General features: G+C 40.8%; 1 protein-coding gene and 1 long non-coding RNA gene across 17 annotated transcripts; one reads left to right on the forward strand and one right to left on the reverse strand.

Annotated features, from left to right (window-relative positions):
* Positions 1 to 5,919: 5,919 nt before the first annotated feature.
* DOCK10 (dedicator of cytokinesis 10) lies at positions 5,920 to 167,366 on the reverse strand. Of its 15 annotated transcripts, none has more exons than XM_074591138.1 (57): positions 167,232 to 167,366; positions 107,262 to 107,381; positions 99,246 to 99,335; positions 90,663 to 90,745; positions 85,550 to 85,622; positions 85,099 to 85,230; positions 84,692 to 84,826; positions 79,596 to 79,779; positions 77,848 to 77,933; positions 76,274 to 76,357; positions 75,021 to 75,176; positions 73,285 to 73,506; positions 72,421 to 72,543; positions 71,723 to 71,805; positions 64,660 to 64,782; positions 63,236 to 63,315; positions 59,672 to 59,859; positions 59,007 to 59,072; positions 58,043 to 58,135; positions 56,032 to 56,155; positions 55,761 to 55,882; positions 54,988 to 55,074; positions 54,353 to 54,445; positions 53,812 to 53,930; positions 50,892 to 50,961; positions 47,126 to 47,239; positions 45,812 to 45,883; positions 45,028 to 45,174; positions 42,861 to 42,944; positions 39,940 to 40,036; positions 38,617 to 38,661; positions 37,962 to 38,137; positions 37,717 to 37,833; positions 36,576 to 36,687; positions 35,734 to 35,855; positions 35,537 to 35,651; positions 35,293 to 35,359; positions 34,479 to 34,526; positions 33,715 to 33,816; positions 31,359 to 31,483; positions 30,565 to 30,677; positions 29,693 to 29,830; positions 27,911 to 28,093; positions 27,223 to 27,333; positions 25,592 to 25,807; positions 24,840 to 24,897; positions 24,411 to 24,509; positions 22,545 to 22,651; positions 21,790 to 21,912; positions 20,765 to 20,878; positions 14,772 to 14,918; positions 14,051 to 14,261; positions 11,594 to 11,784; positions 10,846 to 10,946; positions 10,376 to 10,514; positions 8,383 to 8,458; positions 5,920 to 6,766 (listed from the first exon to the last, which is right to left on the reverse strand). In XM_074591138.1, the coding sequence occupies exons 1-57, from the start codon at positions 167,349 to 167,351 to the stop codon at positions 6,726 to 6,728; spliced, it is 6,567 nt and encodes a 2,188-aa protein (XP_074447239.1). In that variant the 5' UTR covers positions 167,352 to 167,366; the 3' UTR covers positions 5,920 to 6,725. The 15 variants fall into 15 exon arrangements, with proteins under 15 accessions (XP_074447239.1, XP_074447247.1, XP_074447241.1 ...); XM_074591146.1 differs by lacking the exon at positions 167,232 to 167,366 and adding an exon at positions 141,063 to 141,367; XM_074591140.1 differs by lacking the exon at positions 24,411 to 24,509.
* A 45,515-nt stretch (positions 167,367 to 212,881) lies between these two features.
* Positions 212,882 to 231,850, forward strand: LOC141744948 (uncharacterized). Of its 2 annotated transcripts, none has more exons than XR_012587630.1 (4): positions 212,882 to 213,043; positions 223,654 to 223,794; positions 228,187 to 228,305; positions 230,632 to 231,850. It is a non-coding gene; the product is annotated as an uncharacterized LOC141744948 (long non-coding RNA). The 2 variants fall into 2 exon arrangements; XR_012587629.1 differs by having other exon boundaries at positions 212,886 to 213,043; positions 223,631 to 223,794.
* The last annotated feature ends 43,638 nt before the right edge of the window (positions 231,851 to 275,488 follow it).

The raw sequence follows: 275,488 nt of genomic DNA on the forward strand, positions 1-275,488 counted from the left end.
ATGATTGGAGCTAGCTGAAACAGCATATGGGGAGCACAGCTTAAAAAGCACACAGAAAATGCATCTTCTATAAAGCTGGCGGGTAACTAATCGGAAGAAAGGGAAACGTGCATTTCCATGCTACTGCTCAGGGGGAGATGTTCGTACTGGAGACTTCGAGATACTTGCTTTAGTGAGTAATTAAGAACCGCCTGAAGAATCTGAACAACCTGGACAGATAAGTCAGTAATTACAATTGCAGTTTTGCATTACTGAGGTTTTCCCAGAAATACCTTAATGTCAACTTACTCATAGAATAGTTTGGGTCAGAAGGGACCTTTTGACCTGATAATTTGGACACTGTGACCACCTTCCCCTAACACTGCTGGTTTCACCGTGCTTTTTATTTTTTCCATCTCCAAACGCTCCAACACATGCCTGGGAGGTAGGAAAGTTACTTGCTATTTTCCATAGCTAATATTTCACCAAGGAACCATGCCGGACTTCCCCTGAAAAGAATAATAATGTTCTCATTTCCTCCCCGAGCTGCCCTGCAAGCCCACGGCTGCCCAGAGCTGCTGTCTGAAGACGACAAACCAAGAAAGCATTGGGGGTCCCAGTGCGGGTGCTCGAGCTGGGGTCCACGTGCTCTGGCACCCATCACAAGCCCCCTCTGCCGCGGCAGCTGCCTGGATCACCACCCCATCCACGCGCCTGCGGCAGCCCCTGCTCCAGTGATAGTTTTGAGCGTCCATTTTCCTTCTGGTGTACATTCTGCTGCACGGACTGGGAAGGGGAGGGCTGGGTTTGGCAGCACTCCTCGCTGGGGTGAGCATCACCCTCGGGGACGGGTGCCAGGGGGTGCATGGCCAGAGGGACCAGCATCATTCGGAGCCAACTCCAGCACATCCCTGATTTGAGTCATTTCGAAAAGAAAGCATTCATTTGGCCTTTCCCGAAGTTTTCCCTGCTCTTCCCAACTAAAATTACTTACTCCATTCAGTTTGAGTTAGCAAATAATTCCAGTTGTGTTTTCCAGTAAGAAGGATTATACGTTTGAAGCACAGGAGAGATTTGCTCCAGCCCCAGAGGAGGCAGCGCGAGCAGAGCTGTGTGAATTGCCACTAATGAGGCAGGAGTTAACGACCCTGTGGCCTTGCGACCTGAATGCCCCAGCCTTGGCAGGTGCCGAGCTTGCAAACGGGACTGCTCCCACACGGCTGGTCTCTGGGAAGCACCGACCCACCGTCCTTAATTTTGGGCATTTTTACATCCGCATTCAAGCATCAATTTCTCGCGCGAGCCGCATCCTGTCCTGTGCGGGCAGACCTGCTGTTCTGCAGACCTGCGGAGAGCTCACCCGGGGACAGGGCTGTCCTGCAGAGGAGCTGCCCCACAACCATCCCACAGCCTGAAACACCGGCAAGGGCCTTTTCTCCCCGCTGGTGCCCAGCGTGTGCTCACCGGAGCAGGAGCTGTGCCCTTTCTCGCCAGGGTGGACGTACTTGGGGCCACCACAAAAGCAAAACAACCCCAAACAAAAGAACAGAAAGAGAATAAGAGCCAAGTACATCAGATTTCTGATTATTTTTGCGATAAGCTAAATATTACAAGAAAAATCTTTCATATGCATACCAAACTTGTTAAAAATTGGTAAATGCATTCAAATCCATAGCAGATGCTTTTCAGATATCCTTGACAGATCACCCGTCTTGAAGATTCATCCTCCCATATGGGTTACAGCTGAAAGACTGAGTAGTCAGTTACCAGTTTTAAAAACGTTCACAACCGAAGTGAACACGCAGCCTGATGCTTCTCAGCACACGTGGGACAACATTTGTCACACTGAGATCCAAAAATCGATGTTCAAAGCTAGGCATGAATGTAATTTCACTTTTTCCCGGATCCAGGCCCATGGCTGGGCAGCACAAGGGTATCTGGAGTATGAATGGTACAGATCATCCTCTGGTTTCTCATTTGGATGTTATCCAAAAAAAAAAACAAACCAAACAAACCAGAAAAAACCCATCCCTGTTCAGATCAACGTTACATTGCCAACGTAACATCTCTCCAGTGAATGTTAAGATATAATTACCCTGTAAGGAATGATTCCTATTAAACATTTAATACATCTCCCTCTAATTGAAATTTAAGCCTTTGGTTGTGGTTGGGTGTCACTAAAGATGTGATTAAACATAAAATATGTATAACACTTAACTCCTTTTGGGGTGTTGGGATAGCTTCCACTAAGTAACAAACGTAAATTGTTTCTTTTGCACTCTAAAAAGTTTTTAAAGCAGCTCGATTGGAGGCTGGCGCAGGAAGATCTCCTTCCCCAGATGAAAGGGAACCTTTCACCAGCTTCGCCTGCAGCAGCGGCGGGACAAGAGCCTCCTTGAGCTCAGCTTCGCCCTCTGCATTGCTGCCCCCTGCACCCACTGCCTCCCAGGGCTTCACGCTGCCCCAAACCTCAGCTCTGGAGTCCTCAGCACAAGGAGGGCTTGAACCCGTTGGAACGGGTCCAGTGGAGGGCCACGAAGATGATCAGAGGCTGGAGCACCTCTGCTATGAGGACAGGCTGAGAGAGTTGGGGTTGTTCAGCCTGGAGAAGAGAAGGCTCTGGGGAGACTTTACAGCTCCTTCCAGTACCTAAAGGGGGCCTACAGGAAAGATGGGGAGCGACTCTTTATCAGGGAGTGGAGCGATAGGATGAGGGGTAAGTTTTAAACTGAAAGAGGGGAGATTTAGATTGGATATTAGGAAGAAATTCTTTTCTGTGAGGGTGGTGAGGCACTGGAACAGGCTGCCCAGAGAAGCTGTGGCTGCCCCATCCCTGGAGGTGTTCCAGGCCAGGCTGGATGGGGCTTTGAGCTGCCTGGTCTAGTGGGAGGTGTCCCTGCCCAGGGCAGGGGGGTGGAACTAGATCATCTTTAAGTTCCCTTCCAACCTGAACCATTCTATCATTCTATGAAACCCCTACCTCTGCTACCTGCCCCTCCTCCAGCCACCTTGCAATATTCCTCTCCTCTGCCGTAACTTCTCATCCTGCGCTTAAAAGACTTCCTATGCAGAACTGGTTGCCATGAAGTTATAACAGAGAAAAACGTAGATTTTCCGCTTACAGAAGTACTAATGTGAGAGAGTTGAACATGCCGAGCATCAGTAAGGATACCAACAATACTCCAAAATCAAACACTTGCACATATGCTTTTTTTTTTGCCTGTTATTAATAACCTTGCTCATAGCCTAAAAATCAGTCCTTGTCAAAGTTTCACCTGTAAACACCTACGTAATTCCACATGCTGTCACGAACAGAGACAAAGACTTGAAGAAGTACTGGCAGCTGTTTTCCCTGTCCGTCTTTACTTCTTTCCTTCAAGCAGCACAATTAACAACATTTCGACTGCAGCATTTCCCACCGCCACCTTCGCCTGGTCCCCTGGGACATCGGTGCTGAGGCCACCGAGGCCCTGCCCATCCTGCAGTGAAAATAAAGCCTACGAATGCCACCAGTGGGAAAGCGCATCTGCTTTTGTACTTGTCTCCCTCCCCAAACTGCTCTTTCCCTGTGTTTCACCTGCCTTCAGCTGATTGTTTGTGCATAAAAGAAAGAGAAGGGATGGAAGTTTGTTGCTTGGTTATTTTAAAATTGTCCTAATATTTGGAATAAAGCAAATCTAGGGAATCACTTTTGAAAGTGACTGAAAAACAAACCCAGCCATAAGAATACACTGTGAAATAATTTACTGGAGAAAAGCTCAGCTCCGAGAGCAGCCGAGCACGTTCCTGTGGTTGCCTCAGACAAAAGGAGTCTCAGAGTGGAGTTTTTGGCAGAAGAAAATTGGTGTAGACCTCACGTAATCCTAAGAGTTTGAAAAGCAGCGATTGTATGAAAAGAGCCCTTTCTTACAGCGCCTGCTCCGTGGCACACAACGCCCATCAGACACGAGCCTTTGTGACACCCTTCAGTTCTGTGGGGGTTTCACAGCCCACGGATGGGGGTGGATGCGGGGTTCAGCGCCAACACGTCTGACTTTGTCAGTTTTGCTCACGGAATTTTACGGCGGTGAAAGGCCAAACCCCATCTTTATAACAATCCTACAGCCTCACATGCCTTCTGCATTTCTCTCACTCTCTCCCCTCAAATGCTGGGACAATCCACGGTTTAATGCTCTGTTTTCTCTCACTGGTGCAGCCCTGGTTCAAAGCTAATGTTTGCTAATTGCTTTCACGCCGCTATGCTGAAAGTGCTTGAACTCAGCAGGGGAGGATGAGCCATCTGGAGTAAGGACCCAGCTACGCTCAAGCCTGAGCTTCTCTAACACCAGCAACAAGGCAACAGCCAGAACACAGGCTGGATTTTCAAACCCCCAGAGGAGGCTGCAGAGCCGGCGGCTTGAAACAAACCAAACCCCACAACCCTTAGACTTACACATGAAACTCATTTTGTGTGCAAGCTATTGAGAAAACAATCCAGGGATCTCCTTACCTCTGCTTTACAGACCACAGCTTGGCTTCAGACCAGCCCGGTGTCTGCTTGCAACGTTCCCTCGGTGCAAACCACGCTTTTGCAATCTAGTTATTCCCAAAGATGCCCAACAGATTGAGTTACTCCATTCTTGTGAACCTTAATTAGAAACAGGCTGTCTCCAAATCACCTTGATGGCTTCTGAAGTACCCATCCATAAACACAAATCACAGTAAACGCAAAATGAGTCTGCTGAGACCAACAAACCAAGGGACAAGAGGGCTCGATGCTCAGACTCACCTCCTCTGTTCTGCAGCTTCCTGCTGTCACCACCGATGACTGGTTCCTCCCACATATACAAATGAGCAGGTAACTTCACCTACCACTACATATACAGTACAAAGAAGGCTAAAATTTGGCCCACAAATCATTCCTTCCAGCAGGCTATTGGTTTTGAACAGTGCAGTGTCCGAGAAGCAGAGCTGGGCTTCTCAAGGGGAGGATGAGGAAGGCACCTGGCTCCCCGTCCAGCCCCATGGCCGATGCTGGTGCGCAGGCGCGAGCGCGGGCTGTTAGCAAGTCGCAGGCGAGGGCTTGCACTGCCGCAGGAGTGGGGGCCGTCCCAACTGCTCCCCTCCTTCCCCCACCAGGAAACAGCACCCTGTGAGTTTCAACCCTTAGCAAAGATTTCATCTGAAAAATCCCAGCTCCGCTGACAGCAAGACGCAGCAGCAAGCCCTGGCAGCACGGCCAGCACCGGCAAGCAGGCAGAGACCCCGTAATGGCACTTTTTCCTTGCGCATACAGATGGGGTGAATTTAGAAGCCACCCTTGGCTCTTCCTTGCAGGGTCAGGCTACAACTTGAGCTGAGATTCACCAGCTGCAATCTGAGGGTGTCACAGCAAGAGATACAGGGAAAGGAGACAGTAGGAGGCAAAGCACTGGAAAAACCCTCCTGGAATCCCCACGCAGCAAGACACAGCACTGGCCTCTGACCTGAATGAACACTCGTGAACCTGCGGAGGCCTCAGGGCAATCACCAGGGTTTCTCCACTCTGTGGAGTGGAGAAATGAGCCACACCTTAATGGAATTGTGGGGACTGCATGCACAGAAGAGAGGGATCCTAACATACACAAGGGCACATGGAGCAGGGACCCCTGAACACAGGGATTTGCTACGGGCAAAGGAATGAACGTGAAGGAGCGTGGAAGTGCTGAGGTTAAAGGGAACTCGTAAGAGCTGACAGAACTACTCTCCACCTCACCCCAACATGACGCAGAAACCAAAACAAACATCTCACTAGAGGCACATAGTTTCCCAATAGGCCCCCAGTAAAATCTGGGACTACGAACTTCAAAGGAAGAGTCAAGCTTCATTGGCCTCAAGCAGGAGCACTACACCGAGCCCCTGTTTCCCAGGGTGTCCTCAGTCTGGAGCCACGGAGAGGATCCGAAGCCATGTTCTGCAGATGATCATAAACATCCCTATGAGCAACTGCAACACAGCGGCCAGCCAGGACGCGGGGGACATCCTGATCACCACTCTGCAAAGTGCTGGCAGGGGAATGAACCAATGCACAGACCTTCAAAGAGAAAATTTTATGGACGCTTTTATACACATACACAAATATTTTAATATAACGGTAACTGAAATGTTATCCATATTCTTAGTACTGTCATAATTAACTAAAAAGATATTTTTTAAATTTTGTAAAAATGACATATTTTACACATCTTCTATTTACAATTGCAATATACTTAAATGTTATAAAACATCCACTCTGACCTTTAAAATATATGTATACTAGGACTTAGTATTAGATATATTATAATTTATAGCAAACTTAGGGTTTGCTGTGTACCTATCTGTTCAATGGGAATCTCATAATCAGCCTGGCTTAATAAAGGCTGCTCAAAACCAAAAATCGACAACAACAAAAAAAAACCGATAGGGAATGTGCAAATATTGGGGCAGGCAAAAAAATAATAAAAAAATCAAGCTTGCAGTTTTAAAAAATAACACTGAGAAGACTTCCAATAAATTAAAATCATAACCCACAAATCCTTTTCCTGACATTGTCCGTGATCAAATTAATTTTCAGTACTATTAATCTAAAAGGAAAAAAACCCCAACCAAACAACAAACGACCCTCCAGCCACCCCAGGTCTTCCCAAAGCCGTGTGTTCCCACGCCGCGGTCAAGCATCGGGATTTGCCGGGGTGGTTGCTGCTGGCACAGACGAGCTGGCTCTGTTGATGACTCGCGAATAGGTGCGCTCAATTCCTTGCTGTTTTGCCGAATCCTCCTTGTATGCAATCTTTTCATAAAAAAAGGAAAGAAAAAATAACATGCAACAGTGAGAAAGATCTGAATAGCGTGATGTCTGAAGCGTCTGTTGTCTAACCAAGGATTCCCCACTTTTTGTTTATTACACAATGATGCTAAGGGTCTGACACAGGAAAGGAACCTTGGCCTGGGGACCCAGAAGTGACCGGAGGCTGCAGCCAGAGGGAGGACGTCCTCCGAGCTGGGGGGATGAATGGGGCTGGGATGGTCACCAGCTTCTGCCACACGGTGCTTCACGGGGTTCCCCGAACAATGTTTCTCTAACAACTTCCATGCAAACATTGAGAAGTCACCTACACTTTATAAACTCAGCAGACACCTGCACAAGCACCTACTGACTGGGGTACAGAGCGGCCCCAGCTCTGCCCACGTAGTTAATTCAGGGCACGCAGCACCCCACCGAGCTTCACACGCACAGCAGCTGAAAAAATACATCCATTAGCAGGGTTTGGACCCGCTGCCAGGCTGGGGCCGTGGGCAGAGCCGCGCTCTGGGAAGGAGCAGTGGCAAAAGCTTGCTCTGCCCTGTCCTACATATAAGCTTTTGCAAGAAGGAAGATTTTTTTCTGAAGTTCTTTTTAGCCTTGGTAATAGCTGGTTTTCCTACTTACTTCCATAAATACAGACTGAAAACCTGCCTTCCTCCATAGGGCACTATATTGAAGCATCCACAGCAGACATGGGACATCCCCACTGACCACGCAGCTGTCAGCAGTGGAAGAGAAACCTCTCCCCTTCACAAAGGTGTAATCTTACGCCATCAACCCCCTGGTCAGGGTTGCAGGTCAGCCACACCATTTATTACTCGGGCAAACACGACCACGCTGCCTCCAGGCACAGCTTTCTTGCCTGAGCCAGCATCACAGGCAGCCGTGGGCTGGAGGAAGAGCCCCGGGACGCCAGCGCTCCCAGCAAAGCCAGGGAAGCGCGAGGAGAGCAGGGCAGCACAGCGGAGCACAGGCAGGCTGTGGCACACACACTCTGCCCAGACCGTGACTCAAATCCAGCGGTCTCCCCAGGGGCGTCAGGAGAAGAGGAGGAGCTCGGGTGGCTGGTGTTGCGCCGGGCTGTACTAGTCCTCCTGAGCCCCACGCAGCCGGGCGTGGGGGCGAACTCCCCACTGCACCCCATGCGGCCTCAGCCTGCATCCCAGTGTACGGCCATGAGCATGGTGCTGGGCAGGGCTCTGAGAAGGGGAGCACGCTCATGGGACAACAGGGGCTTGGCTTAATCAATAGGTTTCTGTGCCATTTGTCCTGAGCGCTTCCATCCGGCCACTTTTGCTGCTTCTGGCACATGCTTTTGCCTTAGGAGGCACTTGTCTAGCTGCCCCACTGACCTCCCCAACTTCACAAATAGGATGCTAAAGAATGTGTGTCTCAACACTGCTCACGGACAATACATCACACATATACCTTGTCTGTCTTTGTGTTTTGTTGTTTGTTTGTTTTTTGTTTTTTTTTTAACTCCCTGAGCAAGGGAGCCATTAGACACGAAACTAAACAAACATACCAAGTAGAAAAACCAGCAAGTGAGGAAAAGTACGTGACATTAAAAGAAAAAATAGATGTAAGAAAAATGAACATACCACTTTTGCCTATAGTATTGAGGGAAATGTTAGACAGGGAAGAAGAGAAGCTGTATAAGCAAGGACCATGACAGAGCTGTCAGAAAAGAAAAACAAAACAAAACAAGAAAAGAGAAAAACATATGGTGATGAAAGAGTCACTGTCAGTGGGTGAGCAAACAAAACCCTCTAGAATACGACAATGGGAAAGATGGCAAATCTTAGTGGTGTAAAGCACACTGCACAGTTACAACAGAGTCTCAAGCTTTCCAACTGCGAGATAAATGCTTCAGCCACAATTTACAGCACATGATTTCTCTGAGGCAACATTCTGCTCAGAAGTAGGGACTTCACACATTTGTTGCAAGAGAAGTAGAGTTTTCCCAAAAAAACACACTACCTGGAAAACTGAGCTGTCACTTACAAGGCTGCCCCACAGGGCTGCAAGTTTTCAGTGCAGACTTTGAAATTCAGATGATTTTGGTTAAACAGATGACGATTTTGACTTTTGCTGATGAACTCTTAACTTTACATATTGACATTGTTATGTAAAAGTAATTTCGTATTATTTAGTCTTTTCGTTTACATCAAGAAAACTCAGAGCTCACTGATATAAATACAGGTGTGCGTATTTAACAGACCTCACCAAATATTTTCTGAATGCTGAAACTGATGGGCTGCTCATGCCTCATTTAAGTTGACCATACATTTTCCATTCTTGTGGGGAACAGTAGTTCATACAATACTTATAGTACTGCCTACGCACATGGACTGGATGGGCCGAATAACTTCCATGGGAGAGGCATGAACACTGAGTAACAAATGATACTCTTAATACTTGCACACTTAATATACCAAAGAGTGATAAATATTAATTATGACAAAATTACTGGAATGCTTGAGGTTTGAAAATGTGTCTACACCTAAACAGGGAGGGAGAACAGAACAGCAGCCACCCCTGAGCTCAGCCCCCACCTGGCCTACACCAAGCCTGCAAAGCAATTACACAGCTTTACACCCTGTGAAAAATCAGCTCGATTCCACAGTAAGAGTAACAATGGGCCAAAAATTCCAGTAAATCCTTATTCTCCTCCCATATGAAGATGAATAATAGAGTATTGTCTAATGGGGTGCCAATTAGACACTTTTGTGAGATGCCATCACTGATACCAATGGTTAAACAAAGCAACCTTGCACACGAACAGTGCTTAGGAGTGCTATAGGCACCTGGAAATGCAGCGTATCTGCTAGAGAATAAGTATTTCTCAGGCGCAAGCTAAGGTGGCCTACACACAAGCAGGCAGAGAAATAATTAATCATGATTTAATTTGCACTTTAGTATGCAGAATCATTCAATATTTAAATTAAAATAGACAACATAAAAAATATCAGCAATAGAATAGCTGCAAGTGCTCCAAAGTCTAATTCAGTATTTTGGGATGAATTTCATCTAATGTGGCCACACACGCTCATCCTTCTGAATGAAGGCTGAAAATACGAGTTTTAACGTGCAGGTATTTTGAACGTGTACTTCAATATAAAAAAATAAAAAAGAAATAACTCTTGCTCTGAAAGCTGAATACAAACTATAAAAATATCTCCTCCAGTTATAAGTTAGGTCTTAAAAGCAATTTACTGTTTTAATTAAATACATGACAGCTGTAGGATAAAGCAAGCAAAGCATAAAACACTAGTTTAACTGATTATGTTTCTATGCCTCTAGACATCAGTCTGCATTTAGCCTCATTCATTCAACTTTTCAATATGTAGCAAGACAGGTAATAAGACAAATCTTTGTTGATCAATCAGATTCATTATATATAATACAGCTGGATTTAAAAAAAAGAGAGAGGAAATCCCCCCGCCCCCAAAAAGAGTAAACTGTGTTTTCTCAGTGACTGTTGCATTGCCAGATTTTACTTCTAGTATTTTGTTCTAGAGCTTCATTTGTCACTAGAAGACACAAGTAGCCACCCTCATTCAGCCCAACCAGCACCAAAATAGATGATCTAACCTGTTCATTCATAACTGCAGACAGCTCGCTGAGCATATCCTTATAATGAGACTTCATCTCTCCCTGATATTCAAATTGGTCCTCCTTAATAAGACGCTCATTGACATCAAGAGCATGTCCACACGCTTCTGCAAATTGCCTGCAAGCACAAAACCACAAAGAACAACCATATAAATTTTGCAGTAATGAAAAATATCTATCTATATGTATACACACACTACTGTACCTCTTCTTCCCCTTGCAAATTACACCTTCTCAGAAGTGAATTTCAGAACTCATCCTTGGATCAAGAGGAACGTAGGCTAGTGGGATAGCCCAAAACTTCAGTACATGTTTTCTTGGGAATGGCTTTTAAGACAGGCTGAACGCAGATGTAAATTAGCCTGGTTCAATTCAGCCTGATTTCATGTCACACCTACACATGCTACTCATACTATGCCGAGGCTGCAAAGTCTAAACTTAACATTTACCTGAAGATTTCCTTCAGAAGCTTAACTTGATTATCAGGATATCTCTTAGCGTTCGTCTCTTCAAGAAAAGCCCGAGCATAGGCCATTGGTCCAGCATTTACCTGGGGGAAAAATACACAGCTTAAGCGCGCAGAACAAGCAGTTTATTGTCATTTTCTCTTGGGTTACAAGGCTTGGGGACTGGCCTCAGGCAACCAAGCCTCTGTGACGAGCATCACGCCTTGTGTCACCCAAATGAAACCTGAAGAGTTTTACTGAGGAAAAGCCACCAACAAACTGCAGACCTTTGCTGTCCTTTAAAAGCCCTCGGCTTGTTAACCGTCTAGAAGGCTATATGTTTGAAGACATTTTAATGAGGGCACCAGAAATGCATGCACCTCTCACCAATCCCAACTTTTCTAAATAGCAAAAGACAAAACCAATCCTAACAAAACTCCTTTTAAAGTGTCTACATGCTTGGCTGTGTGATGGGCTGTATTCTCAAGTGACACGTGATGGTCTTGTTAGAAAGGTCTTAGCATTTATTTAGAGAAGAATTGACTGAAATAGTTATATTTGCACACAAATCCATCAGTCATCATCAGTGGAAAACTTTTCATTTCCAACAGCTCCAACAGCACTGGAATACAAGCTATGACCAGAGATATAAAATAGATAAAACATGTCTGGAATAATGAAAACCAGAATAAAAATTTAGGTACATGCATTGGGGGGGGGTGAGATTAAAAAAAAGGCAAATTGTTATTACCTTGACACTGACACTTCCTTGGAGTTTGAGCTGCAGTCGGATCATGTCCACTTCTTCCATTGTGCAAAGCTGATTGAGCTCTGAGACTTTTTTGGACATCTCATCAATCGCTACTTCAATGGGGTTCAGCTCTGTGCTGGTTTGGCTTATGACTTGAATACGCTTCTTCACGTAGGGAAACAAGTGACTGGCTACTCAAAAGCAAGAAAGGCATCAGAGAAACTCACCCAACAAGAGAGTATTTAAGAAAGCAAAACAATTAAGTCAAAGTATGAACTTTTAACTTTATCAATCTCTTTAACAGTCTATACAAATTAAGTTTTAATTGCCAAAGGAGCGAAAGTGACACAGCAGGTCCAAACTGAACTTCGATGTACCTGGCACTGGAAGGGCATTTCCTTTTGAATTCACCACAGTGTGCTACTGAGCTGTGTCACACCCGCGACACAAAAAGCTCTCACCACTCAGATTTTAGAATACACAAATTTCTTCTTCTGAGTTAAAGGACCTAATGATAAGCCTGTACCGGACTTCAAAGAGCTCAAAACATTGCAGCAAACATGTTTCAAGTTAGAGGCAGAAGCTCCTAGTTCAGCTGCACTGGGTATCATTCACCCACAGACGAACTACTATTAAAACAACACCCTTAAAGAAGTAAGGAGTTACTTTTAGTATTCAACCTAAATATTGCTATGGGAGCTGACAGAGGAATTAAAACCCCTTCCTTCCAGTCAGGGCCTTTTCACAGATCTCAGGGAGTCTGGCAAAGGTACAGTTATGGTGCATTAAGTCTGATCTAAGCTAACAATCTTTTCCCAATCGCCCTACGCGCTTCGGAAGGCCTCCCAAACTCCATGTATGCCCTCCTCCAGTGAGCATCTGCTGCCCATCAGCTCAGACCTAAATGAGCTCCAGCTTACAGGGTGGCTGTCTCCTTGGAGAACAGGAAACCCAGGACTTCCAGAGCTGGAAGCACGATTCACAACCTGGCACGGCAGACAGACAGCGATCCACAGACCACAGCCAGACTGCACTCGTCCTCTGCGCAACACAGGCAGCAGCCTCTGGAGTAGAGATGCTGAGCAGGTACTAGTCCGGGCATCCAGTTCCTCTGCCCAAGCACAATGAACTCCCACTGCTCCTCCAGTCATACCAGTAAGCCTTGCTTTCTTCTCAAACTAAAAGCACTTCTTTTGATGTAGGAAGTAAATGAAAATATGTGACTTTATCAAAGGGGGGGGGAAGATGTTCCCTTTACTGAAAAGCATTGAGGTGAGGCAGGTGCCAGAGGGAAAAACAGGGGAGAAGAGAAGGTTATCAAATTCCCACTTAACACTGAAGGTGGAGGCAGGGTGAGAGCGCTGGGAGGTGACGACAGCATGTAATAGCCTAGAGAAAATGTTCTGCTGGAAGAATAACCCTCCCTGTTTTTGCCAGACATACCATAACAGCTGCACTTTCAAGTCAGTGAAAGTACCTGCTTCAATACAAGTCTCAAAACACTGACTGCTGCTCGAGCACTTAAAAAACCCCCACAAGCTACTCCTTCTTACAAGCAAGGCTGTGTCATGTAACAAGATGCCCTCAGACACCAGTGCCTCTTTCCTGACTTGCCAGAACAAAACTTTTAGGTGACCACGCCTGTACTGCAAGCAGCTTTCTTCGCTTTGCCCTTTGGGGGAAGCAGATGCACTGAAGTCGGTGGGGAACTGGATTTTCTGTCACTCAAGAGCCTCTGCTGTGAATATCAGCCTCTCTGCTCACGGCTGCCCATGAGAACAACACCTCCACCTCAGACGGTTTCTCATACTCCCAGCCAAAATCCAAACAGGTCAAGTTTCAGTAGTAGTTTCACGAAGGATGCCTCTTTAAAAAGAGATTTCAATCACAATAAGGAACTAAACATTTTCCATTTAATATGACTCGGTAAGAACAGACACAGCTAGTGCTCCTGACATTCCTGTCTTAAAACACTGATTGTGCCCAATGAGATGAAATACTACCTCTCACTTTAAAACATGCTCTATAATGTATCTTACTCCCATTTTGAGCAAAAATTCGTATCTGCTAAGTTTTACGCTTCTCAGCAGAACAGGCACCCTACTTTGCTTTTTCTTTGACTTGTTTATTATTAAAAGAACAATGGTTGTGAGTGCTAAGCCGCCTCCAGCACAACCACTCCCAAATTACATCACTGCAAGAACAGTTAAGATGTCAATAATAAGGGAAAATAAGACAGCTGATGACTCCACAAATGAAAATAACTTTCCCTAGGACGGTCAGCAGGATTGTAGGAAAGCACATACTTTGCCAATGGACGCACTGAAAAGATTACTTATCATTCTGCACAACACGCTGTGCCCACCGACTCTAGAAAATCTGGCACATGAACTGCGCTGCTGGGATTAACTGGCAAAAGGTGGGACGGGAGGAGGAAAGCAGCCTGAGCAAACGTACTTGTCAGGATTGTGCGCCTCTTGCACTGCTCTTCTACACCTCCGTGCTTTTTTCCTGAGAGTGTGAAAGGTGTTTCGAACACAAAACGGTTGATGTTGTGATGCATTTCAAAGTCGGTCTTTCGATCTTCGGCTTCTTTCTCTTCAAAGAAAGGTGTGACATATGTCACCTGGATGTAGGCATATTTTGGATCCAGGTCTTTGGGGTTTACCTGCATAACAGTGGCAAACAATAAAATTTTGTTAAGTGTGACGAACTGTCAATGCATCTATTATATTTCTGATGCTTTTATCTATCATGGCAATACTGAGTAAAACTGAGACTTCCAAATGTAATATTTAGACCACAGATTAATACAAAGATATTTAACTGGGAGGCCCCTAAGACCAGTTAGACTTTTGAATATAGCCAATGGCAAAAGTGTGTGAAAGCTAAATGGGAGAGAAAACAACCTGCTTCTGCATTGCAGTAAACATCTGCATGCTCTCTGCAGGCACACGCTGGCATATGCTCTCTTCCTGCAATGCCCTGCTGTAACATCGTCGTTTCCATACAGCACCTGCCACCCTATAAGGTGAGTGTCCTTTTTTGGTTCTAGAACTAGGTCACAGCAGTTCACACACACACTCGCTCGGTTCACATTCATTCAAAACACAGCTCTCAAAAGAGGAACCATGCACGCACTTCTCCCCCTCGCACAAGAGCCGCACGTCTTTCATACCTTGTTGGAATCCTGGATGATCTTCACATTATCTATTCCAAACTTGTCTGCATAAAGTTTCATCAGCCTCTGAGAGATCTCAGACAAGCCAGTTAATTTGGGTTCTTTATAGATATATTCTTTACCTTCCTCTTCTTCAAAAAAACCCTGTTTGGAAAGAAAGGGAAGGATATAGTGAACACAAGAGGCAGGGCAAAGCCAGAATTGAGATGCGTACACCAGGAGTGTTGCCTGTATATCCACCAGAGCCTCCAGTATGCCATTTTCAGCACTTAAGGTAAAAGCTTACCTCTCTCAACTCCTAGCAGACACATACCTAGAGGTCTGCAGTTATACTGGTCTGGTATCACCTAAGTTACCGAGGAAATAACTCATACACGTTCATTCATGTAAGAGACCTATCTGTTTAAAGAGTTAAAATGCTTTCTTGAGAACGCTGATGTGTGTATGATGAAAAAAGACTAATGAATTAAAAATCAGAAATTAAAAATTTTTTAAATTTTAATAATTTGGTTAAATTAACTATTTTGGAAGCACTATGCTAACAGAACATGAGTGTACCAGCTGTTTGCTGGGCTGGGGTGCATGCAGCATTGCACCTCCAGGACACCCTATCTGGGAGCTACGTGTGCAGGCAAAGGCTGGGCACTGCACAGAGCAGTGCGCCCGTGGTAATGTGCAGGGCATGGCATGGGGAGCACCTGGGAACTGGTCTGCGGCTGTTCAGGGCAGCTGACAAGGAGCTCTGGTAGCATCTTGAAAGGCCGTATGGAATTGCAGCATTTTCACAGACAATTAGTAAATGATAAACATTTGAAAAGAGAAAAAAAAAAAAGACACACAGACTGTACTCCTTTGCAAAAAAACCGCAATCCTGTTAAGGTCATTTACTTATTACACTGCACGGACTTTGCAGAGCTTTAGTAAAAGCCCGCACTGAAGAGCTGAACAAGAACCTGTCAGGCTTCAGAAGAATTGCCGACCTCAGAAAATTAACACAGCATTGCAGCACGTGCAGGTGAGACACTCAACTGCTACATGATGAACGTGTACATCAGCACTCTGCGAGAAGCTCTCCCAGCTGAGCAGAACGCAGCAGGTGCCCCATTAACGAGGACTGGATTTATCCCAACACCATGAGCAGCACCAGCCCTCCTCCTAGGATTCCGTATGCTGCTGCTGGAATCTGGCAGCGTTAACCACTGCAGCTGTACCCAAAGCCTCCTCCTTTCACCTTAACGCAAAGTGACCCAAAGGAAAATACCTGAAACTGCAGGGATAAAGGGGAAAGGAAGACAGCATTAACGATGTCAGACCCAAAGCCCTTTAAACTTAATACCATGTGGCTTGGACAGCTAATTCTACAATATGCCTAAGCAAATTATCATCTGTTGAAAAAGAGAGCACCACAAATGAATGAAGTCAAGAGATATCTCCAAAATCTCTTTGGTAAGGTACTCGTGCAAAATCCAGCCTTTCCACGTTGAAGCATATTTCAACTTTGGCTACTAAAATTATAGACTAGGCAGATCTTCCCCCCAAATATACAGAATTTAAACAAATTACTTGTAAATCTTAATGTTTGTTCAGGGAAAAAAACCCTAAGCTTTATACCAACAGGGATTAACAAATATGTGCATCTCTGACTTCTTCAGTGAGGACAAGGGGCAATAAAATTGTCTTATAATTTGACAAATGCCAACAGCAACGTGGGCATTACTGGAAACCAATAACTAATAGCTGCAAGAGCAGCTTGTCTGATAGTATCTTAATCAGTGACCTTCTAACATTGTACATTTTTAAACAATATTATCAATTAAACTCCATAGGCATAGGAGGAACTTCACAGGTAATTAGAAAACAAATCTAGAGCTCAAAAGCTGACACCCTATAAACATTTACCGAGCTGGGCAGGCAACTGACTTGCCATCGATTTCACTGAGAAGAGATCTGCAGGATCATGATCTTGTTTCCACTGAAACAAAACTGCTTTATGTGAGAAAACCTCATTAGTCTCATGCAACCATACTCAAACAGGCTACTCAGGATTGCTTCTGTCCAAAAACATCTGTTTTCTGTTACTATTCAATGTTTTCAACAAGAAACCTCATGTTTTCCAAATTAATCACACAGCGAACTAGAATATAGTTGATCCTCCTAAACACTGATTCTGTGTATGTTTGCAGGCTGGAACACAGTGTTTATATCTAAGTGCCAAATCTCTGTGCTGATGCTGCATGGCACACTAAGATGATATCTGTATTAATGGCTTTGCTTAAAAAAAAAAAAAAAACAAACCTGAAAACAAACAACTAACAGATTTTAGTCTTATCTCTAATGCAAGAGACATCATTTAAGTACATATTCCCTACAGTATTTCAGCTGACAAGTGACAAGAAGTTAATTGTGTGCTATAAATAATTGTGTCTGCCATATGCTATGTGTCTGGCAATGACTATTGAAAGTAAGATTAAATACTTTTTAGGAGCGAAATACGCTCCAATTTCAGGATTTTAAAATATTAAGCAACCAAGGTCACATTATCAACGTCAATCCCTAGATTATTTTCATACTGGTTGAGTTTGCCCTGCAAGAACAATGCAGCCTTACAGATGAAAATTATTACATGGAGCAGCCAAATGTAATGGAAGGGAGACGACCTCCCGGAGAGTAGGTTATTGGTTTCCACTGAGCTCTGATGTACTGACTGTCACACTGCCGGGTTGTCACCACTGGAGCACTGAAAAGGTCCTTCTTCCTCCCTGTACGCCCTCAGCCACAGCCCTCGGAGCTCACAATAACTCTGACTTTTTCTACCCTTTGCTAGAAGAATACCCGCCCTCCCTGCAGCTGATGTACCGAGGCAAAGCCTTCAGCTTTACCTGCCGAGAATTAGCATTTAATGGATTCCTCCCTGTCCGTATCGAGTGAGCCTCACCTCCCATGGTAAGCGAGCACGTTGCACTCAGGTAAAGAAGCTACAGTTGTTTTATGACATTTGGAAAAGGGGACTCATCTTCTGATCTCTGGATGTAAGCCTGCTGTCAGTTTACTGCTGTGGAAATCTGCCCTCCAACTTCTCCAGCTTCTTGCGCAGATAGGGCAAAACCTCAGCTCTACCTTTACCTAACACTGCTCTGAAAACAAGTCTTGAATGTCTTTGCTTATCAGCACAATATGAGTTTTCAGCTATTCAACATATTTAACAGTTGTTTTTTTAAAAAAAATTAAAAAAAAAAAAATCAAGAATGATCTTGACTTCTCGAAAGACTCATCTGTAAACAAACTCATAAACACTGGCTAGTGTGGCCACTTGGTGGTGCAATAAGACATTGTCACCAAAGGCTCGTAACAGTTTGCAGTTTAAAACAGCAGCTGCCATGAGAATGAGATGAGATCCAGCTCTCTGAGCTGGGAAATGAAGCTCTCTGGCGAAAACAACCAACTACATCCTCCCTAAGGACTACATTCATTCAAATCATGCTTCCAGAGGGTCCCTGCAGCAACGCAGTAACCAAATACTGTCTCCACCTTTGCATGAAGAAGAAGAGTTTTCAGCTGCAGTGCAGATTTTCTTTTTCCACCAAGAACCCCCAAAATTCTCTCTGCAAAAAGTATTTGCAGTATTCTTTTGTCCTTTAATCTGCTTTCTCTGCAATTTTTGTTTCCGGTCAGAAATAGCAGCGTTCCATTTTTACAAAACATATATATGTATATATTTATTATTGATACAATTGATAAAAATGTTTAATGAATAAATGCATATGTGCAATAATGTATTTTTTTATATGTGCGTGCTTATGTGTGTCTACCCACAGGTATTTTATAGACCAGTGTACGTGTCAGACTGAAAAGGAATCCCATACCTGCATATCGAGTTTCCTTCTAGGGCATTTCCTTTGTAGTGGCCCAAGCAGAGCGATTCATACTGGTTTACACTGGTTTAACTGTATAATACTAGTAAAACCTGCAACCATTAGCTTTTGGGAGGAAGTGTGCAAAGTCTGCCAGAAGCACAAAAAAGGGAACTGCTATTAATGTTTTGAACAAATCGGGCACCGAGACTGCATTCAGCACGGAGGGCTGCAATACTCTTGGCAACAGGAGGACAAGAATGCCTCATACCTTTCCACTTGCACAGCCAAAATGGAAGCAAGTGGCACACGGGGAAAAAGGGACTGACAGAAATACAGAAATAAAACCTTCCAAAGGGAAAAAACACGCAGGCACAACCAGTACCTGGGAACAGACTACTCTCTCTGTCTTTCCTTCCAGGTCAAGCTGCCCCTGTAGCTCCCACACCTGCCATGGTGCTTTGTGGACAGGTAAGCCCTCCTTAAGCAGTTCTGCACACCCACTCCTATTTTCTGTGGTAAACGAGGCACAAGTAATGCTGATGGGAACGATCTACCTTTAATGATTTGCACTGCGCCATACATTTTTGTCTCTATGCCTCTGCAAGGAGCAATACAGAGCAGTCCCACTTTCTACCCCATACCATCTCTTCTGCGAAAGGAAAGGAGGAAGCTGGGCTTGTCTGCATTTAGAGCTCAGTGTCTGGGGACACTAGGGAACAGACGCAGCTATGAAAAAGTCATATGCTTTAGAGCACTAAAGCTGTTTAAATGAAGTTGTCCTTGTGGCACTGGCAGCTGAAAAGTCGTCGTACTGTAACAGCGATTTCAACCCAATTCAGCAGAACTGCTGCAGCTAAATTACCCACTTACAAGCAGCTGCCTCTGGGAGAGTCCTGGCAAGAAACTGCAAGTAGGAGAGTCCCATTTCCCCCTCTGCTGCCCCCGTTTTGAGGAAGGACTCGCCATTGCCCTCTGATTCCCAATTTGCTTGCTCCTACGAGGGACTACGAGGCAGGTGGCTGCAGCCTGCCCAGAGTGCTGCCGTTGCTGCCACGTGTTGGAGGCTGCGCAGGCCAGGAAAGCAGGCTTGCATTCAAACAGCATTAATGCGACTCCGAGCTCTTCAACGGAGGAGGAAGGGGTCCAATCCCACTCCCAGTGAAGCTGAGAGAAAAACTTTCACTGAGATGAGAAGATGCAGCATTGGGCCCCACGGTGCACACACAACACGGCGACAGATACAGCTTGGTAATTCAGGTAGCTGAACAAACAAAAATTAGTTTGCAGGATGCAACAATGAATAAAACGATGTTATTTCATCTGCCATGAACCAAAGAATCGAGAGCACAGGAAAGTTAATGTTAAGTAACAGTACAGGGAAGGATGGAGGATTTGTGAGGAGAGTTAAACAAAACATGCAAAAGAACTAGACTTACCACAGCCTTGAATAAGATCAAAAGGAGAAAAGAGCAAATTTCTGCATTAAAATCTAATTAGCAAACAGAATGATTCACGTCAATCTGTTGTTTACACACCTTATTATTTTAGAGTAAAGGAGATTGTGTGCTTGCCAAAACCAGGTCATAAAAGAACATGCTGGATTGCTACACTGGTTTGTAGTGGAAGAAAGCACAAAATAACGCTTTGAGGATGCTGAAGCACAGCAGAGGGAATAAAACTACTCTACAGTATATTGCACAGAATCAGAGGTGGCCTGAAAGCAGAAGTCCGAGTCAGCGAGAAACACACCAAAACATCTACTGCATACTGCTCTGCTTTAAGCTCTATTTGAAGAGATGGCCATATATCAAAGATGTCTTATCTGGTTTTATTTAAGTTTTACTCTGAAAAAACCTGCCCTGCCTTGATCTCAGTTTTCCCTGATGAAGTCAAGAACTAAAGCTGACACACAGGTCTGTCTTCCATTACACCATTAAATCCATAGCAGTAGATGCAACCGAGTGCTCCCTCTTCTGAGTAAAATCCTCCTTGGAGTGTGACTCACGAGGCACTTTCTACCCAATGACTCACTGCCAAGTGTTTCCCTCTTTTACCTTCCCTGAAATACATCAGGATTAGAAGAACTTGTCTGAAATCTGGGGATCTGTGGAGACAAAAGAACATAAGTTGACTTACCTGCCCATAAAATGCAACACGGTAATACCGCCCAAAGAGACGTTTCTCAGAGTTCACTACTTCTGCCACCTTCAGGTACGAACGGTGGATGTCGTAGTACAAATCAGACAGTCTCTACATTAAGAAACACGGAAAGCAAGGGGAAGTGAGAGAGCACGAGCACTTTGGGAAATGACACTAAGGCTGTATGCAAGCATGGCTTGTCTTAACTGGATTACCAAACCTTTGCAAAGATGGCTGCATGTGCTAACGCTTAATCTTGTCGGCAGTCACTAAAGAGTCATTTCAAGGTTTCTGTCATCTTCTGAGCACCCAGTTTTGTGGCAGTGGCTGCCTTTGTGCACACGGTCACACAGTAAGGCCAGCAGCCCACCACTGGACAGTGGGAGGGACCTACAAAGAGGTCAGAGAACCCAAGTGTCCTATGTGCAGATGAGAGCAGGGTGCCAATAGCTCCAATCAGCTCCCAACCCCATGCAAAGATATAATATCCACAACTGCCACTAAAAAGCACTTTCTTGGGACAGTGAACCAAAATTTCATCGAAGTTTAAATCTGAGGACCTGCTTCCTCAGCATACAGCTTAAAGCTACCTACCTCTGCTTTTTCTTTTTAAGTTTAAAACCAGAAAAATCAGTAAATGAGACTATCATCTGATTATCCATTATGTATTGAAAGTGTCGAGTAAATAAGAAAGGAAGAAACCTCGGAATTGTGAAGAAATTACACAAGTTATCAGCAGTTTCTAAACTTAAATACAATGCAAATATGCTCTTGGCTTAAACACACATGTAAAAATTCGCATCCACTGGCTAACACAAGAGTTCTGTTTGAAAATGTTTTGTTAATTTACTGTTGTATTGATGCTAAAAAGAGGAAGGTAAGGTACCAGAGTTTTTCATTTTTTCACAGCACAAAGCGTTAGGAGAAACTGCATAAAGGAAGAAAAAAACCATTCCTTTTAAAGAAAGCACTTCCCCCCCGTTATCTTAAGATAATTAAAAAAAAATAATAAACCAACTTACTTTAAAGTCCCTCTGCTTCTCAAAAACAGCAATGATAGGCTTGTTCACCTCAGCAATAAGCTCATATCTCTCGGACTTCCACAGGTATTCAACACATAACTCCAGCTGCTCCACAAGAACATTCTGCAATTCCACAAGTACAAGTAGTTCAGTGACTTGACAGCTGGTGGCATTTCATTAACGGCAATGCAGCAAAAGGACATACCCACTATTTCCTTTTTGTTCTGTATCTTCTATATTAAGGTTTATTTCAACGACACAATGTTTAATCAGGTATTGGTGACCTAGCTCTTCTTTAGATAAAAAAACTGAAATAACAGTAATATGAAAATACTTGAACACCTGACATAGAATCATAGAATGGTGTGGGTTGGAAGGGACCTTAAAGATGATCTAGTTCCACCCACCCTGCCATGGGCAGGGACACCTCCCACTAGACCAGGTTACTTGAAGCCCCATCCACCCTGTCCTCAAACACTTCCAGGGATGGAGCATCTCATTCAGAAGAACGTGTTTGCTTCCTGGCCTCCCCCCTGCCCTAAGTTCCAGCTCTGGTAATTAATGTTCTGGTTAGCTAAACACCTATCCCTGCTATTTAGTACAACAGCTATGACATTTCACTCCAAAGCTTTGTGCCTTTTAATACCATGTGAAGTACGCTCTCACTATAATTTGTTGTTAGATGCAGAGGCACCCATTAGAAATAACACTCTCTGTTAATACGGAACAAGTATATAAATGTTAATGCTGCTGACCTCGTTATAGGGGGTATCTTGCATCCCGGAGTCCTCCTTCATAGCACCTTCTTCTTTAATGTTGGGAGTAATGCTCAGAAAAGCAGGCCATCCCATGGAAAATAAGCCTTGAAGTGCAAGTCATAACAATGTCAATTAATGACTGAATAACCAGATAATTCAAAAAGTTATTGGACTCCATTAAAACAGAAAAATTTTGACTGGATTAGTTACTGTTTTCACAGCCCAAGTGATGAGAAGAACAAATTGAACTGACTAAATTTATGAGACTATTACACATTTTCTCTATGATATAAATCCACTTGTCCAGGCAAAGGGCAACTACAGCATTTTCCTGATGCAATCTTAGTCCTCTCTTTGGCATTTCGGTTCCTTAGCTGTACAGCGCTGGCAGTCCTTGTAAAACTATACGTGCAACACTCATCTATCCAGGAATTACTGACACAGGCTGATGTGAGACAAGTTATACTCAGCGCAATCAGTGCTGTGACTGCTGGCCTGACCTACAGACACACTTGACGCTAGGTGCTGGGACCTGCACTCATCCCCCCCATCAGGTTTCCTAAGTGAGAAGGGCACAGTCACCCCAAGCTCCCTGCAGTCCATAGGGGAACAGCCGCTCCGGCGCAGGGTGCGCCTTTGCTGGGCTCGAGGACAGCCTGGCAGCGTCTCTCCTTACCCTGCCCAGGCTCAGCAGGGCCACCACAGCCCTAACTGAGCAACTCTCTTGCAGAAAGCCCAGGCTGGTGGCAGAAGCTGCTGATAGGAAGGTTCACAAGGATTAAAACCGAGATTACATTTAATATTTGCTAAACTGGTGCCTTACAGTGCAATGGTTGCAGAAAGAACAACTTGCACAGGCATTGCACATTACAGATCAGGCAGAGCCTGACCTGCAAAGATTTTCCTACCACTCTTTGAATGGCAATGGTAAACCCTGCCAGTGGAGGCAACAAACTCCTGACACAGTTCGTGTTCAATTTAGAAGTAGGAAAATGCTAGTAAGGCACAATTAAAAAGCTAATCTTCACACATTGAGACAGAGGGGCTCCTTCTCCTCTGTTAAGTTTTGAAAATCATTTAAACATAGGTTTAAAATGACCCACAAGTTCCTCACTCCGCATACTGTGATCTATTTTACCACTAGTGAACAATCTCTGAAATATTGCTGTTTGCAGAAAGCTTCCTTCTAAAAGCATGCGTTTTTTCATCTCACCCACAGATGCTTCTAAGTGTATCGGAGAACCATGGTCTTTCCAAAACTAACAGTTTTCTCTTCCTCGGATATTTGCCCTTGCCCCCAGAAATTGCTCTTTGTGAAAATAGCTAAAATATCTCATGCTGAGAATTACTTGGAAATACACATTTCATAAACTAAATAACCACTGGCATAGAAGCATTTAATAATATAAGCCTGCACTTTATTTCTCTAATAAGCATCGTAGATTAAAAAAAAAATAAATCTTTATCTATGATAAGTTACATATGGATAACCAGATATTAATTCTGCCCCCACGCCCTCCCAGCTTTGGCTAGCCAAGGAATTGGACATGGATTTGCATGCGAAACACCAATTGACCTGAGAGGGATTGCTGCTGCCGATGAAGAGCAGACTGCTCTCTTGCGGAGAAAGCCCTTACCCAGAGATGTTCTGAGCAATTCACCAAACCAGCCAAAGAGCATCAGGAAAGTAACACTTAACATAAGTAAAGGTTTCCAACATTACTCGCTTGCTATTACAGCCATCAACATGCACTATACATATTTTTGCTTTGGTAGGTATTTTTCCAGATCAACTGGAGAACAGTAATTTGCTTCCTTAATTATGTTATTCGACCCATAAACAGGCACGGTTAGAGCACTCACTTCCTCCATTGTGAGTTGTTAGTAACACATTACTATCAGAGACTTGACCATCTTCCAGGAGCATACGTGAGGTACAAATCTTTTCCATTTTCCAGTAACCTATGATAGTGTAAGATGGTATTAGTACACTGCTACTGGTATGTGTTAATACATGCATATTTAATAACAACAGACTAACAAGTGAAGCATTCTCTTTTGGCACTAGCTTACTGAACATTTAATTAACCCTCTTTACACAAAACACACACTTTCACTGTTGCAGTGCTAAGACTAGCATTTACAATATATTTAAAAAATGAAATATTTGGGAAGAATTCAAGCAGATTTAAGAATACTTTATATATGAGGAAGGAAGGCAGGACAGCCAAAAATTATTTTTGACAAGGATGTTTATAAATACATAGTTGGTGTAGAATATGTTGATCTTACCCTTTCTTTTCAGGTACTCCGCAATGAGAGCAGCAATATGAATATAGCACATAGCAGCCTGTGACGAGAGACCAAGATAGACATATACGTTAAACTATGCACAGAACATACGTGGTAAGGAGCACGTACTTTCATTACTGTCAAATCAAGCTGCAGAAAAGGGAAGACAGAATTAATATAACCATGTAAGAAAATAAAGGATTAAATTATGAACTCCTTAAGTGTTAATTTCACTAGATGTCTTAGGTGAAAGCATAGATTCGCTCATGAAAATGATTAAGATTACTAAGTAAGATATTCCTGGGTTATGCACTGGAGTTTTGCATCACCCATTTAGTTTTTGATGAGAAGGACAAAGCGTTATAAACTAGGCTCCTCTCCTATGCCACAGTGGGGGAGAAGAAAATCCTTTATGGAAGTTATGCCCCACTCATAACCTCATCTACACTACACCTACTGTGCCCGTTAGGGTTAAGCAGCAGAGATGCTAACGCGATACTGACTGCAGCTTCCCCTCAGACATTTTCAAGTCTTGCTCAAGCACATATCAGGTAGTCAGGATTAAACAAACTGGGATAATGAGCACATTGCATCTCTAGGTGTCTTTCAAACCTGTCTTCCTCTAATTTCAAATATATTAGAGACTGTATGATGCTCTTAAATCACTGCTGTTGTCTGTCTTTCAGAGCCCTTTTCATCAGAACATCTCAGCCTAAAGACAAATGGATTTCCTATTCATTTATTTACATTACCTCTGATAAATCTCCATTTCTTGCGTGAATCTTGGCCATGCTTTCAAGCCATGTCCTCCGTAATTCAGGTGTGCTGGCATATGAATTTGCTAGGCTGTACTGCAGATCCACAAGCATCTCAGGGTCTTTCTCATGCTCCTTCATCTGAGCTGTGGCCATTAAAACTGTTCTGATGCGTTTGGTCAGATCCTTCACCTCTGCTGGGAAATTAACGTTCTTTGGGAAAGATAAGCAACACATCACTAAAACCATCCAAAATGCCACATGCAGCACCCCTGAACAAGCTAAAGTCCTGCTTATGGAAGACCTTCTTCCCCTTCCCTAATTCAGCAGGCTTCAAAGCAGAGCCACAGTTCCATGCTACATACACATTGTACACAACTCCCTGAAGTTTTTTTACTGATGTGTCACAGCACCGACTAGATATCCCAGGCGGTCAGCTGCACAACTGCCCGTATGCGGCGACTCCACCGAAGCCAGCAAACAAACATTTGGTCCTCGGTTGCTTACTGGATACAGAACTGGATTCTCCTACACTTCCAGCTGACAAACAGCACAGGGCACTATAGATAGCCCTGTTAACTACACTCACAGCATGTTTCACCGCAGCGAATAAAGCACGACAGGCTGGCTCCTGGCCTTCTCACACTGTGCAAGACTAAAAGAGAGTCCTTGTATTACTCGTATCAGCTGCTCGCAACGTATTTAACTCAGCTCTGTGGTTTCTTTTTTTTTCAGTTGGGCAATGAAATACATTTCTATTTTCAGACTTTTTTCCCCATGTTCCCTTTGTTTAAAAGTAAAAACATCCAGAAAAATTAAGTGAAGTGAAATCCTCCCCTCTCTGTGTCACACAGAGATGAGCGTGTTGCAGAAGCAGCGTGACTGACTGCTGTGCTGGGAAATCAAAGCTGGACTTTGTAAACAAATACAACTGTAACTGCATGTTATTAAATAAGACATCAAATTACTTATGGTAATTATCTACCAATTTGCTTATTATTAACCTCAGCGGAGATACCCTAAAGTCACCTTCAGAGAATGAAAACCACGTACAAAGTATATAATTAAAAATGCATGTTGACAAATGTTTGGACAGGAATCGCAAACATTAAAAATTAGAATCTTTTTCCAATACCTTTAGTATAGACAATGAATATAATAGCAATAGTAACTAATCTGAGAGCTAGGTGCCTTTTTCAGGGGGTTAGCTAGCTTGCTAGCTAGTACAAAACCCACATGTTGTGGTATGCTTTTGCTACAGATTCACTGAACAGACTAAAGGGACAGTTTGTAGACTAAAAACTGTTTGTCAACTGTAATTGTGTTTCATTAGCCAGAATGCATGATATCTTCTCTGACATCAGGCAAATGAACAAAATAAGCAGTGAATAACAAATAACACAATTTTCAAATAAAAATCTCCTTTTTTCTTTTAAAAATTATTTTCAATTAGTAAGCTTCTGAGTCACAAATACGTTCATGAATTTCAGGCTGCCTGAAAAAGGCACACTATGAATGCATAAATCCCTGTCTAATAAAAGCCAGCAATTTTATTCACTGAAACACTTGCTCCTCTGAAACTGTTGACCTTTTGCAAGAGGTAGTGATTGACAAAAAATGTCTCTTACTTTCATCTGCTTGTCTCCATTAGCAAAATTATTTATAATTGCAAGTGAATGTTGAAAACGAGATCCACCGATCCCTGCATCCGCTATCAGCTGGCTCACTGCTTTGATGAGCTGTATGGGGAAGGGGGGGGGGGAAGCAAACACAGGGTGCAATTAGCAAAGAAAATCAAAGTTTCTGAATAGTTTTTAATCCCGATTTTAATACAACTTGACGTACCAAGGCTAGCAGAGATGCACTTTTATACCTGTTTTAAGAAGATAACATACAAACGCAAGGACTGAGTAATCTTTCCAATGTTTGCAATTGTTCACATATTGCTGTTTAAGCACATTGTTACTGGACTTCACATTTCTGTTACTGTACCATCAGATTCTCTTTAGTTCCTTCATCAGCTGTGTTCTCACTGCTGTAAGCAATGCACGTGAATCAAGAATAGCTATTTATCTGGCTATTTATTGGCTGTGTGGCTACATTCACAGCTGTTGTCTCTCCCTGGAACAGAGCCGAGCAGCCCAGGAACAGAGAATCCAGCCCAATGTCTTCGGACTTGGCAGGAAAATCAAGCTGCCACAGAGAATTGCCTGTCTGAGGACTTCAAAAGAATTACTTTGCTACAATGCATAAAAATAATAATGATAAAAACCAATGCACATCAGCTAAATACTGATGATCTCACACTTCACTTACCTGTAGATGGGATCTGACTATTGATTTCTGCTTGTTAAATTCAAAGTTCTTTCTCATGAAAAAATAAAGAAGAGCAGATGCCTCTGTCTGAGTTGAACGTGACCGATGGTTACAACACTTCAGAATTTCATAGCAGAGTGAACCACAGAGATCTGCTTGTCCTTGGAAGAAAGCTGATGGGAACTATTGAAAAAAATACGTGAATATGTTGAGCGCCACTCTCAGGCATTCGTACAGCTATTCTGAGTCACTACTTTTTTCTGTTAAGCTTTCAGTAAAAACAAGTCTCTCCCATATTTATTGACAGCACGGCTTAGTGAAAAAAATTAGGCACCGGCTAAACATAATCCCATGTGCAAATTAAAATTAATTAAAAACTGCACACAGGCTTTTATACAAACACCGTATGCAACGCAACAACCAAACTGGCCTCCAGGAAGCCCAGACAGCAGCTGGCACACAGCAAGCATAAAAGCAGAGCAGGCTCTCTGCAAGGAATGCAGAGCAGGTAACCAGGCAAAGCCTGTGCGCGGTTCTGCACTACTACAAAAGCTGCTCAGGAGAAAGAAAATACTTTGAGTAGCAAAGTCAGGCAACTTCCAGTGGTCAAGGGTCTGAACAGCAGGAGACAACAGAGAGCGAAGGATGGCTCTCCAAACCATACCTACTATTTACCAGCAGGGTGAATATAACAAAAGACAGACTGGGGAGAGGTGGAAGATGTACGTATTGGCTACAGATCTCAAGTACCACCCGAGAAGTTCTGCTGCAGGAACCATGAATGATCCCTGTTCCCACAGAACTGCGAAAAGATAATTCAATCCTGAGAGCTACTGGATGAATGAAAAGGACGATCCTGGATATTTATTCATCCTCCCAGTTGCACAGGGTTCTTCCATTCCTGACTGTCAGGTATGTAATTTAAAGCTGTCTGTGGATGGTGTACTTTCTATTTCCCGCCATGTCCTCAAGCTACATTACTGGGAGAAGCATGACCTCCTCCTCTTTTCCCCTGAGATAACAACCAGAAGGAGGCCACATGGTTTAAACTGATGTACACTGTTGTGCTTCATAGAAACACCTGGGACCCAGGCCAGCCTTGCTTATTCTTACTTTCCCATGGCGATTTTTATCTGTGTGCTACATTCTGGTTAGTTTTAAGAAGATCTCATCTAAGTCTATGACTTGGAAATTGTGCAGCCTTTGCAGAAGGCACAAAGTGTCACATGATCATTCATATATGTGCAATGCAAACAAATAAACAATTTGACATATAAGCATGTTTTTGTCCAAAACCCCCTTATCTGTTGAAAACAAGGTATTTGTAAAACCATATTAGTTTGGATGAACTTTTGGTGAAGGATATGGAATACTCTCCTGCTAGCTCCTCTGGGGACAGCTGTAATCATTCACTGCTGGGTTCTGCAACCCAGGTATCTGGCATGAAGACCACGGACCTCTAGAATTTCAAGCTTTCTTCCATGGGTGGTAAAAGAATAAAAGCGCGTGACATAGCCAGATACCCTAGACCTGGACATTACTTATCTATTTACTTTACAAGTTTCGCTTTCTTAGTAAATTTTTCATTTTCCAAAACAGATCAGATTTTTTCAGATATTGTGAACTTCTCTCTTTTAATCAGCAATAAATCAAAAGATCTTTGTCAGGAATGAGCATTAATACAGTGAAGTGCAAAACTCTTTCAAAGTACCCGATTGTCCTCAAGCTTCACTCACTGTAACATATTAATAGGTGAGACCAAGAGAATAAAACTGTAGTTACCTTGGCTACAAACAGCCGTAGGGCAGCAAAGACATGCTTGAGAGCTGCTGCTGACTGGTTGATTTGCAAAAAGAGCATGTGTGTGTCAAAGACTTTCTTCATCAATGCGTTCTGGCAATCAGATTGCTGGAGTTGCCTCTGAAAAGTTCACAGACATGACAGGACGTTCTGGTTATTAAAGTGAATAAACAGAAGAAGGATCTTCTGAACTTTACATCTGAGTGTTCCTAGGGAGATGCTTTCTTCAATGTAAAGTCTCTGCGGATGAGGCATTCCCAGCTTGCTGCAGACTCCTTTTACTTGGCAGTTTTTCAAGGACAGCACTTTTCTGTGCTTGTACTCCTACTTGTGGATGGTATATACTAGATTTAAGGGTTAGGATGACAGAAAGGAGCTAAATCTAAAAGGAGCTGCCTGCTGTATTGTAGCCGTGAGACCTTCAGCAAGTCATCTGGGCCAATATTCGTAGAGCAATTTTTAAAGAGGCAGAGGATCCACCTGAGGACTTGAAGAGATATAGATGATAAGCAGTTCAGAAATCTTTCGTATAAAACCTCTGAAATCTAGGGGGATAAGCATGATTCAGATAAGGTGACAAATTAGTAAATGCACCACATTTTAATGCGGAGCAGGGCTGTACATAATATCCCTGGATATGTAGGATATTCTTCTTCCACATCCTTCTATTCAGTTCGGGTACTGTCAGTCAATTTCTTCACAAAATACTTCACTGAGGACTGGTGTATCTTATTTCCCTATCCTGCTGTCTCAGGCATTTCCAGTTTTCTGTGCGCCTGCTCCGCCAGGCTTTCCTTCCACCACATATCCCACATGGCACCAGCTCAAACAGAAAATGAAACAGCGAAATGTACCTGGTGATTCAGAGTGTAAAGACACAACAGGTCAAGGATTGTGAGGGAAACTTCCGTAGCAATGTTTGCCTCTGTGTCTACATACTGTACAATGTCCGTTTCGCTGGAGCTGCCTGCAACATATAAAAAGCAAGATGACAAACAATCTCCTGAGAGTCGTTAAAGATGATGCGATCTGCAATCTGGTCATTAAGTGTCAGCACAGTATGGAGGGGTCCTAACTGTACATTTAACCAAAGGGGTATTTTGAAGAAAACTGCTCACATGACATGAAAAGGGAGGGAATTTTAGTCAGCTTTTACCAGCTGCACCACTGATGTAAGCCTATTCTTTCAGTGTTCCTGTTTGTCCTCAAAGGAAGAGAGAAACGTAATTGGAAAGTAGGATAGATGACTTCGATCTCATCATTTAGAGAACCTTGTGTCATGAAAAGGTCACTTTTATTGCTAGGTCTAATAAATGTAATATTTCAGTCAGTGTCACCTGCTTGTACAGCAAGGTTCATAATCATAGATGCAAGAGATGCTGGGAAGGGGGGAATAACTTGTCATTAAGGCTATTTAAGCACGTCAGGTTATTGTAATTAATTTTGTTTCCAAATGAACTTTGAACAAATTTAAGCTCAGATTTCTTAGTCTCCTGAAAAAAAGGCTGAGTCAGCAGCTCTGTTCATGTTTAGGCTCTCCTCTTCAGGCTCTCTTTCACTGGCACTCATGAGAACAGATTTAATTGTACAGAGCCTGATCCAAACCCCATAGAATTCCAGAGGGAAGTAAATATTTTTTTGTACTTACTTGCAGTGCTACTGTCTATCATCTGCAAGAGTTTGGGGTTAGAAAGTGCATTTTTCCCACGGATTATTGGTAATGTTTGAGATCTGTGATGCTTGTGGCCATCGTGGCTAGAAGTAGAATGCATCCTGAAATTGAAAAGTATTATTAAAAAACAGAAACAAAGAATAAACTATCATGCCTATACAGAATTTTTTCATGTCAGAATTTTCTGCAGTACTTCTCAAAGGTTAAGTTAAACAAACTGACACAAAATTTTTCAGAGAAACAAAGATGAAGAAGAAAGTCAGTGAGGTGGACAAAACAAACAGATGTGCTGTGATTTCTTGAGATCACAGGAGACAAAACACTCATTGAGCACTGAAAAAAAAGTATCAGCTTAAGGAGCTGGCTAATGTTTAGAAAACTGACTTTGGGTAAAGAGAAACTGAGATGAGGTCTGTTAACTCAGAATACAAGAAAAATGTATGCTGCTCATGAAAGAACTAATACAGCTTCTATGAGGGAAAAAAATGGTGACAAACTGACAATGACAGTAAAAATACGTGTGTGCATATGTGTGTGTTCTTTTAACCTTCTTTGATGCTGACAAACACATCATTAATTTATAATGAGAAGCTTAGAACTAAAATACCAATGCTTATCACAATTTTTGAAAGGATTTTGAATTTGTAACCACTATAGAATTCAGCAAGATTTAACATCTCTCAAAATTCAGGTCACTTGTTAAAATACACGTTCATTTAATTTCTTTAAAAATTGTAGCTTCCTATGTTTGCATAATTTAAAAATATTCTAGGACAGAATTACATCCTGCACCTACCTAAACCCTCTTTTATCTTGGTTATTTTTTTAAAAAATAATTTAGAAAATTAACATTTCATATTTAAAAAAAAGGAACAGTTCCCAACACAGGTACAGAATTGATGGCCAGACTTTTGCCAATCGTTGTGATAGTGTTCCATTGATGGTCACAGTGGAAGGATTTGGGTGGACACCCTGACAAACTAATGGATTTAGAACACGTGGAAATTTGATATCAAGGGGTTTTTGTGGGATTTTTTGGGGGGGATGTGGCATGACAGGGTGGAAAGTCTGGTTTCATACGAACCTTTCAGTAAACAGAAATACATAAATTTATAAGTGCAAGTTACAGCTGATCACAAGCAATACTTCAGCTCCCAATTCATTATCAAAAAATGCTCTGTATAACAAGAGGCCAAACATACAGCCATTTGGACAACAAAGTGAGGGGTTTACATGTGAAGGCCCTGGAGACTGCAGAAATGCGACTGTTTTCTGTATTGCCACTATATTGTTTCGTTGGAAAACATGCAACGAAACAACAGCCTCCTAAAGGCTGCTTGTCAATTCCAGCTGGGGTAATGAAATCAGTGCTGCTTCTTGAAAACTGCACGCTGGAGGAACAAAGAAAGAAACATGGCAGAGAAAGTACCTTTTTCCCCCTTTGTTCCATTCCAAGATACATGCTTATAATGGTGAGCATATTCTAGCTATACATAAAAGAGAAAAGTCAATGATCCAAGCTCATGGGGAAGGGGGATTTTCTCACCATGCTCTTAGATACAACCACAAGCTGCACAGAGTCAAAAGTTCGCTTTCTCTCTAGAGTTTTACATTATTAACGTGAAAAGGATCCCACTTTGCCCTAAAAGGATCAAAAAGATTATTAAAGATGTGCTGCACCTGCAGCTTCTCACCATGCAGTCCATGAAAATTATTAAATCTTGGAATGTTTAGACTAGGAAGATGGAAGAAAAAGAGACTAGGAAAGAAAGATCCTCTAACTAGCAACATGGACATAACAGTAAGGGGTTATGCTACACTTAGTAGCATGGAAGTAAAAATATGGGTGTCAAGCAAACCTACTCTTAAGTTTGACTTGTGTTGCTAGATACTTCACCTCTGCAACCCTGAGTTATTGGGGAGAAATGAATCCCCAATACGAATGTAAGTGCATCCATAGATATTTACCCCTAAAGCAGAAGGATTCCATGCAACTATAAGGTTAGAGACCTGTGAATTCCTTCAAGGTTGGGGAAAACTGTGGATTATCTTTCAGATAGGGATCTGAGCTGAAAACAATAGCTACTGTTTCTGCAATACTTAACAATATTGACAGTAACTAAGGATTCTTCTGAACATAACATTTTAAAAAACAGCTTTTAAGTCAAGTTGAAATTACAGGGGCTCAGTTCTTTCACAGCTTATTGCTTTGGGGGCTCTGAAATGTGTCACATCTTGTGTCAACCTCTTTTCAGTCAACACCGTGACAGTGGTGCAGGGTGACAACAAAGACTGTGGCTTTATAGAAGTTAATAATACAATATGTCATTACCATTGTGAGAGTAGACCCGATGCCTGGCCAGAGGAGTTCGAACCTTTAAGAGTTCCATTATTCTGGGTGGCCTGAACAAACTTAAAAGCAGCAGCAATTTTCCTGTTAAGAGAAAATAACTGTTAATCTGTTACGGAACGTGACATTGATTTCGCCATGCCTCTGAAGAATAAATCATGACAAAACCTGTCATGGAGCATGAACCGGTTCATCTGGTGACCTTTCGTTTTTCCACAGTATGACATATAGACAAGTTCACAGCAGTAACACTAAATTAAAAATGAAACATCAATTGAGACAAAGTGTGCATTTCACATTTCACAGCTGGAACACGATCTCATGCTTTTTTCAGAGAATGGGTAGAGATAGAAGATTTTCTTTTATTTCTGTGGAACATTTATCTATGCCCATTGAAACTATTCTTTCCATTACATGGATGGGAAATACAGTGTTCGAGTTCCTTTGTTTGGCATATGCACAGAAATATAGTTGAGAATGGCCCAGTATTTTGGGTTATAAATGCAGTAGTAGCTATCATATCATCACACACAATTCATCTTTTACACTAGGTGTGTACTCAGATGTCCACAGCATCATGATAACATTGTTTGCATAAAAGAAAAAAAGTGAAGCATACATTGGCTTCTATATGTCAGACTGATGGTTTCAGGAGAAAACTGATACACTATTAACCTCATTTAAGCCTAATGTAATTGCAATAATATTTAAATGCTGTAACATACCGTCTATAACTAGAGAATTACCTTACAATATTGCGTTTTCCTAGGTATCTGAAATTTTGCAGACAAACCCTGAAAGATAAAACAACACATTTTATGTCTCTTAATGGCATCCTAATAATGAAAAAAATGCTGAATCTTAGTGCTTCGAAGAGCCCTGTGGCATATGCACCCCCTAGTAAGCAAACAGAATAGATAGAAGGCAGCAGTTCCCAGCCTAGGGATGCACAAGATGTGGCACCACTTTCCACACCTTGTTCCCTTTCTCCATGGTTTAAGATTTCTGCTTGGTGAAGAGGCAAAGTCAAAGGCAAAGACTCTGCTGCAAAAGCATTGTTTCTTCACCAGATGAAGTTAAATAACTTGCATTTCATTTATGAGATAGTGAGGAAATTCATGCTACCTGCGTGGATTCTGCAGACATGCATAGACTGGATTGAGCAAACCACCTTGGAGATGCAGAAAGCAGGTAATCCTACATTGCATGGCTTTTCTTATGGTTTGAAAGTTTTGGGGAGCTAAATACTTTTATTTTCTCAAGGGAAGAACAGAATCTCAACCTCAAATAGAGAAACTACTATGAAAATCTTTTTTAGGAGGAACACCCCAAGCACTATGCCTCCTGTTCATGGAAATGACCAAGACATTGGAGAACATGGATTTTATTAGTAATGTCTCATTACGACTTCGGAAGATTATGGCAAAATAATCTAAGATACAAGAGCTATTCTCAGCCCATTCCACTACGTGGACAAACCCAAAGAGAAATTATTTGCAGCAGTCACTTTAGAACATCATCATTCAACATAAAAATCAACGAATCCCAAAGTGAACTTACTCTAAAATGCTGAAAAAGTCTGTTATTTCTGAGAATGGTGCTCGCAACCAGTAGGAGATCAGTGCGTCTAGAGGGAGATATTAAAAAATATATTATGTTATTACGTATCTGTTACAGGGAATTAAACTTGACCCAAAGCCTGTAAAATACACTGATAATTATTCTATTTTAATGTTTGTTTGGATTCAGCATTTCCAATATTTTACAACAACGTAAATTAGGTAGTAAGCGTGCATTTTCTTACCTTCTGAAATGGTTTTCATAATGTGAAGGAAACACATAAGAAGACTTCTAGTTTCCGCTTGATCCAACTTGTCAAAACGAAGCGTTGATCCAATCAAAGACAAAGGTCTCATGATCTGTTGAATTGACAGAAAAGGGCCTTAAGTACAGTGACAGGTTTCCACCTCTAGTAACTGTTTCCAACATTTGCACATGTACCTTTTCACACGTGTCAGTTCTCTCACTGTTTTTTTCATTGGTACTTGGGTTAGATTCAAGACTTGCTAAGGAAGCTCTGGAGTCAGCATGGTTTGCTGCAGAGATAGCTATTGATGAAAAGGCTGTAAATGAAAGTCATACCAAACATGCTAAACTAAAACATTTATGGATACAAAAACAAACAACAAAAATGGAAAACTTAAAACGTGTCACATGCTGGATTGACACCAGTGCTTTGAACTTCCAATAGCAAAGCTATTGATGGGTATGTTTAGTACTGAAAACATGCAACAAGTTGAAGTAAGATGATTCAGTTTGCCATTATTCATGGCACTAAATTGGCCCGTTGCATTCCGTAAGGCCTGACCTAAAGCCACAAGAATCAGTGAAAAGATGCCCATGCACTTCCCTGAATTTTGAAATGGGGTTTGGAGGAAGTGAAGAAAGTAAGTTGTGTTTCTACCCTTCTGTTAAGTCTGGAAAAACAAATAATACTTGCCTCCAGGAGACTTCAGGAGTTTTCAGGAGAAACCTTGGAACTATTCTTAAGTCAGGCAGAGACTACAAGAATGAACTCAGGCACAGGGATTTGTGAGAGCCTGAATACTGGCATCGTTCCAAAGCAGGAGAGTGAGTGAAGCAGTGGAAGAAGAGCGGCTTCACAAGAGAAATAAAAATCAATCCATAAACACCCAAAGGGAAGAGAAACATTGCATACCATGTTTCCCTGAATATTACATAAAATGGGTTAATGATATCCTCCATGAATACTAAGCAGAAAGCACGATGGATTGAGATACACAGACGTCTACCTGTGTGCGTGTTCAATCTGTCATTTATACCTGCTATAGAGTTCAGAACATCTTTGGAAAAGGACGTGTCCACAGAGTTTGCATGTTTCATTGCTGCCTGGCTCTGAAATCCTCCGGCTGTGCTCAAGTCATCCCTAGATCCCTGCATTTTGGAAGAAACAGAACAAACTCCTGTAAATGATACCACTCATAACTTTCACAATGACAGCACACCTCATAGGCTTTTCTTAGACACTGAGCTTGAAAACCTACTTTCATCAGTTGCTTAGACATGACAGCCTTAAAAGATCAAGGCTTGCCGTAATATGTCAAATAGTTACCTGCAATATGAAACCCTCTCATAATTGAAGTTGAAAAGGACATATCAAGCGTAACTCTGCTTCTTAAACGCTAGCACAGCATTGGGAAAGGAGCATTAACTGCTGCCAGCAATGATCAGATGAAACAGGCTCGTTTGCTGGAAGGACTGAAAGACACAACGCCCCTGCAGAAATCTGTTTCTAGTTCTTACAGCAGGACTAGGATTATAACACATCTAATCTTTTTAGAAATAAACAAACATGCTCCTCCACATGTGCAGTTTATACAGATTTTCTGTGGTGGTAAAGCTGTTTTATGATGTTTCTGTACCCTTCCCTCCTTCAGCTACTTGAATGCATTCCCTCTGCCTTCTGGTGCAGTTCATGGTCCCTCTGTTGTACCAGCGAAGCTGCTTGTGTGTTCATGACGTAACCCTAGAAAGAATCTGCGGGTGATGGGAGATTTCCTTGACAGCAATGTCTCCCAGCCACCTGTCAAGGGACCTGCCTGAGGACATGGTCCTTGGCCTCCAGCCTCTGGCACCAGGGCAGATGGACAGGATGGGCCAGCTGGGGCTGCAAACCTCTAACTTTGAGTTTCCAGCCCCAGGACAGCCAGTGTTCTGGGTCTGTTCCAGACCCACAGCCTGTACCCTGCCAGTACAGACTCCCAGGGCCCTGCAAGTGCTCCGCAAGTTGAGACCTTCCAAATTAAGCATGGCAGGTGCAAAAAAAAAAAATCAGCATTTTCAGAACTGCATTTCGTTAGCTAATTTGTGTCCAGCATAAACTTGGACCTCTTCCCACCAGGTTGACTGGGTCAGACCTGAGTTTGATCATTTCAGTGTTCTGAAAAAAATCACATGAATTACCTGATTGGAAGTATTGATATTGAAAAGGAACATATCCTTCATGTAAATCCTTGGCATATTGTCCAAAAGCATTCCATAGAGTGGCATGTACAAGTTTGCTATTTGTGCCTGTTTTGCCTAAAAAATGAAAGATAGAACATTTTCCTGAAGAAACTAATTAACGTATACTAGTAGCTAAGAAAGTTTCATGTATGTTTTACTACTGTATGAACAAGCAAATGAAAAAGAAAAAAAAGTTTCTTTACCGGCTCTGCATATCGATCATCAAATGAATGCTTTGCCATTAAGTTTTTAAGCACAGCCAAAGCTAAGTGCCTAATATCCTGGTCTTCTTGCAAGGCAAAGCCAACCTCCCGCAGCAGGACTCCAATTAGAAAATGTTTACGGCAAAATTCATTGGTCAATGTGTACTCTGGAATATCTTGGAACAGAATGGACAAGAATGCTTAAATTAATATATGGGTTACATAACACCAACCCCCATTTCCCCAATTTTCAATAAATTTTATTGATTTAATCTACTGTTACACTTTGATTTCCCGATCTGACTGCCCCATTCTGCTTCCTCACTTGCTAGAATGAATTAATCTAATATTATTTCTCAAAATCATGCATTTTTTACAATTTAATAATAAAAGACAATTTATATACACATTCCCATATAAGAATCTCAAATGTTTTGCACATAAGACTATTCACTTCTTTGAGGCACAGAACCCAAAATGTTGTTCCCGTATTCTAGCTAGAAGAGATCTAAACCACAGAGACGCAGAATCATTCCACTTTTGAAAATGGTACATAACTTTTGCCTAAGTTTGCCACAGTTCAGTGGCAGCAGGAAATCTTAAAGCTCTTGATGCACAGTTCTGCTTAGTCCTTATACAGTCATTTTGTTCATACCTGATGTTCGATATTCCTGTGTTGATTCTGAAGGCGTCACAGGGTCTTCATTTTTCATAAATACAAAAGAAAAATAGGCAAAAATAATGCATATTTTTTTTAGTTAAGTGTAAAAAATATATTTGCTCTTTTTTTTTAAAATTTGACTCAAATTTGAATGAAACCGCTTCTACTGTTAAAGAAAGCTATGAGTGTCAGAACTGAACTCACTTTTTGGTGCTGAAAACTGAAGCAAAAAGGAGAGAAGGGCCCATAGTTTGAGAAAAGCTGCATAGAGAGATCGTTCTACCTTCCACTCTCAGCAACTTAAAGGACCACATCCCAAGTGACCTCCACAGAATTCCACAGAAAACTGTCAGAACTGGGATTTTTGCCCAGACCTGAAATCCCAACACCTTTGAAACCAAGCGGAAAAGCACCCAGCCAGTGGGTACTGGCCACAAAGTCAGGTTCGAAATAACAGATTCCAAGGCAGGAGGTGCAATGCATGGTGGCTGCTGGCTTTGGGGCATGGGCAGGCTGGATTCACTCCTGTGGTAGAGCACAGGAAAAAACTGTTCATGCTTTGCAAAACATGGGTTACACGCAGTGGTCCCTGCCCTGAGGGGCAGCTCAGGAGGTATTACTATCAGATTCTGAAATAGGCCTCTCTTGCCTCACTGCTCCAGGTAAAACACTGCAGTATGTGGTGACCATGTGAAGTTCAGGCTTGCCAGAAGCCAAGAAATGGAGAAAAGGGCTATTGCATGCGTGGGACCTGCCTGCCAGTCCTAGAGATACTCTGGAGGCAAAAGTACCAATGACCTATTATCTGAGAAACGGACATTTCCAAACTCCTGCTGCATATACAGCTCAGATCTTGCCCACGAGGGAGGGGCTGTCACACGGACAAGTCACACTCCCATCAGCAGCAGGGAAGCCTGCTCCCAGATAGCAGAGTTTCACGATGTCCTTGTCACTGCGTCAGCTTCTTCCCATTCCTGCTGTACCTGTTCAGCCCCTTCCCTAGCTCACCACCTCCCACGGCTACTGCAGCTTCAGTAATTAGTCCTCACAAATAGTCCAGTTCATTCACCTCAAAACTTCCAGTGAAAGAGCCACCTCCCACCACCTAACTGGGCTGTCAGGGGTTGCGTTTATTTACAGGCATACTGAGATGATGTTATTTTTATTACACTGCTTAAGTACCACACCTGAAAAGCCACTTGGGGCTCCTGTGCCTGATGTGCAGACATGATACTTCAGAGCATTAGTTGTTACCTGTTCTTTGAACCTCCTGATAATTCGCCATTGTACAGAAACCCTTTCGGGGTGGCACCTTACCAGGAATGTTTGAAGACCGTATGGGCAGGCACAGAGGGATAAAATGCTCATGGTGACAGACTTCTTGGAGAAAGTCAAATTTGAACTGGTGTAAAGTCTGAAAATCAGAACAGGCAATGGCTCAGTTCACATTACACAGGGAAAATGGTAAGACAGAGCTGCATTACTATTTACCTCAAAATTCATACCCACGCCCAATAACGAAACCTTACGGCTTGTTATGCCAAGCTGCACCAATAACAAACATTTGGGTTTTGTCTCTGTCATCAAATGAACTTGTCACAGTCAAACAAGCTTTCTGGATTCCTCAGCTATGATTTTTCATTGAAGATGTACTGATAAATATAAGCTTGATCCAAGCTAAATATTTAAGGTATATTTAAAGCTACACTGGGTCTTTTGATGGTATATACTATAGCATATAATCATAGTGAAGTATCTTATCCAGTTCATATAAATTTGGGACCACCATAATTATTATGCTTTTCTATTTTTGTTTGTTTGTTTGTTTTTCACCTTTCTTTTTTATTTTCTTCTCTTTTTTTTGGTCAACCAAATACAAAGTTTCAGCCACACAGGTCAGATCTAAAATTTATTGATAGTGTTGGAAACTTCCTCTACTGATGCCAGTGAGTTCCAGCTCTGAGGGATTTGGGTATTATATAATTTTGGTATTATTTCCTTAATATCTCCCTCCAAAGAAGCCATCCATGATCTTTCGTGGAGCCTTGCAACTACCTCAAGAATTTATGATTCCCACTACAACGATGTGCCACTGAGATATAAAGTAATAAATTTTTATTTCCATCTTCTCAGCTCACTGTTCTCAGCGGCAGAAAGTAGTCATTCAGGACTACCAGTATGACACTGCATCGATCTAGGTTAAACATTTCCCCGAGCATTAGAAAGTACTTGTAAAAGTCTTTTATTTGCCCTGTGTTAAAGTCTGTCAGTCCCTAAAATTAATTTGTTGCATTTCTGCTGCCACCGTCAGGCTAGGATACCTGGAACATGCACTTTTCAGAATCTACCGAGTAGCGGATGGTGGGGGATTTTTCCCTGAAATGTTTTATTGCAGTGTAGTACCTCATCAGGAATACAGCCGGGCAGGCAATTCAGGGTCTAATGGCAAATACAGAAATGAAGCACCTGAATCGTGTTTCCCAAGAGGAACTCTGACATTTTGAGGGAACACAACAACGAACTGAATTCTAATAAGGTATTTCAACTTTTGAATAAATATTTCTCAAAACAAAGTTTAAATGTCAAAATCTGGAATACTGTGAAAGATATTTCTGTGGAACAGAAATTATGGTGCTTCATTCACAATTACAATAAATTCAAACTGCAATGTTATAGACTGAGACACCCACAAACTATTCAAGCAGCAATACATACTGTAAAATTTTCTGAAGAGAGAGGTCAGATTGCAGTATCATTTTTTGATACATAAACAATCCACTTAAAGAAGCAACAGACGCAGAGAAAGAAATCCTGCAGCACATTTAAATGACAGACTGTTGCTTAGGCGTCTGACTGAAGATGAAAATAATGCAAGACCTCTCTCTCCTTTAGGTCAGAAATCTCTGATTTTATTTTGTGCCTATTGTTTTCAAGTTCTGCAAAGCCTGTTCCAGTGGTACATCTGTCTGAGCTCCGCAGTGATTTCGCTTCCACACATGCTGGCAGATGGCTCTGGAGGGATGCTGGGGGCTGGCAAAGCACACGCACTCACTGCCAAGGAGGTGCTAAGTTCTGCTCCGCACACTGACTAATCTCAGGCTTTTCCACTGGCCGTTAATTGGCTTCTTTAATTAAACATCTGTTTCTGTAGTTGGATATATTTAGGGAAGTTTGAAATGTGGAAACAATTTTCAAATTGCATAATATTATTTACAGAATTATAGGCTTCAGGCTATGACATTAATACCAAGAGACTCCATTCTGCATCTGTTCCAGAGATGATGTGAAAGACCCGAGTGCAGCATGAAGTTGGTTTTAGTAAAAAAGCAAAACAGACCTGGAATAATCTCACTCATTAACTACAAATGCCCAGAACACCACTAAAGAATTATAAAAAGTTAACGGAAAAAAGTTTTGTAAGCTTTTTCGGGAAAGATGAGTCATTCAAAGTGTATATCTTGAATACATTCTGTTATCTATCATCTTACACGCTCTGATATGATAGCTCAGAAACCCAGCCATGACAGAGAAAAAGCCCCTGACTCATCCTGATGGATAAAGAGTAAAGGAGTCAAGCTGAATAATTTGGGGACCTCTTGCAGTTTAAAATTTATTGTTCAAACTGTATCACTGACTATTAGAGGGATTATAGAAGAAATTCAAGCTGCAGGCAATTTTCCTCATAGCGAGCACAAACTAATTTGGAGCGGACTGGCTTTCTTGCATCATCAATGATGTAAGAGCGTTCATTCAAAGTAATGAACGTTCCGAGATGGTACGTTCTCACTTGAATTTACACAATGGTAACTTGTTCGTATGCTCTTACTTTAATCTCCTCAAAGAAAATTACTGTCAATTGCTGCAGATATTTATAGACCAAACCACAAGCGTACTCTCCAAAGAATCAAAGCTTAAATTCAAAGAATTTCTGACTGGTCAGCTTTTTGCACGCTTTAGTCTGAGCCGCCTTTGCAGAGTCTGCCGTCGCAGGGCTCAGCAAGTAGTTGTTTGGACACAGCTATTTACTCCCAGCAAAGGGCACAGATGGCTCAAACCCAAAAGGTTTAAACACATATTTACAGTAAATGTTTTCACTGACTTGAGTTCTGCTCCTGGTGAAGCCATGGAATACATCATAAATAGTTTCAATATAAAAATATTCTGCTAGCGAGTCACTTCAGAAAAAAAACCCAACAAACCAACAACAAAAAAAAACCACCAAAAAATCAAAACTATACCTTGCTATCTCCTGTTCCAAACATACTTATATAATTGTTGACAATCTTGAACACAAATCCACGATCCATAAATGTAAAACAGCGCTAAGGAAGAGGGAAAAAAGAATTATTATTTTATAGCCAAAGAAGCAGTACACAGCCTCACTTACGTGGCTATTTGCCTCGAATCACCTATAACTTGAGTCATTTGCGCAGGTGAAGTTAGTCTCATAGCAGGGCAAGGAAAACCAAGGAACTGGTGAATCTGGCTCCATTTTTTTTAATATCTTTTCAGTAATAATAAATTAATTAAACTTTTCATTTTCCCTGTGTCTGCAGTCTAAAATAACTATCACAGCGTACAGTGCACTAGGAGAAAGCTTATCTAATGAAAGTCATTCATGTACTGCAACACTCAGTCACTAGAGGTGGTATGTGATGGGAGCTGACCTGAATATCTCCTTCAGTGACAGAGCAATGACACTTGAGGAATCAATCCAGCCACAACACTTCGCTGGCTATGAGCTACATTATCTCTCTGGGAGCAAATACGCCACTACATTACTTTACAGTGAGAACACGGCTCTTGCTGACTGATGGGGCTAAATAGCCGGAAGGTGTAAAGGTTTTTGAGGGCCTTGGTGTTACAGTTACTGACATTTTTTTCCTTGCAGAGTCAGCCTACCAGCTAGGGACTGCAATCTTGAATTCCCCACTTCTCTGGTGTTCCTGAACTCTGCAAAACTAGCAGAGCCCCAAGCCTTCTGCCACACAGCATTCAAACACGACTGCTGCAATCCCAGCCTGGAGAAAGCCGTATCATCTCCAACCTATGTAATTCTTTCTGGCAGACTAGATTCGAAAAGAAATTAAAACACAGCCAATAAGCCAAATTATATAATGCAACATTACTGTCTTCCCAGTTTAGCTGAGTAACACACAAAAATAGGATGCAAATCTGCAACACTTCCACAGGTGCGATACCACACAAATACTGACTAAGCCTAAGCCCCTCCATCTACGCTCCTGCTTCAAACCAGCATCATCTTCCAAACGATGCAACGCTATGGAGAGATACAGCCTAACGTCAGTATGCCAACAGCAACTAGGGCTTCCCTATGGTATCAGCAACAGAGACCAACACAGTGGACAGCAAGTTTATTATTTATTTCACCTGTGCATGAAAGGAGAAAAAAAAAAATCCACCTTCAACTTGCGGTTGTTTTCCTTATAACCTCACAGGAACATTTTGTTGCTGGAATACTGCTCTCTCCTAATGCTGTGCTTCAGTTTGGCATAAAAAATTTGAGCCTGGGTTTCAGTGTGTAGTACATACAATGTTCTGTACATCATTAATATACATCATTACATTAATGGAAAGGGGTGTGCATGTGTGTCCAGTTTAAATCTAGATTAAGTATCTGTCCACACAACTTATTGAATGGCAATTTTCCCAGCTGACTCAATGCTGAGAAAATAAAAATGACTGAGAAATATTAGGACAAAACAATAAAATGTGACCCCTTTTAGTGACTTTTCCAAAGCATGCGTGTATTTTCTTATGTTTGGTAAATGAAAGGGCATTACAGAGTTAAAAAGGTAGGTTACACTATTTCACATAATACTTGCAATTTCCTTATTCTGGTTTCTAAAAGCCCACTTGTATTGTGATTAGGAAATATTAATCCACCCACAGCCATTCAGAGCTATAGTATTTAAAGAAAAAATACCAGCTCAACTGTAACTACGGTTTCATTTCTTACCAAACTTTTTACCCATTTGAATGTAAGAATCCGTAAAAATTTGAAAACTTGGGCTCTTTGAGAGAGTAGATATAAATGAATCAGAATTGCTTTAAAGCAGACTGAGATAAAGCTTTTGCATTCTCAAAGACCCAAGGGCATAGAAAAACTGAACTACAGGTCAACACTAAACTTGGAAATTTTGTGTTTAGTGCCATCATTCACTCAGAATTGATTTTTGATGGCCTTGGTGTTACAGTTACTGACATTTTTTTTCCTGCAGAGTCAGCCTACCAGCTAGGGACTGCAATCCCTAGCTGGGATTCACTCAGAGCCATCATTCACTCAGAATTGATTTTATTCCCGTTGACTAGACTAGAATAGTCTCAAGTTTGCATTAAGTGTGGGGAAATCAGTGCATATGCTGTAATAACACAACATCTCACCTTGAGAAATTTTGCAGTGCTGTAGTTTGCATTCCTGGTTTCTTCAAGAGCATCTTTGTACTTCCAAACAACATGGTCTGCTAAGACCATCACAAGTGTATCCAGCTCAGTTTGAAATGATTCTGGAAACCTCTGAGTTCGAGAAACCTAAGCAGGGAATAGATCATCACTTGAGAGTGTACAATGTTGCACAATAAACCTGAAAATACATTCAGACCAAGAATAAAGACAATAAACCACAGGCCATTCAACATAGAAGGAAAATATTCCTAGAGTTCCACAGATCTATTCTGAGTACAAATCCCCAAAGGAAGAATACGGTCCATAGGAAAGTGGGAAATCTTATCCTCAGATTCCAATGCAAGTATACTAATATCATCTTTGATAATCATAGAGAAAAGAGGTCAAAGCACTGATCTCCAGCTATGTAAGGTTTGCTCAAAGCAGAGTTTCTAGATCATTTATTTGCTGTCAGGCATAATCACCTGTTGGGTAACCAGCCGAAATTAGAGAATTCTCTTTCCATTCTAACTCACCCATTACAAAGTTGATCCAACTGTATTTTTGGCCCACCAGTTCTGAACAAGCAAGGATAGATTTGAGCCCACTAGGTAATGTAATGTTTTTTGTGGGTAAAAACAATATTTTACAAAGTATAACAGCGTTTCTTTTTTTGACCAGTCAAGAAGAAAAGTCCAGGTATGTGTATTTCCCAGGATTCTGGATCTTATATTTTCCCTAAGACACTGATTGCCTGCTTAATTGAGATCACGTATAAACTTACCTTTGTTTTGTTTGTATCAACCAAGTGCTGTGCCATTGATTTTAAGATAACTGCAAAGAAGAACCAGGAATGCTGTTCAAAAGAAGGAAAAAAAGATTAGGAAAAATGATTATCTGATAAATACTTTACAATGCATTACCATTCCTTATAGATAGATTGCATTTCTCAGTAATGCACAATGATAAACTCTATGTGACAGATAAATGAAAGCGCATAAGTGCCATGTATTTGAGTAACTTTTGATCATGTCCTTAAGAGAGCTGAAGTCATATCAGGCACTTCCTGACTGTGGCTCTGTGCAATAAGGAGCCCACAATCACCACTCTTCTGTGTGACCACCCTGACCACAGTCCTCCTGTTCCTGCTGAGCACTGGCTTCATTGTTTGTTTGCAGGTAACCGGTAGAAATGCATCATGCAGAGAACCTCAGAGAACAGAACCTGAGAATAAACTGCTTTGTTACTTCCAGCAGATTGGTAATTTGGCCCAGAAAAGGACAGATAAACAGAGTGGTTCTTCAAATACCATTTATAATAGTGAACAGGTAGGATATTAATCTGTATCCTCACATAACTTAGGAGAGATATATGTCATGTATCTCAGGAGATATGTGAAACAAATACACTCAAAAAGCTTACTAATTGCAAAAAAACCAAACAACCAAGCAAACCCAACCACAAGTAATTTCGCATGGCTCAGGCTTCCTGCAGGCCAGCTTTTCTGCCTATTTTTGCTATCCCAGTGCCCTGTGCAAGGAATAGGAACTGGTTCACTCTGAACAGTTGAACGTATTTTTGCCACTCCTGAGCTGGACTGGCTAGCTCTTATACCAGGCTCGGTGATGGGGCTTGCACATGTATGAATTTCTTAGACCTGGTTTGACATGAGAAACCTCAGGAAACCTCAATCATTCTCATTTTGGTTACTGTCAATCAAAGGCAGCAGCTGAAATCAGATAAAAATGTCCTACTTACAGATGAATATTCTCCCTGCATCTTCCAAAATAAAAATTAAAACAAAGTATTCTAAAAGTAATTGCTCATACCACATTGTGTCAAAATTAGGTTTCCAACTCAAACTGCGCTGTAACAGAAAGGAGGAATTTTATTATGCAAACCACGGCATTCTGAGAAATGTGTTATGCTGAGAAACTGTATCAAGTCTGATAAGTCTGTTCCGTGGAATCGCTGCAGGATGTGATTCGTGCAAAGCTCACAAAGGGAAAGAGGAGAGCAGTAAGAGACGTGACAAGTGAGTTTCAGGCACAAAACCAGTAGTAAAACTACAAATGTCCTAATTCAAGCTATCATTCACCTTTAACACCTGTTTCACTGTTACTTGGTCATTTAACTTCAGAAGACCGGTCATATTCTTGGCCAGCTCCTCATGGACAGTCCTTTCCTCAACTGATTTGGTCCTGAACACATACTGAAGAAGAGAGGAATAGTAAAAATTATCAAAACGTACATTAAAACAAATATAAAATACCTCAGTAGGAGAAGATAAGTGATTTATACACCACTAAGAGCTGACAATCTTTGCCACTGAAATATCTTGACTGAACAACAGATCCACATAAAGTTTAATTCCCCTAGCACAATGGCACGACACTGCTCCCCTACAAAATCCCAGTTTTAAACACAACTTCCTGTTGATTTCAGCTTAATGTGAATCAAGAGGAATTTCTGCTTAAAATCAGTGCTACGGTTTATTTCTTCAATAGGGTATAGGATCCTGACACCTCTAAACTGCCTTTCAAGCCATTTCACCAGGGAGAAAAAAGAATAAGCAAGCAGAGGAAGTACGGAGGGTTTTTTCACCCACCTAGTCAGGGCCACCTTTCACTTGCTCCTTTCTTCCAGGGGCAACAGCTAGTCAGAGCTGGTAAAAACTCTTCATCCTGAAAGGCGTAGAGCACCCACTGGAGCTGACAGAAGGGGAAAACTATACCCTTTTTAGAAATCAAGCCCTCAAGACAGGAATTTATCTACCAAGTAAGTTTCTCAGAACTCATAAATCTAGTATGAGTTTTATTCAACATTTTAAGCTAATAATTTGGTACTGGGATCCATTACTTCTTCCCTAAAGCAAGAACTCTGCCAGTCCATCAGTTGGGATGAAATACTTTTTCAATTCAACCAGGTAGGTAAAAGAAAGGAATGCCACTTGAAAATATCTTATTAATATTCAGCCTTGTTTCCAGAGCAGATGCCATAAGCTTCTTCCTATGCAGTTTGACACTTCTGGGGCCAGTTATTTAAGTCAGTGTAATTTTGTGTTATTATTGCATCTGAGTGACTCACAGTTCTCAACTTCCTTATTCCCCAAACCGCATTTCTAAAGTAGGTATTCATTTCCTTATAGATGGATAAAAGAGTTTAACAGTTATTGGCTTTTGACTGCTGCTGGAAAAAGGAAAACAGGCAAAATGGACTTTTGGTGTGGCCTAATAATCACCTGTTATTTCAAAGTTATTTAGCCACAATACGTGTCTATTGCAATTCTGAAAAGTTATTGATTAGAAAAGTTGTTAATATCCATTTAATTAACTACATTAAAATGCTACATAGGTTATTTATTTTGGAATCTGAACAGTTCTGCTGGACCTCAGCAGAATTCCTCTGTGCTTAAATCAGAGTACTTGAGACTAAAACTTTGACTACTAAGATGCTGAGATGCATCACCTGTAAAGATATACTTTCATGAAGTATGAAAGTAAATACATACTGTGGAAATATCAACCAACAGTTGTCAACACTGAAATTAAAACAGTTTTCCCATTTAGTAAGCTAACTCCTACCATATTTTCATTATTCTCCCTGTGAACATGCTAAAGTTTCAGAGTTCATCAGGAATGTATTTGCTTTCACTTTATTCCTAAAGTTTATTTAAAAAAAAATAATCCCTCCCCAAAACTTATGCCACACATATTGCTTATAATCGACAAATGAAATGTATGTTATGAAAACTACTTGTTGCACAGTAAATCAGAATATCATGATCTCTACAACTCTCTACAACTACCTGAAAGGAGTTTGTAGCAAGGTGGCGATTGGTATCTTCTCCCGAGAAACAGGCGATAGGACAAGAGGAAATGGTGTCAGGTTGTGTCAGGGGAGGCTTAGATTGGATATTAGGAAAAATTTCTTCACTGAAAGGCTTGTCAAGCTTTGGAACAGGCTGCCCAGGGAAGTGGTTGAGTCGCCATCCCTGGAGGTATTTCAAAGCCATGTAGATGTAGTGCTGAGGGACATGGTTTAGTGGTAACTTGGCAGTGCTGCATTAACTGTTGGACTTGATGATCTTAAAGGTCTCTTCCAACCAAACAATTCTACGATTCTATGACAGCCAGAAGCCGATACAGACATTTTTCACTCATAGCTTCTTTCCATGAGTGTGTGGGATCTCTCATTGCTATCATGACCTCCATTAGTACTGTCACCACTGAACCAGAGCAGGCCAAGAGACAAAGTGATGGCAAATATCTACCTCAATACTTTTAATAATCTGCAATTCTCGTCTATGCTGCTACTTTAAATACATAAATCAGTTAATAAATTTAACATTCATAGATATGCCACAAATAATGCATTACTCATTACTGATTCATCTAGTAAGACTAGAACAAAATTTTCCAATCCTCTCCCCTGCAGTTAAAAGGGAGAGAAAAAATAAAGGCAAGTGACAGGGAAAAAAAACCCTGTAATACCCTTAAATGAGGTTCATTTGTCTATTAATTTTTCTGTCCATGTCAGTAACAGCAGTTAATTTCTTCTTCTACTTAAAAACATGCTTCTTCATAAAATTCTCAGCTTATAAAGCTGTTACCCAAACATGCTATTGATGAGATAGTTGCTAGCCAAAAGCATTATTCATAGTCATTTAATGCATATTCAGTTGATACAGATAACAAGGAGATCATCTTTAAAGAGGTCACTTCTTTGGCTTTTTAAGTAATAGTACAGCTTGCCTGGAGCCAAACTCCATACACAGAACATATCCATATATACACTCTCTTCTTCAAAACAATAATGGATGAAAAAAGCTGAGCAAACAGGAAAAAGTTAAAAGAATCTGAACTCCACAGCTGAGAAAATAATTTATGTACAACAGCACACAAAAAGACACAGGATCTTGAAAATGAAATAATGATTTAAGAAAATAATCAAAAGTTTAGTTAAAAAGCTATAGCTTCCTAAAAAAACATGTAGCCATCTTGCAACCATGAAGAGCACCCAGAAGTACCTCTTCCATAAAAATTATCACTTATGGATCCTTTTCAACTACAATGAGGGCAACCCTGTATGTGTGTAATACAGCTGGCCAGATATTTAAATGTGATAAATCTCATTACAGTCAAGAGAAATGCTGCAAACTGTGAGCAAACTACATTAATTGCCTCTCACTGGTATCTGTCCAGCTGAAGTCTCATGATCTTTCACTATTTTATCTCCCCCTTCTCTCCCCTCAAACCCTGCAAGGTGGGAAATTCTCAGTTTAACAGCATTTCACAAAGAATGACGCTAAGCCTACACTCCTAGAAGCTCACTGGAAGTGCATTTGCACTAGGTCTTGCTTCTAAAATGTAAGCTCTAGTCATCAGCCAACTATGGGGAATTGTCCCTCCCACATGCCAGTACCCTTTAAGAGTGCACTGCAGCTTCCTCCTCCTGTGCTCAACTTGGTGTCCTATGGAAAGTAAGCTGCACCATGCAGAGGAACCACGAGCAGCCCTTTGTCATCCTCAGAGTAAGGCTCCAAGCCAGGACGCAGCCGAGCCTGGTAGAGAAGGACCCTCCATGGAGTGTCGCTGCTCTACAGGATGGCCTTAAAGCAGTCTCATTTGTTCAAGGTGACTCAAGAAACTTAAGGCAGAGGAGGAGAATTGACGCAGCCTTTTGCAAATCTTACATTGGTTTCCTAACCAAAGTCACCCAGCCTGCTAGTGGCAGAAAGCTATGATGCAAATGCAGAGAAAGCTACAAACAAGTACCACTAATAGTAAACAGGAAAAAAGCCCAGAAAAGCAAAAACCAAACTCCCCCCCACAAAATAGTTAACAGTGTAACAGCAATCATACCGTCACATAAGAACTGATGTAGTTGTCTAGTTGTTCTTCATGGCACTTAGCAACAATGTTAGTAAGAACCCTGCAAGATAAAAAAAAATAAAAATTGAGCTGGTTTGTGTCATAAGGCAGAGAGTTTAATCTGATGCCTCACATTGTTCTGTTATTGTAACCTTATTTAAAACAGTCCATAAGGGATGTGATCCAAACAATGAACAGCGTGTACAGAAACTGTCCCAATGGGAAAAACCAGTCACTCCTTGGGCCCTCCATTTGTCTAACAAAATGCACCCAGTTTTAATGATTATAACTGTACTGACATTACAACAAAAGAAAACTATTAACTAACTAAAGCTTATACAAGACCTTGGATGATTAGGAATAAGAAAAATTATAGTATGTTAATGAATCAGAAAGACAAGAGCTTCTTTCTCTGGGAATTCTACTTGTCAGGTTCTTTCAGATTTTGATAATTCTGTAAAGCTCCGATAATTTGCTTGTGACAGCTCTGTTAATCAGAGACAAACACAAGCCTAAGCTCAAGCCTGAGCATGCCCCTCTCCTGCACTGTGTGCCCAGAGCCTCACTCAGCCCCAGCCTGAGTGCCCAAGCACTCGGGAACAAAAGGCTGAGCACAGCACCCTCTCATTACTGCGCAGCAGGGACAGGCTGGACACTTGGTGCAACCACAGACGCTCTGAGCTTCTGCAGATCAGCTTCGTGATCAGCAACATGGAAGAAAATTGCCTGGGTCGTGCTGGCACCCACTACTCTCCCAACCTGAGCTTCTATTAACAGCAGAGATGGCACCACTTGAGACCAAGTGTTTCAGCAAAGTTTTCTCTTCAATTTGTACCTGGGCCATCCTTATTTGAGATCATCCTGTTTCAGAAACCACCAGTCTGAGCAAGAAGTCTTCTTGAACTTAACCATGAGATATCTTTTATCTTTTTGAGTACTGGGATCTCATTTTTTCAAAATACTTAATTAGAAAAGACTCTGCAATTTTATGATCTTGTTCGTATGTTAAAAAAATGGGGAGGAAACAGTTCATGATTCTCAAAGGTCAAAAATTAGTGAACTGCATCTCAGATTCAGGGGTATGCATAATAACAGTATGACTGAAACAGATTATTAATGTGCCTGACTGTGGTCCACATACAAGTAGTCATTTTGACTAGCTTGGTGATTTGAGTGCTTACTGCCAATTCTTATTATTGGATTCAAAAGCTTTGTAATTCTTTTAAGTCAGTATTTTTCATATATATCATTTCTTGTTGCTAGTAGAAGTAAAACTTGCAGCAAAACACAAAAGCTATGACAAAATCAGTTGTGCCCATTCCTATCCTTCCGCCTTTATTCGGATTTGAAATTAAAATGAGTTCTGGCAAAGATGAGACAGAGAAATGATGACGTGACTGGGCCCCCAGACAAGTAAATAACCACGAGAGAGCATAAAAGGAATAATGTTTTCTCCCCAACACATAAGCCAATCTATGCTCTCATTCTGTTGTTGTTGCTTTAATATGTTCAACACAAGCTGCTTCAAGCTATTCAGAAAAAAATACAATGTGTGTATATATAGGACACATCAATGAATGGCACACAGAGCAGACGTGCATATTCCCGTTGACATCAACTCTACCAGCACAAAAGCTACCACACATACAAGAAAAGCACTGAGAATCGTTTTCTTTTTTTTCTTTTTTTTTTTTGGCTGGGTGGGTATATAGCCAAAATCTGAAGCATGAATAAATTAACATCCTTCCATTTTTTCATCTAATCATTAAAACTATTTTTTAAACAGCTTCTTCTTCTATAGCATTTCTTTCCAGTTTGGTAACCGATAGTGAAATTCTAGCTTAGGACACAATTCTTCATTCTCTCTATCTAGCCTTAACATCAGTTGATTTGTTGGACATAAACGGGTCCTGACCAAAGGTCCAACTGCCTCTCTGCCTTTGCAAGTGATGATGCAGTGATGAAATCACACGTTTAGAAGGAAACAGTCTTCCAATCCTAATGTTTAGGTGCCATGATCCTTTGATAAAGGATATCTAAACTCCAGTTTTCCAAGGCTAAGATGAGGAATTTTGCTTCCTTGCTCCTTTAGGTTTTCCTAATTAATCTTTCTTCAGGAACTAATTCTGAAAAACAATCTGTGGAAAGAAAGGAAATATACTGACAGCAGATCAGTCTAACAGGGTTGCTGAGGACAGTTCTCATTTTTTTCCTACTAGTTGTAGTGTAGTCCCCATGTTTAGCTACTGGCAGAAGTACAACAAAAACACCACTACGGTCAGAAGAAAATGCAGTGCAACTTTCTGCCCTTCTACAGAGACCAATAATAATCTCTCCAGTATTTTTTTTTTCCTGCTGCCCTGATTAACAGCATCAATAAAGACAATTTCATTATGTGATGGGTGAGAGACTCAGCAAATCATTCCAGCTGTTTGCCTGCTCACTGGAAAATGCCTCCATTGCTCTTCAGTTATTGCTAATATACTCTAATTAAAGAATGCCCCAGAACAGCCTGACCTGGTTATTTGACTCTGCATTGGATGCTAAGTTCCTCCTATGCCAAACTCCACATCCTCAGACCCAAATATAAACCAAAACTGATATTCAGCTTTGTTAGGAAGCACTGAAGTCCTCAAGAATGAGACTGTTACCTAGTATTGCCTCCTGGTACAGAGTCACATCCACCATCGCCAACGATTTCCTGGTTGGTACCAGAGTCAGCCACATGATACCACGCAGAGCCCTCTGTTAAGGGGGAAGCAGGCATTTTCACCTACTAAAGTCTAAGTGTCATAGTCAGCCTTTGTAAGAGCAACTATAATTGGGCTAAAATCTACATTTGCATTCTAGAATGAATTCTTTTCCTCAAACAGAAAATATTCAGATACCTGGTCACAAAATACTCAGATACCTGGTCACAGCTGTTGTAACTTCATCATCACTATTGTGCACCAAAACCCAGAAGAGTTGATTCAGGACTACAGGAAGAAAATTCATAATTACATGGATCTTCTCAATCCTCAGCAAATTCTGTAATAGATGTAAGAAAGAAAATGCGAGATTTTCACTACGAGCAATGAAAGTTGACCACTTGCTTTCCTGCTTCAGCAGGTAAAGTGGAATACAGTAGGAAAACAGGACAACTACGTAGAGGACTGGTTCCCAGACATTCCTAGAGCAACAGAGCAACACTCCACCACCTTTTAACAGGATTTGAGGCTTGGCATAGGCTGGATTATTGAAGTCGATGGGGCAGATGCAGCCATACTCTAAATAAGAAGGGATGGGAGACAGCTCTGTGACCATCTGTCACATCAAGTAAGTCTAACTGGAGTTGTCATGGACCCGTTGCCTCCTGGTAAGTCTACGCCATGTTTAGAATTGTGCAGTAATGGATCAGTTGAGACAAAGCCCTAAATACAATTTTCTAGCACAGCTACAGGTTACTTTACCTTACAGGAATTGATAAAGTTTGAGGTAGGAGGCTGGGATAGATCCTTTTCCCTTTCTTGGCACTGATGGAAAAAGTTATTCAGGTATGGATCCTAAAATGACAAACATGCACATTAATGTATATTATAGAAAGGATTAGAGTTCAGCTCCATAAATTGGTTACAGCAATCACCCGCGATACTGAGGAACTCACTTGGTCCCTACCACCTTAGACATAGGATACAGAAAGGCAGGTCAACTTATTTAGCTCAGCCCATTGGCCAGCGCAGCTAGCTATATACAACTTATTTCTAGGTGCTTTGACCACTCTGTTTTCAGTGTTGCAGGCAATTAATTTTTTCCTCACAATCTAAGGGATTTCAACGGCCAGATTTTTTTTTTCTTCCTGGTGCTCACTACTTATTTTCTTGCTGTTTATACTGATATTCCATGATTTTTCTGTTGGTATAATCTTACATAATTTATATTTTTGCTTGAATTGTATATTCTGTCATTGTCATCTTGCCCTTCTACATTCAAATAACATTTAAATGTTAGAGATACAAATTCATAGAAGATTTTAAAACCTCTTTCAGACACTCCTTGACACTTTTTGTTTGTAAACAGGTAAGAGCCAAAAGGAAATTCCACTTACCTGAGTATTTACTGTTGATACAACAAAAGTAGAGACTTTGAAAAGTGGTTTCCCACTATCTACCCATTTTACGTCACAGCCGATCTGCTATTAAAACAAAACCAAATAAAAATACGTTTTCCCACTTATTTCCTGCTTATTCAAGTCTGCATCAAAATTTCACTGTGTAGCTTTGCATGTGCGCTTACATGAATTCTACTGGCTACTGTGCTTCCATAACCACAGAGTTATTTCAATACAAACCCACTTTTCAGCCTGGGCCCACAAAGGTTATCATTCGAGAGACCAGACTGCTGCCCCACCCTGTCCTCATGACAATAGTAAAACAAACACAAGGAGGCAGAAATAATCCAAGTTGGACAGGATCAGTGGGAAGATATGATATCATTCTCCACCAAACTGGAGAATGAATCATGATCGTGGATCACGTCCGCTGGAGAATGAATGTCATATGGCCTGAGTTCGTGAAAAGAGTTCTTTTTGACCAGCCTCATTCACATTTTGGAAAAGTTAGGTATAATACTGCAGAATACACAATTACAAAATACGCTTTTTCCCGTATACACCTGTGAATCAGCAACATACAACTCTCAATTCAGTGGTACATATATTAGCTTATATACTCACTGATATGCATGTGAATATTCTAAAACACATGCCCTATTTATTGTTTACACTTCCAGGCAAGTGCCAATGCAAATCTGATCTCATGTAAAACATCTGCAAATAAACACTCTGTGACACCTGAATAATATGAAAGTATGAATTAATACCTTTCCACTAGTTGGTTCTTGAAGGCTCAAGTAATTGGGAGGCAGACTGCTTGCCACCGGCACGTTGTGTTCTTGGGAAGCTAACTGGGCATCTTTCAACAAAGGAAGCCACGCATATCCCACTGTGCACGAGAACAAATCAATATGACTTTGGAAAAACAAGCTTCTCAAGTTCAATGGAAGACAATAATACCCAGCCAGAAATTCTGCAAGCCTTATTTGAACATACATCATTTATATTTATAATTGAAAGTAATTCTACTACAGGTACCTGGTGTTTCCAGAGCCTCTTTCTTTTTGGCATTAGCTTTTGCATTTATGTCACAGGTGACATGATAAAATGAAAACAGAATGTGGTGTTTCTTATGGAGTTGAGTGGGAAGTTCAATTTTCACCTGAAATGTAAAATGTTACACCTCACTTTAGTTTAAAAATTGATTAAACAAAGCATCAGAGATGGTCTCAATGACTGACATCTCTCTCTACACAGAGGTCTAAGTACAGCCTGCCTTTACTGGCTAATGTTTGTGTGCATGGGTAATAGATGCTCTCTTAAGGAAATTGTTTAGGATGATCATCCATCACTTAAAACCAGCTTTTTTCCTCCCTGTTTTGTGGATGAATATTTGCATTTATGATGAAAGAGCGTAAGATGAAAGAGGACAGAACTAAAGAGTGATAGAAATTGCTAAGAAGTGATCACCTGCGCTCTAGCAGCCATAAATAGCCACCACCATTCCCATATTTTCAGGATGACCAACCTAAAAACCAAAATGACACTTCTGCTGCTGCTTCATCATCATTTCATGGCAAAGCCCAAGTAATAAAGGCTGACACAAAAATAAATTTGTATTTACGATTTCTGATCAATCTTAAATCCTGTATCATGTCATCCATGAATCCCTACAGATTGGGTGTGAGGTATTATTATTAACCTATCGGAATAAAAATACAAAGTAATCAAAACATGTTACCATAGGAACTAATAAAAGACCCCTTGCCCTTGTGAGCTATGACAGAGTTTATCCAAGCTAATCCTACGCTTAAAGTTTAGAGATTGTTGATAAATGCTTCCAGTGTTAAATCAGCTTATGGGTAAGAATCTAATACCATAAACAAAGATACAAAATGGCATTCAGACATGGAGATTAAGACAACTTTCTTGATAAAATACTACATTCTTTTAAAGACTGCGCTTGCTGTACTAGGAACATTTAGGACAGGTGCACACCTCTTCCAGCCAAATCTGCTAATAACATCTGAATTCAGCTCTTCATTCAACTTGCAAGTAATCTGCCCAAACCAGATGGCTCACTAGCATCACATGAAGAACATTTTCAGATGCGTTAAACGCGAAACACTGCTCGCAACAGAGTAGCAGAGGGGGTTCAAGATCTCTGAAGATGTAATGCTTTAAATTCCACCTCAGTTCCTAAACATGAATCTTAAAATTGATACTTCACATGTAGTTGTACATTATCTGCTGGTCTTGCCCCTGCCATTTTATCAAAGTAAATTTTAACTGAAAAAGGAAGTTTTTCCAAGATAAAGCCAACAGTTTGGAAAATGCTGGCTATATACTAATGTTGTTTGCCAGCCTTATCACTACACATAAAGCAATAGTGGAAAATCCAGAACAGAGACGTGACATTCACAGGCCATCAAACACCGTAGTCTCTGAAAGGGTGAAATTAAGTTCACCTGCAGAAAGCCTGGGGAATCAATATGTGGTGTTGGTGAGACATAAACAGGCATGTGCGACTAACATTTGGCAAAGGCCCACGTCTGAACTCTATTCTATAGCTGCATCCTCAAAAGCACCAGCTAAATGACTTGCTGCAGCCACTACACGTCACCGTACATTCTGTTCAGACCACTGAATCAACAAAAATGCCCCAATGCAGATCTTATATCTCAGAGGGGGATTTGTTCTGACATTTGGCTCCACCCTTTATCATAATGTTTACCGTTTCCATTAAATTCAGAAATGCAGCTGGACATTTAATGTAATCCAGACATGCATTTTAGAGAGCTAGACTGTTCCTAATTAATTCTACAGCATCTTAACTGTACTCAGAACATCTTAGAAAAGGAGGACTCACTGACTCGATTTAAGGAAAAAAAAAAAAGAAAACAAAACATTAGACTGTATGCAAATCGATGTAACACAGGCCCATCCAGATACACAACCAATTGTAACAGAACTATTCTTTACACATAATTTTCTGTCTCACTGGCAAACATGTGGGATTGGCACACAATGAAAGAAAAAGCAGACTGACCTCATCATAGAAATCAGGATTCTGGGAATGATGTAGCACAGCGGTGTAGGCTGCTGTTGTAAATAATGGTCCACCTGGCTTCCCATAAATACACTGGTAAAAGTAACATGCTTTAATTACATTGTGAAATTCTGCTGATGATACTAGTCTTGGTATATCTAATATGCATGTACATTGAAAACAATATCATGAAACATTGATAATTGCTTTGATCAAATATTAAAAGAAATATTTTAAGTGCTCAAACCTGCAATTTTTTTATACACACTTCCAGTAAAAGTCCATCGATTCTGTGAAAATTACCCTACAGTCTGCTAAACAAGGCAGACTCATTAGACTACTTCCTTGCTGTTATCAATTTCAGAGTTTTCTGCAAAAAGCTTTACAAAAGCTATTTCACTTTTATGCAGTTCAATACACAATACAATGCCTTTACTGACTTTTCAAAGTTACAAAAGGTACACCAGTTAACAGTCTCCTTGCTGGCAGTGTCCAGTCTGGAGGCTCTTGATTATTGAGTGATGGTAACTTTATTCATTCGTGGGGAAACTACATTAAAATACTACGCAACAGCCCTTCATCAATAGCAAAGTTAAGAATTAAGTCTAAGTTTCTTTTAATTTTGTGCCTCAGTCTTTCAACCAAGTGTCCTGAGATCAATCAGAAATGGAGGGTAAATGATAAATTTTAGAATAAAAGACTTGCACAGTAAAAAATGGCTACATTTTCTGACATTGTCTGGCCAGATATGGTCTGCCAGCCAGAAAGCTGGCACTGCAAAATGGCACTGTGAGCTGGAATCATTATGACCAGCTGGGATCAAACAGAACCACAGTGCATATGTAGAAGGATGCATGACAACGTTCACTCTTTAATTGTTCCAGGTTAGTAAAACCCTGATTCTTAGGTTTTCTAAGTAATGTCCTCAGAAACACTGTTCTCTGAATATACTCTTGTGGCTCACCTTCAGTGGCTTCGCTCCTTCTTCATCAGAGCTTTTAAATTCAATGCACACTGTTATATTCCGTGCCTGAGAAGACAGGAACGTGTTAAAGCTTAGATCAAAAATGGGGTACCCCTAAAAACTATAAGGGCTGAAATAAGCTGTTTTCAAAATCTAGGAGAAACATGCAGATGGTGTATCAACATTTAAAATGCCTTTAAGTCACAGTGATATCACTAGAAATAGTATTTCCAACAAGAACTGGTAAAATGCAAGCCAGGCCTCAAACTGACTCTGTAGAAGTAGGTTATAAGGTCACCTGCACTTACGTGTGTCTTGTCCTTAATTAATTTTCGATCACCATGAAAACGCAAGTAGTACAAGTTTCGTTTAAGAACTACAAACATTATCCAGATTAATTTTCTCTGCACACATCATTTCATTAAAATACAGCCCTTCTGAAAATTGTGAAAAAGCTATTACCACATTATCTCCCTTTGAATCACTAATACAAACTTAAAATTAATCCATAGATTCATTTCATTAACATTGTACCAATGTTATATGATTGCAAAAACTGAAAAAGATCAAAGATCCTCCTTTAGGATGAGCGCTCCTTCATTTCAGTGAGAGCTCATACAGTACACTACTACCCAACGTTGGCCTGAACTGGTCACATACTGTACCTTGTTGAAGTATTTTTGGCTATCATACTTGAGGTGTTTTGGATATATGTATATTTGGTTCTTGTATACTCTGTAAGGTCGAGAATATTTTGTGGATTCCTGTACAAATTCCTCAACTTCCACTGTAGGTTGATGCTCCTTTATGTCATTAAATGGCTTGATTGGAATAAAAGACGAAGTTACGCAGTCTTCAAAAGAACAGAAAAGAAAACCATCACATATTATGTTTGTTTTTACAGTCTTGTTACTAAGAATATGTAATATTGGGATAGAACAAGTAAAATCCTGCCTTAACTTGCAAAGAGCAAGTAACACTGAGATGAAACGGGTCAAATCCTGCATTAAAATTGCATCCACATTACCTCAGAACAATTACAGTGTATCATCCTTAAACGGTTTATCTCACTTGAGTTAAACAGTACAGCATTGAGTACCTCTTTTGACACACACGGTATCTGATGGCATAACAGCATCGTTGGTATATGGACAGTTTCAACTAAATATACTGATGTGATGCTGTTTCTAATTAATTTTACAACTCAGTATCTCATTTAAGTTTTTCTATTATCTAATAACAGTAAATGAAATGAAGAAACAAGTAGTGCAGAACTAGATTAATTATATGAGGCAACTGGGATAACAGAAATCAGACCAAGAAACAGAAGATGAAAATAAGCACTCTGTCACCCAGACAGGGAGAGATTAAAACCGGATAGAGTATACTCTGTCTGCCTGTGCCATTAAATCAGTGAGACACTTAACTTCAGCATGGGGAACTCAAGGGCTGTTTGCACAAAAGCAGCTGAGAAGGGTCACCAACCTAGCGATATCCCGAGCTATTTCTGGGGAAAACAATTTGAAAGTCCTGCCTGCAAATTCATTTCTCAAACCCCAGAAAAACCCCAGCAAAAGCCTACCAGTTTGTGATGAGGAAGCCTAAAGAAGCCAGTGATCCCTTGTATACACTCTGCTCAATTTTACTTCCTTCTAAACTATTACAAGAGGAAACTGGCAGTTCCAGGCTAGCGCAGGTCCTCTGCAGCCCAAACAGCCGGGGGAGAAGCGGCTCTATGCCAGTTATAGCAGGGTGGTTTCTCTTTGCTTTCTTTCAAATAGACACCGAAAACTCTTCCCAGCCTGCTGCCCACCAAAATACAAACGTGTCCAATTGACTTGTACACGCAGACAACAGGCATAGCTCCTGAATTAAGCTGGAAAGATCCATATATGAAAACTTTTGCCTTTCCCAATCAAAATTAGCAGCATTGAAAGGGAACAGCTAAATTAAATCACTTGTATTTATCAGGCAGAAGTGACCACCGCCTGCTGTAGAGAAGCCTTGGGAAGGTTTATTCTCCCCAGCGCCAGCAATAGTTCCCTGTAGACAATCACTCAGATTCCTCTGTTCGTCAACGAAGATACTTAGGGTCACATACAAACTTTTGAAGATTTGCTCTTCTGCTACTAACATTCCCAGGACTTGGGAGACTCTGCTCACTGCTTTTGGCCTACAAAGCTGAGCAGCTTTCTGTTTGGGCAAAACTCAGGCAACCCATCTTAAAATACAAGGATAATGTTACGTCTTATAATTTGGCCAGCTGCCCCTCAAACTTGATTTATAAGCATTCTGATCATGTCTGGTTTTGAACATCATTAACTTTGGGTTTCATTAGAGAAATCCAGTGACCAACTGAAGGATTAGAACACGGTGCTAAGGCCTCTCTGCAGACTTTCTGTGCTCTCCACTTCCAGTAGCCCGTAGAAAATCCACAGGCAAATACAAATAGCGTTGAACTGAACACAGAAAGGGTAGTAAGTAATAAATGAAGTTTTTAAATACCAATAGCTCAGACGGGAGAGCAGCGATAGCCTGTAGAATGTGAGAAGAGGCAACAATAACAGGAATAAGCCAGCTGGAAACGCAGGCTCCTGCAGCCAGTTGTGAACGTCTGGTCTCTCTGTGCCGCACTCCCATTGCACAGACACACACGGGGGCAACAGTCCCATTTGTCACCAGCTGCATGGTGCTCGGCTACAAGCTACTCTTCACAATGCCTTCCACAAGAATGGGGCCTCACAGTTCAGAGTTTTAATACGTATTTTATGGGGGAAAGCAGGGGGAAAGCCCAGCCCTATTCCCAGCTTCGGGGCCCTGACATTCCAGCACAAAGGACAACAAGCAGGGACCACGCAGCACAGGTGGGACCTTCAGGAAGCTTTTTCTCTCTCCCCCTTTGCTAGAGCTACACGAGTTTGGCTTCCCCCCACGCAGCAGATAAGGCAGAAGTTTGGTTTCAGGTTAATCACTGTCAGACAACATCCTCTGATATGCCACTGGCTCCAGCTCTTGTTGTAGCTATAGCAAATAAAGTCTTATAAAAACAAAGATCTACTTCTGTTGTCTAATGCAAATTGATGCTAATGTGAAGCAGGGTAGTGCCAGTCCCTAGAGCCACAATCATACCAGCAAATTCTTGACAAGATCTTTGGCCAACTTCCTTTCGGTGGCTTTTCTTGGCAATAAAGGATTTTAGCACTAGCCTAGCATGACTTATTTTGGGTGGGAAGAAGGTGTTGTAACAGAACTGGTTACTGCTTCCTTCAGAGCTGGCTGAAGTCAAGAAGAGTTTTTACGGAGACTTCAATGAATCCTACAGCATGGAAGTTTTCTGGTAGTTTTTAACTTATTTTGCAGCCTTATTCAGAGTAAGACAAATTTTCCCCATACCAAAGAAACATTTAAGCTGTTACTCCTTAGAGTGAGGGAATTTTTATTGACTTTCCACAGGAAATGGGCACTTTACTAGCACACACCCTTTAAAGCCAGGCTTTCATTTGGCCACAGCACACACCAAGGTAACAGTAAAAGGTCCAAGGTGCTTTGGACCATTTTGCCTACCTTGAGCTATCAGCTTCTTTTAATTGCAAAAATAAAAATTACTTTTGAAATCTTAGTGAAACTATTTTTTTCATCTAATACCATATGAAGATGGTATAAAGATGTGCGATGATAGATTTCAGAGAAATTCAATGGTCCTGAGCTTTTTGCAACAGTGGGTCACAGAAATGTGTCCCGTGAAACAGAAAATTTAAAAAGAGATAAAAGGGTGCAGCTAAAAGCATCTGTCTTAGCAGTTAATTCAGAGGCCACTCAGTGCAGCAAGTCCTCCATCTAGTCTGCATTCTTGAAACCTGCTGCATGTCCCATTCACAGAGGATACGAGCATCACAGCCCATCAACAGTGCAGGGCTATTAGCCTCATGCTACAGAAGTCCATTCAGCTCTTTGGCCTAATCCCTTAGAGACCAAAAAGTGGTCCTTGGACTTTTATCACATGCGGGTTCAGTGTGTGGTGTTCCGTATTCCTGGGGTATATCTGGCCAGGTATGGGATGAAACAAAGAATGGTATAATTCAAGAAAACAAAACAAGAACACTCCCCTGCAAACATTTTTCTATACAACAACGGACACTTCTACCAGAACTGTTTCAATGCAGCAAGCTGGAAAGCCTATGACAATTTCCTTTTTAATTATAATAATTAATTATAAAGTGGAATCATACTTGGATGTTCTAAAGGAACACAATCAACCGCAATATCCAAACAGCCAGGTATAGTCTGTATTTTGCTAATCTTCTCTGCTCTGCAATGACAGAAATGGAAACATTTTAGATAATTAGAACAAGGGAGATGAGACCCATAATAAGAATTAATCTAAAGTGAAAAACAGACCCCAATTTAAGATATAAATGTATAGTAAACACATTTAACATACACCTATTGGCTATTAAAATCAAATAAAATGCAACAGCAGGAAAGAAACTTGGTTTGTTTTGGTTTGGGTTTTTTTCCTTTTTTTTTTTTTTTTTTCTTTCTTTCTTGGCCTCATTCCTGCATTCTCTTTGCAATCGATACTATAGCATATTTTGTAAAAGAGGAAGAAACTAATGAACCAAACCTTATGAGAATTAACACCCACTTTTTCTTTCTAAAATCTGAATCAAATGTTCTCTAAAAGGAATTCAGTGTCCGCTGAGACGAAAGGAGTTCACAGCATCACGGCTTCTGCAAGTGCCATGCTGAAAAGGGACCAAGACATATTCCTCACACCCAAACAGTTTGAGAAGTGCCAAAACTGTGGCGCTAAATTCCTTTTATCTAGGAGATGCTTTAGACAGACAAACGCAGCAGTGGCAACTCTAATAAGAGTAGTGAGAATTTCAGTACAGTTTCCTGACCAGTAAGAGTAAAATGGCATAAGAGGCCCAATCCAACCCCTGATTGGATTCAGGAGCATCCTGAATGTAGCTGACATTCAATCTTTCTGTGATCTCTTTTTATATAAATGGAACAGGAGAAGTTAAATAGCTCATTTCTAGGCACGTTTATAGTAGAAGGGTCAGGATGAAATTCATGCTTCAATACTCATGTCACTTATCCAGTACAAACAAAGACTCTGCTCTATAATGAACCTGATTTACACCTGTGTGGAAGACTATCCAGCCAAACTGCTAGTCCCTAATTTACACACTGTCAAACATTTGGAGAAGTTTTTCCTTCCAATATCCGCTCTGAAGCTTGTCATGGAGACTCTAACAAACAAAAGCAAGGAAGGAGGAAACCATTAAAGAATGCTTTTTCATTTTTCTCTCTTCCTCCCCCTCCCCCCACTTCTTTTTTTCCCTGAGATAATGTTCTCTTGTTGATTACTTCACCTGCCTCTCCCCTGATGGAAGATAATTTAAGGAATCACTAACTTTAGGTTATAATAACATTTATTAATGTGCCAAATGACGTTTCGGTTTTCCTGGAAGGTCCAACCTAAAGCACTCTTTGGCAGGTAATAGGCCAACGTGAAAAACACTAATTTAATATAGCCACTTCAGCACACTCTGTTGAATGAAGAAAAAAAACCTGTGAAAATTATTCTGCAGAGCTTCATAAAGCTTTTATTCCTTCTCAAACCAAATTAAAAACTGTTCCTTACCTTCTGTATTCTGCTATTAGTTTAATCAAATCTTCCATGGAAATCTTATTACTTTCTTGCCTGAATAAAGGTGAGAATCGGGAGTCTCTGTCAACATTTCCCTGATTATCTTTAAACACTGGTCTATAAAGAAAGAAAAATGACATGTTTATAAACACGCACCCATACGTATTTGAACATTTGAAATTGTCATGTAATCTTTTAACAGGGTTATCATATGAATTCTTACACAAATTCAAGGGCTCTCTGCAGAGCTTCAGACAAGAAAGCTTCCGAGCTGTATGTTTGCAGGAGCACAGGCAATTTCAGCTTACTCGCACGTGCAGTCTCAGTCCTTGTTTAATCTTACACAACGCAGACAGTCCCCACTGTCCTCAGATGAGTTGTGACTGCTCACAGTTGGGAGCTGCTGGGGTTTAATGCTAGAACAGATCATCATCGAGTTCAGCATCCACCATTTTTTCCCCCTGTTCTGTAGCTAAGTCTCACTTGAGAAAGCTGGAAGCATACAGCACCTCACTGGAGCCAGCCCTCTGCTACCACCCGCCCCTCCATCACCCTGGTTGCAAGGCTGCCTTCTCCTTATTTCAAGGAAGCATTTTGAAGAATTCATTACATCAGTAGGTAGCTTCGTCCAAGAAGTTATTATCCAATGAAGATCACGATAATTTTAAATAACAGAAATCACAGCAAGATGACAAATCCCAACCACTACATCTCACCATGTATGCTTTTGCAGAACCAGGTTAGAAACCTCTACTGAACCTTCCTATGCATTAAATCTGTTCTGTGTCCTCCAGGAGCATGACACCAACTCACTGGGGCTTAGCTTTTCTTCACAAAACAAGTTTGTGGAGCATTGACTAAATTTTTGGTGAACTAGCTACAAAGCGCCAAATGAAGTGGAAAAAAGATATCCATCTGTAACTGGTAACAGTAAGTATCAGCTGTTGTGAGCACAGGAAAACATTCCCAGATATTTCCATTCCTGCTCATTGACACTTGCAGGACTTAATTAGACATTCTAGTGCCCTTTGTATATCCCCAAGGGTTACACATGCTGGCTGGACTGGATAATGTAACAGCTATCCAAATTAATGAACCTTGGATTCAACGGTAGTATGCAAAAACATTTCTTAACACAAGTGAAATGTTCTTGACGCTAAGTGCTGTTTTGTGAATCATTTGGCCAATCTTGTTCCTTAATTTACTTCTCTGTTCCACTGCCAGTGAGAAGAAGTATTGATGCCAGCACAAATTGTTGCCAGATGCAAAATAATGGAGTAAACCTTTGGAAGAGGATCCCAGGGATAAGTATAAATGCAACACGTCTTAACTTAATTAACTGAGAGAAGCACCACTATTTCATTTCTTTGTAACTGTAGAGAATAATCAACTCGCTTCTATCAGATTTTTGCCTCCAGCAGTTAGAGGGAATAAGATCCACACCAACATGCCATGTCAAAAATCTTGTTATTACGGAGAAAGCAGATCTAATTTCTGGCAGCCACCACTTACTTTACAAATCCCATTACACTGCTGTCAGACAAAAAAAAAAGAAATGAAAAAAAGATAAGATTTAATAATTACTACAGTATTGGTGACACTATGATGTTTCTTGGACTCAGCACTGCTTCCTTTTCCAGAATTAGAGAGAGGACTAAAACATTCAGTGAGTGATTTCTGTCGTGCCACTGGGCTCTGCAGTGTGATGCTGAGCAAACCCAGGCTCTGCTGCAGCTTATTAGCTAATTCCAGTGCAGGCTCTGACACCGAGCAAACCACTGCTCAGCGCAGCAGGGCTGGGAATGTTCACAGTGTAAAAGGAAAAAGAACCAGGTTTGTCCAGCAGTAGCTTACTCGGGGTCAGTGGTGCTGAGCACCAAGCACTGTCTCCCGGGAGGCTCAGGTACACGGCATCGTCACCTCCTCCACTTCGGCCACTCTGGTTTGGAGTCAGAAGCGTTTTACAGAGTCCTCCTGCCTACAACCACTCCTCCCCAGCATCAGGGTTAGCTGGGTATCATATGCCCTACCTCTAGAACTGCTCCTCGTCAGTTCAGCAGAATATCCTAGCCTAGATAATATACCCAGGACAAAATTAAAGGCATGAAGCCAGGTATCCACAATACAAAACAGGTATTTGTATCCCTCCAACTTACACACAGTAGCCCATTGCCACTACAAGAGCAAATTAAATGTTCATTGAAAACAAGATAATCCTTCTTAAAACCAGGTATGTTTTATGCACTCAGGGAAGAGTTAGATGTCTTTCTGCTGGTCAAACCATACTGGTGCCTCTGTTCCCCTGGCTCATTCAAGCTGAAGAATTGCCAGAGCAGCAAGTATTACATCTGCAGTTAAGTAACCACAATCCCATGTTTTGCTAGATCCTTTCAGGCCGCTGGGTGCAGGTGGAATGAAAGTGATCCTTGTCACAGTGAACATACTGAAAGCATTTGGAAATGACAACTGTCACAGCCAAGAAAAGGAAATTTAATAAAACACTTTTACAATCCAGGAGTCCAATATTTCTCTAATATATTAATGATTCATTGCTGCCAGTTACTTACTTACCAGAGAGATTTTAATTAGAAAAATTTCACAGAACTAAAATCCTGAAGAGATTCTCTGACGGTGTTAATTTAGGGCAAAACAAATTAACAGATTTCACTAAAGGAAATGAAACATCATCTCAGCATTTAAAGTGTTTCTATGATTCTACTGTTCTGACATTGTTAGCTGATAGTCCACAATGTTAAAAATTCTTTAAGCATGGAAAATGTACACCATGTTCATAATTTAACATTGAAAAAGCTACTTTTTAAGTAGTGGCTTATGATTTGTGGTAAAATTGCTCACCTCTAGGGTTAGAGATTCAGTGTGAGATCTGCAGCTACTGTAAATCAGTGCAGCCTCACTACCTTCAGCTACATCAACCTACGCCAGCTAAGAACCGAACCAGCAGCTGCCCAAGGTGTCGAAGGATTCAAATATTAGGCTCTAAAACGTGCAGTTTTACGAGGGTGGAGAAGGTTTGAAGGAATAGCAGAGTGTAAAAAACTAATCTCTGTGAGTGAAGCTTCCCAACATCTACAATATGTAGCCCAGGCACATATTTGCAAACTTTGGCAGTTCTGGCAGGAATATGAGAATGGAAGATGAATTTGACACACTGTAACACTAACACATACCATAATTATACCTGCGAGAGCAGACAGACACCAGAAACCACCAACGCCAGCAAGAAATCAGGGAGGAACCCTGAGTCATGCTTTTGAACGATGCTAACAAACTGGATGCCACATAAGCTAATTAAGAGTTTTAGTCACATGCACAATACTCAACTGTCAAGATTTTGGCTCGCTGAATGCGTATGTAAAAATCACACTGTGGCCATCTGTAACTGCTTTAAGGGGGGAAAATTTCCACACAAGAACAGGAGTGTGGTTAATGCCAGAATGAAATAACTGGAAAACACATTTCCAAACCCAGGGTTTTGCTATTTATCATAGCCAAACCATTTTTTCCCCTGTAGAGTGATAGCCTCCTGTGGAAACTTCTAATTTCAAGCTCTGAAAATAGAAATAGATTTTATAGGGCCAAATTATACTTTGCTTTTACCAAAAAGAGTTATGAATAATGTTAATATACAAACAGATGTAAATGAGCGCAGAATTTGACCCCATGAACTAAATAAATTCCTTGTGCAACATCATGGATAACAACAAGTTCACACGTGTGGTGTATTTAGTCAATTATTTTTAAACTGTTTTATCTCATGTGAATTATAATAAAAAACTTTAAGAGCTGATAAACACACCCAAGTATATTTTCTGTAATTAATTCTACAGATGGGAGGAAAGCTTTTCAATGGTATGGGTAGTGAAGCACCGAATTAGGATGCCATCCAAAAACATTGCCTCCTGGAACTGAGGGATGTCCACAAACCCCAGCTATGTCCCCTGCCCATGTGCTGGCCATCTGTGTAACACACACACAGTAAGTCTGCAAAATGTTGAACTCGCTGTGCATTTGCTAACACCACAAGCATATATTCCCATTTATATTTGGGAAATCACAGACAGAAATATTGGCTAGACAAACGTATTTAGGCATGACTTGATCCCATCCTAGGGAAAGCAAAAATGTATGATGTGGAGATCCTTTTGATCTTATTTTCTAAGACTGTGGGCTGCACATTGAAAAAGCAGCCTGTAATTTCGGAGAGAATACCCAATGAAACAAGTCATTGCCATCTCTGAAACTGAAAGAGTATGGGACTAGAGCCAATGGTTTCCATTGACCAAAAGTCTCAAGGAAACAGACAGAAAGGCTCAGACTCCCAGATATTCCATACCCACTGTACTAAGCATCACACTAGCAAGCTCCGCTCAAACGGAGCTGTATTGCTCTCATCCTGCCTTATGTTCTTTGCCCCATTCCAGCCTCTGCCAATTAACCAATTTGCAACGAATTCCCAAAAGGGCAAACTCTGTTCATTTACCCTATACATACTGTTGGGTGCAGCAGCAGCAACTGCTGTGCTCCACTTAGATGAGTAGTAGTTAAGCAGAGCAGAGCAATCCATCTATAGAAAACGCTTCTGCTCACATGGCTGTGGTCACAGGAGCTGCTGCTATCACATCTATCATATACCATGTTAACGAGAACCCTCAGTTCTAGTACTGAGAACAAAAAACTCACAGGTTTAAATCTGGTGGAGCACTATTTATTAGTCAAGCTCGACCTAATCAAGATTTTATTCCTTACTCCAAATCAAAGTGGCCTGTTATTACAAAATAAATTTATGCAGCTATAACACTACATCTGAGATGACCAAGGAGTTGACAACTGGTATTTTAATGATAAAATACCTAAAAGAACACAGAACTGAAAGGAGAGGAGAATCTTCTGAAAAGCAGCATTTTCTCAGTGCACCATAGCTTGACAGGCATTTAAGGTGCTATCCACCTTACAGGGATGGAAGTAAAAACTTCATTCATGTTTGCTGGATTTCTCTTAGGCAGAGCAAGTGCAGACCTGCAGCTACAATTCTGGGCCAAGGCCCAGTACTACGTAACATGCTTGAGCGGTACAGCCACGCCACGTACACAGCCAAGCGTCCACGTACAGTATAGTACAGCGCAGCCCAAACCCTGTCCTGCCTACTCCCTCCCACCGAGAGGCAATAGGGGTTGCCACTTGCAGAATCCTATGAACGGGAAATGCACTTCCTTCAAAAGAAGAAAAACTTTCTCTTTTTTGTGGTGGGTTTTTTTTGGTTTGGGGTTTTTTTTTTTGGCAAGAAACGCTCTGAGATAAGATTTGCTGAAGATGCAGAAGAACATTTTAGGCTTATCCTCCATGCAAGAGTGACTAGGCAGACCCTGAACTAGTGAAAATCATCATGCCACCTAAAGATAGCTACAGCAATGACTGAGTTGCACAGGAAGTATCACTGATGGTACCACCACAGACAGGCAGGACAGAGTTAATAAAAAACCTCGAGTCAGCCTGATGTCAAGCCTGCACCTCTTGCCATTACATGCTAAAAGTAGCGCTGTCAACCCAAGAGACAACCATCAATATAGTTCTGATGAATGGTCCTTTGGCTATACAGAAGTAGTAAATATTAATGAGTATCCTTGAGCTTGAGATGACAGATCAGAACACATTATCTGCCTTTCTCTTGAGCATGCACGTACTTCTCCTGTTCCTACTGGATATTGACAAAAATGTATGTCAATAAAAAATAAATGAACTCTTCAAATGGCTGTACCTTACTGAGTGTTTTCTCCTTTGCCATCTAAGCATCATATTCTAAAATCATAAGCTTTCCCCTACATGCAGCAGGGGAAACTGTGCACTTCTGGTGCTCCATACCTCCACACCAGAAGCCCAGAGCCACACAGCTGTCCCTCACGGTCATGGGCAATGCCACAGTGGGACTTTTTCACTTAGCACTTACTCCTTCTTCCTCCCTACAGTTTCAGGCAGCTCTCCACCTGGCCTGCCATGGTCAGAACAGAAGCCACAGAGGAGAAGGAATGCTTTCACTTGGCAATCGGCAGCTTTCCTTTTTACAGGGAATACAAGATGTTATATTCCCTGTTCTATGCATGGCAGAAAGAAGGGTGAGCTGTCACAGGGACACACAGGAGGGTCTCAGTCCTGGAGCTCTCTCATCCCAGGGCAGCAGTAAACTGAGGAAATTACAGAAGACCAAGGAGGAAAAACCAGAGAGAACAGAGAAAGGAATTACATGGAAACTGAAAGGGAGGACAGAAATAAGAAAGCCATATGTGGTTTTGTGACTTAATTTGGTTGAGGGAAATCAAGAGGCACAGGGGTGCCTCCATCTTAAGGGTGAGACCAGCGAGAAATTATCCAGGAGAGAGGAAGAATAAAAATCCATCACTGCCACTGCACTGACCTGCAATAAAACCCAACTGACCTGCCAAACAAGAAAATAACAGCTGTCACCTACTAACCACTAAAAATGCAAGAGCATCTGAAGCATAATCCTTCAATATCACCCCCAAGGCACTGTTTTAGGGTCCGCATAACCTCCAAATCCTTAGGTAGATTTTTCCTAAAACCTGACAGGTATCATAACAAGAACAGAGCTACAAACTTGTGCACCTATATTTTAGGTGGCCATTGCAACTCTATTTCAGACTGTAATTATCTTTGTAAAAAATTCCTGTGAGAACTGTGACTTTGAAGTCTCTTTGGTAATTTTTAGCACCAAACCACTGTTGGAGCTCATGATAAATTGATATTCTGTCAGCCACCTTTGCTACTCCCTGGCAACTTCACTACATACCTGAAGAAAAGATTCTGCCACAGTAACACAAAATGAGAAAGTAACCAATGTTCAGCTGTATGAAAAATAGGGCAATGAAATAATAAAGCTGCAGGATGTTCTGGGGTCCTGGACCATGCAGAAAGCCTTGCTTAGCTTCAGGCAGAACAAGTGGAAAAGAATAAAAGGATACAAGTCCAAGAACAGAATAAGCTATAAGATGCTTATAAAATCATAAAAAGAATTGATACATACCTCACTGACCAAGCAAACGGCATACGGTATTTCCCCAGCTTGCTGCAGAACTGCTTATTGGATTTTAACACTTTCTGTGCACACTACAACAAAGAAAATATGAATTATTTCATCAATATCATTGTAATATCTGAAATGCAGCACAAAGTACATCCAAGCACTCCTCTTCTGAAGAGGCTGTATAGTGTCCCTAAAATAATTTAGTCTGATACTGACCATAGCAGAAGGTTCTGGGTGGACAGCAAAGACATCACAGATGAATATGATGCTGCTGATGAATTAAACCCTTTCACCATCCCTTTAGTCAGAACTTTGTTAATTACAGTTATTATTCCAGTTGTCTGTAATATACCCAATGCAGACGCACTGCCTGCTCTCAGTGAGAAACAGGTGCCAACCCAAACTTTTCTTGTTTATGAAGCGCACTAACTCATAATTTCTAAAAGATTGCTGAAAAAGAATTTCACCCTGCTAAGATATAACTAGCATAGGATTGCACCGTGAATGGATTCGTATGTTGCAGACAAATGGTACTTGATTCATTCAGTTAATGGAACTTGGACGTTTGCTTTCTTAGGTGTGCGCCTCCTGTGAGCTTGACCTGTTCAGCAACCACGCACTGGTGAGATTTGTGAGCACAATTTGCAGTGTCTTCAGCTTCCAACAGGCTGAAGCTGCCAAACTGATGTTCCTGTTACCTTAAAAGAATCAGGATTCTTAATGTAAGGCTCAGCACTGCTGGCAATGTTTCCTGTAAGCACCTTTTCTATTTTTGCCACCAATACAATCTCAGAATGAGGATTACTTATGGAGAAAAGAGCCTGTGGATAAAAGAGAGGACAGTTAAAAAGTATATAGCAGTACTGGAGAAATTAAATACTGCTGGTGCTCTCTGTTGATGGAAACAGTAACAAAACAAATTCAGAAAGGATTATTGAGGATTATCATCTCTACATACAGCCCGACAGACAAAAATCCTTTGTGCTGGTGCTGAAGCAAGCTCGTGCCCATGCAGCACCTTGCAAACAGACTGACTCAAGTCAAGAAGCAGTATGACCACATTAGCATCACCTAACCTAACTGTTCCTCTTGGACAGTGCTTAAATACTGGCCTAAATTGGTCACACCTCAGGGGAATGACAGGGAGAAGAAAAGGTAATGTACGGGGTTTTGGGGTAAGGCTTACAGCAGCAACAAGAATGGGGAAGTACTCCGAGATTAATGCAGCATCTAGGTGTCGCTTTAAGTTGCAGTTTTGTTTGGCTGGTTTGGGAGAGGTCAGCAAACGAAACCAAAGAGCACAGGAAACACGGGTGGTTTCTCTAAATAACAGACACTAACTTTTTTCAAAGTTTTGATTGTAAATGGTTTTAAAGTCTATATGAAGAGCTCAAAAATCAAGCACCTGTATACAAGTACCACTGATAGACAAAAAATGAGTATTCTTGAAAATAAGAACCATTGGTACAGCACAAATAAATTCTCTCATGAAAATGAATACTACTACTGAACTAAAATAAGTCACACAAGTCACTAAGTCATGCAAGTCACATGTGGAATACCTGTTTTGGGTATTTCAGCCATTCTTCTGGGAACCCCTTGATCTGTGGTTCTTCCGTTTCATTTGAGTCTATATTGTCAACAGTGCCATTTTCTAATGAAAATGAGGAACCTGAAATCATCTGTCTAACGAGTGTGTGGTTCAAATCCACATGAAAATCAGCAGAGATCTTCCTGCCATCCCTGACATCGTACAGTGCCACGCTCACAAAGAAAGGCTCTACCTGGAGAAAACACCAGAAACATAATGTAGCAGTAATTGAGACCAAGGGGGTAAAACTCTATCTTTTAATAAGTTCCTGCAGCTAGAAAAAAAGAAAGCAAACAAACATTATTTACAAATTATGAGATCCATTAAAAACACACTCACACACACCCCTGCCAAAGTTAGTTTCCAACCAAGTAATTTTAGGGGCTTTTAAAGCTAGTTTGTTAATAATGCGCCAGAACAGTAATTGACAACTAACTCCAAAACTCGCAGAATAAAAAACAAATGTATGTGTCACAGATAACTACTAGAGTAAATGAACAGAGCCCCAGAGAAACATGTTACAGGATTTTTAAAATGTAGATTCAGAATCAGTATAAAAGAAGGAAGAGTGAGGGTGGGCTTTCCAGGGATAGTCAGAAATGCAGTACAAAGACGACAAATGTTAAGTAGATGAAAAATGTTTACTGGTACAAACACAAATGCGTGGGTGTATTATTCTGTGGGAAACACGTGTTCCATTTTGCTACAAAACCAAGAGCATTCAAACCGCTCTGACAGTACCCACTTATTCTATCGCATAGTACCAGGGAATTAAGTCCTATGACTGCAAGTAACCTCCAAAGAGCCTCCGTAGTTCTGATGAAATAAATCAGTCTCAGAATAACACCTTCTGAGCTGTCCAGAAATCAGAATCTTAAAACTTTGGAGATAAGGAACAACGCATGGCAGGTACAATATTCTATGCTTTTTCAGCCTCTGTAGTGAATTATTGCATGCCCTTGGTACAGTCATCATGACTTCATTTAAACAGTTATTCCAGTCTGCCAAAAAAAAAAAGTATTGATTACATCATGCTGAGTATGCACTCACTGTAGAGGTCATCTTCAAATGAAAAAAAAAAAAAATTAAAAAAAATAATCAATGCCTCAATATGTAACGTATGGAAGTTGAGTTGCCAGGACGCTAGTTTCTCAAAACTTCCCTGCTTCAGAGAACTAACTAGAAGCTATGGACTGACAGCTACACATCGCTTTTCCCTGCCCTTTTTTCTTGAAGTAAGAATAAGCAAAATTTTCTGTTTTGTCCTGTTTTTAGCTGGGCTGTTACACTAGATGAAGCATCCAGTCCTTTCTATTTTGCCTTCTCTTTTGTAATTTAATCTGCTTGGTTCCTGGTCTCTCTCTGAAAAACAGTTCACCAGCAACTGATATTCAATTGCCTCCCTACATAGGTCTTGGCAGTTTAAACTTGTTCTTCTTATAGCAATTGTTAAGAATCCTCAAGGATTTTAATATTTTTAATTCCTCAATGAACCATAGTTAACAGCCTACAATCTGAATTAGCTTCAAAATGTTTACTGAGAAGACCATCAATTTTATTATTCAATCCAAAGGGACAGGCAGAGAAGGAGGAGTGAATGCAGTATGCGTGCGTGATACAGCTTTCCTTTTACCTTCTCTTTCCAAAATAACAAGTGCACAGAGAGGGGAAAGAAAAAAAAAAAGAGAGAAAAATCACAAAGCTTACATTGGTTGAAGGATCATTTTCATTTTCAGTAACACAGGCCTGGAGATTCAAACTGAGGGATTTGCAAGTTATCAGGATCCTCTTTGCTGGCTTTTCTTCAAATGGCTTGATCACAGAGTTTGTCCCTGGAAACTCCTTTTTCTGAGGATTCAATGACTGAAATAAGTTGGGCATTCGTTACACATATGAAAAGCATGGCATTACAAAATGAAGTAAGCTTTTTAAAGGTCTTGACAATCACTGAAGCACCCGAAAACCTCAAAAAAGTCCCTGCTGATAGCTTCACGTTACCATTGTAAATGAGTGTTATTCCTAATTTGTAGATTAGGAAGCAAAGCAAAAAGATTGCCTGAGAACATACATAATGTCAGAGGCAGAATTAAGGATCCTATAACTTTAGAACAGATTTTTTTCTTGTTTATTGACTGCTTTTGAAACTTTAGCTTTTAATTTCCTCATATAGATTAAACAGCCTCATATTTTCAGACTATAACACCACGTTTTAGGATTAGATTTGAGACCTTTCCCCTCCTTTCCCCTTACTTATACACCACACCACTATTTCAATTTGCTTAATACTTTTAATAATGCCACTACAGTTGATTGACAACAGGTTTGAGTATATACTGATCCTGATTTTACTTATGTCTCCTTTTTAACTAAAATAAAGTCTCCAGTTATATCACCAATGAATTTATATCCAGTGCAAGGAACATTCTTTGAATCATGATCTCTGCCACTAAATGATAAGCAAGCTGAAGACAAAAAGAAAAGCAACCTGCACTTCCTACATTTCCAGTTAAACTTTGTTTCACATAGATAGCCTAGCCTTTTGTACCTCCAACTGTACCTTCCCACCGCTTTTTATATCCATTCACGCTTTTGTACTCAAATTCAGTGTAATGAATAACAATAAAAACACTGTTCTTTTAACATTCCCAATCCAAGAGGAAGTTCTCTCCTGCAGTATTTTCTGTTTGCTTTAACAATTCAAAGCTTAGCTAGACTGGACTAGATGACCTCCAGAGGTCACTTCCATCCTCAACCACTCTGTGATCAGACACGGGCACAGTCTATATAAAAATCTTTACGGACTAGAGATAGCACCCTTCACTCTTCAAAGCTGAAGTCTCGGGTATACCCAGTTGCTGGCTGAACTCCAATCCACTCTGGTGGCTTTGCTAACCCAGTTAGCTCAGACCACATGTATTTTAATAGTTCTAAGAACTTAAAAAGAAAAATATTTCACTTACTACTATATCAGGATCCAAAGAGAAAAGATTTAGTCGCTCTGTATTTCGAGAGGCTTTCACCGTTTCTTCTGTTTCTGTGATGTACTGTGGTGACAGATAATAAATTAGTTTTCTGCACAAGAACAGAAATCCATAGAGTTGTTAGACTTATAAATGAATGATCAATGTTTCACTTGTAACAACACTTCTCATTTCTGCAGTAGTCATCCCAAAGCACCTTCAGGCACTCTGAATGTTATATGCTTGTGAAGCAGGGATTTTCAGGCCACGATATACTTCTAAGGAACCTCAAAATAGATCATTTGAGTAATTCAAGTTCCTATCTGTTAACTAAGGAATCCATTGTGTAAGATGTCAGAACAGTGGATCGCTGCACTAAAATCCATTTAGGGATTCCCAAGTTGCGGAAGAAAAAAAAAAAACCACCCCCACAGAAAACCACTTGTGTCGGGGGAAGGGCAGAAAGGGGCGCAGGAAAGTGCAGCGCGGCCTCACAGGTGGGCAGGCACACCGACTGCAGCGTGTCACCCAAAGGTAAGGCTGGGACTCCTCTTCCCCATCCATCCTTCTGCCACGAGGCAGGATCAGTCACGCCCATTTTATTTCTGATGGACATGTGCCTAGGTTAAAAATAAGCTCTCTGATCAAAACAACTCAACAACTTCCTGAAGCCACCTGCAGGCCAACAGTGGCCTTTGAGATAATTTTAACATACCTTTGAGATACCTGCTTTAACTAAACCATTCAAAAGTATCTATCCACAGACAAGATGATCAGATACTACCACTATCCTTAATACATAAACTCAGTTACATTTTAACTGGTTGGTTGTTTTGTTTTTATTTTGGCTTTTTTTTATTATTTGTTTTTGGTTTTAAATTCTAGGTGACCACTTCATAGATATGAATACAACCTCCAGTAAAATGTAGACCAAATTCTGTCCTTATTTGCATATACAGCTTTCAGTTCAAATCTGTGGGAGTAACATCCACGAATAGCACTTGGCTGGGTAGATAGATAGTATCTATAGTAGCTCCCTGACAGAAGATTACAAACATCATACATTCATTTAAGAAAAAGCAGCGAAATATTTCCAATCTAGCTTTTCATCAAAAAACTTCTTAGCACTGCCTATAATTATCTCCTCCACATGACGAGGAACAAAACGCCTCTCCTGATACTACATGCATCTTTCAATGAAATTACAGAAGGTGATGAAGAGTTCACAGCTCGTTTCCTTGCAAGTCACACAGGAAATCCTGGCTCTCTAAGGGCCAAACTCTTCTGAAATGCAGTTAAAAAGAGTAAGTGTTTTACAGATAACTGCAGGGACCAGATCCTTAGTGACTTCACAGGTCTAAATCAAACCACAGTGAAGCTTTTCTCATTTAAACAAAGCCATCAGCTGTTCAGAAAGAAAATTATTCCTGTCATTTGTCATGACTCTAACAATCACAATGGGCTGTGCTGTATTTTCAAACCCTTCACAATATTTATGACATCTATGGGCAGGCGTTCTTCACCTAGGTAGCACTTTCCACTAAGCTTGTAAAGACAAATATAACATCCATTACTTTTGCAAAGTCAGGGTGCAAGATGTTCTCTGAAGAATCAGTCTCTTCTTGAGAGCAGTCATAATTCACTGAAACTTCTGCAGGGTCTTGAAAAGAAGAAAAAAAACAAATGTGCAAATGTTTTTACTATACTTGCTATTACCATTGGGGTTAAAAAAAAAAAAAGGAAAGAAACGGAAAGCTATGCTCCTGCTATTTCTTTTTATTCCCTTTAGTATCATCAGGCTAACAAATGGAAGAGATACTAATGCAAACCCCTGTCCTCCTCAACCTCATTTCCCACTGCTGCATACAGTAACTTAGTCCATATCTAAGCTTTCAAACAAGAGGCCTGACTCTACTCAGTGAAATGTCTGACACATTCCTTCATGACAAATATTCGTGCCCACAGCAAGGACACCTTCCTTTGCTCTCTCAGTCCCTTCTGAGGTAACATTGAAGGTTTACGTTAACGGAAATATTTTGGACTCCCAGTAAAGGGAATCTTCAGTTAGGCAGGCAGGACCTTACTCGCTCTTTGGGAAGGGGAGGGATGCAGTCTGGACTCCATGAGCCGCAAATCTATGGATCCAGAGAACAACACTATACAGCAAACCCTCTGCTCTACTTAGCTCACCAGGGACCATTCTGCTTTCACTAGGTAATTCAGCCCAACGCAAAATAAGTCATTACAGCCATTTAGGGCTCTTCTGCCAAGAAAGCATCACGCCTTTTCACAAGTTAACTCCATAGCACATTCCTGTTGCTTGTTATCAGGGTTTTTTTTCTCCACTAGTAGAAACTTCTGTTTTCTGTTAGCCTTATGTCTTTGACCTTTTGTGCACATATTTCTTCCTGTTTCATTAATATCCCTTATGGGTGGGATTTTCAGAAGTACTTCTCTGATTCTGAAGTGCAAGTCTCTTTCGCCTCCAAATCATAAAAGCACCTTTGGCTATACAAAGAGTATCCTGTCCCTCCAAAATCAGAATTTATTATAAACACCAGCCTAAAGCCTTCAATTAGCTCTGAACTTCCCCAAGACTCAGATGCATGTGGATTCAAAGCTTTGATTCAGCCCAGAGCACAAGCAGTTCAAATCCGTGTTAAGGTTTCAAGTGTTTTCAGCCTTAGAATTTCAGCTGGGGTTCATCCAAACTGAACGTGGATTTATTATGTGGAGGAATGAGTTACTGCCACATGAAGACTGCAGTATAACAGGGCATCCAATTCTTTCTTCCACAGCGAATGCATATTAATACGCAAACTCAAAAAGCAAGAAATGAAAAGTCAATAAGCTTCCAGGGGAAGAGCAATATAACACAGCTGGTATTTTTTTTAATTATTAGCTCCAGATTTTTAAGGAAAACAAAACGCTGGAAAAAGAACTGACCTAACCTCTCTTCAGCACAAAACTCTTTAAAACCTTCAGACTCCCAAGACAGTAAACCACAAAGTACTAGCAAGATCATTGACAGAGAGGACTATATTTCAAAAAGAGCTGCATGCGCAAAGCAGAGCCACGTTGCTCCTGCTGACTTTGTGGGGAGCAGCTTTACCTCCCCCCACAGCCTTTTGAAAATGATCTGTGGGGAGTTAGCTGACATTGTTCAGGGATTGCCAAAGGACTGGTGCTGCTTCGTCAAAATCAATAGGTGCAGAATCCATTACAGACTCGGGTAGTTAAAATGATTCAATAGTGATATCTGAAGGTTCAATTTTTTGCATTTGATTAAGAAAAACCAATGCAGGACACTATTCACTCTTACCAAGTTTCAGATCAGTGAGATCTGCACTTTTCCTCTCCTGAATGGTTCCCTCTGGATTTATTTGCAGGATTTTGTTGAGAGTGAAAATCCAGTCATCCATATCCTGCTCATTTTCAGCTGCCAGCACAAAGTATGTGAGGTCATTCATTTTCAACTCAAAGGCATGTTTCCTAAGCCTGTTATTCTGTTGGAACAAAAGGAAAAGAAAAATAAACGCTAGAACTAATTCTAAAAAGGTACTGAAAAAGGCATCCATAAGGTGGACTTGTATATGGTCACTCCTTAAAAATAACATTCAAGCAAAATTCAGTGGCTTTAAAGAAAATCCAAGTAGTGCGATATAAACGCAAATTATGTCAATTTATTCTTGGGTCTTTGTGTATCTAAGATCTTCTGTGGCCAAATACACGTCTTCTATTTAGCCATAGAAATCTATGACTATGGACAATAACACTTGAAACAACAGTAGGGAATACCTCCCAAGTGGAATAATGAAAGATCTCTGATGGTGAAGTACGGCATTGCTACATGAGTTGTAGTTGTCTGGACAGAACACCTCTAAAGCCCAAGCCTCCTACAGCCACCAGCACACCAGACACTCAAAAAGGTACTAAATAGGGCTAAGTCATATGAATATTTACTCAATGGGAACAGGACTGAGTTCACCAAATTCAAACTAGCAAGCAAGCAAAGTCAGCACGTGATCAACGACTGTTCCATCCCTGACTGCTGAGGTTGGGCCTGAGTAGGTCAAAGCTAATTGTGAACAACTTACAAAATGTTCTGGTTTGAGATATTTACAGATGCTGCTAACAAACTACATAAAGGTAGCATTTTCTGGGCATCCAAAGAAGTTAGAAACACTGTGGTTAGGATAAGAACATTTCTACATAATTTTATTATTTTATATTTTTCTGAAAGAGCTTCTGGATGATATGAGTTTAAACTTGGAATAGATATTAAGCAGTAAATCGCTCCAGAATATTGCAATAGGACAAATTCCTCCATATGAAAATATTACTATGGGTACTTCCCACTGCAGCCTTTGCGTTAAAAGGATTTTTAAGATGACTAAGGCAATTTCAACAATTTTTTGCAGGAGGCAAAAGGCGAGGTACAGTGCTGTTCAATCCTTGCAATGCTACCCTTTTCAAACATAGAATAGGAACCAATGCCCAGTATATTGGCAACAGATTGTGTTGAGATCTGTTTTGTGTCACTAGATTTCACCTGCAGTAGATGGTTAATCCATAAGTTTCTGTCATAAGAATTAACAGGTGCTTGGTTACTGAAACAGCTCAATAAAATTAAACAAAGTGATGGGATTTTATAGAAGCAGTTGCACCAGTTGTCTCTCCTCCTTACTTAAATCTGAAAGAACACTGATGCATCCTACCCCTCTTACTTCATCAAACTTTTACAACCATTGACTATGGACATCAGTGCCACTGTTGTCTTCAATATTCCAGAAAAATGCCATTACTTCTGTTGACACATCTAACCTTGGAGCGATGCTGACAAATGAAAAACAATTCATCCACCCCATAACAGGCCATGTCACTAAATTTTATTATTCTTCATTAACAGTCTGAAATAACATGACCATGGCATCCTGTAGTTCTACAAACTATAACTATTTCTCAGTGCAGTCCTATACCAACAAGTTACTAAAAATAGCTTCTAAGCCAGAGAGTGAGGATGGTAGTGATATTTTTACTTAATAGGAACAGAGGCAAAATGTGATACAGATTAGCAGAGGAGGAGACCAGGAACCAACACTGACAATAAAGTTCCATGAACATTTTTTTTTTCCCAGAAGCAAAGATGATTTAGAAGATTCCTACCCAATCTGTTGTTAATCACTTGCTCCAGTCCTTATATTACATGTCATGACCCAGCTCAGGAATCAGTTAAGACTGAACAACTTCTGGAGCTACGCAGGTCAACAGAGTCAGTCAAATCTTGGCTTTTCAAACTGACTTGGGATTGTGTGTGTGTATGTGCGTGCATGTTATTTTTTAGTTCTGCTACTGGAATTTCTCTTGGTAAGAAATAGTTTTCCTCTCAAGTACTTTATTGAGGAGAATATTCTTTTGGGGATACAAATTTTAGTTCACACAACATAGGGTAAGAATAAGGTTGGGTTTTGTAGCAATTGGTTCTTGGGTGTCCAATACTTTTCTTGATCCTGAAATCACTCTAATCCTCCAATCACCGCATACATTCAAATTAATGTAAAACAAGGACTAAAATTTCACTGAAACATGTTTTTACTGACATAACACAAGGGCTTGACCAAGAGCTAGAAGTTGAACAAAACTATGACAAGAATCCTAGATAGTGGCCATTCAGAACTTTTAAAGATGACAGATATTTTAAAGACAGATATTTTAAAGACAGATATTTTAAAGACAGATATTTTAAAGACAGATATTTTAAAGACAGATATTTTAAAGACAGATATTTTAAAGACAGATATTTTAAAGACAGATAAAGATAGATAGTTTATTAGATATTTTAAAGATAGATTATTCTATGATTCTATGATTTGTATAAAGTGGATTATGTATACCAATTTATTGACAATCTATAAGGAAAAATGCTACATTTCAATTTATCTTCAGAAAGTATAAAAAGCACTGAAATTAATGCATTTCTTGTCTATATTATGTACTACTTCTTACAGACATGGCCAAAATCTTTAAATCAGGTACTGTAACACTATTAGACATTATCTAATAGAGCAATACATCTCGCATGCTGAATCTTAAAACATCAGGTCAGGAAAACTTCAATATCCACTTTTCCATCTGCACTTCAGACTTCTGGCAAGCAGATGAGATCTACAGCAAAGTCTTGGTTTCAAATCTAAAGCCAACTATTTTCTTCCTGATCAGTTAACAGGAAAAAAAAAAAGCAAAGCACCATTTCTCAGTTTGCTTCTTTTTAAGTCCTTCCATATGGTACGTGGACCTTGAGGTTGACTTGTAATCTTCAACACTTAATTTCAACTTTAAAACTTCTTCCAGAAGGAAATAATACAAGATTCAAAAAGAAACCATGGATGAACTATAAATGAAACATCAGGCTAAGTCTAATGCCTGCAGGGTCATTCTTCCAAAATAACAGAATTGTTTTGGAAGTATTTTTTATTTTATCCGGAGGCAATTTCTCCAGGATGTTTACTACAATTTAGATATTCAAGCTCTATCAAACAGGAACTCAAAGTCATTCATAGAGAGTTAAATGATTTACAGTGGTATTAAAACTCATTAAAGCAGAACTTTCACGTCACAGTTTTCCTCTAAATCTTCAGTTTTACCCAACTCTTTCTCCACATTCTATGGGCTCCCCTTTTTATGGCAACTCTTAAGCCAGGTTTTGTTTTTCAGCCCATGATTCTAAGTTCGTCATAGGCTTTGAGAGCTGATGATACTTGCCCTATTACCCCCTTGGCTAAGAATCACTTCTTGCTAGTGAAGACAGCCCATAAATTTGTGCATCCCATTCTAAATGTCAATCAAAGAACAATCACGAAAACTAGCGTCTGGGGGTAGGCGAGAGGAGAACATACAGTTCAAACAGTTTGGGACAATTTGCAGGAACACTGTAGATTTAGAAGGCAGCCATCAAAGTTCAGGAGGAGGATTTCAAAGGTTTCTTGAGCTTTTTTGTCAGAGGTTAGTCAAAAAAGGACAGAAATCTTACAGTCAAGACATTTCTGCTGTCATGGAGTGTCATCAGAAAAAACACAGCAGAACAGGCACCCTCCGCAATGGCATTAAATCTGTACCTAAAACCACACCACAGGGATGTTCAGGGCTTAACTAGACCTCTGGCTGAGACCCATTTTAAAAGAAAGCACACACCCCCAGGCGAGCAGGAGCAAGCAGTAATTCCTAAACAGGATTTCTGTATAAGAATCTCCTCTATTGCTTCTGCCACAATTCCAAGCTACCTGCTAGGGTCTTTCAAGGCAATGGACTGACACAGCCAAACATCATTGTCCTTCTACACATTTATGTCCATCCTGTCCTACAGCCATTTTTAAAAATCCCTCCCTTTTGAACCACGCAGGGAAAAGAATAACTCCCTACAGAGCTGGGTACTTTCCTGGGTGCAGGAATGAGGTTCTGCAGAGGGCTGTCAGCAAATATTTGTTCCCGGAGTGAACTACTCACTGATTATTTTTCTTGCTCTCAAGGCCCTGTTTAAGGGTGAAGGAGAGCTCTCCCAACCAACAAAAGCTTATGTTTATCAGGAGCTCTTCCCTTGCATTACTTGAAAGGTTTATTTCAAAGCAACCCTCAACTCGGTCTGCACTAGCACTGTTGCCAATCTTTACCGTTTAAGTAGTAAAGTACAGCTAAATGAAAAGGAATGTTCTTATTTAGTGAGAAATGGGGCTAGATCAACCACAGTAACATACTGTTTAAGATAACATCTCATTTAGAATGGAAAAAAAGAGGAAAAAAAAGAAAAAGCTAAATACATTAACAGAATTAGAGGAAAGGCAGAGCAAGAGAGGGGAAAAAGCCAAGAACTCAATCTTAGGAGCAACAACAACAACAACAAAAAAGGTGGTGTCAGGCATTTCTGGCTATTTATTTTTCCAAGCCACAATAAACAATAAGGCTCTGTCCTACCTGCTGCCATTAAGACTCTCTATCACCTCCAAAAGTGATGACTTAAGGAGGCTGAGGATACAGGATTAATTTACCACTTGCCCAACAGCCGATGCTTTGTAACCTGAGTCTCTTTAACCCACAATAAGCAAGCGCGCTCTTAGTAAGCGTGAGGTAAAATCTGGCAGCTAAGAAAATAATTTCAGTGAAAAGAAATATTTTATGTATTTTTTTTCACCATGTGTGCCATGGGCAAAGAGCATATGCATGGCCCGCTACCATAATTCAGCTGTGGTTTTCGTAACCTCTCAGTCTGAGTACTTGCACCAATTTAAAGAGCAAAACTAATGGTGTTTTCATTTCATGAAGCTGCTAATGAGACCACTATTACATTAACATATGTGTTCTTCCATTTGCCTTTTTAAATTTATCTGACACCCAAATAATACAATGAAATAAACTGAAACTTACCTGTACGACTCCTGTACAAGAATCCAAGAAAATACATCCCTTTGGCTCCTTTGATATTTTTTCATCTTTATAAAAATTCATAATATATGAGTTATCCGACAACTGCGTCAGCTGGAAGTAGCGCTTTTTGAATGACTGAAGTGGGGAAAAAAATTTAAAAAGAATGACAGTTGTACTGTAAATTATTTTCACTGATACTTTATTCACAGGGTTTAAATAATAGGCAACTCCGAACTTCACTTCAATTGCACAGTTTTGCGGACAACAATATAACTTTACTATCATTTAAAGCAATGTAATCAAACCTGAGATACAAACAGCTAAATGACAATGGCATACAAGTGTGCCTCTGTGGGGGATATAAATCCAAGTGGAATAAACAAAAAAAAAAAATGCTGTCCCCTTACCCGAACAGTAATGCTATTGTTTACAGTGCTGTTGAAATTCCCTTTATAAAGCCATCCAGACTTGTAAACTCCTGCTGCTAATCCTCCTCCTCCACCACCACCACCTTTAGAAGATGAGTGGGATGTTGTATCCTGTACGAAAGACATGGTTAATATTTAATGGATTTGCTTTTTGAATTCTAAGACAAAAAAAAAATGTAATGTGTGAATATCTGCTTGACAACAAATAATCATCCTTTCATTCCTTTTAAAATAAGACGTAATTAATAGGCCTGCTGTGCACATGATGACATAAGAGACAAAGCTGTTCCACTAACTTCAGAGTTATTTAAAATATGAAATATTTTATAGGAGATAACGAGCCTCCATTATCATTCTTTATTTGATATTAAAGCAATAAATAACTCTTCCCCAGAGGAAAAAAAAAAATATCAAAACCCAGAATACATACTTCATCCTTATCCACATCTTCATGATCGATTTCAAAGGAATGTGATGGCAGTTTCTCTGGTCTACACTCACTTCTGGGAGGGAAGAAAAAAAGGTCCTCAATTTTATTTTATTTTATTTTTAAATAAGTGCTAGTTCAGGGAGGCAACCATCCCGAGCCCCCATGGCATCTTCAGTACACCTGTTTCTGTGATCCTATTACCTCCTTTAAAAGTCACTACAGTTTCAAAATACAGCTTTTTTCTTAAGACCCATATATCTTTTTTTTCAATACTATGAAGTTGTAACAGTTTTATGCAAATGATGAAATATCACTTCTTGTTCTCTTCCTTGCTCTTCCACCACAACAGGCAATAAAACCCAATTTCCAAAGAGCTATCCCATTTAAGGCTGTCAAAGTATGAGAATGAACTCTTTAAAAGTTTTTTCTAACCAACATCAGAACATTCAGCTTAAAGCTTCTCCGTTTCTTCATTATTTCAAGATATTTTTTACTATTCGATATGCTGAGCACCGCTTTCACATATGTCTTTTGATGTGGTGCCATTTAAGATGTTCATATTGTAGACTTAAAACCAAAACTGAATATGAAAAAGCAAAGCACTTAAGCACTTGCTTAATTTTAAGCACATAAGCAATTGTACTTAATCCCAGAGTACTTCGCGTGTTGCAGAACTAAACCTGAAGTAACAGCCAAATAGATATCATAAAAATTCAAAGATATTTTTAAGTGGAGAAAAAAAAATGTGTTTTTCTGCAGCCTGACAAATACCAACATTGTTTTCAAATTCCTGAAGGTTACAAATCTTTCATTATCACATGAAAATGTACAAAAATTGTCATGCTGAAAGCCATCATTTATCAGGAAGACTGACTTTTCCAGAACTTACTTTCATCTACCTAGCCTGAGAACAGCGACAGAGCAACGCTACTCTCTACTGCGCAACGAAGCAAATCCAAAGAGAAGTTGAGAAACCACACACTCCTAAGCTAGTTTCCTCTCTCAATTTAGCAAACTTTAGCCCACACTAGCACATAATGTTAAATGTCTCTAGTTTAAAAAAAAAAAAAAGTTAACTTTCACCTTTTTCATTTTCCATTCATTCATGCACAAGTTACAGATTAGGAAGACAAGAATAATGAGCAATACCTACCTCCTCATCACTTTCCCCATTTCAACGTCACCGTTCTCATGACGTGACTACCCCACCACAACCAAAGTCAGCATTTCAGCAGAGCCAGGAGAGCCAAGTGCACGCAGAACACAGGAGTATTTTATTCTCTGTTTTAGTTTCTTCTAGTTTTGGTCTTTATTTAATGTAAATAACTGATCAATATTTTAAATAAAAGGAACATTGAAATCTGTTGACAACTTTGACATCTGTAGAAGCATTAATATTCAGAATATCTGTGATGGAAATCCATTGCAGGTTTTCCAATGCAACCAAGGGCAGCTACTAAAAATTTTTACACAAACACTCCCTCCCACCCAAAAGAACACCAAAATCTCAAGCCAAATCCCACCTTCTACAAAAAACATCTTTCAAGCCTTCACTTTTTTAGACAAAAACCCTATTAGCTTATTCATTATTCAGAGCTAAAAGAGCACCACAACGCTCTTGAGGTGAAGTGTAGGCAGACTGACCGATGCGCTCTGGCCACACATAGACAGATAACACCACTGCACAGATTTGCTTGAGGATCTGTACCAGTAACAGGACTAAGTTAGTCAGCTACTAAAAAAAACCCAACAAAACAAAACCCCAACCCTAATGCCCTTGATGCTTCTGGGGAGAGAAAGGAGTCAGAAATCTGCTGGATTAGTGGAGTGTTGACCCCTCAGCAACTCTGTCCCACTATGCCGCTCCACGGTCAGAGAGTGAGCCTGTCCCATTAAACCACAGCCCTTCCACAAGCCTGGGTACATAATAAGCTTCTTAGAAAGAAGGAAATCCTTTTCTCCTCTCAGCAGAGCTATAAAAGAGAAAAGGACAGACCACTACTGCTTTAGGTGTCAGATCTCACTGACCACGCGTGAAACCCTCATCCACTCAGGCCTCTGTGTCATTCTCCATAGGAGAAGTTTTTCCCTTCCTTGGATGGGAATCTGTTTGGGCATGCTCCTCATCATTCTGGGGCAGGCAGACAAAGTGTGGTAAGCACATGCTCCTGTTTGGTATAACCTCTTTTCACTGCCTACTGTCTCTTCAGACCCATATAAAGACGCAGAATTCCAAGGGACCAGACCCAAAACATCTACCAAATGTTCCAGGTTTCTATAAAGGACAGCAAAAACTTTGCTAATGACTATTTCTGTTCCCAGACACACTGTCACCACAGCACACACCAAGCGACCCCTGTTCTTCCTCCACCCATCCACTTGCTCAAGAAGCAAGAACGCACCAGCACAAAGCATCAAAAATGGTGTAAAAAGAGGTAGTGAGAGCACACAGAGAGGAATTTAAGGGGTAGAAAGATCTGAGAAAAATCTCAAAGGAGGAACACACTCAGAGAAAAACCAAAGCGATTGCTAAACATTTTGGTCGTGTTGTGCACATGCCTTTGAGCTCTTCCCTGGTGCCACAGCACTACTTCAATGGAATTGCACCATGGACACATTGAGTCCTCACTGCCTGCCCAAGATGGTGGGCATCACACTGCAGCTGCTTCCCAATCAGAAACGGTCAGTATTCGGAAGGAACTTTGATATCTGATAAAAATCTGCTACACCATGCAGCCATTACTTGACACATTGTATGACTGTGTGAAACATTACAGCATGATCTCGTGTACAAAAAAGTATGAGGTCCTTCAGCATTGCTGAAGGCCACTGAATCTCAATTTGTGTGTTTCTAAATGGGAAAGCCCAGGGGAAGGTTCAGCTCACCCTCAGCAAATGGAAGTACTTCAGCCACAGTTAGATCTGGTATTGTAAATGATGTTCCTTTCTCATGATGCAAAGCTAAATGCCTAACACTCATCCAATCTTTCCCAATACAATTATACCCTATAAAGGAATTGATACAACAATACGCTCAGATTTCTGATAGTGCAGCAGCAGTTCTGTACAAATGAAACAAAAAATTGTGGAAACTGGGCATCCAGAGCTAACAACAGTGAGATACAATATTACAACAAGGACGTATCAAGCCACTATTTTTAATAAGGAGATTTAGTCTAAAACACTGAACTTCGTAACATGCATGTGCAAATCAAGGTCCACTGGTGCTGAAGGGCCTGGAAATGGTACAAAATGAGGTGGACTCCAAACCAGCTCTGATGAAGGTATGTTAAGCTCAAAAGCCATGGCAAGTTTCAGTAAACAAAATGCAGACACTCCTGCTATAACTATTCTTCTGAAACATCAACCAGTGCTGCATCCAAACCATTCCTGACTGCTATGTTCTGATACAAGACAAAACAAGTCTCTTGTTTTGTTATAATCCTCTATGCAAGGGAAAAAAGTAAGATGTGAGACACCATAATATCTCTGGAGCACGAACTCATGAAAGTAAATCATATTAAGCACCCTGTTAAAATAACCTTCACAGAAGAGGATGTATGTAATCATCTAAAATGTACTTTTGTGCAGAGTAATGGAACAGCATCTGTCAAATGCGTATTTCATAAGATTGAAGATGTTGAAAGGTTAAATGGAAAACCGCTGTGCTACAAATGTTTTTCTTGAGCACTAAATGCATTAATTTTCTAAACAATCAGTAGATTGGCTACTTAAGAAAAGGTATGTTTATAATCTCTGATTAGCAAAACTGCTTTTATTGGCTTTTTGTACTACCATATTCACTGTTCATAAAAATACCAACATGCAAGAGAGAATGCAGATCTGAGGGAAGGCTTGCAGCACAAAACCCTCTGAACCCAGCATCTAAAGGGGCCATAAGAATCACTTTATTGATTCCTGCAACAATATGTTTAGTTAGTACTAGTTTCCATCCAGCCCAAGCCTGGAGCATCCATTCATAAAATGGTTAGAGTTGGAAGGGACCTTAAAGATGATCTAGTTCCACTCCCCTGCCCTGGGCAGGGACACCTCCCACTAGACCAGGCTGCTCACAGCCCCATCCAGCCTGGCCTGGAACACCTCCAGGGATGGGGCAGCCACAGCTTCTCTGGGCAACCTGTCCCAATGCCTCAACCACCCTCACAGAAAAGAATTTCTTCCTAATATCCAATCTAAATCTCCCCTCTTTCAGTTTAAAACCGTTACCCCTTGTCCTATGGCTCCACTCCCTGATCCAGAGTCCCTCCCCATCTTTCCTGTAGGCCCTTTAGGTACTGGAAGGCTGCTATGCACAAAACAACCTTTTTCATCCAGTATCATGATTTTAATGCCTCAAATTCCAGGAAAGGAGGCGGTAACACAGCTCATTTGGGTATTCAGTGATTTCATTAACTACTCCCTAACAGTCCTCAGGATGCAGGATAGAAACCTGCCAGAAACAGGAGTATGGGTAGGAACTCAACACATGAAGGAAAAAGCACCAAATTCTTAATTTCTTTCCACTCAATTTAAGGAACTTGTTCCTTCACCTCCCAGCACCTTTACACTGATTTTAATGCACTGCCTCCAAGCACAGAAGGGATGCTCACTTACCCACATACCTGCACATTTCTGCAGCTTCGTATCACCAGTGCTGCACCAGCACATGCTGTACACATTGCACCCAGTTCTTCTGCACAGTCCAGCTATAAAGCACTAAGTGAAATGCTATTCCTCTGTTACACAGGCTAACTAAAAGGAGAATTAATCCCAGTTAAAGGTGAGTGACATTTATGCATTATTAAGGAAAAGGGAAAACCAGCTTTCCTGTATCAACTGTACTTTGAATACGCAAATACACTTCTAAGGATTTGAATCAGCACTAATAGAGTTTGTTGATACTAGTGAATTCTGCAGAGTCTTGAACTTTTGCTAAAGGACCTTTTCTTCCCCTTTTCAAAAATGCAAGGCACTATAAATACGGTAAAACAAGCAGAGCACATAAGACAAAGGAAAGCGCAAATATAGACAAAGCTCAGCAAAATGACAAATGACACAAACCTAATAGGAAAAAAAAAACAAAAAAAAAAAACGAACTTATGCTAGATCTTACTGTGGTAAGTGTCGAAAGTCTTCTGAATACTGTTCATATTTGTAGTTCACAACATGCCACTGGGAACTGTAGTATTTACAAGCCTAAAGAGAAAAAACACAAACAACAACAATAGAATTACTACAATTATTTAGACTCAAGAAGGCTAGAGAACAAAGAAAGATCTGAGGGAGTCCTTTGTGCTGGAGAACACATTCTTCTCTCTTGTAGCTGGGTGTACAGTTCTTAAAGGAAAGTCAGCCATATGTTTCCACATTTTGAAGCACAATTTCCCATTTAAATCAAATGCACTGAATCATAGAAGATGAACGAGGGGCCTGACAGCAATTCAACATGCTTTACTGATTCTCTTCTACTCTGTAGGAAGCATCATTAAATTATATCACTACTGCCTCAAAAAACACTACCTAGTTTAGGCCTGACTTTCTCCATGGACATTAACTACACAATTTTTGTTTGCATTCTGTTTCATTGCCTATGCTTTCCATCGCAAATACGTTTATCCTACTCCTGTTAGTCCCATTCTTGCAGCACAAGCCCTCTACTTCTTGTTCTGCCCTTAAGGATTGATCTTTAACCTCTTAACAACACTCATGAATATATTAATAGAACTATCATTTCTCACCAGAGTCTCATTTTCCTTTCCACACTGAATTTGCTCAGTCATCTCATCATCTCCTTGTAGCTTCTATTTTCTAGAAAACTTCTTGCTGGTTTTGTATTCATCTTTTGAAGTTGTTCTTAATATATCAATCTCCCTTAAATAAGGGAACCAGACCTGAACAAAGACTATACTGAAGGACTTTGCTATGCTGTCAAATAGACCAGAATTAACTGTGCGATTTACTCAATGCAGAACTTTTATCAATGCAATTAAACACAACATTACATTTTTGAAGACAACAAGATGCATGAAATATGTACAATTATTGATAAGGTCCACATCTACAAGAAAAATGACACAATGTCAGGATTTCCACTGATTCCTGCTACAGAGTGTAAAATGCAAACCGACACTTGTACAATATGCTGAAGAATTTACTCCAGTATTGTATTATTTTCTCCCTACACTCCACCTGAACATTTGCACCCGCCCATATGAGATGGACAGGAAGAAAGAGATGGATAAAGCCTAAAACCTAACAGTAGAAGCTGCTGCCCAAGGCCATAGGGAAAAGGAGGCATGTCAGGAGGAAAAACAGTGGAGATCTACAGTAGAGAAAGAAGCAGCAGCATTGAAACTATTCTGAGGTGGGAACAGGAAAGACAGTCTCGCAGAAAGGCATGGGATGGGAAGGATGAGACTCCAGGAGACAAGGAGAATGGAATAAAGGATAGATCAAAGATACTTAAATACCAAAAGCCATGCAGAGAAAGTGGAAGTAAAGGCAACAAAGGGAGAGGATAAATTAGTACTCCTCCGACTGAGCAGGAGTATTCCCGCTCTTCCCTGCCAGCCTCTTCTGAAGCTCCCATGGGAGCCATCGCTTGCACAGCGGTCTCTGCCTCAGAGGGACAGACAGGGGATTATCAGGCTGCTGGAGCAAAAACTGAGATGGGCTGAAAACTCAAAGGCGTTGCTTTCTAAATTACTCAGCACTGCCTTAACAGATCTCCTTTTTAAATCTTGTGTAAAACATGCAGAGTATGTAGCCACCAATGAATTTAGGAAGTCATCTTGGATGTGATCACAGTCTTCTGAGACAGCTTTATTTGTTTTAGAGTATGGAAAAGTCAGCAAGGAAGTGGATCCACATTTATAGGCAGTTCTCTCCTACCTTGACACTGAACTGAGCAGTTGAGCACAACCAAAGGCAGGCTGCAGTAAACACATTCCATGTGGATCCAGCACCTACTTTCTGGTCTGATATAAACCCTCATTATCTTACAGGACGCAGAATAAAGTGTGACCATTAGACAATATTAAATAATCCCACATTCTCTGAGAATTACTATAGCATTATAACTGACTAATTCCCCACCTTGCAGGGCCAGGTCCAAAGTCTACTCTTATATTGGCATGATCTAAGTTTTAGATAAAACTATTTGATAGTCACCTGGGCTATAAGAATGCTCTTACAAGAGCAACACATACTCTGTTCTACAAGAGCCAGCGCAAAGCTCATTTACTGAGCATTGCGAGGATGAGCACAGACCCTCCAATTCACACTTCACTCACTTTCTACTTGGCAAACATAAACCAACTGAACCTCCTACAGAAAGGACCATTTTTTCCCTCTGGCACTTTCATTACTAAGCATTCTATTTAACAGATGCAATTAAAGCCCCCAGAGAATTCTCAACGCAGGCTTTTACTGCAAGCATTATAGGCTGATATGTTCAGAAAAACAGTTGTGAATAACATATAGAACAGGCCACAGTATTTTAGCTTGTAACTATAAAGGTTTATTGTGCTCCTCCAAGAAAAAGCTAATCAAAATAAAAATCAAAGGGGACAAGCAGCACATTCAAGTATCATTCAGGAAATTCACAAAAGGCAAGCCAGTTCAGTGCAACAGTTAACACTGTTCTTGAACTAGCTTGTTGCGGCTATCCACTGTAAAGTAGATCTGATCTAAAAAAAAAAAAAGTTACAGCATTTTCTCTTCAGAATCTTCCAACTAAAAATCAAATACTTCTGCTGACTCTAATGTCTTTTAATGATTATTTTTTTTTAATTGGAAATTATTATTAGAAATCGAATTTTAGCAAGGAGGAAAAACACCCGCTAATCTGATTTAAGGAGCAAGAAAAACCTTTCTGGAGGCAGGGATTTCATCAAGAAGCCAGAGCTGGATCCTACTGTTCCTGGCAAAGAGCAGAGGCACCAGCGCAGGGGCGGTTGAGCTCAAGTGGACTGTGGGGGAGGAAAAATATAGGTGGAGAAATGGAAGCTTTGGGACGTGGGAGGGTTGGCAGACGTTTGCATGAACTTTCCTACTGCATTGTTGACCAGGCTGCACAGCCCATTCCCAAAGGCCCTATCAAATTCAGGTCATTTCTTTTCTTTTTTTTTTTTTTTTTTTTTTTCTTCCCCCTTGTTGCCCAGCCAGCCTAATTTTTCCTTAGAGAGACAGACAGCCTGCAAGCTTTTTCCACCTGTAACTTTTTAGCTCTGGTTCTGGCAATGACAGCACGATGGCTACCACAGTGAAAGAGGCACTTAAAGATTTACCCTGCGATGCAAATGAACTTTTTGGAGGGGGGGGGAAAAAAGAAAAAAGGAATGGGAAGTGAGAGAAACACGAATGAATCAAACACCTTGAAACATCTGAAAGTAACTTCCCTGCTTATATTCTCTCTAAGATAGCGCTAGGTATGTGGTCTTCCGAAATACAGATGCATTTATGATAGAAGTCATTCATGGAACAACTGGGCTTCTTGCCGAGAAACTGGATGCACAGAGCAAGGCCACCAGCTCACTCACCCTTGAAGAGCAGCTATTTCTGAGAGGGAAAGCGGGAGATGTTGAACAGGGAAGCACAAGCCCATGCAAGAGTTTGGAAACAGAAAACAAAGACATTGCAGAGCTGTATGTGGCCACAGCGCTAAAGGAGAAGCTGCAGAGATGGCTCTGTGCTCTGTTCCGTGACCGGGGACACGCGTGGCACTGCTCATAAAGCCTTCCAACTGCTTATCTCTCCTGTGACCTCTGCTGCGACAACCACCGGCAGCGTGCGGGGATTTGTGAAGGCAGAAGGTGGTGCGATCACCCTGACCTGAAATCCAGCCCTCCACCCCAGGCCCACCCGGCTCCCTTACGCCTGCAGCAGCATCACAACTAGCTGCTGGCAACCTGGACCTTCACCTGCAGACTCTGGACGCTGTTTCCAAATTAACACAGTTCACACATATAATAAAGTCCAGTGACACAGCAGCATAACAAACCAAAGCATTAAACTACACTATTATTTTACAGTATTAAACATTTTAAAAAAGTACTTATCTCTTGTGCTATCAAAAGACTCACTGTCCTTTAATAATGTGTATCACTGTCCTGACACTACGCTTCTTTAAAGTACTGAAAGCACGTAGATTTTGAAGTTGGGGAAATCTATACTGTGATGAGTAATAATAAAACTTTCTTTGTGACATTTATCAACAAGAGTTCCCATTTTAATTTGACTTTGAAATCTGTAAGAGCAAAGCAGATTACCCTGTAAATAAAAAGCCCTCAGAAACCAACTCTATGGAGACACCACCACTTTCAGTAGTTACACAGAAGGCTGTGGCTCTTTTAACATTATGATTAATATAACTCGTGTTTAATAATTACTTAATAATCCTGTAGACAGAACCTGCAAAATCTCAAATAAAAATGTCCCCCAGATGAATGGCAAGGGCTCTAAAAACTTACTGCAAGCGACAACTACAACACAGGAAAAATCTACAAAGGAAAGTTGAGAAGTGTCCACATGAATACTGTACTATAGAAGACAAAATGAACTACATTATCCATCAAATGTCACTTCAATATTCTTACACTGTTATTTCATTTTGATGTAGAGCTTTTCAGCCAGCACGGTCCCTACTGCTCTGAGGATTAAGTGCGAGGGCTACAATTACAGCCACAAATGAAACCAAGGTGCAGGAAAGCTCAGTCTCAACCCCTCTCCCTGGCAAGCTCCATTCTTTCATTGTCCTCATCTATAAGAGTCACTTCCATAAGTTAAAACACCACAATGTGACATCCAATATACAGTCTCTGAACAGGTTTAAGTACCGCTGTGCAGAGTGCCATTAGCATACTCCGTTCTGGGTTTACCTCAGGCCCCCTTACTCGATGTGCTGGCAGATGCCAGATGTTGCACAGAGGACACAATCTGGTCACACATGCCATTAATAACTGGCCTCTGTTCCCAGGTGTTTCCCAACAGGTTGCTAAGATGACAACTACCTAGACAGCTGTGAATTGACAGAAGCAATTGGCTCCACAATGACTTTTAAAGCCACCAGCGTGCTCAAACGCAGCTCAAAAGGGTCAGCAGAGATGGGCCTCACTTGAACCTATGTAAGTTGGCCCTTTGATAATACTAACAAGCCCCAAAATCAGCCCATCTGCACGACAGTAGGCAATCTGCCTCAGGGTCCAGTAAGAAGTGCACAGCAAAATGATGGTAACAATAGGATTTTAAGAGCACAGCGTGAACTCCACCACTTTCACTGGAGCGAATGTTTCTGCCAAAATTATGGCGCACAAGCACATTGCTGACTGGCATAAATACATGCAGCAGTTTGAAGAGTGAGAAAATTCAGAATTTGCGAGGAAACAGCATGGTATAATACATAAGGACTTCAAGGAAGTCAGGAATACTTAGAAAAAATAAACACTGAAGAAAATTTTTTTCCAGCTTTAAAAGTTTCTGGGAACTTCTCTTTTCTTAGAGCCTAAGAAGATCCTCCTGCCTCAGAAAAGCTAAAACAGAAAAATCCACAAGGAAAATATCCTAAAATGACTACAAGTATAGCAATGATCGATTCACAAAGTATCACCTTTAGAATATACCTAATAATTAGGTATAAATTAATAGAGCTTCTCAGAATCTATCATAAAATGTAAACTATTTATTCTCTTTGCATCCTACAGAAAATATTTAGTTATCAAAGGATTATTTATTTATTCAAGTCATCTTAATTCTGTTTTTTTAAGTTTTCATTTTACAGTTTCAGCAGAAAGAGAAGGTTAGACATCTTATTTAAAGTAAATTCTTCTGCCTCGCTCATTACTATAGCATCTGAACATGAAAGTTTTTGTGTTACTGAGGAATCAGTTACTTTCACCAACAGCGAAAGTTTTTGGTTACTGAGGAATCTAAAAGCAGTATTAAGAGAACTGAATTAGACAAACTAGAGGCATAAACCTTCCACTGCTGGTGGGCAGCATCAAATGCTATCCATATTGAAAGCTCTTCTCAGCAACATCAGCCTCATCTTTCTTGTCAGCTCTTTTGCATCCATAAACTGATACTGCACAGGCAATCAAGTCATCTTAGCATGCCTCTAAGTAGTGTTTATGATCACTTAAGCAAAGGGAATCTGATCAAATCCCTAAACTGTCATATGTATGGATTTTGGTAAGGGCTGGGGAAAAAAACCCCACTGATCCTTGAAGGACTCTAACATTGAAAGAGCTAGAGGTAGAAGTAAAGCCTTCCTGCTGTCACCAGTAGGAAACAAATGCCCAGGAAGAGACAGACAGGGTTTTAAGGCATTATCACAGATTTCTGACAACCCTTTTAAATGACCCAGCAGCACCTTGCAGACAAGAACATCTGAACACCACCAAATGTGGTGGTGAAGGATAAGACAGGAGATCATGGATCTAAGCTATTGAAATAGTTTCAGTACCACGTCCTGACACTGTGCCATATGAAGAAAATTAGTTTCGCCTTCAACAGCAGACCCTTTATTTGTAGTTAACTGACTTGCTCCATGTCTTCATGTTGCAATTTGCTAAACTACTGAGATAGTGTAATATACATGAACGGTCAGAGAGAGCCATTACCACTTATGGGGAACACCAAAATGGCTTCAGCAAGATGAAGCTGTACATTGCCTTTGTATAGCTTCCCCAACAGCCCGATCAGGAATTAGATGTTTGATCCCGGGTTGTAACAAGTCCAGTTGACCCACAGATAGTCAAGTATGTACAAGACGGATGCCTTCACTGTTCATGATATCATAGTATATTTGAAGAAAACGAATTCACTTGGTAAAGCGTTGTCTTTTCCACAGCTCTAAAAAAGAAGTGAGGGTCACAGATTCTACTCCTGCACATCTATCCAGAAGCGCTAAACGCCAGCCTGGAACACAACAGACTGCTGCTGGGTCAGTATAGATTTGAGCAATTGCTGCTGTGGACTACAATCGCAGATCTTCACAGCACCCCATGCTCAGTTTTACTTAATTTTGGACTAGAAACCATCCTCTTCCTGGAGCTTAATTTATTTTATGTATAGCTTTTGGCTTTGTGGCAAAGTGGAACACGTGCATCACTACTTTAAAAGGTCTTATTCTGCTAGTATTCCATGCACAGCCTTAGTTCTATAGTACTGTTTTTTTCCACTGCTTTGCTCCTCTCTCCCCCTCCCCTTGGCACACTGATATTGCAGAGAAAGCTAATAGATGTGCTCGATATGTATTTTACCAGGTTGTCATTAGCATCCCCTCGGAGTACTCAGCTGTAACGATTCCCAGACACTGTGTACTATGTTCCATTTTTAGACCCACCACTTTCTCCATAAAGCCATGAGCACAGTGCTGGCCTTGCAACTTGTAGAACCTTAAAATAAAAAGCAGACCCCAAAGTGTTGAAAGGGCAGCGAGGCTTCTGGGAAGGTAGATAATTCCACAACCTATGTTATCTTTTAACCCTACTGTCACATTAAGAAAGATGGCAAAGTTCAGGCAATTTGAGCTGGCAGTAAATTGTTATTGCTCTTTCTAGACATGCTGGAGAAAAACAGGACCAGCCTGTAAAATATCATGTTGCATACAATTCAACAGCTACGTTTCTGCCTAATCTTGGATTTTATGTTTTCTAATCTCTAGGTTTGTCTGGAACTGACTTTTCCTCTGCAAATTATCTTGCAGTTATAGTGCATATGAAATAGCCCATGCTCATTCAAACCAGGAAGCCAGGTGTGAAAAATCTCAGTCTGTGAAAAAAAGGCACAGAACGCACACATGGGCTAATTATAAGTGCTTGGAATTAAATCCCTTAGAGAAGCTGGCTGAAAATTTTGTTTCATAAATCCGTTTTGTTAATGCAAATAACGAGCTATACTTTACATCTCTAAGTGAAAGATGGGGAAGGTTCAGGGAGCCATCTAAAGTAAATTCCTTTGAACAGTGCAGCCAATACCTCCAATGTCCTTCGAAGCAATAAAACCAGTGACAACCTGAAATATCCCTGAGGTAGCAGAAGAGCAATCTTCTCCTGCAGTCCGAGATCTGGTATGGAAACAATGCAACTACAGGTTTTTTTAAAGGTAAAACAATTAATCACCCCTCGTGGGGCTCTAACTGCCATGGAAGAAATTTGCTTGACTTTCTACTCCAAAGGTAGAACAAACTCTAAATACTGACAATAAATATAAACCCCTACACATCCCTCACACTGCAGCTGGTCCTCAGATAGCTATAACATACACCTCCAAATAAGATACATACCTTGTAATAACTCTAACAGTCTAAACCGGTGTCAAATAGTTGTCTTTTTTGGAAAGATAACAGTATTTTCAAAGTGCAAAGTGCACTCAGATCACCAATGTTTAGCACTCACGTTAAAATACCAACATCAATATCAGTGGACTGGTAGTCACAGGGAATGCAGCTAGAAAACAGTAAACTGAGAGGCTGATTCAGTGCATTTGCAATTTTTCTAGATACAAACATCTCAGAATAGGCACCTGCAGATATGCTGTTAACCCTCCCCTTCCTTCTGGCCTCCAAAATTCAAACCTGATTCAAATCGCCTAAACAGTACTAAAAGAAAAAAGGTGTTCCATTATAATTATAGCAAGCCTCCCCCAAACCCTTGGCTTTATTTAAAATTAAAGCATACACACACTATATATTTACCTCTTTAACAAATAAATTTTCTGCTTTTTGTTCGGCATCTTCAGGTACAGAAGGATACAGTGTCCTGATTTCCAGTGAAATTGTGTCTGTCTGACAAGAAACAAAAAAAGCAAATTAGTCAGAGTAACAGAATAGCAGTTTTGTCTCATGAAGAGGTTAAGAACCTTATTAGTACGACTTACATTTTTCAGTTTGTCATGCAGCCAATACACATGCACACCAACAACTACAACCCAGCCCCTGCCCACACACGCTATTCAATACTATCAGCTAGAGCATTAATTACAAGCAAGAGCAGGGCTCGAATAAATTTCTGGGAACAAAGTTGTTCCAAGCAAACTTGCTTCAGTCTCTGAGGTTTCTGATAAAAGTATTCATCGAGTCTTCCGTACATCCTCTCCCAGAAACATACGCCAACTCCCACAGCGCTACTTGCTTCCTCCACTTCCCTTCTGCACCCCATGGCTTTTCAGCAAGGAATATGGAAATAGAACTACAAGCTTTGACTCTTTTGGAAGGAGAAGAGAGGAGCAGAGAGTCCTCCCGATAAGTTGGAAAGGACCGCCACAGGACAGCTCGATGGTTGGAAAGCAAGTGGAACCAGGCAAGAATTTCTCAGTGAGGCATTTCCATCTGCGGGTACAGGCAGCAGCAGAGCAGGACTGACACAGGACTCACGACGCTGCCTGCAACCTCTCTTCAGACTCAACAGACACCGTGCAAATTAAGCCATTTTTTTTGAAAACAGTTCCTGACTGAGGTGGCTTGTAAGGCCCCATGACAGGAAACAACACAGAGAAGCGGATCTCCAGACGGTGTCCAAAGGAGCCAAGCTTCCCTTAGTTCCCACGAGGCCAATGAGAGGCCAGGGCCACCAGCAATGGTCCTCTGCGAGACCCAGGGCCTCCATGCTGAGGTCAGGCAAGGTGACCACGTTGCAAAAGTCTTACAAGAGGAAGCTTGGGGGTATTCTGAATTAATCCACAGATGTGCCACGCTCATTTTCTCTCCCATAAGAGGGGAAAACAAACAAAACCAAATGCCAGCAGACTAGATTATGCTCTCGGTTACAATGGAATAACTCCCCTCAAGACAACAAATGACTGAAACTTAGATGAATCTGATCTCCCAAGCTCATTTTCTCTTCCATTACAGGAAGGCACACGATTTCCAGAGGAAGGTCTATGGCATACAACTGGTTTAGTATGAAGAACCCCTAGATACTAATACCATAAAGCAGCCTGCAGTATCTACTGCGCCCCCGGAGGATCTCCTCCCAATTCCAGTCTCAGACTAAAAATTGGTATTTTTTCTCTACAAATCGAGGCACACAGACTCTGGGTGACACTGATTCCCCTGACATCCATATATACTTTCCATGTAAGTAATTATGAAAGAAAGGCATGTATCACTCAGGCAGATGCAAATATCATGGGATTCCCCAACCTTTTCGTGTTTCATCTGGATAGCTCAGGATACAATGTGATTAAAACACTTTGGCTCCCACAAATAACGATGGTGCCTTGTAGACATCACAAAGTGAAAAAAACCCTGTTGTTCTGACAAACTAAGTGCAGGTTCTTAAATGCAGGTTCCTGGGCTCTCCCCAGCTGTATTACCAAAGCCAGCGTGCAGTGGAGATTTACACAATCATTTAGTCTATGAGTAAAAGAGACAGCAGATGGACAAGTAGGAATTTTCAGGCCACATTCAGTAATAGTGAAGATGACTGAATCCTTGGTTGCTTAGGGACTTCCCAACAGTACCCAGAGTCTCTGGAATGCGCTTCATTACTTTTACTTCACACATATGTGATATTTTAGGACCTTTTTTTAAGCGGTCCTGAGAAGACGCAACCCCTGAGCACAGCTGAAAACCCACGCACGCCCCTGAGGTCCATCATACGGAGCTCTTCCCAGGTCTGGGGCCCCGCTGCCAGCGGCGGCAGCCACAAAGCACGCACACCGTCCTTCCATGATATCACTGCTGCTGAAGATCAGCTGCTGTTTCCAGACCGAGGCGGAGTGGGAGGCCACAAGAGAAGAGATGTGTCATGGGCTCTGCAGCTTGCACTGACCCTTCTGGGCTGGTGACGAAGCTGCAGAGAGACCAACAACCTCTTTTGCTTGCCCATAACAAAACTTATCTTCTCCATGTATTACACAGAAGATCATTTCCAGTATTTTTTTAGACATACAGTAAGTCAAATTTTTTATCTGATACAACTCTTCTTGTCAACTGATAACACAGTGACCGAAACAGCTAACATTTGTCTTAATGGGGTTATTGTGCCTCCCTTCCCTTACACAGGTTGTTAAAAAGAGCGTAGCTGAAGACGACATGTAACTCAAGCCCACTGTTTCATGTGTAGTACGCTCCCCTACTTTCCTTCTCAATAAGACTGCACTTGAAAGAAAGAAACGTAGCCATGCGCAACAGAGAAATCGGGTAACATGGGCTTGCCACATTTGCAGGCTTTGCCAAAGAATATCACAGGTTTATTTACATAGAATTGGGACATGGAAAATCTTGAGTATTGTTATATTTAAACTTGTTTTAAAAACTACAAAGCACTTCCCTTCTGAGAATTAGTTATGTTCAACCACTTCGCTGCAAAAGCCTTGCCACAAAAACACTTCCTGTTCATAGTTGATTATTTCAAAAGCTAAATGCTGTTAAAGGCTGATCAGGCAATAGCATGTATTCACCAAAACCTTTTTACTTCAGAAAACAACTAAATTTCAACAACAGACTAAGTGCTTCTGAAAGGGCCATCAAAAAAAATAAAGGATTTTATTCACAGAATCCAGCATTTGTAAGTGTGCTTTGAATGCAGCCTAATTTGCTAATGCTTAGGCAATCATAGCAATTGTCTGTTCAAATCAGAGGCAAGTTATCTTCTCATTTGTGCATGCAAACTGTGATAATCAAATAATGCAGGTATCCACCTAAAAAATTCCATAATTCTTCTGCCATTATTTTTTTTTTTAATCTATTTTATATAAATATCCTATATCCAACAATGGTTTCTGGCATTCTCCCAGGCTGTCTCATCTGCATAAACTGTTAGCCCCAAGTGTTTGGTTAGTTGTAAGGTGCAATTTAATTAAGCACCCTCTCTTGCTACATCCACTTTCTACAGTGAAAACCACCAGTTAACATTGCTCCTTATCAACAATTGATTAGGAATAATGTTTTCAGTCAGTGTCTGCTTCTCACTGACACGGCGAGTTTAGTATTTGAAAATGGAGTTCAAACTCCATTAGCCATTTCAAACATTTTCACTCTGAGTTTATTCTAATAGCTTTTAGTCTGAAAGCATGTTACCAGTGGTTAAATCTTTAGACAGATGCATCAAAACTGATTACATTTGCTTCCTGAAAAGGCATCCCTTCTAAGAGAGCTAACCGCACAGGCAGAAACGTTCCTGTATGTTAATGTTTAGATTCAATCTCTCTAAAGAAAAGCTGGTCAGCCCCATTTTCATTTACTTAACATTACCAAAAACTGTAATGAGATAGTCCATCAAATTAAAAAGCAGGATAAGATGCAACTTTGCTGTACAAAGACCACTGTGCAAATGCTGTCACTATACGGGGCTCCCGACAGGCTGCCGTCTGCTGTCCCAGCACAGACCTCACCAAGGAGATACATGTTGGGGGGGGGGCCAAAGCAAAAAGAAAGCAAGGACAGATTTTGCCCCATCACTCGCTGAATCACATTCAGCGTGAGAGGCTATGCTTTACACCATGTTTGCTTTGCTGACTGCATTAGCTCCATTTAAATAGTTGGAGTGCATCCCTCTACGTCTAGACACCTCTCGCTTTCCTTCTTCTCCCAGTCAATGCGAACTTGCACATCAAGGATACCCACATCCCATTAGTCATGAGAATAAAAGACTCATTTTTTGTTCCTCTAAGGATGAGCAGATACTGCCTATCACATGGGAAAGTGGGAGAGAAGTCATGTGCTATTGAAAACATCCCATGATCTCACCTCTGTAACTCTTCTGATCTTAGAAATAACGGCCAGGTTTACAGGGTTATTTCCAAGGATTCTCTAACTCCTGCACTTAGAGCTGCCCCTGTGGCACACGTGCTGTGTTTCATGTGAAGAAGCAGTGTCGTTGCCTACTCTTGCCCTCTCCCCTTGAAGATGCATCTGGTTCTGTTGTGAACTGTATCCAAACGAACAACTTCTGTCCCTGCACAACATGTAGATAGCACGGGTTCCACAATCTGAGGAACAGGGAGATTTTGGCTCTTCCTTGTTCAGAGCTTAAAAAAAAGAAGCCTGGAAACAGTCACACCTGCAGTGATGGAGAGTATCAGCACCACACAACTCAGCCCCTCTTCTAAGGCCTCTGTGAGACTTGGAGGGCACCTGGGGGGGCTTTCCAAAGCCCAGGAGAGCCACGAGCACATGTCAGAGTGAACTTCAATAGGTTTCACATTAGACAGTTAAGTTTTGCCATCTTACACCTGTCTTAATTTAGGCAATGAATTATTATTTCTATCGCAGGTTCAAATCACACATTCAGCCATATTTATACAATTAGTTTAAGAAAGTCCGAGTTCCACTTTTCCAACAGAGATTTAAAAAATAGTACATGGGGAGAGGAGGAACAAATTTTCACAACCCAGAGTTTAACATGCTTTTATACCATATCAAATTGAAGTACCTATTAAATACTTTCAGCTACCTTTTTATGACAATCAACTTATATTTATCAACATATTGTTAACATATATTTAGTTACTAAACCTCCGCACAAGCAAAGGTGCTGAGCCTGTTGCCACTAAGGGAGGGCACCAATGATTCTATGCAAAACTTAAAAGAATCCTGGAGAGATTTGAAAAGCAACTGCTGGGGGTTCAGTGAGTTTCCTAAGGATAGTGGCATGAAGAAAGGATGAAAAAGTACTTCTGAAAGAATACAGCAAACATTTTGCTTGGATACGTGAAGGGGCTTAAGAGCAGAAGTACAAATGCATGACAACAAATCCATGCATGACTAAGATGCGAAAGGTTAAAGGTGGGAGGGAGACCAATTTGAAGGAAGTTATCACTTTTAGTCTTTCTTGGCACAATTCTTTCATGGCCTCCTTTCCAGTAAACAAGTAGTAGAAAAGTGAGAAACAGGAATGCCAGACAGCAGCGGTTCCAGTTGTCAAGGGAGAGTGTGGCCAGGTCTGGGGAACAGAAGGTGAATGGAGCATGGTAGCCCAAGAACGAGGATGCAAACCTAACAGCATCACCACCAAGCACGCATTTTTATATGAGTGCAACAGGAAGCCCACCAGCTCCCACTTACTACTACCAAGAAGTAGAGCGCAAGCTCGTACCCATGTGACAGGGAGCTCCTCTGAAGCTCTGCAGATCCTTCCTCCACACAGTTGCTGTACTGCTGCAGAAATTTCCACTCACTGGCCGTTACTTCACAGCACAGCAACAGAGGGGTAATTTGTTCATGAGATTCAGAAGCAGGTGAAAAATTAAGCTGAGCTGACATGCTTTTGCTCAAAGGGAAATTGGAATTTGGGCAGGCAGGAGGACAATTAGCAAGCAAGGCATTGCTAGGAAAACAAGAAGTGGAACTGTTGTGAATCAGTGATTTTTTTTTATTTTGCTTTTTAAAGGATTATTAAGCACAGTTACAAAAAAGTGAAGTATCTTATTCCCTGCTGGAGTTAAATCAGAAAGAGCATCTTCGTAATGTATACCTCATGTATTCTTCTGTTGAAATGCAAGGAAATGGAGCAATACAGTCTATCAGGTTCAAACTGATACCAAGAACTCTTTGCTGTTCCAACAAACTTCTCCTAAGATGTTGGAAATGACCAATAGAAGTCTTATGAGATACCTGCATTGTCTTTAAATTGCATTTAAAGAGAGAAAACAATTCTGAGATGAAACAGAAGACCAGACAGTACAGCTGCTATGATGATAATCGATCCATATCTGATGCATGCGGTGAATACTACACATCCAGAAATGGGAAATCATTATTAAAAACAGAATTTTCTCTTATGCTCACTACTTCAGCTAACTCTTTTGGTGGGGTTTCACTCTGAAGATACTTTTGCCCATAGGATGTGCTAACATACAGGCCCAAACTGGGGCTGCATCAACACTGAGGCACAAAGTCTGAAGCAATTGTAATTATTAGGAGTTAAACAGTAAAGTCCACCATTTCTTGGGGCATTATCACATTAAATAACACTCAGAGCCAGCCTGAACACCTCCTAATTCCGTCAGACATCAATCTCTTCCTACACAAATGGCTGACCCAGACTTTTGTGCACAGGTGATATTTCAGCACAAGGAGCAGGGCTGTAAATAGACACTCTACAGCTAAAGCCTGTTTGCTATGAAAGCTCTGCAGTCCCGGCGGGTGGCATAGGCTCATTACTGCAGCTGACTTCAACAGAAGATAACAAAAGAAAAGAGACAGGTTTATCGCAAGAGTACGGACCCTACCTACCACTGCCTCTGTTCTTCTGTGAGTACAGACCACCTCTACTATGCAAGTACCTCTCTCATCTGTCTTAATCATCTTTTTTTTTATTTAAATAAATTACGCAGTATAGTTGCAAAGCATAACACAGAAGAAACAAAACAGAAATAGCTACTAAAAGCCAGGTAGCAACTGCTCAAAATGAAATGAAAATAAGGATATGAAAATACGGTACGAACAGGTAGAGGACTTGAGCAGTAGGACATGATTCTTCTTTCGCTGAGAGGGTTTGCTCCACTGACTTGAGTTACTCTAAATCAAGGGGCTCAAGGGCCTTGTGACAGCACACAGTATGTCTAGTCAGCTTTATAACGCTAAATTTCAATTTCATAAGTTCACAAACATGCAAAACGGATAAAGGAATTAACGATGATGAGGAAATCTATTCTGTTTAGTTTTCTCTCGATCCCATGAGCACATTAACTCACTTAATGCCACCAAGGAAATAGAGCTATTTAGTAAAACAAAGCAGTCGATTAGATTAAGCCGGCCCCACAGGACGGTAGCAGTGCCATAAGCTGATGGGAAGGGCTCTCACACAGTAGTTACAATTGGTCACAAATTGAAATGTATTTCCATTAGAGAATGCCTATTCATCAAAATCTAAGTCTTTTACAGAGATCGGCTGATTTTGAAGAAATTGCTATACGATGCAGGCAATCTGCCATCTTACTTGCCTGGCAGCACGCCTCCCCAGCCACCCGGCAGGCAGCCCCTGCCCTCCCGAGCTGCCCCGTCACTGCCGCAGCGAGGGCTGCCCTGGGCTTCCAGGTTCTCAATTGCCTCACAGATTGCCAGGACAAGCAATGGGGAACCTGGGAAGAGGTCAGGCAGCTCCATGGCTGCCGGCTCCACCTCTCAGCATCCCACCATGGGAGTCTGCCTCAGCACTGCGGACTCTGCACCCCCTGTCACTCAGGATGCCAGATCTCAAACCCCACTGGAGAAGAATTTAAGGCAACCTCAAAATCAAAAAGAAATTAAGTCCATTTGGATTTATCTTTCTCATGCAATCTAATGTCAGCAACGGCACAGCTTGGAAATAAGTCACAACCACTGTCTCAAAACTCCTACTTTGAGCAGAAGGCCGGGAAACATGGGCTGTCTAATTCTTGTGGACAAATACATTAAACAGAATAGGATCAGAATGACTGGATGTAAATTACGGAAGCGTGATTAAATTAGATTATAATAATAGGGAGAGATTCCACCACTGGCCAAACTACCATTGTGCTGCGCAAACAGCAAACTTCTGAGTTCCTGAAGCATATTTGGGAACAACCAGGGCTTCGAGCTTTATCTAATCCTGAACATGAAATTAACTCATATACAAACATCAGAAATATAAAAATAGTTAATTTGGTGGAAGTAAGACATTACACATAAATTAAGATAATCTTAGAGAGCCCTTGGGCAACTTCCAGCTCTCCCTCTAGCAATGAAGATAAAACAAATAAATGAAGAGACAAACCAAATAACACATATTTGCCTTATACTTACTGAAAAGTCATCATCGGGGAATAATATCAGATCCTTAAACTGGTTATCCCCGATATTTTTTTCAATCTCTGTGATAACAGCTTCGTAATCCAAAGGCTCCAAGAGTTTGGGTTTTTCCTGCTGTAGAAAAAAAAGAAAAGATCAGGCAATCTCTCTACACTCAAATTTGCCTTCATGCCCCTTCATAAAGTGAGACCTGCTGCATTTTTACTTTTTTACACCAAAGTATGAGTAACTTCTGCCCTCCCCATTCTTCCCAGCTTGTTGCAGCTGAGCTCATGTGAGAACCGTGGAAGTGAGAAGTTGGGCCAGTTGTAACAGTCACTCTCCATCTGACAACTCAAGAGCAATCTGTCTGCTCACTACAGAGACCAAACCCACCACATTAACTCACCTGTCACTCTCAGGAACGCTCTCTCTCTTTCTGCGTAAATACATGTAGGTAAATAGACAGACGGACACAATTTGAGCTGAACATAGACACGACTTCGAGCTAATATGTTTTAGAATAAGTAACCTACTGACCTTCACTGTCTTACACAGTCTTGAACTGCTGGCAGCTTTTAAGCGCCACCCCATTGTTTTACTTCATTTATTCCAGGAGCATAACCTTAAATTATTACCATCTGGCAAACATCCCCATGGTTTCTCTTGTCAGAAACGGGATTAGTATCATCCTAACAGTACTATTATTGCCTGAAGCAGCAGTAAAGTAAGAAACCACCACAGGAACAATCAAACAGAAGTAAAGTCACAATGTCTCAAAATACAATCCAAGAATAGAAAAAGAGAAGCCCATCTGACATGCTAGAACACGTTAAACAAATGAAGAGTCATGTATTAGAGTGACAACGTTTGCCATGTTAAGTCCCTAAATTAACAAAGACTCAAGCATCAGAAAGAGTAAATGAGAAAGGACAAAAGAACTGCTAGAAGCGATGGAAAAACTGGTGAGGAGAGTCAAAAAGGACACTAGTGGAAAGCAAATACAGAAACACTTCTGCAGAGCACTTTTTCAGTCTAATGCAATGGTGGACATTAAGTAAGTTTTATTTTACCCACTATTCTTGCACTATGCTACCCAGAATAACATAACATCTCCCTCCCTCTTCCCTGAACCAAAACCATGGTGTGCTGGAAAAGAAAGCTTTCACATCTCTATAAAACAAATTTCTCCAATGGAAAAGCTCATGATTCTCCATCATGTTTTATTATATATATATAAAAATATATCATTCACATATGGTCCATTATACATATAACGGTCCAAATATACAAGTCTCTCCCTCTTTTGACTTCGTTCTAGAGAGTTCTTGCTTTTTCAGTAATTACAGTCATCTCAAGATTTCACCCCAACCCTTATGAACGCTGTTTCCCTTCTATATTTAGTTCAAGATTCCCTTTCATATCAAATGCACCTATGAAAAGTTTAGTTAAGTATCAGTAATACAACCACACAAAATAGATTAAAACACTGAGATACACACCTTCCTAGAAAGTTATTCAATTGTTGAATGAGCTTATGACAGAATCACAGAATAACTCAGGACCTCTGCCTGCAGGGCATCTGCTACAACCCCCTGCTCAAAACAGGGCAAGTTGGATGAGGCTGCTTGGGAACGTGTTCAGATGAGTCTTGAAAACCTCCAAGGATGGAGATACAATTTAAAAAGTTGGAGCTGCTCCTTTAACAGTTGAGTCTATTAACTCTCTTCTCAGTCTATTAACTCTCTTAATTCCGTTTGCCATCTTAAGAGTTAATAAACTTCTAAAAATCATTAGCATTTAGCATTCACAGGCCAGAAGCACTATCTACTGATCCTGAGACATCGAAGACTTGTAAAAGATAGACAAGATCAACACATAACAGTAATAACTAGAACTTTTTTGAAAGCTCTTTCCCAAGGAAACTGGTTCATGAATGTTGCTATGCCATGTGAGGGAGAGGCAGGAAAGGGAAGCAATACTTGACCTACCTAAATATGTCATATCTTTAACTGTCAACTCACAGGAAACCACGAAAAGATCTGTCTGTATGAATAAAATAAACAGGGTTTCTGACACACAGATACTGTGCTAGATTCCTTCCTAGATGAATCTGGAGATGTAAAAGGACAGTTGTCTGTCTTGCCTTAGTTATGAAAGCGAAAATGAATTATAAATAAAACTTGGGATTGTTTAACAGAAAAAAATAAACTTATCTAGAGGAAGGCCACTGTAAACCACAAAAGGCCCAAATGGGAAGAAACAGCTTTAAAGTTTAATTTAGGTTCTGTGACAGGACTGTATAGCAGTGTGTGATGTTCAGGTAAGATAAGGCACTCTACCAGGACACGTGAGACTTCATATTAACCCAGCCATGTTACCTTACATTGGCCCAAGCTAGTACTTAGCCCTGGCCAGTACCATGAATTTCCAGTCCTGCTCAAGAAACGCTCGGGTTGAGTAGCAGCTGTACTCTTTAGCGAGGTTTCAGTCTGCCGTTTCCCAACAGCAGTTCCCCGCAGGAATGTAATGGGTTCATCCAACCATCTCAGCATGCTCAGCTCGCTCTCATTTCCTTTCAAGTTATGCTGAGTCACAGTAGTATGCTTTAGCCATGAGTTTTAGACTCTCCTTCATTAAATCTACCATTGTATCTATTTATTAAATATTCCTATATAGTCGTAAGCCTCAAGGAGTTAAAACATGAAGAGAAAGCACCAGTGCACACTGAGCATACCATCTCTGCTGTACCACTCATTTTGGGAACGATGCCCAGGTCTGAACAAAGTTCACTCAGCAGCAGCAAACTTGTAGTAATGTAACTGTTAACTTCAGTGGGAAACCTTATAGCAACCACTTACAAGAAAACTCAAAGTAAAAGTGAAAAAACACATGCGCTGACATTTATGAGGTACAAGTGTTTCATGCAAGCTTTTTTCCTGTGTAGTGGTTTCACTAAAACGTGTACGTTTTTGGCAGAAATTTTGTGACAGTGACTATTCCTTGCATTAGGCTAATGTTTTTGCAACAATCTCAACTTTTAATAAGTCAGACATGCCACTGACACCATAAGTGTCCACTCTTCAAAATCAGCGATGTGTCAACACAATATTAATCTAGGTCAGATGCTTCTGGCAAAGGTCCATGAATATTAGCTTTCAAAATCTCTTAAAAAAACATAAAGTAAGCAAATGACAAAAGTAGCCACCTTCCTATTGAAGTCATAGACTAAGAGAGAGCTGGGGAATCCCGCATATCTTGGGACCTCTCTTGAAATACGGGGGAATCCCATAAAAATGTGTGGCATTTGCAGGTTCTCTACACCAATGGAAACTACCCTTTTTGCTAGGGCTGGAGAAGGAAGAGGTATTCCTTCTTCCCCCTGGAAATCCCTGTGTGGGGTAGCTACACCTCCTTCAAAATTAACGTCACAAAGATGTTCAGGTGCAGCTGGAGGCAGAGTAAGCTATGTCACCTCGGCCTCCCTCTTTTCTCTTCAGAAACTGGCAGCGCTCAGAAAGCCACTCCTGAGAGCTGTGTGAAAGGCTCCAGGGAAAAACTTCTTGACAACTGCAAGGTCATTTACACGAGACTAGAACGCAACTTGAGAAAACTCCAGAGAAACACAGTGAGTGTATGAACATCGCTGGTCCCACAACACTAATTCTCTTGCTCTCGGTGCTGCAAAGCGCATAATCTAATGGAAACATTTTAACAGATGTTAACAGAGAAGTCTTAGGAGCAAGTTTACACATCTGAAATGTAACTAAGCGTAAGTAGGTGTGACATTATCAAAATTACTGCAAAACTTTTCAGTGCAGCACTTCAATATTTATGGTGATGTTTTTCTATTGATGCAATGACAAATACCATTCTTCCTTCTATGGCATTACAGCAAAATCCTGTATAAAAAGCAATACAGTATTATGCCAACTCCCATAAATGAGAGATGGAAGTAATAGCCCATCCTCCTCAATACACCGACTGCAGAGATAATCTAGTCCAGTCCCTGCCCACATCAAGCATGACAGTATAATAAACATGACGCTTCTCTTTATCAATTCTGCATGTTCTTACAAACCTTAAGACTATGCAATATGGACACCAACTCCATCCTTCGTAGAGACAGTACTTTGGATTTGGCAAAGCTTAGCACTGCAATGCTTAGTATTGCATTTGTGATGGGAAGTGGCTGCTGGTTTAGTTAGCAGTTTATCTCCAGAGGGCGGGGAATAAGTGCTCAGTTTTCCCGTCACAGGCAGACAGAAGCAGCAATGTTGGGACGAGCGAGTTTCTCCCTGCGAGCACTAGCAGAGATTTGTAAATGAGTAGGGCTGATTTAAAGCTAATTTAATAACCATAGTGCTGCCTCTTCTCAATTTAACTTGTTTGTTCTTTTTGGAAACAGACCAACCTAGCAATCTGTGCCAACATTGAATTATGCTGGCTTGGATTTTTATAATGCTTTTTATATTCTCAATCTCAAGTGAGTAATGAATTACATTTAGTTGCACCGAGACGGTTGTGAACACATCTAGTAAAAAGGCACTCTCTGACTCCTCACCTGCTACAACAATCACAGCGGTACCATTTACCTCACACCCTCACAGTGTTGTGGAGCGTACTTCTGTATGTTGTTGAGCCAACTCTTCCGAACTCTTTTTTTAAACAGTGAAGAGACCTTTAATGAGCATCGGAGCCAACAGAGGGATAATCATTACTTAATTTCACAGGGGTGCAACAGCCTAGATTCCACCAGTGACGTACGGTTTGATGGCCATCATCTTCTGGTCTAGGTACAAAAGCACTATTTTTCCCAGTAATAATGACCAAAAACATCCACATAAATGATTTTACAGAGACCGATATGGTACTTGGCTTGCCTCCAGCTGCACAGACATCATGCATTGATGCTAGTACCCATTTTCTCTTCATAATTAGAGGATAAAATGACTTCCATATCATCCTCCTGAAGCTGTATTTCTGTGAACGCTCATTAAAGGAGGAAATGATGTAACTGAGACCAATAGTCTCTGGATAGTCATCCTAAGCACTTCCCTATTCTAAAAATAAACTACACCAAATGCTATGATTTTCTAATGCTTTAATGACGTATTATTCCCAGACACCAAATCCTGAGTATCTAGAATTTATTGAATTTAATACAGATGTTTAAATGAGTTTCTTCTCTTCCCCATGCCAGGAAGAAGAACATTAAAGAAACAGATACCCATAAAGAATTTAAGCTGATGGACTTCAGTTACCTTGACTAAAATATCTTGATGACAGGAGGATCCACTGCATGGGCATAAAAAGTCAAAAGAACTGCGATGGTTAGATTGGCCAAGATCAAGCAGGACTCTGACTTCACATTTCATCCAAGCTATGGCTTGTCTAAAATCACAATTCATTCTAGTATATATTTGAAATACTGAAACGGGCAGACTTACAAGAGGAAGGGTCACTTAATGAAATAACAGCGTCACCCTCCTTCATTCTTTACAGACTTCCCAGTGATACGATTAACCGAGCCCAATCCTACTAAAACTCACAACAGCAAATTAAATTACTTCCTGGGATGACATCAATGTGAAGTGCTTCTCACACTTCTTGTTATTCCGTTCTTTTCCCCAGTTAAATATTGTCTCTGGCATAATAGATGACTTTATTTTTTTTTATACGGTTAATAGATGTAGTTAATTTTTATCCCACCAGGGTGGGCCAATTGAAATTAAATATTTCTTTGCCAAGCCTGTCCAAACTGAAGCTAAACATTAGTTGGGATTCCATGACTTTTGGAAGAGGTGTAGCATAGAGGCTGAATTTAACCCTGTCTTCTGATGTGCTAGCAAAACTGAGTGCCCAGCAGCTCTGAGGCATGCTAGCCACAGCTGCCTGAATATTCAAGAAGCTGAAGCTGAGGCTAGAAAACCATTCACTTTTTCTGGAGTCACCATAACTTTCGCTTTTTTGTAGGATCACCGTATGTCTCTATCCACCATTAGGCAGCACAGCAGTTTGATGCTGGCGACGATTTCCACAGGAAGGGTATCTGCATTGGACGCAGCAGCTGAGATAAGGGGTGAGCAGCCAGAGGCCCAAATGTGCTCCTGGCAACAAGTCCCACACCAGCATTTGTACCAGTGAGCAGAGACAGTGCAGCCACAGAAGGACTATGGTGTCCCCAACACCCACAAGCAGCTGAGTTAGGAGTGACAGGTCTCATCAACTCAAAACGCTCTCACCCCACAGGTCTGCCCTCTCTCCGCTCCCAACATGCTCCACATGATGTTATAGATTTTTCTTTAAGGAAAATAAGTTTTGCATATCAAGCACAGGAGAGGAAATTCAGGGTCTGCAAAAGGTATCTGGGGAAAGGACAGGGATGCACAGCCAGAGCCAGCAGGCAGATGGTCCCTCCTTTTTTTCTAGATCTCACCATTTTTATGATTGCTTGGCCTGGTATGCATCTATTTGCAGTCAATAAACTCTCTGGCCACATACAAAGGCTACATTTGGCTCAGCATGTGATCCACAGTCAATAAAATTTATTAAAATTGGTGGTACAAAGAAAATTTTCGGTGACACCCCCTCCCTTCCAACCCTAAAACACGTACACTTGTCAGGTCCAAAATGTTTAATTTGTCATGTCTTTCAGCAAACCTTGGAGAATGGCACTTGGAAAGAATCCAGCCAGTCTTTCAGGGCTACAGAGCACAACTGATACGCTCCTTAGCGTCAGCAGTGAAGCCGACATGCCAATAAATTTCATTAAGGGGATTGCCAGTTCCCACAAGATTCTGGTACAGAGAAAATTGGAAAGAATTACAGAAAGATTCAAACCCCCAAATTCCTGGAGTTTCAGAAATCGGTTTCCAAAATGCTATACTACCTATCAGCTTACGCAGTACAAAAGCAGGGGATCCTGTGAACATCCTGCTGTGAATAAAGAAAGTGAAAAGTCATTTTCTTTCATTAAAGCCTCTTTATTCAAAGAAAATTCTGATTGACACAAATAAGGGATTTGCTTGATTAAATGAGGCTTATGCTGTACAAATACAGCTTGGATGGGATGAATCCTAATTGCTTACATTGGAAATTACTATTGTTTTGTGAATCAAAATCTATACGGGTCTACTTTGCATATTTTCCTTTAAAAGTTACCATAAGATAATTCAGTGTGCTAAATATTTGAAAAATGGAAACACCTCTCATCTGGATGAGTTAACAGATCATTTTCATTTTAACTGCTGGGCCAGCTGCAGCCACCGGAGACTTCAGTGGCGCACAGACACGTAACTTCTCCAGCAAGCCAACCGACGAGTGACCAGGGTTAAGACTACTCAAACCACAGAGACCTCTTCTCAGGCAACTGGGAGCAACCTTCTCTTTCTAATACCTTTTGTTTCTCAAGTTAGAATTCATCGTTGCTTTCATTATGAATTTTGAAAGCACTAGGCCTCGTAAAACTATCTCACTTATGGTTAAAAGGCGCAAGCCACACAGGACTGTTGGTTCAGCAAAGCACCCATCCTGGGGCGAGAGAGGGGGTGCTTCATGCTACGCTCGACTTAGTCATAAGTGTTTCCTGAATTCTGTTTCGCAACCATGATTATACACCTGGCATTGTAGCCTCGCTGAGGCGCTTTCTGAATGTGGAAGGCATATGCATGGGCATCAATGCACGTGCATCTTCAATGACCAGCACTTGCCATTTTAGTCATTAGATAAAACTACCAACATAGTCTGCAAAATATTCAAGGTAACAAGGAAACAACCAGCTTGTTCTCTGTGTTTATGCAGTAGCTGAAAACCCTTTTTAGGAAGAGGATAAACAAATTTCATTTAATCAGAAAATTACTAAAATCAGCATTATCATGCCACTGACAACAAGACCTCTATAGAAACTGCTAAATTTTTAAATTAAATTTCATGTATTGGCTTTTCAAAATGTCAAAAGTGACAGCTTCCAAATAGTGAGTACTTCTGAAGCCTAGACTAAATATTTGCCCATAGGTCACTTCAGGGGAAAAACAAGAAAGCCTTGTAAAGTATCTTAAGGGTTGTTGTTTTTTTAAGTTTAATTTACACGGACCTCTAACCTGGCAACACTCAGCCACTTCACTCCCCTTACCTGACCTCAGCCGGGGGGGGGGGGAAGTGCAGTTAGAGCAACAAAAGGTTTTCTTTAAAGCTACCACGCTGAATCTATTCATAAAGAAAGCAAGCAAAAGCCAAAGATATTATTCACTCATCTTCATAGAGACATCTGAACAGACAGGTAGGATGCGCTGGAAGGGGATTGGGAAGAAGGGATAAAGGGATAGGAGCTGGGGGGACAGAGCTGGAATGCTCCAAGCGGCCACTTGCCTCATTAACGATTACTTCACCCCAGGAAAGGAGAAGTGAATTGTCCTGCCCTGGGCACCACAGAGGGGATGCTGGTCTGAGTCTAGTTCAACTATTCTGTAAACACTCGTTGCTTCATGTTCACTTTTTCTAGCGTGGCCTTAGGTGGGCAGATTCATGGTCACCAAGAGGAATGTTAACAAAACCATCCTGCAAATTGCACGTAGTGGATTTGACCAAAGCTTTTAAGCTTCCAGTACAAAGTTTATGTAAACAGCACTTCTCATTCTGTCTGCGTATACAAACACACACACACATATATAACTTCACATATACAGAGAAAGTCATTGTAGTCTAAGGAAAATCTACATTATCAACGCTTATAAATACTTAAAGGGTGGGTGTCAGGAGGATGGGGCCAGGCTCTTTTCAGTGGTGCCCGGGGACAGGACAAGAGGCAATGGGCACAAACTTGAACATAGGAAGTTCCACCTAAACATGAGGAGGAACTTCTTTACCCTGAGGGTGACAGAGCACTGGAACAGGCTGCCCAGAGAGGTGGTGGAGTCTCCAACTCTGGAGACATTCAAAACCCGCCTGGACATGTTCCTGTGTAACCTGCTCTAGGTGACCCTGCTCTGGCAGGGGGGTTGGACTAGATGATCTCCAGAGGTCCCTTCCAACCCTATGATTCTATGATTAAAAAAAAATGATACTCATAATTTTTGCCCTTAAGTGGCCCTCAGATGACCCTCATAGCAAAATAGGAACTCAGCTCTGACACCTACAGCATCTGTACAGCAATAATAGAACCAGTTGTAGCAACAAGATCAGATCAAACCAGCACCCCCGGTTTGTGCAACCTGGGTGAATAAGGGAGATGGAGCAATCCACCCACACATGTCTTCATACAGGTTCAGAGGAAGGACCAAAGGCAGGATATGCCAGGTATTCCTAGCTCCTCCACCACGCTCATCTAGCAAAACCCGCTGCTAAAACAGGGGCATATTTTACATAACACTGTGCGCAGAACAGAATTGTCTTTAAAAACATTTTTATTTAGTTTGAAAATAAAGATTTCTTTTTAGTAGACCTTGTTTTCAGAGTACAAGGGAGACTTTTTAAGTACTGAAGGGAAAATTCTAATTCTGTTCATTAGATCATGTTCTGATGCTAAAGACTTTGATCACTATTGCAAATCTGATGAAGTTGCAACAGTGCATAAGCAAACCACATTGCCCATTTTCACTTAAATACTAAAATTTAGATGTATAAAGTCCTAGATCTGTAGACTGAGCAAACAGCTTTTTTGAAAGGGGCTCAACCACTTCAGGAGCCCCTGAAGCAAAAACAACTGACAAAAATGTTTGCATTAGCTCTAAATAAACTTTTCAAAAATACCATTTGACTTCTAGAGAGTACTTAGTAATAAGTCACTGTCCCGTAGGGCAAATCTCATATATGCTGTTCCGCTTCATTTTACTCAGTGAATATCTCCCTTTTTCTACCTACACTATGGTTACTTACCTCTTCATGAGTTACAGATATTTTTCATGCTACATGTCTGAGTAAATAACTGTAAGTGTTTCCACAGAGGCTTTATCTGTAAAAAGTAGTTCATCTATACACGACCATAACAAACTCAGCTCTCACAATGACTTTAAAATTATAATCGTTTCCTTGACATCAACTATCCTCCCAATCAATTATCTAGCTATCAAGTCATTTACGCACACAGAACGTAAATGAGAGCAAAATCTGGTCTACGACACTGAGCTCAATCAACAACCTACAATCAATTAAAACTAATCAGATCATAATCGGTCTTACAAAAAGAAAAGAGTCTCCAGTAAACAATACAAGTCCATCTACAGAAATTACAGGTCTAAATGTAGTATACTGAGAAATGCACTCTTTGAATAAGGTCCCCATATACAAAAACCCTCACAGCTACAGTGGGTGCTAACACCACTTTGAAATCTGCAGCATCGGAGGTGCGGAGGACTGATGCATGAAGGAGAGATTGGCTCCTGGCTGACAGCAAAAAGTGCCCGTAGGCCAAAGATTTAACATGCTCCAATTATGAACTATTGGGTAGAAAGACACAGGTCACAAGCCACAAAAGTAAAGCCAAGTGTGACCGCCTTTCCTAAGGGCTAAACAGTCTGCAAGCGTACTGAGAAATACGCCCACAGAATAATGTGACACAGTGACCCCATCTTAGTCTATCTTATGTCTGAAAAGAACAGAAATCAGAACAGATTCCTCTGAAATCCCTGACGTTCCAGCAGCCAGACTCTTCATGGCAAGCACAGTATGAGCCACAAGCCTCTGATGAAAAAGGCACATTACCTATCAAAGGCAAGAGGCACACAGTTAAAAGTGCTCTAAGTTTTATGTCAGAGTATGATACATTTTATTGACTCTTAGAAATCACAACAATTTAAAGGTTCTTTGGCACCACTAAACTGAACAGACTCTCAGCTTCTATTATCTGATGATACAGGCAAAAATGAACAAATATATTCCACTTTATCTGCAGGCAGGCTACTGATTTATTGTTATTATTTGAGCTCTGTTTTATTTCCAGCCTTACTTTCCTGTAAGGCTTCAACCACTTCTGGTGGGCACTAGTCACGTATAGTCAGGATTTTTACAATAATGACAAAAATCCTAGCCTGGATTTAAGAGGACAAGTCAAGCAGCTGTGCCTACCTCCTACCAAAGTCTCGCAAACTGCCAGGGTTAGATGCTTTCAGCAGCACCACCAGCATTCGTTCTTAGGACCTAAGACCATGAAACTTAAACTTGGTATCTTTGACTGCATGCCAATAGCTCAGGGCAGCCAGAACTACACTGTAAAGTAGTCTTGTCAAAAAGATTCATTTCCATGTAAAATATCTGTCCAAAATGGCAGCTAGTCACAAGCAAACCCCAAACGCTCTACTAGATGAACCACAGATCATCTTAACCAACCTGTGACCAATTGTTACAACTGCAGTTATTTTCCTTCCTACTTAAAAAAGCTGATGAAAATAATCTTCTTCAGCATATTATCACTGGTTCTTTATTGCAGTGGACATGCAGAATAGCCTTGAAAGCGCCTCCAGTATGCACTGAAAGCCAGTACTTGCCTAAGGCTTCTCAACAGAAGGCTCTAAGCATTTTACCTAAAATTGTCTGCAGTTTTAATTTCATTCAGAAAAGTGTAGGCACAACGCTGTTAACATGAGCTGCCCAGTGTCATGCAGCAGAGTTACAGGAGGCGCAGTCCTGGCCCGAAGCCATCAACGGCAAAGCTGCCATCTATCTCGCAGGGCAGAACCTCACTCCAGCTTTCCACCAAGGGCTCTGGAGCTTTCTCCATTTGCTCCCTGCAGTGCAGGAGGACAGTGGCTTCCTCCTCCTCCTCCTGGCCAAGAGGCACAAACGGCCCATAGCAGATCATGAGATCTGAAATAGCACAGAGTAACCTTTCTACTCTAGAACCAGCATTATTGATTTTCATGGAACCACCAAGCACAAGTTACCAGGCACCAGAGAGACAATGCTGCTATCAGTATGTGTCTGATCGACAACATGATGCTATACAACAGTCTCCCTAATGCGCTTGAGTTCTGTAAACTCCTGAACTCCCCATGCTTCAGTCTCAGACTTCAGTAAACATTCTCCAATGTTCAGTCCCTCGTCACACAGACTGATGAGACTCAGCTGCTCCTACATACACACCAAGGAATAAAACCTACTCTCTCCTATGTGTAGTGTTTGACCTGAAATTTCTTAGCAATTTTGTAGAAGAGATGGAAGAATGGGTGCATACTCACGCAGCTTAATCTGTGAATTTCTCCTTGATTCACTCGCCTAATGGTCCTTCTTTTCTTCCGCAGTTCACTGGGCTCCCTTCTGAATCTCCCGCGAAAGCTCATTGTATCCGTAGGAATTCAAGCAGCAAACAAATGTCTCCTTAAAAACTGCGCTCCTTTAACCTCTTTCCTTCAGCAGCTTCAGCATAACAACTGGAAGCTGCGTATACTGTTCAAGGGGAAGTATGTCTAAAACTTACATGCTGTATCCACAGTAACTGAACAGAAAGAAGAAGAAAACCAGCAATAACTCATTTCTTCCTGTGAATAATATTCTGCTATTAAGGCGAGAGTGTCTCATTAAACCATAAATGCACTCAGCCCCCGCCTCTAATGCAAATCAAAATAGGAAGTTGTAGAAAAAACGTTTGCAACTGAACATCTATCTTTGTCTCAAAACCCACTACATCCTTTCTCCTCACCACCCTCCCTGACTCGAGAGCCAAAACGGCTGCACTCTTACTTCATGTGCACGTATGTCTGCAAGCTAAAAAAAGGCATTCACAGAACAACCACCTCCTACCAAGCCCCTCGGTAGCAGACTTGAATCACAGAGCACACAGCCACAGGTTTGTGCTGCCGGGGCCGAGACTTTTGGACTAAGGTAACAGTTCCCCTTTCAAAGTGGTGTGAAACATCAGTAAGAGGAAGCATCCTACAAACTCCTAAATCTGCAGACAGTTATGAAAAGGGAAAGCCAAATAAATTTATATACTAATATCCGAAATACATTTCTGGCTTGTAAAAACCTGGGTTTAGAAGTGCTTGTCACCTGCTAACGAAGAAAAATCACTGCTTGCTTGAACGCTGCTCCCATCTCAGGTGAGAGTGAAGCTGCCAGACAGAGCCTGTTCCCCAGATGCCCCAGCAGGGGCAATGACAGCAGCTCCCCCACCCTGCTGCCCTGTGCGGGGGCAATCACAGCAGCACCCCCACAGGTCAGGAGCCCCTCACTCGGTGCCTCAGAACTGCAGAGGCAATAGGAGCAGTGGCACAAGCAATCAAACTGTTCTTAATTAAGGTAGGAGACTAGCCCAATGTTCAGCTGTCTGAAGGCTGGCAGGGCACAAAGGTCTTTTAAAACTGAACAAACGCCCTCAGTGCCCACACATGTGCGTGTACACACACAGCTCCTTTTCTTCTCTTTTGTTCCAGCTGAGGATTCATCCTGCTGTAGCAGCAAAGCTGCATTCCCCCTGTGCACGCAGTCTTTACGTGGCATGCATTAGTTTTTTTATTCATATCAGTGTGCATAACTAAGACACATTGATAGTTTTTCTGCTTTTTCATTCTGGATTTTTTGCAAATTGGATGATGAGCATCTTTTTCACGACTTATTTCAATTCAGTACTCTGAGATCTGCAACTTTACTCTTAGTGGCTTTTCCTTTTCTTTCCAGCAAATAATTCTGAGTTATCTGAACTCTTTCACACATTTTTCAGCGTTAGTAACATTTGATCCAAAGTAACAAACCTCTGCAGAATTTCCACAATTGTTCCACATGCAGGATTTTCCATGCCAGAAGAGCCATTACACCGAGCCCAGCGTGTCTGACCTGAGCACTACAAAACAACACATCGGTCTCATTAGCTTTCTTTCATATTCCACGGATAAAACATGGCGCAACTTCACGAATTAAAAGCCCATCTCATCATTGCCTTCATAATCTAGCTTTGTCTTTGAGAAGATCACCTCCTCCAAACGGAGCATTACTAGCCTGCTCTGTGAGTGCTTAAGACAGATTTCACTGTACTCCTGCTTGGTGGTGAAAAGCATCTACGTCTGGCTCTAGAAAACAGAAAAGACAACAGAAACCCTTTGCCAAGGTATGCAGACATTTCAAGTGGCTACCAATATAGCACCGCAACATTAACCAAGTTGGAATCACGCTTGTTTTCTCTCAAACCACCATGCTATCTATACTGAATCCCAAGTACCTCTCACATAACATAGTAAACACAGCTGCCAAGATAAGAGGTTCTTGCCAGAAGTTAAATTTAATGCTGGATCCATCAGCTCTGCTGGCTTAACCTTAAGCAGGTATCAGTTCCTCTCAGAGGCTCCTTCGCCTATTGACTCCTTTCGTCAACTGTCACTCAGAACGAGCTGACTCCATCTTTCTTTTCCTCAGCTGCCTCCAGCAGCACCGAGGAGCGCTTCCAGGGTGTCCTTTCCACCCAGATAAGGGTCACCACCGCTTCCTGTAACTTTGATGAACTTGCGTTACTCCCAAATAATACAAAAGATGAACTTAGGTTCAAGTTTCCAGCTGGTCCTTATCCAATTTATTCTGAATATACACTGAGTATCTTCTGTCCAAAGATTTTCATTCTTAATATTATTAAACCTCATTCATTTCCATATCTCTGATAGGCAGTTTTTCAGACTTGATGCTACAGGCACTGAGCATTGTATTTTCTCAACACCAAGGCATTAAAAGGTTGAAACAATAAAGTAACAAGTAAGCTATAGCATTCACTCAGAGATATAAACAGAACAAATAGTAAACAACTGCAAATAAAGATCCCACTTTCTTAGATCTGTTTTGAATGCAAATCCCTCTACCCTTGTAATGGGGAATAACATTGCCAGTCAAACGTCTAATAATGCTTTGTCCTGCAGCAGAAGTACAAAGCAAACTTCATTAGCATCAGTGTGACTGTAAAAGATTTCCTAATTTTTCCTCAAAGACTTCTCTATATCTTCAATTAAAGTCATCAGGTACTTTAAGATGATCACGAAATTGGTTATGGTAATATGTTATGGTTATGTTAATATGAATAAAGCTTCTGCGCTGCTTCTGAATTCAGAACTACTACGTACAAGGTGAGAAGTATTATCCATATCTCAAATTGTCCTAAGAAAAGAGGTATTTGGTCACAGGAAATCCACAAGCCTTAGTTTACCTTTGTGAACTGCTGTACCAGATTCCTACAGTCAAAATAAGGAATTTGAAGCACTTCAAAAAAATGATAAAACATGTAAGGTAGTCAATTCAGTGTTTAATTACCATCTGCTCTGCTGTCTTTGCTGAATATTTCCATCTGTTCCCAGCATTTTGAAGAAACCTACTAATATCTAGATAGGAAAAAATAATAACATTTGATATCTCTATTTCTGTTAAGGAACAGCTATGCATTCCATTTGCTTCAGAGCCACGAGCATTCAGTTTTCTGATAGGGGTCACGAATTCTTTAATAACTTTTTTATTCTCTTTCCTACATTTCTTCCAGAGCTTCTGTCCAACTTAATTTATTTCCCTCTTAAATCTATTCACTGTCACGCTTCATTGACTTCAGTTTGAATCTACGATATACAGCAATACGTAAACACATACTGCTGGACAAAACTAATGCACTGCTACCGTATGTCGTGCAATCACTGCAAAATGAATTTCACTACTGCTTTGCCAGCAGCCATAGAAAGATAGAAAGATTTAGTCCCTAAAGTGTTTATTTTCAACCAACATAAAATACACTCCCAAACAGGCTAAATATTTAAGTAGCTGTGTAGGATATACTAAATTCACCATACTGTCCTCCTAAAATAATATAATCGACCACCTTCAATCAAGAAGGATCGAGAAATGAAGCTTCAGTTAGCCACACTGGCTTTTTTTTTTTTTCCCCTCAAATTTAGAGGAGGGGAAAAGAAAAAAAAAAATCACATGCAAAGATTGAATTCACAGCAAGTTTCAGGGAATGAATGCTTCCCTTCAGCTCAGGACTTCTGACTGGGAGCAATGCTGACATGTACAAACACAGTGCAAGTCAAAAACATCATCTTGACTTATACCCATGTATATATAAATAACTGCACATCCACAGTCATTATGCGCCTAATCCCAACTCAGGCCTTCTGTTTAACAGATTTGAGAAAGGCAGTTTAATTAATAAGTATGAAAACTCCTTTTGCTGCAACAAGGTGCATCAACTGCGTATTATGCCTATTCTGAAATTAAATTCTGAAATGAAAGACAAACCTCGCATAACAAAACTTACTTAATTTATAAACTAAGACCACCACGATGACAGTGATGCTGCCACTCAGACAGTCTGGAGCATAGACTGGTACTGAGAAATCTGGCTGACAAACTTAACGCTTTGCCACTTGGCAGAGTGCAGATAAGATACCTGCCTGCTTCCCTTGAATGGCTTGTGGCATTTCCAGTACGTCAGAGTTCCTGGTAGAACCACAGCAATAAAGTTGTTGAAGAAAAACCAAACAGCCATGCCAAACATCCAGCCCTTGGAGCAGAAACAGAAACAATTCTGCACCTCACAACCATGACTTTAGCATATGGCCAGCTATCATCTCAGGTACCGGTGAGAAGAAAAAATATGGTACCCTGGAGAGGGTCACAAAAGGCTATTATTTTTTTAAAAAATAAATTAATTTTAAAAATTATTTTTATTAAAAAAAAAAAACGAAAAAACACAAAACTTACTGCACATAGCCTTCCATCCTTTTCTATCCCATATTATGGATGTAGGATGCAGAAGTCACAAAATTTGGAGACCTTGCTGGTATACTCAACACAGTTAATACCCCACAGCACGCAGGCAGTGCCAGGAGATAAGCTATATTAGTACAAACTGATGCTGCTTTTCATATATTCCTCACCTGGACTTCAATTTCAGCCTCCCAACAAGCCCACCATCACTGTCACACCCCAAGCGGTGCAGCAGGGCAACGCTGCTAGGAGTCAGTTTTGCATTCGGACAAAGCAAGCTGCATCCAATATAATTTTCCACCCTTTGTGTGGTCAGAGTGCTTTCTAGGAAATTGATTGTAGTGAGTGGCAACACACTGCATGTATTTTCAGATATGTTTGCCAAAAATCTACTAATGGGACTGTGAGACTAAAAGTGACCATATACCCATGTTTGTCTTATCTGCATCTTCCAGGCGCCAGGAATAGTGCATGTTCTGTAGCGGTTTGTGAATGCATGGAAAAACTGCACTGGCTAACAGCTTCATGCTGGATGGGTAAAGCAGATCGCTACACTGGGACCAGAAACGGAGCGGCTAGCAGACAATGCGGGAAGCCCTCGTTACCTCCCTCCCGATCCCTATGGCATCAAAGATGGGGGAGGGAGAGTGGACATCAAGAAGAGATGGTCTTTTGGAATTAAATGTTCAGTATTAGTCTACGGTTTGAAAATGTTTGGTCTTTTAAAGAGGGTGAAAATATAAAACCAAAACAATTCAGACAGAAAGGTAAAACAATTTAGTTCGGAAAAACTACATATGAAGCAACCTTTTGCGAAGTCACGCTAGCATTGAATCAACTGGAAGCAAATTACACTGGTTTTTGAGAAATGTGACTCCACTTATGGTCTAACAACTTAAGCTGAAACGTCAGCCTTTGCACAAAAATCCTGCATGAAGCCATTAGAACAGCTGACGCTGCATTTTGCCTACAAATCCATACAGCTAGCTCTGACCAGGCAGAGGGCCGGGAATCCATCACGCTAGAAACGCCATCAGCACCCAAGGTGAGCTCTCCAAGGCAGGGCAACAATGCCCCTGCATAAATACCCATGAAAAGAAGCCCCTTACATTTGTCAGAGGTCTGCTAACACGTCTTTCCAATTAACAGTCCCCGATGTCAGTGACTCCACCTACGTCAATCCATTTCTTTTCTTCCCAGCCCGGCAGCGCGCTGATCTCAGCTACTCCTTCCTCTGGGCCTTCACCTTATGCCCCAGATATCAGTGCACTCAGGCAGAACTAATTTGTGAGAGGCTGCTGCATTTCTCTGCCCTGCCTGAAAGGCTAAAACACACCTTCTGGATGAACTGGTGGCGTCAGGAGCCCTCGGTGGCCCATCTCTTTGCACTTTGCCAGAGCTGATAAGATTCATCTGTAGCTGGAAGTGTCCCCTGGGTGGGGTGAGGAGAAGGCCTCGGGGAGGGCAGTCTGTCGGCTCCCAGCCTGATCCGGCACACGGGGCTCCAGGGCCCTTAAAAGACCTATATTTCATCGCCTCAGAATGGCCTTGTAAGCACTCACAAGAGGTTGCTGGCAAGGCCCACGCTCCAAAAGCCACTTATGACCCCTTTGCTGATTTTACCGCTCCTAAAAACCGCCTGGCTGTTCTCCCGTGTGGAAGGCGGGCTGAGCCGAGCCAGCAGCAGCCCCTCCCGCTCCCACACCTTGCCACTCTCTCCTGGCCACAGCAATGTTTCTACCAGCCAATGCCACAAGAACACGAACACAACAGCAGCGTCGTTTCAGCACCTTTCCAAGTTAGAAACCCACCCGCACCTGGCATGAATATAATACATTCCCTTGCCACTGGACGGAGAAGGGCCTTGTAGAACCTGATGATGCAACCCCAAAGGCCTCCAGCTACGGCCACACAGTGTCATAGAATAGTTAGAGGTGGAAGGGACTTTAAAGATCACTTAGTTCCAGCCCCCCTGCCATGTGCTGTGACACCTCCCGCTAGACCAGGCTGCTCAAAGCTCCATTCAACCTGGCCTTGAACACCTCCAGGGATGGGGCAGCCACAGCTTCTCTGGGCAACCTGTTCTAGTGTCTCACCATCCTCACAGTACAGAATTTCTTCCTAATATCTAATCTAAGTCTCCCCTCTTCCGGTTTAAACCCATTACCCCTTGTCCTATCACTCCACTCCCTGATAAAGAGTCCCTCCCCAGCTTTCCTGTAGCACTGAAAGGCTGCTATAAGGTCTCCCCAGAGACTTTTCTTCTCCAGGCTGAACAGCCCCAACTCTCTCAGCCTGTCCTCACAGGAGAGGTGCTTTGGCCTCTGATCATCTCTGTGGCCCTCCTCTGGACTTGCTCCAACAGGTTCATGTATCACCTACAGAAAAACAGCATCGCGGATCTCATGCCTGCTGCAGTTCCTCATCTACCCGCTGAGCCCTCTGGAGACCGCAGCCACGGGGCGAGCAAGAATAGAGGGTGCTGGTGCTGTGCTGTGGTGATACCCGCTGGTCATTTTTGTGTGAGGGTCTCTGCTGCACAGTGGAGCTGCATACTCACACATAGCACAACTGAGCACAGTCATCAGGAGCTTTTGTTCCAGGTATCTTTGTACAGGTTGGACAGAAATAAGGCTATACTTACTCTCTTTAGTAAACAAAACCTTCTTACATCAGCCATCAGGTTGGAAGAATAAACTTTCCATTAGCAATGTCATCCTGCTGATGTGTACAAAAGCAAAATATGCAATTACTTTAATTTCTTCTTTAATTTGATCCATTGGAACATTTCAAACAAATATTACCCTTTTGTTTTCATCTACTTGGACTGGAATCAGCCCTTGATAACAAAACACATAGTGATGAAGGCCCATAAAAGGCGATTAAATAATTTAATCATCTAAATTTACTATCTCCAGACATGCCGATGCTGCTGTGATTGTGGCTTCTGCTGCATGCTTTTCTGATTGTAATTCTAATACTTGCTATTCATGTCTACGCTACATTGCAGAAATTATTTTTCTTTTTCTTTACCAAGAAAAGCTCAGATAAAACAACATCTGGTTTATAAAGAGAATCCACATTTTCACCCAATTTTCCAGCTGGAATAACTGAAGCAAAAGGAGGTCAGGCAACTCACTCATTTGCTCAAGGTCAAAATCAACATCTACAATGCCATAATATTGACATAAAAGAACCTGGGATCCTCTTCATTGTTTTTTCTACGTACTAAAATACACTTCCCTTGATATATGTGCAAGCTGACTGTACAGCTATTGTTGTGTTTGATATCACATAGTTGTAACATATATTCAATGTTACAAATTCCTGTATAGTCTCTTCTAGCGCCTGTGGGTATCTCAAGCAATTAAGAAAGCAACGGCATATAATAATTCATCATCTGGATCCTATAATTGAAAGCTAAATAATGGCATTTTGGAAGGGAGAAAAAGCGCACATATTTCAAAAGCAGCTAAGCAAGATTATTTTCTTATTTTAGCAAAAAAGGAGTGAAATATAAAACCCTGCAAGTCAGATTTACATTAGTTAAGCTTGGTATGTAGAAGAGAGAAAAAGACAACTTGCAGCCTTTTGACATTCCCCTTCTCTTACTGATCTCTTGGAACACAGAAAGCAAAACTGTATAGTTTAATAGTGCCAACACCTCACTCTGACATAACTTTCTGTACACCCAGAGAATTGTTTCACCTCTCCAGGCTTTGTTTTCAATTTCTTAATTAAAAACTGCTAATCCTAATTGAAACTTATAACAAATGTCCAATCTTCAGTATTTCCAAAATAAGAAGGTAAAAAAACTCCAGGGAAATACCAAAGTGGCTGTGGGTAGGATCCCAGAGTGAGCCCTACAGTTTGTGAAAGCCTGTGTAAAGGTATTAAAAGTAAATATAACCCCAACCTTGGCCAAAAAAATAAAAAAATAAAAAAAAAAAATCCATCAAATTCTACTCTCTCAGTTATCCCAGGCTCACAGCAAAGAGTACCCAGTGGGCTGCTGCAGGTCCTGATGCACAGACAAGGTACCACGTACCAGCCGACCCGCAATAAAGGCCCGCGCACAGGGACCGTGACCTGCAACAAATGCAAAATCATTCACGGGAGCGGAGTCGACCAAGCTGACACGCTTGCACGTGTAAGAAGTAAGACAATGCCAAGTACAATACTATTGCAATAGCAAATGAAGTACTGAATGTTCACCTGGATGCCACACTAAATTCCAGTTTATGTAAGCATGGTCATACTGGGTAGGATGGAAGTTCATTTAACCCAGATTCCTGCACCTGTGAGAATCTACAGATGCTTAGGTAAAAGTACAGAAAACGGTCAATACAACAGTATTTCTCCTGAACGCTCTTCCAATTTCCAGTCGTGCAGGTTCCCAGCCTGAGATGGCATATGCATATTTGCTAGTTCTCGAAGACTCAAAGATTTTTCCAGTCGCTCTTCAAACCTACACAGACACTAGAGATGCTAAACATTTTGTGGCAAGAAAATCCAGTTTTAATATTCATTCAGCGAAATTTTTTTCATCCAAACTTGCTCCCCCTGATTAGTTTCATTTGATGATCCCTACTTCTTTTGTTGAGCAAAGAAAGTGCAAGCAAAGCCTACATGTCTCTGACCATTCTTGATTTTTATGACTTCCACCACATCCCCTCATAGTTATTTTTCAGACCAGCCCAGGTCCAGTCATTGTCTATATGCATAGTCATGCACTAGCTTTGCTGATCCTCCTCACCCCACTCTGTGATTTTCCAGTTTCAGTAAGTCTGTTTTGAATTGTAGGAGGTATTAAAGCCCTCCCAAGAAGCTGCTATGGAACTCTGCTATCCAAGGACAGATCAAAAAGCAAAATTTATTTATGATTTCTCAGTGAGATGGAAAGCAGGACCAAAACTATGTCATTCTGAACACAGTAAAGCTGCTGTAAGCTTCCAGGTCCCAGCCTCTGCAAGGCAGGGCCATGAATCATAGTAATTCCTTTGCCTTCTCTGGATGACTCTCTCTGATGGGATGAGTGTAAGCCAGTATTCCTGCCCTTGTGTTTTCCTCCCCACTCCCACGTCTTGCTCTGTGTATCCAACATGCAAAGACAAACCCTTGCACCGTCACTCTTGCCTTATCATCAAACCTAAACTGGTCGTTGACAACCTGACTCTGTACCAAGAGGGTATTTTTTTTAATTTGGAAATTCTGGGGCTTTTTTAATTTGGAAATTCTGGGAAGTCCAGAAAATTCCCTCTTACTGTAGCAACAGCTGGAACATCCTGACTCGTATTTCTATCAAGCACCACTTGAGCTGGGTACAAAAGAATTGGTCAGGAAATCAGAAGCTAAGAGGTTAACTTATGATTTCCTACAAATACACACTACAGCCAGGCATAAATAAGTGCCAGAAAAGGATGTGAATAGGAAATAGAGTTTTCTGCAGTTCCTCCTCACTCAGCTCCTTGTTCTGCCTGAAACACTGCAGACACGGTCTGACTCAAGGAGCCAATCCTTTTGCAAAAATATTTCCAAGAAATACAGTTGTCTTTTGAATGCATTTTACAAAAAGCAACGTTTAGCCACCAATTCAGATTCTTTTTGCAGGCTCATGTAACTTAAAATTGCCTTTGATTTCATTTAAAAAAGGAAAATTGGCAAGCTCTTAGTACATACAAAAGCTTTTGGCAGCTTAAAAATACTGTGTAAAGAAACTTCTCAGTGGGAGCTGGTACAAACTTTTATGTCAACTCATCTCAAACATTTCATTTGGGCAGGTCCTTTTTGGTGCATTCTTCAAGAACTGTCTTTTTTATATTGTGAAAACGTTTTAGAATAACATTTTATCAACCAATATTTACAGTTTCAATTAGATTCAGAGAAGTAAGGCAAAACCATATTGGTACAATTCCAGGCTTGCATTCACTTTTATCTTTCACATAAAAAAAACAGAGTTAAGCACATGTTAGTAAACATTTCTATTATTTCCAAATAGTTCTTCAGTTCAAACTGTGTTCAGGAGTTTTCTCTGTACTTCCAAACATTCTACTGAAATATTTTGCATTTACACAAGCGTCTGAGGAGTGAGCATGCTCTCTGTCAGAGCTGCTTGGTCGGGGCCAGGGAGGGTGTTCTGAACAAACACGAGTGACAGATGCACAAACACTCCCATCACGAGTCCTTCCCCAACTGGTGTCTCTGCTACAGTGTCAGTAGAAACAAAAACAGGTGCTACAGGGGTAAACGGTCATCACAAAGAATCAGCAGATGTATCATGAACAACAAAATATGACATGTATCTTAAATATTGGAAAATATATTCATTAAAAGTCTGCATAGAAACAGTAAAAGTTTTCTACTGGACATACGAGATTCGAGCTTTGGATTACTTCCTGTATCTTCCACACATCTGCAGCTCACATTCACCCGAAGGATGTGTTATGGAGCACATGTCTAACACCTGGGAGCAGGCAGCCCATGAGGGACTTGGCTTCTTTTGTAACAGGCCAGTTAAAAGATAAAAGGAGGCCCAACTGCAAGGTTGTAAGGCCAAAGAAACCGGACATTCCTGGCAACAAACAAGCTTTTAGATAACTGCTTAGATCACTGCACCTCCTAATGGGCTGTGCCCTTGCTTAAAACCAAAGAGCTAACGGTGGTCAATAGCCGCAGGAACTCAAGCGCTGCAAAAAGCCAGAACAGAGTCACAGCCTGAATAAGCAAATTCAGGCACAAGCGCCAGCTGGCAGGTGGAGAGATGGAACAGGCAGCTGGATGCTCTGTGCCTGCTTGCTTTTTCTAGGGAGCTCTAGGGAGATGAGAAAAGGCTCCTCAAGCACGTGGGAGAATGGGTTAAAGACAGGAAAAGAGCTAAGGCACTGAAAAGAAAGAAATGCAGATCATCTGTGTGAACACTTTTTATTCTTTACCTTCAAGCCACAAGTATCCAAAAGCGAGAAAAAAATAGGGCCAGTTCCAAGCTCTGTTTCTCCCAAGAACTTGTCCTCCTCTGTAATCCCATTAAGATCAGATCTCCTATAGAGATAGCTGCAACGCATGCTTGCACATCATTTACTAATGCAAGAAATATCTCAAAAAGGACAGTGGAGCCATCTGGTTCCAGAAATCTACATTTTAGTAATTCATCCCTTTACTGTTAAGGCTTACCCTCTGAAAGAGCTAATTTTAGCACAGAAGTCATAACCTGTGGAAAACATCAAGGTAACACCAAACCCTTATTGAAACGCCAAAGTTATGAGTGATCGGTAACACGATGTTCAACTCCCAACATTCTAGTTTCATAGCTAACCGCTGATTGTTCCAGCAAGGCCACACACATTTTCCACTCTAACTTCATGATTTCTTTTTTTTGGAGAGAAACATGCAAGCAGCACAAAATTACACTTCTGCTCTGTTTTACTGCATTAAGTCAAAACCTTATCCTGCTGGATTTGCACACATATAACCGACAACTGAATCTGGCCATCTCATCTTCAAGCAAGTATCAATACTAATGAAAAGAAAATGAGCACAGCAGTTGACAGATGAGAAGTGAGGAAAAACAAACACCAAAGGCATGAAGTGTTCAATTCAATTGGTTCCATACGCTGTACACAGAGTGATCCCTGAGGCAGAAAGAAGTCTGACAAAGATTACAATGGCTATTTTTCATCGAAAACCACACACACAGAATCTATTATGTTTTAAGTTAACCACAAATTGGCAATAACTATTAACAGACTGCAAATGTAGAAGTAAGATATTGCACACAAATTCTTTCTGTTTAGACAGAACATAACATTTTGTTCTGGAGAGGCACCAAATTAACAAGATGAAAAATGTACATTTCTTATAATATGTATGTATTTACAGAGTTCCCCAACTTTAAAATAAGAGTCCCGGAAGAACTGAAATAATTGAGCACCAGAACAATGAAAGAATCAGATTCTTTCTGACTGGAAATGTGTGCACGTATGCACAGCTACCACACCTCAGTGTTGGAGATTGTGATCCATGGTCTGAGCCAGCTTCAGTTACAGTAGACTTGGAATAGTGCCCTGAGATGATGTCAGATCCTTGCCACCCAAAACACCCTGAAGTATTCATGTGACACGCTTTGGTGCTGAGTCCTAATCCTTTCTCCGCGGTAATATTCCGCACTCCAATTACTAACTCAAGTTGGAAGCCCTAATTATTCAAGGAAGTGATTCAAAAAGCTAAAAGACGAGGAACTGTTCCTGTATTCCGTAGACACTCTGCCTTCCTCCATCTTCTTTAGCTCCAAACACTCAGAAAACACCATGCTTGTCTCTGTATTCCTGAGACAACACTATTGCACGGAACAAGAGTTCAGTTACTTGAGTACTTTGGCAGATAATTCATTTCTTGTTTGACTCATAATAGCAGAGCTGCCAGATAGTGCTAGCTGACAAACTCAAATATGCTGAAATGCTGCTTAGCCTTAGAAATTAAATCCTGTGTTTTGCCTTTACAAACCTTTCTTTGGTTAAGGGAACATCAAAACCCTTTGCCTGTGTTTGTCCAGTTCCTCTGAAGCTACAGGAGGTATCGCAACCTGGAACTAGTCTGCATTCACCCACACATGGCAGTAGCCATGAGGTGGTGATGCCTTTCATCAAAGCCTTGTATAATTCAGGAAATGTAATCTAGAAGTCAGAATCTCTTGAGAGTTTCTAGAAATCAGGTGTCAACCCCCCTGGGATGCACAGAAAAAGCGAAGCTCACCAATGCTAGCCACGCTAGGTTTTACAGCACACAGTAATCACACTTCAGTTTACACTGTAGATGTACTCACAGTCTCTGCTCCTTGATTTATCTTTCTGCCACAGCTGATGGTGGAATGGTTCAGCAGCTGCTATTAAGTGAAATTACTCCTGTTGCACTGTGCCACGCTACCCTGCTTTGCTGGGCAGAAGTTGCTGGGGAGGCTATGGAGCAACAAAGACTTTCCACATGCATTAAAACCAAATGATTCCGATTGATGGAAGAGTATGAAGTGTGGAGATAAAGGCTCGGAGATATATCTCTTCATCTCTCCTGAGCAACGGAACTTTGCATAAGGCTTTTGTCTTAAATGCGATGAACTGGAATTCTGATTTCTTTAAACTGGGTTTAGACCAAGCGTATTAAGATTACTGCTGTAAAGAAGAAACATCATGGAAGTGAGAAATATCAGGAACAGTTCTGTCACACTCCGCTCAGATTTCTAATCCACCCAGGAGGAGACTGGAGTGCATTTGTCCTGAAGTCAAAACAGAAGACAGTTTTCCGCTTTGGGAAGGACGGGGGGGAAGAAGGGCAAGGGAGGAGGGATTAACATCAGTAGGAAGAGGTATATTCACTGTGAAGCAAAACCAAAAAGGAGGGAGGAAAAAGCAGTATCAGAATATCTTGATGTGTCAACATAGAGCAGCGGTGGCTCGCCCTCAAAAATCAAGTCTTACCAAAGTCTAACAGCAGTGTGTCTAATTAATTTCAGATGAGAAGAAATAGCATTTTCCACTTGGCTTCTCTCTTTCTCATCACTGAACTCTTCCTCTCTTACACACTGTCTTTGCCTCGACAACTCTCCTTCCCCCCTTTGCCTCTCCCAACAGCTTTTACTTTGGCAGTACTTTCGGTTGGCTGGCGTTCTCTGAGGGCCCCAGTTTCTTTATGGCTCCCTTCCTCGCTCAGCGTACCTCTTACAGCCATAGTTGTTTCCAAGCTAAATCAATACCCTTCTGTTTGTAGCCAAAGGCCTGGACTCAGCTATATGCATTTAAAACTAGATCAGCTCTATTCAGAAGATTCTATACCTACCAACAGCACAAAAAATAAAGCCCAGCCTAGCCCTCGGTACTGCAGCCAGAGGTGAGTTAATGCCAGCGAGAGGCAAAGGCTTAGGACTGGCACTAATATCACTTTCTGAGTGTGTAAGTTTAATTTACCGTTCCTTTGTATGCTTCTTGAACCAGCTGCAGCTCAGCACGCTCAGCAGAAGAGAACCAGTTTACCAGAGCCTGGGCCAAGGACAGCGCATACACACTAAGATGAGAAGCACTGCTGCCACCCCGCTGCCACTCGCCCACCCAGCCAGAGGCTCCCCAGCTGCCCCATGCGGCACAGGTCGGAGCTCCAGCTGCAGATGCTCACAGGCAGGCAGGCGCTCACTGGTAATGCAGCACAAACACCTGAGACATGCTGGGGGCACGCGTGAAGCATGGCAGGTGGATTTCTGCATCCTTCTGGCTCATACGTACTGCCTGTGCCACCCCAGCCCGTCTCCCGAGAGCTATGGGCAGCGATACTGCTAATGGAGACATGTTGCTGTAATGGAGCTTGAGCAGCATGGGACAACGCTTCTCAGCCAAGATATGGTAGCAGGCAGTATCACTGCTCCCACTCCATTTCTGCGGATGCTGACTGTCAAGCTAACCCACCCATACAGCCTGGTCAGCACAGTGCCAGCAGCAGGCACGCATCCCCTAAAACCTCACTGCGGAAGGAAAAAACCCAAATTATTCGAACTGAGTTATGAGTTTGGAAGTACTTGTGCAGCCCAAGATGCACGTAAAAAAACAAACAAACAAACAAAAAAACCACAAAACCCAAAAAAACCCAACAGACAACGTCTCTGAAAATAGACCTAGAGGCTGCTGGTCACAAATTCACATATATACGTGTGTGTATATATACATATACACATTTCATATTTCTGTCCAACACTACACTGCTTACTGACAGCATGAAACAAAATACCCCTACCAAATTCTGTGTGAAATACATTTCAAAGCATTTTCTTAATCTCTCCAGATCTTCAAAGACATTATTGTGGTTATTTTAGATGGGTCACCCTGTGCCTAGCACTTGGCATTTAAAGCTGTGTTCATCCCTCTATTATTACCCAGAGTTTATCAGTTGGGTTTTTTTTTTATAATCTATTCAAGTATTTAATAGGTAATAATAAACATAGGAAAGCAGACAAACATAAAGTCAAGATCTGTACTGATGGCTGATTCGTGTATGAGGGCACCACACCACGTAAATAGCTTGGGCTCCTACAACTATAGGTCACCCAATTCCAAAGTCCCAGACCCATCAGATTACTGGGTTGTTTTTTTTCCTTAACTCCCCTAACCTTCCTCCGTGGGAAGATCCAAAGAGCAAAATGATCAAGGGACACATGGAAAGCTGGCATTTGCTACAGCCCATCAGAGCTAGAGCCAAGCGGAACTGCAGACAGAGCATCACAGACAAAATTGCAACAAATCAAGCATGTGTGTGCATAGATTTGTTTATAAATGTGCTTATTACGCAAAGGAGCGTGGCTGCAGATGGCCAAAGACTGAAAAACCTGAAGTGTTGGGGTTTTGGTTTTTTGGTGTTTCCCCCCCCCCCTCCCCCTTATGTGTGTTTGTTTCTCTCTCTCTTTTTGTCTTTGATCAAGTTACTTCGTCTTTCAATAGGTCAAAGTTACTCTGTCCCAAGAAGCCTTCTGAGCACACATCTTAAACAGTGATTTTTGTCAAATGCCTAGAATGAGAAAGCCTTCCCAAAGTACTTCCAAGGACTGCTACTTACAGAGACTTTTCTGCGCCCCTTTAATTTATACCCTACTCTTTCAGGTATGCATTGCTTACAAATAAGTAGCTTGCTTCTCTTTTAAAAAATAAAAGATAATAAATTCCTCTTATGTAGGAGGACATTTTCATCACTTTATTGTTTGGAGTCCATGCTCTTCATAAGCTGCCATATGAATTTGGTTACAAGATTCATAATAATTTCATTCCATATACTGTCATACTACACACGTTGCTGCAACACTAATAAGAAGTGAAGGCAATATAAAACATTGTTGCTCAGAGTAATAAAGTCAGATGGAGAAGATTTGCTTAGCGGAAAAAGATTGTTTTTAACACCATCTCTTTTTCAACCATATGCATACTTTAAATGTTACTGCAACACCCTGAAGTATGAAAACAGATCCACATCTTGGGCTCGTTCTCCTCTGTACTTAAGGAATTATACGCAGAGCCATAGCTGATGCCTAAACTGGTAAAAGCCAAAACCAAACCAAAAGCCTTTCAGCATTGAAGAACAAACAGTGCTCAGAAGAAGGGGGATGGACACCATCCCTCCCAGGCTGCTGTGCTGAGGAGGGTGCGGAACCCACTGACCCCACTGGAGCTCCCGCACCGAAGGGAAGAGGCTGGGAACCCCTCCCGCAGTTACCAGCGGGCCTGCTGAGCGTTAGGCACAGTGGGCAAAGAAATCACAAAGATAACAGGAACAGCTGCAAAAATGGCTCTGAACTAGAACTGCATTTTGTGCTTTGCTTACTGCTTTTCCTCTTTGCGCTCTAGTGTTACTCATTTATTCAAACACAGGCCTGTTTCTGTTCCTGCTGAGGTCAGGGACTGAAGTGGAAGTTGATTGAGGTCAAATAAAGCTACATATGTTTATTGTTGCTTAAAAATGTATTACACATTGAAGCTTCTGACTTGAGCTAAATGATATGAATATTTTGAATTTTTCTTTTGAACTTTACAGCCCTGGGTAGTCTGGCTTTCCAAAGACAATCCCTCCTCCAAGACACCAGAGGAAGAGAACACCCTTCTGTTCCCAGAGTTGAGCCTCATGCCGACCTCCAAAAGGCACTGCAAGTCCTCCCCATCTGGGTACACACAGACACATTCCCACCTACAAAACCAGTAAGCCATGAGTCAGAGAGATTGCAATTCTTAGAGTTGCCATCTACTGATAGCACGTAGTACACGTACAGTACAAATTTTCAGTAGGTAAATGCATACAAATGAGAAAAGGCGTGAACAGAATTATTTCAACAAGAAACATAAAATCAACACAAATCATGCAACAAAACTTAAGGAACACAATTCTGGAGGTAAGCTCTAGTATTAGATGAGGAAAAATTCTCAAAGGCATGCTTTTATTGTTTGTACTACTTTTAGAAGACTAAAATTATGTTTGCAGACTAAGTGACCTGAGAAGCAGCTCAGGCAGTGCCTCAGCCCCACGCGTATGCCAGGGCAGAGCAGCCATCCTGCATCTTGCAACAGGGAAGGTTCTCTTACTTCTTCTGTAACTGGAAAGAGCAGAGAAAATCTCTGCAAGCTGTCTCTTTTCAGAGGTGAAAAACTGAATAAAGAAAGTAGTATTGTCACTTTGCTGTTGCTGCATTCAAGTTAACATGTCCATTCAAGTTACGGTATTTTATTCAAAATACAAAACATTTTACCATGTTTTTGTGTAACTGGTTACCAAGGGCAAGGGGGGGGTGGGTTTGGAGAGGAGAATCATATCCTCAAATATCACACTTTGCTCTTATCTTCCACACAAATTGCAGCTGCCACAATTCATAATAAATCACATGAAAAAACAAAGAATGACCTACTAGATAAAGCTCAACTTGCTTTGCAAGTCACAAGTTCCAAATGCAAAGCATCATCCTAAACGTTAGGGCCCCCACTCCAAACATCAAACAGTTCCACATAACCCCATGTACTAAGTTTTCTTCCTTCAGGCATCTTCCTCTTCTCCTTTTTCTTGCAGAAACAGCACGTACAGTCATTTGCATTCACTCTACATAGATTTTTAATATCTCAAACCTCACCATCTGATGGACTAATTTTGCAGATCAGCTCTTACACACATACTCTTAAAGGTACAGAAAGCAACGAGATGTTCTATTAAATGCAGTCACTGAACACATTGATGCAACTTGTACACCTAGTTAGAGGTTGTTTGGATATTTATTTTGCATGGCTCTGTCAAGTGCCCAGATTGCATCCAAGGGAAGATGACACACAATAGTCATTGATAAAGAATTTCCAGTTTTGCCTTTCTGACACATCTCCCTGCTCTGTGGATCCAGCCAAGAATGAAAACTAATTATCAATCTGTCCTGCCAAAGGATAAAAACAGATTTCTAAACTAACAAACTGAAGAAAAAAATAATTTCTGTGAATAAAAGACATCAGTCTTCACTTTCTGCAAGGACTAGAATGCTAGAAATACCTGCTGTGTTGCCGAACAGTTTCATGCAGTAATTAGTAGGTGGCTGATAAGCAACAGCTGGAGGTTGTACTCAGGTCGTCTCCCTTTCTTCCCTCATGGAGCATGCACTCACAGCACCTCCCACTTGGAGTGCCACTGGCAAAGGCACAATTCCTAGAAGAATATCCTACAAGGATGCTCCCCTTCAGGGATTAACAAAGGAAAATGGGGCACATCTATAGAGCTGTACACTTATTGGAAGCATTTTAGGGTAGAGAGCTCTTTGCTCTGCCTGGGGACTGCTTTCCGTATCAAGGCAACATTAAGATTTTACTTTTGCTTCACATGAGACAGGCAAACTTGCAAGAACACGCAGCAGAGCCTGGGTACTTATAAAAGCCATTCAAAAAGAAGGCATAGTTTATCTCCTGAAAGCAATACCAAATACTAACACTCTCAGTAGGGAGCATATAGCCAGTGGCACACAAGCTCCAAAGAGGAGGACCATTTCATCTGAAGGCATGAAAAGATAAAATGTCAGATCCTCAGCTGACAGGAGTCGACAGCCTCTGGCGATCAGTATACGTCAGATATTCTGCATTTTGGGATTTCCTTGTCTCTCTTCTTTGGGTACCCCAATCACTCACTGCCCTCAGACATGAAAACTCAGTAATCTCGTTGGGATCAGGCTAGCTCCTGGCATCTGCACAACATTCATAATGACATTGTGAACTAAACACTCTTTTGCATTGTCTACATAGTCGTCTCTACTGTATGACCCAGACATAAACTTCAATGATCTACAACAGACCAAGGGCAAAAAACATAATCTGTTAGGACCATAACACATGTTTTATTAAGGTCCAGTAGCCTCCAGCCCTCTTTATCATGCTGCTCTTTCAAGAGACACAAATTCTGGTGGAAACGGGACCATCCATTTCTGCCACAGAATGCTCTGAAGCACTTTCTTCGCAACTCTCTAGGTCTCCACATCATTACTAAGCCTAACTGCAAAGCTCAATGGCAAAACATTATAGATAGCTACATAATTAACTGCTTCTAAATGAAAAGGCACAGTAATAATACACATCCAGAAGAGAAAGAAAGATGTGCGAGGGAAGATCATTTTCCCAAGTTGTCCCCTGCCCAGCAGCTTTCCTCCAAAGCACCTGCCCTGCACCTACACCAGCTTCATGCCAGGGCTGACCCGCTCATCCTCCTCTCCTCAGAGGGACCAAGGGGGGAAAACGATCCCACAGATTTCCTCGGGAAGGGCAGCCTTTTGACAGGACAAACACCAGTGCATTAACTGCTGCTGTAGCAAACATAAACCCCCTGTTACTACAATGGGTGGATGTGTTTGAGACCAGGAAGGGCTCCCTGAAAGCCCACATCCAGCAGCAGGTAACAGACCATCTGACCAGTGGGCCTCTCCTTCGGGCACCCCCAGCTCCGCAGGGTGATGACAGCTTCCACAGCTCCCTCCATGCTGCGGGAAAGCCTCACTCCTCTGAGAGCCCAGGCACCTTTGCTGTGGCTCTCGGAGGCGCACTTTCCCAGGATTTACGCACAAAGAAGTGCAACTCAAGCTGCTGGTAACTGCGTCTGGGTATGGGGAGGTTGGTAGGTTGTTTGCTGCCACGAAACCCAAGACAACCGTTTGCTTCCAAGGACTGAAGCAAGTGGCACAGATGATCCATACTCGCACATGCTGCAGTTTCTTCTAGACTCTCCTCATTACATTATGCTTGGAATTACTACCAGGAAGGAGACAGTTATTTGTTTAAATGCTGTTGAGGTCATTTATTTAAGCAGAAAAAAATAAAAAGAAAAAAAAAAGTTTGTTTTATAGATACTAGATTTTAAAGCAAAAGAAGATTAAACATCAGCTTCACAATGATAAAATCCATCCCCTTCCTCCTTACAACCATTAGCCTCCCCCATGCACTGGATAATACCCTTAAATACATAAAGCACCACTTGGATTGGGTCTTAGCTACTATAGTTGCCATGACTGCACCACACACCTCTGTACGGGCAGCAATGCTCTGTTCAAACCACTGCGAGATCTCATGACAGCTATTATGTTCCCTAATGTTACCATCACCCACTTACAACTAAGTTACTGCCCTGTGTGATACAGGGGGGTATCAGGGGTATCAGCACTTTGGACTTCATCATAATATACTTTATATAAAAATACCAATATCTACCACTTAAATGATATACACTAGTGCCCTGAAAAACTGGCAAATATACTATTTGTAGCGTCTCGGCAATATTTTTAGTGAGAGCCACACAGTACCAAATCATTGCTACCTCAGACCCAAACCACTCCAGGGTTCTGTAAACGCTCACCCTACGTGTATTTGGCAAGGAAGAGCTGTAACTAAGCAGTAAGCGTATTCCTCACTCGGAAACAGGGATTTATAATGAGGATTTATAATGTCACTTATTCCTAATAAACCTACTATTTTCTATTCTATCATTATATTCCCACCACAAAAAAATAAAAATAATTTGATTTAATTCAGAAAGAGAATTACTCTCAAAGACCGAGAGCCTTTCAAGCCCCCCTTCATTAAAGAACAGAGGCAACTCACTAAACCGGAAAGCGGTGATCCAGCAAACATTTTACTGCTGCAAACAGTTTGCAGCAAAGATATATGGGAGTTTATTTGCATTTAACTTGATATAAATTCCAACTGCATCCTGGGTGAAAGTAAAGGGGTTTGGTTTTGTTTTGTTTGGCTTTTGGGTTCATTTTTGTTTTTATGATGAACAGACTTAGTAAATATTTCCTAAGCTGTCTGCTGTTTGGAATTCCAAGTCTGAAATAAAACATAACCACATTACCAGCTCCAGTGCTGCCTATCTCGCAAATAGCAACAAAACCCACCAACAATTAAACAACAGAACATTTACTTTATATAGAGCTTATGTGTAGCACAGTTTCACCTATAAAGTAACATTTCAGCTCTGTTTGACAACGGAGACAGCAAACTAACCTACAGTGACAAAGTCTGTCAATGTTCTTTCCCTATGAATACATAGTTAAAGGAAAAAAATAATCACGCAACATCTGTAATAATAATTCTGTCACCTCTCTCTGCCGATTAAAGTATACTGTACCATTATGATGAGAGTCCTGGGTCTGCTCATTTCATCATCGCTATCCAGCGGCAGAATTTCATGTGACAACTCCTCTCGTCGCCGTCGCCTGCAGATATGTGGACAGTTCCTCTGTACCACAGAACGAAAGGCTTGGAGCAGAACAATGCTGGCAGCACAACCCATATCTGCATCCTGAAGCCTACAAAATAACTTCTATGTTTATGCTATGTTTGAAAAACAGTGGCTCCTTGTCCCTGAAAACAGCCTACAGTGCAGCTGCAGCCAGCTCGCTCTCCAATCGCTTCCTTGAGCTCTGATCATCTGATCACAACCAAATAGCTTGGATGCAGATAGAGGAAAGATTTGATCCGCTGAAACTGAAACACACGCAATATTACGATGCTTTTTTCTCTCTCCCTCCCTCTCTGCTTCTGAATTCACATGAGAAAATGCGCTCCCTCTCTTGTACAATCAGCCGCCGCCTCTGATCCCAGTTTCATGGAACTGAAAGTATTAAAATTCCCAGTTCAAAAGAGCCAGCTGTTCATTAAACACACACAAACACAGAGGCATCCACACCAACTGGCAGGATCAGTTTAAATACCTTTTTTAAAAACTCATATGTAGCAAAATAGCAAACATCTGGAAAGTTATTAGCTCTCATTATCAGCACTTCTGTTTTTTAAAACACATTTGCCTTAGGGTGTTTTGCCACAAAAAGAGAGACATATTTAAGCTCACAGAGATTTGGGCTGTAATCTTTTAACTTCTTGCAATTTTCTGAAGCGCAGCAAGCTCATTTGAGTTGTAAATGTAACAAGAACACACGCAGAAACGCGGACCGCTTCATCCAGCTCATGCTAAAATAGCCGGGGCTCAATGAGAAACAGCAGTGTGCAGCTCTGAAATGCCTTTCAATAGTGTGGCTGTTGCGTGTTCCCACACACGCGTGCCTTCTGCAGAGTAATACATTTCTACATCTACACAGTAGGCTTGTGTTGAGAAGGGTCTGTGCTGACAGGGTCTCACACTGAACCAAACACCGATGACCTTCCAAGACGGGTAAGAGGAAAGTGTTTTAGTGTTTTATCAATCGGGAGCCAGGCAGGGAGCCGCAGCTGCCGGCAGACAGCAGTAACAACTGGCCTTTCTGGCTCCTGCCTGACAAGTCATTCAAAAAGCAGGCAGGGATGCTTAGCAATCACATGGCTGGCCTGGAAACCCAGCAAGCGCTAATGGTAGAGGGTGTAAGATAATAGCACTCGAGAGGAAGTTACCACTAAAAATATCTACACAAAATGCATTTCTCTTCCACATTAGGAAAACTAAGAATTTCCAATAGGATTTCCAGAGAAGTTGCTTTTAAGCTAATACGTATAACTTTATTATATGTGCGCCCAAAACCATATTTACCTTGCATCAAAAGGCTTCGATTTCTAATGAAGGCCATGAGAGTTTTGTCATCAATTCCCATGGGGGCATAAGCAACCTTATAGTGTCTGTTAATGCAATCTTTGTAAATAATACTCCTCCTCACAATCTCAATCAGGAATTGCAGTGAAAACATTCTGTGGAAATACTTTCTTTTGGGCTTGATTAGGGTTTAATTGCTCAGCGATCTGGCAAAAGACATCATCATATAATTAAAGCATTTGCCAGAAAAGCTAAATCCTTTATATTTGTCCTTTAAAAGCAACAAACTCATTGCCATTATTTCTTGTTTCTTTAGAGTAAGCTGCTTTGAGCGCATACAGAAAAGGGTTAGCAGCACTGGCAGGCACTGCCCAGACTCACCCGCAGCTCTGCCAATGCACCTCCCTGGCTCTTCCCCTCCGATCCCACCGGGCACAGACTTCACACGCTTATGTGATGTGCCTGCCTATCCACTGGCAGAGGGGGGCTCATGGCATGCTTATTAGTTTGACTTCTCTAACGCGATTACAAGAGCGCAGTGGCACAGCTGGGTAGTTTCTGCCCCAAATCAGCCATCCTGCCTGCTGTTGCTGCTATTGTTTATGTTTTCATCAGTCCTCTGCCTACTCCAGGACAGCGACTGACACCTCGGCCACACAAAAGATGCACTTGGCAGCCGGGAGACCTACATTCCTCCTCTAATTCCAGCAGCAGCAATACAGGCCTGGATAACGTCTGCTGCTGGCTGTTATGGCAACTGCTCTGCTACCTTGGGGGCTGCTAACGCATCTCCTGTGCATCTGTACGGCATCTTCTCTTACTCACCAGTGTTCAGTTGGGAGAGCTGGCAGGGATTTTTATGAAATTTGGTTTCCATAGCACAGCCCAACACTGTCGCACACGCACACGTGGAATAGCACCCTAGGGCTTGACCCAAAGCTTCACTTTGCTCTCAGTGAAGAATCCAATTCATTTCAGTGGTCTTTGGATCAAACTATTCTCTGCCAGTGGCCCAAGTGACTTCATTACAATTATTTGTGGATTAAGCTATTATTAGATACGAGTAGGAATGACAGAATCTTGGCATTTCATCTCTTAGGAAAGAAAAATGACGCTTGTCCAAAAACAAGTAAATTAGCAAGCCAAAGCCAGCTAAAAGTAGCTTCCAGGCCTTGACCAAAATTCAGGAACTGAAAAAACAGCTAATCCCCAGGGGAAAAGAAATCACTCAAGAGCTAAAAAACCCCTTCTGTTTTAAGGAAATCTCACAGGAGCACAAGCTATGATTGGAAAGGAAAACTCCCAGCCCATTAAAAATGCCTGGACACACACACACAGTATCAACAGCTTTGTTTTTTAAATGTAGGGATCTCATTAGCATACATTATGCTTATACACCAACTATCAACAGTGTTAGTTACTCTTACAGTGAAGCATCAAGCACTATTTTGCGTTAATTAGCACTTTAATCCAGAAGCCGAATTCAGTGAAACCCCCTGGGAAGCAAAATACTCCTTTGTGCAAGCAACTCCTTAATTCCCCATCACGAAGGGTCTGGCAGCAGCGCTGGGCTAAGGCATATCCACGCTGGAAGACATCCACTGCCCACTCCCACTCCACTGCCAACCACCACTCATTTCAGCTATGCTAAGTAGCTGCGTTAACACCAGCGTGATGGTTTACAGGAACAGGCTGGGAAGCAGACCACTAAAAGTACCTCCATGAAAAAAAAAAATAATAAAAAGGATTTGGAGAGGCAAGACAGTTGTTTTAACCCAAGTGACTTCAGCGACCCTGTCTTTGGCAACTCCAAGGGCTGGGTCTGCGCAGCAGTAAAGCTGTGCAGGAGCAGAAGTGGGTCACACTTGCCATGTCTTATGAAGTCCATGATAAGAAAGCAGAGTTCAAAGGCATCTGGATCCTCAAGCTAACAGCTATCCGTCATCCAGCCTCAGCTTCCACATAAAAGAGACGCCAGCTCTGCAAGTGGGCGGCCAGGGCCTGAAGAGGTAAAACTGTCTCTGGCAGGAAGTCTGCAGCAGAGAGTAAACCCCTCATCCTCCAAGCACCGCCTTATTTCTCTTCTCCTATATTCCTGTGTTTCTGTTTCTGCAGGCTGCAAGACTTTCTAAAGATGCTACCAAACATTTTCTAACACTCCTATTTCATACCTGTTTAGCACACCACATTAAAAGTTTGTTTCCTTTCTTCATTCCATTATTTTTCCTTTCTCTTTGTGTCATTTGAATTCATGTCATCTGAATAAACAGGATATAACCTATTGGTATGCTGGTCTTCAGCTGAGGGCTTTAAACAGGAAGATAGAAAGGCAGCTCTCGGAGGAGACCCTTTAGTGAGAAGATGACTTTCCAAATGAAACACTGATCATTCCTTCCAACCCCAGAAGAGGCTGCATCCTCCTCAGGCACGCAGGACGGCTGCAGGCTAGAAGAACCCTTTGCCCACACCTGCTTAGCTGTCAAGATGGCATGCACCGTTTCAGGGTTTTTTTTATTCTCCAGAAAACAAGCCCTCCTCTCCAAGATGTGTTTGCATGACGTGCACTGAGAAGTTATGCAGAAGCTCTTGAAGTGTGACGATCCTAAATTAGCAATGACAGATGACTGCAGGAGCCATCCACAAAAACAGGAACGCCTCTGAAACTGCTTACGACAGCCTGTTCAGTCTGGCCCACAAAAGCCCCAAGCCATTAACAGGAACTAAAGACAGCATATCGGTACAAATAACGAGAACAGCATTGTTACAGATGTTAACGCTCATGCCACCATTACGACTTACCAAAGGATGCCCAAGTATCCAGTTGACCACGGTACTCGCTGGTGTAAAGCGGGTTTATACAAAGCTACTGTCACAGAGAGCAATTTGTTGGCACACTGAAGCCAACCCACAGGACCATTCACCTAAACTCACAGTGGTTAATAAACTGGCAAAACAGTGTCCATTCACTGAAAATCCTTCATCAGAGATAGCGCAAAAATTTGCCAGGTGAGGTATTTACCTCACATAGCTCAATCACAGGTAGCTTGGGATGGTTCTAGTCCAGGTGATGTGCTGGTACACACAGAGATGAACAGCACTCAGCTGAGCACACCTGAGCGCTTCTGGAGGCAGACCTCCCCGCAAGCCCTGACTGTTTTAAAGCATGAGTTGTTCTCTTGGGAAGAGTAGAGCGGGTCTTTCAGTTTTTCAAGGCTATCCTACATGAGTTACTATTCCCCATACATCATCCTGGTATAGATGATGAGCAGCTCCCAACACCACATTAGCAACGTGGACAGTGGCTGTCACTCGCAGCTCCACTCATAGTCCCACAGTTATAGTAAAACTTCTGTTAAGGTCTAGCCTATACAAGTAGCAGGCAAGCATTTGAAGCAAGATACAACAAGAAAATTACAGTCTCTACCTTGATGCAGATGAGGCTCACTCACATTTTGGTGAGCTACTACTGTGTCATCTCTCAGCACCTTATAATTTATCACTCACATCACCCTTTCAAAACAAAAAGAGCTGACAGACATTATCCTCTTAGCAAAGGGAATTCTCCTCAGAGACATCAAAGATCCTTGTTTCCAGTATTTGTTTTCATAAAGGCTTGGAGGTATTTGCAAGGAAAGCAGAGGGAATAAAAAATGTACCCAGTTTTGAAAGTCTCTCTTCATGCTCTGCTACTTCAAAACAAACAGTGGAATCCTAACCAGGCTCCAAGGAACTGGCATCAAGACCCAGATCGGTCATGTGAAGGACTCCAAGAGGTAGTCTTCATGGCAGTCGGCTTGATCACAGAAACTCCCGTTAATCAGCCTCCTTTCCTTGCACGTTTTATGCCCAAGGAGCATCCTGTTGTAGTGGCATCTCTCACTGCCACAGAGGCAGCATTTCCAGTACCACCTCCTGTTCTCTGTCTGCTGCCAGATTGCTAATGGAGGTCTGGGGGAATATGAGAATCCATCTTCAGGAGCTGCCCTATCTTCTCTTCCAACACAGTTACATCCCGCAGCTTTCACATCCAGCCCAGTGGCCTACAAAGGGCTGTGACTTCTAGGCTGAACCACTGCCATCACACATTTTGAGAAGAAAAAAACCAAACGGTTTTAAAGCATACATAGTGATCACACACTTATTTCAGAGAAAGCTTATGCACGCACAATTGCTAAAAGCCATAAATAGCATCTGTGTCTTCCACTCATAACATATCCTCTTGCAGTCATTTAAAAACATTCATGCTCTGCATTTCAAAGTGTTGCTTCAAAACAGTCAAATATCAGAAGCACTGAGGTCTCAAACAACAGAGCAGGCCCAAGGGTCTTGCCAAAGGTGATTAAGAGAGTCAGAAGTACACAGGCTTTCTATTTCTTTAGTTTCCACCAGCTGCTCCTTAGGGACCTGGGAGAGCAGGCATTTACTGCAGTAACTGGTCAGCACAGCTCCTGAACGACACATGGCTTTTTCATCTTGAAATTGCATTTCCTTCTCATGAAGCTACCCTTGATCAACACAAACAATTCTTAACCATACTAAGTTACGGTCAGCGCAAACTCCCCAGTTAGTAGTATACAGATATAACTATACAAGAGGGGCTGAAATCGTTCAACAACATAATTCCTCTTCATTGCACCTCACACAGCAGCAAGCAATGCTTACACTAGTGCACCATTCAGGTGATACCTTCCTGTCACGGCCAAAACCGTTGCAATGTCACCTGGCTACAGAGCAAACAGAAGGACTGCAGAAAGTAAGGGTATGGCACCCTCTAGGGAGTAGTAGATGAAAGACAAATCCACCACCAGACTCGGCTCTCCATGCTGGGTATGACAAGTAATGTAGATTAAATGACTGTGTTTATAAAATCTCCTCTTTATGGTTAAAAAAAAAAAAAAAAACCACACCAAAAAAACAACTAGAAAAAAAAAAAGAGAGAGAAATAACTGCACTATGCAAAACCTTTAAAAGAAGAGTCAAGTGTTCTCCACCATACCCAGAGAGGCAGCCCAAAGGAAGGGATTAGGATTGCTGTTTCTATCTAACCTTTTGAAATATTGCATGGCTCATACTGAATGACAAGTTATGCACAGATTTACCTTTAAAAGCAAAGAAGTGACCCCCTGAAGTCTCTAGCCTCTATTTCTGCAACAGCTACATTTGAACATTTCTGTTCAAATACAAGCTAGAAATACAAGGCAAGAACAAATACAGAAAGACTAGAGTTATTTTCAAAAAGACACCACCCAAATCTGGAGTAAAGCAGAATTTTAGGACAGATATCTTGTTAGAAAATGCATTTCTTATTCCAATTTGCCTCCAGTCCAAGCCAATGACATCTTTCTACTTATAACCCAGCTAAGAACAGATAACAAAAGAACAGAACTGCGCCATAACGGGAACACTTTCAGCCTCCACCTCTTTGAAAAGATTTTATCTCTTTTTCAGCCCCCAAGAGAGCCTGCAAGGGAAGGTATCTCTTGGCCTGCTCCTGTCTACTCGTACACTCCTTTACTCTTCAAACAGCTCACTTGAGTAGGAAAAAATACACATGCCTTAAAATTTGAGGTAGGAATTTAAATGAGATAAATGAATTTTTTCTTTTAATTTTTCTCATATTGTTTAACAAAGAAAAATATTAACTGTTGACCACCAAGAAAGAGTGGAATCAGATACTAAATGAATGGGTCAGGCTTCATACACAAATCCTAACTTACACAAGACAGTTACAAACACAGGATTTAGCAGATAAGCTAGAGAAGCAGGACTCTCTTGAGCGCAAGTGAACACAGGGAGAAAATATTTAGAGAACTGGAGCGTGGCACTCAGTGGCAGCCTGCATAGCACGTGCTGAGGAATGGCCACAAGCAAGATGGAGAGGACACAAGACTACTCTGTCTTCTTCACTGGGACCCTGAAGGCCACATACACAGAATTTCACCAGCTCCGCAGACCTGCGGTCTCAGTCTCTTGCCAGGGATTGCAATAACTTTTTCCCCAGCACATCCCTGTGTCTTATGCAGAGACAGTCAACTTTGGCGGCATCTCCACCTAGGTCACAGCTTTCCACCACATTCTTTAGTATGTCCACATTTAGAATAACCACTTGGAAGCCAAGCACATTTTTTATTTGTCTGCATTAAAAATGAAAAAAAAAAAAAAAAACAAACACCCACTTCTTTTCCCCATGTATGAAGTCAGGCCAGAGAGGTTAAACTGACTCACCTCCTGCCTCCCAGTTTTGGTATCCTTCCTCTCTCCCAGAAGCCAGACTGACAGGACAAGAGTAACTTCCAACACCTTCTGCCTCCCAGTCAGACTACGCACGTGATAGAGATCAGCAGCAATTCCTACCTGGCTCTGCACATGCTGTTCACAGAAGGCTTTTGGATTTTCAAGCCAAGAAAGCCCTTTCCAAACTCCCTCACAAGAACGATGGACTGTCCCAGGGAGACGGGAGTTTAGCCACCTAAAGCATTCCAGGTTAATTTAATAAATTTTTAATTCAAAACATCAAATGCCTTGAAGATAAGAATTTCTACTGCAAGCTGGGAGTTCAGCAGTTGAAAATAAAGGGGGAAGAGCTAGAAGCAGTGACCAGTGCCAAAATGATCATTAACTACTGATATGACACTGCCATGAACAGAGTTCAATGTAGTCCTGGATATAACGCAAGGTATGTCTAGCAATGGAAGTACTTATACTACTATATTTAATAGTAATGGCATGAATAACCTGGTGAGACATCCCTGAGAATACATGAACAGGTCTGGCCACCCTGAGGAATGAACCAGTTGCAGAAAAGACCAGCTAACATGACCAAGGAATGAATGTGTTGAAGTGAGTATCTGGGTTGACGTGTCCAGTTCTCAGATATACAGTACGAGTCTACTGACACGCTGGATTGAGTCCTGTGGAAGGTCATCAAGATAAACCGAGGCTGAAGGACTCAACACAGTAAGAAATGCTGAGAAAAACACATTTGCCCACCCTTCAGAAATGAAGGCCGATGGGAAAACTTGCTGGTCTATACCCTACCTAGCAACTGGGTATAGGGGAGACAGACTCTTCTTGGAGATACACTGGCAGGGGATGAGACACAATGAACAGAACTTGCAAAAAGGGAAATTCCAATTAAATACAATAAAATGAGTTCTTCACCGTGAAGGGTGGTCAAACATTGGAACAGGGCACCATAGAGACTGTGGGATCTCCATCCTTGGAGAGTCTTGTCCTTGGCCAGACAAGGGCCACAGCAACCTTATTTAGTTGGACTTGGTTTGAGCAGGGACAACCTCTAGAAGTTCCTTCCGAACTAAGTTGTTCCATGCCTGTGTAAGAACATGGCTTATTCAGTCTAGCAAACCAGAGTCTGAATTTGTGCCCTGTCTGGGAGAGCCCTAAACACAACCAAAGCGGAAGAGCTACTCAAGCCAAAGACTAACACAAAGACAAGGACAAGAGACTATAAAACTGGCCATTTAGGCCATACAATTTCACTTTGCAGAAGGCTCTGTTTCTAACCTAACACAGAATGAGCAAAAGAGGCTCCCAATCAGGCTTCTTTCAACTCTAAGTCAGCTGTATAATCCCTGCTTATTATTTCAAGGCAATTTCACTTTGAGGCAGGGTCCATATGCAAAGAGTTCAGCCAGGAGCAAGGAACCAAAAGGAACAATCTCATTCAATTTCCGAGCATAAGCTTCTACAGCTGCAAAATGGAAAATGAGGCACAAACTGTGAATAAAGTAAGAAAGGAAACGCAAAGTAAAATTCGTACATATAGCGGCCAGCAAAAACTGTGTTGTCTCAGGTGCTGATGTCCCATCACCCCACTCCCCCAAACAGAGCAGCTGCAGAGGTATCCTTTTATCTGACAGGAAAGATCCCACAAGAAGAATATGGATTACTTCCACTAGCAGTATAATAATGTGGCTTCAGATCCTTTTTTTTTTTTGTTATCAGTGCCAAGAATCCAGTTTTTCCCAAAATAAAGCAGCTAAGAATCAGGACTCTGAAAGTTTTTCAGGCTATAAATATTAAGGAAGTGTCTCAGGTTTTTTGTTTGTTTGTTTTTAAATATTGCTCAAAAAACCCCTCGAACCTGATAGGCCCAGGAGGAACAAACCAAGCAGCCATTCCCCGTTTGATCACATCACATCATGTATGTCCTAACCATGACATTTCTGGGGCTAAAGCACACAGGGCAAATCATGAATTTCTACACAGAAATCGTCCTCCACAGAATCCTGCTGGCGTAAACATCAGTCTCCACAAGACAATTCATTTCACAGAAATGGGATCTGTGGGTATGCGGTGCCAGCTGCTATCATACCACAGAATGTAGCCGCTTGGATACAACAGGAGGCTGATTAGCCCCAAAACTTTTCCTTTCTTAGCAGATCTAGAATCTCAGGGCAGCTCATAACCCCCCTCCTTTTACACTAATCGGAAAGTCCAAGCTGCATAATGGAGCAGTGAGACCACCCATGTAACGGCATGCAAAAACCACAAGGTCCCTCAGACCAACAGTCCTCAGGGGGATGTTGTAGCCCTTTCAGAAAGGATACACCTGGAGCAACTCCCACACGGCTCCTCTTCTACCTCTCACGCCCCTCCTAAGGAAGTGCCCGAAAACCACAGTTTTGCCCTTACCACCATGGAAAGGAAAAAGCACCCCAAAAGGCAAAACACAAAAAAAAGCATCCTGCACTTTTTGGAACTGATCTCGCTTTGCTTTTTTTTTTTTCCCACAGCACAATAATGTGCTCGCTATATCAAACTGAGTAACAGCTATTTTAGCATCTCATGAGCGACATTGTGGTGTTCTGTCCCCTGGACAGCTTTTCTGTGCAACATGTGTTTTCCATTTTGTGTCTCTTGTCAGGGTTTCACTCCCTTTCTTTTACTTGAACTCCAGAAGAGAATAAAATCATACAAAACCCAAAACTAACAAACCTGGGTTGCTGGCAACAATTAGCATTCACATCCACAAGTCTCTCTATTCAAATACAAAATTAGCAAAACCAGCCCAATAATAAGTTGTTTGGTCTGTATTTGTTAAGCTGTAACACAGTCTCTAAAAACATATGTCTTCTGCTCGGTATTTCAGGCAAAAATCTTTAGAAGAATAATATTTTGATTAGTAACATATGTGTTTTGAAAGATTAATACTGAACTCCAAAGGAGATTAAAATATGTAGAAACTATGAGCTAAATACACATATGTGCAAAGAGTTTTCATTCTCACTGACTGAAATGCAAGTCATTTGTTTTTATTATTGAAGTCTGAAAAGTATCTGTTGTTGACTTTATTTTATTAACTGGTATGTATAAAAAAATTCTGTTCTTGTAGAACCATTTCAGAGCATTACTAAAAAAAAAAAAAGATGTAGTATAACAGAAGTGATGTCATTCTCTATTTTATTATGACACATTTCAAATGAACTTCTAAAGGAATGTAGTAATTTTAGGTAGTACTCAAACATTGACCTCTTCTCTATTTAGTCTTCCAGGATTTCTCAACCCCAGTAGGAAATAAAGAACAAAGCAGGCAGATAGCACTTTTCAAGAAATCGTAATTATTTACGCTTACAAATGTATTGATTTATTTCAGGGAAGCAATCAGTTCTCTAATTGCGCTGAACATGCAATTAGATTTTTAGATAGATGACCAGCTTCCTGGACCACCCCCTCATTCTTCTGCTGGCAGCTGGGCATTCAACTGGCTTATGTTCTTAAGTAACTCCAGCTGAAAAAGTGCAAATGCATAAGGAAATAATTTAAATGTTACAGACTACATGCTGGCACTTCAACCCTAAAGATCGTTTTATTGTTGTTTAAGGAAGTAAACACTCTGGTTGTCTGTGCTGCCAAAACTTTCATTAGAGCGTGCAATATCCAAGCAAATACATGTTGATACATAGAGATTGCCTTTAAACATACCCCTTTTTCACACCATGGAAAAAATATTCTCAACTTTCTCTTAAAATTTTGATAGAAATTAAGATACAGAGATAGCAACTGTTCATTTCTGCTGAAATTTACTCCAACATATAATTAGTGCTGCAATTAGATTCAAATCAGACGTTAACAATCGTTTATCACTTTATATGTAATGTTACAATGATTTCACGGTAACACAGAGTTGCAGCCAACAAAAGAGCTCTCACCTTGCTGTCATTTATGCTTTTGTCACGCAGCTGAGCAAATTAAGAACAGTTACATCTAAATAAAGGCACATACGCGCAACTAAACACACACTGTCAGGCATAAGGGCAGACTTGGTTACAATTACTCACACTCAGTGGCTTACTCTTGATGTAATAATGCGAAATTCAACACGACTACTCTTCACAAAAGATCAGGTTGGCAATTTAGTGAGACAGACTGCTGGTGGCATACATTAGCACTGGGAAATGGAAGCCACAGCATTTCAAGCGAGACACCTAGAGAACGTGTCCCCCACCCAGCACAAGGTTATCAGCAGATCTCACCACTCTGTGAAGCAGCACCCTCTGGCTTTCAAATCTCATGTATCAGCATCTGAATTGAAAAAGCCACAAGCTTGAATGCCAGCCACAAAAGACTACTGCACCCTGGGAGGAGGTACTACCTTAATTAAGTAAAGACATCCTGCTGAACCAGCGTTCACTCGCCTGTCAGCCAAGGGCAATAGGCATGGTGAAAGGTTAAGGGAGGTTCACCTCTATCTTGGTATTGCCGCTACCCTCGGACCGTAGGTAGCACTTGCTTGGGGTTTCAAGAGACAAGGGTACAATTCATCTCAAGAAATTAATGGAGAAGAAGGATCCATCATCCGGCTCCACACGTAGATTTATCTGGTAATCTGGGAAGCATGTCATCAAATGGCACTACAATCATTATTTGACTTCAGAGTGCTGAGGAACCCAGCATCTGCCTATGACAACTTCTGGAAGCTCTAACCTGATCCAGAAGAGCAAACCACACCAGTATGAGCACATACAGTAAAGGTAAATCTAATCCAGCTTGCCAACTCGACTATGCAGATAGAAATGTGAAGACGTTACACTGCGATCAAAAGAATTAATGGGAAATTCTGTATTTTTTTAACCAGAATCTGTTATATCTATTTAATGACAAAGATATTTAAATTTGGCTGTTATTGACATTGTCTGTCCCACTGTGGCAACAAATGTTGAAGCCTCAGATGGGTTAATATTTATGAGAAAGTCAACAGAACAGGAAATAGTGTTTCCTGCCAAAGTGTCTAAAAGCAGTTGTACGGTTAGCACTTGTTCTTCACTAGTTCTTACTACTGTTATCTTACAGACAGACATAAAAACTAAAAAAATCTCCTAAACTGACCCCATGATAATAGCAATGAAAAAGTATTATTACTTAGTCATGGTTCAATTTTCATTTATTTTTGTACCCTTAAGACAGAGAAAAACACTTTAAAATCATCCTTGTAAACTAATGATAGCAGGATCTGTTTGGCATACTGGTCATGGGAAACACCTGGAGCTCTGACACAGGCAAAAAGAATCTGACCCACTGTCCTTCTGCCTTATCTTTTTTGCCCTGTATTAACAGCAATTAACTGAATGAAATCACTAGCTGCCTATTACTTCCAGGTATTTTTCTTCAAGAAAGAAAAAAATCTTCATAAACAAGAAATAGAGGAGAATGGTGTGCTAACCTGCAAGGGTTTTGGTACTGAAGGCACCCGTCTCAACGTGCTTCCCCTTGAGGCACAGTTGTGTCAGTACACAAAGTTGTTAAAAACAGCATTTAACTGCACTTCAAACAAACAAAAAAAGACAAGAGAGACACATACTCCAATACATAACAAACCCATCCCCTCAAAGAACAGCAAAAGAAATACAAATAAGCAGATTTCCAGGCAGCTCCAGCCATTAGTGATGCAAAGGCTCACGCTTAACAGCCACAACTAAAAGACAAGAAAAAAAGACGGTCTTCTCGACCCTAAATATTCCCATTTGGTGTCCTCTATCTAAGTACTGTAGCATTACATGAAAATATATCTAGTTCCACTGATGCAAGCCTCCAAGCCAATATAAAGTGAGGGAGGAGGGGGAGAGAGAATTAAAAAAAAAAAAGGGGGGGGGGGGGGGAAGGAAACACGTGATAGGGAAGATTGAGATTTCTTGTCATTTTTTTTTTTTAGTTTTAATTCCTGTAATTCTTGCATTTTAAACTATTAATAACCACACATATAAGGACTTCTTGTTTTTAAAAGTTTCATCCTTTTAGCCATCAACAGTCAGTTGATACGTGTCCTTTCGTAAAACTGCAGCTGTTTTTTTCAGGGCAAAATGGCAAGGTCCACTTTGCTGCGGTTCCTTGACAGCGATCTTCCTCTTATCACCGCTCTTAAAGCGCATCCACCTTCACCTCCACACCGGGTAACACAACCGAGGCTTACCAGATGCAACATAAACTATGCACGATGGATTCAAGAGGTGCTGCCGGGTGACATTAGACCCAGCTCCATCGGTTGGAGCTCGCACATTCAGAAGCAGCCCCTCATTGCTACACAATAGAGGCTTTGTACCTCAGCTTTCAGGCTCCAATTATAAGTCATTTGCTGACTCCCATTCTTTATGACACAAACACTACCCCAAAATAAAGAAACTCACATTTTCAAATCTGAATCCCTGCCAGATCCTTTAGGATTAGGAGTCAGGCTCTTCTGAAAAACACACTGGGAAAGAGTGGTAGGAAACAGAAACACACAAGTGTCAGGGCACAAAGACCAAGTGTAGCGGCCCCTATAGCTCATTCTCAGTATCCATCAGCATGGAATTTAAATCCCAAGTATCTCTGCTTAAAAGCCCAAAAAACATGCATGCCACATTATTTGAAGGAAATAAATGTTAGCCCTGGCAGCTACCTATTTACTTAAGTCTATTTAAGCATATGTATAAATCTATTGATACGTTCACACATCAAGACATTGCATTGTCTTCCACACCATACTGAACAGGGAACCACCAATACAGAAATTCTTTAAGGAAACAGGAAAAGTAGAGAGGTTCTTCTTTCAAGAAGAGTCACTACCTATTCTTTGAATTGTATTTTATCTAACAAACAGTCATTCAAATAGCAATTATCTATGCGAAACCATTTGTTTAATGTAAAACTTTACTCTAAAGCTAGGAGAGAGGCATATTGCCAAAGCCATTGACAGTACGGGGGTGAGAGGCATGGCCAGACAGAGCAACTCGGGACAACTGTTCAGTGAAGAGAAGGGGCAGAAAGATTACCAGTTTGAAGAACTGGCAAGGAGAATTCCTGGGAGACGTGGGTTTTAAGATGGTGTGGATGGCAAGCAGAGATAGGGTGCCTGACAGACAACTGACACACTGTTCCTGCACACAGAGGGGCATTAACGGAGGCCCAGAGACAAGTGGGAGAAAGACACAAAGAGCAACAAGGACTGAGGACTGGATGGGGCGAAGGCAGCAAAACAGGGAGTGGGTAGATACGAGAATGAAGAAATGAGAGTAAGATTATGTTTAAGTGCAACGCCCAGGCCATGTCTAGTCAATTTGAAGGGTTCTCATTGCAAGAACAACTTTAAAAAGAAAAAAAGGAGATAAACCTCATATCAAGCCATGTCAGTTATTGTGTCCTGCTGTACTACTGCTCATCCTGCTTACTGCGATGGCAAGGAACTTGTAACTTCCACCTGAAACTGGTCTGCAAATGGTTATCTCCTTAACCTTTCTGGAGGAAGGATACATAGAAGGCAAGAAGTATTTTATTGCCAACATCCACAGCAAGCTGGAGCTATCGTTTCTATGTAAAAAAATCATGCCATCTTCTTCCGTTTCCAAAATGAGCAGACTTAAACCACTTTGGTTTGCTGTGTTTCATGAGCTGCAATTCTATTCCAAAGTGAACTTTCCATGAACACTTGGGTATGTACTTGAAATATACAAAGAACGAGCAGGAGGTTCCTGAAAGACACCTGAAAAAAAGCTATCATCTACCTAGACCGCAACTTTTTTTGTCTATATTAGGGATTTCTCAATGTTGCTGTTAAACCACAAGTAATTATTCAACCAGGAAAGAAGATAAGCTAAATTTCTGCTCGTGCCATTTGGCAAGCTCTCGAACTAACCTCCAGAACAGTTCTCATTGATTCTGGGGAAGCTAGGACGATAAATTCATGCAGCACTGAAGAGGCCAGTATCATCCAGTTCTACTTAATGTTCTATGACTTCATTTCCACCAGTGTTTGCAATTTTAGCTGTTTAATGAAATGGTGTCAGCAGACACTGCATAATCACACAGCTCAAAGAGAAAAAACAACTGTTACTCATGTAAAAGGCAACTGATGCTTAAAACGAGGTGTGGGCTTTGGAACAGGCAGATGCTTTTTAGTAACTTGCTTTCAGATGAGAGCTGTGTATGATATTGCACTTCGGCATTGTTACTCTAATTGCTCTTTATCCACTGCTGGAGTCCACCTGCTACACACGAACGGAAGGAAAAAAGCGTGCCTATATACTGTCAATGGAGACATGATAGCTCAGCACATATTTTAGTATGCATAGGAAATATGTGAATATAAAAGATACAGACCACATGATATTCCGGAATAAATATCAAGCTCTGCTCATTACTGTTTTTAATACTTAACTCATCATTCCCTTTCTCTCTGCATGCAGAATCAGAGCTGTGACCCGGCACTTGTTTTCCTAATGTCTCTCCCTGTCAATGCAATTGCTCTGTACCATGCACTTTCCTGTATTTTGTTCAGCAGAGCTTAAAAGTTCAAAGCCATGAAATAGTTCCATCGCAAGGATGGCCAAGTTTTGGCCTCTGAACCACTTTTGAGGCTCTTCTAGCAAACAAATAAAAAAATAAAAAAAAAAGCCAGGAAAAAGGCTGTACGCCTTGTCTCCAAAGAGAGACTGATATTACTACAAATACCAGAAGTTAATTTATGGCCTGTGAAATGCAACGGAGGCATTCCTAACAAAAGACATCAAGCCTGGCATGTGCCATGGTACTTGCACAGCAATGGAGAAAGCTCTTTTACAGGACGGACTCCAAAGATGATTTATTAACTAAACGGGTCCAACCAATAGCCCCCAGGCTGTCTTCAACCCATCACTTTCACTCTAAAAGACTCAACAAGCTCTGAATACTTTCTCCTGCACCTACTCATAGCATAGGAAAGGAGTGCCGTATTTGCTTCCAAAGGGGAGAGGAGAGGGATATGAAGGACTGGCGTCCTTCCCTCCCTCAAACTGCACGTACATTTTACGCAATATCTGGGCACCAGCAGCCTTTCCTTCCTCTGTTCTGCTCACTTTTTGGCTTGGACTCTTCACCAGGGCTTGCCAGTGCTTGCACAAGGCTGAAAGGGCGAGCAGGCGGGGCGTGGTGGAGAGAGGACAAGGAGGAAGCAGCAACAGGTGTCTCGCAGCAGCAGAAAGGGATGGAAAAAGTGGTTTCAGGGTTAGAAGCCACTGATGCTCTGTTACATGCCACTGCGGCCAGAAGATACCATAGCAGTTCTCCCCCTGCCTCTCCTCATGCCCCTCCTCCCAGAATACTTGTTCTGTCACGCACCTTAGGGGACACATCATCTGCAAACCAGAGCACCCCAGAGTGCTCATTTCCCCCACCTCCCAGCTGCAGCAGCACCAAGCACACCCGCAGTGAGGCATCCGGAGCCTGCAAGGGTCAGGATGAAGACACTTGCTCCTGCTCAGACACACCACAAGGGAGTAGAAGGTCCCAAATTTCTCCCCCCACCCCACTCCCGAGCAAGTACTTGCACAATTATCAAAGGAGCATAAACAATTTATGACCACATTTAATACCAAATTATGCCATCACAGATGCCAAATAAGTCGAGTATTCGCCATGGACAATAACTTCAATGCCCCCGCAACAGACATGCATCATGCCTGTATCAAAGATGAGAGGAAGCAAGGGAGGTTGCATTTAAAATAGAGACAATAAAGTTAACCTCAACTAGGCTGTTTTTCAGAGCTTTCAAGTAATAATCCTTGTACTGGTGCTATATTCCATTAATTCTAGTCACAGTGCAAATATAGAAAATGGACCAGGAGGGAGAAAAGCAAGAGGAATTAATTCTAATACCAAGAAGAAATACAAAGAAATTGGTAAAGGTGTCACAGGAAAACTGCAGGTAGGCACCCACAGCTCTTAAAGGATTCTTCTAACTCATGCAAAATACAAAACGCTGGTTTGAATCTTAATGAATAAGTTTTTGGAAGTCAGAGGAATTTGAGTGTGGAGGGCAGGATGTGAAATCCAGTAAGGTTTACAAACCCCTCAAATTTGTCCCAGAACCTAGCAAAAACTCAAATCACAGGAGAAGCTTCTCACGCTTCAGAAGTGTATTTTCTTCAAACCATGCCAACCTCTCCCCCAAAAACAAGAAAAAAACAAACTGATCTAGAACAAAGATCACAGAGGAACATGCATCAAAACACAGACACATTTAACTCATAGTTGAAGTGTTCCAAACACCTTTTGGATAAAAGATGTTTCTAGGTCTTGTCTCTACAGAGCCATTGTGCTCCCCACGTGGTGAGCCTTTAACTTAGTCCTCAGAAAAGCAGAGGCGTGTGTTACGAGCCACTTCAGAGTCCAAAATTTCATTCTTGCCTATAAATTAGAAGTACACTCCTCAACATCAGCTGTCATACATCAGCCTACTCACAGTTGCAAAAGAAGGTGCATCTAGCAGAAAACATACACAGGCAAACAACGCATTCAAATGATGACAGTTTAAAAATTAAAATCCAACCAAAACCAAAGATAATAAACAAAGATTTTTCCCCTTTGGCTACGGTAAACATATCTAGTCATTCCACTTTCAGAGAGAACATTTCTGTACTAGCTTTGTTGATAAATAGTAACACTTAAAAAAGGAAGCTTTCCCCCCCCCCCCTCCATCGTATCCAACTCCATTGCATTCATTAAATTTCATTATATCTACATCATTTAATTTAGGTCAACATGTCAAAGTAACCTAGAATCATGTTTGCGTTAAGTCAGCGAACATTACTCTCAAAGCCGAAAAGCCCATTTCAGACTCAAGGATAGAATCGCCTTGTGCTTCCACGCAAGAGTCAAAGGCAGAGAACTGCGCTCACCATTGAGAAATCCGCTACACGTTGACAGCTTACCAAGCTTCTGTACAATGTATACAACACCAAGGGCACAACAGCAATAGAGGGAAGAAAATCTACTAGCAAGCAAATTGTTAATTAATAATGAATGAATTGGTAATTTAAAGTGTAACGCAGTGGATTTTTTTCTGGCTTTGAGGCTTTTTTTTTTTTAATCCGCAGAGATAAAAACCTTGTTTCACAGAGGCAGAAGATGACTCCTGTTGGAGGGAGGCATCCATCTCCACTTCCCTGTATTTTCCTGGGATCCTAATGATGGTAGCTACAGTTAGCACTGCTGTCTGTGCAGTATGAACCCGCGCATGTCACAAATGTAGCCAGATTTCCTCATCTGATGTATTTTTATGCAAGCTTAAAGCACATCTACATTATGTCATCTCAAAACATTACATTGCGTTCCAAAACACATAGTATTTGGGTTCCAGCTGAAAAGTAGCATCACAGTACCCAAGGAAAGAGGCTGGATGTTAACTCCCTGAGCACAAGTTGGAGAGGAGAGGCTGGGCAGCACCATCTCCGGGGTGAACCGAGGGAACTCTCTCCCTGTATTTGTAAAGCACAGTGTAAAATTTAAGAACAAAAAAGCAACATTGACCTCTGCCTGTGTGTATCATGGTGAAAAAAAAGCGGTACCAGAGTAATCTAGTAAAAATATTTTTAAGCAATGTGTTTAGGTTGTAATTATATATCATCGACATGGAGGGGAAAAAGATAATATACTACTGTATTTTGAGGCCAATCTAAAAAAGCAAAGGAGAGGGGAGGGGTGGGAAATAAAAAGAAGAAAAAAACCTCCTGAATTTCTCCTGTAAGAGAACGCTGCAGAAGGCTTCACTGACATCCATTACCATTTAGCACTAATGCAGCTTGGTGCCCTCTTATGAGACTGCTATTTGGAGTCTGTCTGTGTTCTGCCCAGAAAGGGACAACGCGAGCAGAAGTCATTTACACTTAGCAAGCACAAAACGGGCAGGCACCTCTCAGTTTTCTTACATTTTACAGGAGAAGGAAAAAATGTCAGCAATCAGAATAGCGGGGCAGACTATGAAACAGTCTTAACAGCCAGGCAAATTATTCAGCCATATGGGGCAGGACAGCCCATGATGGGGATGAACTCAGAGGCAATCATTCTAAGGCTCTTACTGTACGTTTATTGCATGATCTTGGGCAGTTAGCGCCAGGTGTTTTGTTTGTTTTGTTGGGTTTTTTTTAATCAAGAAAAACAGAGATAAAGTTGGCATTTGCTAATGTAAGAATACACAGTTGGTATAAAACAGACAACAAATATAATCTAGCTTCAGAAAATTAGTGTTAAATTCTGTGAAATGCAGGCAATCCTAAACTGGAAACATTACACACACTGCAAGTAAGTCTTTGTTATTTGTGTAATAACCCCATCTGTGTCACTATTTCATAGCCTTTTGACCTTGTGCTAGAAAAGTTACAAACATGTTTTGACTTCTGGTAGTGACACAGGCACTGCAGAACTGCCTGTTACAAACCACAACAATATTAACCCTCCTCTCTGCACAACTGTCCTCTGAAGCCAACACAAGGTTTAATTTTCCGAAGCCAATGCAAGACTTAATTTTCCAGATTCTCCTTCTCTTTTCTACTGCTATTCGTTTTCTCCCTCCCCAGACCCCTTATTTAACCTTGTAAGTAAGGGAAAAAAAGTTAATGCAGCTTCTATAAACTGAGAGCATTCTGAGTTACTCAAGCTGACTCACTTCCCATGAATTTAAAACAAAGCGTTAGTCAAGCGACAGATTCAAGACAACAGTAAAAACTCTGCATTTAAATCCCAGAGCCTAGGTCTCCCTACCTACTAACTGACTGCCTAGGGTTCCACATGAAGGCTTTATTTGCACGAGTTATTCACCAACCTGATGAATCTTTCTTGCGGCTCTCTTCATTTCTTTCCTTCGTTTTACCGTCTTCTTCAGCCTCTCTTTTCCCACAAAATCTTTTCTCTTTTCCCCCATTTTCTCCAATGCTTTTAACTTCTTTCTATTTTCTTCCCTTCTCTGTCTCCACCCTCTCTGAGGCCCTCTTCCCTTATCTCCCTTTCCTCATTTCGGCATCAATTTAATCCCCGGTGCGGGTCTCAGATGAAGTTCCTAGAATTGCTCAGGAGAAGACTTTGGCCCTTTTGTCCGCCTGCAGAGGAGGGAGCCCAGCAGCTAGAGAATGTGCAAGCAGTGCATTCCTGCTGTGCCCTTTGCTTGGCTTGCCCTTACATCTGGGCTCCAGCAGCCAGCTGAGAACCATCAGATCCTTCTCAGGGCGACACCACTGCAAGCTGCTGTGCGATAGATACCCCAACTAAAGAACAGCTACAAAATTAATTGTCACACACTCCAAAACAGAACAAAACAAAAAGCTAAGACAGGAAACTACTTGCAAATAATGTGTGCCTTGTCTTTGAACCGGTAAGGGATGTTGCACAGGATATTAATTAAAGATAAATTTTGGAACACAGGTTCATGAGCAAGGTTCACAGGTAAAATACAAATATAAACTCGTTTAATACTTCAGTATTGCACTGCATTCACAGAAAGTTGCTAACATCCTCAATATGCCTGACAAGTTGTCCACCCTGGGCAAACCACAACTTATCTCAAATGCAAAGGCTCGCAAAAGCAGAATCTTCACTGGCTCTAGACTGCAGATAACATTCTCTTATGCCTGTGCCATGAACAAACTCTGTCTCTCCTCAACCAGCAAAATGGGATGAGGCTTTCACTCTATGCGCCTGCTTTTAAGATTACCTCACCAGGCTATCACCTTGGCCTTAACCAAAAAAACACAAAAATAAGAAAGAGCCAATCCATTAAGAATTCTGCAGGGAAACAGACAAAAATCTAGTGATTGGCCTGTGAAGACTGTGCATCTACATGTATGTACAACCACACAGAGTCTATTTTGTATACAGCACCATGGTATATTCACTGTCCGCATAAATGCTGTACTTTGGTTCACCCTGGACAAACCGTAGACATCAGAATATCCCCAGAAGAAAGGAGCCTTTCACAGTCCAATTTGTGTCTTTGGAATAGCTCAGTTAACGCTGTACCTTCTCAACAGACAAAGTTTTCAATGTCGTTTCATTCACTGGCCTGATTCTCAACGTGGAAGTCCACTTGAAGCATGGCCATGTAACAAGAAAAGGCCGTACAACATGATCCTGCAGTATAAGCAGTCAACGCTCTGTTATAATTATCCAGAGCACCAAGGCAGTGAGTGAGTGCTCTCTGTCAGGCTGTGAACAATATACATTACTCTTCTTGAGAGACTACAATACACCACTGGAGTCACAAAAACCCCCCACCAACAGTTTATTACGTACCCAAAACTAGAAATATACAACTACAATACAAATAGTTTATTATTTGCAAAGAATATACCACATAAAATATATATTAGAAACAAATGGAATCTGTTCTTTCAGGGAGGAATTACAGCAGTCCCAGGTTAAATAACAAGGAGGAAAAAATTCTGGGGGGAAGAGAAAGCCATGTAATCCAGCCTTCCACTCGAGAGAGACAGCCAGTACGAGGTCATTGGACACCACAACTCTCTGCGCTTGGCTGCAGTGTGATGGAAAGAAACCTCGGCCAAAAAAAAAGACACGTGGAGCAACAACCCAATTCCAGACTGCTGTTAACTTGTTTAAGTATGGAAGAGAGATGAGGAGCAAGACCCCCCGCAGCTCTTTTATAAAAACAGTGTCACAATACTTTATGTAAAGGATGAGTACTGCAGCCAGCAGTACTTAGCCAAATTAATTGGGATCTGGAAATAATAGCATAATGTGAAGTTTAATATTAGCTAAGCAGCTAGCAAGCTGATTTCTAGGAGCGCTGACTGGCCCATCCCTATTTTAAAAACTTCCAGTGAAATATTGCTGCAGCTACAGACACAAATGAAGCAACAGACGTATTAATTTCCCTTTCTTGGGCACAGCTATTTGGCTTTCTTGGGCAGTGGCAGCAAGCTTTCACAAAGCAACTTTCAAACAAGCCTTTTCTATTAGAAGAGACAAAGAATTTCACAACAAAGTTTCAAAATACAATAAATTATTTACCTCTTGGGTGATGCTGATCTATTTCACTGACTAGTTTGGTGAATTGCCTTTTCTACATGAAAGCTTAACTAGGCACTTATGGAAACAACCTGAAGTACTGCCACACCTGATGAAGAGTTGGGTAATTAACATAGAACGTGTTACTTACGCCAAAACACAGCAGCTACTACCCCCTACCAACAAGATACACACATATATTCCACTCTCAACCTCTGTTTCCATTTTCTATCTTCCAAGGCACTACAGAAGTTCCGCTCTTAAACAATACACCACCAAATGATAAACATCCTTATTTCTGCCATCTCTTTTCCTCTGATTACACTGACACTTTTTTCTTTCTACAAACAGAATTTTATGCTGAATACTACCAGCTGTTTTCCCCATATTAAATGAATAAATATGAGCAAAAGGGAAGGTAAAATACACAAAAGAAACAGCAATATATTTGAAGACAGTAAAGAGCTAAAAGACACAACACTCCACTCCACTTTTCTCTAAGACAGTTAATGTCCAATAGGCATTTGATCCCTAGGCTCTTACCAAATTGCTAAGACACGAATGACCCCTACTGCAGGTGCTGTTACAATCCCTGCTGACAGAGACCCAGCTGCAATTCAATCCAGGAGATACGCAAAAGCAGCACCAGGAGGCTTAATTCTTTACACTTTACACTTAATTCTTTACACCTTCACACCTTCCCTGCTTTGTAGCAGCCAGTTATTTGCAGCTGTGCCAACTTTCCAAACACTCCAGTCAGATTTAGCCTAACTGGAATACAAGGTACTGATACAGCCAGAGCAAGATGCGATGAGAACCAATGCACCTCACTGAATACATCAGATTTTTCTCTTCTGCAAGAATATTCACTTCTGGTACAAAAAAAGTCAGTAAAAGTTCAGCTGGAAATTTCAGGTCCAGTGGGGCTTTTCCACAATAGCCTTACCTCAATGGCTGTGCCACCCCAGAGTCCCCCCTGTGCCAGGCACACGGGCCAGAGGAGTTCCCCTGGAAAACCCACCTGCTGGCCCTGGCACTCTGCATTACGGACCCAGAGGCACCGATCGCTGCCCAGCAGAGAACATCGCAGCTCCGCACGGCAGTCCCAAACCTGGCTATGGACAACAAGCAACCCTGGTTATGGCTGCTGAGGCATCTTCCGTCTGTTAGCCAAGACACAATGGTTAATTCTGCTCATTCTTAGTTGATGTAGCTAGAAAAGGTTTAACCTTAAGAGAAAAGCTTTGTACCCTGGCATGAGTCCTCAGCATAAGGTATTTTATAAAAGTTTGCCTTTCAAAGGCAACATTACTGCAACCCAAAAAAGCGTGGTAAAAAGATGGTAACTTCATTAAGTTTCCCAGAGCCGTAGATATTCAACACAGCAAGCAACCCAGACTTCAGAACCATTGTGCCTGCTGGGGAATAAAACCTAACATCTGGAAGTCCCTAAGTGCTCCCACTGAGCAGTATAACTGAAACCAGAATTTGGCCTGGCGTCTCCAAATCTTAAGTTCAGTGTCTTTAAAAGATCATCTTTGCAGATCTGACTGCCTTTGCCTCAGATATCGAATCAAAAGCCCTGATGAAATCCAGCACCAGTATGTTTCATCAGTCAACAGGAAGTCAGACTCACAGAAGTGGCAGACAATTTTTGCTGCCCCACAACTGAAGTCTTGATGTTTTAAAGACAGACTGAGTAAAATATAACTCAAACGCATGAGCAGTAATTAGATACTTACATTCTTAAGTTAGCAGTATGAGATCTGTTAGCAACACCTTAAAAAAACACTCTCCTCAGGAGAACCAGACCATCAAATTCAGATTTCCTTCATCACTCTCATTATCTGGGTTTTTTTGCATTCTTGCAGCAGAGAAAAATACTTCTAATGGAACTTCATTTATAACACTTTAAGATGCAATTAGAGAATACAATAGTTCAGCTGGTACATGGACTTAAATATACTCTTAAGGGACAACTACTCAGCACAGTGTCTGGGCAGAGCCCAAAGCAGCCAAGACAGTTCCTAGAACGTTCCCACCAAAACTTCATCAGCGTAGTGTATCCTGTTTGACAACAGGCCAAGTTCTGATCTCTATGTGCCCAGAGGGCAGGCCAGTGCAAATCTGCCAGCAGTAGTTGTAGAGACACTTGAGGATTTAGCAAGGGCTCATAGCACCTACAACCTTTGTGGGAAGGCCAGAGAAACAAGTAAGCTTCTACCAAGCTTTCACGTCAGAAGCGTGGAAATGCTTTATGAAGACCTTCAAAGCTGACTGCAGAAGCACTGCAAATCTGGTGATGTGAAGAAAACAACTCCCATTTGGTATACAGATAGCCAGGAAGCATGAACTGGCTGCTGCCTCCAGGCAGAGCAGCGGTTTTAGTGCTGCTCTCCACTTCTAGTGGGCAAGGCCCCTCAGAAGACAGGAACGGCCACTAACTTTATGGGAAGAGAGTTGCAGAATTGTTTCCTGTTTTATGCAGAGAGAGACTGTGCACTGCATTTAGGCACTGGCGTGGGGTAAACTTTGATGAGTGAGGACATTTCACTTACAACTTTCCCTCTTTCAGCTTCTTAGTCTACTTTGTGAACTCTATTGCCTAAAAAAACTAGAAGAAAATATTTATCTGAATTATATGATTCACAGTAATGATATGCTTAATCATCTAAGAAGGAGTCATTAATCTCTCATAACGCATTGCTTTAAGTCCAAAGGGATCTTAATATAAAAATGGCTAAGTGACTCATAAATGTCTAGTGATTTGAAAAGGCTAGGGGGCATTTCTCTGTGAAACCTAACAACTTGCCGTCCGTGCCTGTCAGCAAAGTTCTTACATACAATCACGTAAAGGGAAGAGAAAATACTGTGCAAGTAGCATGGTATGAGTTTGCAGCCCGTCTGCACTATTCCACTGTTGGAAAGACTGAAGCCTCATGCAATGGATTTCAGAAGCGAATGCTACTGGGATGACTGGGGTCCGTGTTTCTGTGGCATTTCAGACCCCCTTCCACAGGATTTCCTGTGGAAATCACCAAAAGCACACACGTGTCTCCGTGGTTATGGTCATATACGAGCATATGGGCTGTGAAGTACCTAAAAAATCACGTGACTGAGAAGAACTCGGAGACCGGAGTGCTCGGTCCCGTCCCCCGGCGCACGCCGGGCTGACACCGGCACCGACAGCGAGCTCTTCGTGTTCCGCTTCACCTGCCCGCGCAAAGCTCGTTCGAAAGGAAAAGCGAAGCGGCGAAACTCAAGAGAGGAAGGCAGCCAGGAGAGGGACACCAGCAGCCGTCGGTAGCACTGAAACGGGGAGACGCGGAGGTACCGGCGAGCCGCCCGGGCCGGCCAGCGCTCGCCCAGAGGGACCGTGCGGGCCGGGAGACCCAGCGCCGCGCCTCCCGCTCCGGCCCCCGCCGCGCCCCGGCTCCCCGCCGCGCTTCGCACCTGGGCCGCTGCCCGCCGCGCTCCGCCCGGCGCTGCCCACGCCGCACTCACCCGCAGCTGGAGCCGCCCGCTGGCGGCGGCGGCGGCCGTGGCCGCGCTGTGCCGCAGCTCCGCCGCCTGCCCCGGCCGCAGCAGGCTCCGGGTGAAGCGCCGCGTCCGCTCGCCGGCCATGGGCGCCGGCAGCCCCGCGCTCCGGCCGCCGCTCGCCGCCCGGGCCGAGGCGCCGTCAGGAAGCGGAACTGGGGGTTTCCCTCCCGCTCCCCCCGCGCGGGGGAGGTGTGCGGGGCGGGGGCCGCCCGCCGCCGGAGAGTTGGCAGCCCCTCCCTGGGGGAGCGTCGCGCCCCCGCCGCCCGCGCTGGCCATGTGCGCCGCCGGCCGAGCGACAGCCCCGGGACGGCGCCGCTGGGACGGCCCCGCTCCCGCCCCGGCCGCTCCGGAGCGGCTGCGCGGCGAGGGGGCAAGGGGGGCCCCCGCGGAGGCTGGGGGAGCGGGGCGCAGGGGGGAGCCCCGGGCCGGCCGCCCCTCTTTGCGCGCATGTGGTCAGCGGAAGATGCTCGTCCAGCTGCCGGGCTGGGTTCGACAGAGGAAGCGCTGCTCTTGGTGTTAACCGCTCGCCAAGGTGGGGTTGTCGGCTCACCGGAGGAAGCCGGAGCCTAGCCGGCGGGTTGCATGAGAAATCAACTCTCTGGTCAGCCCCGCCATCCTCGGAGCTGGTGGGATGTATTTGCCAAGCAGCAAGGGCTGATGTGGTCCCTGAACCGAGTGAGGCTGGATGTCTTCCACTCCTTCTGCCAGTTGGCATGGTGGCCCTGTTTCTTCACTATGGAAAACTTCATCGATACAAAGTTAAGTTTAGCCATTTAAGAAGTTACACAATAGTCACAGTTCTTCCCCCTAGCAGAATGAACGTATCTTCTGTTAGTAGGAATACAGCTTTATGCCTTAACACCAAGCTGTAACGTGGAGAATACAGGATTGCTGTGACAGCCGTGTTTGAATTTCTTCACACAAGAATACTTAATTCTCCTCTGTGATGTGGGATTTTCAGAACTCAGTTACACTGTTAGGTGTGGGAAAGAAGGCAACCATGAGCGATCGCACATTTGAGTGCATGGCAATCCCCGCAAGACAAAATGGAAATAAAACCCGAGGAGCTTCAGGTGTAATCCCTGACAAGGCAATGATGTTGCAGGAGCGTGAGGGCAAAGATGAAGCTGCAAAGGTGCTGAGGCACAAAAGCCAACAGGGTCCGTTAACGCCTAGTTAGACTGTTGTATAGGGAATTAAATGTTGCAAGCACTCCTGCCTTACATCCTCACCAAGGAGCATGCTGTCTGCTTTGAGGTAGTTGGCTGTAAGTCACTGCGGTACCAGCGTGCCATGAATTCACTGCAGCCTCTGGGTAGCTCCCAATTCTCTCCTCCAAATTTACTAAAGATACCAAAGGCAGCAATAATAACAGGACATCACAGCCCAGAGTTTAAGTATTCTTCTGCAAGGGAAACATTTCCCAGTAAGGTGAATCATCTGAAGTGCGTTAAGTGCCCCATAATTGGTTTAAAACAATTAAAGATACCAGTCTAGATATTTCTATCATTCAACAGGTGTTATCTTGTAATATCTTGGAGATGATACTTGTTTGAAGCTAAAGCTCAGTAAGGAAGTACTACCGGATTGGAAAAAATTTCTTGATCTTGAGAAATTTGACAGAAAAAGCCCCTGAGAGATGGAAAAAGGAGACTCCACTCACTTTGCAAACAATCCAGATAAGGCTCATTATAGGAAATTGCAGCCTGATGTTGCAAAGAAAGAAAAAAAAGATTAAGTGGACCCAGTGACTCTGAGGAAGCATTCTGCCTCAACACAAAGATGTAACTTACGATAAATGTGACTGCAAGTTGTTGCAGACAAAAAAGAAAACACACATTGCATCTGTGAGAAAGAATAATGAAAATTAACGTTTTCTTCCATTTAGTATGTGCATGTAGATTCTGGAAAGTTATTTAAAGGAAATAATCACCATAATCCAGGTCAGGAACCTGCAGCCTTCCCTGGCTTTGGGCACAGTACTGTTGCTCCTGCTCAGATGTGGTCAGCTCTGCGGGCAGGCAATAACAGCCTGTGTCCCACATTACTTCTCTCTTCACAGCTCTACACCAGCAAGCTGGGGGTTGAGTGAATATGCAGATACTTGTCAGTCAGCAGTTGGCTGCTTAAATCTATTAGTAGACATCAAGAAGTAAAAGAGCCAGCTGTTTCTGCACCACAAACATTTCCAAGCCTGCAGAAAAGCAAGAAATATCCACAAATACTGAAATAATGAGCAAAAAAGGCAGTTGGATTAAATATAACACACTTTTTAATTTTCACCCTCTTAAGTAAACATTCAGTGATGGTCTGGGCAAGGAGCTTTGTCAAAGATGAGCTGGGTCTGCTGCCTCTGAAATTGCCAGTGCAAAGCAGAAGCGTCCAGGATTTTACATGCATATGGTTGTTTACCAAATAATTATTATGCAAAATTATTTTGGTTTGTCTCAGTTCCTCTGTATTTCAGAAGTTTTTTAGTTTTCAGATTTCAGTCAGTTGTTACACAGAGCCACTATACTTTGTACGAATCTTTCCATTTGATCCATAGTGTAGCTCTCCCCCTACTACTAAAAAAAAAAGTCTATATGGTATATCCTGTTAACTCTCCATAAACTGTTAGCTTGAACACAGCTCAGTCTACCAGGGCTATCTGAACTCTTACTGCAGAACCAATCATGTCATAGCACAAAATAATAATAGAAGGAAATGAAAGCATATAAACACAAAATATCTCCTTCGAGAGTCAAATTAAAAACTACAAAAGTAATACTCTTGCAAATGCCTCTAATATCTACATTTATAGGTCCACTTTACTGCAAAGGTTATACTCTGTAAAAACAGGCTTTTAGCTTAAGGGATATTAAGAGAAATAAGTTTCCAGCCCTTCAGCTAGCCTTTCTCTCAGGGACCAGCTGGGGTGTAGCTGCTTGAGTAGAAGCATCGTTGGCATCAGTAGGGCTGTTTCAGCAAGGCAGGTAAGAGGGTCACAGGGTGGCTGTAAATATTTCAAGATTCCTGCTATGGCCTACTCTATGTATGGTTTCTATATAAAATTAACTATTTCTGCTAGATTTGTAAGGATGTAGGCTGATCATTGAAGAGCTACAACTGACTGATCCGAGTGGAACTATTAATATTAATCAATTAACATATGTATGTCTTTAATGAATCAGGACCAAGTAGGTCATTAAGTGTAAACCTCAAACAACAGGCAAACATGTATCCTTTTTAGAAAGACTTACTACTGGAAATCACACTGCTTGTAGAAGACAGGCTTTGTACTTGTTTTACAGGCTCATCAAGGTCACAATATTTTTCCTTAATTAAGGAATACCAGATCCGACCTCATATTTACTTACTCTGATGGGTCAAAATTCTTGTCCTTTTAGAGTGTTAAATATAAGAAGTTCTTGAGAAAAGAACACTGCCGGAGAAAATATTGAAAGGGCACCGTAGTATTCAAGCACACAATTTCAATGAGAACAAAGACGTATACGTATTTAATGGCATCTCTGACCAGGGCACGCAATCAGATAAGTGGCCAGACAAATGAGTATGTCAGGTTGATCTGACCTCATTCATACTTTTGAACTCTAGAGATATACTCCTCCATCACCCTACCCCCAAATTTTATGCTACAAGAAATATTTTTTCACCCAAACCAGTTGCTTTTGGGTAATTTGGCTTTGCCTTGTGAATAGAATGAAGTAAAAATTGTGCATTGAAGTCAGGAGAAAATCCTTCTCCCTCCACTGTATCAAGAGCTGGCAACCCCCTGGGAAAGAAAATAAATGATTCTTATTCCATTGAGGATCATGTATTCTTGCAATAACGCAGCAACCAAAGTCACCTGCTACTTGAAGCTACAGATGCAACGTGACAAATGACCTAAGTCTATCTACAGGTGCCTCATGGGACAGGTGGAACTGCCATTTTAAAGATAAAATGTATTACTATAGAGGTCAAACACAGAAAGCAAAAAAACTAAGGGAAAATTACTTTTATTCACAATTGTACTTGGTGTAAGAGATGTAAAATACGATGTTGCCTTGCAGTTATTTAATGACAGAGGGCACATGTCATTAATGACAGAGGGCACATTCAGCTGTACGGCCTCCAACTTCCCCCTACAGGTGCTATTACGTTAGAACTGCATCTATGGAAGATCTCATATTTACTGGCAGTTTTTATGTGGCAGAATTTCCATGGTCTTTAACTTGTATAATGTTAAATGTAAAGGGGGCACTACCTAATAGTTAAGGCAATAGTCTGGAGACCTGGTCTGATTCCTGTTCTGCAGAATTTATCTTACTCTGACTTTCCTCTGAAAGATGGAAAAAATAGCACTTTGCTACCTCACCATGGATGTAGTTTAAAGGTGTTCAAATGTTTAGTTCACAAGGTCCAAACAAGTAACAAGGCTAGATATGGCTGTAAGTAAATATTTTTAAGAACAAAAGGAATTAATACTAATTTAATGTTAATTATTTTAAACTGTTTATCGGTCTCAGCCAGGTCTGGCGTTTCACTAAAAAGTTTCATCTAAATACTGTATTCCATTTTCTGGTCAGCTGTTAATCACAATCCCATTAATCACTCTCCCCAGTAAAAAGGTTTCAATACTTTCACCTTCCATATGGTTCAAGCGGAAGATCAATATTGTTTACGAGTCATTCAGACGCTATATTAAGAACAGCATTATAAATACCTAGCTAGAACAACAACAAAAAAAAAGTGCTTTCCACTTCAGCTGTGCAAAAGCAAACCCTTGAATTTGCAACAGCTGTATTAGTCTCTTAGGAGAAGATTCACACACGTATTTATGCACCTTTACGGAGCAGAAGCATTACTTCAGTGATTCACAAGACGCTCGTCTTATCCTGTAAGTGCTCCGGCACCCACAGGACTACAGGTGTCTTTAAGTAGAGTGCCGTTCTTAAGTATGCAGAAAATAACAAGTTTGGTGTTTGGATGTTTCACTCTGCAAAGCTGTTACAAGTTCTCAGGCATGGCAGCACTGAGCAGCACGGCCCTTCTAAGGCTCCTTCACGTCCTATCTCTGCCATTCATTAGGTCCCTTTTAGATACTCTCATAAAATTCTAACACGGAAGCTGCAAGGAAAATCATGTTAAATCAATTTCAAGTTTATCTTAATCACTGGATGACTGATGTGTTCTCAATTTCAAAATATTTCTCCATTATCAATTACATTAAATACACATTACTGAGAGACTCTGTTCAGTATGACTGATGCAATTTTGTTCATGATTTAATTGTGACACCAAGTAATTTGTAAATAGACTGAGGTCAGTTGTCATGACAAATGCATATCCGTGTCATATTTTGCATCGGTGAAATTACATCAAATCACACAAATAAAACTATAGGTCAAGCAGGCTTTACCTTTTAAAGTAGAAATTCTACCTGTTCCGTGTAGCACTTGACAAGTGTGCATCATCATAGCTATCACTCTAGTTTGAAAAACAGGCAGAAAAGTTAAATACAAAATAATAGAAGCTTAAGGTAATTCCATGTGATCACAGTCTTCATTTAGGAATATTCAAAACACCTTGAAACCTCTAGTAAGAGCTCCACCTGCACATTTTTCACTGTATTTACAGGTGATACTAAAGGCAAGATTAATTGTCTTCACACTATTAATTCTCACTTTAATGTCCCGTACCTCCGTGGCACAAATTCTTCTTCCACAGTAAGCATATTTTACCATTTGTGGAAGTCAACTAGGTCAAGATCCCGACCTTTCCATTTTTAAATGCTGTTTTTCACGGTACTCTATACAAAGTGTACTTGGCATTGAGGACTGCATTCCAAGAGACTTCTTTTTCTTAACACTCAGTCTGCTTGATTTTTCTACTGCCTGAAATGATTAATAGGATGGGTCTCATGACCTCTAAATTTTATTTTAAAATCTGTTTAGCCTGCTACCTCACTGGTACAAATTCCCAATGGAAATGAACTGGGGTGAGTGCTGAATGCAACCATAATTGAATGGGTAATCCTCTTGGGTAAAAGCTCGACACTTTGCCATCTTTTCCTTTTTACAAGCACAAATCTTTTTTCCTTCATGAAAATGCAGAGCGCATAAACTATAAGGTCTGTGGTATAAAAATAAACAGCAAAACCAGCCAACCTCTCTTCACCTCTGCCAAACCTCTTGGGCATTGCATATACACAACTGCAGTCAACTCCTTTGAAAAGGGAGACAATACCATAATCAAAGAATGAACCAGACAATACAAGTGAGTCAGAAAAGTCAGTATATCGTTCAGCCATTTTAAAAAAGGTGGAAGCAGCTTTCAATAGAGTGTTCAGCCTTCAATACAGGTCCAGTTCAAAGCAGTAGGAAGTAAAGCCTGAGTCTACCATTGCCCACCTCATGTGGTGGTTGTCTGGAGTGCAGAAAGATGCCTATAGCAATGTACTGCTGCTGGGAGCAGTGGGGGGAACCGGCTACCCTGGAGACTGCAAATTCTGCATAGCAGAACATGAGTGATAAGGATAAATCTATGGGACACGATTCAGTACCATCTTTTGGGGAGGAAAGAATGGGGTTTTTTTGCTCCATTTGAGCAAAAAAAATGGAAGACTGGATGCAAATCTGCCTGCTGGAGTTGTAGTCAGAGCACTCCACTTGTGGAGGAGGTTGAACAGGGAATGCATCCCACCAGCTTACGCATCCCTAACTGCACCGAGCGGCCTCTCCCCTTACCTTTGCCTTCCTCCCGCTGTCTCCCAGTGGTAAATTCTGCCTGCGCAGGTGGAGGAATTCCTGCTTTCAAATGTTATGGGAAAAGCAGAGGCCTTTCCTCTGCTCCCTGTGACACTGCTGTTCTACCGCCACGCTAGAAAATCAAGTAGCACCCGCTGTACCAGCCCAAGCCCTCCTGAGTGTCGGGCTGAGCCACGACAGGCATCTCTGCCTTCAGTGCACAGTCTAGTCCCTACCACAAGCACACCCACGCCAGCTCTTAAAGCCTGCTCCTCGAAGTGGAAACATGGCCACATCATGTGGTTTTGGGGTAAGTTTTGTTCTCTATTTCTCCTCCTGCTTCTCACACAAAGCGTTTGAAGTCACTTTTGGTTTCGCTACATGCACAAGCACTGGCTATGAGACCAAGTCTCCCTGCTCACTTTGCCACCAAAATGCAGAGAGATTTAAAGTGCCTCCCACAGCTCCTCTGGAGTCTCATCTGGACACTGCAAAAACACCTTTGCCAGAGATGACTTATTTGTGGAAAACACTCAGAATAGTTTTGAAGACCAAATTGATGTAATCTGGTACTCTGTAAAACATCCAGAGACCCGTATTTTCCAAGCTAGAAGACTCTTGGGCCCACCCCCTCTTCTGACTCAGAAGAATTGAACAAAATGCTAAGCCATAAACATGTGTCAGAAAAAAAATGTAAACAGTCATGCTGAAATTTACTTCCTAGAGGTTTATTTTGCCAAAGCTTGCTGCTTTGTTCTTCCCTTTCAGGGGAGCTTGTGGAATAAAAAGGGAAAGAATCAAATTGTCTTCCCTGTCTCTCTCATATCCAGTCACAGACAAGTCAAAAATGAAAAAAAACCTCAACAACTCTCAAGGATGCATTGTCAGAAGAAAGAGGGGGAAAGGTTCTCATTGACGTATAAACTATTTGCCTAGCAGCTGATTATAACCAATTTATGTAAGTGGGAAACTGGAGTTTAATCTAATTTCTGTGAGTTTAAAAGCTGCCTCTGTGTCCAATTTGCTTGCATCATAAATATTTAAAGTTTGTATGCCTTTGAGCTATCACTTGTTATTTACAAACAGCAACACTAGAATGGCAATAGGCTTACTTTTAATTTAAATTTTGATACATAATAAACTAAAATGACTGATTGTATTTTAAACAAAAATCCTTTTCACCTCTCCAGCAAGAGGGTGAATTTGAGGTCAAGCTCAGATTGTAACTCACATGATGTAAATGAAAGCAGCAGGCAGCATGAACATATTACACACTGGAGAATCAAATGTCTTCTTTCTGATGGATTTCTTGAATCTTTGGGAGTTACAATAACATCTATAAATAGAAGTACTAATACTGTAACAGAGTACAAAACTACTAATAACATTAGGAAGTGATTTGTTATAAAATGAAAGCACAGATGGGCATGATAGCTGAATAACTTCTCATGGAGACAGCTACCCAAGAAGACCAACTGAAAAGCTGAACGTGAACTTTTGCCAGCATCGGTCAACGTAAAATAATTCTCTCCCACTGACTGTAACAGTGGCAGGTGCCAGCATCTGTCTCCTTTTTCTGTACTCATAAATAAAAAACATTCAACAAGATGGAATAAGAAGTACTCTGCTTAGGGTAACTCTAGATACTTAATGTAACTAGAGAAGAGTGTTAAAAAACTGGCAGCTGTACTCTGAAGCTGTTATCAGATTCTTGATTTTAGTTGATAGTAACAATACATCACATTATTGAGACTGATCAAATCTCATTAAAGTTAATGGGACTAAATCCACTAATTTCACTGGGCTTTGGCATTCTCCCCTGCATAAGCAGAAGATTCCAACTTACTTACCGCCGAAGTACATTTTTAATTTAAGGGACAATCTCTGTCCCGAAATACACGTGTATTCTCATTCAACTTCCATAGAAGTTAAATTAATGTGGGAGGGGGGAAAAGATGCGGCCATGCCATTTAAGAGAAGATTTTTACAGTATTTACCACCTCCATTTATCTCTATGCTACCTTTTACTTTACTATCTATGCAGTGGAACATAGAGCCCCTCATTTCCCCAAGCGCAGAAAACAAAGTTTAAAAGATGGCTTTCACTGTTACCTCCTACAGTGAAAACAGTCATGCAGATTTTTTTTGGTCCAGCTTCTGCCCTTAGCACGTGTGATAATAAGCCACCTGGTTTTTCACATTTGCTTACTGCAACGTTTATTACCAACTGTGGCAGATATTCCCAGCAGGTCAAATTACTGTAGCATCCAGGTCCAAATGAGGTTCCACTACAGCCCCACTGCCTCAGCAGTTTATAAGAAAACAATCAACTGGGAATGACTCATGGGTGGATCAGAGACAAGGGAACAGAAATGAGATGCTTCCTTCCTACCCACATGTGGAGAGCTGGTGGGATTAGGAAACTGAAAACGCTTTGGCATGGCAAGCAGCAGGTGGAGTTGAGAGAAGTGTAAAAAGCAGACCTAGATGCTAAGATGGTGCCATTTTCATAAACAATTGTTCTTAAAAGACAACGACAGTTGGAAAGCTGAAAAAAGAGGCAACTTTAAATGTGTAACACTTAAAGAGCACTGAAAGTATCAGAAAACCCAAGTGGTACAGGCTGCATCCGTGTACTGCCTGGGGTTTGATACTGCATGCGCACACAGGCATACGCTGTGCACGTATTTCTCCTCGATCAGCGGGCTCAGTAGCCAGATATCAAACTCTTAAAAAAAAGGCTCTACCACCAGCATCTGCCCACATGGTAAGGTGCCCGGGATGCTTTGGCTATGCTTCTGGGCCCATCGCAATTAGACTGCTGCTCTGTTTTCTGGGCTGCTTGGTCTTCCTTAAGGCCATTTCTTCAACTTTTCTTTGGAATAAGACATTTTCTCCTTATTCAGCCATAAGATGACACGGATCTGTAATGCTTAATAGCTCCTTTGAGGGATAATAGCAAAAGCATCAGGAGTTAACATCAAGATTACTTTTATGACTAGAATGTAATTATTTATCACTAATGGCACATTAATAATTATAGTTCTCTGAATTCCCAGTTTAACATGCAGGGAGTCCCTGACTGTGTCCTTAAATGTTGTTTTTATGTGGACCCCAACAGCTTAAAACTTCCAGGCACAATTTCTTATCACGTTACACTTACATAGAAGTGGAATGAGGCATGCAAATCCAGAATAACACATGCCATAAACAAAAGCACGGAGACTACCAGTTTCTCCCTTCTCTGTAGGCTCACGCTGTAAAGTCCCTCTTTAAAGCTCTATCCCTACCCAGATTTCGCTTGGGGTGGCAACACTTGAGTTTTTGCCAGCTGATTAGTCACAGGTGGGAGATAAGCTCTGCCCCTGTAAATGGTTTCCCACCTATAGTGCTAAGTTACAATTAGATGATTAAACCAGAAAGAATATTAATAATACATTACTACTAAAAACCCAATTCACTTGTCATTATTTATTCCATTTTACATTCATTCTTTTTTCTTCAACTTGCCTCAGGTTAGTTACGTAGAAAAGGTCCTACACCTGGGTCATGGCAATCCCAGGCACAAATACAGGTTGGGCGGAGAATGGCTTGAGAGCAGCCCTGAGGAGAAGGACTTGGGGGTGCTGGTGGACAAGAAACTCAGTATGAGCTGGCAATGCACGCTTGCAGCCAAGAAGGCCAACCACATCTTGGGCTGCATCAAAAAAAAGAGTGGCCAGCAGGTCGAGGGAGGTGATTCTACTCCTCTACTCCGCTCTGGTGAGACCCCACCTGGAGTACTGCATCCAGTTCTGGAGTCCTCAGCACAAGAAGGACATGGACCTGTTGTAAGGGGTCCAGCGGAGGGCCATGAAGACGATCAGAGGGCTGGAGCACCTCTGCTATGAGGAAAGGCTGAGAGAGCTGGGGTTGTTCAGCCTAGAGAAGAGAAGGCTCTGGGGAGACCTTATAGTGGCCTTCCAGTACCTAAAGGGCCTACAGGAAAGATGGGGAGGGATTCTTTATCAGGGAGTGGAGTGATAGGACAAGGGGTAATGGTTTTAAATTGAAAGAGGGGATATTTAGATTAGGTATTAGGAAGGAATTCTGTACTGTGAGGGTGGTGAGGCACTGGAACAGGTTGCCCAGAGAAGCTGTGGCTGCCCCATCCCTGGAGGTGTTCCAGGCCAGGCTGGATGGGGCTTTGAGCAGCCTGGTCTAGTGGGAGGTGTCCCTGCCCAGGGCAGGGGGGTGGAACTAGATGATCTTTAAGGTCCCTTCCAACCCAAACCATTCCGTGATTCTATGAAAAAACATGTATTGTTATAGGGGCCATAACAGTTCATCTGGTTTACCTTCTTTTTTAGAGGTAGGGTCGAGGATAACTCCAAGGCTTGATATTATGTCTCTTCCCTCCACATACCCTCTGCCTTCTTTTCTTCCTCGACTAAACTCTCTAATTTTCTCATGACTAAGAGATTTGCCTTTACAGTAACATCAGTTATCTTGGTGTTCCTATCTAGGCGCCAGACACTCCTGCATCTCTCTGCTGCTTGGGTAGTTACTCTCCAATTTCATATTTGTGCATCTGATTTCTCTGAAATGCAATGCTTTGGACCTGGACTGAATGTCAAGGGGTGAATTTCAGACCATTTCTTAAACTTCTGAATGCTGTTATCTTCTGCATCAAAACACTTGCAGCCCTTCCCTGCACAGCACCATCTACAAGTGTTAATAGATAATCTTCGTTCTACTCTTATGTCACTAGTGAAAACATTAATTACAGTTAGGCTGGGGACGGTGCGCTCTTGAAATTTTCTCCTGTTTTAGCAAACCAATTGATACCTAACCTTTGGACAGTTTTCAACTGGTTGTGTACTCAGCTAATCATTATTTCATCTAGACCATGCTGCTTTAGTCTGTTTATGAGAATGTCATGTGGGAATGTGTTATGAGTATGACTCATATCAGATATAGCACAACCCTGCTCTGGAAGGCCAGCTGGTCTGTCAAAGAAGAAAATTTCACTGTCTGAATGCAAATGTTTTGACATTAAGGCAAATGAGCTACAGAGAAGAAGCTACACTGCACAGTGCACAGAGAAGAAACAAGATGCAAAAAAAACCCCACAGATTTATACGCCTCTCCTCTTCCAAGTAATTGCCAGTACCTCTAGTTTTTCATACCCTCTCTGTCTCAAACCTTATTTGACTGCTGCACACACCAAAAAGGCAATAGTATTCCAGCTTTCTATTGCAGCAGCAAAATAGAGACTTGAGGTCAGATGCTCCCACTCCTGTGACCAGCCTTACTGCCCATGCACAAGTGCAGCTCCAGAACGCCCCTGCTTTTAAGTGACAGACACACAGTCACATAGTAATACGGAACTGAAGAATCCTCAGGAAAAGTGGAAGGGTGCCGCAGACTGGCTGTGATGTCTTGGTGCGCTGCAGACACTCCAGTCTGTAGGCGGGGTACCTCAGCCAGAGGTATCCCACAGCCACAGATTAAGGGCATTATCCTGCAGAACGGGATTCAGATGAACTCACTTTAACAGTAAACTGATCTGAGATTTTCAGCATTTCAGATGAGTGCCCTAACCACTGAGCTGCTGGATAAGGTGTGCATCCTATTTCCTTTCACGGTTGAGGGATGTTCTCCACAACAACCCTGCCCCCATCTGTCAGGTAGACTTGGAAAGTATCAGACTGTGCTCTGCAGGTGAGTACATCAGAAGGATGCAGACTGTGAATCCTAAAAGGGTTTAAGCATTACTTTTGTGCACTGGTACTTAAAACTGCCTAGAATGGATACTCTGAGGCATCTTAAGAAGCCAAAATGTGATGACTTAGGGCACTGGTATAAGTTGAGACAGCAGCAGGAGACTAGAAGAGTCAGCGCCTTCTGAATTTTAATTTTGTGGAGAAGTAGCAGCCAGGTACTTCAACTTCAAATGGTGTTAAATCCCATAGTCGGACAGTGAGATTTTTATGTTGTGCCTTCTTTGTCTCATTTGGTGGGGTCACACAGCAGTTTTTGGTAGACACTTCAATAAATCAGCATTTTGAAACAGAGTGAGGAATTTCAAGTAACAATAAAAGTCACTCAGATCCATATCCTTCCCAACACAATGCAGGGTAAAGGTTCAGAGTGGAAGCAGAGGCCTGGGGGTGGTGGGGAGGGAGGCAGGAAGAAGGTTAGGCACAGGTTCAAAGTAGTAGAATGGGCAGAAGCATCTAATCAGTGATGTACCTACCCAAAGTAGCTAATGAAGGAGATACAGACATAGACAAAACAATTCCTGTGGAACTGTTTTAAGGAATATCATCAAGGAACAAACAATACAAGTTTGTTATGTTCTTGTTAAGGTCAAAGTTTGTCTATTTTAGAATGAAAATTGAACATGTTTCCTATCCAGACCACTGCATACTCTTTTTTCCAGACAGTTTGTAGCTAGCACTGGATTTGCCCAAGAGTGGGAATCGCACAGAAGGGCTGAAAGGAGTCTAGTACAGCCCAGCTACTCAAGAGCTAAAGCAGCAGGCGTTCAGGTTTTTAGAGACACTATATTTCTGTATCTGGAAAACAGTGGGATTTAATATCCTGGTTGAGGATGTCTAGAATAGAAAAAAGAGTTCTGTTGAAAGATGAGGGCAATGGGACAACAAAAGGCCTGGAGTGAGCCAGCTTCTATTCTAACAATGGAGAATTCAGAATTATGATGGAAAGATATCAAATACAGAACTCTTGCACGCTTAATGCAGGGGTGAGATACTGTACTGCACCAGCAAGAGAATATGGTTGGTTTCCCAAAGATTTTCCACTATGTGATTTGTATACCTGCGCAGTTATCCTGCCAGAGAACTACATCCAGTTTGTAGAGGCATGGTAAAGATCAGTGTTTATGCATGTGTTACAGTACTATAACACTTAGCTAGTATGTTCCAGTACTGTAACTTTTAGCTATTCCTATTCAAGAGTTTTGGAAGATCAAGGATTGTAAGTCAGAGCCTAAAAAATATAATATACCCCCCTCCCAAATACATTGTCTTTATGTATATATAGGACAGTAACATTCAAGAGTTGTCCTGCAGGCAACACAAATATTGGAGAGTAAAGTAACATACAATATGCTGGAAATACATAAAAGTTTAAGAGCTCTTACCAGTGAAAGCTTTTCAAATAGAAGTATCATACACTTTAAAATTTTACATCACTTTCATTTAATATCAGAGGGAAAAAGTCAGACTGGTTACAATTTGGAATATTCTGCGATTCTTTATTTTGCATTAAACTCACCATATCACTGGGTAAATTAGCCCTTTCTACATCATCTTGCTGGTGAGAACGTGACATATTTCATGTCTAGTTTTATACTAGGTACAACATATTAGTCATGGTACCCCACTCCCTCCCAGTCTTTGCTTACTCACAATTATAATTTACTACTTTTAGTCTATATTTAGCCCTCTATATTGTTTATTATAGTATTCAAACAATATAGTATTTTGTTTATTATAGTATCCATCCTATGGATACAACAAAATTGCCTTCTCAGCTTTTAGGACAAGGAATCCCTGTACACCTTGTGCTTAAGAAATGTGTCTTGAAACAAACACTCAGACACAACTGAGCCTGCTCCTCTCTGCACGCACTATGTGTGCTCTGAGAAACATCCGATTAGACACAGGGGGCATTATCAAAGCGAGCAGGGCTCTCTGTGTTCCTTAGATGCTTAGGCAGTAGTTTGGCATGGTTTGCAGGATCACAACTTTGCACTTAAATCGCCTGAACTCCACCTGGTCGCATGCTGGGTGGCAAATCCCTTTTTGGGAACTAGCTTTAAATTCCCGCTGTGTTCAAACACAACTGATGGTTAGCAGCCCCCCCAGGAAAGACCCACTGGCTTGGATTTTAACAGGCAGAGGGGTGCTACCTCCTGTTAACTCCTAGTAGCCCCCAAACAGCCAGATTTTTTAACTACTTGGCACACTGTTTTCAAGAGAAAAGATGGGAAAGAAAAAATGATCTGTAGTATCACAACTGCTTTTTCAGAATGGCAAACATTAGAACATTTATGCAGAGTCAGTGGCCTAGAAAAATGCATGCATCATCTTCTGTGCCAGATTTGCTGCATATTCTTAAGGAAGTTGCAAGCCGTTACCAAACAGTCCACCTACCAGCTCTGCATTTAGAGGATACCTTTGCCTTCTAAGCACCATTTGCAGGTATTCTTTTCTTTCACAGGCTTTAATTTCCACCTATTTCCAAACTTGAATTGTATCCCTCCTCAGCTCTTCAGTAGAAGTCAAAGTAATACACAATTTTGCTAGCAAAATGTGCAGATCACATTGGTTGGGAAAGCTGGGCTGGATGCAGGGCTGCCACGGTGAGGGAAAGAGAAGTTCTCGGAAGGGAGTGACACTCGGCACCAGTGCAACTGTGGGCTGGCACTGCTTCGTGCCTGGTTGTGACCTGGGGGTTCCCATAAGAACAGTTATTTTATAAGGAAGTGAAGAAAGGAAGAAAAGAACAAAAGCATAAAACATGAATTTTAAGGTCTCTCTTTAGCTTCAAAATTTCCGTACTTCACAGAGTACATTTCTTCAGATTCCACAAGTTTGATCCAGCGGTTTTCCCCCTTCACAGTCTTAAAAATGCTTTCCATATGTTTTACATTATTCTAATGTATTTTCCGCCTATATAATACATTGTCTATCCTATTTCTATTCAGCCATTTTGTCTAATCAGCAGGACGCTCTCTCTGATCCAATAATTAATTTGCCAGCATCAGGCTCAAAGTCCTCTGTTATCTAGGAGTACTCCTATTACTAAGAGTAATTTGCTAATATACTAAAGGTAGCGCTGCAGATGCTGGTGTCTTTTCTTTTGCAATATTAATTAGTAAGAGTCATATTCCACAATGCTCTAGGTTACAGCTGCCCCAAAACATATGCTTATAATTTCCTCCTGGGTTGAAACTTCTCCAGCATAAATTATTTTCTTGTGATCCCAATCTGTGTAAGTGTTCTGGTGCCCAGGACAGTCTGAAGTATATTGGATTGCATTTGTTTCAATTTAGCAGTTCTTGTTGATTAATAGCTCTTAACTCATCTCCTCACACAATTTCCTCCAAGTATTCAGATAATCCATCTTCCACTGCCAGTGTTAAATAAAAGCATCATCTTCCCTTTAGAGAACATCATGGAGAGGTTCCCACTCCCCAGAACTAATACAATATTTCATACCTCTGTCTCCTAGCTGTCCTTACCCAAGCCATCCACAGCCTAATGAACTTCTGCTCCCAGATCATTCCCCTTCAGGAACTTTTCATCCTCTAGACCATCCTGTGCAGAATAGACACCTCGAGGTCCTAGTAGGGAAATAACTGGTTAACTCTGGTTTGATTATTGGTTCCAAAACTAACAGAGAACATCCCAGGCTCAGAAACGTTAGCAGGTGGCAGGGCATGGAAGTACTGTGAGAAGAACAGTCATTTAAAGCATGTCCTGCCACCTCTGGCTGCCTTCCAGACCCACAGCGATTCTGCAACTACAGTCACATGAGGTCTCCCCTTGGAGCACATGGTCCGTGAACCACTTCGTTAATGTTACCTTGCAACTTACTGCTTTCCACACTCAACACAATGCCAGACAGACAGCTTCTTGCTATAACCCCTCAGACAGGTATAGGCTGCTGGTTTCAGTTACTTGAAGGCAGTCTTTAGAAAAGGAATAAGGTTATATGATGTATCTTGAGTGGGTCAGCGTGTGGGCTGAGCCAAACACCAATTAATAGTAAACCTATCACATAGGGCTCTCACTGAGAAACCACTGCTCGAGTGGCAGCAAAATCTGTTGGCGTGAAGTGACTGGTAAGTCACAGGGGGTGAGCAGTAGGTCTTGAGATTGTGAGTTGGGCCTGTATGAAATGCCGAACATCCTCATCTCTGGTGGACCCAATGGTCAGGGAAACCTAGCACAGGTAAAGATCAGTGGAGGGAGGAGCCTGTGTCCTCTCTCTGGTGTGGAGGCACACTGCTGAATTCTCCTTTCAGGCTAAACCTCAAAATGATTCTTCCCTGTTTCTTTTCTGATGTCTGTTATAAGAAATATAGAAGCATGTTCTCATTCTGACTAACGCTGAGTGTGTAGGAACTCAAATCAGCTCCAGATATGGCCCTGCTATTCCAAAGGTCTTCTTACTAATGCAGGCATTGCTCAATAGCACTGTGGTGGACTTAACATGTAAAAATTAGATACAGGGCAAAGACCTACAGTTCAGATTAGTGATGTATGTGACCCTACAATGAGGAATTTTTTTAGTTCAAATGTAAAGGCCATAATAAATAAGCCAGTAGAGTACCTATGAGCTCCCTCTTGAGGTCTGAGGCTTGAACTTGGAGGTGGCTCAGTAGGCTGGTGAAGCCAGAATGCCAATGGGAAAGCAATGCTTACCTTTCCAGGTTTTCTATGCTATTTTTTTTCCCTAAGCTCCTGCTCAATGACACTGAAGTAGAAAGCATAGCACCCTCTGGAATCAATTTCTTAGTCTGTCATTTGGGAACTGTTTTAAATGCTAAAAATCACAAAGTACACTAGGACAGCTTCTGTGAGACTGCGCTTCCCCAGATCCTCTGGACTAACACTGATCTCATTTTGAAGAGTAACTGGTGTTCTAGGCGATCCCGCTAACATGCGATTACCCTCCACTAGCAATTAGGATGAAGGCCAACTTGGTGACTTGCAGAATGGCATCTAAGGAGACCTGCAGAAACACTGGCTGTGAGCCACTACTTCCTGCCAGGCCCTGCCTCTCCCATGGGGCTGTGTGAGTGTGGTCCCAAGCACTTTCCAAGTGTGGCCATAACCCACAGCCCATTACCAACTAACAGCAGCCTCTCCAGAGTCTGCCCTCTCATCGACTGCTTCTGTCCCTGCTAGGGAGAGCCTTGGTTTAGGGATGGACTCCAGCCAGGTGCCCTGTGCAGAGAGTATATAAAGCAAGATGCACAGAACTGCTGGTCTAGTCATTCAAAGGCACACCATGAAGTACAGCTACCTGGGGATGCAGATCCAAAGTGCCAAGTCCATAGTTCCCCTTTCCACTTATTTAGTCGTCCTTCTATACATTGTCCTTATAATCATACACTCAAGCTCTCATCATCACCTGGACCTATCAGCACATATAGTATGATCTCTAAAGTTGAATTTGGGTATTTCCCCATCTACCTGTCATCTTTGTACGGGTGTCTTGTGTAGACCTCTGCTAGATATCCTGCTTGTTAGTCTAATCCTAACATTTTCCAGTCATATCCTTAAGCAACCATCACTTCAGCTGTACAGCTATAGCAGTTACCTTCTTGTCTCTCAGGGCAGCTCAGCATTGAGTTCCCCTTTTCTACTAAAATTCATAAGACTTAGCAGCTACGTGCCTTTGAGAATTCCAGTTCACCTTTGCACAGCTTTTTGAAGACAAACTGCTAACAGGGGCACATAGCAATTGCTGCGCACCTTGGTATTAAGGCACCTTACCAGCGAAAAACTCTGCTACCTTCCATGCATATTATCATTCTCTGTAGCTTAGCAGAGCAAGTCACTCCTGAACAATGAATGCTTACTAACCATTATCAAAGCTGATTTTATTAGTCATTCAGCATAAATTCAGAAAACTTACTGAAGCTCTGAAAAGAATGTAACAGTGAAGGAAACAATTCGTCATGTTAGTGACTTTACAATCTGTTCATCCTGCTGTGCTCATCAAACTTGACAGCCATTTTCAGAACCTGTAACTCATTTTAAGTTTGCATTATAGGAAACTTTCAAATATAGAAATGCCAAAATAGAAGAGCATTCCCCTCCAAACAATGATGCTGTAAGTGCTGAAAATGGAGTGTTTAAATTATTTTAAACCTTATGCTTGGGTGGGGCTGAGGAGGGAAGAAGTTTAGTATGGATTGCCTAACGTGTAGTTAGTTCCTCCCAGCACCAGTAGATTGCAGCAGAGCGTTAAATACAACCTGACATGAGGGCGTTAAAGGACAGGAGCACCACAGGATACTGTCATGACAAAATATGCATGAAGTCAACATGGCGATATGGAGGTATCTGTGAGAATTTTGCTGAACAGGCTTGCACAATAAGAAGCTGGGCTTAAAATAACCATAAAGCTAGAGTTTGTTTTTTCTTAGGCTGCCAATGTTAGTCTTTGAGCCTCTTCGCCAGCCAGCGGCATGATGGAATGACATCACTGATTTGGAAAAGTGATGTTTCCTTTAATTTCTGTGGTACCAGCTCTGCAAGTTTGGTTTTGATTAAGGAAGGGGATGCTGGGCTTGGATTCTTTTCTCCTTAGAATGCCACAGTGGAATACAGCAATTTATGAGGGAAAGAAAACAAGAAAAATAAAAGCAGTAGATTAATATGAGACAGTAGTTGTATAAAACAGTGAACAACATAGATAAAAAGTAAAATTTGGCAATGAAAAACCAACATAATCTACTACTCCAATAATAGAGCCACCATACAGAATTGTTTCTCTCTTGATGATACATTTGAATATAAGAAAAAACAGTATTTCAATCAAAGCTCCCAGCACTTATTAGTGGGGTCTCTGTTCCCTTCAATTGTTCTTTTTCTCTAATTTGATTGTAAATAATAACTCCACAGCTGTGTCTTCTGTAACCAATTGCATCTCTATAGGTTCCTATATTTAGATTGCATACAAGCATGCGCAAAAAGTAACAAAGACATAAAGAATACTGCTTAGCCTTTAGCAAAATCATACAAAAGAGCTAATGAAGCTCACTCTAATAAGCTTTACTGAATGACCAGCTGTAAACCTTCATTTGTATTCCACAACAGGAATACTCAGTGCAGAGGAGAACATTACCCTTCCTCTAAAGGTATCAAATTACCCCCTTTCCAAAGTGTCACGCCTCAATGGGCAGCACAGATTTCTTGCAAAGTGAAAGCAATGACATTGCAAGAAATGATCCTGTGCAACTGGTGAAAGGAAGATACTTCTTCATACAAAGAAACTTCAGGTGAGAAAAGTTTTACTAGTCTTCCTAGTTTAAGCCAACCAGGAGGCTACCTAGAAAAATAAACATAACCATGCTGGTACTGGTAACAGCATCTTCCTTTTCACAATTTCTTCTCTGCCTGTGTTGTATCCTCCTCTAAAGTCACCATTTCTGTGCTGCTGTGCTAGCAATAAAGCCAGTGGGCAGAAGAAATTCCAGTCACAAGGGGAAAGGTCAGCACGTAGTGGCTCATGCTTCTCTACTATCAAAATATGGAGTCTCTGGCCAAGATAATTCTATAGGAACCTTGGCACACCCCCTGTCCCAATAAACAAATGGTACCCATAGCAGCCACGCAGTGTGCTATTCAAGAATTTACACAGCAGTGTTACAGCACTGACACCTGCCTGAAAGCAACACAAACGCAGGATGATACAAGCTCTTCTCAGGAGCAGATGAGTTATACCTGTCCACTACCCATATTGCCTAGTCCTGGCAAAGCATGGGACCAGGGGACACTAAAGGAGTGAAGGCAGAGCTACGGCTGCCCTTCTTCCAACCACCCACGGGAGCAGCTGCCAGATACAGACATCTGTTACTGACGACTATACGACAATATTAGGGCACATTTATATTGTAGTGTGGAGGGCAGACATACCACAATTAGCTAGACTTGTTATCTGCAGCTGGCTGGTTGTTCAGGGTGCTGTCACAGAAAATTAAATACACTGATAAAATGAAGTGAGTTCTGTGGATGGCCACCAAAACAGTCAGGGGGCTGGTGCATTTTCATCCTCTACCTTCTGTGGCTGAACATGCACCATCTTGTGGAGCAACAGGAGGGTCATAATTGTGGGATATTTGCACAGACTAACCTCAGTTGCTCAAGCTGCATTCTTGAGTGAGGAAGTTAAGAGTTCTAAGTTAATACACTTCTGTGTGCTAGTTAGTAATGCTTTTTGCAGAGGACAATGCTGGCCAAGAGCCTGCAAGGCCAAGACACTCTGGGCCTATTAAATGTTGAGGCAACATGATGAACATAAGGAACAAGCCCCTTAAATAAGGCAGCTACATTTAGATGGTAGGAATTTTATTATTGTCCTCCACTTGGAGTTATTCCAATTGCGCATAACAAGGGTTGGAAAAGAGCCTGGACAGCGTAGAGAATATAAAATCCGAAAAATAACATACTTCTCTGTAAGTTTCATCAGCTTCTATAGCAAAAAGGTGAACTGTCACGTCCAAAGAAGCTTGGATCAGTGGTTGACTGGAAGCAGCAGAAAGGAAAAGCTTCCACCCATGTAGGTAACCTATTAAGCAAATATATCTTGAGGGATATATCTAACGACTCTCTTTTAAACCCAGAAAGTACTTTTATGAGGCCTTCTATGCTAACTGCTAACAGAACTAATATGGAATTTCTGTTTCTGGTGGAACTTTTTTGCTCTGGAAAATACCAGCTCTCCAAACCTAGATTTTTTCCCTTAAATAATAGCCTGGTGGAAAGGAACATAGGAAAGGAAGGTTCAGATCCCCTTCTCTTTGGGTGAGTGTCCTGAACCTGAAGTCACACAATTTCTCTTACTTGTTCCTGCGACACAGCACTTAGAAGGATAGCGTTAAGTTCAAAGGCAGATTAAATGGTCTATTTCCATATAGAAACAGGAGTAAAAGCTACTCTCCTCTGCAAAAGGATTTTAGCCAGTGAAAGCTAGCAGGATACAAAAAACAGGGAAGTGGCATTCAAAAGGGAAATATCAGACCTTTGTGAGTCATGGTCAAGCACATTGTGATACCAGAATTTTTGTATAAGGAAGCTATAATATTAACAGTAGACTTTATAGAGTCTGTCTCTCCTGCTGGAACTGTTTCATTTTGGGTAGATAATTAAATATTCACTGAGCCAAAGCGGAGAGAGACAAAGAAAGACAGAGTAGTGAAAACCAAGGCAGGAAAACTATTTTCAAAAAACATGTTAAAGGAGTCGGTTTCACTCCTGTCCAAAATTATAACATTTAAATTTATTTATGTATTTATTTTTAAAACCAAAGGGCTAGCCTGGCTGTGAGGCGCTCATCTGAAATCTTTACATTCTTGAAATTCAACAGCCAGAAACAAGTTAAAGAAACAAGAGGAACAGTATAAACTTAACCTTGATAGAGTACTCAGTTCTGGTTACCATAGCAGTATCTATGTTATTTTTCTGGATTTAAAGTAGGCAGAGAAGGATCAGCTAGCCTCCCTTTTATTTTGTTTAATAAAGCTATACTTATTAACATGATTTCATTGTTAATGTTCCCTACACGACATTTCAAGCTAAGAATAAAATTGCCCCTAAACTACAGGGTAAATTGAATACAATGTAAAGCTAAAAAAAACCCACTCCCTTTCATTATGAAGGGCAAAAAATAACAATACTAATAAAATGACTACAAGAGATGAAAGAGAGTTTTATTCCATCTCTTTCAAAAATATATGATTTATTCAAGATGTGCATATTTTCAAGTTACATGGTTTCCCTTGATGAATATTCCAGTATGTTTCTCAAAGTCCTGGTTTAGTGAGCATGACAAGATGTTCACACACTTTTTACGGTAAGGAAGAATGCCAAGAATATAGCTGAAGAGGCCAGATTTGTAATATGGTAGGAACAGTCTGGGAATTCTGTCTTATTTGTTGGCAGCCAATACTAGATTTCCAGCAGCAAAGACCTTCCATCTAGAATTAAAACAACTCTCCCATAGCTTCATACTGAGAACGTATTTGTGGCCAATAGAGGCCATGGTAATTCTTCAAAGACTCCTTGGTACCCACACAGACCCCTGAGAAACTCGACCTCATTGATGTTTAATAAATACATTAAACTGACGTCACAAGGAAGACGGCCACTGAAGTTTGGGGACCTATGCTGGCCACAAGCCTCTCGGGAGATACACACAGCTGGAGCTCAAGAAGAAAGCCTGGATGCTGGCAGGCTGGAAAATGAAACAGGAGAGTCGGATACAGAACAGTGCAGGTCAGAAGGGAGGCTCCAGAAATGTAAACCAGACATTTGCCATTAAAATACCAGATAGGCAAAAGGGAGTGAAAACCAGTGAACCACATTTTACTCTCAGCTTCAGCAATCAGTTGGAGTGATAGCAGTTCACTTTGTTTACCGTGGCAGCTTGCTCCCAGTAATAGCAACACCTAGCTTAGGATACCTACTGTTGAAATGTGCCAAGTGCTTTACAGTGCACGTATTAGTATCACTGCAGTTATTTTCAAAACTGGGAAAGTACAGCCTGGAATGAAGAAATGCTTTGCCTTACATATTGGGCAAGTTACTACAGCTGGAATTCAAGTTTTTCCAGCCGAACCTAGGGCTCGTCTCCCTTTACCTACATGCTCTGTGAGTGGAATTGTTTTGCGTGTACAACAAGAAAAATTTTGGCAATGACTTAAGCATCAATCCCTGCATCTATATCCACCTTTGTGTGCAATCACAGAACACTGAACCAGAAGGCACCGTGAGAGGCTATCTCCAGGTTCAAAAAGGTAGACAGATGCTCCTTTGTCTGGCACCTAATCCCCTCCCTGCCCCATGCAGGATCAGCATCATCTAAACTGCTGTGTGCTGAGCTCCGCTGGGGTAAGGTGTTCTCCCTCAAGAACCAGACAGTTCAAAGATCCCAAGGACCAGTCCTTGGATGGCCAAAGGATATCTTGGATTCCCTGTTGTTTTTTCTATTTGTGAGCCTAAGGCCTCCATACTAATACATACTTTAAACCAAGCTTGAAGAGAAGCAGAACAAGGATTTAAATATTACATTATACTCCATGGACTGCGGAACACTGAAATAAATCACAAATGCCTCGAAACAAAACAAACCAAAAGAAGATGCTACAATCTTTCAGCCATAAATAGCTTTTACACATGTACCAGTGCAAGTTTCTCACAAGGAGGTCCTCACTGCAATGATAACCTCCAGAGACATGCAAAAGAAAAAATACATAACAATTAACAGGTCAGATACTGTCCTATACATAGTAAAAAACCTCTATAAAAAATAGTTTTATGGAGAAATGTATTTCTCCAGAAACAGCAGGAAAATTACTAAATGTTTTGGTACTGTATAAGACAGAAGGTGTCATATTTCCTCTCACTGATTGTTGTAGGTTCCAGATAAGGCAGTATTGCAATCTACAGTCGTAAGTCTAGAGAATTAAACACGCAGCAGCTGAAAGCTACAGATCTTGTTCTAATAGTTACATGTATATTAGGTATATACTGGAAGCTGGCATACAAATCTTTCTCAAATTATTGACAAAATATACATCATACTTTGGGCCAAATTAACTCTGAGTTTAACTCCATTTCAGCACCTTGTTCAAAACAGCAGGGAGTAAGTGCATAATTTTAGAGAGCTGTTACACTGTTTGCTATAGGGATATGTGTAGACAGGCTAATTGACAAAGAAACTTACCTAATTTGTTCCTCAAAAATGCAGTTGTGAGAAGGTAGAGGTGGGATTACACTATACAAGATCTTCTATGCCCAGTGGGTTAATTTTAGCTTTACTTTTTTATCCTTGCAATAGTTGCATGAAATAAGAAGTGTGTGTTGGGCGCTAAGGTCTCCAGACTAAGATGCTGAAAGAACTTATGTTTGTTCAGTTTATGGTAACCTCTTGTGATAATTTGTTATTTTTTTTATATATCTATATGTTATAATATATAAAAATATAAATATATATAAATATATATATATATCTCAAATAATCATCATTCGGAGGCAGCCACCATGTCAAGTACCTGAGACACTTCTCATTTCAGTCATTGCAGAGAGAGGATCCGAGTCTTCCCAAAGTTTCTTTACAAAAAGCTTTTGAAAGGGCTGCTTTCTTTTTTCTGGTTGTTTTTTTTTTTTTTTTAATATCCTAGAACTGTGCACAATGGCAGAGAAGAAATTATTAACCTCTCAACTTATTCTTTCATTAGAATTTCTTTTGAATTGCTGAGCTTTCTGACTGCTCCTCAAATTCCCACTGAAGTTGGCAAGAGCTGCAGGCTCTCAACTGGCTGGAAACAGGCCCTTAACCAGTGCAGAGATCAAGAGCGGAGCAGGGAAGAGGAGCAAAAGAGAAGCATTAGGATCCCAATTTGGTTCAAAAGGCAATGGATGCTATGGATGATAAATGTCTGTGTGGATCTAAAGAGAGAGAGGACAGGCCCAGAGCAGAAAAATCCACCGAGGGTTAACTAAAGATACAGAACCCCCTTCTGCCTCAGGGAGCTCCTGAGCTGCAGTCTGGGCTAGGTGGAACTTTGGTTTGGCTCTGTGTATCTGTTCTTGGGCTCACTTTTAGCAAAAAAAGCAAGATCATGTATTTCATTTCAGCCAAATACTTTCCTGACTTAAAGATCTGCCTGCTACTTTCCAACTTTTGTCTTTAACTACCCGTTTGATGTCTTCTGTTTTTTTCTGGTTATACACCTTCCCTCCCTCTCCCATTCTCATAAATTTTAAAAAAGCAAATACTTTGTCTTTGAGTGGAGTGAGGGACCATGCTGGGTTAGTTTCAGAAAGGAAAACAACAATGTTAGACAACAAAATGATTCATACAGGGAAAAGATGCTGAAGGAAGACCAGGCGGAAGTTAACTCAGAAGCAGCAAAAGGACTGAAAAGGAGAGGCAGATGAGAGAAACAGCCAACCTACTGCTACATCAAGCTAGATGGGGAAGAATTAGAACAAAAGAATGAAAGGAAGCAACTCAGGAGCCAGCTCCCCTCTCTGACCTTTCACCCTCCAGCAGCCAGGTCCCCAGGAGCAGGCAGCTCTGTCTGCACTCCTTGACCAAGACACATAGAAGCCAGGAAAGCCTAAAATGTTTTAACTTCTAGCATTTCTCTACACATCATTTACATTTTTCTCATCTCTTTGAAGGTTCTTGCTTGATTACAGCAAGAAAACTAGCCTCTATAATTAAAATTGGAAAATGGCATCAGCAACAGAAAGAGTAATTTGCTGAGCACACGGAGATCTACACTGCACAGATTTCCATGTATCAGTGACCCTGTGCTGTCTGAAGAGACTGAAATGTGCCTTCTAACCACTTGCTCCAAGACAGGAATAATTTTAATTCTTTCCAAACTACCTTCCTATTCTACCTCCTCTAGGGACTAGCCAATTTCTAAGATTCATGTTTTCCAGAAAATGTCTATTAGTAAAACAGTGACTAATGATGCCCTTGTCCCAAATCCTGCCATCTTTCACACCATCTTCATTTACTTTGGCAACTTTCAGTCAAGCATCTTTGTAAACCTCTCACATTGTACTGGTTTGTTTCCTTTTTATCTTGTATTTTGAATTACGGATGCCTATCACACCGGGATTTTTTTGAAGAAAACCAATGTTTGGTGTAACCTCCACAACAGATCTCATGATGAAGAACATTTGTTCCACAAAATGGGGCTGCAGCAAACACAAAGGTCAAATCATTAACAGAAAAATGGTGAACGAAAATGCATTTTTCTTTCTGCCTCTTTCTCACTCTGCCTTCCCAACAGCAAAGAGACTACGGTTATCACATCTACCTGCTCTCAGAGAGAATGATTTTTTCGTTTGATAGTTGGAAAAAAAAAACCTCTGAAAGAAATTTGATTGAACATTAAACATTTTAGATTATTTCAATAAAAAGAAGACAGATAAAGCAGTTAGTTTGACTCAAATTAGATATTTTCCTTATAAATTTAGAGCCTCATTAACTTACTGAGATTACTTAAATCACACGTTCAAATGACATCTCAAATGTTAAAATCAAATGTTTTGTCAGCTCCAGAATGAAACGTTAAGTCTAACATTTTAGAATTCCCTCTTCCTTTTCTTAAAGAAAATATTCGCCAATTTTGTCAAACATAGTTTTGGTTTTCCAGAATTTTTCTGCTGCTTTGAGAACAAGTGTTTATTTAAAAGTTACACCTGCTAAGACTACACAAACAACTCTTCACCCAGCCACATCATGCCATGTGAATGCAACTAACTGCATGGAGATCAAACAAAAAAAAAGGGAGGGGGGGAAGGAGCTAAAATTTACTGATGTTCCATCTGAATCCCTGAGTTTTTCTCCTGCCTACAGATCAATCCAACAGCACAATATAAAGAGTGGCAGCACATGCACCTGAAGACGGTAAAGCTGGTGCAGACTTTGCAGACACGTTCTATGTCTGTAAATCTCAGCAACCACTTTAGAAAACATGAGCTGACTTTTAAACTGGTAAGGAAATTTAACAGGGGTGATGGTTTCAGAGCAGATGTGACCTGTAAACCACAGAGAATATTTTTCTAAACATGGCCTTGGTTTCAGGATGATAAGAAAAATCAGAAACAAGGTAAGCTTCAGGTGAATTTTAAGTTGACGTGAAAAAGATGCTTTTCTCCTAGTTCTAAGCTTTTTGTTCATGACAATTCAGATAATCTGTCTATAAATTTAGGTCTCTCAAATAATTAAAATAACATATTATTGCCCAGAACAGAACAAAACTTAACATAAGAATATCCAGTGAAGCCCCATCTGTTCAAGAGAAGAATGCTAATGAAGACTGAAAAAGGCAATCTCACTTTTATTTTGTTTTTCGTTGCTCTTTTCATCTATTCATAAATTGCAAATGAGAGAACTGGAATACACTGCCAGCATACAACACTCATGCCCAAAACTTCCATAGCCAAGTATCCCACTCCTCCCTATGAGTCCTTCCAGCTTTTAGGAGAACCCTCTTATTACCATTCCCGCACTAGCACGCTAATACTTTGCAATTTGGCTTCTGGCTCCCATCCTCGTCTCTCAAATGTCTTTGCCTGCTCGCCCACCTCAAAGACAGCACATTTTATAACACTAATTAGGGTTGGACTGTGGCGATACAAAAACTGCATCTCCTCTTGGAACTCTTCTATACCCTAATAACCATTTGTTTGGTTCAGTTTTTAATGTGCAGGTTTTGACTGCCCAGCAGGACCACATGGCCTCTGTTGGGGTTGGGGCTCTGCACTGAGACACCACGAGGCAACACTCCTGGGAGGATTCAGTGCTGGAAAGCCCTGCTGCAGACAGTTTTGTTAAGCTGTATCTCTTAGTCTCTCACTAAGAGATTTTTCTCTCCTTTTCCCTTATGCTCATCTAATGGAAACAGGGTTTCTACTCTTCATTAGAAGTACTACTTGTGTGCCATTCACCTCCCTATTTTTGTGTGCTGTTACACCGAAAATAAGTGAAATGTCACTAGAATCAGGTGTATATTTCAGTGGATAAGGACACAGAATAAAAGGAAGATGACAAAGCAAGAAATTTACACAAACGGATGCCCATTCTCAAGCTTTTCACATCAGTAGTAATTACTAACCTTTGAATTAAAACAAAATATAGGCAGAGAAACAATGAATGGCTATAAACCTCTTCATTTATAATTAAGAGGGTGGGTTCACTGCTGCTGCAGAGTAGATGGCGGATGCATTGGCTACTGCATCTTACCTGACCATCTGAAGACATGCTGTGACCAGCAGCAGGTCTGGGACCAGCATCTGCCTGTTCTCCTTCATAGTCTTTATTTGTACGGTCTATTTAAACTACAAACTGTGCCTGTCAGGAGCTCTCTCTTCCAAGCAGCTCTTAGGCCCTGCACATTGGATTCCAGTCTTGGGTAAAATTTGCTAGAGCTTTCTATAACTCAGGCTACAATAATAATACGCTACATTCACAAGATTTTATGTTAATGCAATGGAAAAAAATTAGGTGCCTGTCTTGAATTTAGCCCATGGCTTTGCCTCAAGCTAAAATACATGCTAAGTGAGCTTGAACTAATAATGTCATCTCTGTGATTGCTAATGATTTAATTAAATGACTATACTTACATTCAAATAAATATCTGAATCTCATTTTGTGAAGTACAAAAAATTGTTTTAATTAAACCTGATTACAGAAGTCATCTAAGGAAGCATTCTCTTTAGTACTTCTGCAGTGAAATGGAATCCATTAATCACTTTGATCTTCACATTTAAAATACTACAAAAATAAGTGCCTGTAAAAGGAATTGTTGTCATGTTCTATAGAAATACAGTGGTACAAACCCCTGTCTTAATGGGAAATTATAGATGAGAAATGAAAGACTACTGAAGCTCAAAATTCAATAGTGCTGTTCCTTCAAAAATATATAACTCTTCCTGTGCATGTGAAATCGCTCAGATTTTTTACGGACAATGGTATATTTTCAGTTTTAGAAGAAAATATAAAAATATTGTTGTGTGTTCTATGGTGGAACTACAGTTGCTGTGGGAACCACCACACTGAATTTCCATACAGCTGTGTTTATATCCTCTACCAAACAGTGGAATTAAAATAGTTTTCAGCATTCATATTTTTGTTTTTTAAATAAAAAAAAAATCCATGACAGTAGAACCTCAGGTTCAAATAAACACATTACTCCACTCTGACAATTTGAAGTTTTTTCACTGGTAACAGGTCCTCACCAAAAATAATTGCAACCTAAAATAATTTAATTTCTTTGACACATTGACCTAAATAGGCTTATTTCAGAAAGACGAGTTTTCTACCTGGACTGACATGCCTTGGTGTATTAAAGTTAGTAGAAAAACATAAGGCATGTGTGCTGGAACAGTCCGATTCTGCAGGGGCTGCTAGATTCCTTTTACTGCCATTAGGACAGTCTGTGGAAAATAAGGTTTTTAAGACTTTAATACTAAACCTTCCAAACTGGAACAGTATAAAGCTTTAGTTTCTGTAGAGTCTCCTTCTTCCAGGATAATTATTAAAGACAAAGACCTAGAAAGTTTGGTACAAGAATTGCTATCAGATGAAAGAAACTATGTTTTATTCAATTATATATCATGGGCAATTCCTGAGCAACTTGCCCAAAAACATTTGAATCTGGACTGATACAGCCATGATCTGGCTGTGTATTGAGCATAGCTTGCTTTATGATCAGATCACCCTAGAGTTTCTGTTACCCTCTCATGTCCTACTTGCTTGAATTTTGAGTGTTCTTCCTGTGCTGTACATGTTATGGATTCAGATCTGGAAGATTTACATTTTCTTCACATAACTAAAGCATATATACTCCTTTTTCTTGAATTCTGCTAAAGTTTTCCACAATTATTTCCACAGCTACAGACCACGCCTGGATGCTAGATAACCACGCTTAATCCTAAATGTTTACCTTTAAAAATACGGTCAACTGCAAGCTCCTTTCTTTTTAAAAAGTAGTAAAAGCAGCTGATGACCTCAGACAAGCTTAATTTTCTGCAGCTATAACCAGTAGAACTTTCTTTCGTAAAAGAGAATGAAGGCTTTCTGACATGCTATAAAATGAAATGTGAAATTTCAAACTTGTGGAACAAGATCTCAGCTGGTGTAAATCCCTTCTGTTCACACTAGTCTAGACAATTCAATTTAGGCTGACTAAGAATCCAGCCCAAGGCTTCCTTCTCTGGTTAATAGCTAGCAGATGAGGCCCTGCAGAAGGACTAATAATGTTCCTACTGTTGTCCCCTTGGTTTTTGTATCTGTCATTTACGAGCCATGTTGACATATTTCCTCCAATAATAAGATTCTACTTTAATTTCCTATACATTACGTGGTTGATCTGGATTATATGCAATTGCAGTTATGGAGGCTAAAAACCTGGTAATTAGAAAGATTGGGAATGGAGACTTTTGATGATTACATCTTGAATACTTGTTTTGTACCTTTTTTACTGTAACTGGGTCCCACTGTTAACTCTTCTGGCAAACATTTAAGACCTTTCCAAGTATCTAGCCAATATTTATACTAGACAACGCATTCTAATCAGACAATTAAAATCCAAAAACAGAAAAGACTTATTGACAAACAGAACCAAAACCCTCCAGACATGCATCTTCTATGGCTCCTCTACTGACATCACCAATTGAGGCTGACAGACATGATAGCACAGTAAAATGACATAATTTATAATCTTATTTTAGGAATTTCATGTGTCCTGGTGGCCGCTATGTACTGAAATAAGAAATGACATAAAATAACCCCAACCAAGAAACCATACCAACAGTGTCTTACTGACAAGATATTTTATCTTTTTCCTGCATTTCACCACTACGCTATTGCCAACTGTCTGAAGACATCGCAGAAGACGTAACTAAGCTATTGCAGGGTCCTTCTGTTGAGCTTTCCATGAGCCTGAATCTCCTCTTGACAAGAGCTTATCAGCTACTTCCTCCCCTGCCCAAACTTGAACTTCTGTCATGGTTGTGATTCTGAAATAATTTCCTTTGTCCATACTCTGCCTTTACAATGAATCTTGTTAATTAAATCCTCCTTCTGATACCAGAGCAGTACTTCATCTATCTGAAAAATTGCAGCTTTGGCCCTTCCCACCACAGACTGAAAAGCCATATGATGTTTATTAGCATGCAGCATGTGTTACTTTGAGTTGGCTGGGAGGTTGATGGAGTTAACTTGAATGCCATACTGGTATTTTCACTGGCAGATCTCCAGTTCCTCTTTGCCACCTGCAAACCACATCCTCCCTCAAAGGGGATGCTCATTTCACCATTCCCTCTGTGAACAACAGCTTTTGAACATATTCCTTTTTTCCCTTTATTTTACAGGTATGCAAGGTGGTCATACACAGAAGCAAGGGCTTTAAACAGCTTTCCAGCAGAATAACTTTGAACTGTTGAATAGTTTACCCAAGTTTACCCCTCATTTAACTAAGCACAGTTTCTTAGTCTTTCTTGAACAAATCCTCTTTGAACTTATTTATTCTTAACTATCAGCTCAGTACAAGTATGGCTGTAGGTTTTCATTCAGCTTACAACAAGAGAATCAGTGCTTCATCTTGCACTTTGAGTTGATGAAATTCTTTAAGAAAACTATGAATTTGCTGAAAGATACAGGTTCACATCAGTCAAAGTGATTGGAAATTTGAATTTGTTGAGCTGTTTTGAAAAAAATGGTGGGAGGGAGGACTAAGAACATTTAGGAAATAAAATGGGGAGAGTTTTCATTTCAAAAGGAAACAACTTGATGCATAAAACCAAAATAAACACCTTCCTAAACAAATCCATTCAACTGAAAGTTCAGGGGGTTTTGTTTTGTTTTGTTAACTTAATCCTTTTTTTCCCCCAGTTTAATCAGCAAACTGAAAGCTCATTATGTAGGACAGCTCTCCACAGCCTTCTTTACTGTTGTTCAACTAAAAGTAGGAATTACTTTGTTTTGAAATTTCCAAGCTTAATATTAGTTTGCATTCGTCCCTGGCATTACGTTGTCTTCTCTCTTTTTACCCAGTGTAGTAATCTTGCCATTGAACTGCTTCTTTTTTCCTTATGGTCTGAACCCACTCTCGCTGAAAATGGGGTATTCCTCATTCAGGCAACTGGATGACTTAGTTTAGTCTGAAAAACTTTCACAGAATAGGGATTATTCCTAAACAATTCTAAGCCTCATATTTTAAGGGTTTTCTGTTATTTATCATGATTTCAGCCCTTAGATGTAGTGGCATTTGTGACAAATTAGTAAAACAGGAGTTCAGCTAGAGATGTTGCTTAGCAAGATCTTGTGTGAATGGTAAAGCAAAAATGCTTCCTCTTAGAGGACAGTGGAATAACCTCTATGATTCAATTAGCCTTAACAAAAGAGGTGCCTAGAATTAGAAAGAGCTACCTGAATCTCAAGTTTAAACAGCTCTTTATAGGCTAGTATTGCAATATTAGGTTAGTTTAACAAGCAATTATAATTAGTGGGAGAGCAACTTTTCTATTAAAGGTCAGGGAGGAATCACTACAGCTCCAGCTATGAATATAATTGGACATTTAATGAAATGTGTCTACCCAGAGCTCTCTTATCTTTTTAACAAATTCATTTTAGAGTGAAAATGCACCACAGCAGTGCACTCAGCGATATTTCAGGGAGAAAGATGACTATTTTATGCTAAGCTGATTTTTTTTTTTTTTTTTAAACCTGATGGTATAATTAACAACCCCTAGGAGTAAAAGTACAAAGCATTAAAAAATAGTATTACAACAAATCATGTACAGCACAACTTAAGTTTTCAAAAGCTGGTGACTAAGTTGATTATTCATTCTGTATTTGAACACTCAGATAATTTGAAGAGGTGGAAAAGCTCACAGTATCAGTAGTTAATGTATCTCACTAAAATCTACTGTTGCTAATTTTAGGCTCATGAATTTAAGTGTACACTTCCAGAAGTTAGGTGTGCTGGGGAAGCCTCGACCATTCTCAGATCTTTAGAAGGTGAATTCTAACACCAGGATTCCTGTCTGCTGCAAACCAGAGCTTTGGCAAGACCCTGGTATCTGAATAACCAAGATTCTTAATTAGTATTTACATTAGGGTTCTTAAAATTTCTGCCCATATCTGGGTCTTTAACCAAATCTAAAGGAAGCAAGCTTCAATTCTCTCAGCAAAATCTTAAATGTATCTCAAATGATGCAAAAGAAAAGTTCATCCATCCCTGGAATATGGTCATATATCTTTGTTAACTCCCTCATGTTGGCATTTGCCACTTTCAAATGAGCAGGCAGAGACAAGAAAAAGCATTGAAGAATATAAGAGAGTGTGCTGGAATCATTAGTTATCCTAAATCAATGCAAAAATAAATTTTATATGTAGTTCATATCTAAGGCTAGGCCTACCTCCATGTAAAGGGAGAGGAAGGGCTTATATATTTGAGCACAGTTTGCTATATCTTGGATTCAAGGCAAGTTTTTTAATAAAGCATGTTCGGTAGGCCTGATTCCTCATTTTCACTCAACAATTCAGATCCAGGACCAAGGGTAAGTGAGCTTGCTGGGGCACCACCTGATGTCCCCCCGGCTGCTGGTCTGACCCTAGCATACCACAAGAGGGTGCTGACCTGAAGCAAGGTTTCTGCGCTGACTCCAGCCCAATTGGGAAAACGTGGTCTGGTTGTAGATCTTCAGTTTTCTGTGAACATGCACATATACGGAGAAGAGAAGGAAAATGCCAACTACAGAAATGGTACCAAACGGAATGGCTTTTGTGTACAAGTTTCAAATGACAGCTGCAAATGTTTTTAATCAGGATAACTGAATGATCTTCTTGCTACATACTTTCTTGGCAGGATGCTTTTAAAATAATCTAATAGTGTAAAATAATACAGCTTTCCTGAACATGATTGATCTCAAACATGCCAAATATGCCACTCAATATGCACTCTGTGGAGCCCATAAATGTATTTTAAAGGAAAAAAAAGCTCTTATTTTGAGCCAGTAGCGTGAACTTCAGGCTCGATTCAAGAGCAAATAAAAGAATTGAATCTAATTCTTCCTTCAGCTACTTTCATATTCTTAGTGAAGAAAGAATAAATTGTCATTCAGTGTAACTTCAGTAAATATGTAATGTGAAACAACCCATCCCCCCCCGTAGTAGATCTGTGCAGATCCTGAGCTAAGCCTCAGCGCTTTACGCTGAAGTGGATTAGTAAGTGCTCACACGTTCTGATCTGCTGGTAGAGCTGTGGACTGAACAATCAGCATTACATAAGAATAAATAATATCTTGAAATGCTGGAGCTGTTTACTAAGTTAATGTGTATCTACAGATTAATGCTGTCCCTAATTAATTTAAGCCTAATGAAAGTGAACTTTATTTAAACCAAATGAAGTGGACTACTAATGTGTGTCATAAATTTATGACAAATGCCACCTGATACTTAAAACCACCCTAAATGGAAAAGTCTTCAGTATAACCTTTCCAAATTTGTATCGTTGTTATAATTGAGAACTGGTCCTAATGTAAGCTTTCTACATCTGTGGGCAGAACTTTCCCACCATCAAGTTAATTTCCTACAGATACATTACTTTGGCGTGGACAAGCATTAAAGAATGAATTGGTGCTTTAAGAATAAATCAGATTGCAAACAGCCATATTAAGTCTGAAGCACAGGAACGAAAAATCTAGTTACACTAGACAGAAAAGAAGATTCTCTAGCAGAATTGAAAAGGACAGGGCAGAAGCAGAGGACTCCAAACTGGCATGGGACAAGCCAGATGGAAGAAGACACAAGCACATCCTCTAGGATGGAGCCAAAGGGAGAAGTGGAGTGCGATTCAGTTCAGCAATGTTTTCCTCCTTATGATCAAAATATTAAAAAGAATGAACCACAAAGTTTAACAAATCCTGTTCTCCATGACTGAATTACAACATGCTCCTTTCTCCTGTGTCTTTCACTTGTCCCCATCACACTAAGTGACCTACTAACTCAGGTTCTTTAGATCCACTGGGAAGGCTGGATAAAATAATATCTCAGAGCACAGCAACTTTATTCCACTTCTGTTATTACAAAAGAACAAATAATATAAGCTGTTTCATATTTGAAACCATATGATACCAAAAATGCTACACAGATGAACAAGGAGGTCCTTTCATTTGGAAATAAAATGAATCAAAAATTACTGAACAACACAGAATCCAACTGTACAGAAAAAAAATGAGCAAGATGCTTTTCTTGCTGGGAGTGACTGACTGTTTTTTGATGGATTTTTTTCTGCCTTAACTAAGGCAAAATTATGCCTCTGAGGCATTGAAATATTTTGCATATTGCTATGACAAAAGAAAGCCTTAAGGGATAGCATTACATAGTGTTATCTAAGGATTTTCTTTTTGTTTCCTGTATGGGAAAAGAAGTAGGATGCCATCCAGTTAGCTATCAACAGGATTCCTTGCAGATTTAACTTCTGGTGTATAAATAATCACAATTTTGTACATATTTTGGAAAGAGGTTTTGTTTAGGATTATCTTCTGTTGACAGACATAGACCTGTTCCACATGTACACCAAGAAAGCTACCTTACCTAATCTGTGTTTCTAAATTACTGTTATTAAAGTCTATGAAAAAACCTGTTGTCCTTTGCCTTCCAATGGAATACAAGCACAATGAACAAAATTTGCATCTGCTGTAGCTCTAAGTTAGAAGAGTCAAACAAAAGAAGAATGTATTAATATTTATTTGTATTTATTTAGCAGAGAAAAGGACTCTGACATTGTTAAAGAAGGAGATGCTGGGCTAATGAAATCTATAAAAGGATTTGATGACATGTGGGAGGAAAGCAGCTGGAGCAGTAAGTGAGGAAAAAGTATTTGGTGGTTGCATTTTTCACAGATGAGAAAATTCCATTTGATATTGGGAAATTGGTCTGTATTTGTGTTTCATTCATTCAGTTCTTTTTTCTTTGTAAGAAAATCTTGCATATGTTTATAATGAAAAATGCAAAAATTGTGAGTGTTCTATATTTCTGTACACTAAATCCTTTTGCAGTACAAATGTTACTCACTTATTTATCTGATACTGACTGCCATGGTATAAATGTTATCTTTCTGAAAACTCATAGTAGGTTCTCATTGGCTTTCGTATGTCCAGCGTGGTCTTTGGCTGTCTTGTGACATGGGGTATTTTTTGGTTTCACTTTTCTGGCTCTCACTGCAGTGTCATTAAAATCCAAGGTCTCTAGAACCATATATGCAGAAAATGTTATGATATCTAGATTTTCTTCTTGGTCTAGACTTCACACAAGTTTTCTCAGTGCTCTGTGATTACGTGCATGATACCTGGCCTTTAATGCCATTATATTTCCAGGAGCTAGATGTCAGGCAGTTTGAATGATTATTTCCTGGTCTCTTGCAGAACTTGACCAAGTTTCATCCTTGACAGCCTTTGAAAAGTTGCTCTGTTCAGCCTGAACAGAAAGCTCACAATCTCAGGCTCCATTAGAATTCTCTTGTTGAGAGACTCAGTGGTGTCCTACACAGTCTTCACTTCAGCTGTATTAAAGAAACCTGGAAAGCATCCAGTTCACTTGAAAACCACATTTCACAATTTCCGTTTCTTTATATTCACTGGCTGCAGGAGAATTAGCTTCCACCAACAAAGCAAAAGACTGCAGTGCTTTATTTCTAGGAAGACAGTAACGGTGATACTAAATTCTTTAATCTAAGCATGAAAAATAACTTTGAGGTAAGATACATACCATATAAGTTTTGAGATTTATGATGGGTTTTTATCTGATCAGGCACCAGTTCACTCATATCTCAGTTTTCCCTTTCTCATCTTTCCCCTTCTCTTCAGGTATCAGTGTATAGCAGCAATGGTAAAATAAGGTCTTTCTTTCCAAAGATCAAAAAATAATTAATATTTAAAAGAATTGAAAAATCCACTATCTTTTCTTCAGTCATTTAGAAGGAACTGATTCAATCAGCTTCCACTTAGCATAGTTTTGGTACTAAAACATTTCCAAAATAATACACATGGGCTTTTAAAGACAATCTTGAATTTCTTCTGCTTATGCTCCAATCTTGCTGGATAAGGCAGATCTGAAGCATCTTGACTTGTGGATCAAAATTCGTGCCTCTACCAGTTCAGTGCACAAATCCAGTAAGCTTGATGCTGGAAAGTTCTCAGAAAGAGTCTAAGGCTTCAGTGTGTACAGTCTGCAGTTTTTGTGACCATTGACAGATGGACAAGACTGTCTACGCTAATGAGAGTGGTCTCAGATAAAACACTTGCCTTACCAAAAATTCCAAGATTCATTCACAGGACAATTAGTCTGGGAGAAATTCTTTTACCAAGGTTGGCTCAATTACTGAAATCATTGAAGACACTTTTAAAAGTGGATCTGGAGGAGACTCAACAAAATTTGACAAAATTAAACCAAAGGTGGTGTTTCTGCCAATTCTGACTCAATTCAGTTACTAACCAACCAGGGGACTGGTAGTGGATGCATGTTCTGACTGTATAGGAACAGTGCTCACACAAGACCAGCCAGTATTCATACCAATATACCTCACACAACAAATGGAGCAGGAACAAACTCAAGTGGAAGAAGCAGTACTAGCAATGACTTGGAGCTGTGAACATGCCAGTGAATATTTGATTTGGCTTTTACTCAAGATACAGAGCACAAGATCCTTGTGGCATTACTGAGTCCCAGGTAACAAGTAATCTTCCATTTATAATTAAAATATTTCAACTACCACTGATAAAATTTTCTTTTGCCTTTGGACACATACAAGGAAAAATCACTTGCAAGAGCAAATGCTCTATCTAGAATTTGAATTGAGAATTACAGGGATGTAACAAGGGAGAAAAAACCCAAGCCTTTAGAAAATTATTTTCCACAAAGGTACCTTACAGTCCTTGGCTGCAGCTAGCATACGTTTGTTTTGCTGGACACGTACACTATTGTAGCTGATTACTTTTCCAGATATACTGACTTGGCTCTACTTATAAAATTATCATCAGCTCTCTAATGTCCACAATTGAAAGACGGTTTCTAAGTTTCTCATGTCAGGTAAAAGGCCTTGGTTTTCCTCTAAAGCATTCCAAGTGTTTTTCCAGTACTTAGGTTTTCATCACTGGTTCTTTATGTCATCCTTGGAGCAACAGCAAAGTAGAGACAGTAGTGACAGTATTAAAAAGACTTCTGAAAAAAATCACTAGCCCCTTTGCTATATTCCTTGCATACTGCTCAGCAATCCCCATAGCGCAGAAAAGGCTGCACCTCCCTGTAAAACCAGGGAGCCCCAAAATAAATGATTTGAATGGAAGGAATGTATAAAATGAGCAAGAATTGCTCAGAACAGCACTGAATCATGGAGCTGGCACCAGGGAACAGACTGAGTACCCAGGCATTCGGAAACATTCGGAATTTGGCACAAACTTCCATTTCCTATGTAGTGGGATCTTTGAAAGCATTGCTCTGGAGGAATGAATTTCACCTTCAGTATTTCCTAACGAGAAGCGGAGAGGGGAAGAGGCTTCGAATATCTCTTAGGAAATCAATCACCTCCTTTATGCAGCTCCACACAAACACTTACCAGAAACAGAAGTGTGGACTGTCTGTCCTTATCACAGACTGTGCTCAGAACTGGAGAGCAAATGCTTGCAAGCCCACCTCTCCCCCTGATGGTATTACCAAGCCATCAACATACCAAGCAGAACATGAGGCAGTAAAAGAACAACATCAGCTGAAGTTACAGGAACACAGAGAAATCTGTAACAGCACAGACTTGTAACCCTGCACCATGGAGAAACTAGTGGGTCAAAATCCTCGACAGCAATGAAATACACAGTCTGTATTTAACACAAGGTAGTCTGATGCCTTTTAGTAGCACAAAGCATATCCAATACCATCATAAATTCTAATTAGCTGAATTCTGCCAGTTGCCTCTAATTTATGACCTTGTTTGTTCTTACACAGAAACTTGTAATATACCACTTTATAGAGTCTCCTAGTCCCAACTCTACAGATTACATTATATTTAATGTGCAGTAACCACATTTCCCATCTGAACCTTAAAGTATCAACATACCTTCAGGTTTTTTTTCTTCTGAAAGTAACACAAAATTACCTGCTTTTTCTCCCCTAGCTGGAACGCTGACTCTCCTGAACTTCCATGTTTCATATAATACCACAGTAACCATTACATGCTCCATGTGACACAGCATGGCTAAGTATCCTTCCCCCCGATCCCTTGCTGCTCACAGCTGATGGAAGAGCTAGCCAAGAAACAATTTTAAGGCATGCCTACACTAAAGAAATAGAATGTACTTTAGAAAATCCAGAGCTAAATCCTGAGACCAGAGCCAGTATGTCTATGCAGTCCAGTGCCAAATGGATTTATTTACTTTTGTCCAGAATATCTTAAAGTTGCTTATTAGGTCTATGCAAATATGATGAATGATACGAAAACTCAACCTGACTTGTATCCAGCCCCTTTACATATCTTTGACCCATGGTTCCTTCTGTTTCTGTTTGAGATCAACATAAGCATAGTCGGTGTGGTACCTCTTACCCAACCTGATAACCATACAAATCAACCATGACCTTGGAAAAACGTAACGCATTCTTCCACTCCATTTAATTGTTCTGTTGTTGTTGTGCTTTATACCTCTTTGCTTGTCTCTTTATCCTTACATACCCTTTACTTCCATTTAAGCATGCATTTGTACTTGAGAGGTACTAATGAAAAATCCTAAGGACAGAGTTCATCATTATTATAACAAACACAGTCTATCTCCTGACCTTTACGTATCTCCTGTTCTGGAATGTACGAATCAATCTGAGAAGACACTTTTGATACTTCTCGGATCAAGAAGCTTGGCAAAAATGCAGAATAATTGTGACACTTCTCACAGAAGCACAATTACTATATTTCCAAGACTCAAAGTGTTGGTGGCCAAGAAATATTTTACACTCACTGTTATTATTATTTTTTTATTACTTTGTATTTTAACATTGCAGTCCATGTGACTTCCTCATTTTTTATTATTTTTCTTTTTAAATTGCAGCCCATGTGACCTCCTCATTTTTTCCTCCATATGTCAAAATTTGTAATCACTCTCTCTCGTCCTGAAACAGCACTCAGAGTGCATGAAAATGCATAATGCCTGCAGCCATACTATCTCCAGCTGTGATCTTGTCAGAAGTCATAAGAGAAGTGGGTACATACTTGAGTGGCAGCCCTCTAAGAGAAGTACAAGTGAACGTTGTACTGGTAAAGCTACGGGTGACTTTTTTTAGAGGGATGCCTATGCTCTGTTGCACATCTCTTGCAGATCAATTGCATTGAGAGGATTAAATTTGGTCATGCAGGTCAGTAGACAGGACGTGCCCTCAAAAGACCACCAGTTGTACAAAGCTGAGCAAAATCTGGCAGAGTGGCAAGGCCAGGTTCATACCTGTGTACCATACGTATGTTACCATAGTTGGAAAGTAATGCTTCCGTGGGATTGGAAACTAACATTGTTGGACTGTTTGTAGCCTCAGAGTAATATTATTGCCATAAACTTGCTACAAAAAAGACAGTAGTCCACAGATGCCAAATTCTAATGTGGGCAACTCTTCTCCCTAAAGTCTGTTCTGAAAGTTCTGATGACCTTGTTACTCTGCTTGAATACACTAATTGCTTCACTTAACTCGGTGCTTTGTTTTGCCTGCAGTTTGTTACAGAATGACTTCTGTGCATATCACAGTTTGTATAAATCATAAGGTTAAAACCACAATAAATTTAGGAATACCTGTTGATAAAAGATGCTGAAGAACACAAGACATTTGTCATTGTTAATACTCACTGGCTGGCCTAATCCATAGTCAAAAACAACTACTTAAATATGTGAAGCATTAACATACATAGTTTAGATTTGTAATTATCTCTACAGATACAGAAAAAAAACAACATCTCCTTTGCTCTAATACTGCACTAACCTAAGGACAAAAAAAGAGAAGGAGACAGCCTGCTGTTCCTCTGCTGCATTTGGTTTGTAGGTGGCTCTAATGCTGCTCATCACATTTGCCACAAAAGCCTGTGCACACATTCTTGGAACAGATCCTGTCAGTCCCTGAGCTCAGGGTCCTCACTGGGGCCTTCCATGACAAGCATACATTGGTGACATTATGCTTAGAATAAAGTATGCGCTAAGAAAGAATTATTTCATCAGGAATAAAGTTTTGGTGGTGGTGGGGTTTTTTGTTTGTTTGTTTGTTTAAAAAGACTTACAAGTCTATGATCCAGTGTTTTCAGATTTTCAAACAATTTTCTGCACTCCAGATACTGTTTGCAATCTTCTGTTCCTGCTACAAAGCAGGAAGTGAAACCTGCAGGAGACAGAAAGGAAGAAAGAAGGTAAATGAAGAATAATCTGCTTTTGCACACTGACAGGTTTTAAGCCACTTGTCAGCAGTGGAGCAGCTCTACTGTGTGGCTAACACTGGCTTGTGGCTGCACATATCTGCAGAAATGTGAGGTTAGCAACACACACCCTGATGCCAGCCACAGCGCTCAAGCTATGAAGTGTGCAAGCTTCCTTGATGTCCCTGCCATCTGGAGACTCTCGAGCATCTGGAATTATCTTCCCATGACTGTCAGCTTCACAACAGCTTTTCATCACAACAACCAAGCAGTTACTTTAACATCACACAGAAGTGAGCCCAGAATATTTTTATCCCATGCTTTGTGACAGAAATGCATGTAATATGTCCTGAAAATATAATAATGCACCATGCAGTAAACCTGTTAGTAATGAAATGCATCTGACATGTTAAAGACCCAGTGGCATTAATTCATATTATGGACCCAAAAAAGCTTCTTTAAAAGTTTTTTGGGTTTGGTGGGGTTGTGGGTTTTTTTTGGGTTTCTTTATTATATGGCAGTTCTGAAATTAAAAAAAAAAACAAAACACACCTAGCTGAGTCCTTATGCCAAGTTTCAGCCTGGAACATTTTAAAGCCAAATGATAAAGCCATGAAACATCCATGAAAACAGGGATTATAAACCAAAACTATGATGGCTGTTAAGGTAAGAATATAAATGGTTGTTCTGTAACAACTATTGAATTATTCTTCTTTGAGCCAATAGTAATGTATCAAAGACAGTCTATAATAAACATTTTAGATAAGATCTAATAGATAGAAGAGAAATTGGCATTTAATACTTTAGAGATTCAAAGTTATTGGGTCAAATTTATTCCAGGTGAAACAGACTTCTCCAAAATCGTTAGTGATAAAGTTATTCCGTATAAATGTCTGTTTGTGAGGGACTCACTGAGAAATTTCCTTACTTTAGCAATGCTGTGAAACTTGCTGCGGACATGGTGACGAATTGAAGGCTGTGATGTAGTCCACATCAATCCCGTTCTTTTAATTTTACACTGCTTTTTATGGAGGGTCTCAAGGTACATCACAACTGGAGCGCCGAGTGCCTTCCCTCTTTCTTCCTTCTAAAAATGTAAGAATTAAAGGTGAGGAAAAGGGACTCAAAAAAGCTCTTGGCATGTTCAAGAACAATTCTGGAAGGCATAGCAAACAACCAAAATGTGCAGGCACTCCAGGACTGGGTATCTCTGCTGCACTGCGGGGCGGGCTTATTCCAGAGCTCATCGGTCTGGAGATGATGTTGATCTCTTCTAGCAGAAAATTTCAAAAGGGAGCAGGCACCCACCAGTTTATTATCTTTAACATACTGAATGCCTGGCTCCTTTGTTACTCCCTGAAGTCTCACTATTAGTAGATAAATTTACGGCTATTTCCATACCCTCCCTCACCCCCAGTCACAGCCCCGCCTTTTTTATTATTACAACTGGGGTTTTTTGAGGGGAAAGAGGAAGAAATTCCAGATTTTTTTCTTATAATATTCTTCTTCCAAATCTTGCCCTGACTGTCCACTGAGAGTGTCCACTGTTTATGCTGCGGAGTATGGCAACTGAAGCCTCCTACTATGGACCCAAAGCCATAATAGGTTAAAGGACCACAGTCAGTAAGGCTGAAGGGGGAGAGATGGCTGGATGCTCCCCTGCCTGCCATCGTGTCTCACATAAATCACAGCAAATGGCGTATCTTGTCTTCCCGTCTCTAATAGGGTATTTGCCTGTGGCTGAACCTTTGACTCTGATCTTCATCTGAAAGTAAAAAACTCTGTACTCTTTGATGGTGCTCAACTGCTTTTGTGGTGACCTGTTATCATCATCTTCAGCTCACATATGGCTGTTTATACTCACATGGAGTTTATACTCCACACCATGAAGACTAGGAAAAGGCATCATCCTGGACTATATAAATCAACGTGTCAACTATACCACACTATTTGCCACAGCAAGAGTTTGGTATTAAGCTAATTCAAAAAACACAGTGTAGAAAGAAAAGAAAATAGAGCATGGCCCAAATGGAAAACAATATAGGAGTCAAAGCAGATTGTCTAAGGAACTAGGGTATAGAAATGACCAGGAGTTATATGGAAATAAAGCTCAAATGAACATACTGCACTGAGAAAATGAAACTGGCAGAACCAAGTTATTTCCAGCCCCACATTCTGAGTGGATTGGACAAGAAATGACAGGCCATATCAGATTAGTTTGTCTTCATCTAGGTTTCTTTGATAAGATAACTGATTTTCTAACCCAAAGAAAGATCTAGACTGTCTGGAGTTCAGTAGAGCACCACATGTGAGTTCATTAGCTGAGATGAAGAAGGTGAGGGATGAAAAACTAATTGTAAGAGAGCAAGGGAAATAGATAAATAGGAGATGACAATGAGCTATACTGAAATTTTATTTAATATTTTCATTGAACTTACCACAAAAAGCATACTAATGAAATCTGCCAGTGACACAAATTTAGGCTGTATCAGCATCAGAAGAAGATTGGAAGGTTAGACAGAAAGAATTAGAGTAATAGAAACAGAATGAAATTCAGTATCATAAAACATCAGGTCATAATGGCCTAATAAAAAAATCCTCAGGATATAAAATAGGAGCTCATCAGCGTTAAAGTGACTGGGAAGAATATGGGCATACAATTTGAATGTAAGATGACAACAAGCTGCCACAGTGACACCTGTGAAAGTAACAAAGAGACATCACATCATCTACTTCATTAAAAGCATGCAGGTACTGCTTGAGGGAAGAATACACAACACTGAACAGCTTTGACTACAATACTCTCTGTAATTTTGCTCAAATGAAGGGGCTGGTGAAGCTTGACTTGCTTCTGCTAACAAATGAAAGCTGAGAATGGATAGAAGCCCATTAGTGTCTATAAATACATCACAGGGATGAACGCCAGGAAGGGGAAAGATCTCTTTGTGTGAAAATAGAAGATGCTGGCACAAGAATAAAGCAGTGAGAGCTTTCCCTGAATAAACTGAAAACTGGATGTCAACAGAAGGTTTTTAACCAGAGGAATGACATTCTACAAGGAACAGCCTCCCTATAGGCACAGCAGACCCAAACTCCCAGTATTAAGAGCTTGCTGAGTTCCTAGAAAGCAGTGACGAGCCTGCAATGACTGGGGGTGGAACTTCTTCACCTCCAGGATCCGCTCCAGTTTTCTTACTACTTCAGTACCCAGACCTGGTGAAGCCCTTGGTGCTTAAACCGATTTATGATTTAAATGAAAGACATCCTGCATGCTGCACTGGCAACGTCCCACACTTCTGCTAGCATGGGGAAGAGGTTCTGCCTTCTGTCTTCCCCTACGACTACAGAATGACGGATTTGTTTCTCAGGGTATGCATTTGTCGAGTACAGGCTGATAACCAGATCACAGACTTCGCTGCTGTAGGACGCAGGCTTGGTGTGCCATTTTGGTTTTTGAACTAGAGCTAAATCAAAGCATGCTCTTTGATCTCACTCTGTCTCTCTGGATTTCTGAAGAGCCAAATCACCGCAGTATAGGAGCTGCAGATGCTGTTGGCCCACGGCATATATTTGTCAGAACTGAGAAGTTACCATATTTTTCTATCTGTTCACAGTAACTACTAATCCACCTTAGGAAATGTCTATAAATACAGAACATGTATGCAATAAGCAACATAGTGCTGTCTGGTGCAATGACAATTCTGGGGGCACACTCCAGGTGTCAACTTGGAGCTGACATAATATGCTAAGACGTAATAAGAACCTGCAGACACCTTAGAAGCTGAATGTGTGGTTTCAGAGATTTAGTTTTCTCATTGCTCAAGTATTAGCATTAATCTGTCTGGCACATGAAAATAGTTTTGGAAGACTAATAGGAGATGTATTTGCAGGATCTCTGACTCTCTCAGACAATGACAGCATCGCACGACACAGTATCACAACCCAAATTCTTCCTAATGCTCCTATCTTAATGCTAATAACTAACAGGAACCAGAGCTGGGACATCTCATGGAGGTTTGCTGACATTGACACAAGGCAGAAAGACAAGAAATACTTTACAGATCTAAAAATAAATCCAAACTGACGTAAGTCAGTGAGCTTTTTCCATAGACCTCTTTGCTTTCAGTGCCATTTCTATTTTGAGTCATCTTTTTTTTTTTTTTTTTTTTAAACTCGTGTGTAAGTGAATGGAAATTTGATAAACAAGAGGAGGAATACTCCAAGTCCCACTAAAGGACACACTGAGGTCAGACACTCCCATTCACCTTGCATTGCTGCTTTTGGCTAAATTGCCAGCCGGACACTGAACAACTTCATCTTTTTTATTGGAAAAGAAGGTAAGTGGATCCTAATTTTTCAGACAGAGATGTACGATGCCAGTGTAGCTGGCTCGGTCTGAGGAGCAGCTCCATCAAATCTGCCTTCCTAATCAGATGAGTGACTTGTTTACCTCCCCGCAGCGCCCTGCGAGGGGCTCCCGTCCCCATGGCAACAGCGGCTGCCACCCCCACCACCCACCCCGTCCTCTCCCATTTGACTCAGATCCACCTTCAGCTTGACCCATATCTCAGAAAATACTGCCAGCGCTGGAAAATGTGCTGTATCGCTCATCTTAAAGGAACAAAAAAAACCCCTAGTGGCTGCATTTTTAAGTTTAAGGAACCGTGATTTAAAAACAAAGCACAAAGCCCAGTAATTTTTGTCAATAGTTATGCATAATAATTACAACCATATGACGTTCTTTAAAGAGAAAGCTTCAATATAAACAATATTTGGAAAAATAAAGTATGAATTTGATGTGTGATATGGGAAATTCGATGTATCACATTTTATCTGTTGAAATATGAAAACTAACAACATTTTGTTATGCAAATAGGCAGAACCCCACTTCTGCTATATTACGCTTGCATTATTTTTTTTTTTCAGCAAATAATCTTAAGAATGAGATATAAAGAGCATATTAAAAGCTATTTTTATTGTAAAAGAAACCTGGGTCTGTGTAACAAAGCCAACATGCTACGAAACCCATGTTACGTGTTCCCAGATAAGCACACAGTTGTCCAATGGGAGACCCGCTGGCCTCCCTGCACAGCTGGACCACGCTGGACCTGCGCCCCTGGGAGCTCTCCCATCGCCCTGCTGCTCCCCAAGCGCCACAGGGTTCACAAGTCCCTCCCATCAGCCACGTCACTCCCCCAGTGCTACTGCCACGGCACCCTCCGAGGCTCTCCCACTGCTAATCCCTTCTCGGGGCTCTCCTTGACCAGTTTCCACATGGCTGCCGGCAGCACATCCTGGGCTGCATCCTCCAAACTAGTGCGAAAACTGCTACCCACGTTCACCCACTCTGCATGGTGCCTGTCGTCTTGAGGGAGCAATGGGGCCGGCAGCAACAGCAATGGGAAAGCTCCTTTTCCCATGCACATTTCAGGACAATCTTTATTTGTGGGGCAGAGCAAACCACAGCACAGACTATTAGAAGAATGCCATACCAGGGCATTCTGTCAAGGGGACTTTTTTGTGTTTGGCTTGTTGTTCTCTTAATCAAATAAACCTACTTCACATAGAAAGTATCTGTTTGCTCTTTGTGTCTGGAAAAACATAAGAATTACAATGTTAACATTTCCAAATGGCAAAAAATGAATTTCAAATAGCTGGCAATGAAAATGCTTGATAAACACATGCTGGCTGAAATTCACTTCTCTTTCACACCCACTACGCCTGAACCCCATATTAACCATATGCTATTACAGATTAAGTTTAATTCTGTGCGTAGTTTATAATCTGCTTTGTTACAATGCAGCTGTAATAACCTAAAGTTCCTTAAAATTTAATGTAAAGTAAAAAAGAAAGCTAATGGTGAGATTAGCAAAAGCATGAAAGAGACAGAGTATTTGTCATGTATCACAAAACACTTCCAATACTTCAAGTAAGTACTCAGTAGTGGCAGTATTTTCTTGAGGATCCTACTGTTTATTGCTGCCTTCAATTTAATTGATAATTTTGTATTTATAAATGGATAATTCCTGCAGTTAATATTATAGAAAATTAAATGTACACATTGCATATGTTCACTCTATGGACATAAATGAAAGTTTGATAAAGTTTCACATTCCACCTGAGCCTCCCCATGTGCTGAAAATTATGAATACGTACCTTAGTGAGAAAGTTACCTCATGAAATTGCTAGTTCTTTTTGACTTGGATGGAACTGGCCTGCTGTGATCCAAGAGTTGGATCAGATGATGGCCACACATCCCTTCTGTTTGTACCAACTCATCAACAGCGACAGTAACTTGCTGAATTTAGTTAGAGCCTTGTGTATTACCTTGTACGGGTTATAATTCTAACTATTAAATCACTGGGCCTCTTAACCAGTCAATTCATTAAAGAAAGCCGTCTCCGTGTAATTAAGTAGTTTTTAAAAATCCTTAGCCCCAGATGTAGGCACAAATTTCCATGCAGCGAACAAATGTACGACCACTACCAGGCCTGTAATTGGTAGAGTTTGCATCCTGAACCCACTTCTACTGGGCCTACGAACAAGGCGGTCCCCTTCAGGCTTTCGTTGAGGGTTCAGATGGGCACTGGCAAAGCCTGGCCACTGGCAACCAAGGCAGGGACATGGGATGCAGCAGAACCTGCCCAGAGACTCCCGTCAGCACCCGGCTCTTTTGTAGTAGGGGCTGGACATGCACAGAAGAAAAGAAGCCTCTAGTCCAGCAAGCTTTCCATCTTAACCCAGAAATAAGCAGCCAACGTATAACAGACAAATCACATCTGCAGAGTACACCACACTGACAACCTTCACTGCTCCCTTTTTTAATAATTTTTTTAATCCAATTCCCCATGACTCAGTCCCTGCTTACACAATGAGAACATCTTTCTGGCCTATTGCTTTTGAAGGCAGAAGGAAAAAACTAAACCTCTTTCTCCCTCCTCCCCTTCCCCAAAGCACACTTGTGAATTTTCTGACGGCACATTCTTCTTTTGAAAAATGAAGGTTTGTCAAAACAGAAGAGTTTTGAGGAGCCGAGTCAATTTTGTTGACTCTTCAAAGCTCAGTCTCTTGCCAGTTCAGCTTCTCACAGGCTGAGAAGTGCCAGGGCCTAGAAGCTGTGGCTGAATCAGTCTCATCAAAATCTTTTTAACTCTGAGCTTCTTATTAGCCCACCAGGCAAGCAGCCAAAGCTCAGAGATGCAAAGGGAAGCTGGTCAGTTGTTTTTAAACACTATTCTACTCCCCTTAGAACTTTTGTTTCCAGGAAATTGAGTAATAGTAAGTTTCACTCCAATGCAGAAAGATTTTGTTTGGTTTTTCTCTTTGTACATGGAAATCTCAACACTTTAAGATCTTTAACCATATAAATAAGCATATAAAGGCATGAAAAGGCAGTCTTCAAGCTATCATCTACTCAGCAAGAACGTAGGCAACAGCAGACCATTTGGTTTAAAAGTCTGTAAGTACAGTCTGTGCTCTTCAAGCACCCTTCCCTTCTGCCAGGACAGAAAGTCTCAAAGCATCTATGAGGTCTGCAGGATCTATTTGCCCTACCTTTAAACAGAGGCCGCTGCTGGCATATTAGTCTTTCAATAGAATATTTTTCCACTTATGCTTTATACTCAAATGTGCAGTATCCCTTTTTTCACCCCCTTTAAGTTACAGAACCTTTTCAACATAAAATAACAAATAATTCACTTAGGAAGGCAATCTCAATACAGCAACACTCTTGGCATCATCAGGACAGATCTGTAAAGCCCTTGCAACGTAGCTTTATTGGGAATTCACTTTCACGTGCAGCTGTACCACACACATAGCAATGTTACTCAGTGTTTGTGAAGGCCACAGGAAACATCCCATTGCACAGTGATTAACACCAGCAGGCAAAACCTAGATAAACCCATTTTGTCCTCTCTGTACCAGAAGCTGGACAAGCTAATTTGCACAGCTAGCTTACCCCCATCTTTAAAAGGGGACCTGGGCTGACGAAAGACTCCCTGCCGAGCTCCTGTTTGGTTCCCTGCTGGCACAGCTATTATTTCTCACATTATTTCTGTTACAATAACATCTAAGAGCTCCAGCCCTTGATGGGGACCCCACTGTTACCCAGCGTACAAACACGCAAAAGACGACCAGTCCTTGTAGCAACAGAGCCTTGCTACTGAGCTTGAAGCAAACTGACAGAGAAACAGGTTTTCCCTCTTATATTGAAGGTAGCTCCCTGCTGACAAACACAGAACCCTGGGAATTCGAGGTCAGATCCTGTAGGTGTTTTTACCAAGAAAAGGAGCAAATCAACCGTGCAGTACGGGCAAAGACAGAATGAAAGCAAGTAAGATGATGGCTTTCCTGCTTATGAATGGTAAGGGATTTCTGAGCACTTCCACGAGTACCAGGATAGTGCTGAATACTTGCAGGAAACAAATAATGTGACCTGGTGGCTTTGTTCACAAATCACTGTGCACTGCAGTCAGTCAGCTCTACCAAATGCAATACCACGTACATCCCTCACGTAAGGTTCCTATTCACTTCTTGAATCTGAAGCTTACTATTTGCAATATTATAAAGCAAGACACCTAGAAGGCCTTTTGATGTGATTAGAAAAGAGATGCAGATAGAGATGAGCCTGAAAGAATGACCAAACCCCATGCTATTTATTTAGTATTGTTAGTTTAAAAAATTGCTTGGACATGCTGTCAAAGCTGATCCAGGAAAAAACTGTCTCGAGCACTCCTGAAATTGTCTAAGTGGCAAGATCAACCGACATCAAGGAAAAAGCTTTCAAATGACTGGAAGTATTTAGGAATAAAATAAATGAACTGTCTTCAGGACTGTTTTATACAGTAATACTTGTATCTTGACTGGTACAAATACCTCTACTGTAGACAGAGTCCTTCACTGGGAGATCTGGTTTTGTTTAAATACGATATTTGATGTTCTATTTCTGCAACTGGAAAGATAGTCAACATTTCTACCCGATTACAGCATATGAAAGTTGCCTGAAAGAAGAGGTTCTGTGGCAACAAGCTCTGTGAAAATGGAGTATTGAATCTGCAGCAAACATTTGAGTTAATTAAAAAATACAAACCATAAGGCCATGTAAAATAAAGGGAAATACGGGGGGGACAGTGTTGATAGCTGGCTTAACCCAGACAGTACAGAATCTATTTTAAACCATTAAAGGAAATCAGCATCTTCCTAAGTTAGAGGAACCGGTGTCATCAGGCTGGAGCAGAGCATTGGAACAGGAGTGACTTGGAATTGCAAGGAAAACTGGTACTCCCTTACCCGGCCTGTCATTCAGTGGACAATACCAGGCGATATGACAGCCCATGGCATTTCATCTTTATTTTGTCAGCTTGAATCTACCTCAGATCAGCAATGGCCAGGAATAGCTGCTGCTTTAATATCAGTCCAGACTTCCTTCTCTACTCAGCACCAAAATAGTGATCCTGCCGAACACCACTAACTTCTTAAGGGTTTTCTAAGTAAACAGTGCTGGCAAAAAGACCCCCACAAACCAAAAGAAGTGCTTCTATTTTTCTCCTCAGAAAATACAGTTTTGTTGAAAGTTCTACTGCTTCATTTTCTAACATTATTAATTTGAAGGATTCAACCTTTTAGAGACACATTTCAAGTTATTAAAAAATATAGTATTTCATTGCTTCAAATCATATTTTTGTGAAAGGAATCTTATCTTTCTGTAGGAAAAAAAGCCTTTTGCTCCAAGTAAAAAACAAGTGCAAATTTAAAACTTCCATAATATCCTAGAGATGTTCTGTCAGCTGCAAAAATACATGGAGAAATTTCCGTCTATCTGAAGGAGGGCAGGTTGTCTGCAATATGACATCATTGCCAGATGCACTTAGTATCTTGGATGGCAGTCTCGTCTAAGTATGAACTGAAAACATTACAGCCTTTGGTATTCCTTCATCTCTTTGTAGGTCAAGACTGAGACCTGCACTGCCATTTCACAGGCAGTTATCTGCTTTGTGACTGAAAGGAGGATTTTATTCTTTAAGACTATCAGTTGGGCACCCTTACAGGCAACAAAGAAAAAAAAAATAAAACAGTACAGCCTAACCTTCTTATCAAGGGCATTGCTGAAGTGGAACAAAAGTCTAGCAGCTCTGCAATGGTTAGTTTTGGACCAGGCACAGGTAACACAGGCCTTGATTTATGAGGATCCTGATGCAAATTCTGAGCATCTCCTTTTACAGTCCAGCAGTACCTGAAAGCAGTGGGGTAGGGAGGGGTAGCCGAAGCTGCTCTGCTCTAGCCCTGTTCACAGACCATGCACTGCAGTCTTCACAACCGCACAGCCTTTGAATTCCTTGCGCAGACACAGACAATCAGACTTGCTGTGGACTTTGTTTGGCAATTGATAGAGTTGACGGTCCAGTCACAATGACACTTGTTTCTTGCACTTGCTGAACTACGCAGAAGTTCATTAGACTAACAAAGAAGGCGAACCCATGCCTGTGCTGCAGTTGAGCAGGATAACTGCAGGGGGTGTAGAGATGCAAGCAGTAGTTGGCTTCGTTACCGACAGCAACGCAGCCGCAGCAATGGGCGTTTCAGGGCACAGGAGATAATCTGGTACTCTGGGTAGAAAGCACGGGTCTGCGAGGGGCAGAAGAGAAGGACTACATTCAGCCCTGCCTGGCACAGCTTACTGCATCAACCCCTCCCACAATCGGGTCATCAGTGCCACTGGTACCTAACCCCACTGAATCGAACTAGATTGAGCGTGACTGCACAGGAATCATTGCAGGGTATACATAGTAAGTATTAATTTGTTTTGCTTTAGTGTTCAAGACTGAGAACAATGCTAGAAGGCGCACCCTCTATTCTCAAAGAGCATAATCTCAAAAAAAAAAAATCTCATTCATGAAATGTAAGGTCTAATAATTTTTTTCAAATAGATGAAGAAGCTATTACAGCAAATTCGACGCTTTGAAGTTTTATTCTAAAACTTTTCTTGTAAGAGTGGTAATTTTTCTTAATGTTACTGCATATTTTCTTTCTGCATTTGTTGCTGAGAGAGGAATACTAGCTGATAGTACAGTGAAATTGTTGCCTCAAGACAAATTGGCATTCATCATTCAAGCAGAAAAATAAATTAAGTGCAACATTTAGGCACTCTGCATTAGGTTGTTAAAAAAATCAACAAAGAGAAAACAAATGTTATGTCAACTATCAACTATAGAAACTGAATACACGAGTAAAGTATTTCACCAGTACTTATACTGCCATGTAATTCACTGTAATTCACTTAAAAGTACAAAGGCTTTCAATAGTTTTTGTTGGAACCAGCAATCAACTTTACATTCGGATAGACATATATGGGCTTGGTAAATCCTAAAAACTACACTCACCCTTTTAATATTTCAATTTGGTATTTAAAAATAGTGATAGCAATATTATTATTATTGAAAACTTTTAGGCACGATTATGATTTTCCCTACAGTCTGGTAGATTATATTACTGCTTTACCTTGCCTTTCAAGAATGTCTTTCATCATAAAGGATTCAAGAGTGGTTACACATTTTACAGATGCACAAAGCAGACTAAGACAGATCATTTCACACACCAGTAGAATGAGGCCATCTCTGCAGCGGAGAGTGCTGATTTTACTTTCCTCAAATATTGTAGAACAGGAAAGGGGACGGGAAAATTCTAACATAATGAAGTTCACTACTGGGATATCTGTCACTTGGCACAAGTCTTATCGGCATTTATTGCAGAGAACATATTCCTTGTCACTTGTACCCCATGAGCAACAGGTATTACTGTTGTTGGACATTTTGCAGCATAGCAAGGTGCTTTGATAAATTTTACCATGAAAAAGATTGTGCAATTTTCCAATAATTCACATAGTTTCATGTGCATCAGTACTGATTTTCAATCCCTATCACTCTGCCAGGGCCATCAGCATTCTTTAAGATTCCCTCAATCCCCACCCTGGATTAACTTAATTTTGCATCATTAGAAAATGTTGTCACCTTTCCACTCATCCTCTTTACCCGATTACCAATAAAAACATTAAGTGTCACTCCGCACACAAAAGGACCTCCTCCTCACGCCTTCTCCATTATTTGACTCCTATCCAGAGCTCTGCTCCACAAGCGAGCACCAGCCAAACTGACTTCCTCCAACGCAGCTGGGGCTGGTACCACTTAGACAAGGCCTAAATGTTTGCATGGGTGGCCATGGAAGCAACTTTTAATCACATTTTCACTTTCAAAATTAATCTTTTCCTCTTTTGTCATTTTACCACAACTCAAAGGTTTAGCGGACTAGTTCAGGTTTGAATTAGAAGTGTGATATTTGCGGCATGCCTAGTACATACTTATTTTATTCAAGGCACATAGACACAATGTAAAGTCCTATAAACTGACCCCAGCAATCAGCATGCGAGGAGTATGTTGCTTTCTATTTTCAAGCCTTTTTGACAACACAGGATGAGGCATATAATCTTCGACACTCTTAATGTCTTAAACAGAGCCAATAGATAACTGAAACATCCTAGCTGCAGGTGAACCAAGTGTCTTAGCATGTTATATCATAATGAAAAATTTTGAGGGGAATTTGTTTCAGGACAATCGGAGGCTTCAGGATAATTAGAGGGCTGCTTCTATGGGCTGAGAGCTACAAGCTTACTTACAAACCTGATGTTCTCATTGCTGGGACTGAGAAAGGGTTAATCCTCAGAAGTAATTCAAAATAGAGATGTGACAACAGTGTGACAGAAACTCTCATTCTCCTCCGTCCCCCAGACAGCTCTAACTTTCATCCAGTGCAGGTGCCATGCTGCCTCCTGCTCTGTGGGGCAATACCTCCGTTACCAAGAAGGCGCTCATGCCTACGTCTCCTTCTGCCTTTCAGGTCATCTCACCCCCTCTTTCCTCATAGGAAAGAAAAAACATATATGACTTCTCCCCAATTGTTCATTTCTGCCTGACACCAAAGGAGAAATGAACATGGCAATTTTGTGATTACCATGTAATACTTCCTTAGTTTTGTCCCTCATAGCCTTTCCCCTAAATATGTATGACCTGGTCTTCTCAGGTCACTACTCCTTTATGCTTCTCAACACATCACTGCGACCTTGTATGTGCTCCATATCTCTTTAGAGTCATATCTGTGCTTCCCCTAGGGCATATTAATTCACCACAACAATCTTGGTTAAGCAACAGTCACATATTCTGGGGTGGTTTGCCAAGCCCTGAAAGAGTCAAAAACCTGTATGATACACCCGTAATATACAATCCCAGTGACCAGTAACAAACATGAGTTAGGTTGTGCAACTATTTTCACTTCATGCATTTAGCAGGGCAGGAAAAGTGCCTGTTATTGCCCATAGGATAAATCAAAGAACAGGGTTTAAACATGTTTCTTCTTAACAACAACAACAACAATAATAATAAGAAATATAATTTAATCTCTGAAAGCTTAGGTTAAAACTCTTCTCTGCCTAGAACTCAGGGCAGTAACCACCCTTCTTTCCCATCAGGAAATAATAATTTTAAGAACAGAGTACTTAAATGTAAGTAGCTCCATGCATTCTCTCTACATGTCATCAGGTCACGTAACAAGAAGATGAAGCTTAACAGAGAAGACGGTGATGAGGTGAGCTACAAGAGAGGGGAAGAGAGAAATTAAGGGGGCAATAGCTGAGCCTATGTCTCTTCAAAAAGAAAAAGGGGCCAGAATGAGAGTCAGAAGAGAAAAGATAGTCTCATCTATTAAGACTACATCTCTTTTCCAATTCCTTGTGGTGTTCTGAATGACAAAAATTAAAAAAAAAGTAGAGAATCTGTGCCAGAAGAGGTCTTAAAAATATGAAAAAAACATAGTAACTCTGCAAGTGTATGGATGTGATTTGTCCTCTCCTTCTGCTTCCCAAGATCTATTACAGTGGGGCTGTACTTGCAAAGTCCAGTCACATTTTACCAGGTCAGAAGAGGTACTCATTAAGCATTCAATATTCTTTTAAAGGGAGCCAACAGGTGGGAAAGCTGCACCTACCAGAATGTATCAATAGCATGCAAGGAATTTGGACAGATGCCATGTTTTGGCATGAAATAACTGAAATAATAGACTTGCTGAGCTACTAAACCGTGCTGATGCAAAGACAGTGTCATGTAAAAACGTCATCCTTCTCCTGCTTTCCCTTGTTTTCTTTTTCATCTTTTTCAATCTTATGTCACCGTTCTTCTTGTACTGCTTTTTGCTGATAGCCTACCCTGGGCAATTTCTCCACCACTTGTCTGACAGATGGAGTGCTGTGGCCTTCCTCCATGTTCTGTTCTCCCTGTACATAGATATATACTCATACTTTGTAGAGAGATTCAGGAGTCAAATGAAAAAAGTTCAGTTGCTAACTCTTTCCTCTTTTGGTCTCAGGCAACTTGACACAGACCATACACAACCTCCCTGTATCAGGGGAGAGATTACTTTGAGCCAGAAGAGGTGGAAAAAGTTTTAAGCTCACACTATGGCTGTACAGGAAATTTGCTATGCTTTTTTAAATGAGAAGGGTCTTATAATTTCCCTGCTTCAAGGTGATTATCCTAAAGTAACGTATGGTGAATGAAAAATGTTTGGTTGGTGAATAATTTGAATATTTTCCTTTGCCTGTAAATCTGACCTTTATAATGAACACTGCTGTACTAAAAAGGTTCTGCATAACCAAAACACTGTACAGCCAACATCTGTTGTTCAAAAGACCTGAGGGGTAGAAAAAAATTCACAGTAAATCATTTGACCTAAATATGTTTTGCTCCGTGGTATAAAATATACTTTTACTGTCTGACTTGCTGAATTCCTCTTGCCTTGTTGTGACACTGTTTGTTAATAGAAGGGTTCAATTTATGTAACCTTTATGTTCCATGTTGTAACTAATTGTTATTCTTTAATAGTCTATACGTCATTTGTCACATAGTGAACTGTAGATGCTGAAGACAGATGGATCACCAGATGGACCCTGGGAAGGATTGGTTAAAATGTCAGTGATAAGCTAACAAAATGAAATGCAGTAGACTGAAGAGACTATTCAGCTGAAAAGCCTGTCTACAGAAATGGGGTTTGTATTATTCACATTCATTAAAGTGCACTTCAACCATGCTGTTTTGACATTTTCTGTTTTGAGACTTTTCAAAGCAGCCATAGGGTTTTTTTCCCTTCCTCAAACACTTGTTTGATGATATAGGTTGGCAAAAGTGACCCTAGCTTTTAGAGGTGATCACTTTCTCCATCAAGGAACTTAACGACAGTTATATTCAGCCATTGGATTCACAAGTGCACCGATTCAGAGCTTGAACAAAAAGTCCATGCATGCATGAATTGCTTGCAAATGATTGCTTGCTTCTGGTAAACTAGCATGACTTAGATTTCCTGTTTCTGGCTGTGTATATATTTCGTAATACTAATTACAGTAGCTTCTTTGGGTCTACCCATGAAAATTTCATTACATAAATGCAAAAATCTTGAGTGGGATCAGAATCTTAGACACAATGCATATACCTTCTAGTAAACCAGCAGTAGGGAGTGAGCTAAGATCGTCTAGGGAAGACTTTACACAGAAGCTCTGCTGCAAAGCAGGAACAAACAAAATGCAGAGATTTGCCCAGTTCTTTATTTCAAGTGGTTCCTCATCCATTGTTTGAAGAATGTATCTTTTTCTGTGGAATATAGCAAAAAAAAACCAGTCTCTTACAACCGTAGCTGTGATTCTTTACCAATGCCATATGTCTGATCTGTCTGTGACTTCATAAGGGATATTTTTATGGTCCCAAGCACAAATCAGTTGTCATCAGAGAAACATGAAAATCTCATTTTTACTGAGTTACTAGATATCTAACGGCTACCATGAATATTGCCAAATAAGTGAATCAGGAAATGAAAACAAATTATGGGAAATTTGGGCATTGAGAGTAATTCTCCATTTTGCTGTAATTTGAAAAAATTCCCAGGGTTAAATAAACTGTTGTTGAAGAAGAGTTTTTGACTGTTAATTTTTTCTTGCTTTACATTTGGAAATTTTTGAAATCAGAATTGGCTTTACTGAAAATGTTTTAAAATTGGAAAAAAAAACCCCAAACAACTCTGACATGTTTGTCATCTGACAAACAAACCCAGAGTTATTAAGACCAAAAAAAATGTGAAACCATTTCAAAGCATGACAGTGAGGTAGGCTAACCTTATGGATATGTCATCTAGGGATGCACTGTTATTTCACATCACTTGAGATCTCTTAAGTATTTCTAAAAGGCATGCTGCACCTACAAAAACAATAACAAGCTAGCTAATGGGGCAAAATATATTATGCAGCAGTTTAAAGAAGATAGTCATAATAGCTATAACATTCCTTTTTGTTAAAAAGCACCATAAATCAATTTGACATTTTCTACCAGAAAACAATAAAGCACAGAATGAAGTTACACACACACATGTTCATATTTCATCAAAATGATGGAGCGTTGCAAAAATTCTAATGGAAGACCGTGCAAAATCCAGAAGCATAAAATGTGTACCACTCTATGTCCAAATATATCTAAGCCCAAAAGGATGGAGGTGGTTTCCTTATGATCTAAAAAAATTATGACTCTCAAAATACTAGTGTTTTCATTTTCCACATGTTGCATTTACACAGCGTACACACTGCTCCTTGGATTTTGTGTCCTTAAGTTGTCACCATAAATTTAAGACACTGTACATATCTAGTTTACATAATGTTACAGTTGCCTCATATGGCAGGAATTTTTATTACCATCCAGTAACTAAAACAACTGAGATCAAATCCACTGGCATCAGTAATGCTTTCTAGTGCAAAACTGCATTTTGCTCAGAAGCACAAACATGGATCCAGGGACAAAGGTTCAGACTCCAGAGTCTGTCAAATCAGATTCTCAAGCAAAACACAGCAAAGGTATTTCTCATTGCTTTGAAGGTGGCCATGAAAGTTAACCCTGGGTTTACAGCATCAGCCTCAATTGTTTGGCGACCATCAGAATGCCATGTGGGTATGGTCCCATCGTCTTTATTGAGCGGAAAACGTGCCTTGGGAAGTTTCCTGCTTCTACTTGCTCATTCCCATTCACAAACTGCAAAAAACAAGCTAAGCAAACATTTTTGAAGGTGTTCCTTGTTCTGTTTGCTTTGATTCTGTGTCCCACATTAAAGTCCTGACCCCTAATTGGACAGATGAAATGGCAGTAAACTGTGACACAGGGCAAGAAATGATTTTATAATCTTATAGCATTATCACTCTAGAGGATACCTAAGAATAGAGAAGTTTTATTATGGTGACACAAGAGTAAAAAGACATTATGGTATTCAACACAGAAAAATAAATATTAAGCTGCCAGAAGAGATGTTCTGTAATAACGTTCCATTTTATCTGTTCACTATTACCAAAGTCACTTCCAGCAAATCCTTATCACCTCAAAAGAATTTCTACAAAATTTACTAATTGTTAATATTCAAAATTACCTAAGCAGACTCCCCACATTTCATTTGCCATAGCTGGGATGAATTCAGATCTATGGTATTTTGCAGCAGGGCAGACTATATTTTCCATCAAATGTAGCTTGAAGTTATTTGCTTCATAATAAAAAATTCTGGCATCTCATACCGTTCTCAATTAAATGGGGAATGCAAAAAACAGTGTGATTTTTAATCGGTAAATCAGAGTCATATTAGGGGAACTAATAGGATTTGAACATGACTCATGAGTTCTAGTGTGAAGTTCTTGATTGCTATTTTGAAGTATCAGATTTTTTTGAAGCAGAAAAGGATTTAAAAACTTAAAAGTCCTCTGATAACAGCTTCTTCTGAAGAAATATCCAGCGAAAGTTTAATATGTTGTGAAGATCACATTATTATCTCTTAAAGTATACCACGTAAACACTTGAAAAAAATCACACAAAATTTATTATAATAGCATAGTCAATGCAGATTTATAGCAATAAATCGTAATAGAACAGATTGATACTGCAGATTTATGGCAATAATAATTTCACTTTGCTTTCATGTGTTAAAAATGCTTCACACTGACAAACCACCCTGACAAACACCACAGTTTCTAACTGTGTACATACATACAGATATACACACACACGCATATGCAAACTAGCTGAATATATGTGTGTATACACATTCATACACACATACAAAATCATCCACTGTGGATCTAATTTACTGTGCTGGTGATGACAGTGGGCAGCAGCTATGCATAATCTCTGATAACATGACAGAATATCAGACTATATAATACTACAGATCACAAAAATAATTTCCTAGTCTTGGGGAGCTGGAAAAAGGATAACAGTTTTAGAGATACATAGCCATGCATATCCCAGTGGTGTACGTAACAGCCTTTCAAAGGAGATTCTGTATCAGCTACACATTTTGAAAATACAAACTCTTCCGGTTAGTTTGTCACATTTCATTAGTAAAGATAACTATAGATTCAGCTTTCAGTCAAAAAAAATTACTATATTTGAAGATACCGAGACAAAAATAATAAAGTAAGCAACACTTCAATAATCCTAATTGTTTTGAATGACAACCTAAGAGTAACAACTAGAGTCTCATTTTTTCTAATCCTTAATGGCCCATCATAACAAATCTATATACAGAAGAAGCATCAAAACCAATTCTGTCCTGGAGAAAGTTACGTGCTCATTTTCCTACCCATTTCTGTTAGCAAAGATATTACACTATGCAAACCACAACTATCTTAGTCTTGGCTTACAGAGCATTGATGAGAACATTGTTTCAGTGCTTTAAAGGGAACAATGGACAAAATTTCAAAACTGCTTCTGTGCAAATTAAGACCTTAATTGCATAGGTAGTTTTCAAGAATATGACCTAGATTTTTATGGAAATGGTCTTCTAGGTCTGAATTCCTGTAGAAGAGACATGGATCTCAGTAATAGCAGGATTTATAAAAAGCTTAACTTTAGATCTGAACATTGATCTAAATTCAGAATCTTCAGGAAGTTAACTCTTTATGAAACTACCTTCTTCCTCCAGAGCACACACTTCGTTTATAATCATGACCTCTTCCAGAGTAGCTATCTACCAACTGCAAATGACCAGTTTACATACAAGGTGCTTAATATTAACGCTATATAAGTAGTTTGTCAGGAACAGTAGGAGAACAAGACACCAGATGATATGACACCAGCTAGGACTTTTTACATAAGCATAGATAGCATAATTGCCAAGACTGAAATGTAGCCAAGAATACAGGATTAATAGGATACTTTTAACACTGGGCAATAAGAACCTTAATTATCATAAGCACTAAGTACTAGCAATATGCAAACTTTCTTATTGCAAATTAGGATGTGTATAAAGCATTTATGGATGTACACATACCTGTGAATAACTGAGATCCAAAACATGAATAACATGCAATGTATAATTCTGTGGAAGACCTTATTTTTCCTCAGCAGACCTTCCTTTCTAGGCTCTGCTCTGCTGACTCTACCAAAGGCCAAGCGGAAGAGCCAGCTGCCTTTCAATCCAGCAGCAGCAACACAAGAATGTGCGTCCTATGCAAGATCTAAGCTCAGAATCTTCAACAAGGTTTTGTTGCTTTCCATTCACATCTCTCTCCGACCTCCTTTTTCAACAGTTATAAATCTGCTTTTTACACTCAGAATAACAATCTCATTGCTTCTTCCCTTAGCCCATTCTAACCCAAACAAACACCTGGGCATTGTCCCATCATAAAATAATACTTGGGTAATTTCTTAAATTGCCTAGAGCTTTTTGCATCTTGCATGTATAAATCTGGGACCAGCACTAGTCAGGAGAATGAAATACCCTTGCTGGTTGCAGGCTGACCCCCTCAGAGTGTGGCCAAGGTGCAGGAAAGACATTACTTCTAAAGAAAAGGAGTAATGCACTGCAGATAGAGAACTAAAGCAGAGAGCATAAAAATGTTTTTCTTGCTAATCCCTGGAAAGCCCTACGAATTCTACCACTCCTATGAAACAGTAAATTAGAAATCAACGTAAAATGAAAATTAAAATTAGAGTCAGACTCAGATTAGAATTTCAAGGTGCAGATTCAAGGTTTTCGTTTGCCTATTCAGGTTTGCAGATGCGTTCCATTCAAACAACAATAAATCCCCCAAACCCTCAAGTTTCAGGATTTTAAAATCCAGAACTATTCCTGGGCAATGAAAGACAAACTAAGCAATAAAATTAGTTGAAAAAAAATTTCCCTCAATGCACTATGGTTCCTCCCCTAATCTGTGAGCCACCACGGTGCATCACTGGAGTCTAAATTCACCTGCAGACATTCCCTTGTAGGGCAGGTCATTGCTGTGTTCCCCAAAAATCTGCAAGAGGAGAAGGAGAGAAATTCATGACTACTGTGCTCTGCTACAGATCAGGGACATGTATAACTCTAAAGTATGCCATAAAATCAGGGTCAGGAAAGATGGTGATCCTCTACTGTACACCTCCACACAACAACCTCAATACATGGACAACAGCAACAGTGACCATAAGGCAAGCTAAGCATTTTCCATCAGTACAGCAGGCAAAATGAGAAGTCTCCCACTGTTTATGAAGTAGCAAAGATAATACAGAGAGGCTGAAAACCCTGAAAGCATCCACAAAATCAATACAGTTGGGGGATACAGGAGAAAAATTAAATGGCTGCTGAATCGAGACATTTTGAGCAGTTGTTAGAATTAGTCCCACAAAAATATTGGGAAATGAACATACGCACTAGTGTCACTTGTAAAATTCCTCTGATGTTTGATAACATCTCTAAAATTTATAGACTTTTCGGCTGTGTCCCTAAAAATAGCATCAATGGCATTGCTATCTTTTGCATTACTTTATAGGATTAAATATATTATAATTCCATGGAGAGCTCTGCATTTGCATTTAGTCTAATTCTTGGAATGGAAATTTAGTAAAGCTTTCACAAGCCTAATAGAAAAAAGATGATGAATCCAGTGTATCACAGTTCAACATGCTGCTTGGGCTGGGAAATGAAAAAATGGATACTAAGAAGAGACAGTGGCTTTCCCTTAAAAAATATCAATTCTTAATTTTTATTATTCATTACATGTAAGTAGTAGCGTGTGCAGGCTGTAACAACGTAAGGCCCATTGTAGGAGGCACAGTACAAACATGTAGAGCAGAAGGGACTCCACCCTCAACAGCCTCCTCTGTGAGTGCATATGCAGGCGGTATTTTTCAGAGGGATGTTAGTGAACACACTGCACGCTTCAAACTGACCATTGTACCAAACCCAAGCTAATGAACTGCGTTGAAGGTTAAAAAAAATTGTCCTGGTTTTGGTTGGGATAGAGTTAATTTTCTTACTAGCATCTGGTATAGCTTTGCATTTAGGATGAGAATCATGTTGATAACACACTAATATTTTAGTTGTTGCTAAGTAGTCAAGGACTTTTCAGCCTCTCATACTGGCCTGCTAACAAGAAGGTGGGGGCGGGGGGACCTAAGAAGCTGGGAGGGGACACAGCAAGGGCAGCTGACCCAAACTGGCCAAAGGGATATTCCATACCATATGACAACTTGCTCAGCATATAAATCTGGGGGAAGAAGGAGGAAGGGGGCGTTTTGTCTTCCCAAGTCACCAAGTCACCATTACGCATGATGGAGCCCTGCTTTCCTGGAGACAGCTGAACACCTGCCTGCCGACGGAAAGTGGTGAATGAATTCTTTGGTTTGCTTTGCTTGCGTGCTTAGCTTTTGCTTTACTTACTAAACTGTCTTTATCTCAACCCACGAGTTTTCTCACTTTTATTCTCCTGATTCTCTCCCCCACCCCACTGGGGGAGAGCAAGTGAGCAGCTGTGTGGTGCTTAGGTGTCAGCTGGGTTAAACCATGACAAAAAGCCTTCTTAATACAAGCTTGTGTCTTCTAGACAGGGAATGGACAAATCTTGCATACCCTGAATAGCCAAAGCAGGAAAAGCATGGCAAAGAAACCAACCTGGAAGCGCAAAGCCAAACTGATGAAACTCATTCAGCAAGTAAGCAGCAGTCACAAACGGAGCCAGTGCCCAAGCTGCCACTGCTGTATAGTGAGACTAAATCAACACTAAGGAGAAGCACTTCACAGTAGCTCAACAGTCCTGGTTCCTGGCCCTGTGAACTAGCTGTGTCTCAGACTGCAGAGAAGGTATCTGAGTAACCAATTTGGAAACTAACAGGGCACCATCACCAATTCTCTGCCCACGTACCTAGGTTTTCTGCAGCAGAAAATCCAGGTGCACAGAAGAACGGAACACCACTTGCTCTGCTCCTGTCACAAAGTTGAGACACAGCAAAGGCGCCTTCAGTGACAGGATGAGGTGCAACCACTGAAATACCTTTATCTGTGGACTTTCTATAGATTCCGCACCCACTCACGGGCATGCTGTATTCCCATATAGGCAAATAGAGTACCATTCTTAAACACACACTGAAAAATTTACTGTCATATCCAGGTCCCCAGGATATGTAAACAAGTGCTTATGGATTAGAAGACTGAAGAACTTTCAAATTCAACATCCTACCTCCAACAGATGCCAGCTGTGAAGACTTCAAAAAGAGTGTAAAAACCAGGGCAGTCCAAGTGTGATCCTTCCCTCATTAGGGAGGTTTTGCCATCCACTGGAAAGAAGATTTCTGCACTACACCATGATGACTGAAGGCTACCAATTGCTAATTTAAAAAATTTTTTTTAACTCATTATATCTTGCCTGTACTATGGTGATGAGCTCCAAGATTTAATTATCTGGTGTGCATAAAAGGTACTTTCTTTTAGTAGTTAAATCTGATACCAGATTATATCGTTGTTCTTTTCTTTGTATTCAATATTGTGAGAAATAGTAAATAATCACCCCCTCCTATTCACCTCTTATTCTCCTATTCACTTTCTCTGAATGCAATACCAGATTATTCACTCAGATATCCATTGCTTTAAAGTTAAACTGTCATTATTGCTCAGGGTAAAAGCATTTTTTTTAAAGTTTTCTCATGCCAGAAACATTCACAAGGATTTTTAATATCCTTTGCGAGATTGTCTCTGTACATATTTGTAATTTGCACATTTTGATTTTTAATAAAAATGGCAAAACCATACCATCTGCATAACACAGATACAGCCTAGTTTCAGCTCTCATTTATTATTAACAGATAGAATTCAGTTATTTATGAGAATTTTCTTATTCACTTCTGCACATGCCTCTTCAGTTTTTTAAGAAAAAACAACTAAATCTGTAAAACAATTTCAAGAACAATAGTTTTAGATTTTTAATACTCTGCAAAAGTTACTTTTGATAACTGCAAATATATAAAGATGTTTGAGGTCTCAGTTTTTTCTTCTGCTTTAGATCTTCACCTATACTCTAAGATTAGGAAAAGATTAGATAAGATTAGACTTCTGTTTGTACTCACACCCTGATCAGTTATAACAATTGTCATTTCAACAATATCTAACTGTTGTCAATTTATCTGAGTCTTGCACACTGCGTAATTCATTAGAGGACAAAACAAGATGTTACCTGCCACAGAAAATTTTTTTTCCACAGTTTGGTTGTTTGTTTTGGTTTTTTTTAAAGGTAGTACCAGATCTGCATTTCACATAAATCACTAGAGATCTCTTGATATCACCAAAGCCATGCCCTTTTAAAACCTGGGACATTTTTGCTTTACAGGGTCTTTAAAGATGCTCAAAAGACAGGAGACATACTGCAATGAAGATGGCTAATTTTAGGTCCTCTCCAGCATGTGCACCGAGGAACTAAGAAATATGTGGTTAGATAATTCTGCTCATCCTACTAAAGGGGAATCTGCAATAGCTAGGTCTCCATAAATGTGATGAGTTTCTGTTTCGGCATCTCAGTAAATGTCCATCCCACTGCTGACTTCCCTGATTTTGTTCCTGTGAACTGACGGATGTGGTCACCCACAGACTGTAAGAACATAAGACTGCCCATATCAGCTCATCTAGGTCAACGTCCTGTCTTTAGCAGTAGCCAAAAGTGAACATGATACAAACAGAAAATATATACGGGATGTTTTCCCATATATATTCCCAACTTTCAATCATTTTGAGACTGAGCAGGCTTTCTGAGCTTAGACACAGCCTTCAGCTTAGAGGTCAATGCAGCTGTTGAGTCTGCACACATTTATACCAGCACAATGAAGGTTTTTTTAGTAATACAAATAAGAGAAGAGAATGGGATTCACACTCCATTGTGAATGTCACTTTAACTGGTCACACAACAGGATCTATAAAAAGACCTAAGTTTTTTATTTGGCTAAGGGGAAAGGAAGCATGAGTGGCACTGAATGAAAAAAAACCAAACACCTTCATGTATTACAGGGCCCTGGTGGTTTCAGCATCAGAGCCATCGGTACGCAAAAAAGATCTGCTGGCCTTATGAAAACCTAAGTAACTTAACCATCACCTTCATCAATCTCCAAACCCTGAACAAGGCTTGCAAATTCAGCTTGATAAGCAGAACTAATGGTGAATACTCTGACAAGGCTTTTTTTTTCCCATGAGAGAAAGCTGATGAGTTGAAATGAAAACATTTCGTGGAAGTCTTGATTTTAATAACATTTTTAGGGAAAATCGGTCCTCAGCCCTGACGGGATATTAAGTGCAGGACAGCCAATACCTCTGACCACTAGAACTTCATTTAGTTTCTAATTAGCCCACATTGCTCTGGCTGAGTCTGACTGGGAAACTAGACCTGTTTTGCATATCCCAGTAAGTATCCACTCATCCTATAAACTACTCTTGCATGTTTTTTCTCTCTTCTGTCAGAACTCTACTACTTTATACAAATAATATTTATTATTTAAACCCAGAGAAAGAGAGGGCACAGCTCCAGATGCAGTTGAAGATGGGACACTGAGGTTCAGCTCCGTGCTCAATGAATGCTCATTTGTATCCACTAGGAAACTCAAGACATCCACAGGACAGCTGAAACAGCCTCAGGAACATGGCCTTCATCTTGGACTCTGGCCACCCAGGGTCAAACTGTCAGTCCAAACCAGGCAGAACAAGGGTTTGGAGTGTAGCCTCTGCGATCCCAAGGGCTGTTCCTGTCCCTCAGGGCTGTTTCCCTAGAAAATGAAGCAGGATAAGGGTAAATGAGGCATTGAAACCAGGAAATGCTTTGTGAGATAGGGAGTTTGTGAAGAAGGGAGGAAAGAGCCTTCTCCTAGGGGAAAATGCTGCAGTCCTTGGGGGCACTGGAATTTGAAATAAATTGTTCATAGATTGATTTGATTTCAACTTTCTGTCTATTGAAGCAGGCACTTCATTTAATAGAATCCGTAATGAATGGACCCCTGCAGGGCTCACACAGGTCATATTCTGAGACTGCTTTCTTCTGTGACTTATTTTGAATGTTTTCAGGTCCTGATCCAGTGAGATTCGGAGGTAGTTCTTGAGAGGCTCTAAGCTCTTTGAACACACATTGCAGTCAACAAAAGCAAAGGCACTCAGTATCTCTCAGGAACAGGCTCTTATACATTAAGGGCTGCAATCATTTCAAAGCATGAGGGAGTTTGGTACTTAGTTCACCTGCATATTGATGCAGAACATAGACATTAAGTATAAGGCAGCTAAAGGCAATTATTCTGATCATTAAAAATTCTAATCAGAATAACTTTGAATTTTGTATTATGCTACAGATAGGAGAAACACAATCAAGAACTAGTCACCTTCCCATTTTCAAGGAGGCTTGTACATTTTGAAGCACTAAATACTAACCTTCAGCTACTTTGTGCAAGTTTTTGTTTGGAAAAAATGGTTTGATTACACATACGAACAGGAAATCTTGCAGAATGTTAATGCAGTATTGCAATGACATTTCCTTCTCTATAAATCTAGGGAAGCAATTCTCATAAAAACAGACACCAATTTTCACAATAAATAGTATTAATTAGAGAAGAAGGCAAATCAGAATCTTGGTTTTAAACATACCCCTTTTCAGGTGGCCTTTTATAAATACCTCTAATTATGAAACTGATTTACCCAACTACATCCTTCCTTTGGTACTTGGTCCACGTTTGGGTTGGTTTAGACTGAGTACCTGCAGTTGCTGCACACTGGGGAGCATAGCTACAGTGCAGAAGGTGATCTCAGAAACCCTCTATCTACTGAATGGCAAATCAGAGGTTAAAAATCTGTTCTACCCATCAGGGGACATAATACAGGACAAAGTTGCCCACTCATGTCAATGTCCTGTTATGATGACCTCGATGGGCTTAAGTAATCTGTACCAGATGAGGATCTGACTAGGTATTGACTTAAGACAGGGCTCATAGTATGCAATTCCCACCACTTTACTGTGGCAGTCTTGAGTGAGACTGACATGCCCCGAACCTTATTTTTTCCTCTTTCATATATTAGACTTGGGGGGCAGGGGAAGGAAAGGGGGGGGGGGAAAAGCAGTGCTCTCATGCACTGAAACTCAGCTGAAAAGCTAGCTATCTCATATGATGGTTATCTAATTGATTCAAATGTCACCTTCCTATACAGTGTCTTGTAGCCTCCCAGACACAGACTGTTGCAGTCTCCTCTTTCATTTGTATTTTTCAGAGGCTTTTCTTTTAGTATGTGAAAGGAATAAAATATCATACAAATTATCTCACTAAATCATTCTCTTTAAATGTCTGCCTTCCTTTTCATGTTTGTCTCTGACCGACTGTCGATCCCATTTACATGAAAAAATTACTGGAGCACTTCTCCTATATCAGCATTCATTAGCAGCTCCAAGTTCCTGGCACACAACAGGGGTTTTGCCTACTATGCAGTTTGGGGATGTTCTCGTCAGAAATAGGAGCAGATAATGAGGAAAGAACACTGTCACCGATGCTCTCGTTTATTTCAGCAAGCAGTAATGGGGAAATATTTTAACATGCCAGACTTCCTCCTGTGGTTTCTGTAGTCAAAGGCACTTTTAGGCCTGTTTTCTCCATTGTCTGCTGTTGTTTATTGCCCTTCCTCCATCCTGTACCACACACAGCAAGATGCTTTGAGCAGTGAAGTTTAAATACGCACGACTCTACACTTCTGTTTCAGGAAAGCCAACTGTGTGTTAAGTTTGGCAGGACTCAGACTGAAATGACTGCTACAAGGACCAGTGTGAATGAGTGTTATTCACTAAAAATGAAAGGTAATTGTACTCAGGATTCCTGGAAGTCTCTATAGAAGTCAGGTTTTCTGGCTGGCAGAATTATTAAATAAATTTCTGAATAGATAATATGTATCTTTCTGGCCACTGGCCTGTGGCTCTGCTGCAGGGACTTACACAGATGGCAGTCGTCTTTGAAGAAAATTTTCTGAATCGAAATATTCAGTTTTCTTGCTGAAGTTCCTGTTCTTGCCTCCCTCCTATGTCAGCTTTCACTTGAAGGCTCATCCACTCTAATTTTATCCTATGTGTGGCTCAGTACCTGGCAAAAACCTCTGGGATCCTCTTTTTCTTAGCTGTCATTACGATTTGACCATATTTTACAGATCATGTAGCTATATATGTATACAAACTTATTCATAAATTGCAGAGAAATATTTCTGATGAAAGATTAATTTGCTGAATTTAATTCCTTTTCCAAAGCAGACTGTGATCCTTCACACATGTGCCATGGGAGGTTATCTAACCACTATTTTTAAAATTATTTTAAATTATACCATAGTTAAAAATAAACAAAATCTTTGTTTAGGTAGGCTAACATCTGAGCCATATGGCTCCGGAACTGTATCCTATGTGCAATACTTAAGTTTATGACCGGAATGATTGTGGGGAAATAAATCCAAAGTTTGGTCTTCAAAAGTTCTCATTGCTGACAACAGATTATGCTACTAATCATGGTTTACGTAAAAATTCAGAAAGCCATCACAAAAGTTTGAAAAGGATTTCCATTTGATCTAACCAGAGCCACTGAAAATAATCTATGTATTAAAAACAAAAGATTTGAGTGATCTCCCAGTTTTTCAGGATGTAGCAGAAGTTAAACAGCATCCGTGAAATTTACAGCCCACCAGCACTTGCTAAGAACAAGTTTAGGATCTCCAGGACCACAGAGGTGTCTGTATGAAGCACATTCGAGACCCTAATCCAAAGAAGAAGTCTAACATGAAATCTTACATTATACTTAATAGGCCCAGGAACACACTTTACAGAAAGAAGACACTTGAGTAAAAGATGCAGTTGAGAAGATGCACTAAGTCTGACTATCACAAGGATGTTAAACGTGGAATACACATGAAGAAATTGTTTGTATTTACTCATTAAGATAAAGAATTACAACCACCACATTAAGAGACTTGCATGTCTAGTTTCTGTCCCAGACTAATGGGGGACTGTATATCCAAATTATCTTCCCAGTCTTTCCATTAGCACTGGATTACTTTGCCAAAACTGTCCTGTTAAATTTTTTTTTCTCTGTCACAAAAAGCTGCCAAAATGGAACCCACTTGTACAAAAGAAACAAATTTGGGAAAACTTTAAAAAAAACAATCTTCAAAAAATGTAGAGCCAAAGTATTTATGAGTTCTGTCGTAGATCCATTGCTTGTGCAGTATTCTACTTTTATTCTGGTTTATGCATGATACCTAACAATAAAATAATAATAAAAAAGGATGTCTGAAGGATGTATGCTTTCAGTGCATTCTGATTCAGTAATCACTTCATACACATTTCCACTTTCATAACCACAGGCGATCTTTGCATAGTGCTGCTTTGCAGTCTTATTTGCCTAAATATCCTCAGTAAAAGGATGAGAAATGCTACTATAAAATAGTTTTCTCCCCAAGCCTTCCATGCACTTTCTCTGTGGTTCCTGGGAAAATAAATGGGCTGTAAAATAGTCTGGAGCTTTAGGAAAGTCCTGTCTCACATTCACATGTAGGGTATTCTTTAGCTGAGATAGATATTTACTAAGATAGATACTTGGCCCAAACAGCTTGTCACCCCTGTTGAAGACTACTGGTGCTATAGTAGAGAAGGCTGAAGAAAATACATAGATGTACTTCTGCGGAGGCTTGGAGGCAGATGCACACGGTCTGTTTAGCTGACTCTGCTAGGGTGAAGAAGAAAATGGATATCTAGGGTAGCAATTGTTTCACCTGTCTGCTAAATTTGCTTTTCACCCTCCCCAGCATGTTGGGGATAAACTAGGACTCTTTCAGGAAAAAAGGTAAAGGGACTCTGTATAGTTGGTCTTGGTTTCCACACTTCTCACAGACTATTGTGCATTGATACCTAAGCTTCCACTACAGAGAGACAAATTCTGACACACAAGGCTGTCTCAGGGCTACCCTGTGGCTTTTCACAGCAAGGTCAGAGCAGCAATTTAACTTCCTGTTTAACAGTCAGTTCTTAATTGGAAAACTATATACTGTGAAACTCTGAAGTAAGCAAGTTAATCACCACACTAGCGCAATATAGCACAGTACAGCATAAACCAAGTCCTGCTGAGGTGGTGAGCTGCAAGTCTGAAACACAAAGCAAGCAAACAAGTGGAAAGCACACCCAGACGCTGCAAGAGGATTTCTAGGCCACTGCAGCCATACAGCTTGGGACTGCCAGGTGTCCTTGACTTCTTGAAGTCTGTGGGAGCTATGCATGTGTAAGGATTACAGATCAGCAGGCCTTTAAAAGAATTTCAGCTTTACTACAACAAAGCCTCCTTTAGGAGTGTCATATCGAAGTGTCATTCAGCGTTTGACTTCCATTTGCCCAACCTGTGCATAATAAATACTGGTAAGTCATCACTTCTTGCCATTTTCAAACCCTCTATTTTTCAAGACTTTTAAGTTCCTTATGGAGCTGGCCCTCCCCTCTTTTCCTGTACTCCACTCTTCTATTTTACTTTTTGTCCTAAAACATAGCAAGAATGTCAGATGACATACTTCAGAAATTTTCCTAATCAATATGTTCTCTTAATACCAACCAGCTTATTTTTTTCATATTCCTTTAAAATAATATTCCTTACGTTTTGTAGATTCATTCCAACACACTAGAACTGATCTCAAAAGTGACTGTCAGCTTGAAAAATTAGCCTTACTTATTGTGCTTTCTACACTGGTAAGGAAAGCTGACAGGTGCCTCATCAGCAAGCATCCAAGGGTTTCTATGATTAAACCCTTGAGTTCACGTCAGAGCAGATGAAAGGATTTAAAGGCTTAAATTCTTAATTATTTTTTTTACTCCTAATGAACTAACTTTAAATTTTTAATGATTCTTAGAAAGCTTTCGAGTATGTAATTTTGTTTAAATGGTACTTTAAGAAAAAAATTCCCAAAGTAATGTATTTCTTTTCCATTTTCTAACCCATTTCCTTATCTGAAGTAACCACTTACCTATCCAAGGAAAAATCTGGATAAAGCTTATTTAGGGCCTCAAATAGCATTAGCTAGAATAAAAATTCAAATCAGCATTGCCACATTTTCTAAAAGGAATGTCCTTAATAATAAAAATAATATACCTGCATATTGTTTATTGTTAATGAAGAAAAACAGGAAATAAAAAAAATTAAGTGAAGCTATTTGCAAAAATATTTTTTTCTCCTGTATATTCTTGACTTCCCTAGTTACACCACATTATGTAAGAGATTTAGTAAGTTACGTAGTTTTATAGGACTGTTCATCATGCACTATAAGCCTAGACATTTCCTTTGATCCATTTTCAATTCTAAGGCATAAACTGACGGACTGGAAAGTGACTTCTCCTTCCCCTGTGTTAAGGTATTGCACCTGCAGCCAATGAAGTCAGGATCTAATCTGACTCCTTAAAAAAAAGTGAAAAGGCTCATCAATTTTAATGATTGTAAGACTGGAACCATCCAGTGCAGCATCGAGTATCTCTGTTAGGGTGAGAACACTTTGTAAGACAAGTGAAAATCCTGACACTGGTACATATACTGAGACCTTGGTGCCAGCACCAAACATGAATAATAATTCCCTTGCTGAACAGTATTTCTACACAAGTTATGTTATCAACGTGCATCATTTTAATGCTACAGAAAATAGCGGGGGGGAGCCTATATATGAGAGACATTAATTTTTATGCAAGACAATCTCATTTAAAAATAAAAGTATATAATAAAATAAGGTTGTATAGTGAAACTGATGCCCAAATTACTCTCAGACCTACCAAACAGGACACCCCACTAATTGCATGTCTTTGTCCTGCAAAATGCCTCACTGAAACCAATGGCGCAGCCTTTCTCCCAGTTTGAAAAAGAATTTGAGCAGTACAAAACATGACTTGATAATACTGTATATTCAGATGGAATAAAAAGTAAAACAAGTTGCCAAAATTGTTGCAAACGACTCCTCAGAATGCACGTAGGCACATATTCAGTTAGGAGAAGCCTGCTTTCCTTCAGTTTATCCTTTTACAAATGGAACAAGAAAGGAAATAGCAAATTCCCACCATGCATAAACCCCATCTAGCACCTCTGGCGCTTGCACCTGGTGTGAAAACTCTGGGCCCTGCCCATAGGATAGCAAGAGCTAGAAAGAAGTATCATTGTTTGGCCCACAGCAAATCTTCTGGGAGGGCAGGGCTCTAACCCACTTTCCCTCCTGTTGGCACTGCCCAACATGGCATACACACTCAGCATCACGGGGCATAGTGATCGATGATTTCCTCCCTGCACTGCAGCTGGTTCACTCTCAGGCTGGACAGGAGAGACCATTTCACATGGTGCAAGGTAGCCCGTGCCAAACGTGTTATGCCACTAGAAAAGCACAGCAGATGGGCCAGAGCATCTGCTTTGCAACATACATACCATATGGCTTAAATTCAGCACACTTGAGCTCTTTAGGCTTCCTCCTCTGGTTTTATAGGAGGCTTTGAGTTGTGCTGGTTACTACGTATGTTGAGAACCAAGCCCCAGAATCTGCACAAACATTTCCTATTACCTTCAGTCCTGTCTTAAGTCCAGCTCAGACAGAAAGAAGAATTAGGGTGAAGAAATACAATAGAAAGAGCACCCAGGCTTTGAAAGAAGCAGCACCACTCACGAGGCACAGCATATTTTCCTCACATAATTACTTTTCTTTCATAGTTTTTTTTTCTTTTCAATAAAACAAAGGATATGTGTTCAGCCAGAGTAATTAGATTTCATTTAATAAAACATTTAGGGCTTGATTTTGAAGGGGGAAAAAAAGAAACATGGGAAGAAAGAAACACCAGCTGTTTTTGCAGCTGCCAAAGGTGAAGTCAAACACACAATAGAAGCTCAACATTTTTCGAAGCCCCATCCTACCGGGAGCTCCAGACCCCCGCAACTCATGCCCACCGTCTACCACAGCCATGCAGTATTTGTCACTGACAGCACTCAAGTTTTCATCTGCTGACAGACCTGGAACGAAGCTGTGCTCCCCAAAAGCAAGCCACAAATGCAAAGACAAAGAAATTGTATGTCACAGATCATCAGCCAATCTAATTATTTGCCCAAGACGATGTAACATTTCAGCAGGAAAACAGCATTTAATTAGGCTGGCATGAACACTATAACCAGAAATAAAATGAGAATTCAAACAAATGCCACGTATGGGTATAATCTTTAAATAACAAATAGCAATTTCAGTAGTACAGGTAATTTGTCAAAATGTTATCACCTACATCAAAAATAAAGGAAGAAAAAGTAAAGTTATACTCCAGAATTGTACTTTTTCCAGGGTCCAAGCCTGGAAAAATCTGCAAGAATTGTGAATTAGTGGTCAAGTCATCACAGGAACTCTTGGAGTCAAGCAACAAGGAAGGGGCCAGAAAGGCTCAAGAAAGAAGGTAGCAGGAATCAAGCTTCTGAAACAATTTATCTAATTTATGCCATGTTCACATCCAAAACACCTATGGGAAAGAGGGTGGCAAAGATCCAGCCAGATGAATTGGGCTGGTGGCCAACTTTGGCTCACAGGCTGTAGGTTAGGCATTCTCACTCTAAACTACGGGGAAATACAAGGTGAATCTACCCTTGGCTTTGCTGTTTTCAGGCTCAAAGACTGGATTTTACCCATAACTTCAATCTTTTGTGAGACACAGAGCAGCCTACTGAAAAACCAGACCTTTCCTCAGCATTCCTTGGTACTCCATCCCCAATTCTCCTACTGTAGTCATTGGGTTGAAGAGTTTCCTCTGGTCCCTGTCTTCTAAGGCTCTTTGATTCCCTATTGCTGTCCCTCCTCTCTCTGATTTCTCAAGGTCAGATCTTACTCTGTAAGCAGTACACAAATGAGTGATAACTTGAGAACAAAACAAAAAATCAGGACTGAGTTCATAACAACAAAGTACCTAACTCTGAGGTGGAGTCACGCCCTGAGATTACAGACAGTAATAGGTCACAGAGAAGCTGGCTGGACAGTGGATGGAGGAACTGCAAAAGGAGAGAGGGAAGCTGTGAAGGCAGCAGGGCACATTGGTCTTGATTTTCTTAGCATGTAACACCCCAGTCTTCAGAGGAGTTACCCTCGACTTACACTTCTGCAAAAAAGAATTGGATCCTTTAGCACTGTCAGGTTCCAACAAGCAAAGATAAATGAGGTGCTCAGAAGCAACAGCATTTTCATGTACAGTATCCAAGCAACCTGATAAGGAACACCGACTGTGCTACTTTTAATACACAAAGATTGCAAAGGTAGGGAAGAAAAGGAGGAAAAAGAGCTCACAGAGAGGTTGGACTTGAATTTTGAGCCTACTTCAGAGTAAATGATGTAGCCAATCTGATGACACAAGATCAAAGTGTGAGGAACCCAAAAGAATACCTGAATTCACCTGAAAAACACATGACAAAGTCTAAAAAGTAAACATCCACAAAAATACAACGGTAATCAATCCCAATTCATTGTTTCTTTATAGAAAAAAGTTACATGTTTTATTTCCCATGTATGAGCATTACCAAGAAATTGTGTTCTGGAAGACAAACACATTAAGGAGAAGAATCCACCAACTGAGAACTTGGAGACCAACCGATCTGAATCCTCAGAGGCTGGAGAACCCCAATCCCCTTCCCACCATTGTGGGCCATCGCTGCAGGCACAGGACTGGCACTCCTGGGCTCAAGTTCCATTTGCTCTGCTCTTGTGTGTTCAGAAATTTCTATATGGATACTTCATATTCATACAAAACATGAATATTTATATAGAGTGCAAAAAAGAGTGCTGTTCACACTCAAGATACAAAAAAGCTACTCTCAGATACTATTCTGTCAGGTTAATAGGACTTTATATAAATGCCTTCAAGTTCCTCGTGATAAATTAGAAATGTGCAGGTATGCACTTGTCTGGGTGTCCCACTCATCTTAAAATACATGGTACTTTACTATTGCAAAACCGTGAGTTTGTCATTTCCCTTAAATCACCCCGGGCTTTTAGTGTCAATTCTCATTTTGCACAGCTGCAAATGACTCAGTTGTCATAGGAGACAGATATAGTCATGACTTCATTTACAAATGATTTATTTCTATAAAGCACATAAAAATGATTTTGACCATATAGGTTTAGTACTCCAGTGGTGCAGCTATGGAAATAAAGGAAAAGATCATAATTTCTCTGAGTAATGAAAAAGAGAATCTCTTTTTGTAAGAACAATTGATAAACTGTGTCTAGGCTTTCTCATATTTTTAAAGGGATTAAATAATCAGATTGTTGAAGGGGGTGGAGGCAAAGCCCACTATGTCAGTTTGGACTTGCTATCCATCATGTCTGATGTCCCATGCAAAGCAATCAGTCCTCGGTGATTAAAAAGGAATTTCTCATCTTCTACCAAAACCAACCTAATCTTTAAGTCCTCCCGTAGGTCTCAATGCACTAAGCCAGCGGAGAGAATGTTGTGTGCAGCCTTTGAGATAACAGAACTAGATTAGACTTTGGACCATTTAAATTATCTAAACACTTCACCCTCTTCACCCTGACCCTTGGAGTTAGTTCTAGTAACTTACAATTCACCCATTTTCCCCTCATATCCTCCAGTTTCAAAAACATCATCTGTCTGGAGCTTATCAGAAGTTGCTGAATCTAAACATAACTTGAAAACAATGCAAAATGCTCTCTCTTTCTGGCCTGAAAGAACTTTCACATTTGTGCCAGTTTTGCTAACCCAGGAAATTCAGTCCCTGGTCTCAGATCTTTCAAGATCCCTGTTACGCAACACAACCTGATGTCCCAAACTGTTACACTGCAGTGCAGTATTCCTTCTTCAAATCCTCAAACCCACGTTATTTTTCTTAGGAGCTCAGCAGTTTACTGGAGGAAATCAGTAAGTAATTACTCATGTTCTACTCTGCCAAAAGCTCATGGTGAAGACCTGGAAAATTTCCCAGCAGTGAAAACAAAAGCATTTCCCTTATAATACAGTGGAACATTTGTCACCAAGGCTCCTCATTTCCTCTAACCAGCTTTCAAGTTAAAAGGTGTCAGTTTGACACCATATGCAAAGCTGCTAGGTACCTAGATCGGAAGTTAGCACTTTTATTCCCTACAGACACAAGAAGTACACATGAAGGTTAGAACAGATGGTGAGAAGTCAGGAAACGTATGTTTTTATCTGGACACCTTCACACTAAAAAACGAAAAGAAACCACCTTTGCTCTGTCTGTTGATACCATCTTTGTTTTGTATGGTTTCAAGTTTGGCAGAGAAGGGGAGTTCAGTCTTTTTACTTTTGTGTTTTTCACCAAATAAACTGATTCCATCTCTCGGGGCAAACTGTGTGAGCCCTATGCCTCCTCTGCTGCTTTCCGCCATCCTTGGGAGGATGTCACAAGCAACCAGGGAAGGTGCTCTGCAGTTATATGCAGCACTGCATGAAACTCTTTAGCTGCTTTATAAAATTGTGAACAGCTGAAAATGGGAGGAGAGGAACCAAAGATTTTACCAGTTATTGCTCTAGGAGTTTTAAGTGCTCAAACACCAATTTACAGAGAGGCCCAAAAGAGATATAAGCCTCCTAGTGGGACAGCAATAGTGCAGATAAGGAGGGGAGATACCCTGTGCTATAAAATACAAAGAATTCAGAAACAAATATGAATGATAATTGTGAAAAAAAAAACAACAAAATTTTCAATTTTTGTCAATCATAAATATTTTACCTTGAAGGAGATAATTTTTTTTTTTTTTTAAATTGTCTTTAAATTAAAAATTGTTATTCTTGATTGATCCATTTTGGTCTGCTGTCCTTGTAAAAATTCAGCATTCAACAATTAGTAGCTCAATTACTGTATGACTGATTCAGAAAGACATCACAGAACTTCACAGAAATCACAGCAGAATTGTTTCCATTCTCCGTGCATTGGGCGCTCTGCATAGATTCTGTTTTTTACAATATACCAAAGCCCATGATATATCACCCTTCCTCTCACCTATGGAAGGATAAAAAAGGGTAGTGTGATAACAATTATCATCCTAGGACATTGTCTCTAATTCCAATCTGTTGGTTTCAGCCTCAGGAGACTGAAAGGCAAAGGTAGAAGTGTTACACTTTATACACACAAGGATCAAACTGCAAAATGGCTTATTTTGGATGACAAAAAATGGGGAAGAAAAAAATTTCCAGAAATTACTATGGCATTTCTGCTGACTGTAATACACACTAAGAGCAAAAATATTTTTTGTCTCTGCATAATTGTTCTCAGAAGTTTGATACCCTTTCCACAGTCCTCTTCCCAACACACAATAACATTTCTTGGTATTTTAAACAATTGATTTCCCTTCATGGCCTACTCAAATTTCCAATACCCTTAGACAAGTCAGAGCCTTTCCTTTGTCACTACTTAGTTGTTTTATAAATGCTTAATCTTTCCTTGCGATTCCATCCCAGCCAATCATTAATTATTGTCCCCTAACTCCCTCTTCGTCAGGTGGGATCATGAATGCTTGACAACTACACACAGCCATGCTTTAGAAACACTATAACAGCAATGATCTATTTACCAACTAAATATTAAGCTTCCTAACGGCCATAATGAGATTTCAAAGGCAAAACTTTTTGGAAATATATAACTCATCTTAATATCCCTAGTGGACAGTTGCTTGGGATGCAGGTAGTTTTCTGCTGCCCAGCCCAACTGCAAAGACTTACAGACAACCAACTCCTTCTGCCTGGAGCTCAGCAAGCCATCAAGCCAATGACACTTCCCAACCTGTAGGTTTGGTGGTGAATTCTGCAATTCCAGGGATGTTTAAATGTACAAAACTATGCAAAACTGTGTTCCAAAGGCAGCTTTGCATTCTAGCTGTTTCTGCAAAATTTGAAGCCTTCCAGTGGATTAATTTCAGTTGGACAGGAGCCTTCATTCACCAGGAATGTATTATCTGAAAAATGCTCTACAGCCTAAATTCAGCAGGGTACAGTGCAAGCCAAGGAGGAATACATCCCAAATCCTCATGACATGACTATTTGCTATGCTGGAGATGGTTGTGATGATACTGAAACTGGAGAAGGATTTCTTGTCTCTTTTTGCTACAGCTTCTAGGAAACTGCACACCTTTGACAGCAGTAATTGTGACTTATATACAGACACTACAACCACAGGACAAAGATCAAAATGATTTGAAAGTCCCAAGACCTTTTAATTAGAATATATTTCTGTCCTGAAATGTAAATATCTCTAAAAATCACTTAATGGTTAAATGATCATTGCTGTCTTGTTTTTTGCTCTCTGAAGGGAAGAAAACACAACTTTAAAGAAATTACTCACAAGTATGTGTTACGCATCTCTAGCTGGAGGAAAAAATCTATTGATCACATTGTGCTGTTACTACAACATGAGTGGCTGTGACATTTCATTCACAGTTGTATGGAAACAGACTTTGTGATCATGAGGACTTCTGAGTACAAACTGGTTAAGAATCTTAAAAAATACATGAAGAAAAGGGAGTAGACGTTTCTTAATGAAAAATGAGTTTCTGTATGCAGGGCGTTCTGTCTGTATTCAAGAATATTTTGACTAGTTAAAACCCAAATGAATTGTTCACAATATTTTTTGAGGATTTATTCACTACAAAAAGTCATGGCTTTCAATTTTGCATTGCTGCCTCTTGACAAACTAAAGGTAAACTAAAAGTATTCCCTCGGATGCATTAAGGTAGAGCATGATTCTTTATGCTCCAGTTACTGGAAAGACCAGAGCAGTGGAAATAACCGAAGTAAAAAATTCTATGAAATATACAGTTCCTTTAGCTCCGTAACCTAGGCGGCTTTTCTGAAATCCCTAGCTTCAAAAGCTTCAAAAATCCTAAGAAGAATAGAAGATGATACTCTGAGAGGATGGTGTCTCAACAGGCTGCAGGGGGGCTATTATGCACAAGTCTTTTTGCAAGCTTAACTGTTTGACAGGTACATTCTTAACGTCTACCTCTAAGAAAAGAGCTTATTGCACAGAAACAAAATAGACACCGAACCCAAAAGCCCCAAAAATACAGAAGATAAGAATTTTTTTTAAAAAAAAAGTCGGTATTCACTACAGAAGAGACACAATCCTTACTGAACACTAGTCATGCAAACAGGCATGTTATAGCAAAAAGTGGTTTGTGGGGCACTTCCTCATCCCCCATTTATTTCTGCCTTACATGACAATGCCTATCTAAATTGCCTACTCCAGTCTATGTGTTGCAACAGTTACTGCTTTATCTTGAATCCACTGTTTAGAGAATATCTGCCAGGAATAACACAGATCTGTAAATAACTCATTGTTCTTTTTTCAGCCACTGAGACACTTAAAAAAAAAATAACTAGAAATTGTACTTAATACAGAAGAGCCAAAAATCACTCCTCTGTGGAGTAAAGGGATGGCAGAGTTTACATGGGGCATAAAGGTAAATGTCAAGCAGGCAGAGAAACAGTCCATTTGGATTTATTGAGACAAAAAACTACTATTCCACTTGAAAAGCTGCCTGTCAGTATATAAGTGGGACAAGGATTTAGGGTATATACCGATAATAAACTTGAACAAGACCTGAGGGTGAACACCGACTATGAGCTGATCAAGAGTACGCAGCAATATCCGGACAAGCAGCCAGCCATGATTCTGGGCTGCGTGGGCAAAACCCACTACCACTAGGCAGACATGTGAATCCTGCTCTACGTGACCCAGATCTGACAAGACTGACAATATCATATCATCGTTGCCACCGCTTCCCCAACACAACAGTGAGACAGAGAAAGGTTTCCGAAAATTAACAACAGAAATGAGTGAAGGGTTAATTTCTCTTGGAGTGGAACATGAAGAGACACACACATCAGGAACTAACACCAAATAAAACAAATGTATTGAGTGGCTACAAAATGGTTACTACAAGCATAACACAGCTCAGCTCTGCTAAACTTAAAGGCTCGTTTTTTCAAAGAACTGTGCTTTTTCAAAGACCTGTGATGTGCTAGGAGAATGCTGCGCAGCAACTGAAAGACATGTATAGTATGCCTTATATATGCCCTGTGTATAATATCATACCTCAATAGCAATGAAGAAAGATTAAGCGCACTAAATACATAAAGCTTGACAAAGTGAATGCTGAAAAGCAACAAAACAAGACTGCATAAATTAATTATTTACAATCGAATAAACACCATCATGGAGAAAAAATTATTTTAATATAAATAACGATAATGGAATGAGAACAAATGCATATTTGAAATATCAGGTAAAATTTTGAAAGCAATAAAAATATGGTTACTAGGGAAGGAGCTGAAACACAGTCACTTCGGTCTTACTGAACCAGGCTAAGAAAAACTCTTGGAAACACACACTAAAGTAATTCTCTTACTGGATATTCCAGGAGATCTTTCTTACCATTAACTCCCCTCAGTCTGTGACTCTTCGCATTCATGAAAAAGAATTACAAAACCCTCCAACCTCAAAACCCAGAACACATGCATGAAATACAGAGAAGAAAAGGTATCACTTTAAAATTGGACTTCAGTTCTTGGCACGTAAGTTCAGGTGGTTTAAAAAGAAATTTTATTTTATGTTTCTTTTAGCAATGTTGTTTTATTAGTATGTAGCATAAGTAAGGTACTCCTAAGACTAATTTGCATCCTGCCTGAAGTTAATAAAAATAGACATGAATTAAGCTGGAAAAAAATCCAATCATTTCTTACGCACCCAGGCACCAAAGGAGCATTTGTTAGTGCTTTTTCCCAATAGAGTATCAGGTCATAACAGCAAACAGCTGCAGCTACTAATACACCCTACATGATAAATAGGAGTAGATTGTCTCAATTTCTCTTAAGAAATTAAATCTCTATATATATGCTTATATATTAAGTACCATATATAAGCATATAGTGTTATTATATTGTCAAAAAATATTATATACTGTGAAAATGTGCAGGAACTCTAACTGACAATAAGTTTACCAATACAATGAACTGGTGACCTGTAATATACAAAGCAAGTTCGGGGTATCACAATGATGATTTTTCAGAAATCAAAAGACACTAAATAATACTGGCTTCTGAGTAGATTCAACAAGTTTTTACAATGCAATAGCATTTTGTCCCTTTTGCAGAGCAGGAAACAGAGCTAGAGGCATAAAATGTCTTCCTAAAAGTATTTGACCAGACCTGTAGTAAACCAAAGATGCACTATGCACAAGCAGTGCTGCTACTGTTAGCCACAACAAAAAGGCCAAAGACTGAAGAGGAATGAAATTATCATTGTCAATTGTAAGGAAAACATAGAGACGGAAAGTATGGTGAAGTTGCTGCAGACTAGAGCGGGTCAGAACATACTGCTCTTTTCAAGCCATGCTGTTCAGAAGGCTGTTGCGAAAGAGAAAAATTTTCACATATGACAGCCTTTTGGAGACTAGATGTAGGGCTTTAAGTCCCTTTTTGGCCTGGCTTATTATGAATCACACAGAGCTTAATCTTCTCTGCAGCCCCAACTCAAGAAAGGTTTTACTAAACAGATTTTTTGCAACCGTACCATTCAAAACAATGTTTAACAGCTTATGTTTTCATTTCAAGGAAAAAGAAATGGATATTAAAAAAAAAAATTAAACCAAAAGTACTTAAAAAGGAAACACGATTGTTATCCCAGTCCTCTATCAGACTAAGATATTCAGATCTGCTGCATGAAATTTTGGGTGCTTGATTTCCCCCCAAGTGGCTTGAAAATCCCACTTTGTTTACAGCTATAAATCTGTCACCTTTCATAAGCACTAAATTCACTTTAAAAATAAGTAATTATAAAGAATGCTGTAACAAGACAGGCAGCAATATGTCCCACATGTCATAAAAACTGATCAGCCAATTTTTAAACAGCATGAACAGGCATGAGCCAAAATGCCCATTTAAAATGTTCTACTGCAGTTCCACATCTCCCTCAGAGACAAATTCCTCATCCCTGAGACCCTTTCATGAACAAAGTCCTTTTCTGAGAACCTGCCTTACAGCAGGAGCACTGAATAGGATTCAGAGGAAGATATTTTGCACATGGTGATACCCATGATCTTTTTGTCTTTTTGCGAAGGTAAAGTTACAGTTTAAGAGAATGAATTCAAAGTCTAATACAAAAATTTATTCTGTCTGTACGGAGCATGAAGGGATTCTCTTTCATCATATTTCCTCTAAGAGGCCTTCCTGTGTAAATAAAAACAACTGGAAACATTCTGCCTAAGTGCTTTGTGTTTATATACTTGTGAAAGAAGGTTACTGACTACATGAATATCCAAGACTCTTCAGGTAACTTACTATGTGTCAAATGCTTTGACAAGCCTATTGCCCCTGTTATCAGAATAGTAAGTTTACACTCTTCGTGACTCCATTCAAAGAAATTCACACTTTATCAGCAGGAAGGAAGTAGACTTGCCCAGTTTAACCCTACAGTAAGGACCACTGCATCTCAGGGTCCAAAACCCCTTTGGATCAGCAATAATTCATTTTGTCCTCAATAATAGGTTGGGGTTTTTTTATTATTAGCACATAAAAAACATACTATTCTGGGTGTTCCCATTATGGTATATTAGTCATTTATACCTATATTTATACCACTTGTTTCTGTTACCACTGCTTAAAATAACGTGTGCTACAGAGATGAAAAAAACCCTACATTTTTACTTAAACTAGTGCTCCACATCTTCAGTTTCCCCGAGGACGCAGGACAAGGTAATAAGCTTGTTCCCTTTCATTCATGATTACCAAACCTTTCAATTGCATTTATTGCAGCTTCTGCATTTTTAAACACATTGAAATACCGACTCCACAGTCCAGCCCACATCTGCTTACAGGAAAGCAGGGTTACATGTGAAGCAGAAAACACGGCTAATCTTCTCTACCTTAACCTCTATGGAAAGCCAGAAGCAAGTAGGGTTCTCAAAAAAAGGAGGTCAGAATCATCAATTATACCACCAAAAGGTAGTATAAAAATACATAAAAGAATGGTTACTGTAACACCGTGGGGAGGGAACCATGAAAATAATTGTGCAGCTCTGGCCCGTGTTCTTTTGTCAATGAATATCCTCAAATGGTCCCAAGAAATGAAGCAGAAAAAACCCTTAGAGGAAGATAACACTCATTAAGCAACTCCATTTTCAGTAGTGAGTGAGGGGCTGTCACAAGTGAATTGATCTTTGTATGCACTCTTGGGACATTCACCACCTGTTCATTTCCTCCTTCTTTAAGCCAGAGGAAGGCTTGGAGTCACCACAAAAGCAGCAGCCTACTGGTATTACAGCCTGCAGCCACGCAACCTCAAGCTGTGATCCCATAAACGGTGCAGGGTGAGGCTGGGTCGCTCTGCGGGCAGGCCATGGGGAGGGAAGCCCCCCCAGCAGCACGCGATGCTCACTGAGGCGCTGCAGAAGAGGTGCACAACAGCCAGGCCTTGGGGACCGGTACCCCTGAACACTCCCAACTGCCCCCCACAAAATGGGAAATTACCAGCCAGTACCCAGCTGGCACTAACGTCTCCTTTGTGCAGCCATCACCAAGTGTGCCCGTGAAGCCATGGCTAATGGGCACGCACAGGACTCCTCATGAACAGGCCTCAGCTATCCCACGGCGTTTTTCAGAGGGAAAGAGACACAATGACTTGGCTGCCTGTGAGCCCAGCTAACTGCACACTCCTGCTTCCAGGTGTTTTTCACTGATTGCTTTTCTTGTTTCCCAGGGCCTGCTCGCCACTGGTAAACACCTCTGCTTCCATGTCTCCTCTTTCCACCCTGTTCCTCACACACGACACAGCAGCCGGCACACCCCATTGGGAGGAACAGTGTACGTACCGAACAGCGTCTCCATTTCATTCAGGCCGCTTGATTTAATACGAGACACAACCGCTCTGCAAACCTTGTCTCTCTGATTCCCACACACGCTTCCCGCTTCCCAGTGATAGCTCCTGCTGGATGTGGAGCCGCCTGTGAACACACAGAGCAACACTGACAGGGCCACACAGGGCAGTCGCCTTCCCCGTGAGCCAGGCCCTGCCAGCTACACCCAGCTCCGACCTCTCCCCAGCCAAGGGCTCTAGGCAGGAACGAGTTCGCCCAGGCTGAGGCAGGGCTCGGCACATGCGTAACCAGAGTCCCCGCAGAAGGCAGCGGCTCCTCACCTGGCTTTTCCTCAGGCAGCACCAGCTGAGGAGGGTGCTCTGGGGGAGGCGGCGGCAGCACCTCTGCCGGGTAAGGGCCATGGCTGCTGCCCTGAAGCAGAGGCGTGCAGCAAACAGCTGCCACGGCCCGATGAGGTGACGGTGGCAGCCTGGGCCGCGCTCCTCACCACCATGTGCCCATCCGTCGCTGGCAGAGTGGCACTTATCACCTCGCCCAAGGCCAGGGCCACCTCCTGCCGTTAGCACAGCTGCCCTGGCACGTTAAGGCCTGATGACTGACAAGATGGTAGCTGGAGGGCCGCCTGTGGCATCGAGGTAGGTTGGGCTGCTGGGCTGGGGGGTCAGCAGGGCCTGGGGGTAGCTGGAAAGGCTGGTCTGGCTTGAGGCCTGTGGAAGTAGGGTGAGAGAGGGGTAGGCTGTGGGGCACAAAGTGGGGCTGCTGAGGCTATGGAGGGAAATGCCCAGGTGCTGCAGTGTGTGCCCCTCTGAGGGGACGCAGCCGGGTGCTTGGTGTCCTCAGCTGGTGATCGCTGGAGCTGTGTGGTGGCATTGATATGTGCCTCCCAGTTTACTCTGTCGTATTTGATATGCCTTATGTTTAGAAAAGTAGTATGTTTAGGAGCAAATAAAAATTCCTGTACCCACAGCAGAACAGCACTGGTGCAGGGATACCTTCGTGTGTGGAAGCGCAAATAGTTGCTGCCTTACAGGAAACACTTTAGCTCATCCAAATGCTAACCAGTTTTCTGGACTGTGGGTTTTGGTAGCTTTTAGGATCAATAGTCTCAGTTTAGACATTAGCAATTTATTTTTGTTGGAAGAGACTCCACTCTGTTTCACAAGAAATCATTTTGTGCTTGACGAGCATTCAGGGATGAATGTGCTGTCTTTATACTGTCAACATTATCAGCTTTTTTGTGTGTGTGTTGCTCTGCCTTTTGCTTTTTTCCCTGCCGCACATTGTTATTCCCTCTGCCTTTCAGCATCTCCCCTGAGCAGACCTGGAGCAGAGGGGGAAGGCTGAGAGCTGGATCTCTGCTCCGAGGAGTGGCCTCTTCTCCTCGGCTGGCAATGTGTTACAGCAGGGCACCCTGGAATAGGGTGTTAGCAGCTTTTGTGAAAGAGTGTCTCCAATGGCTTTAACTGTGGTTTTTGCAGCTTGTTAGTTTTCCTTGTAAGATTAGAGAGTACCTGCAGGGCCTGGATAACCTCACTGCTTATTGCTCTCCCTCCAGTGTCTCAAGAAGCAGTGGGAAGTCTGTGATACTGTTGTCCTCACAACTTGTTCTTCACGTGTCCTTGATACACACATCTCTGGTTTTGCTAGGAAGGATATGGTCCCTAGTAAGTTTTTTAAAAAAATTACACCCCCAAAAAAAATCTTGTATGGAGGAGTGGGTTATGTCCAGGTTTTTTTCTTCCTTCTGTCTGACTCTGATGGGCAGGGAAATGGCTTTCTATTGACTGGAAAGGGAATTTGCTTCATCCTGTGGGATGAAGTTGGATAATCAAGCTTCAAATTGGACTAGAATTAAGGACTTGACCTTCTTTGAGAAAACATAAAGGAAGACCACAGCACCTAAATTTCCTGGGTTGGAAGAAATTTCCTTATGTAAAGGTCTCTGTAAGAGAACATGTCTCGCAAGCCTCTTGGGAGTCCAAACTTTTGCACTGCATCCACATCCCTTACAGTGACTTGCCTGGAAGGATCCAAGATAGCTATTCCTATGCTCTTAATTCAGCTAAATGCTTAAACAAACTGTTTCTGATCCTGTATTTATCATACTGACCTGAGGCTTTCATGGAGATGCTTAGTGAAAACATTGCCAGTTTTCTACACTGTGCTTCTTTTTCATTAGTTCTGAACACCATGCTGTCTCTTGCCTCAGGTCTGTGAATTACTCATTGTAAACACCATTTTTCTGTCCATTTTTTTCTCCCTTTGGTGCCCTACTCTTCTTCTCTCCAGTATTTCTCAATGACTGTGCTGCTGCGTGTTACTCCATTTTATAAAAGACAGCGGTAGTGGTTGCTGTCTGAAATACCAGGTAAACCTTAATGAAAGGGGACCAGAAATCCAAACGAGAGTAAGACACCAAATCAGTTTGCTGTAGGTCACACAGGTTTAATGAGGAAATTGTCCCTCCAATACAAAAAGATAGGGCAGAAGTGTACCATCTGGAGGGTGACATGCTGGTGAGCATCCATTTGTGCATTACATTTAAATGGGAGCAGGAGGGAAATGCCGAAATGCACTATTTGGGGAGCAGCAGGGGGTCCAGTCCTCCCACCTCTCCAGATGCAGAGCTCCCTCTGGAAGCTGATGAGGAACCATCTTGGAGAGCAGATCCTAACTGTGTGAATTCCTTTTTCCTGCCTTTTCTCTGACTTCACTATTTGGAAATTTCTGTTACTGCTTTTCATGCTGTGTCATAGACTTAGTGTCATGTCAAGGCCAAGTTCTCAGTCTTGGGAAGCTACCATCAGAAACAGGTGTGAAAAGAAGGTGAAAGCCTGGGGAGGGTGAGAACATCAGAGATGCTTTCTGTGGTTCAGCTGTGTTGCCTTTGTATTTATAAACACACTCATACTGTTTCTTTAAATCTGTAGCAGGAGGTAAGCAGGTTTGATGTGGGAGGAAGTGAGACTGAAATTTTGCAGTGAAAAAGAGGAACTCCAAGTTCCCAGAGGATGCTGTTTCCAAACTTTTGCTGTATAAACTTGATGTCTGTGATGTGTGTTCTGGAGCTGAGCACCAGGAACTTTCTCAATTCTTGTTGAATCACAATTGTGCCTCAAAAAAAAAAAAAAAAAAAGGTGAGCTGAACACTTTTCATTATTGAAAAAATATCAGGAGAAAAAGAAACTGGTTGGCAGTATTGTTCCATGGCTTTCCTGAATGTTAAATTTCCTTAAAGAGGATCTATGGATTAGAGTTCTTAGGGTACAGTCCATACCACTGGAGGAAACTTCTGCAGAGTAGTTTAAGGTGGGTTTTTTGAATTACTGAGTTTTTCCTCTGGCTCTTGAGGAATGGGGACAAGAAACAGGGAAGGAAAGGGTCAGGTGTATGAGGTCTCAAATACAAAGTGTGAACTGGCTATACAAATCATAAACAGAAGAAATGTGTGCACAGAAAATAGGGATTTAAAGATGAGGATGGTGAATATGAAGGGGCTATGAAGAGAGCCTAAAATTCAAGTCAGAGTTTCAAGGAGAGGCTTGGTAGCCAAAGAGTTCAACCTTTTTTTTGTTTGGTCTTTTTTTTTTTTTGAGGAGCTGCAACACAATGATAGAAAGGCAAAGGGCGTAGGAGCGAAGCTTTGGTTGTTGGGCTGCGGTCTGCCATTTTCTGTGTGGTGCCATTACTGTTGGTGTAGTTTTGTTCAGTAGCTCAAGTTGGGATGCATTACGGAGAAATAAAAATGAAGAGCTGGAGTTAAGAATTGAAAAGACCTTTGCTTCCGTAGAGACCACACTTTAAAGGTTGATGAGACTGGAGCCAAAGGCAGGACGTAGGCAGGACCTGTGAAGCCAATACAGCTGTCAAGTGCATTTGTAACAGTAAGAGAATCAATTTCACTGGGTGGAATTGGCAGTTGCTCTCTCCAGTAAATTGCAAGTCATTGAAATGTTTTGGTAGTGCAGCCAAACTTATTTTTGGCACACATTGCATATTTCTTCTGCAGTTTCTATTTTCCTTTTGTGTCTGTACTGAGTCTTAAATGAGAAAACTAGTGTTCATTCTGAAGGAATAAAATTATTCAACATCTTCTAATTAATAAATGACTAACCATACTGTATTAACCTTAAAGTATACTTCCCGTGGATGACATGCTAATGCAGTGTACTGTAATTGGTAATATATGGATTCATCAGACTACACTGACCCTTACAAGCTATCTAGCCATGTCTATCAGTTGAAAATGAAAAATAAATCGTGCAAGAGGAACCCTTTTTCAGAGTTCAAGTGCTGAATATACTGTAGAGAGATATATATGTATTTGTAAAAAAGCCTTGCATTGATTAATTGCTTTTACTTTGTTTATATAGTGCTTCGTCTTAAACAAGCTTCAGGAACATAACATTACTAACACATGCAATGTGCAATGTTTTCTGTTGGACTATTGCAGCTCTCTGAGTATGTGAAATACTTGACCTTTGTAGAGTAATAAGCTTATGCTTCGCCAACTGTCAGATAAATAGTGAAGTGAAACTCAGGAATCCCTTGGTCGCTGGAGCTTCCTCCTGGTGTTTTAAAGCCTGGAGGGGTGGGGTCAATCTCTGTCCTGTGCTACTTTCAATATTTTACTTCGATTGTGAGTTGGCATCCTTAGAGTTTCATCTCTTCCCATTTGAAAAGCTTGCCAGTCTGTGCTATTGTTCCTGAATCCACTGTGAGTTACTTTCCCTAAAGCCCAGTGACTGGAAGGTTGGAAATTGCTTACAGGCACCTAGCAGCTCACAGTAAGAAGTGCTACATTCCAGATCTGCGTTTTGAACTTTTTCCTTTTTAGACAGATGTCATGAACTGACATATTTAGTTTGAGAACAGCCAAGTACTAGTTTCCCACTTCATTCACTCTGATCCTTTATTGGATCCTTTTCAAGTTTATACAGTCTTCCGTGGATTTTTTGCTGCCCAGTTAGCCTCTCTGTTACCAGCTGTAGTTACAGAACTCTGCTTTGGGACTTCTGAGGAAACATACAAGATGTTGTATCCTTGAAGGCGGCATGAACTGACATAAACAGGGTGGTGTTATGAGCTCTACAAGCACCGTTTTTCCTCTAGAGATGTAAATGACCCCTGTGCAATAGCTGATCTCTACCAGCACGGGAAATAACATCATGTAACGTCTTTTTGTGTTTCCAAGGGACAGGATTGAGAATTTGAGGAGGTTTTTGCTTGGAAGGTATAGTTTTCTTAAGTCTGGAACTGGAAATAGACCATTTATTCCAGCATGACAAATATAGCAAGTCAGTACATTTCCATGTATCTGTGTATGTTACTTTAAATTACATCTTTTTTTTTTTTAAAGCCCTGTTTAAAGAAATATCAAAGTGTAACTTTCATTTTTTTATTAGATGTGCACTATTTTACATTACACAGCTGGTAAGGAGAAGCATTCTTGTCCTCGTCAGAAACATTGGATAGGTATGGGAAGACAGGAGTCATATTCTGTGCAGATGCGTATCACTTCTGAAATAACATATGCAGACATCCTACTTGCAATGTGAAGGGGATATGTTCATCTCTAATGAATATGGCTCTAAGGCTGCAATTAAAACTCTGACTTGTGTTCATTTCTATTAACCGCTTCAGCTGTGCTGCTGTTGTTCCTAATAGGCAATAATACTTAAAATGACATTATGAAATCTGAAGCATGCTGCATTTGCAATTGTTTGCTTTAAAGTAAATTTTGCTTCATTTTAAGTGTCCAGTGTGATTATTTGGGAGTTGCTGCTGATAATGGAATGCTTAGAGCTGTTATGAAATAGGAGTTAATCAGCTTTAAGGAACAGATTAATGGTGAGATAGTCAAATATTTTCCTATTCTGGCCAACTAAAGAAATTTCATTTAGTGATAATGATCAAAAGAAGCATTTTGAAAAGATTCTTAAACCAAATGAACTTGGAAAAAAGCAGCTGAGAAGTTGTTCATGTAAATTCTTTCATCTGTAAGGTTCAGAGGAACCTCTAGGTCAATCACTTTGCAGTAATTTGCAGAAATATAAATGCCTTAATTAAGCAAGTTTTAAATAAAAAGGGAAGCTAGAAATTTTTGGCTTTAATGCATTTATAAATCTATGCTTTTCAGCAGTTGGGAGGGGAACTGTGTTAATCTCAAGAGTTCAAATGAGATTGCCATAATATCCTCAAAATTTCTGTAGCAATTTTCACAAATTCGTCTGCTTTGTGACTGCTGCCACATGGTGTTAGCATAACTAGCTAACCTGATGGAAGCAAATACTCTTATCTGAGGCTATTTAATCAATCCTTATGATTGTTATCAAATACAATGTTTTCAAGGGGCTGTGTATTAGCTCAGATTGTACACTGATGGGCAAGCAATTGCCTAATGGAATACATCTCATACATTTAGTAAGTGAAAGCAACGACATCAGCTGGGACCAGGATGTAAGTCTTAGATGTTTCAGGTGAGTGCTTGTCTGTTAAATGAAGCCACTGAGAAATAATACCACAAAGTATACAACTAGCTACTGTTTACAACTTTTTTTACTTTAAAAGATAAATACACAAGAGTACCTGATTTTTTTGGTTGCTAGACTATCTGAAATGCCCTCCTTCTCAATTCTCCTACCCCCAGAAACTGGGAAAGGTCCTGACATAATTGTGGAGGATGTTTGCATCTAAAGTATGAGTGTAGATCTAGATACAAAAGTTCACAGAGCAGCAAGATGATCAGATAACCAAGCTGCTATTCTTGTGGCGTTTGTGAGAATATAAACAGAGGTGCTGTGGCTGAATGTGTTCTTGCAGAAAAACAATTCTCCTCCCCCTCCCCTCCCAAAGTTCAGAAACAGCCTTTACTACAGATGCAGGGATATGTAACAAGCATGGGTTATCGGACACAAATGTTCACTGCCAGCTGTGCCACATACTTTCAATTGTTCATTGAAGTGCATTATTACAGGCAGCAAAGCAAATATTTGGACTTCTGCTGTGTCATCTCTGCAATGAGGAGCCAGATCATCCTGTTTTATGGTCCTGTTTGACTCCATGTATGCTAACAACATCATCGGAAATCTAACAGACTGGGTCTTCTCAAAACCTGTAATGATGCTGCAGGGATGTATAACTCAGTAGCTACAGTGAAGTGTAAAATTCATCCTTTCCTATTCTGTTCATATAGTCTAAATCACATTCCCTGATGTGAATATGCTTGAGATCCCTCCCAGTGTCTTTTTTTTAAAGGGATCCATGAAGCTTCAAAATTTCAACACCTGTGTTGTCAGTCAGCATCGATTTACTTCCGGTCTAAATGCAGCTCCAGAACAGTGATTTATTTTTCTGTATTAGGGGTGAGAGGGAGGAAGAGGAAATTGCACTGCTTTACGGCTTTGGTCAAAAGAGGCCTATGTTGTGCCCTAGAGAGAGGGGGGTCCTGCGCCTTTTCTTGGTTAGGTCTGTAATTTGCAGAAGCCACAGAAGTGCTGTAGTTAACATAATTTCCAGTCACTTTTGATTTTCTATCTTGAAAGACATCTCATAACTGGGTTGAACGGGGAAGACTTTCGGTGCAAGGTTTGAGCTTGCATCTTCCTGCTATGATACTTTCACCCCCTTGCAGTTCATGGTCTTCAAGCTTCCACAACAGCAGTGTCAAGTGATTAGGCAGTGTGAACGAGCCAAGTTTGTCCTCTTGTAAAGCTTGTATAATGCTTCTGGTTCTTGCCCAGTGAAAAAATCAAAGCTGTTTTTATGTTTGAGGCTTTTGTGTGTATGCCAGTTTGACTTAACTAGTCTGGTTATATACACAAATACAACTAATGGACTCCTGTCTCAATTCAAGCAGTGTATACCCAGAGTTACTCTCCTCTGAAGGATCAAAATGATAGATAAATATAGTATTTCTTTTTGTGATTATCCCAGAATATGGTTTATAATTCTTGGAACTGCTAGCCCTGGCCTTACCACTTCATGTGTCATCACCGTCTGCTCAGGATTCTGTTAGTGAAGAACTGAGGCTAATTGGTACTTAATATCAATCGAACAGTAATAATGAAGGAAAAGTCATTACTAAGGCTGATGTGAATTAGTAGTAAAGCTATTGTGGCAACAGCTATTATTGCTGTTTACTTGGTTGTCTGGACCATTGGCTTCTGATATAAAGTGGGCTATTTGTATAAAAGACCTATTTACAAGAATGGTAATTTCCCACACAACATTAAAAAGGGAACCAGCGAGCAATGATGACACATCTGCCACACTCATCCAAGCTCACCCAGGTGATGCTGCATAAAAGAAAAAGTAGGCAGATTAATGATCAAATATAGAATGAGAAAAAATCGGGTAGGCAGCAGTACTGCTGAAAATACTCGTTAGCAGACCACAAACTGAACATAAAGCTTCAGTACCATGCTGCTGCTTGAAAAAGGCAAACAAATTGCTCTTGGGTGAATGCATAGGATTGTCATATGCAAGACATTATTACAGTCCCAGGAGTTCTCTTTTGGGAATTGTGTTTTGAGAAAGATGTAAACATAAACTCTAGCTTTCTGTTTTATCATTGTTCTCTTTTAGATAATGCAAGCTGTGAGGAGAAGTTGAGGTGATTAATTTACAGTATGTGAAAGTTTGTTGTAAACAGAAAGATGACCTGTTATTCTCTGTCTCCCACTGGCAGCAGAGTAAGGAGTTGTTAGCGGAATTTTCAGGCTGGAGCAGGTTTCACAAGGAGATGGTCTGTTCTCCATCATGGGAAGCCTTTAAGGACAGGTTAAAACACCTGTGTGGGTTGGATTATGTATCCCTCTCTTGACTTGGAGCAGGGCAATGGATGACTTGGCTTTTCTAGGCTTATTTTCTGTGAATCATATAGCACATGGAATCTTTTAAAGTGATGATCTCAATGTCTAGCTGAATTGTTTGTGCTCGTTTTCAAATCTTAGCTATAATTTTATTAAAGTAGACTTCAAGATGAAGAACCACCCTGGGTTTTGTCCCAAAGATTAGATCTCTTTGACACAAACAGAAAAAAGCAGTCCAGATTTTGCATTATCTCAACTTTTGATTTCTGGCTTCATTGCCTGAGCAGATGGGATCAGTTCCATCTCAGTATGCTGCAAGGAGAATAATGATGATTGCAACTCACTGTTGAGGTACTCCAAATATTTCTCATTCAGGGCTTAAATTAGTTTCAAATTGTTTGTAAAATTAGTGCATGTTATGCTTATGTACAGCTGAAGGCATGTTGTTTGAATGAGCAAGAAGATTTGATGCTACATATTTGTTGATATTATGGGGCTTTTTTCTTCAACTCAGCAAATATGAATGGAATAAATCCTGTCCTGTTTAAATCTGAAAAGTACGCACACTGACTTTAGATGCATCAGGATTTCAAAGTCCTTTCCTCCCCCGTATAAATGCTAAAATCTTGAGAGATAATTTTAGCCCAAGGCATTTTTATTTTTTTTAAAGCTGGGAAGATCTATGAACTCCTGAAATAGCAAATTCTTTTAGTACTGATGACACAGTAATTGCACTAATATTGTTGCTGTGAAGCCTAAGATTTTCTTAGGAGAAAAGTTACAGAAAGCAAAAATACAAAAATCCTAATAAGTATTTTAACAGAAATAAGAGTTTGTCAATTTCAGCATGATAACTGCAATACAGGACTTTTGTTCTCTTTCTAAACAGAACTCTGCCATAATATCCAGAAATACTTCCTATTAGTCATTTTGTTAAGGGTTTGCCAGCATGTAAATCTTGCCATGACTGGAAAAAATCAGTACCCAAAATGAAATGGAAATCAGAAGGATGGCAATAGCAATATATGGTATGTTAAGCATTCAAAATGCTGAGCTATTGTCAAAGGTCTAAAAAGCAGGTTGGCCAGCAAATGAACTGGTGTGCCAGGCTGCTGCCAAAGAGCGCTGACAAAAGTAGCTTGCTGCTTGATTAAATTGGTACAGCACAAAAACGGGTGGAGAACAGAAAAGCTGTTTTTTGTGTCTGCTTGCAGAGCCCAAATGCTCACCTCTTTTGTTGCATAGGGCTGTTAGCATGCTTTTGTATGGGGTGGTGACAGAACTGGAGAAGGTCATGGTGAAAGAATGGGAAGTGCCTGAGGGGAGTGATGCAGCCTCTGATGCTCCATGGAGGAGGAGATGTTATGGACCAAGCCCCTTCAAAAGCATGGCTTGAGTTGGATGTCTTTTTTTCTTTGGAAATACTGAGCACTGCACAACCACCAGAAGCACCTTCTGGGTCAATAATTCATTCTTTAAGGATCAGGAATCCAGTTGAGCAAAATACTGGAGTTTTTTCCTTGCCTCCCAATCCCTTCTAAATCATTAGAGCCTTAAATGTTTGCTGAAACTCATGTTGAATCTGGACAAAAGTACATCCTTTTAAGTATTCATCTAGGGTTTTTTTCATGGAGTGAATTTTGCTTCGCTATGCTGCAGCCTATTTCAGTCCTTCCTAAATGATCAGTGTAAGCTGTGACTGTCTCTTTGCTTTGGGTTTCTGCAGTGCCAAGCAGAGTGCTGACACTGTATACAATATTACACCTGGGATGACACTGGAAAGCGAATACTCTGCATGTGTGTGAACAATGATTTTCACTACTTCTCAGTACACGTTACATTTCATACATGCTTTGATATCTTAGTAGTAACCTCTTTGCAAAGTTCTATATGGAAATACATACTGAAAGACAATTTCTATTTTCTTTGTCCTCTTACCTGATGACTCGTTGAGAGAAGAGGTGGAGTCCTAGTGCTTAGATTGCTATGGGACATCAGGTGCCTAGCAAGCCTTCTAGTGTTGGTGCTTGGAAGAGTTCACAAAATCTCTAGGTGCCTAAGTTTCCACTTACAAGGTTAGTGCTTCTTAAGCAATTTCTAGGGTGGTGGCTAGTAAAACAGTAAGAAAGAACAATCTGCAGAGTTTAAAAAAAACAAAACAAAACAAAAAAATGCTAACCCACAACCAAACAACAAACCCACCTCATATCTGTTTTTCTAGTAAATACAAAAACTGGCCAGAACTTCTGTTGCTCGTGACCATGACTAAATTGGAAGTAACAGCTTGGTGTTGAAAGCGTTTATATCTTATTACATATCCCTTGAGTTGTGCAGTTCTTCTGCCATCAGGGTTTCACAGAAGCAAACCTTCCAAAGCAAATAAATAAAATCCCAGCTGACAAGCTAATATAAATGGTATGAAACAGAAGGGTAAATGGGGAAAAAAAAGACTGATTTGACATAAACAAATTAGAGCTGTTGACAGTATTGGTGAATTTGAGAAGTGCAGTTCCATTAAATTCACAGATATGAATCCTGACAAATAACAAGCCATGGTAATTTATATAAACAAGGAAAGGAAATAATGAGTGGATGTGGAAATCTAACAAGAATTTGGTTGTTAGTACAGCACAAAACATTGTGGCAGTACAGATAGTGAAAACTGAGAGCCCTTGCTGTGATGAGGCAGTGCTAAGGTGCAGTGCCCCACTGGAAATGGTCACAATGCTGTGCCAGTGTGAGAAGGCTGGAGGAATGACTGCAGTTCTCTGCCTTTCACACTTACTATATCAAAAGTAGAAAGCATGTTTAATCAGCATGGTTAGATTGTAGTCACATAAAAACTGAGTTCTCTTGGTGCTGTGCTGTAGACTGATGTTTGGGTGCAGATGTCTTCAAGGCTAATTCAAACTAGCTGGTCCCCTGCACCGTACAAGCAGTAGGTCTGTGATTTGTTCATCGCCTGGAACTCCTTTTCATTCATCCGGCATTTTATCTGCTCTACGCTGAAGTCTCCGTGCAGGTATGCAGTGCTTGTTTGGTGTGAATGGTCAATATCACATACAACCTTCTGATTCCTGCCTGCAGGCACCTTGTGAAGTTCATATCCCTCTGTTCGTATTTTAAAAGAGCTTTTTTGGGGGGGTTCTTAATGGACAAACCTATTAAAAATTCAAAGCACTGTATTTATTTAGATAAAAGCTGTTAATTATAAATGTCCAGCCATATGGCCATTAAGACTCACATTTAGTAGGATAAAGAGGGAATGAATATTTTAGGTAATAAAGAACTGTTTTAGAAAATAGAAACTTTCTTGATGTTATGTTTCATGTAGGTTTAACAATGGAGTGGTGGTTGGTAGCCTGCAGTAGTTCACACTAAAGAGCTTGGTTTTCTTTTCTTTTATATTTTTAATGCCTTGCTATTGAAGACAGTCTATTAAAAAATAAAAAGCCACAAAAGAAATGCCTCAAGGAAAGCCAGATGGCTGAATATTGGCATCTGAAATCAAAATAAAATATTCAGCCATACATATGTGCCTTAAATACACTTAGCTGCAGTCCTTTGTTTATGAGCCAGACTCTCTTCTCTATTGCTTTTGCCTTGGTAACTTTGAACTTGTTTTACTTATGTTTTAGTAGATCAAACTTGAGCAAAAACCTGGTTAAGGAAATTTTTGTACTTATTGGTTCTAGATCAAAGATACAAGGTCAGGATTTGGCCAGATATAATACCCTGAAATAGCTAGGTTATTTTGGACATGAGAAGAAAAGAGTTTGTTTCTGTATTGGTACATCAGTCTGGCGGGTTTGTTTTTAAAGCTCGGTGGACAGGGATATTGTTAGAAACTTCTTTAACATGTCACGGCGTTTCCTGATAACACTGCTGCTGTATATAGTTTTGCTAAGACTAAAAATCTTTCAACTCCATCTGTAGCGACGGTGTCCTTGTTGCCTGGAACAATGTTGTGCAAAATGAGCAACAGTTCAGGAAAGCATGTGTGTAGATAAGCAGACACCGCCAACAACTGAAAAGCATAGTGGAGACATGAAAATTCACTTGTTCTATAGAAGCCCAGCCAACTCCTGGAGCAATGTACAAAATTCCCTACAGGTATCCAGCACTTTTCATCTGATACATAAAAGGATAACTGTTGTATTGTTACTGTATTGCCAATCTCCTGCGTTGGTGGAAAAACTTCCTTTTAACGTTTCGCTGTACTTTCTTGTTTTAATAGTCAGAAAGCTCATTTGAAGGCAGTGACTGAAGACTAGGGTAGCATCAATTACTGCCACTAAAAATGCAGTTTTAGAAAGTAAGTCCATCAGATATTCAGTGTTGTGAACAGTGCCTAAACAGATCCTGCCATTTTCTTTGTACTGTCTTGGTTCAAAAGGCCCTTGATAGAATTGCGCATGGTGTATGTTTCTCTGAATTGAGTGAGAAAGCTGAAGAGATTACAGTTTGTTCCAGTCAGACCTGTTTATTTCTTCCTATCTCTATGTCAGTTTGGAGATGAGGTTGTGAGCTCTGCTTTTGTGTAGTCCTAGCCTGGACTTGCTTGCAGAGTTACTTTGCTACTGTCAGAAACTCATCACTCCTTCCTGTCTTGAGACTAGTAAATAAGTTTTAAGTACCAAACTGTTGACGCTTCAGATTCAAAATGTGGAAAGAAAATTATATGGTGAAAATTAAAACTGGTGTGGATTACTGTTGCATGTCCCTCTGCACGGTCTCTTTCAGGGTTTTTTACCACCCTCATCTTTTAGCCCATCTGCTCAAGGTGTTATGAACTTCTGTGGCATGTGAGACAATGTAAGCACCATTTTGGCAAGTCGCTGTGTATCTAAGGAAGGCTGTGTGAGTGGGTGCAGCTCAGTATACCTTGCTCCTGTTGATGTGGAGAGGAGGGAAAGCATGATTAGAAATGAGATGTGGCGGGGGCTGGACTGGTGGCTTTCCATCAGGTCTTCACTGTCAGAGTTTCAGCCTACAGCAATATATTTTTAGAGCAGTTATATATTACAGCAATGCTAGATGCCGCTTTGGGTCCGAAGGAAGATCAGGAGAGTGAAAACTGGATTAAAGTTTATTGTAAAATTGCTAAATCTGTGTGAAGACATGCAAGATCTAATTCTTGTTCTTCAGTACAGGGATGGTTTGTAATTCTGAGAAAATATTAGGAAAGGAGGAGGCCCATCTAGCAGCTTCAGATTTATGCTTCAAATAGATAAGGATTATTAAAATTGTTCAATTTTGAAACTACATTTAAATCAGTACAGAGTTTTCTCTAGCTCTTAGCTCTTAACGTGCTGTCAGTTGTCTCACCCAGCAGCAGTAGCCAGCAGACATTTCCAGAAGTGCTTTGTAGACATGAATGCCACTTGTCCAGAAAATAAATGGGAAGTTCAGAGTCTAAGTTTGTATCTGACACCTGACCAACAGAAACAACTAGCACAACGTTAGATGTCTGACCTACAGAAAACCTAAGCCAAGTTAGAAATATTAATAAGTAGTGGAATTATAGATTAATAGACTCAAAAATATTTTAAGAGTGTTCAAATATTGGTAGTGTCTAATAACTGTGACTTAATTCAGCCACTACACATTTTGATCTATTCTGGTTACTCGAAACCTCCAGCTGCAGAAGCCATGTACAATCCCTGAAATATATAAAAATAAAATGGAAAAGACTGGAGTCTGCTGCTGGGACAACAGAACATAACTTAAAAGCTGCTCTTAGAGGTGTTACCACAGGTTAGGGTAACTGTACTACACATACTTGAAGTTCCATAGGTAATTAATTAGATGCCCTCTGAGCAACACTACACCAAATAATAACCAACTCCTGTTTGTCCAAGGGGTCTGAAGCCCCTTGGGTGAAAGCAGTGATTTGGCATAATTTTGTCCCACAGATAAGACCTTGTTTCTGGGGTGGCAAGTTACAGTTCTGAAGGGCCTTTCTTGCACCCAGTTAAAAGCAACTGTCTGATCTGAGATGAGCTCAGAGTAGATTAATTTCTGTAGGAATCATTATAGTCCTAATGTTAGCAGTGATCATACTACCCTTCATCATGAGTGCTTTTACTCTGCATGAGGTATAGCACAGTGTCTGTGCTGGCAGCCTCATCATTTACTCTATCTCTTTTGATTTAAGAATTTCCCTGAGCGACCTGCTGGAAGAGGAGTTCTTCCTACCTAGTCTATCACAAAAAACCCGACCAAAACCTGGGTTCAACAGAGAAACCCCCTCGCTTTCCTAGTGGTAGCCTTTCTTTCTTCCAAGTATCTGTGACTTGTTCCACAGGAGTGAGAAATCTCTAGGGAACTGGTGGTTGTCAGGAGTATCTCACTGTTCCTTAAGGTTTTGTGTGTTGTACAGGTGAATGAGAACCTCTAGGTTCTATGTACTTCTACTCCTGGTGGAACATGTGTTTAAGGCAATGAGCGGGTCTCCTTGAGGGCTGGGCAAGGTGGTTGGACTCAAAACAAAACTCTTAAGATGGGGCTCCCAGGATTTTGCACATGATAGAAAACGCTTTGCTTCCTGCAGAGCAGAGGGACATGTGTCACATCCCTGTTAGGATGCCTGTGAGATAAACCCCCTTGTAGGCCTACAGGCATATGCAGTTAAGATGTTATAATGGATATTCAAATCATGCATTATTGTTCAGAGGGAAGCAAGCTTAGTGGGAAATCCATAGCAGGGAAAGGATTTCTGTGCTCTTCAGGTGAATCAACACAATCACAATCCATACAAGTTGATTTGGGCCAGTCACGTTAGACTGCTTACTGTGCTTATGGGGCAGAGTATGGTAGTAACTCCACATCAAACACAAGTTTCTGTATATCATCCCATGTATTGCTTTTTAAGTGACTCGTAGTAGTACTTGAGTACATCATACTGACCAGCAGTTGAGTAAAAGGGGCTTTCTTGAGTTGGCTCTTAGTATTTCTGCATGAATCCATCATGTAACTCTCAGTTAATTCCCACTGCTCAGGTTTAATGTAGATGCAGAGATTTTTGCTGCATTCCTCCATTTGTTGAGACCATTTTTGGGGAATCCTCTTATATCCTCATTTATATTTGTAAAACCCTTCCACTTTAGCAGATGGAAATGTATTCAGTGAGTTTCTTATTTAATGTGAAAGTCAGTCTATTTCAAAGCACGTGCCCCTTATTTGGAATTACATCTTTGTAACCATAAAAATTGGGCACTGGACACGTAATCTGCAGTGGTTATGTTAACCTTTGTCGCGCTGACCTTCATCAGCTAGAGATCAGGAAACAGTCAAGTCTGTTTTGAATCCTTTGTGTCACTCTCACAGTTAATCTGTTTTGAATTATACAGCAACAACATTCACTGTTTAAAGAAAAATCCCTTTGCCCATGTCTGTCTTTATTGCCTTTTTTTTTTCTCCTCCCTTGAAGCTATTTGCAATTAAACCTCAGTAAAATATGAAGCATCAGAAATGTTAAACTATCTTGGCAACAAAGAGGCATGAAACAGATGAATAATGAGAAGCAGAAGATAAGCAGTAATGCCACTTTCATTCTGGAGTGCCTATTCTGGCAGGGAGTTCACATCACCTTTTACTGCTTCATATCCTATTTATGAGTCACAGGAATGATTAAGAAAAAAAAAATCCCACCAAAGAACAGTCCTGAGATTTGTTTAAATTATGGAAATGAGAAACTTCAAGGCCTCGCTTGCTAAAGATTAAGAAGTATCTATTTGAGATTGCCAGTGCACTTTAAGTTAGAAAAGTGTGGGGATAAAGAAAGGAGAGGGGGAGACTCTCATGTGTTTTTCTTGAATGTGCCCATTTTGAGCAGTGTGTGAGTATAGCTGACACAACATCATAAGCTGCTTCCTTTTTCATTTCTTTCGAGATACTGGCCTGGGACAATTCTGTGTTCATGGATAATGTACATTTGTCATAAATATAAAAGCAAAGCTCAGTGAGCAATGAGCACAAGATCACAGGAGTCTGGAGACTTCCCATCCAGCCGTCTTTGCCCTTGTATTATTTCTCTATGTGAGAAAAATGCGTTGGAGTGATAAAACTTAGTGGACCTATTTCTCTTCTTGTTTACGTGAGTTTTATAGGGATGTCTCTCCTTTTACTTTCAGTGAAATTTGCTTTTCGTTCTCATGACTGTGAGAAATTTGAGCCCTGTGGTGTTTGGCAACTTATAAAGGCTCGCAAAATTCTCTCTGTTTTGTCTGGATGACAAAGATCCTAGCCACTATTTTGGGGGTGCTCCTATACATGAACATGTGGTGTTATTCATTTTGTGCTATTTACTTATCCTTGTTTTTAACAATCTGGAAAGCAGGAATAAAAATCCTATTAAATATTTCTGCGTGGGGTGCTGAAGTGGCAAGCCTGCATAAGTCAGTGCAGACAGGGAAGCAGCGAGAGAGAAATGTGGAGACATTAGATCTGACTTCTCAACACTATGGACAATTGGGGTAACGCAGAGATATTCAGCAAAACTTTCTGGAGGGCAAACAATCTAAAGTTACAATGCAAAGGACCAAAAGACAGTGTAGTCTTATGCGGAGAAGAATGTAATCACTTGAAAAGTTCCTCAAGGTGTTCAAAGGATGTAGCAAAACACTGATCAGTCGTGCAGAGTGCTGAAACTCAAGGTCATCCTCTTGCTACCAATTAAACATTGCATGGGATTAGCTTTGTGTCTTTATTCTTTGCAGCATGCTGTGGAATTGAGGAGATAATCAGGACTTAGTTTGATCCAAGTGACGTGTTTACTGTGTATGGCTATATAGCAGCCCAGAAGTTTTCTGGTGATCTTTGTGAGAGAAGAGATTACAGCACTAAAAAATTACCTTAGATTGTGTGGTGGCATGCCTGATAATTTGTCATGGACCCTAAAGCTGGTGTTTCAAGAATCTGAGTTCCCCTGTTGCTTGCCACTAACCTGTCAGGTTTCTACTCAGTTTCACATTGCGTCAAAAGCTCTTCAGCTTAACAGGCTGGCATTTTCTGATTTTTAAGAACGCTTTGTCAGAACATCTCTGAGCAACTCCTCAGCAATATTCATAACAGCAACATGTCAAAGGGCTTGCAGTGAGAGTTAACTAAGGTTTTCAAAGCTGAAAAGACACATAGATAATGAAATGAATCTGCAGTTGTTTTTCATCAAGTATTTATTTCTTCTGTGTATAATCAACTTGTATGCTATGGAGCCTTTAAACAATACCAGCTCTTCCCCTTTGTTCTCTACACTGCATCAGGAAAAGCAGGCTCTATCTGTGGTATGTTGGAGACCTACAATGTAATTATTCTACTGAAGTAGAAAAAAACTTGATACATCTAGAAGCCCACTCTAGAGGGACTGCAATAGACCCTATGGAAATAGCCTTAATTCCTCAGGAAATGGGTTTGTAGCAGCAACTTCATCATCCTAGACGAGCATGCAGTATTGATTTCCTGCAGAGATCCACAACATAGGTAGTGGTGTTAGTTGCCATAGATCACTCTGCTTGCAGTACTATCCTGTGAAGATGTAAAGGAAAAGCGCTTGGAATTCTGCTCCTCTCACATACCTAGGTAAAACTGTCTAATACAGTTCTCAGCAAAGCTGTCTCAGTGACAGTACCTTGAATTCAATAAACCCTGGACCAAGTTCTATTTGTCCAAGTCACTCATTTTTCTAATAACTCTAAAGGAGATCATTTCCCCTAAAGGCAGAGACAAATGGTGAATAATCTGAGAGGTAGAGGGTAGGGAGGAATGACATTGTTCAAAGAGTTTGTGAAAGAGAGGAATTGTGATGTAAAGGTTTTTCACCTTTATAAAGCCAAAGGAAAATAACAAATTCAGTGCCCTCGTCACCTTGTTTGCATAGCTTACAGAAGGGCAATGACTTTTGAATTTTCTGTGCCCAGGAAGGCTTTTTTATTTTGACTGTGTGTTATAGTTTGAGTAACTGGAATATAGGAGACGTATGCAATGGAATTTTTTGGTCACTAGAAAGCCTTGAAAGAGTACTAATATGAGATTCTTTTGATAATGGAGGAAATAGCATTGCTGTTACATTCCTGCAAAATATGTAAGTTAGGATGAAATTTCTGTTAAGAAAAGCATACTCAGAGTGTTGAATCAGAATTGATCTATGTAGATCTGTAGGTAGAAGCATGCAATGCCATCTGTTTTGAAAGGATTTTGAATGTTTAATTTAGATGATAAAAGGGATAAATATCACTGTCTAATTTTGGGGCTGTGCTGCTTAACTATCATTGGGTTTGATCTCTTAGTGGTCCAAAATGGTTAATGGCACCTGTGAGAATAAAAAGCTCAGAAATGTCTGTAATTTCTGCCCACTGCTCCATGGTCACCATCTTTATTTTAAGTGAAAGATGTCCCTCGGATGTGGTTTCATCCTGCTCAAGAGATTTTCCTGGCTTCCTGTGCCTCACTTAAGCTGGATCTGATTGCATTTTTAATTAAATGCTGCTTCAGTTAGAAAATGTTGATTCACAGAAGTCAAAACATTTTGGGGAAATGTGCTGATTTTTAATTTCTTTCATCAGGGTGACTGTCTGGCTTTCAAAAAAGATTCTATTTTGGATCTTGGAAACCAGAAATAAGTTCAGGCAAACGCCAAGTCTACTTCACATGCTTCCTTTTGGTCCTCTTTCCCAAGGGTTATAGAAAGGATTAATTATTTAAGGTTAACATTTAGTCTTTGAAATGTCTTGTTGCTGTGTTTAGGTGTCAGGATCTGTTTTGCTATGGGGTCATGTGTTCTGTCTCAAGTCAACAAAACCTCCAAATTGTGCTTTCCCAGCCCTCTCCCCTCCCCTTCCAGGGCAGATGCTTCATCTCTTCTTCCCTTTAACAAGTTGCATATCAAGAAAGGTGGGAAAACTGAGTCACGCGTGCAATAATATAAACTCCGCATTTCACCTCTTGCCTGTTAGCACACTCCTCCTGAAAATGTTTGTGTCCCCTCTCCTACACCTTTCCTTTTACTTTTTTTTTTTTTAGCTTAAAAAGAAAGAGTGAGGCAGGGCTATTTCCCACTTAACAACTTTCTTATATGGAATCTCTCGTTGATTTGATTCTGTTTGGTGCCCCCTTAAGGTTCATTTGTCCTTTGACCTGTTCTTGAAAATATGGTCATGTTGCAGTTTCTTCATACCTGGGTAGGTAACAGCAGTTGCATCAAATTTTTATTCTTTATGCCACATGTGGTTTATTCATCCCTCACAACAAATTAAAATGCCACTGATAGTTTGGTCAGGGGGGAAGTCTGAATCTCATTCAGAGTTCAATGTTGGATCTATGCATCATGGATACAATATAAACACCTTCCCCCCCCACCCCTCCCCTTCACCCCCTCCTCCTTCCCTAGCCTGTCTTAGTTGTTTGGTGGGTTTTTGCTTCGAAACATTTCCAGAAAATGAGAGTAACTGGCCTTTAATGTATAAACTCAAGGTATACAAGGTTGTTCCCATTTATTTCTCACATTTACCCTGAAACAATGCTAGATACACCACTATCGATACTATGTGTAATCTGAGTATTTATGAAAAAAAATAAATTATTTTTCCTATTGGTATGGCTGGGCAAAAAACTAGTTGGTGTTGCAGGGCTGTTCTACAGACAGGTGATTGTTCTACAGAAAGATGTAATTCTGTGATTGGCCTTTAGTGGTGCCAGGTCCTTTTCCAGGAAATTGAGGACGTTCAGTTTTACAGGTGTTTAACATTGGAAGATGTGAACTGGTACCTTCCATTGCACTGTTGCTTATTATTTTCTGGATGGGATTAGTTTAGCAAGTACTTGGTGTAGATTAGATGATAAAGAAAAACACTTTAATGTTGAAAATACTTCACAAATAATGGAATTCTTAAATATAGGTTGAGCAAATTTGGTATCACAAACGTACAAAAGGCCTGATCTTACAAGCAGTTCTGTCTGTTTCTGACTTCATGAACTAGAGTAGCATCACGAATTCAAGGAACTGTAAAATCAACCAGTCTCTAAACTAAGGACATCTTTGCAGGGCTGCCAGAAAGCAGTATTTCTAGCACTTATGTATGTGGTAGCATTGGTTTGTACGCCCATAGACTGAGTTTTTCCAACCGTAATTTTATCAACTGTCATATATATAATTTTCAGTTGATCTGTTTGCAAACAGTAATTCCAAACAAAAACCAGTCACACTGTATTAAACAATTCTAGTGAGCAGAGTGCAGTTTTTGTTTCTGAAGGGCAGTCTGTGTACAAGATGTTTTTAATTAGTTTTTATCAGTGCTATGGATCCTCTATCTGAGGATTATAAACATGCCAGGAAAATCTGGCATAGCTGAGCTGCAGTGTGCAAGCTCAGTGCTCAAAATGGTGCCAAGGTGCATACAGATACCAAACAATACCATCATAAATTTACTGAGAAATCTTGTGGTGAAAGTAAGGGTTAAACTATAGCTTAGGCTTCATGCTGTATATCTCTCCCTTTCCATCTAGGTATCAGTTACAGAGTTCTTATTCTCCCTATTATGCCAGCATTTATAACTGAGGGTGGCTGATGATGAGCGTACTATAAAATGCTTAAGTGTATTTTGAGAGTTGAAAGGACTAACAAATGCAATATATATGAATGTGATACATTTGTAATGAATTTGACACACGCACACACAAAAAATACATCACAGTAGTGTGGAGAATGTGGTTTGACCATAAGGATGCCAGGGGATCTTAAGTTATTAAGGCTGAAGCTTTGTCCTTAATTCACCCTGTTATTTCTAGGTATTACAGTAAATGGCACCAAATGTAACCCACTGTCTCACATCTAGTGTTTAAAAAAAAAAAAAGGTATAATGTGAAGTATATTGGGCAAAAGGAATCTGCTGTGAACTGAGCTTCACGCTACAATTTTCACAGTGTATATTTAGGACAGGTTTTTTGCAATTACTTGGTGGTTTTTGTACATGAAGTATTTGTAATACTGAAAAAAAGTCATCCTGCCAAATTATTCAGTGTATTTGGAGTACAGAGTATTTAAAATGATACATTAGAAAACAGGTACTTAGGAGAATGTAATGGCTCAAGATAACAGAGAAATCTGTATTTTGCCTCATTTGAGCTGTGTACACGTATTGTATAAATCCGTAGAGGTATATTCAAGGTGATTAGCTAGGATTTAGTTCTGTGTGGGAGCTGGGGGGGGAAAGGTCTAATGGAAATGTTGACAGACCATTAACTAGAGTATCACTAATGGGTGCTATAATAGATAGAGATATTTTTAATTGTAAAGGGGTTAATTGGTATTCCTCATTTGCATTCCTTTCTTCCTGAGTGGTGGCAATTTGAGCTCATCCATTGATAGGAATAGCTATTATACTGAGAGAATATAAAGGATCACAATATTTTCTCCAAGAAAATAAGCAGGAGGGGAAAACCACAAATATGTTAACTGACGTATGATGATTAGCCAGCTGTAGCTGTGGAGAAAACTGATTTTTTTTTTCTTAGAGTTTATTTTGGGAGTGCCTGCAGGAAGTTATTGTTTCCATAGTAATTAGAAGAATTTGATATATTTTTAATTGCTTTATATCCAAGCATGGGAAAAATAATTTACATTGGTCAAAGTGTTTACCATAACTTATATGTCGTTGCAAACTTCAACCCTTTTCTCTCGGAGATGAGAATTTTCTGACTGTAAGAGAGAAGCTACTGCTCTTTCTTTTTACTCAATCTGAGTGGTAAGGGAAGTGCTTACACAGCCTGTATATAGACACCCAAACACATAAAATGAGGCTTATCTCCCTAAATTGATAAGAACAAATCGGACTTCTGCTCCCTGTTGCCCTTAAAGGAGTTTAGTTGGTCCATGACCAGAGGAACTGGTCAGTTGATGCCAACCGAGGTTACCTATGAGGTCAACTCTCACCTTGTCACTAGCCTGTTCTGTGAATGAGGTCTTCCCCTCGTGCTTTTTAACCTTGGATCACTGTGCAGGATTTAAGTCAAGAGCAGCTAATGAGGGCTGGGGGAGCTTGGCCGCATACTGCCAGGGCAGGCTGCTGGCAGTGACTTCTGGCTGAGTGATGGCCAGTCTCCATCATCTGCCTGCAGTTCTCCATGCTTGGATTGAGCTCCAGGGGCTGATGATCTCCTAATGCTGGCTTCCTACGGACTGGACCGTAAGGAAGCTTAGATCCTACCCAGAATCTTACATAGCTACTGCATCTCTGAGTGTGACTTGCTGATTTGGATGATGTGAACAGCATGAGGTAGCTAGCTTCCCTCTCACTGAAAATCCCTTGTACAAAGCCTTCCTCTTCTACCGAAGCCCACTGTTCCTTCAACTCTAGAGTTAATGAGACAATCTTTGTGTCATCAAGAAAAGCAAAGAAACAAACACTCATCCATGCCCTCAGTTTTTTCTTTCATCCCTGGAGACGCTGAAGGCCAGGCTGGATGAGGTTCTGAGCAACCTGATCTAGTTAAAGATGTCCCTGCTGGGTGGTTAGACTAGATGGTCTTTAAAGGTCCCTTCCAACCCAACACATTCTATGATTATTCTCTGCTGTGGACATCTCTTCTTTGGCTTGAAGTCGCTTTCCCCACATTCTTGTATTTCATTCCTCTTTTTTTTTTCTTCCCTCTTGCTCCTCCACTTTTCCCCCTAGCATTCACTGAGCTGTGTGTGCTCTCTCTAGGAATCTAACAGCTTTTTTGTCCAAATTT

The sequence above is a fragment of the Larus michahellis genome, chromosome 6, assembly GCF_964199755.1.
Source record: "Larus michahellis chromosome 6, bLarMic1.1, whole genome shotgun sequence".
In the NCBI taxonomy this organism is placed as follows: domain Eukaryota; kingdom Metazoa; phylum Chordata; class Aves; order Charadriiformes; family Laridae; genus Larus; species Larus michahellis.

Coding starts and splice junctions, on each gene's coding strand:
- DOCK10 (XM_074591141.1), bottom strand. CDS start 141,227: ATGGGTTGTGCTGCCAGCATTGTTCTGCTCCAAGCCTTTCGTTCTGTG. Junction 73,507..75,020: donor AAAATGATCCTTCAACCAAT/GTAAGCTTTGTG, acceptor TGTTTTCTCCAG/GTAGAGCCTTTCTTTGTGAG. Junction 42,945..45,027: donor GCACTGCAAAATTTCTCAAG/GTGAGATGTTGT, acceptor CCTCTTCCTTAG/CGCTGTTTTACATTTATGGA.